General features: G+C 40.7%; 10 protein-coding genes and 1 non-coding gene across 18 annotated transcripts; 5 read left to right on the forward strand and 6 right to left on the reverse strand.

Annotated features, from left to right (window-relative positions):
- Positions 1 to 778: 778 nt before the first annotated feature.
- Positions 779 to 6,306, reverse strand: tgm5l (transglutaminase 5, like). 2 transcript variants are annotated; one of them, XM_041033992.1, is made up of 14 exons: positions 6,268 to 6,306; positions 5,904 to 6,086; positions 5,543 to 5,776; positions 4,966 to 5,084; positions 4,540 to 4,668; positions 3,979 to 4,156; positions 3,645 to 3,780; positions 3,377 to 3,480; positions 3,016 to 3,255; positions 2,855 to 2,917; positions 2,543 to 2,755; positions 2,246 to 2,403; positions 1,875 to 2,011; positions 779 to 1,311 (listed from the first exon to the last, which is right to left on the reverse strand). In XM_041033992.1, exons 1-14 carry the CDS (start codon positions 6,272 to 6,274, stop codon positions 1,158 to 1,160), a joined length of 2,055 nt encoding a protein of 684 aa, XP_040889926.1. In that variant the 5' UTR covers positions 6,275 to 6,306; the 3' UTR covers positions 779 to 1,157. The 2 variants fall into 2 exon arrangements, with proteins under 2 accessions (XP_040889926.1, XP_040889925.1); XM_041033991.1 differs by having other exon boundaries at positions 2,543 to 2,758.
- A 7,700-nt stretch (positions 6,307 to 14,006) lies between these two features.
- Positions 14,007 to 15,972, reverse strand: pxmp4 (peroxisomal membrane protein 4). The gene is made up of 4 exons (XM_041033994.1): positions 15,825 to 15,972; positions 15,443 to 15,505; positions 15,133 to 15,331; positions 14,007 to 15,024 (listed from the first exon to the last, which is right to left on the reverse strand). Exons 1-4 carry the CDS (start codon positions 15,935 to 15,937, stop codon positions 14,755 to 14,757), a joined length of 645 nt encoding a protein of 214 aa, XP_040889928.1. The 5' UTR covers positions 15,938 to 15,972; the 3' UTR covers positions 14,007 to 14,754.
- Positions 15,973 to 16,779: 807 nt separating this feature from the next.
- On the reverse strand, positions 16,780 to 30,614 carry itcha (itchy E3 ubiquitin protein ligase a). Of its 5 annotated transcripts, XM_041033752.1 has the most exons (25): positions 30,505 to 30,598; positions 29,578 to 29,604; positions 29,352 to 29,431; positions 28,854 to 28,995; positions 28,112 to 28,236; positions 26,972 to 27,103; positions 26,607 to 26,655; positions 26,244 to 26,422; positions 25,787 to 26,012; positions 25,462 to 25,557; positions 24,957 to 25,131; positions 24,593 to 24,662; positions 24,414 to 24,498; positions 23,637 to 23,765; positions 23,271 to 23,343; positions 22,971 to 23,042; positions 22,808 to 22,896; positions 22,403 to 22,562; positions 22,143 to 22,276; positions 21,723 to 21,863; positions 21,377 to 21,497; positions 21,169 to 21,273; positions 20,750 to 20,846; positions 20,578 to 20,650; positions 16,780 to 19,796 (listed from the first exon to the last, which is right to left on the reverse strand). In XM_041033752.1, the coding sequence occupies exons 3-25, from the start codon at positions 29,374 to 29,376 to the stop codon at positions 19,697 to 19,699; spliced, it is 2,598 nt and encodes an 865-aa protein (XP_040889686.1). In that variant the 5' UTR covers positions 29,377 to 29,431; positions 29,578 to 29,604; positions 30,505 to 30,598; the 3' UTR covers positions 16,780 to 19,696. The 5 variants fall into 5 exon arrangements, with proteins under 5 accessions (XP_040889686.1, XP_040889687.1, XP_040889688.1 ...); XM_041033753.1 differs by lacking the exon at positions 29,578 to 29,604 and having other exon boundaries at positions 30,505 to 30,614; XM_041033754.1 differs by lacking the exon at positions 28,854 to 28,995.
- Positions 30,615 to 31,116: 502 nt separating this feature from the next.
- Positions 31,117 to 34,434, forward strand: bloc1s1 (biogenesis of lysosomal organelles complex-1, subunit 1). The gene is made up of 4 exons (XM_041034088.1): positions 31,117 to 31,307; positions 31,439 to 31,511; positions 33,069 to 33,201; positions 33,765 to 34,434. Exons 1-4 carry the CDS (start codon positions 31,247 to 31,249, stop codon positions 33,873 to 33,875), a joined length of 378 nt encoding a protein of 125 aa, XP_040890022.1. The 5' UTR covers positions 31,117 to 31,246; the 3' UTR covers positions 33,876 to 34,434.
- Positions 34,435 to 36,638: 2,204 nt separating this feature from the next.
- Positions 36,639 to 39,478, forward strand: rdh5 (retinol dehydrogenase 5 (11-cis/9-cis)). The gene is made up of 5 exons (XM_041033531.1): positions 36,639 to 36,670; positions 36,776 to 37,098; positions 37,205 to 37,463; positions 38,292 to 38,455; positions 38,933 to 39,478. Exons 1-5 carry the CDS (start codon positions 36,639 to 36,641, stop codon positions 39,151 to 39,153), a joined length of 999 nt encoding a protein of 332 aa, XP_040889465.1. The 3' UTR covers positions 39,154 to 39,478.
- A 949-nt stretch (positions 39,479 to 40,427) lies between these two features.
- On the forward strand, positions 40,428 to 52,975 carry gls2b (glutaminase 2b (liver, mitochondrial)). The gene is made up of 18 exons (XM_041034839.1): positions 40,428 to 40,706; positions 41,509 to 41,608; positions 41,687 to 41,808; positions 44,845 to 44,974; positions 45,237 to 45,316; positions 45,737 to 45,900; positions 46,149 to 46,207; positions 47,155 to 47,187; positions 47,311 to 47,369; positions 47,526 to 47,592; positions 48,546 to 48,596; positions 48,749 to 48,925; positions 49,066 to 49,197; positions 49,678 to 49,770; positions 49,854 to 49,915; positions 50,045 to 50,121; positions 51,459 to 51,522; positions 51,974 to 52,975. Exons 1-18 carry the CDS (start codon positions 40,534 to 40,536, stop codon positions 52,128 to 52,130), a joined length of 1,800 nt encoding a protein of 599 aa, XP_040890773.1. The 5' UTR covers positions 40,428 to 40,533; the 3' UTR covers positions 52,131 to 52,975.
- A 5,195-nt stretch (positions 52,976 to 58,170) lies between these two features.
- LOC121179043 (elastase-1-like) lies at positions 58,171 to 61,949 on the reverse strand. 2 transcript variants are annotated; one of them, XM_041033623.1, is made up of 8 exons: positions 61,840 to 61,949; positions 61,624 to 61,727; positions 61,180 to 61,280; positions 60,735 to 60,860; positions 59,825 to 59,961; positions 59,530 to 59,672; positions 58,514 to 58,663; positions 58,171 to 58,271 (listed from the first exon to the last, which is right to left on the reverse strand). In XM_041033623.1, the coding sequence occupies exons 1-8, from the start codon at positions 61,877 to 61,879 to the stop codon at positions 58,260 to 58,262; spliced, it is 813 nt and encodes a 270-aa protein (XP_040889557.1). In that variant the 5' UTR covers positions 61,880 to 61,949; the 3' UTR covers positions 58,171 to 58,259. The 2 variants fall into 2 exon arrangements, with proteins under 2 accessions (XP_040889557.1, XP_040889556.1); XM_041033622.1 differs by lacking the exon at positions 58,171 to 58,271 and having other exon boundaries at positions 58,496 to 58,663.
- Positions 61,950 to 64,957: 3,008 nt separating this feature from the next.
- On the reverse strand, positions 64,958 to 69,052 carry LOC121179044 (elastase-1-like). Its single transcript, XM_041033624.1, has 8 exons — positions 69,002 to 69,052; positions 68,760 to 68,863; positions 67,472 to 67,572; positions 67,132 to 67,257; positions 66,836 to 66,972; positions 66,562 to 66,704; positions 65,245 to 65,394; positions 64,958 to 65,080 (listed from the first exon to the last, which is right to left on the reverse strand). The coding sequence occupies exons 1-8, from the start codon at positions 69,039 to 69,041 to the stop codon at positions 65,063 to 65,065; spliced, it is 819 nt and encodes a 272-aa protein (XP_040889558.1). The 5' UTR covers positions 69,042 to 69,052; the 3' UTR covers positions 64,958 to 65,062.
- A 217-nt stretch (positions 69,053 to 69,269) lies between these two features.
- LOC121179045 (elastase-1-like) lies at positions 69,270 to 71,779 on the reverse strand. Its single transcript, XM_041033625.1, has 8 exons — positions 71,638 to 71,779; positions 71,255 to 71,352; positions 70,975 to 71,075; positions 70,383 to 70,508; positions 70,150 to 70,286; positions 69,899 to 70,041; positions 69,523 to 69,672; positions 69,270 to 69,373 (listed from the first exon to the last, which is right to left on the reverse strand). Exons 1-8 carry the CDS (start codon positions 71,675 to 71,677, stop codon positions 69,362 to 69,364), a joined length of 807 nt encoding a protein of 268 aa, XP_040889559.1. The 5' UTR covers positions 71,678 to 71,779; the 3' UTR covers positions 69,270 to 69,361.
- Positions 71,780 to 85,026: 13,247 nt separating this feature from the next.
- asic1b (acid-sensing (proton-gated) ion channel 1b) lies at positions 85,027 to 226,959 on the forward strand. Of its 2 annotated transcripts, XM_041034604.1 has the most exons (11): positions 85,027 to 85,918; positions 94,173 to 94,368; positions 208,060 to 208,210; positions 212,158 to 212,285; positions 217,298 to 217,448; positions 218,393 to 218,449; positions 218,989 to 219,142; positions 222,263 to 222,354; positions 222,685 to 222,764; positions 223,451 to 223,552; positions 224,328 to 226,959. In XM_041034604.1, exons 1-11 carry the CDS (start codon positions 85,557 to 85,559, stop codon positions 224,421 to 224,423), a joined length of 1,569 nt encoding a protein of 522 aa, XP_040890538.1. In that variant the 5' UTR covers positions 85,027 to 85,556; the 3' UTR covers positions 224,424 to 226,959. The 2 variants fall into 2 exon arrangements, with proteins under 2 accessions (XP_040890538.1, XP_040890537.1); XM_041034603.1 differs by lacking the exons at positions 85,027 to 85,918; positions 94,173 to 94,368 and adding an exon at positions 183,226 to 183,897.
- trnal-cag lies at positions 208,639 to 208,711 on the forward strand. The gene has a single exon. It is a non-coding gene; the product is annotated as a tRNA-Leu (tRNA).
- Positions 226,960 to 227,760: the final 801 nt, after the last annotated feature.

Genomic DNA, 227,760 nt, shown 5'->3' on the forward strand with positions numbered 1-227,760 from the left:
GTTATTTAACTGTGAAACAATCATTATTATTTCATATTGATAAAATATATAAAAATGTTAAAAGCAATATAATAAAATGTTCAATATTTAATATTTATCGGCTTTCACCGCTGCCTCCACCCACTATTCACTTACAGTTACAGCAGCACACAAACACAACAGCAGCCGCTTACTGACGGAGCTGCTCTGTCCATGCAATGATGCAATGTCGGACTTTTTAAACAGAAAAATGAGACCAAATAAAATTGTAGCCTAGTATTCCCGCAATAAACGGACTCTGAGAGCACGGAACACGCCGCAACAGCGTTCCTAACATTAGCTGCTCCGGTGCTCTATCTGTATCAGCAGCGACCATAAATCGGCAATTCAGTCATAAGCCAGCGGCAAAATATGCTAATACATGCTAATTAGTGCAAACATCCAGGTAAAATAGTGAGAAATTTACTTACCGAAAAAACTGCAACACAGACTCCTTCGACGGTCGGTTAGTACAGTCCACACTACAATAAGCCATATTGTCACAAAAACCTATCCGAACATTGGCAAACAAACCGCTGGAGGTAGCCGGAGGCCTCTGGATGTAGCCGCCTAGCCCCTTGATTTAGAGCATGCTGGCTGTGATTTGTTTTCTGTTTTTGAGTAAAGGTCGCCCTCTTCTGGAAAGAGGAAGAACTGCAATGACACAATTCCCATTCAAAGATACTGTATCAGTAGCTTTAAACACATTATTTGATTTATTAAAAAAAAAAAAACAACACAATATTCCATTAAAACATCATGCATTGCAGATTTTTAATGTCAAGTAAAGATGCAGATTTTCAAGTAGCAAGGTTGATTTTCATGGCTCAAACATATAAATATCAAAATAAATATCAAAATAAATAAGTATAATTTACATTCACATTTAAATCATACACAGTAACAGAAACACATGCGGACAGCTGCCTGATGGGACGCCACTGAATCTTTCCTCTGCAACTCATGCTGCCACCTGGTTGCAATGTTCTGGCTTCAACATGGAGACTTAGTTGTTACAACCGAAATAAAAACATGTTTCTGAGGCACAAACGCTGATATCGCAAATGTAAGCATTGTGCCCTAATGTGACAACTGAGCCGAACAACAGGCAGAAAAAAAAAAAAACATGAAAAAGGGATCTAAGCTCTGTTAATGAAGACCATCTTAAAGCCTCTGATTGTGGTGTTCATGTTTGTCAGTGACAGGCTAGCCTGCAGCATCTTTGTTCCCACCATGCTGGGGATGAAAGTGATACGCTGCTCCACTCTTCCTCCTGGACGCAGTGGGGGCATCCTGCAGGAAGACACAGAAAGGATATTAAAAAAGTTACAAAATGTGGAAATAGTACTACTGTAGTAGTTGTGAATGGCTGACACAGGCTCCTATGTTAAAAGTATCATCTGGTTGGACTTCATCAGACTATTTTAGATAATGATAGCTATGCTGAAATATTTGTCCTGTGAATGGCTAGACTTCGTGCATTGTACATCGTAGGTTATATTTTTGTCTGTAGCTCATCACAGTTGTAATCAAACAGCCTCACACAGGTCAGTGCTCGCAAATAATTATTGGCCCCGATATGCAGTGGAAAATTTCTAGATTCTTTGAGCCATTCCTGCCTGAACGCTAACACAAACATAAGCAGAACAATACAAGCGTAACAAGTCCACATTCCTTCAACAAAGACACCCTGTACTGTACTGTACTGTACTACACAGTGACACTCCTCTATTTCAGCATTCCTTCACCTGTTCATTTTGCAGCCATTTGCGACGTGCATAAATCACAGAGGTGTCTATGACATTAAACATTCAACAAATCAATGAAAAATGAAGACAAGTAATAATCATTCTTACCTGAAGTAAATCTTGCCCTGGATCAGCGAAGCCCCGACTACAGTCAGTATTCCATTTACCGGGTGAGAAAATGGGTTGGTGAAGGTCACTGTGGCAGTCTGCTCCTTGTTGGGAACAATGGAGTCTTCATCTGCAACCTGACAGAGAAATGTGTTTTAGTGAACCCTGAATATTCCCTTACATTACCCTTCAAATAACTTTAAAGTGAGCAAACATCATATTCCTACTAATCTAAATCAAAGCTGTGTGATTTGATTTTCATTTCAAATGACTGAAATTTAAATACATGTCTTATTCTCTTAGTTCCTCAACAGAAGTGAATTTACCATTTAAATTATTGATGAAAAATATTTGGAATCTCCTTAAAGTACCTGTATGGTGAGCTGTGGGCTGGCGATATTGAACTCCTCTGAAGCCAGGACCCGCTCATGACTGGCCATGTCCTCCAGGACCACTGCGAGGTTGATCAGGTTGTCTCCCACTACATGTTCATACTGGGCTGGGAGGATCTGCTGGTGCAACACCTTGACTGCAAAGAAAGAAGGACAAAGAGAGAGAAGACGGTGTGTGAAACTCATCGTCAAATTCATGGTTTTCCATTATGAAAACCACAACAGTCCTTCAGAAGTGAAAATTTGAGTTTGTAGATGAGTGAAAAGTAAATTTACCTTCCATGGGTCCCAGTTGTATGATGCCGTTGGTTTCCCAGAAGGTGTCTGAGGGGCTGTGGTTGTATTCTTTGGCCTGAGCATTGAGATGCACCTTCATCCCCTTGGCAACACTCTGCTTGTTCATGACTTTCACCATGAAGCGGATGGGCTCTCCAGCAACGGGAGTTTTATCCAGGGTCAGGAACACTAACACTCCCTTGGATGAGCTTGCTGCTGAATAAACATGAAGATATCCAGAGTGTGAGATCATGTGTGTTCAAACAACTGATAACTCTGATTAATGTATAAAAAAAAATAATAATAAATTACCTCTTCTTAATGTTGAGTCTTCTGATATTGTGGAGCTTCTTGATGTAAGCGTTGACGTTGGGCCTATTTTGTAAAGATAAACAGAAACTGTGAGTATAGTAACTACCATTATGCAACTTCTCTAAATTAGATAGTGAGCAAAAAAAGCTTTTGGTTCATACTTTTGATGTATTTGTAGTCTCCTGTGATGTTCTGGAGTCTGGGGAGGCCAACAGCTTTGGTGCAGATGAGGGATCCAACTTTCTCTGTGTCTTTGCTGAGGCTGAGCACCCGACCCTGGCTCACTATGAATGTGTGAACGTCAGCGTTCACCTCCGCATAGACAAAGGGGACGTCATAAAGCAGGTTGATGCGCTGATCCCTGATGCCTTTGACTGGAGCTGGGCCGCAGCAGAACACACCTAAGATGAAGGAATTAAAAAAAAAAAAAAGGTTATGGCAATGTGTGAAAAATTTAACAGAAATTACTAAATAATGGGGAAAAAAATGCACATAACAGGACCAACAATACTTCTAACACACCTCCACTTCTCTCCTGAGGGGTTGGGTCCAGAACCTGCCAGCCATCCATTCCAGAGCCCAGATCTGGACGAGTCATCCAGCACTCCACCCAGACATGGAAGTTCCTGTTAAGAAGGGCCAAAATAAGATATCACTAAGCATGAACTGGCTTTTTTGCTTCACAGAAGAAAATAAATGTCATCAGTGCCTTAAAATTACTTTTAAAAATGATTTAAAAAGCATTTTACATATTAACCATGTTTTGTTTTTTTTTAAAATCACCACTGACCATATGCTGTCTTTGCTGTGGTTCAGCTTCTGTCCTCTTTCGCTGTAGTACTCTTCGATCACCAGGTTACCGTTGGTGTCGTGAGCAGAGTTGAAGTTTGTGACAATGCGACAGGGAATGCCAAGAACTCTCATGACTGAAAGACGCAATCAAAACACAGGCACAGATGTTTACATACTGATGAAAGTATCTGAACATTGCACAATGGAAAAAAATGATCAGGTATGAGAACATGACTAAGAAGACATCTGTCATGACAGTTTATTTTAGATTATTAACTAACCCTTTTGTCAATGGTTTCATTTCAGGTTTGAATTTTTTTTAATATAATCACCTGTGCACATGACAGCTGCAAAAACCCAGCACTGTCCATATTTGACTGGGCTGTAACCAGACTGGGCCCACTGTCTCAAGATGTCCCCACTACCCGTCCACATGGAGGGATTGACTCCTTGTTTGAAGTCACCTGACCAGTTGCCTTTCAGGACTCCACGGTCATCTTCACTGTTGATCTGAACATAAAAGAGAGGATAAATGTAATTTTCTATCTTTGCACCTCAGTTCCCACTGATCATAAAGCTGGTCTGGGCATCTCATATCCTATGAGATGTTTCTGAGTCACGGTGGTGGTTTAATGACTACTTTGATCACCTGTCTTGCTGCTGTAATTACAGTGTTTCTGCATGGAACATTTAGTTTTCAGAACTTCGGAGGAGGTGTGTTCAACTGAACAATCCGCAGGACACCTTTTTCCAGTTCAAGCAACGACTTGTTTTTATAAGCAGCAGTGACGCTCATGTTGTCACACAAAGTAAATAAAACCTTTTTTGAAACACTGATAGCGAGTGATTTATTTCCTCCTTGAAGTTTATATGTTCAGCTGCATTTTACTCACCATGGCAGACACGACCCGGCTGATGTAGACGGGGTTGTTTCGGTTCAGATAGTCCACTCTTCTGTTGTGTTGGTGTTGAGGGCTGACTTGGAGCAGATTCAGGCATGTCTCCAGAACACCAGGCTCATACTTTACAGGCAGAGAGAGAGATATTAGGGGACTGAATTAACTTTTAATTACACCTGCAGCATATTCAAAGAAATACATGCTTAACATTCAAGTGACCAATACGGGTCATTTGAGGTTGGGATTGGTGTTTGATAAAGGTCAAGATTTGTGAGAGTTAATGTGTTGAGTCAAAATCTCTTCTGTAAATAACATCATGAGCTGTTTTTTTCCCACTGAATACATGCAAAGAAAGAAAGAAAGAAACAAACAAACAAACAAACAAACAAAAAGAGTGTTCAACAGATATTGTTTTAATACCTGATCAAAGGACCATGGTCTTGACACAAGGTTCATAGCTGTCCCCATAAACAGTAATCCAGAGTCGTTCTGGACATATTCCTCTCTCTGGTCCTCAAAGGGAATATGCACTGCATCCTCTGCGAGAAATAAACCTGTCATTTAGCACAGTCTAGTGTATTTACATTTTAAATTGCATTGCTGGGTAGGTACACCTTACATAGCTGAACTCAAGTACCATACCTAGCTGTTTTCTTTGTTCTATTTTGTGTGGATGGTGCCAAACGTTTGCTATGGTGAATCCTTATCTCCCAGGTATGATTCACTGAGTTAGTTACACAGTACATCACCACTGAGCTGTGGTGATGTACTGTGTACATCACCCATAAAAGGAATTAGTAAGTGATTGAAGGTGATGACTGAATGCAGTCCATCATAATGAATTTATTCAGCCACGCAAACCATATCTAGAAGGACACTTGTGGCTTGGCTAGCTCACTGCAGCTGCGAAACCTTCTGCAAAACGTTGCGTTAATTTCAGATAAGCGTCAGAACCTTTCACCTGTTTGACTCATTCATTCTTTATGCTTTTACTCACCACGACACCAGGGATTGCAGAGCAGGATGAATTTGCCAAAGGCAAACCTCTGCTGGCCTTCCTGAGAGAACACATACAGCTGAAACCTGTAGCATCCCACTGAGGCAGAGGCAGGGGAAGAGATGAAGATGGAGGGGTTCTGGAGGTTCAAGTCCTCTGGGTTCATGTAGGCTTTCCAATGTGACGAGGAGTCTTTCATGGAGAAAGTGACTGGCATCATCACATACAGGTGGCCTGAGGAGAGACGAGAAAGACAGTAAGGCAAAGGAATTTAAATAGTGGTTCAGACTGGTTGCATACACTGATAGGTACCCAAACCATTCATCCACAAAAGGCGAGACTAAATATAAATCTAGACTACCTAGCATAACTTTGACCCTCAGAAGGTCAGTCTTAGGGTTAAAGGGTCGGCCCATCAGCTGCAGACTGATTCTGAACGGGGCTCCTCTTCGCACCACCAGGGCTCTGGAGCTGCTGAAGCCCTCTGTCCTGTGTCTCTCTTGGTTTTCGGATTTTTCCAGGTTGACATAGTCTATGAAGAAGTCTGCAAATTAAGAAAAACAATTATAGAAATTGCCACAGTAAAACGCATTCACCAGCCATATGGCACTACTTAAAATTTCACTCTCTAAGCGATGGAGGGAAAGATCAAGAACAAACAAAAGTTAAATAATATAACAGCAAAATGGAAGGAGAAAAAGAGCATTTCTGAAGACAAATCTCACCTTCCATTTGTTAGTGTCTCTTTCACAGCAGTGGTACTGTGTCTATGTCCCTGCTGTGACCCTCGACAGCTATATAAACCTTTGCCCCACCCCCTGAAAGCATTTCCTAGGCGGTAGCGAGTGAGCTGGTTTTCTTCAACTGTTACTATGGCCCTCAAGTCATGTGTAACAAAACATGCACCCCTCCTTGCAGACAGTGTTGCAGGTGTACAGTTTCATACGTAAGGAAGGGCTTGAGTAATCAGACTCACCCACATTTGTTTTTTATTTCTTTCTGTGTTGTAAAGTTTTGCAATACAGATATGAGACCTGTAGCAGGGGCAGGAATAATATGTTTAAGTGGACAGTATAAAATACTTTCTACCTGTGTGTATGGTTCAGGAAGTGGTCAAAAACAGATTCACAATGATTAGTTAAATCATAAATCTTATTAATGCAGCAACTATCATTAATTTACAAAACCTGTGATAAATGAGGAGGGGAAGTACCTCATACACGGAAGGTACTGTGGCACTTCAGCAAGTACCATGGTTGGTAAAAGTGGCATGTGTACTATGGTAAAATGGGAAATGACTGAAATAATTACTACTGAATGCAGTTAAAGAGTTTACTTAGCTAAGTCAGATTTCAATAACAAAAGGTCGCACCTTGTCTAAAGCTCCCAGCTAAAACTAGATTTTATTAAACAATGTTCTGATCCACAATGGATCTCCTTCAAAGTCTACAAGGCAAAAGGTTATAGCTCCTTTTCATAAGCTATAGGTAAGTCAGTGATAACCGGTGCATCAGTTAAAACATGTGGACAAACATGCCCAGTGTAGCACAATAATAAACAATGGATCAGAGTTTTTAAAAATGCTCATACTTTTTCTCCCTCTCTCTCTAAGCACACACCCATTAACCACCTTCCTGCATAGAAAGTGCTGTACTATGACACAGTTACTTTTACCCCAGAATAGCATCATGGGAATTCTCTTGGGGCTAATTGGCATTTCCGTTACTGTTTAGACTTGCCTCCAAAAGAAAATAGCTTTGTTGCGCAAATCATGTTCAAGTGGTAGTGCACACACCTGTTTATAATGTCAGGTATGTACAGTATATTGCGTGAATGCCTTTTTGGTGAATGAATATTTACTCTATGTCACAACAAGGGGTGTTGCTCTATCTGTCTTCACATCACTGAGTCAAAGGTCACACTTCATAACACATTTCAGTACTGTAAAAGTAATGTAAGGCTAATCTTTGGTTAAATCATACATGCAAAGTTTCAATCAGTTGGCATAATGGACAGCTTTAGGATTTTCCGGCTCTAGCTGCATGGTTGTATGGACAATGACAGCCTGTCGGTCAGCCACTTTGGTCTAGACCTGCCCTGTGGAAGTTTTTCTCTTTGCTCCTGCTCCCCTTCTGGCACTATCATCAGGTCAAATGTTTCAGCGCCTGAGTACAGCCTCACAGAGCCACTAACATGGCTGTAGACTCTTAAGTCTTGTTAAAACAGGAGCCTAAGAGAGGCAGCTGTTTGTTGATCTGCTGAGGCGCCAATCCAAGTCACCCACGCTTCAGGTACATTCAGCATTAATACTGATACTAGTTCACCATAGGACTATAAAACAATAAAATAATGTGATGAGGTAATAAAGCTTAACAGCAGTTTTAGAGCTTTGCACGTTTAGTCCATCTCACTTTCTCTTTTACATATAGGGCAGCAGTTAGGCACAATGACAAATTGCTGTAAAAGGACTCACAAAGTACCACAAAGTTAAAGTTATGCCTTCACAAGTTTCACAACCAAAAAGTAAAACTACCAAAGTAAAAGCACCCATGCAGAATGGGTCCTTTCAAAGACTTACAGCAGTTCAGATGTTGTAGCTAGTCAAGGCATAGCTAATTTTATTTGCTTTAGATACGGTTGGCTAGTTTATTCAAGAACATTCCACCATATATTACAATCTGATGATATGTTTAATATGCAAAGCTTTACTCTTCTAACAACTAATAACAAGAGCTTTCAAATAAAATTAATATTTCCCTAAGAAATGCCTCAGAAATGCAGTGAAGTAGGGGCAGAAAGTGGCATAAAATGGAAAGAGTGAAGTACAAGTATTAAACTTATCAGAAGGCAAAAATCATTTCTAGACAAGGTAATGAGTTGCAGCTCCATTCATTTGGGCCGAGGTTGAATCTGCAAAAGTGTGTCATAGTCTGTAAATTTATGTCAAGTTATGTTTTGTCTGGTGTCTCTATTGTCTTGTGGCTTCTTGTTTTATTTTGAAATCACTGCCCTAATGTATCTTGTCTAGTTTTACTTCCTGTCTTTGTCTTGTTTCCCGCCGTTGTAATTGTTTCCCCGCCCTAATTGTTTCCACCTGTGTTCCCTTACCTGTTGTGGGTGTATATATAGTCTGCGTCTCCCCATGTCCTGTGCCAGTTCGTCTTGTCATGTTGTCAGACAACCAGCCTTTGTTCATGTTACCCTTGCCAAGTCAGGTCGTGTATTTCTGTTGTTACTTTTTCATAACCTCTGCTTTTGTTGTTAGATTTTCTTTGTTACTTTGTTTAGCACATTTGCCTTTTTTCCTCAAATGAGTGATTTTCAGTTGTTACCTTGTTACCTCCTAGAGTGATTTTCAGTTGTTACTTGTTATCTCTTTGAGTGATTTTCAGTTGTTACTTCGTTACCTCCTTGAGTGATTTTCAGTTGTTACTTTGTGAATAAAATCTTTTCTTTGTACTTTTGACACCGAGTCGTGCATTTGGGTTCAAGTCCTAGTTCAGTCTTAACAGTACGAACTGGCCAGAATGAACCCAGCCGACTCCGACCACCTATCAGCGGCCGTACGCTCCCAGGGTGCCCGCCTGAACCAGCAGGAGGAACAGATGTCCTCGCTGCTTCAGAGCATGAAGGGGCTGGTTACCAGTCAGGAGGAGTTCCAGGCGGCCATGACTAGCCAGGTAAACCTCCTGGCTTCCCACGTACATCACGGCCTCTTAAAGACTTCTTCCTCCCTGGACCTGGAAGCTGCACCGTCCTCGGCCGCCGCCAGCTCCTCGCCGACCCCGGTTTCCCACGCCACTGCTCTCCACCTCTCTCCCCCGGAGAAGTTTTCCGGTGAGACCGGGAAGTGCCGAGCGTTCATTGTGGACTGTGAGATGCATTTTGAACTCTTGCCTTCGGCTTTTCCCACGGAACGATCCAAGGTGGCGTTCATGATCTCATACCTAACCGGGAGGGCGAAGGCATGGGCTACGGCGGAGTGGTCCCGTGGTGCTCACATCTGTCAGTCCCTCAGTGAGTTCGTGGAGGCGCTGAGGCGGGCTTTTGACCCCCTCTCTTCGGACCGAGAGAGGGCTAGAGACTTGTGTACCATTAAACAAGGTACGGACTCGGTTAGCGACTATGCTATTCGCTTTCGCACGCTAGCCACTGACAGCGGGTGGAATGCCGCTGCGCTGTTTGATATTTTTCTCAAGGGACTCTCTGACCAGATTCAGGATCTGTTAGTGCCGCTTGACCTGCCTCCAGATCTTGACTCGTTAATTTCTCTGGCCATAAGAACTGATAATCGTTTACAGGAGCGTAAACGAAATACCAAAGCTTCGTCTGCAGCCGCTAGATCCAGCTGGCGGAAGTTTCCTCGTGTCTCATCGGCGGTGCCTCAGACGGAGGCGGTAGCAGAGAAGGACGAGGAGCCCATGCAGCTGGGACGCACCCGGCTGTCCGCGGAGGAGCGTCGCCGTCGTCAGCAGGAGGGCAGGTGCTTTTACTGCGGACAACAAGGTCATCTCCTCGCGTCGTGTCCAGCAAAAGAGGTGGCTCGCCAGTAGACGGGAGGTTTCTGGTGAGCCGTTTCACTTCCCCTAAATTCCCTCCCCGTGCCTTAACGGAGATCCAGGTAAAGCACCACGACACTACGGTTTCACTCGGGGCACTTATTGACTCAGGTGCGGATGAAAGCCTCATGGACTGGGACCTGGCTAAAAGACTTAAATTGAACATTGAACAGTTATCCCAGCCATTGGAGGCCAGTGCTCTGGATGGTACTGTGATTTTTAATGTGACTCATAAAACTGAACCTCTAAGGCTTGTGATAGGTGATCATCATGAACTGATGTGTTTTCATTTATTTCATTCCACCCATCACTCCCTCATCCTGGGAATTCCCTGGTTAAAGAAACACAATCCTCAGATTGACTGGTGTACGGGGAGGGTTTTAAAATGGTCTGAGGGATGTGAAAGTGGTTGTATAAATGTTCTCTCTGTGAACTGTGTCACTGATTTTGAGGCTCCTGATGTCAGTACAGTTCCCAGCTGTTATCATGACTTGGGGGAAGTTTTCAGCAAGAGTAGGGCTGCCTCTCTTCCCCCTCACAGGTCGTATGATTGCCCCATTGATTTAATACCTGGAGCCCCTATTCCCAAGGGCAGACTGTATTCCCTCTCAGGTCCTGAAAAGCAGGCCATGAATGACTATATTGAATCCTCACTGAAAGCTGGTCTCATTCGCCCCTCTTCATCCCCTGCCGGGGCAGGGTTCTTTTTTGTGGAAAAAAAAGATGGGTCTCTTCGGCCTTGTATTGACTATGGACCTTTGAATGACATCACTGTTAAGAACCGGTACCCTCTGCCCCTTATGTCGTCTGCTTTTGACCAACTCCAACAGGCCAAGGTCTTCACTAAGCTAGATCTTAGAAATGCCTACCACCTAGTTCGCATCAGGGAGGGTGACGAATGGAAAACGGGCTTCAACACACAAAGTGGTCACTATGAATATCTGGTGATGCCATTCGGGTTAACTAACGCTCCTGCTGTATTTCAGGGAATGATTAATGATGTCCTAAGAGACTTCCTGAACCACTTTGTTTATGTGTATCTGGATGATATCTTAATTTTTTCTCCAGACTTGGACTCACATGTTGGCCACGTACGTCAGGTTCTCCAGCGGTTGCTGGAAAACCAACTCTATGTCAAAGCTGAAAAGAGCGAGTTTCATGCCGACTCTGTATCATTCCTTGGCTTCATCATAGCCCCTGGAAAGATACAAATGGACCCGGCTAAAGTTAGCGCTGTGGCTCAGTGGCCAACACCTGATAGCCGCAAAAAGGTTCAGCAATTCTTGGGATTTGCTAACTTTTACAGGCGGTTTATCAGAAACTTCAGCGCCATAGCTGCCCCTCTCCATACCCTGACCTCTCCACAGACTCCCTTTCGGTGGTCTACTCAAGCGGAGGAGGCCTTCCAGCAGCTCAAGGTGCGGTTCACCACCGCCCCCATCCTCACGGTTCCTGACCCCAGCCGGCAGTTCGTGGTGGAAGTAGATGCCTCAAATGATGGGATAGGAGCTGTACTCTCCCAACGATCAGAGAAAGACAACAAGCTTCACCCATGTGCCTTTCTGTCACGTAAGCTTTCACCCGCTGAGAGGAATTATGATGTCGGCAACCGTGAGCTGTTAGCAGTAAAATCTGCTCTAGAGGAATGGAGACATTGGCTTGAGGGGGCGCAGCACCCCTTCATTGTTTGGACAGACCATAAGAACTTGGAATATATCCGCAAAGCCAAAAGACTTAACTCCCGCCAAGCCAGATGGACATTGTTTTTTAATCGTTTTAACTTTGTGTTGTCTTACAGGCCGGGGTCCCGGAACACCAAGCCTGACGCCCTGTCCCGTGTGTTCGACCCCGAGCCTGCTGCCAAGGATCCTGAGCCCATCCTTCCACTAAACCGTGTGGTAGGAGCGGTGACTTGGCAAATAGAAACTGAGGTGAAGCAGGCTAATGCTGCGAACCCGACACCCAGAGGTTGCCCGGAGGGTCGTTTGTTTGTTCCTGTTGGCATGCGACCTCAGGTGATACATTGGGCTCATACCTCACTGCTCACTTGCCACCCAGGAATCAAAAGAACTATGTATGCCATTTCTCAGAGGTTCTGGTGGCCGTCCATGGAGCGAGAAGTACGGGAGTATGTGGAGGCCTGCCCAGTCTGCGCCCGTAACAAGACCTCCTCCAGAGCACAGATGGGGTTGCTGCAGCCTCTCCCTGTCCCCACTCGTCCTTGGTCGGAGATTTCTCTAGACTTCGTCACGGGGCTCCCGGTCTCAGCAGGTAACACCACTGTTCTCACAGTGGTGGACAGATTTTCGAAAATGACACATTTCATTGCTCTGCCTAAGTTACCTTCAGCCAAGGAAACGGCTGAAATTATGATGATGCATGTGTTTCGCATCCATGGATTTCCCAAGGATATTGTTTCAGACCGGGGGCCCCAGTTCATCTCTCGTTTCTGGAAAGAGTTCTGTAACCTCCTCGGAGCCACTGTCAGCCTCTCCTCGGGATACCACCCAGAATCCAATGGCCAGACAGAACGTCTCAACCAGGAGTTAGAGACCTGCCTCCGTTGCCTCGTTTCACAGAACCCGACTACCTGGAGTAAGAACTTGGTGTGGGTGGAGTATGCACACAACTCCCTTCCCACGGCCGCTACTGGTATGTCTCCTTTTAAATGTGTGTTTGGATATCAACCTCCTGTTTTCCCTGAGGCAGAGAAAGAGATCACCGTCCCGTCGGCTCACGCCATGGTACGGCGTTGCCACCGCATCTGGGCGGCCGCCCGTAAGATCCTCCTACGCAGTGTGGACCGCATGAAGAAAGCAGCAGACCGGAAACGCCGCCCTGCTCCCGATTACCAGCCTGGCCAGAAGGTCTGGCTCTCCACTAAAGACTTACCCCTTCATGTTGTTTCCAGGAAGCTGGCTCCCAGGTTCGTGGGTCCATTCCCCATTTCCAAAGTTATTGGCCCCTCCTCCATTCGCTTGCGGCTGCCCCGGTCTCTGAGAGTCCACCCTACCTTCCACGTTAGCCGGGTTAAACCGGCTAAAGAAAGCCCTATGGTTCCCCCATCCAAACCCCCTCCTCCCCCCCGTATGGTTGACGGGGGTCCGGTCTACACAGTTAAGTCTCTTCTGGCGGTCCGCAACAAAGGTAGGGGCCGGCAGTTCCTGGTGGATTGGGAAGGCTACGGTCCTGAGGAACGCTCCTGGGTCCCTGCCAGTTTTATCATGGACCCTAACCTCATTTCGGACTTTTACAGACATCACCCAGACTTGCCTGGTCCGTCAGGAGCCGTCCCTTGAGGGGGGGGTACTGTCATAGTCTGTAAATTTATGTCAAGTTATGTTTTGTCTGGTGTCTCTATTGTCTTGTGGCTTCTTGTTTTATTTTGAAATCACTGCCCTAATGTATCTTGTCTAGTTTTACTTCCTGTCTTTGTCTTGTTTCCCGCCGTTGTAATTGTTTCCCCGCCCTAATTGTTTCCACCTGTGTTCCCTTACCTGTTGTGGGTGTATATATAGTCTGCGTCTCCCCATGTCCTGTGCCAGTTCGTCTTGTCATGTTGTCAGACAACCAGCCTTTGTTCATGTTACCCTTGCCAAGTCAGGTCGTGTATTTCTGTTGTTACTTTTTCATAACCTCTGCTTTTGTTGTTAGATTTTCTTTGTTACTTTGTTTAGCACATTTGCCTTTTTTCCTCAAATGAGTGATTTTCAGTTGTTACCTTGTTACCTCCTAGAGTGATTTTCAGTTGTTACTTGTTATCTCTTTGAGTGATTTTCAGTTGTTACTTCGTTACCTCCTTGAGTGATTTTCAGTTGTTACTTTGTGAATAAAATCTTTTCTTTGTACTTTTGACACCGAGTCGTGCATTTGGGTTCAAGTCCTAGTTCAGTCTTAACAAAGTGATGATTAAGAACAGAAGAAAACCTTGGAAACAGGTTTAACTAAAACTCATTCATTCAGCCTCCATTAAATGTTATGTAATAATGGCACACCTCCACCTTTTAAACTAACAAAAGCATCATGAAATTAACAAAAACATAAGCATGTAAATCCAGTATTTCTTGTGAAGATGCTTCAGGGAGGAGCTCAATGTCTTAGCGAAGAGTCCACAGTGTGAGGAAGAGCCTCAGTTCATTACAGAGAACAAAGGAAACATGAGTTGAATAAGCCATACCTCGGGTAGTATATTAACCTGCATACTGCTTTGCAGACACTCAGTGCTACAATTTAACAGCTGCCATATTTTAGTCTTTATAACAGATTACATTAAACACCATTTGCCTTTTATTCTGTCCCATAGTGATTGTTGAAATTAAAATCAGACGATTATACAATCACCCAAATATCAGCAGGAAAACCATACTGGACACAGAGATTAATATTTAAACCTGATTTTATCCAGTAACAATATGCTGGTCTATTGCTTTAGCTAGAAATCTGGAGTCAAACAAGCATGAACCAAGGAAAGGAAAGGAATAGGTCCACGAATCAATCATTAACAACAAAAAAAGTCCTATAGTACAAACCATAATCAAACAATAATTTAAAGAAGGCAACATTCAATAATATTGGAATAATAGTAATTATAAAAACAATAAAAATGTAATTATTGTATTGTAGAGAGCTAGTCCATACTAAAACACTAAAGCTTTATTTTTGAGCAGCTGTCCTTGGCTTATTATAAACAAGGAAGTCTGTTATATCATGCCACACATTGCTGTCATGGTAGAGGTAGTTCATGGAGGACTGCAGTGAGGGCTGGAGGGTGTGTGGGTAATACTCAAACAGCCACAAGACGATGCCCCACACCAGGGTGGCGAAGAGTGGGAAAGGGTCGTGCTTAGGCTGGGGGATAACTCCTTTCTCTACAGCCAGCCGAGACAGTGCGAACAAGATCCGGGACAGCAAGTACATGTTGATCTGAAGTAAAAAGCAACACAATTACGAGATCAATTACAGTCCTCGGTTTATGATGATGGACTTGTTAACGCACAAATAGGAGAGTTTTGGACTACAGGCCTGTCATACCTGGCTATTGATGCTGTTGTTATCTCCAAACACTAGCCATCCTCCAATACAGGCAGCCAGAAAGGACTGAGACTGTAAACTCTTTCCCTGGATCTTCTGCTGCAGGGTTTGCAGTCCTTTATATGTGAACACAAAGCACGCCAGGTTGCGGGAATGGGTGTAAGTGGCCTTCAAAATGGCTTTGAGCTTGTCCTTCAAACTACCAGAGGGAAGAAAAACAACATGTTCAGATTTCAGAGGCACAGGGAGTAATGTAATAGCAAGGTTACCGTAGCTTAAAAATACAGTAGAATACACCTCAAATTCTTACCTGCCACTTCTGAATAGAAATGTCATCACCAGGGCATGTGGAGCTCTGATTTTGGCGCCATATCTGAGAAATAAACACACACTGTAATGTCAGAGCTGTCTGGGAACACACCTGACTAAAAAACAAGGTCCAAGTAGCCCATTACTCAAACTCCACTCAAATAAACAAGGAAACAAACTGCTGCAAATACACGCTTCAGGTTGCCCCACGTTCCCACGGCGGCCCCAAGCTGCTAAAGCTACAACTGTAATAAGGACGTAGTAACATGTAATAGAAGTAGTAATAGCTGTAGTACTACAGCTGTTTAGCCAGAGAAGAGTTAGCTACCAGCTGTGTGGTACATAAGTAAAAAATCGTTGTTTAACGTTTAGCGTTCACTCACACGACGCCATTTCTGAATCCTTTCAAAACTGCCAGTGCCGCTTTGTATTTCTCTTGTTGCAGCAGATTATTAATGGTATACAGAAGAGTTTTCATCAGATCAGGACCTGCCATGACTTTCAACCTCTGCACAGCCGACCGGACACCAAAGCCCGTTGCACAAGTATTCTACACAGTGATGTGTCACAGCGAAAGTTCGCCCTGCTGCTGCGCTGCATTAAAGGTTCCTACTCAGCTCAGTAAACTCTTCTGGTGTTTTTGTGTGTGTATGTGCCAAGATTTAAAGTTGTGTGTTTCGTGGAGGAATGTAATTTGAAAATCACAAGAAGAAGTAGATAAATACAAACATTTTAATATTCCCTAATTCTGCATGCATTGAATAATGTTGAGGCAAAACTGATTTGTTACTGTAGTTCAATTTTGTTAGAATTCACAAAGAACACACACAGTATCAACGAAATAAATCTCATGATACAGGTGGAATGCTACAGGAGTGCTACAGCACATACCATACCTACCTTTGTTAATTGAATTAGTCATTTTGCTATTGCATATTATATAACGTGTGTATATGCATCATACTAAGAGTGCAGACACCTTTCAGAGTAAGAAATATGAAGGAATACAAGACCAGTCTTTGGCTCCCATGTATTAAAAGCATGCAAACCCCTTTTTAGTGTAATATTTTAAGGACAAGGGGGGTCATATACTGTACAGGCTGTTGAACACCTCGAGGAAAATTTGTGATATTTTATTTTATATTATGTTGTTAATAGATATATTTCATTTTTTTCATATTGCAAGAGCACAATATGAAAAACAGCTGGTTCTTTATGTTTCTGCAAGAAAGATATATGCAAACAAAATGAATCAATTGTCTGTATCACATTGTGAACAAATGGGAATAATGAGGCAATGATAACAATTATTACACTTGACAAATGACCTGCAGGAACCCAGTGTTAAAATCATTTTATTACATTTTTTTTCTCAATCAGTCCAGTTCATTGTTACATGAAACCCATTCTCCAAATAAATAGTATTCAACCACTGACTTCCACTTATCAAAAAAGTGAGAGATTCCAAAAAAAAAAAAAAAAAAACCACAGTGATTACACTATCAACATGATTTACAATGAAATCAGTACAACACTATTTTTGCATATTTCTATACATTTAACTGCCCAATGATCTGGAGAACAGCAGTGGTTAAACAGTGAAGTGGTTAATTCCACCAGTCTGGAGTCTCAAGGTGCTATATCATTAGTTGTAATCTGTTAATATATTCAACAGTCAACATTTTAATAACAAAACCTGCTTAATCAGGGTTTTAGTTTTTACAATAATAATCTCTTCACAAGTTTGCACACCAGTAGCTACACACTGAGAATTGTAGGTGTATGCGTGTGTATTGAATTACTGCCAGTAAGGGAACACATGTGAGATAATGTGAAACACCTGACACAAGTATAAAGTAGTAATGGGTATTGACTGATAAACATGTCAGTTCAGTGAGGGAGAGCTTAAGAGAACCAGCATTTTTTTTCCCTGTATAGTATCATCATTCTGAAATGACGGCCACCACATAGTTCACATTTGTGAAAATTCATAAGAAAAAAAATCTTTCTTTTATATTTTGCTGGGAGCTTAAGGGAACTTTCTGAAATTTAAACTGTAATTACAATTTTTCAGTGACCTGGGATACATATTGAAATTCCTTCATGTAATGATGTACCATGCCACCTATGCACACACAACAGAGCTTGAGGTTGAAATATCACGTTACAATTTATTAATTTGGCTCTGCTCATATTCAGCAACTAGACCTCATAGAAATACACAGTAAGAACACAGGTTAATACTGTGTAAGACTGTGAATTCATTTTTGTGAGTGGCCGGTTCAGGAAAAATTTCAAATCCACAGTGATAAAGGTAAAACATTTCTAAGAAAGATTAAGACTTGGTTTCCTTAAAACTGCTTTAAAATACAAATCAGCATTCATTTTCAATGATAAAATATTACCGAAATTTTGTTCAAACTCTTTTTGTAAAATTGAGATAACAGAGCCACCGCTTTGTTTAGCTTTTCATGCTTTACAGTGGGTAAAATAAAGGGGAATTATCAGGTCAACGATAACTTGTGCAAAATGTGTAATCATTTTGGGGGAATTAAGAACTGGTTACACTTGGTGACTCAGATTTTCAAGTCAAATGGTTTATAAAAAACAATTAAGTAAAATCCTTTGGTAGTTCGGTTCCATAGTCATTTTCTTAAAATGAAAAAAAAAAGAAACAAAAATTAGTTTGACATTAGAGGGGCTATTTTGGGAAAAGATATGGATTACACTATTACTGTAGAAATCTGAATACCTAACACCCTATAAAACTAGGGCCAATATCTATCACATTAATTCAAATCTTAATTCTCAGTTCAAACCTGCAACTCAAGGGGGTCCACTGCTTGGGTGAATAACATGTATTAAGATATTAAACACATTTTTCTGCTTTGTAAGTGTATTTACATAAACTGCATTAGTCACTTCACAGATTAAACAGTTAGGATTCAGTATCTTCATTAATGATCTAAGATAACACTTAATTCCAGAGAACTGGTGACCATTCAGTGGGAATACGTCATTATTCAACAAATTTCATTCTATTACACAATACATCCTAATGCTCCCACGTCATCAGTAACAGCTCATAGTTGTCAAGAAATTTCAGAAATACTTCACACTTTGAGTCTCGCTTACTCATAAAGGAAGTGTCTATCCATGGTCAAATAGGCTGATATTACATACAGAACAGACCGTTTTGGGAAGGCCAAGTTTGTCAAACCAACTCACACCCAACAAGTTTCACCATATACAGTATACTTGCAAATATGCAAATGTTCTCTCCTTTATATTGGGAATTTAAATCAATAGTAAATGCTGAAACTTACCAAAGTGCTATAAAAATGATCAAACAAATCACTGTTTGGCTCTATTACAGGCAAAAATGTTTTCTACAAAACTATTGCACATAAAAATACAACCTCTCTTTAGAACAATCACAGCCGCCTTACTGCTTTCATAGCTATGTTCAAGGTTTCAACTCATTTTTAAGTAAAGAAATCAACCTGTCAAAATAAGAGACATTATTATTACAATTAGCATGATTGTATTTATCAAAGTTATTAAAGGAACTGTGTATGTGCTATGGGAGTCAGTCCAGTCAATCAGCTGTTGGAAAAGAAAAGAAAATCATCCATCCATTCATCTATCCTTTCAACAAAAGAAAAATAAAAGCTGAGCCTGAAAGACCCAAACCATATGTATGTATGCCTTGTAAGCTGCTTTTAGATATGACTCTTTTTTTATTTTAAATCTAAACACACAAATACGGTTCTGTCCTCTGGAACTGTCCATCCTGCATAGACTGGAAAGAAGTTACTACTGCAAAGATTCACAGATAACAGATTTACGTGTAGAAACTGCACTTGCGCAATGCACAGCGTGTGCAGACATGACAGAGTGAGAAAGGTGTCTTTTCTGCCTCCACGGCTCGTTAGTGGAATGAGCAGGACTAAGTGAAATCATCTGGATTAGGTGGCAACTGATCATATGCATGAGAAATGAAACGATGTGAGGAGGATTCACAGGTTTCTTGTGGAGCAAATGAATTGATTAAATGAATCTATTTAACTAAAGAGCTTAGAAACAGTAGTTGCATATGATAATATGACAGAAAATAAAAATTAGTATGTCCATATACCAGTTTATAAGCAGCTCCTGGCTGCACGGAGAATCTGTTGGAAAGTGCTCTTGTCTGAAAGGGATATGGTTCCTCCAAGCCCACTGTTCCACCATCCCATCAGCTCCTGCTCTTACATTACTCCTGCCCAAACCCTTCTGTTTCTTCTATGGCAAACATGAGCTTCTCCTTCAGCTGCTCATAGCTCTTGTAAGGAGGGAGGTCTAGACGATTAAAGCTGCCAGAAGAAATGACACAGAAACAAGATGGCTCCTCACATAAATATGCTGGATTCAATGTGTAACCTCTTAAATAAGAGTGTTGTATTAATCCCAGTGGGAAACTGCATCATTACAACAGCGAAATCACACATGAATCACTACACAAAATCAACGTAAGGAAACGCAAAGAGGTAAGTAAGAAAATAGAATAAAATAAATAACAAAAATTCTGACAATTCTAAAAACTATGACAATACTATTCCATAAAAACAAATTTATACATACATACATATGTGTGTGTGTGTGTGTGTGTATAAACATAATGTCTGGTTATGTGGTTAGTGCAATAAACATAAGTGAAAAGAACTGCTTAGTTCCGTTCAAATTATTCCCTTGTACCTGGGTTTAAACATGCAATAAGTGGTTATTTAAAAATGCATTTACTTTCCCTCTTTCTCAGCGTTACCACAATTAATTATCTGGTTACTTAACATGCTGGTGCCTGAGAAATTTGCACTTATTCACTGCTGCATTAATTTTGCATGATGCTGCATAAGATTATCTGTTAAACAAACACTGTGCCAACTGTCCAATTCTGGATGCAACAACAATGCATTCTCACTTAGCATTATATAACATAATGCCAAATTAAAGACTAACAATAAAAGAAGGCTTTCAACAGGTTGAATTAGAAATGACTAAGAGGGTTTGGTCATGAGAGTTTAATCCTGCATTTATTTAGATGAGGCATTTTGCCAAATACTTCTATGAAAGCAGAAGCAGAATAGTTGGTCTTACCATGTGTGGCTTCGTGGAAGCCAGTTGTCTTTTCCCACTTTCTCAATGCAGAACTTTTGGGGGCCGTTGCTTCCTATATTTATCGATAACAGGCATAAAGAAAATTAAATCAAGAAAACGGTTCTGATGTGACATTCTGTACAATGCGTGTGTGTGTGTCTATTTTGCATACCCATCAGGTCAGCGAAGCCACCCACAGGAAGACGGCAGGTTCCTGTGACAAACTGCAGCAGTCTCATCCTCTTCTCGTTGTCCATCTCCTTCACAAACTGCCAACAGATCATCACTTCACAAATACAGTCTGACACACTTTTAACATTATATAATATTCCTATATTCTTTATTTTATTAAAAGTTTTGACAATCTTTAGACCTCTTGAAGACTATAAAGCAACAGTAAAAGTCCAACTAGTCACAAAGTTTTAGTTATGAGGTCAAGGAAAATGAAATCTTTAGTGCACTAACTGCACTACTATTGTTCAGTATCAATCTACGACAGCAAAGTGAGAAGGGACAAATCAGAAATCGTGTTTTGCTCTTGCACTTTGACTGAACAGCACAGTCAGAGTATGTGCCACAATATGTACCAACCTGCCAGAACCAGAGGATCTGCTTGCTACTTCGGGCATAATGTCTGTAGATTGTGTTTCTTTGCCAATCCACCAGGTCTATCTCCTGCATACCACACAGCATCACCTACAGGCAAGAACGAAGCAACATCTTTATTGTGCAGACAACACTCAAAATTGGATGTTTGGATGTTTTTCCCCTAGGATGGAGAGAAGAGCTATGTCAGTACCTCTAATTCCTTAGCATCAAAGTACTGAAGGTATTGCTGGGGCAGAACTTCATTGAAGCCCTCAAAAAATGCCTGAGTCTGCTCCTCCACACCTCTAGACAGCCTCCACTCAGCCACCAACCTGAAGACAAAGATATATGAAGATAAACATAATAAAATTCACTAAAAGTGAGGATGAATTGTGGAATTGAGTGTGACCTTTTAACTACTGGAAGCTTGAAATAGTGAAGGCCTTGGACGCCACTCAGTCAGTCAGTAAATGTGTTAGATATTAAAGAGAATGTAAATAAGGTGGATGAAGATACGTAGTGGGTGTGAAGCAGCAGAGGATGAAGCAGTGAAGCACCTGATGTATTCCTCCTTGTTTTCCTCTGTTACTTGGATGTTCCCTCCATCTGGTTTCAGCTCATGGGTGGTGACCTCCCCCAGGATCTCCTTGTCGACTGAAAAGTACATCTCCAGACCACATTCCTCTATGTTATTGTCCCTGCAGGACAGGTTATCAGAATTAACACAGTTAAAATAAACCTGAGTAGGCCGGGTATACATTTCCATGTTTTTCTGTCCAAATACTAAAGCTCAACAATGGAATATATCCTAATATCTTGATGTGTACCTTCAATATAAAGTAAACTAGGGGACATCACCGCAGAAGATCAACATACCATTTCAGCCTATCCTTAACACAAGCCCTCCCCATCATGCATATTTCCATCAGCTACCCAACCACCAAGTCACACATTAAGGTTTGTATCCCCAGACCTACTTGATCCATATGAGTGAGTTGTAAAACTCTGGATCTATGGACTCCAGGTCTTTGAGAGCAAGAGGTTTGTTCAGGATACGCTTGTAGAAGGGCAGGGAGAAACCTGTGTCGATGAATTTGCCATGGAACAAGGCCTAGAGAGGAAATACAGTGATGTCAGGTTACATGATCCATCTTGTGGGCCAAATTAATCATGCCATCACCTTGTGTTCAAATATTGATGGCATTGTTAGAGGTGTGGTGACAAATAGTGCAGTTACCATGGCAATGAAGCGTCCTATGAACTTGAAGTACTTGAGGTGATCAGGGTTGATGTAAGAGGCGGGGTTGATTTGCAGACAGTAGTTGTCCTTTCCAGCATACTCAAACAAACAGTACATGGGGTTCAGGACCTCATGAGACAGCAAGAAGAACCATTCCCTGGAAATCAGATCACAGAGGAAAAAAGGAAACAGTCAAACCATCTGAGTGAGGTGGTTTACAAAATCTTGTAGATCAGGACTTGAAAGAGAAATCACAAGATGTTTCGTTGTTATAATTACAGGTTTTGTGTATTGTGAGGTAAGGGTGGTGTCAAAAAAAAATTACAAATGAGAACAAAACACACCTAATGAGTCATACAGTGATATGCAGTTTCACAAAATAAAAAGTTCAGTTGCACGTACCTGGCCACACCTCCATAATCCAAGCCCTCCTCTCCAGGGAAAATGATCCACAGTCTTCGCCTAAGGTCTTGAGGGTGGAAGCTCATGATCTTTAAAAGCAGATAAAGAATTAAAACAGTTCCACACCTCGAGCAATGACAAGACAGTGTATTCAGATGATCACCTGTTGGAATGAATCCTCAAACAAGGTCTTCCGAGAGACTGTAATCTTAATGTGCTGAGCCATCGACATTTGCTAGGAGGGAAGAAAAAAAACACCAAATATATAAATTTCAGACAACCTGAATGCTTTGGACTGTTTTTCACTCCAGCAGAATGGCTATGGACATTATCTTTTATCTTTGCATATTCAAGTACTGGTAGATATAATGTCAGATGATATTTGAAGACAAAGAACCAAAAATTTTATCAGGAGAAATAAAGCATTTCAGCACTTCTGCCGGGATGTTCAAACAGTGCGTACCTGACACCAGAACCGGAAGTATTGCACTTTGGCTTTGAAGTCCCTGACATAGGTTATCTGTGGCCCATTCTCACTGTGGACAAGATCAGAAGAAAGACTGAAAATCACTGTCGGATGAACAACTACATTTATGTAAACAGTATATGCCTGTGCTATATATGCATCTCTTTATAAACATCCACAACTTGAAAAGTGTAGTGATGCTGCCCTTCTGTTACAGTATGTTGTTTAAGGATTCTCTGATTAGGATTTTTCAGCTGCCATGATGCAGATCGCTGATCTAATTTTAATGCATTTAAAAATGCAATGAACAATATTTTTAAATTAATTTAAATGTTAAATTAATTAACTGATTAATTTACTTACAGTGAAGATTTTCCAGTGCGAGGGTCAATGTAGGTAGTGGTTCGCCTGTTGTGGTCTACAAAGTATGGAATACCGTCCACAGTAAACCTCATCTCCCAACCCTCTGGCAGCGGTTTATCATTCAGCAGCCTGAACAATATAAATATAAGTGAATACTAATATAAACCCACTGTTAAAAAAAAAAAGTGTACACTAAAACAAGACATTAGCTGTTCACAATCAGTGTTTAGTCAGATGCACCCACAACTTCCTCATTGGTAGAAGTTTAGTAATGATTCAGTGTAGGGACAATTTAGAGCAATTATCAAGTACAAAATCAATCACAGGATATTTGAATCCAATCAATATCTTTGAAAAAGCTTGTTGCTATCTTAAACTTTCTACTGTCTGTATCTTCATAACTTCCACATTACTTGCATGTGTGTCATTGTCCAGCTACTGGAAACTTTTAACTGGTTTCCAGGTCTGCTGAGACCTGTTGCAGATTTTAACTAATTTCCTGGTTGAGAGATCAAGACAAAAAAAAATCTATTGATTTGTTAGTCTAAAAGAAGGACCAAATATCTGTCACTCAGAACTTTGGACCGGTTAAGACAGATTCTCCCAGGTACTGTGTAAAATACAGGCACTGAGCAAGTGGGTGACACAATAGTGCCTCTCAGAGGCAATAAAGCGAAAGTACAATTAAATTAATTCATTTCACTGAAAATATCACATTTAACTTAAATGGAAGAATCACATTATAGGTGACACAAACACACGCAAGCATACACTCACCCCTGCCTCCTGGGGTCCTCCCACTGTGTTGTCCGAGTTGGATGATGAACAAAATACACTCTGCCATTGGTGTCTGTTCTCTTTTCTGACATTGAAAAAAAAAATCATTATATCTTTTTCCAGTATTAATTCACTGCCTTGCATATCTACTAAAAACTCTAATGCTCAGTGATATTTACCCCAACCCTGTGGCAGAGGTCCCAGAGGGTCAAACTCCTTATTGGATGTAGCTGCAAACTGGTCTTGGAGCTGAGGAGGAGACAGAATATAACATGTTGATTACCAATTACCATGATGCAAGTGTAACAGACCTCACTTTCTTGATTCTCAGTGGCTGCTGAGTTTCTAAACTGTGTCTTAAAACATGTAAGCCATAACTGTCCAGTATTACGATCATATAGAGTCATGAGAGCTTATTTCAGTAGAGATTTCAAATGTGTGATCTTGTGTGACCTTATGTTTGTGACAAATCTTCCCTGTGTCATGTGTTTCTTGAACAATGAATATAACAAATCTATTAACCAAGACTGTGACTGCTCTCACCCCATAAATGAACCTCTGGTTAAACTGTTGCATGGCTCCCTGCAGCTGGCTGCGCTGGTGCTGCCACTCCTCATAGTTACGCACTGACTCCTGTGTGGGACGTTGCCACGTAGTAGTTCGGGTTATGTGATCGACATAGTACACCCTACCCATTGGGTCCACCCTGCGCTCCCACCTACAGAAACGGTAGAGTAAAAAAAAAAGGCAGTGCTTAGTTGACAAAGTAGGTCAAATGGCAGATGCTTCTACCTGACAACGCTTTTAAAAGCAGAAAAACAGGTTATTTCAATCTGTTTAAGGACTGTAACAACATCACTGAGATTAAATCTGAAAACATAATGTGAACAAAATAGAGTGCGCTTCTACATTATTCGTAAAAAGTGGTTATAAAGTATGTTTGTACTAAGATTATTTTTTATGGTATTATGACTGCACAGTCTAAGAGAGCAGAGCAACAATAATAGTAGTATTGATGGTATAAAATATGAATCAAATCTTTTGGTACCCTGTAGGCAGAGGCTCAGGCCTGTCCCAGGTTGTCCTTTTCTCAATGTGATCCACATAGTATACCCGTCCATTTTGGTCCACCCTTTGCTCCCACCTGCAGAATGAATACAAATGAGTAACGACAAAGCACAGGAAACAGGTTTTGGAAGGAGACAACCAGCAGAACAAAAAGATTCTGCCCCTGAAAACCTAAAATTCTTTCAAATAGCTAAAAATTTGCTGAATAACACAATAACAACAAACATAAATATTTCAAAAATTCTTATTAAAAGGGGGCAACAGTGAAGGCTTGCAAAACCAAGTGCACTGTCTTGCTCTTTTACCCTGGTGGCAAAGGACCGTTCATGGGTGCGATCCTTGGAGTTGCTGTGGCCAAAGCTGCTGAGGCAGATGCCCCTGGTTTGGGGCCACAGGCTGTCTGCGAGGAACTTGTGGCCGCTGCACCTGATTCCTCCTGCTGATCTGAACACCCACTGGCAGACACCTGAGAGGAGCCATCGGAAGCTGGGCCTTCACTCAGCTCACTGGGGGAGGAACTGCTGGAAGAGGCTGGGGAAAGGAGCAAGGATAAGGGCAGAGGAAAGAACCTGTAAGTCCGTGAATTAATTTGTAGTTGCTTTGACTGTAGTCATTACACACACACAGTACACATACTGTTTCTGCTTGTGAAAGACGATCCATGGTATGTGGGAATGTGAAATGACTGGTGCGTCAAATTGCATGCGAACTAATATGTTGTTAAGTCTCTGATGTCACTTTGGTATCTCATGCTTTTCATACTTGGTGAGGCTGCAGGTCTACGCGGCGTTGGAGGGGGAGGTCGGGTTGGTCTAGGAGGACGTGAGGCAGTGGAGCCCCCTGGAGACCGGGAAGGAGAAGCCGTACCATTGACAGCGTGACCATTAGGTACAATGACCCACTCCTCTGAGTCACTGGAGGGAGACGTGTCTCTGCTTGACCTGGAGATCAAAATGTGAATATTAACACTCATGTCACTCTACAGGTGAACTATGTTTATTGAGCATTTACCCAAAAGTAATCATATGAGATTTATGACTGATATGTGTTTGTATTACCAAACCTTTAACCCTTGATGTACGCAAAAAATATATATATCAGTCTGTAATTAAAAGTTTACTAAACCTGTTGCCTGCGTCTCCATTTTGTTTCGCATTTCCATTTGGAACAGCAGCTAGAATGACAGAGATAAAGCCAGTTACATAATTTATGCAGAGTAGTTCAGGATGTTACAGCCTGTTGGCAAGAAGAGGGTTTATAGTTGATAGTAATGGGCTCTATAAAAAAACCTTGATCAGGGGCCAAAAAAACTGTGCAGCTGTTGAGTGTCTTTATCTTAAAGATTAACGACTATTAAACTGATTACAAATAAGGAAAGAAGGGTTCTCTCAGTAGACTTATAAACTTCAAGCAATTAATATTTTCAGATTGTTACTGTGGTCGACTTTGTATTTTACATTGGGTTTATCTATGTGTGTGTGCTTCCTTACCATATTCCCTCTCTGCCGGGGCCAGTGTTTCGGGATCCACCTGCATGCCATCCAGGCAGACTGACAGGTCACCTACAATATCCTGGGGGTCTCTGTCTGAGCACAGCTGCAGTGTCTGCACCACCTCACACACTGGGATGGAGACAGAATGATCATGTTGAACACATGAACAGGTGTTTGTAATTTACACGATTTAACAACACAATCCCAGGTGAAGCCAATAACCCCCACTAATCCATCAAAACAGAATGAAAACACATGCTAAGTTTGCCCTGAGTAAGTCAAAATTGACCATGTGTAGGTGAACTTCCTAATGTGATCTGCAATTAAAATGAACAAACCCTGAAAGCATTTTTGTTAGGAGGGCTCCCCTCACTGGTTCTTCATAATCATCTAATATTCACAGTATTTTGTTGCAGCCCTGCTAGTGGAGTATGGGGCTTTAAAGATAGCACTGTCAGTCAGCTCAAGGCATTCTAGTCACATGAAGTGTAACAAGCAATATGGCCTCGTGAGGCTGCTGGCAGCTCTTTCAGAATCTTATTCAGTGTTGGCAAATGTAAAGCAAGAAGCTGTAACACAGAATATGGCCCAGACTTTAATGTCACATGGGTTGTGCATGCTAACCAGGTCTGAGGGGAGCCATTGTATTGAGTTATACACACACTCAGAGCACATAGGTCATAAGCTTAGGTGAGGCCTCTATGCTTGTGAAAAGAAAAAGTAAGTAAGTAGTGTGCATGCTGGTTGTTAAGCTTATCAAAGCCCAATAAAGCATTCCCATGACAAACACAAGAATATATGCTCTCTTACATAACAGGTGTGTACTGTGTCTAAAATCTGGACAACATCTGCCAAATATAATACGCTGATGATAGACACAGAAACACAAAACCAAGTAGTGGGAGCTATTAACGCCATACCCCACTTGCTGAATAGCATTTTTTTCCCCATTCAAGACAAAAAAGCAACAAATAACAGTATATCCAAAAAACTAAATTATAGTTGTATGATGTCAGAAAATGTGAAGGTTTGCAGAAAATTTGGAATCAAATATATGTGACTGACTTTTACAAAAAAAAGGAAAAAAATTCAAAAGAAAATCCCAAAGATGGGAGAAAGAAAGAAGTGTGAACTCACATTTCAGGTCATTAGATTTAAGGGTTTCAAGGATCTCCAGAGTGGCCATTCCCAACAGGATGTCTGCCTTCAGTGTCTGGTGGCTCCAAACACGGAAGATCAGCTTGCTCACCGGAGTCACAATTCTGTAGAAAAGGGAGAAGGTGACATGATACTCTATGGGTCAAAAGCAGAGAAAAAGATTAGGGATGCTCTGCACTAATGCTGAAACAATTCATAGTCAAAATAATCAACTGTGAGGAAATCAATCAGAGATGGAGGTCCAGTGTAAAAGGCTATAGCGTCTTAACCTCTTGTGTCACATCTCTTGTATTTTAGTTATCAAATTCACAATTAAAAGTCATTCAAAGTGTTCCAAACATTTTTGGTGAGACCAGAGAACAGTTTTAAGACATCACTTCTGAGCTCTAGGATGGTGACAACTGACACCATCTTTTTGCTAAAAAAAATCTTTGTGCTAAAATACCCTTGTGGTGGGTTATTAGTTTTATTAAACAGTTACTAAATTACTTATACACACTGGGCCCTATTTTGATGGCACAATTATTGCAAAGCAGTCAGTGTTGGGTGCATAAACACTGCTGATTCAGTGCTATTTTCATTCACATACATCAGATACTGGTTAGCAAATTTAACTTTGATCAATAATATTTCTACTATCATCTAGCACAGCACCCAATAATTAATCAACTATTAGTTAAACTGCTTCTTCTCCTATCACAAACACAAGAGCAGTACTTACACTGTGAGAGCCTGCTTCCATTTGGGACTGTGCGTGTTGTTGCACTTCTCAGTCCTCTTTGACTGGCCATCCACAGCTACCTCAACATACGGACTGGGACCAAACCAGTTCTTTTTGTTTTCCTTCAGCCTGGCTGAAAGCACTAGAATGAAAAAAACACCAGCAGGTAATATACACTCAGCTGACAGTTTATTATGTACAACTGGCTAAAACTAATACAACGGTCCTACAATTATCTACCTGTCTGATTAGAATTTATCAGAGGTTGCTTTTTCAAAAGATGCTATAACCTGCTATTTTCTGTGCCTCCAAGTGCTGAACGCAACAACAGTCATTGACTAAGCCTTTTCTGCTACAAGGAATTACGCACCATTAACCTGCATCTTCCCATAACCACAGACACACAATAGTCAACACTACAACTCAAGTTGTAACAATTCTTTATTAATTTTGGTGTTGGTATACAATCTTACAAATATTGCAGTAACAAAATCTTACCTGTGACTTGCAATTGGGCCTTCATGGTTCATCCATAACACTGCAACCTTGTTTGGCTGCACCAAAAGGACCTGCAACAACTGCAACCAGTGACATCAAATGTAAACATGAGAAACTCAATGCAGGTAACCTACTTAAAGAATAATTAGGCAATTACGTTGTTAAAGTAAGTAGAAACGACAGCCTGGCTTGACATACAAAGGCATGAAAGGTTGAGGAAACTTACTATTGTCTGTGTGACAGTTCCAGGTATCTGGAAACATGACAGTGATAGAGTGTTTGTAGTGATGCTGACCCAAAAACACAACCTAACTTGTAGATGTCCACAGCAATATATCGGGGAATATGCTGTATAGAATGAATTTATACTACATTACATGTGCACATGTTTCTACAGTAGATAGTCCCACTGAAATCGAACTCATTTAATTATGGCTTGGCTCTGTCTAACTCCTAAGTTTTGTACAGTGTTACCATAATCGTAGATAAACATTTCCGTCAGACATTCACTACACCTAAGTGCACGTTAGTCAGTGATTTAATCTTGCCTATTTCAAGAAACCACCGAGCACCTAACATAACAGAAAATCCCAACCTTGACATGGCTAAATAAAGTCTCACTAAACCTACCTTGCTAATCTTTGAAAATGCCCTTTGACAGAACAAGATAGTTTAGCTTAAATGCAAGACGCGGTGGGTACGTTAATGTCATTTAAGAGAAAGATGTAGAGTACATCAGACAACAACATTAAGTTGTCGAAGAGGCGACGTGCATTCCATGATACCAGGAACATGAAGGCAGTCAAAGTGTAGCCTAATAGCTTTATCTGTCAGGTTAGCACGAGGGTTAGCCAGCAAGAGACTTGTTGTCAAAGCAACTTCAAACACCAGCCATATATATATTATCGGTTTCGAAGGTAGCATTGTTAATGTGTATTGCTGGCTATCATATGAATAGTTTTTGTGAACCGCTAATAGAAACTGAGAAGTTCGATCACCTGGAGCAACTTTGCTCGCCGACGTCCTGAACACCGAAGCTTTAGCGTCAACGTTTAACGTTACTAATGCTAACATCCGGCTCCTAGAGCATCTTCGATCATTCATTCGAGGAAATCTTAGATCTGTCATTCAGTGAACGCCTAAATGTACATACCTGATTTAAGCAGACGAAAAGGAGTCACACAGACTGATTTCGGCAATGCCTAGATTGTTGACAGGTAGCTGCCTGCCATCAGCACGGACCCGTGTTCCGCTAGCCAGAACAAGACCAGCTTTTCCGGTGCGAGTTTTTCAAAATAAAACGGCGTCCCCACAACTCTATAACACTGATTTTTTTTCGTGACCAATATTTGTCCCTGGAATGTAGTGAAGTAAAAGAACAATGTAGCACAAAATGGTAATATTTAAGTAAAGCATAAGTACATCTGCTTCACCCAAGTACAGTACTTTAGTAAATGTACTTGTTATTAAATTGTACGCTCCATGAAACAGATCAGTTTAATCTCATTTTTAATTATTCACACGTTTATTTTGAAGGCTGAAACGGTATGACGTTGGCTGACACTGGAATCACCATGAAACAAACTTTCACAATTAAATGATAAAATAAAGGACATTTACAACCCTTAAAGGCACGTTGTGTGTTCTATGTCCTATGTCTGATTCCTACACTGTTTGTTGTGTAAATGAATGACACAATCATAATATTACTCTGATGATGACAGATGGCGCCATTTTTGGACACGCCCAAGTGTGACGTCCCTGCGCTTGGTCTCGTGACGAGGGTTACATTGTTCAGCTGTTAGCATCTGCCCCGTTTTGATTTGTAAATGTCATGATATTCAGCCAGCTAAAAAAGAAGCCAATAATCGAAATAATCTCAACGACCACCAAGGATGTTGTCTCGCCTGCTGAAGGAGCACCAGGCAAAGCAAAATGAGCGGAAGGAGCTGCAGGGTGAGTGACTTCTTGTTGCCAGGCTAGCTATGATGCTAAGCGATGCTAAAAACAAATTTCTGTGTCACTTACGCCCAGTTATCCATGTAGTGTTGACAATTTGTCTGTGTTTATTTCTAATTCCTGCACAGAGAGACGCAGGCGTGAAGCTATTGCTGCAGCCACCTGTCTAACAGAGGCCCTGGTAGACCACCTCAATGTTGGGTATGAAATTGATGCTAATTGCTCTGCTGAGTTGTTACTTTTCACAGTTGTCCAGTCGTAGCAGTATGGTAGCTGAGGATTTGTTGGGATAGGATATGTTGACCCATTCTCAATAAGTATGTCCCAGAGAAAGGTATATTCTACACAACTCCGTATATTTTATATTTCAGCACTTGAATCATTCATCTTGAACTAAATCTGTAAATCCGCTGCAGTAGCCTATACAGGAAGCTTTAACTGTGTTATTAGAGCTGCACAAGTTATTGTTTTTATTATTAATGAACCTGTAGATTACTTTTTAGATTACAGGCTTACTCAATAAATTATTGGCAAATAGTCAGTAAAAGCCCAAAGGTATGTTTTCAAATGGTATGTCAACTTCAACCAGCTGTCCAAAACCTAAAGTGATTAAAATCAGTATTATAGTATTTATTATTATTGTTCCTCTAATAAGTAATTTTTTTCTTGGAGTCTTTATATTCTTATCTGTATTATCTGTATATATATATATATATATAGTGCCTATATATAGTGCCTGTACCCTATTGCATCTGCTCTTTGCTGCTGTAACAGTGTAATTTCCCCATTGTGGGACTATTAAAGGTTTATCTTATCTTATCTTATTAGATTTCAGTTGATTGACCATTTTACCATTACAGTATATGCCTTGAAAACAGAAAACAAATGTTGCTGCTAAATATCAAGTTTTACAGAGCCTACAGTGTTTATACCAGAGGTGTCCAAACTGTTCCACAAAGGGCTGTGTGGCTGCAGGTTGTTGTTCCAACCAAGCAGCAGCACACCAGATTTGAATCATTTAATCAACTGATCAGTCTTCAGACAGTTGATTGGTCAAACTGTGTGCTCTTCATTGGTTGGAACAAAAACCTGCAGCCACACAGCCCTTTGTGGAACAGTTTGGACACCTCTGGTTTATACAATTTTTTTTTTCATCCAGTGACAGTGGATGAGTACTGTACTCCAGCTTCTGATACAAGCACATAGGTGATAAAGAATTCTGCATTATGAGCATGTTCTTTTACGTGAACGTCATTGTACAGTATGCCAGTGCCTGACAGACTACACCTGTATAGATCTTCAAGGTGCAGTAGTTCCCTCACAGATTTCAGTCAAGCTGACCCATCTTGGGTGCCCACCACCAACACTTCCTTCTGAACCAATAAAATTAAGCAATCCATTCCTGGCAGGATAATATTGTTCCAGTGTGTGACACAACCACAAATACTACATTAAGATTGTTAACCTTGTGAAAGTTGTGATGAAACCAAGACAATCAGCTTAAAGAACAAGAATGGGATGCAAAGACCATTGTTGCACTGTGCCTTTATGAAAAAGATTATGACTAAAATCCTTTCGTAACCTGGTAAGATTTAGTCTAGTTTGAATATTACAATATGTTTTCAGTATAAATGGACCAGTGGCTTAGACTTTAGGCTATTAAATACAAATTTACTCTCACATGCCAGAGTGGATATATAGTATTTAAATATATACCTTCAATACTTGTTCCCATTGTTGTTTCTTGTTTTTCTTTAGTGTTGCTCAGGCATATGTAAACCAACGGAAGCTCGACCATGAGGTGAAGACTCTCCAAGTGCAGGCGAGCCAGTTCTCCAAACAAACTGCTCAGTGGATCAGTATGGTGGAGGGTTTCAATCAAGCCCTAAAGGTAGGATACATTTTATTAGGAAGAGAGGACTTAAATTGTTAGCTAGTTATCTGTTGCTATCTGCAATGTATTGTGAAAATAATACATGGCAGAAATCCCTAGCAGGACTAAGTGTGACTCTCTCACCTTATGCTGTTACATGATTAAGTGTTAATTTTAAAAAATTGCAGATTTAACCCTAACCTCAACCCATCTGCTGTCTTACCCCCACGGTGCACCCTCTTCAAATTTAAGTGCTACCACAAATAGTTTTCCTGTTGCAATCAGTGAGCACAGTGACTCATCAGAACATACAATTTGTCAGTTTTACTATAAGCAGATTACTTTCATGGAAGGGCCTTAACACAGCTCCGGAGCTCGAGCGGATTTGACAGGTGGTAAAAGCAATTCATCAGTGAGTTGCCACTTCCTCTGCAGTTTCCCAGCTTATTTCATCTTCACAGGGCCAGAGGAAGCTTGGAAGTGTTTAAAGGTTGCCTGTTGCTGGTCCTGATAATAGGTTAAACTGGTAAATGCACTTGATGGCAACCACTGACTCTGTCTTTGGGCTCTGTTTTGAATAGGAAATTGGTGATGTGGAGAACTGGGCCCGCAGTATTGAGATGGACATGAGAACCATCGCCACAGCTCTAGAGTATGTACACAAAGGTCAGCTTCAGTCTGCTTCCTCCTAAACTTGAAGATGTGTGAAAGTTTACAGCTGAAACTAAATACGCTGGAATGAAGCAGAAATCCTATTAGCAAAGATGCAAGCAGCAATGACTGTGCTTGTTTGCATGCCCTTCTGAGTGGGCTGATGCTGATGATGACTTTGTCTCGAGAAAGACTTGCATTTGACAGTTAATGGCATCACTGCTTCTTCTTGCTCTTGTGTGAGATGCAATATTAACTAGGACAACCACACAATGATGCTGGAGTTGTTCAAAGATGAAGTTTGTGTATAAAATTAAATGATCTAGGATCTGTTTAATAATGACTTCAACTGATCGCATTAATTAAATAACTGGAGAAAAGCAATGTCAGTGTGGAATTATCAAAGTCTCAAAAACATTTTCTAAGAAGGCGTCTTTTCAGCACCTGATAACTAAATTATGTATGTCTGTGTTTATGTGTCTGTGTACAGTGATGATTGTACTGTTTTTGTCTGACAACTTAACTTTTTTGTCAACATTTGGTGATGGAACATTATTTTTAATAAAATTAAAAAATTAACTGTTTTTTTTTCTTCTTATGAAACAACGCTTAGCAAATTTACATAAGGCGTCACAATAGTTGTTACACAAAAATAAATTAAAAGGAAGGACAGAAAAATTTGAAAGAAGAGACTCATTTGACAGAAGGAAGTTTTAGCAAGATATGTAGGACTCTCTTGTCAAGATGTTCATACCGACAGTAGATGTCAGTAGTGGGCAGGCAAAAAATTAAATGTTAATTAAACAAATCAAAAAGAATTGTTGGAGACCGGGCTGCAGTAGGCAAAGTTTTGCAACAAACCTGTAAACCACTAAATACAGTAACTGGATAAATATTTGCGTGGCTAGGCTGATTCAATTCAAGGAATGTGTGACGTGAAGGAAAGTTATGTCATGCCTGCGGTTACGTGAATGTGTTGAGTTCACGTAATTGCAGGCGTGTTTAGGAACTAATTACACTTTCAATTCACTGCACACTATTTGGATAAAAACCAGGTAAAAGATTTGATCCGTCAGTCAGCACATCACATGACATAGAAATATGCCATGCCAAGTTTTCTGTAGAAAGGAGTCTTGCTTCACACACAGTCTCAGTGTAAAAATATATCTTTATCTATTCAAACATTTTGACAGAAATGGGGCAAATTTAGTTGTTAGTTTATACAAATCACTTTCTTATTGCACCTGGGCTTTGTTGACATAATGTATTAATAATACACAATACAATGTATTTTGCATTCTAATTATATAGAGAACCAGCTACAGAGTATATAGCATATATTGTTTAAGCTTAAATACTCGAGTAATCAGTCAGTGAACTCAATGAGCCATTATATCCATGTTTTTAAGGGTACACAGTGCTTTAACATCTGGGATTATCATAAGTTTGTATTAATGCTCTTAAAAATTAAAGTACTTATGCTTGTGTACCCTGAGAACCACCAGGTTCTGAAAATACTATAGTCAAGATTTCTTGGCAACCTCTTGAAAGAAACTGATTCAATTCAAAAACTAATATGCTGTGAGACTTTGGAAGATCTAAAAGAAGTTCTTTGATATCCAAGTTCACATATATAGCACAGAAAATTCTCTGTGTTTTCTGTAATTCCAACCACTTTGTTTTTTTCTTAAACACACACACACACGCACAAACCAAATGGTTACGGATTGGGGATTACCAATTGCGGACTTGTCTTAAGGGATAAACCACAGGGATAAAGCCTCTCTCTGACCAGCCTCTCTGAGTTAAGACAGAAGAATAACCAGAAAGGGAAAGGGAAGAGGACGGATAACTTGTGGAGATCCCGAAAAAAAGAAAGGTAGGATAAATGCAGTTTTTATAAAAATATCTCTCTTGCCTTTGAATTACCACAAACGTCTTTTTCTGTCATGCATGCCTTGGGTCTGGTTTTTATTTTGTTTTGTTTTTTTTCTTTTACATTAACCTATATTAATCTCTGTATGATTGGTGATGGTCACAATGTCCTCTTGCAAATGTATCACAGTGCAATAATATAATCAAAGAAAAAATGAGTTTAAATGTGTGTTACAAAAGTGTACAGGAAAGAGTAATTGAGGTTTTAAGTTTGGTTAGTTGTATCTGATCAAATTATATTCATTTATACATATATTTGAGATTTTTACTGTATAGATAGATATATAGATATATATCTCATATACACACACACACACTTAAATATTAAGTGTTGCGAAACAAAGGCAGGCAATTTTGATACCATGCATAATATAGCCCATAGAAGTATGTATTTTTTCTCACTAATAAGCCTGAAAACTAATTGGTTTTCAGCAATGCGCAGCTTAAGCAGCTCCGTCACGGGCTTTAAATTTATGCTTCAAAACAATGTCCCCCCCCCCCCCCCCCCCCCCTGGTCTCGTTCCCTCACAAATGCCTTTCTTTCTTCTATAAGAGTATTAGCCAAAGATTTTCCATGTGCCCAAAGCACCTCTTCTACCAAGGCCCTCAGTGAACAAATTCATTGTATGCCATAGTCATTTAAAGGTTAAACAAATCGGCACAAAATCAATAAAATATTACATTACTACAAAATTGAGTAGACGTCTGATTATGGGAATTCCTGAATGTAGTCTTTGTATACTTTATGTTCCACTCCCTGAAAATCAGTTTTTGAACTTTACCATGTCATTACCTAATCACATTTGCTCAACATGTTTTTTTTCAGTCCTTCAGGTGACCAAAACCCCACTTCTATTCCTGGAAGCAGCATGGATACACAATTTGTCTATGAACTATTAGGGTAAGAAACACCAATGCTATACTAGTGCAGAACCCAATTTTATTTAAATTTGAATATACAAGCTTCTTTCTATTGTTATAAATTATCCTTTCTCTTCTCTCTCAGGGAAAATGCTTGGTTGTACATCATTGCTACCATTGTGGTGTTGTGGATTGTTGTGTGGCTGTACAGAGACAGCCTGGAAATTGAGGACATCACTGACAAGTATGTCTTTGTGACCGGCTGCGATTCTGGGTTTGGAAACTTGCTGTGTAAGAAGCTCGATCGAAAAGGTTTCCGTGTGCTGGCTGGCTGCCTCACAGAAAAGGGAGCTGATGACCTCAAGAGGGTGGCAGGTCCTTATCTGAAGACCGTTCTGCTGGATGTGACCAATCAGGATAGCATCCAGAAAGCCATGGAGTTTACCAAGAAGGAGGTTGGCGACAAGGGTGAGAGATGATTTATATTATTTAAATATAAGTTGACTGTTAATTAAAGGCATGTCTCCGACACAAAATATCTTCTTCCCCTGTTTACCTTTCATTTCCGTTGTAGGACTTTGGGGTATTGTGAACAATGCTGGACGCTCATTACCCATGGGTCCTTCAGAGTGGATGAGAGTGGAGGATTTCCACAGCACACTGAAAGTCAACATGAATGGAGTGATTGCCATGACGATGACTTTCCTGCCCCTCATCAAAAAGGCTCGCGGCCGGATTGTAAATGTAGCATCGGTGCTGGGTAGAGTGGCTGCAAATGGTGGTGGATACTGCATCTCCAAGTTTGCAGTGGAGTCTTTCTCTGACTGCCTAAGGTAAGACTTACGAACTGATCTGCATTAGATAAGACCTTACTGTGACACTCTGTATACTCTGTTAAACACAAAGAAAGTATTATGTGCCCAGTTATCCACTTTGTTTTTCCTTATCTTTTACAAAAGCCTGCAGTATCTTCAGATTGTTAGGACAAACAGTCATACAAGTCACAATCTTTACTATCCCTTGAGGGGAACTTGGTGTGCAGACAGAGAACATTTTCAGTAATATAAAAGACAAACCACTGAGCACATTAAGAGCAATAAAACACAGCCCATCCAACAAACTGCACTGAAACACAAAACTCATTTGCTATAGCATTTGCCAGACAGACAAATGTTGGCTGATGAGATCAGAGAGGGAGGAATATTGGTCTTCCTCATTGCTTTTCAAAGATTTAATTTAGCTGAGCTTCTTATAGACCAATACTCTTACTGTCTTTTTTCACATTTGAGTTGCCAGGATGAGGAATGAGGAAAATTTTCAACTTCATTTTATTTATTAACTGCTTATTAACATCTGTAACTGCAACTTAATGGCTTATTAACAAAGTGCAAAATCCACAAGTATTTATTTATGGATTACCAACATTTATGACAGCATTATTGCCAAATACAATTAAACACAATCTGGTAACTCAAACATTGTTCCTATCAAGTACTTTTAACTGAGCTTTACAGAACTGGTAAATGATTCATTAACTATTAATAAACCCATTAGTTCGAACTAAAAACGTCTATAAACGGTTACTTGTGAGAAAGTGGTTATTTAACTTATTAAAGATCTGTTTTTGATATAAAACATTTACATATATTTTCTGGATCCAGGAGAGATATAAACTACTTTGGGATCAAAGTGTGCATCATTGAGCCGGGATTTTTTAAGACTGCGGTGACGAGCCTCGACCCCATCGAAAGGGAGCTGCATCGCTTGTGGAACCAGCTGAGCCCTGAAGTACAAGCCAGCTATGGAGACAAGTACCTTGATAAGTGTAAGTACAGTTGATTGCTGGCCATTATTTGAGTGGACTGAAGGACTTTATGATACAAAGTAGAAGTTAGTATTAACAGGTTTATGTGAGATGTGTCACAAAATGCACCACATCTGTTTCATGGCTGTAATTTTTGACTGATTTTATTAAAAGACATGTTTCCAACAAGCAAACAAAATGTTCTCATGATGAAAAAATACTTTTTAAATGGTAAATTCTAGACATTTTAAATTCTAGTATTCTATACTAGTATAGCATCGGTTTTGAAGTCGCAATGAAATGTGATTATTTGCTGTCCCCTCCCCAAAAAAACGCATATTGAAAAATGAGTGGAGGTTGTAACTTGTGAAAAGTCATATCCTGAATCTTGCTCAATATACTGTACATACATTGTTAAGTGAGGAAAAAAATGTTTTTTTTTTATTTTACTCCCAAAACATCTATTCATCTGTTTGTTCATATGATTTTCCTTTTCAGACATCAAGATCCAGCGTTTGATCATGAATGCTGTCTGCGACTCAGACCTCACCAAGGTGACCAGCTGCATGGAGCATGCTGTGACGGCTGCCTACCCACGCACCAGATACAGCGCCGGCTGGGATGCCAAGCTTATCTGGATCCCCCTCTCTTACATGCCTTCCTGTGTAGTTGATATTGGGCTGAAGCTGGTGCTGCCTCGTCCTTCAAAGAGCGTGTAACTCCTGGTGACTTTGAGGAAATGTCTTCAAAGTTACAAGCCTTTTTGCGTCATTTTGATGCAGAACAGAGGCTAACTTAAAAATATATATTTTGCCTTTCAAAATACTCATATTCTTTATCTACACTGGCCATGCAATGATCTGCTGCTGCATTTATTATTATATTTAATGTGCATGGTCTGCCATGCAAAAGTATTTTTTTCCTATGTAATGTCTGCTTGACACTATTAGACAATATGAAAGAAAATAATGGAACTGTACAGTAAAATGTACTGTATAAATATTGTTTGTTAACACTATGCTGTGCCTTTTGACATTGTTATTTATGTTCCTTGGTATGGATGCTGTTAATCTTCAGAGGCTAAATAAACACTAACTGTCAAAGAAAAGTGTTCTTTCAGAATGCAATGATTGCCTTAGTGCAGACACAATTAGAAGAAATAGTTTAAAGCTTTGTCTTGAAAAAATATCTACATTCTGGGTTACTTTTAATTCAGTGTTTTTGTCTTCATAAAACTTCTTCTCACTTAGCCAAGTTATCAGTTCAGTTAGTTATCAGTTAAGCAACTGACAGGACGTACTGAACAGGTTCAGCTGGTGGTGACCATAATAATAAACCGAGAAGCTTGCTAGCTGAACATGTGTTGTTACACAACAGGTCAAAGGCTTTCTCAGACCTAAATATCCCTGAGGAGTCAGTGACAGGTCTGAGATCTTGTTATTAAGTAAAGTTCACTCTGATCAGGCCTGCTATTTCACAGTTCTAAATGGTCTGGTAATAAAATACTGAATTACTGCTCATGGTTGGGAGACCTGTGCTTAAAATAAATTTCCAGCTTCTGGTTTGCTGCCGTAGCTTCCAGCCAAGTGACAGCTACCACATGAGGTGGTGTGCCTGTAACTCATTATACAGACCCCCTGCTGCTTTCAGGTGCTCCTCGTAAAATTGTATTTTATCCATTGATTTACAGACAGCTTCTGGCCACTTTCATGAGTTTTTCATAGCCAAGTTTAACAGTGTTTATATCCCTTTATAATTTTTATATTGTTTTAGTCAAGTTGTAGAGCTCCCTGGCGTGGAGTGAAGAGCATAAAAGTGCTAAATATCAGGCAAATAACCGATATTTTGAACAATACAAGCTCTACACTAAACTTGTCACTTCGCGAACGTTGTCATTGGGGGAAAATATAGTCCTGTCAACATCCTAATTTTCCGACGACACTTGAAAGCAACAAAACTTCAGTTCAGTTGGAAGTCAGTGACCTCGCACGCGCCGCCGCTTAACAGCTCGAGCACATTAACTGTCGCCGTTATCTGCTGTTTTCTTCGCCGTCAGTCAGACTATCAGAGCGGGTTTGTGGCTGTCGTCTGTCGCAGCCATGCACTGTCTGAGGGCGCTGCGTCTGCCAAACTCCGTACAGCTAATCGTCAGAAATACAGATGCGGTGAAGAAGGTTTTCATGATCCAGCCAGCGTGTTGTCTGAGCTCTGAACCAACAGCCGCGTGCCAGCGACAACCGCCCCCACACCTGGATCATTCCCATCTCAAAATGTGAGTGTGTGAGTCTGTGTGAATAAGAGCTGAGTGTCAACACCTTCGCGCCGGTGTGGATTCTCGCACAGGCTGCCTCCACACTGTTAAAATCAATTTCACCTGGGCCTGTTTCTTGGATATTTCACAATATCCAAGAAATTGTATTGTAAATGGACGTGGGCATGCCAAGCACTTGATAATTTACAATGTACACTCACCGGCCGCTTTATTAGGTACACCTGTTCAACTGCTCGTTAACGCAAATATCACATTAGCCAATCACATGGCAGCAATTCAGTGCATTTAGGCACGTAGACATGGTCAAGACAACCAAATGAAGTTGAAGTTCTGAAGGCAAAAGGGGGTCCAACCCGGAACTATCAAGGTGTACCTAATAAAAGTGACCAGTGAGTGTATAAGAGGATAGAATATATAACGTAAACATCCCAAAGAAAATTATCCGGCTTCGAAGTGTTACTGCTACAAAAGTGGTCATATCAGCCCAACCGTCAGTTATCAGCATGTGTCAGCTATGAATGAGGCAACCAGCACTTTGATATGAGAGTTTGTAAAGCTTAAGTAGTAGAAAGTGTAAGAGAGATCTCCAGCTATCACCTGTTACATACTGCAAATGCACCAGTGGGGAAAAAAAATAAGGTAGCAGTGTACCATGTGAATTAGACTGGCTATTTGAGAAGGTCCTCTACATAAAACTTATTTATTTATTTTTAATAAATATCTTTTCTTAGAATCTTTTGTAAGTCAACACCCAAGACTGGTTGCTTTTCCCGTTTCAAGAATTCACTCTTCATTTCACCAGGAATGTTCATTCGAAGCCTCCCAGCTCTGGAGTGGAAAGCATGCTTTTCTACACCATTACAGAGGGAAAAGAGCAAGTCCCAATCTCACACTTCACCTCAGTAAGCTGTTGAAAACATGCTGTTTATCTACTCTTTATATACAATACATCCACCTGTAGTTTCCATTGTCGTTTGCAGGCCCTGAAGAGAACTGGCCTTCATCCATCTGACCCTCGTCTAAAGGACTGCATGGAGAAGCTTCGACGGGCTGTGAAGGAATCTGCTGGTGAGGTGATGATGGACAGAGACCTTTTCCACAGGTGAGGCAGCTCAATTATTTCTACAGCACGAAACTAATTTGACATGTCACTGCAGGAAAAGCACAGGTGTTATTAATAAATTTAATCATGGTTGGATTGCATTGGCCTGCTCCAGTTTCAGGGTCTTGGCATTGCTGGCTCACTGTCATGTCTTGCAGGGGAAAATGAATAGAGCAGAACCATTGTTAATGTTATTAGTAACACCTGTGGTTTTCCTAGCACACAACAACATTTGAGTCTTCTCTTATCTGTAGTGTTATCTGTCCATCCACATTGTTTTGCTGTAGTTTGATAAAGTTTTATTGGCTGTAGCTCACGTCAGTGCAGTGGAGCTCGGTGGTGGTATTAACGATAATTCCCCACCTGTAGTTGTAAAGTGTTTCAGTGAGAACTTCTCCCTGCTGCTGAACTACACCCACAATGCACAAGGAAGCAGCAGCTCCATGTTGTGTCTGAGTCACTTTGACATTATATGTGGAAATACGCTTTATGTTGCTGTTAAACACGTGTTGCTTTGATCACCACAAATCAAATGCCCCTGGGTTCCATTGTATTAAGGTGATTTACAGCCAGTATATCAGGACTTGAGGTGAACTGTCCATGAGTACAAAGTGCAGCACTTTAATTAAATCTCAGCCCAGTACTGCAGGGACATTATAGCTCCCTTTGTTGTCTGTTCTGGGGGTTTTATGTCTTTTTACAGAGGGACAGTATACTGTGTTTTCAATACAAGAGGTGGGATGCTTGTTCAGCCAGAAGTCAGACTACTGATGTGCTGTTGAACAACAATTCTGAGGCAGGAATGCACAGGGCAATTTTAATGAGCAACGATGCCCACGCATTATGTATTCAGTCACACAGTTGACAGGAAACATAAGAATAGATTTTTATAGCAATTCTCTCTCCTTATTGCCTGTTTCTGAGAGCGTTGCCTCTCTACATTGCCCCTCAAAACTGACATGTATCACAACGCTGACTGCGTCATGGTGTCTTGTTTTCCATTCACCACCCAGCGCAGGCATGAGACCAAACTATTTTTAGTCTGACCTTCCAACAACAATCCATTTTAATGAAGGATTTGCTGTATGTGACTTGCTGCATGATTGTTTCTCTGCCTGTCTTTGTGTTTTATTACCTTGTCTTCCACACATACTTCACCTCACCGATTAAGTCTTTTATGTCTAATTTATAAACAAAATGAAGAATGTGGAGGAATTTAGGACCACAAGAGACTGACAAAATGCAAGGGGGTAGTTGTAGGTTTCAGCAGTGAGGATCTCTTCCGGGGCTTAAAATTAGGCTTAAAATTCTTACATAAATTAGGGCGTGGTTACGTTGAGTGACAGCCCCAAAGACAGGCACTGGCAGTTAGCTCTTTGCTAAAGCATCGGCTGGGCTAGGCGGCTACCTCCAGCGGTTGACAGGGGCTGCAGTGTCCGTGTTTGTTTGCCAATGTTCGGATAGGTTTTTGTGACAATATGGCTTGTTGTAGTGTAGACTGTACTAACCGACCGTCGAAGGAGTCTGTGTTGCAGTTTTTTCGGTAAGTAAATTTCTCACTATTTTACCTGGATGTTTGCACTAATTAGCATGTATTAGCATATTTTGCCGCTGGCTTATGACTCAATTGCCGATTTCTGGTCGCTGCTGATACAGATAGAGGACCGGAGCAGCTAATGTTAGGAACGCTGTTGCGGTGTGTTCCGTGCTCTCAGTGTCCGTTTATTGCGGGAATACTAGGCTACAATTTTATTTGGTCTCATTTTTCTGTTTAAAAAGTCCGACATTGCATGGACAGAGCAGCTCCGTCAGTAAGCGGCTGCTGTTGTGTGTGTGCTGCTGTAACTGTAAGTGGATAGTGGGTGGAGGCAGCGGTGAAAGCTGGTAAATATTACATATTAAATGTTATTATTGTTATTCATTGTTATCATTAATAATAATGACAACAACAATAACATCAACAACAACATCAAAATATTGTTTCACAGTTAAATAACAGGCTAGAAATAAATTTCCCCCCACAACTCCACCAAATCCTGCAGCTCCACCTAAAACCTCTCTATCTGAAACAGTCATGTTTAAAACACAGCAGCAACATTATGAACTCTGTTGTATTCTGTGTGTCGCGGTTACACGGGGTCAAGCTAGTCGGGTCGGACTCTGGGACTGTCCTGTGGTGGATGTAGCTGCCGCTTAGCTTGTTAGCCTAGCTGATAAGCTGATTAGCCTCAGGCTAGCTCGGTTGCTTGGTTGCTCCGAGCTAAGTGGCCGGGTTCTCGGTCGGCTGACCCGGGCTGACCCGTAGAGTAACCGCCTCTTCGCCAAATATGGCAAGTACACTCTCACTAAAATCCAAGATGGCGCAGCTCAAATGCCCACGGTTTGGTAACCAAACGACTCCCCGAAACCAGTGGTTGACGTCACGGGTGCTACGTCCATGTTTTATACAGTCTATGACACATGTGAACACATCTATAATGTAATGCAGTTTAATACGAAATTTTGTAGTTTGCAATGCTAAATGTTTGTTGAGACTGTCTGAAATGTATTGATTTAACTCTGTTGTCTTTTTTTTTAGGCTGTGGTTTGTGGTGGGAATTTATTTAATTGCGTAATACTATAAAAGAGCTGTGCCATTTCAACCCCCACCCACCCACTATGTGCATGAGAGGGAAAAATTATAGACTGTATCATAACGTTCAATCCAACAAAGAAATTGCTTAAGATAATTAAATTTTTCATACATAAATGAATTTACCTGACTGATGTCATAGAAATATGATGATATTTCAAATTCTTGGATCACACCTGATTTTTTTTCTTATGTAGTGTGTCAGAACATGTCGCCCTTATTTACTGTCATGTTAATGAAATCAAAGGCCTGTTGCACAGACTGATAGCTGGCAGCTGTTCCCCAGTCACACTGAGAACTGCACACACACATGCCACATGTACTATGTTATTGCCATCAAAGAAAATAATGAATTTTCAATAAGTGCTCCTGAGTGACTCTACATTATGTTGTTTTTCTTTCAGATGTGTTGGTGGAAACATTGTCCTGCTGATCCAGGCCTTCAGGAAGAAATTTATCATCCCTGGGTTTGATGTGTTTGCACAAAAAATAAATGAAATCTACAACAGAGTGGAAAAGCAGAGTGATGGGAAAGTGGGTATTTGCTCTTTGTTTGTGCCTTAGAAATGGAAATTTTAGTTTAGAATTTTCAGGTCTTGTGTGTCAGTGTAGAAACATGTAAGAATTCTGACTGTGTCCAATTTCACTGACTCTTCCTTACTCATCTGCCTACTCCTACAAAATCCTTTTCTACTAACACCTTCACTGCTGCAGTGCTTTTAGTGAGACTTATTCCTCATTTTTAAATTGTGTGATCTGACTGTTGCTGTGTTCCACTTGTGTGTCGTGGCTTTAGGTTGCAGACTACATCCCCCAGTTGGCCAAGTTTAACCCAGAACTGTGGGGTGTGTCTTTGTGTACAGTGGATGGCCAGAGGTGAGAAAAACAGATTTGTACTTGACAGAATAATCTAACCACAAGGTCCATTCAGTAGCAGGTCTGGCGCTTTCAATCTTATCATACAATCCTCCTTTGCAGAGGGAGTTTTCCTAGTAGTCATTGAACTGTTTATGTTTAAATTTTTCTGAACACTTTAAATGCTTCTTGTCCTCGTAAACGTTGAGGTTGACGGGATTTGAGTGATGCTGAGAAAGTATCTGATATGGCTGAAAACTCACAGCTGCTGAATGGATCTTGTGATGAGATTGTGAAACTACTGTTTCAAAGATCAAGAATGAACTTTCACTCTCAGCATATATTTACTGTTTATAAATGAATTAACTTTTTTCTCCTGACCTCACCTTATTTAACCCTTTTCTTCTTAAATGTTTATTCTTGGCCCTTTTATTCCTCCAGGCACTCGGTAGGTGACACTAAGCAGCCGTTCTGCCTGCAGTCCTGTGTGAAGCCCCTGCAGTATGCCATCGCCGTCCATGAGGCAGGAACAGAGACGGTTCACCGTTATGTCGGCATGGAGCCCAGCGGGCTGAAGTTCAACATGCTCTCACTAGATGATGAAGGTGTGTAAGACCTCATCACTGTGCTGCTGGATTGTAAAAGCAGTGCCATTTCATCACACTGCAGTCAGTGTGATGAAATGATATTGAGTAGATATGTATGTCAGCTGTGCCAGATTACTCACTTCTTGTTAGTTTCCTTTACTGACTGTAGCACTCACTAGATGGATTCTGTCTTCCTCCAGCTGAGATTTCCACCACATCATATCTTTTAAAATGTTTTCTTTTTTTTTTGTTATCCTTTTCTCCAGATAAACCCCACAACCCAATGGTGAATGCTGGAGCCATAGTGATCAGCTCTCTTATCAAGGTAAGCAGATGGACATGTGTGGCCGGGTGTATGTGAGTTGAGTCAGCACATGCAGTAAATCACCATCCTTTTGGTAAAAGTCAGGAGCACAGAAAATTGTTACTTGCACTTTGGAGTCCGACAAGTGGCACACTGTGTGTAATTTTTAAGATGTATTATTTTTATTTTCAAACTTGGAAACAGAAAAGAAAATGACAGGATTCACACGGAATTTGTGGGATGCTTTTAAATTTAGTTTTCCGCACATGAAAAATTTGGAAATATATTTATTGTCAATACTGTTTTTTTTTCTTTTTTGTAGTTTTACAGACAATTAATTAGAATATTGCCAGCAGTTGAAACCATTTTCTGGGAAAAACAACTATCTTGTTTTTGTGACTTATTTTAAATAATGAACCCCATTTAGCCCTTTAATGTGCAGTATGTTCTAGTTTAGAGCCTCCAGGTTGTTGAGTGAGTCTGTTGATGTGATGATGATCTGTATGGCAAAGCCTGGGGCAAATGTCACAAAACAGCAGCAGCAAGTTATTAATATAACTTTCGAAATATCCTAATGTATGGAATGTTTTGAGAAATTTTACTTTATTGACTCAATATGACTGCTTTTCTTTTGGCATATTCAAAGTCTGTCTTACATATTCAAATCAGAAAAAATGTGATCAGATGAATCTTTTTTCAGTTTGTTTTTTCTAATCATGTTTTGTGAGATTCTTCCTGAACTCTAAGCTCTGGGGCTTATGATCCCTGCCTATCTTTCCTCTTGCTGCACCAGCTGATAATAGTATGTTAAGTTATGCAATCAGTGATATATTCTTGAATTGTTTCACCCTGTGTAATTAGTCATAGTGAAGTCATATTTAGTGTTCATGAATATGGGAATTGAATGAATTTGGCAATTACAATCAGCATGTTTTTGTACAAGCAAATGACTCTCATTTTGTTTTCAGCCTCGTTCAAATAAGGCAGAGAAGTTTGACTATGTAAGTGATGTACCTCAGATTTTCTTCTTTTTTAAGACCATGAATTATCAAACTGTGCCATTATTATCTCAGCGGGTGCAGAAATGTTGCAATACACACAAAATGGTGTCCTTATTTGCCTAGGTTATGGAGTTTGTGAAGAAGATGGCTGGGCAAGAATATGTTGGCTTCAGCAATGCCACGTGAGTGTACGATCAAATAAATTAGATTTGTTTTATCATTATATATCTTCATTTAATGCACCTAAGTTCCCAGACCGTGTTAGTCAGATTGCCTGTCCACTGCCCATTTGCATTATTCATGTTTTAGTATTGACCCCTTCTGCCGGTCTGTCTCAGGTTCCAGTCAGAAAAAGAAACAGGCGACAGAAATTTTGCCATTGGATACTACATGAAAGAGAAGAAGGTCAGTTACAGAACATTTTCTTACAGTGCTGAAATGTGTGGGATTATGAATCCTTTTTTTATTTTCTGCTGCATCTGTTTTCAGAGAAAGCTTAATGTTTACGTACCAACTGAGTGTTGTGCATTCACATGTATGTTTTTGTGACATGTTCCTTTGCAGAGCTGGCAGATAGAAATAAAGCTGCAACAAACCATTTTCATTATTTGATCAGCCTATAAAATACCAGAAGTCTTGAAAAATGCCCATAGCAATTTCCTAAAGCCACAGTGACTTTTGATGTCTTGTTTTGTCTGACCAACAAAGTCCAAAATATATTTAGTTTGCAATGTTATAAAACAGAGAAAAGCAGTAAATCATATCACTGGAGAAGTTGAAACCAGGGAGTGTTTAGCTTTTTTTCTAGAATGAAAAGATTTAAATGATCAGTTGATTATCAAAATAATGTTAGTTGACCTATTATTGTTGTTCGGTAAAAACATATTTTCAAAATATAATTTTTTTCAGAAATGAATAAAAGCATGCCTGGTCAGTATACTGTTTTTGTCCTTTTTTTTTCTTTTTTAGTTATTTCTTCTGATTCTTGCTCCCAGTATTCCTACAATTATCTCTAGCCATAGCCAACAAATTCTCTTGTAAAATTTAATTTTTTTTAATGTTCCCAGTAACATGTTAAAAGTCAGCCTTCTGTCAATTTTTGCTGCTGTCATCAGTTTGCTAGTCCAGTCATCTCTGTGGCCAATTAAAATCCCTTCTCTGTGCATGCATCGCCTTTTGACACTGAGCGCTGTGTGTTCAAAGTGAAGCAGTTTCTCTTTTGAGGGGTCAGATTATAGGAGAGCCTTATGAATTGGCCCGAATTGGTTTTCTGGTTGAGGACTAATAGTATATGTGTACAATGTTAGCTAGCATGTAAGTCAGTCAAATAGTGATGATGTTCATGTTTCATTCACCAGTGTTTTCCTCCGGAGGCGGATATGATTGATGCCTTAGACTTCTACTTCCAGGTAAACTTCTCTGTCATGTATAGAACATTTCGTGACATATCATTGAAAAACCTTTTTTTTTCTTCTTGATCCTGATATTAATTTAGCTGAAATGAAAATGAAAATGAAAAAGTAGTTTCAACCCTAAACCCCAAACCCTCTTCTGCTCTCAGCTTTGTTCCATTGAGGTGACCTGTGAATCAGGGAGTATCATGGCTGCCACTCTGGCCAACGGTGGAATATGTCCAATCACAGGCGAGCGTGTCCTGAGCGCCGAGGCGGTACGGAACACTTTGAGTCTCATGCACTCATGTGGCATGTATGACTTCTCTGGCCAGATGGCTTTTCATGTGAGTAACATTAGAAGATGTCTGTACCACCACACCACCCCTCTAACACAAAGGCAATGACGTTTTCATAGTTCACTGTGCTTGTTCATTTGTCAGCCTGAATCAAATCATACATACAGCCTCTTGCGCTCATCTCCCAGGTGGGCTTGCCTGCCAAATCTGGTGTGTCTGGTGCAATACTTCTGGTGATCCCCAACGTCATGGGAGTGATGTGTTGGTCTCCTCCACTGGACAGAGTTGGAAACAGCGTCCGGGGAATACATTTCTGTCAGGCAAGAGCAAGACACATACACTGCCTTTTGTGTCTTTGCATTGAGACTGTTTCTGGTAAAGAAACAAATCATTCTGATGGAACTGTCAACCTCCTTTTTTTCTCATATCTTGCCACTAGATGGAGCTCAAATGGACTTTATACCAAAGCCAAAAATCTGATTCAGTTCAAGCTCAAACCATTAAAATCACCAAGATGTTAAAAATTCAAGCTGTTATGCAGAGAAAAGAATATGAAAGAAGCAGAAAATCACTCTTAGATTACAAAGAATATTTTGCAACCTGTAGCTGATTATATAAATTGTCTTGCAATGTTGGAGCTCCAGAGTTTACGTCCAATTTACTTCACAGGTCGGAAATTATAAAGAACTGACAATGTTCAGATAATACATTTTCTTTTCTTAAAACACAAGAATAATGTACAGTACAAGTTCTTGAGTGTTTTCCTCTTTAACTTAATAAAAACTGTATCTTATCTTCAGGAGCTTGTGTCGCTCTTCAATTTCCACAATTACGACAACCTGAGGCACTTTGTGAAGAAGCAGGACCCTCGCAGGCAGGATGGGGATGACAGGGTGAGCTGCTTTCTCAGTTTCTTGATTGGTATGCTAAATATGTTTACTACTTCTGTGTTTATGTTACTTTCTTGTTTTTGCAGAACAAGTCTGTTTTCAACTTGATGTTCGCTGCCTACAGTGGAGATGTGTCAGCCCTGAGAAGGTACATTTTCAGGAGACCTGATTATTTTTTGTCTTATATAATAAATAGCCTATTGAAAGAAAGAAAGAGAGAGATACATTTAATGTATCAAAAAGTAGTTGCAAGTTGTCTTTCTATTTATTCCTTCAGGTTTGCTCTTTCATCCATGGACATGGATCTAAAAGACTATGATTCTCGAACAGCACTGCATATCGCTGCAGCAGAAGGTGAGCTCCTCATGTTCATCTGTGGTTCTGGATGAATAAGTAACTTTCAGTAGACTACAAAACCTGTGATGCAGTTGTCTTCTCTCAGTGATATTCCTCCACTCTTTCCTCAAGCTCAGCTATTGATGCTGCAGCTCCAGCTGCTCTCCCTCTCCCTTATGTTCCTCCACCTCTCGTGGCTCGTCCTCACAGAACACACAACACAGAACAGAGGTCTAATCAACCAGAATATTAAGTGAAAACACTGGTGTGTGTGACCGGCCTTTAACCAGTGTGTTATTAAATCTGACATTTGTAATTTTTCCTAAACATTTATTGGTCTTGTGTGGTGGAGTGTGGTAAAACATTAAACCTGGCACATTTACTGTGGTTGGAGACACCCTAAACTTGCCTTGTTGGGTCACACATGTCCCATCCTGTTCTGCTTGACAACATAGCTGGATACCCACAATGGTGAAATGAGACATAAGTCACTTGCTGTGGTTCTAAGACAAACACATGGAAAGTTACAGATTTCAGCTCCAAAATACTTCACTTTTAATAAGGGTCCGTTGACATAGCAACCCATGAGCACCTTTTTCACACATCCACAGTCTTTTTATTAAATCCAATCCAATGATGATTATATTTTACCTGCATTGTAACAAGCAAGATATTTATCACTATCATTCAGCCCAGCCCGTTAATCATTCTGTCATTCGGCAGTTGTGTAAAAGACTCTCTTTAACTTTATTTTTATCTAAATGTGTCATCTGGCTAAAAGTTTACAGATTTAAACTGTAATTAGTTTCCCCTTCATTTGTTTTCATGATTAACTATAGAGGTTCGGTACCTCTGGCTCACATTATACAAGACCACTAATGAGTCAGCTCACAAACCCTCACAGAGCACCATATGGTCGATTATTTGTCTTCTGTTGTGGTTTAAGTTTATTCACAGTGCAGATTTAATGCTCCACTGCAGCGTCTTCAACAGTAACATTTTTCAAAAGCAGCCTTGCAAGCAAGTCATTTGTTTACAAGATAAAAATGGGAGTAATAAGTGTTTTCTTCCAAATGAAAAAGGCAGAACTTTGCACTCCTAAATCTGATTCTGAGATAGATAGTGACTGGAGGAAATAATCATCTTTTTTTCTTGCAGTTTGTATTTTTAGCAGCTTTATATGTCTGTCAGAAGTATTTCCCTCACCCACAATTTGTCATGCTGTTAGAAAAACTTTAAATCCTGAATAACGTGCTACTTTTGCTGTTCCGTTGCTTTTCGACACCAAAGCTTTTTTTCGTTATCAGAAAAAAACTTAAAAACTATAAAGTGTCATGTTTTCTGTTTATTCTCAGGTCACATAGATGTTGTGAAGTTTCTTACTGAAACTTGCAAAGTTGATCCATTTGTAGAAGACAGGTGAGATCTGCATATCCAACTTACCATCTGATCATAATCAAATATTTTAACCTCGAGTTCTGTTTTCTCTGTCATCCTTTGCAAGTATTATTTGATGTATGATCATATTCCTGACAATAACCCATATTTAGACACGTACATCTTTGCCATCTATGTATATCCCTAAAATGTGATTTCTAATCTTAGTGGGACTGCCTGTCCACAAAAAATGTTTGTGTGAGTAAACATTAGTAAAAGGTCTTCACCCAGAACTGAAATATGAGAGCAAATCATAAAGAGCAACAACTACAGTGAGAAGATACTTAAAGTAACTCAGCCTTTGAGATTAAATTGTCTTTATCATCTGAATTATTGTGAATCCATAATTTAAAACTTAAGTGCGAACCGCTGGAAATTCTCCTCCATAATCTAATTTCTCTCTACGTCATGACCTTTATCCCTTGCTGTGCAGGTGGGGGAACTTACCAGTCGATGACGCCACGCAGTTCGGACATGATGAGGTGGTGAAAGTGCTGAAAGAATACCAGCAGGTCTGTAGGCAGCAGAAAACGCATCACACTGAAGCTGGACATTCCCCGAAGCTAGACACTATCGAGGGTATGGTGTGATGTCTTAATAGAGTCCCCAAAACTGACATGTCGGGGCTTTTGTGCAATCTGAGAATCCTTTTTGTACCACAGAGAAAGAGTGCCAAACAGAACCAAAGTGGTCCACCTATCCTTATCTGTTCTAGCCTTTGGTTAGGCCACTCTATAAATTAATTCTGCAAAGTGGTTATTGCAGAACCAAAGCACTGATTCATTTGGTGAAAAGGAAAATTGTAAAACCATGCAAATATAGAGAGGGCAGCATAAGCAGTAAAAAATCATAAAACAATAGAGCAATAACAAATAATCATTGCAGGCTGATGCTGCCTTTCATGTAATGGGAACAGTTTCAGCTTAATTTCAGATCAGCACTGGTGAAATATACTATCAACATCACACATAATGTTTATGGTATGATAAGATTTCTATGGAGCAGAGCATGTCAGCAGTGTTGAGGAGGGATTTCATAAACCCAGAGCGTGGACAGTTATACTTTTAGTGCTTCCTCTAAATTCAGAACTTTACATTTTTTCTGTTATCTGTTTTTATTTTCTTATTGTGCTGTGTTGAAAACCATCCCCTTTTAAATATGGAAACCTATCTATATATTCGGATGCAAAAACTCAAGTTTGTTCACAATTCTACGTGATCCCAGTTCTACTTAATGTCAGATTCATTATATATATATTTAGCTGTAAATAAGTGTCCGGGGTTCCTGATATCAAAGTTCATTGTTATAGAGTATTATAATATTTATAGACATTTTAACTGCATGAAATTGATGACGAAATTCCCAAAGGTAATTTATTATCTGGAATGCTTTTGACATTGAGGCCGTCCATTAAACATATTTTATTTATCTGCCACCCATAGTTTCGTTTTCTTCTGATTATATGAAGTTAGTCAAAGCTTCATGCAGTCAGCAGTTTGCTATTAAATATTAAGCAGCATCAGCTAAATTACCTGAAAGCACGACTGCATGATGAAGAGGCAGCAGGAGGTTACCAGTACTGAACTGTTTTAAATGCTGTTATTGCAAGAGTGTGTTTTGCATAATTACAACAGCTTTTATAAAACAAACTGTAAAAAAGCTGTGGCCACAGAGCATAAAATGATGTGTTCTGAGTCAAGGCCAGCACATTTTAACTAACTTCCTGTCTCTTTTTAATTATACATCTAAAGTTAATCAGGTTTGACAGACTCTCCCTTTACTGGCCCCGTTGATGTACCTAATTTAGGCAAATGCAGTGCTTGCGGCCACAAGACACATGTATTTAAGTTTTTTCTTGCATCCACCAGATGGCACTGTGCCCCTATCAAATAAATGTCTGTAATATCAACCAGTGAACCAACAGCATCAGTTGCTCTGAACATACCTAGATCCCTGCAGGAAAGGAACATTATTGAGCAGAGAAGAGCTTATATAAGAACCATCTTCCTCCACCATGGCTACAGGCACGAAGTCCTGCTTCAGCTGGACATGTGAGCCTCCACCAGCTAATAAGAAAGTGCACAATAGGCTGAATAATTTCTTCACTTTGTCTCTCTAATTTAAATACAGTTTTAGTCTGCTACATGGATATGACTCCATGGGAAAGGCCTGTAGTCTACTGTGTTTTGTGCAGATATAGAACAAATGCTGACATCCGGCTCTTTGAATGATGACAGGAACAATCTACTACCCGTTGATTTATTGATTATGTGACAGTGTACTGTGTAGACTGTGGTGCTCTCTGTTTTCTCAAAAGCATTCAGTAAAATTACAGTTCACTCTCAGTCACAATCTTGTGAAAGTAAAGAGATCATGCAGCTCTCTACCTGAAGGAAGGCAGTGGGTGAGGTATCAGATCATGCTTTCTGAATGGGAGCACATTTTTTTGTTGCTTGCCACTATAATGAGTCATGTATCCAGATTCACAAAATAAACTAGGCCTCTTCATCACCATGGCAGTCTGGTAGGTGTAAATGAAATTTTGGATGTTTAATGAAGCCAGGACAAAAAAACGGAAAGATGACCTTAATGAGCTGGAAAGGGAATGAAAGTGAGCCTTGCAGGTTTTCCACATTTACAAGCTGAGGAGTAAGAAAAAAGGAAAAATCCTGAGAGAGCAGTGTAGTAGTTTAGTGTGTAAGTTGTATGGCCATTCAGTCATTTTTAACGGCCAGCAAGTTAGTAAGGTTTTGAAGACTGGCACTTGATATTTTTAGCCATGCTACCAATGCAGCTCTAGAGGTGGTCTCTCTTTTGGACAATGGGTCCATCATCTTAATCCACATATGATATTTCAACTACCATGTGGATTCCCATGAAATTTGAACATTGGACATTCATGGTTCCCAGAGGATGAATCCAAATGACTTTGCTGATCTCTTGACTTCACCTCTAGTGGAACCATGTGGTTGACATTTGTGTCTTTGACTGAATTGTCTCGACAATTACTTCAATGATACCCTGAATTTTCGTCTGGCACCGTCATCAGGTCAAAGGTGGTGAACATGGTGCATACTATACCTGATACACATCAGCATGTTAGCTTTGTTACTGTGAGCACATTTGTATGCATGCGCCCATTAGGGCAGTGCTGTGCCTAAGTACAGTCTCACAGAGCAGTTAGTATGGCTGTGGACTCTTAGTCTTGTGAGAGTGAAGTAGCTGACGTTTCAAGCTGGTAATGAAGTTGTTTGGCTATTTTCATGTGAATAATTCACAAAAACTGGCAGGTAATCAACCAGCAAATTTCCCAGCACACTGCCAAAAACCTATTAGCATTTGTCTGCTAGTTTTTATTACTTTCCCACACTGAAACCAGTGATGATTAAGTCATGTACATGGAGGTGTGTGCTGTGACTTAGGAGAGGCTGCTGGGAGACAAGATCAGCTCAGCTCAGCTGCACTGGATTTTTGGGGTGGCCTCAGGACAAAGCTGTGGAGATCAAAACCCAAGGTTAGTGTAATAGAATCAGAATGGTACAGTCTATCAGACGACTTGAAAAATGAAAATATTAGGCAGAATATGTCAGCACAGCAGCTTACCCCTGACAGTGTATTAAACTGAGAGGTGACCATTTTTCATCACAAGGATATGATTAATCAAGCAGAAAAAAATGATGAATGGATTGTAATTAGTCCAACAAGTGAAATGCTTCTCATTACAGCGGGGAACATGACCCCCTCACAGAGATATTACAGATACAATGACCTTTGGATTTAGTTCCACCAGCTGAGAAATTAGTAAAATACATACATACATATATAAATAAATAAATATACATCGTGCGCTATTAATTTTGTGCTGATTAGCTCATGTAATAATCAGTAATTAGTTTCACACTGTTGGCTGGATATCTCAAAGTGATGTGCCGAGATTTTTATTTTTATTTAATTTTCATGAAAGCACTGTGTTGTTTTTCCAAGAAACTGAGGGTTGATTCATCGTTTAACAGCACCTTTTTTTAGCACAGAGTAAACATTAGACTTTATATCCAAAAACAATGTGTCAGTGCAACTATAATGCTTCTCTTTCATGTTAGTTGTGGCCAGTAAATAAGAACATTTTCATGTACAATACTCAGACTTTACTTAAATATTTCCTGCTACTTTATATTTCTAGTACACTACACAAAATACCCAAAAACATGTATAGTACTTAAAAATCTCCCCAAACCAGCTAAAACATGAAAATGCTTCCTACATGTTAAAGTAATAATAATCCAATATTGTTATATAAGGTTGATCCTAAACATTTTTGATTTTTCAGAGGTTCACATTTCCCTCCAACTGTGAAACAAGTCTGAATGTTCCTCCGACTCGTTAGGGATGCACTTGGTGTTCCACTTAGCTTAAATTTACATCAGATCCGTGAGTTACAGCAGGACAATATGACAGGCATTTACTGGAGGATGTAAAGTCATCATCACCGCCATATGGCCACATGGCTGCAGAGATACAACAAAATGTAGTTCAGGCACACACACACAAATTATGGCACTGTTTATCAGCTGAGTAGTGAGTCGGTATTATACTGGCATGAGTTTCTTCCCAGGTATACCATCAGGAGCTGAGCATACCTGAGCAACAAAGTGATTTACTGGGTCACAGAGTGAAAAAAAAGAGTCACCTCCTTCATGAAAGGAACCCTTGTAAATATTTAAAGACTCCTGGTAAGGATAACGTGTCCCGATAGAGGTAAATGTTTAAATGCTGTTTAATTCATCCAGCACGTGACAGACCAGAGCCACACTGCCTGTCCCTGCAGTTTGGACTGGTTTCTTTGAACTACTACAACAGTAGTTGTGAAATATAGTATAAAGAACTGCAGTACTCCAGTACTAGCTCAACTATTGTCTCAATTACTTCTAACAGGATTATATTTTTATATCTGTATTTATCTTCTTAATCACATATTTATTCATTTTTCTAAATATACACCATATTCATTCTTCAGAGAGACATCACATTAGTTGAATGTGAGTGCATGTGCTGACAATATGAAAATAACTGACTGTGGTTTTAGTTTTCCTTACATCTCCTAGATACACACCTCTGACCCTGCTAAGCAGAACCTGGAGGTTGATAATGAGGTATGACATTAACTTACTTCATCAAAGCCAGCAGAGCTGTCAGCAGTAGCAGACCGGTTTTTGGATGTCAAGGTGTGCAGATGGCTCTGCCTCTCTACAGAAACTCAGTATGCACACTTCATACTATGTAAGTGTAGGACTTGTGCTGTTTCAAGCATTGCAGGCTGTTCAGTTCCCAAAAACACAGATGTTTTCCATCTCACGCTTATCTGCCACAGTCAAGGCCATTATTAGACAGTGGAGGTTTTTTGTGCTTTTTTCATGCTTTTGATATTTTTTGTTTGTTTTTCATCTAATGGTCATTTCATCTTTTTTGACAGCTATTTCCTCCTTCTGTGACTGGTGTTGGTAGATATGTTATAACTTAAGACTGAGTAAAAAGCAGTTTTCATGGAGCCAAAGGGGATTTGCCTTTTTTTTTTTTGAGCTGATTTGTCTAAATATTTGAAACACTTCAATGTACATTTTTTTTTGTCATGAATTAGAGGTGGTGTTTTTCTGTGGGTTTCCTGCTGATACACTGATGAGGACCCTGAACGACAGGAATCAGATAATAGGGTGTGGATCAAAGAATGAATTAAAAAAAAAAAAAAAAAAAAAAAAAAAACACTTAAAGACAGACTGCATGACAGTTAAACATTTGAATGTGAATTTATGACACGTACATTTACATGCAGAAAGCATGTCTGAAATATTAATGTCACACAGAGATGTGCACAATTTCTAAATTACAATAATATAAATTCAATTTAATTTGCACTAGTGTAATTGAATTTACCCTGATTATTGCTTGTATCCACAGAACACCTGTGAAACCCAGCTTATTAGATCATTGTTGTTTACTTTGTCATATGTTGATAAACACATTTATGCAGTTATGAATTATTCATGTGCAGCTGACATTGCAAGTGGAATACAAGGGTATTCTAAAATACTGAGGTTGCTATCTCAAATTTCTTCCTTACACATCATGTTAAATTTTGTCCCTTAATTGGATTCTACTATGACTGTCAGTGTCTTTGTTTTTAGCTTTTTCTGTGTTACACAGAAAAAAAAATATTAGCAGGGTAATATTGCTCTTCATACTTGAGCCTCTTTTTACTGCTTGAAGTGAGCTCATTTTGGTGTCCTGGAAACTCTAACATGTGTTAGAGTCTAATCACATATTTTAAAAAGCGCCTCTACAGCACTGCTTCAGTGAAAGCAGTATTTAATGATCCCTATTTGTGACAGTGTAACTGTTCACTTTTAAAATCAGTTTAGTGGCCAAAGATCATCTCACAAAAAAATCCCCTCATATGAAACATTATTCATTAAAACGGCTGTCTGAATAGATCTACAGCAGTTTCTCTTTGCAGAACCACTTTTGCACCTAAATTACATTTCACCTCCAGTTACTCATGCTTTTATGAATGTTAAGATAACCAATGTCTGATGTCTCCCATTCAAAATATGACACAAAAAACATGAGGCAAGACAAGTGCACTTTATAGGACATTTTATTTTGATGGACAGAAACCGAGATGAATCCAGGGTCTTCTCTCGTCTCCATGGAGATCGTCCTTGTTCTCAACCCATGATCTGGCAGTGTAGAGACAAATTAATCATTATGTGATCATCCTCAAGAATCTGAACAAAATACTGCACAAACAGATGAAAATTAGTTATGAAATGCTGCAGTCACTGCATGTAGCATGATTTATATAAAACATATACCGTAGCCCAGCGAATACATAACCTACATGGATTGAACTGTGTCATGTGAATGTTTTGTTAAACATTTGATACGCTTCGATTCATGTGGGTTAGTGTTGAATACTGACGCTGTTCATCCAGTTGATGTAGGCAGAGGCACGGGTGAAAACAGTGGGCTTCCTGTAGGCATTGCAGCCAGAGGAGGACACAAAGCTGGTCACACCGTGGACGACCCACTTGCCGTTGACACTGCAGTTCAGGGGGCCACCGGAGTCACCCTGGGTTCAGAGAAAACACATCACAGACAGACCTCAGAGGCAAAAATTCATGACGGATGGTTTTATTTCTGCACTTTTGAGTAGAGTTGGTAAAATATCCAGTTTTTCAAAGAGCAACATGTTCCCACTTGCTCCTCATATCCTCTTTTAATCTCAGACAGCCTTGAGCGAGTTTGTGCAGAACATGAGTTTACAAGACTTTGACACTTTGTGCAGCTTAAGCACTATAGCCTGGATCTTTGTAACTGACTCATGCCCCTGCTGATGCAGCAAGTAATCCCGCATGTGTCCCCCAAAATATCTTCTTTGACAGGAAGGGGTCAGGGCTCAGCTCAGTGGGAGACATTCAATTTCACTTTGTCATGGTGGTGTGGGGCTGAATTATGCCGAGTTCTTTCCAGCATTTATCCGAATCTGCTTACATCCAAACGTCATGCCTGCAGTCTTAATCAACAACTGAAGAAACTGCATTTAAAAAATCTGAGAACCACTTTCTAATGAGAGTTTAGAAGTTGTAACTAATGGCTTTGTAAACAATTCATAAATCAGCTTGTGAATCTTTATATACTAGTTCTAAGCACTGATAAGAAGACGTTTGGGGTTATCGATGACTTACAGCTCATTCATAAAGCATGAGTAAATAATTTATTAATCATAAATAAAGCCTCTAGTTACAACTTTTAAGTCCTTCATAGAGGGTGGCTTATTAGAAAGTGTTACCCTGAAATAGCTGTCAGGCTCAAGGGATAAATAATATGGGACATAACCAGGGATATAGATAATGTCCCCAAGTTTTTAAATTGTGCAAATAAATGCTAAATATGAGAGTGGATTACACAGTCCTTTCTAAGACCTCATCGGCTCACCTGGCAACCAGAGTCATTGCCACCACCAGCACAGACCATAGTGTCCTTCACGGTACTTCCCCACCATCCGTAGCTGGAGCAGGTCTTGTAGTCAACAACAGGCAGGTAGGCCTGCTTCAGTTGGGCAGACAGCTGACCTCCAGCTGGGGACAACAGAAGAAACATATCTTACTACTGTGATAAATCCTGTGAAAGCAGGATCATACATTACTACAGATTTCTTATAGTTTTCTTGCTGTATGTAAACTCAGAGCTGACTAATTTATCATGCACTGTAACATTATGCCAGACTCACTCTGGGTGCGTCCCCATCCAGTGATGTAGCAGGGGTTGTTGTGGGGCAGGACCTGACCAGCGGGAGGCAGGGCACCAAGCTGGACGTAGTTGTTCAGAGTAGCATCAGAGGACAGACGCAGGAGAGCAATGTCCCACCTAGGGGTCAGAACAATGTTCCCTGAAGTCAGTGGGTTATTAATCTTTTCCCTGTCTTCATAAAAGCTCATTGTAATGGCCTTTGTTTTAAGAGTGGGCTATTGACTAACAATTATTTCATCATTAATGAATCTGTAGATTATTTTCTTGATTAATCTACTAATTGCACGGTTAATCACAATCTCCTAAAGCCTAAAGTGGATCTATAATTCACTTGCTTTGCCTGATCCACCCTCAAAAAAACCCTCAAAAATATTTAATTCACAATGTTTTAAAATAGAGCAAAGCGGCACACCTTCACATTTGGCAAGCTGGAACCATGTAGTGTTTGTCAGTTTAGCTTGAAAAACAACTTAATCAATAAATTGATTCTCAGGATAATTACAGCTTAATTTTGTGTCAGCCGACTAAAAATTTTGTCAAACCACATGATTGGTTGTGTTTTCGCAATCTATGGTCAGAGTAATTAGTAAGGATTTTTCAGTCAACAAAAAGTAGAAATGAATATGTAGACATAAATTTTAAAAAATTGTCTTTTTAAAAAAATATTTTATAAATATATATAAACAAACATACAAAATGAAATATCCACATAATGTGGCTGTTGTATCAAACATTATATTCTGAAAAATGTAATTTAACATTTTTCATTACTTTTCCATGTCTACAAATAACTAAAAGCACTCAGATTGTATAATATGTGATGTACATGCATCAGTGTTTGCTATTTTTGTATGCAGAAGTGGGTCAAACCATGTCCAGTAACCACTGACCCTCCAGCAACGTTGTTGGTGTTCCAGTTGGGGTGGATGTAGACCTGGCTCACACTCATGTACTGCTCTCTGCCCTCGTGGGTGTTGATGTTGTGATCTCCGAGGACAACACGCCAAGTTCTGGACCTGTGGACATAAAAAAAACTAGAAAATTTTCATTCCTCCACTGTCTGGCAGTTTGTTGTCTCCAATAACCCAAGGAATTGATGTTTTAGGCTACATGGACTTTTACTTTTGTATGATAGTTAATTCAAACAGACAGCTGAAATACAACCAGTCAAATTTATTTCTAAGATGTCTCAGCTACTCACTTAAGCCACCAGGTAGTATTATCTAACATGCTTATGTCAGGGTTCAGCTCTGTCAGAACACATATCCTGCTACTTCAGCCATATCTCTATCAGATTTGGGCTCAGCAGCTATTCTTGACGCACGAAACTCCCACCTGTCCACACAGTGAGCAGCGGTCATGACCCATCCTCTCCTGATCAGGGTTCCTCCACAGGTGTGATAGAAGCTGGTGCCAGATTTATACTGAAGAGAGATCTAATGAAAGGACAACAGAGAGCATTACAATGATAAAAAACTGAACCATTGCCATTTTGGTAAATGTGTCTCGACAGCATTCCTGACATTAGGCTATGTTTAAAGGTATGTACCATATAACTACATTTATTTAACTTGCTAGTTACTTTGATTTGGATTTGGTTCACCACACCTTCAGCCCCACCTCTTCCCACAAAGGGGCACAAGGTGAGGCGAGACACCAAACCAGCGCTGTTGAGGAAATAATGTGAAGTATTTTCATAGTGTTATTGCTACTATTACCGAAATAAAGGATCTGAACTTCTTCCTCCACAGTTGTCAAGTCAACCAAAGCGTACTGTACCTGCCAGGGCCAGGAGTTGGGCCTGGCCACTTCGCCTCCCACAACTCTCCCCTGAACATTGTCATCCTCCAGATACCTGGGCTGGGGCTCCAGCTCAGCCAGCACTGAGCACAGCAGAAGCACAGGAAGCATAACAGTCAGACATCATGCATTCAAGGGTGTTAGGAGTCGTGTGTGCGCAGAATGTGAAAAGAGGAAGACTCAGACGGTTTTTACCAAGGGCTGCGAGAGAGGTCAGCACAAGAAACCTGAGCATGTCTGCAGTCTCCTGAAGTCTTCTGCACTGGAGACTTCTGTCCACTACTCTTTTATACCCTCAGGGCGTGTGTGTGTGTGTGTGTGTGTGTGTGTGTGTGTGTGTGTGTGTGTGTGTGTGTGTGTGTGTGTGTGTGTGTGTGTGTTTTCAATACCAGCACATGTCCACCTGTGTCTGTCTCACTGTTATCACTACATTGGATTCATTCGTGGAATTGCTGACTCAGCTGTGAATCCATTTTTTCCACTTGTATTGGCTTTACTGTCAATGATGAGATTGTCCTTTACTGTTTGTTTCTTTCTGTTTTTCACCACTGAACCTTTACCTTTTCTAGTACAGCAGTATTTGACAGTACACAGGGAATATTTGAGTTTTTATTTTAAGACTTACTTTTCAGTCCAGCCAAGTCACTTGTATTTATTTAGCCCGATATCGCAAATCACAAATTTGCCTCGAGGGACTTTACAATCTGCACAGAATATGTCATCCTTTATCTTTAGACCCTCAAGTCATTGTTTGCTGTGTTAAGGGCAACTTACCGCTTGCTGGAGATAGAAAGGGGCTCAAAACAGCACACGCAAATACATTCTGACATTTTCCTCAAGTGCACCTCTGCTGTTAAAACCCATCTTCAGATGCATTTTGCACGACAGAGTCAGCGTGACTGACTTTGTTCTCTTTCTGGTTGTCTGCAAAGCCAACTGCAGGCTAACGACCGCTGGCACTGGTCATAGAAAAAAAAGACACTGTCATACAAAATGATTATCCTCAGAGTGTCCAAGTGTGATTAAACATTTTGGCTATGTATGTCATATGCCACTTTAATTTCCTCAAAGTGCATATACAGTATATTTATGAAGGGATCAGGTTGTGGAGCATATACAGTGTGCCATGTCTGGATCCACATCATGCTCTGAAAGGGGGCACAGACTCATGAAAAATGAACGTGTGCACTTGCACAGAAAATTCACATTCTGCTCAAAGCTGCTCTGAAGTCAACAGCAGGCTGTTTAAGGGGGGGCAGACAGCTGAGATCCAGATACCCAGGAAGGAAATGGGAACGTATAGAGAGGAGGTGCAGTAATAGGATTATGAACAGTGTATATCCTTACATGTTACAAGTTACAAATTGTTGATTAATACAGATTAAGATCATGTTTAAAGCTGAACATGCCTGAGGCTGCAATGCAGTATCCCATTTAAAGCTTTTGAAAAGTATTCATGAGGCCCTGTGGATCTGATATTATAATTCTGTGAACATGTGTTCCAGTGTTGGTAGTGTGCAATAGAAAGAGCTGCTGGTTTAAGAGGGATGGATGGTTGTGGTGCGCACTTGTTCAGGGATTGGGGTGAAATTACATCTTGAGTTGTTTGATTTTGTTTTGAAGAAACATTTTATAATCTCCTACATACATTATACATTTAATTGTGATTCTCTGAATTCTAGGATTTTTGTTTTAGGCAACAGAAACAATACTGAGCAACTACTTGCAATTTGTGTGCCAGTGTTACTGAGGCTTCAGGAAATAAGACACAAGCAACAGCGCTGTACTCTACTGCTCTTCTATCCAGACTGCAAATACCAACCACACATCCCGGAGCTGCTGCGCAACGCTTGGACAGCTCACCAATGACATGCTGTACGATCTGAGCTCCGTTATCTGCTCCTCTCACAACAGGTGAGGATTACTGTGCATGTGACCCACGGACTGCTGCCTCGCCGTCAAACATATAGATCATTCTTTATAATGGGGAAAAAAATGCAGCTAATTTAAAGGAATAGTTTTTGGGAAAAATGTGTATTTACTTTCTTGTTGAAACATATGGCAGACGAGAAGATTAATACCACACTCATGTCTGTGAATTTGTAGCTGGAGCCAGCAGTTAGCTCAGCATAGTATAAAGACTGGAAACAGGAAAACAACAACACAGCACTGTCCAAAAGTTAGCAAAATCTAATTTCCAGCACCTCTAAATCACACTAATTAACATTAATCTGTTTAATCTGTACAAAATATTCACATTTTTGTATGCTCTACATACTAAATGGACACTGTAGAGTTAATTTTTTTTATTTCAGCTTTAAAGAGACTAGCTAGAAACATCCATTACAGCAGTCCTATAATAATAAAAGTTGCTGGGAGCATGTAACTAATACCCAGCACATTCACGTAAATGAAATAGCCTCCCCAAAGGCCCTGCTTTGCCCTTATTTATGGCAGTACTTCAAGGTCGAAATGACACATTTATTAAAATAATCTTGCAATGTTCTCTAATGTTTACCAGATTTTACATTAAAAAAGTGTGGGAAATGGAAGTCTGAGGGAAAAAAAAGGAAGTGCTGGAGAAAAACAAAATGAAGACACTGTAAAGTAAGTATAATGAATTTCTCCTGTCACAGCATAGTCTGTCCGTCTCCTATTCTGATTATAGCAGCGCTGTGGCACATGTGTGGTTCCCACTATAAACACACTTATCATGCATCTACTATTCCCTCCTTTAGCACTTGAGCGCTCACTGTAGCCTGTTCCTTCTAAAATGTCACAAAACCACCAGAGGCTACAGAAAGGGTGACGTGAACCTTCTGTTTACTGAACACCAATCAGACCAGTTTCTGATGGGTGCTTTAATCTAAAAAATAACAGAAATAATACAAAAGGACAGACCAACAAAATACTGCAAAATGACTGTCAGTATTTACTCAGGGCTGCCGGCTGTCAGAACTCAGAAACAGAATAAATTTGCATAATATAAAAAAAAACAAAAAAAACAAAGGATCGTATCCCCGTGTTCCTGGTACAGCCCCTCGGTGCACTGTCTGCTCGTCTGTGTATTTGTCCCTTTTCTGTCACAGAGGTAACTTGCTGATGTTCACATGCTGCTTTTAATGGGAAAATGCTGAATGTGAAGTTTTAGAAAAAGATAGTGGTTTGTTAGGTGTTCATCTAAGTTAAAGGATTTATTCTGATGACATATTCATCAGTGTCATCATGTGAAATATAACTGACGCAGAAAATTTAAAAAACGCAAAAAAATTAGCCAGTTATGGAGACAAAAGAGATTAAAACACAGATATTGATTTTGAACAATTTTATTGGTAGAAGGTTTAAACAGGCAAATTAGTTGCAGATAAGGGAATAAGCTTAATTCAGAGTAGTTTCTGTTGCAGAATTGTTGTCCATTTCAAGGATTGTTCATGACCTGGAAAACAACAAAATTCCAAATATTCAGCATGTAATCCTTTGACCTGGTGGACTACAGACATTTAGAGGAACATAAGGTGAAACGTATATTATGTAATCAATGTAAAAGGTGATCCTTCATACTTTTACTCATTTTCTTTACAGTATGTTTCCCTTACTGACCGAGTTCATCCATGTTATGTAGGCAGAAACGCGGGTGAAGACAGTCGGCTTCTGGGGAGCGTTGCATCCCATTCCAGACACAAAGCTGGCAATACCATGGACATACCAATGGTTGTTGACTTTGCAGCTAAGAGGACCACCAAAGTCACCCTAGGATGAAACAAACAGCCTTCTGATCAATATACACAGATACATAACCACAAACATATCATTTTTATATCATTTTTAACAACCTTCTGTAGTAGCTTTAGGCAAGGCAAGGCAAGGTTTATTTATATAGCACCAATATATGTAACAGATGTTTAGCTTCTTATCCACTCAAATTCCTTCTGCAGGATGACAATGACCCCAAACTTAAAGCCAGAGTCTCCAGTGACAAGACCAAAAACTCCTGCAACAGATGGTCTGGCCCCCACAGAACCCCTGATCTCAACATCATGGAGTCAGTCTGGGATTACATAAAGAGACAGAAGACAATGAGACAGCCTAAATCCACAAAACAACTGTAGCAATTTCTCCAAGATACTTGGAACATCTGCCAAGTACCTTGAAAAACTCAAGAGTACTGAGGAGAATTTGTGCTGTTAAAAGGTGGTCACATCAATATCGATTAGATTTTTTTTTTTTTTACTGTTTACTGCACTTTGTATGAAGTTGAATGATAAAGACTATTCTTGACATTATTAACAATACACAAATGCCTGAAACTTTTGCACAGTACTATGTTTCTATTAATATATTGTCAGGTTCCGCTCTGTGAGCCAGGGCGGTTTTATTTTGATAATGTGGTGTTTCCTGTTTTATTTTGGTAATGTTTGTTCACTGGTTTTCCTCTCGTTCCAGGTGTCTTCACTTCCCTCTCCTCGTGTGCTCCTTCCACCTCCTGATTACCCTCCCTCCCTTAATGTGTTTCACCTGTGTGTAATTGTCTCCCCTCCTCCTGATGTATTTAGTCCCTGTCCTCCATGCACTAGTCGCCAGATTGTCTTGTGTGTTCCTCGTGGTTCTGTCAAGTTTTCCAGCGTTCCTTTCATGGTTGTAGTTCTTGTGATACCTGTTATTTTGTGTATGATCCCTGCCTGGTTTTTTTGGACTACGAGTTTGCCTTCTCCCTTTGTTACTTCTGCCTGTTTGGACTGACTACCTGTGAATCGAACCTGGACTGAATAAACCGTTTTTGATCTTCTCTAACACTGACTCTGCGCCTGTGTCCACTCCGCTACTTACCCAACCCTGAAATATATGCTGCAGTATATGAAAACCATCTCGTGATACCAAGGCAATACAACAGCTTTGTGTAATGGGATGGAGACTCACATTGCATCCTGATTGAGCACCTCCTCCAGCACAGATCATGGTGGTCTTGACAGTACTGCCCCACCAGCCAGAGCTGGTGCAGGTCTGGTGATCAACAACAGGAAGGTAGGCCTGTCTCATCCTGGCAGACATGCTTCCACCAGCTGAAGGTACACAGAAGAGAGACAAACATGTACAGTGAAACCTGGGACAACTGCACGTGTAAGATATTGACTCACTTCACAGTTTACAGTCAGAATTATGAATATTATGTTAGGGGTTGCATTTGACTCACTGGAGATACGTCCATATCCTGTGATGTAGCAGGGGTTGTTGTGCGGCAGGATCTCGCCAAAAGGAGGCAGAGAGGCCAGTTTCACATAAGAGGTCAGGGAGACATCAGAAGACAGCCGCAACAGGGCGATGTCATTACTAAACATAAAAAAATGGGACAGTTCAATCAAAATCTGATTGAGTGTAAAAGCACTCTGTAAAAGTAAGGTTAAACTTCTAAGATGTTAAACAAAAAAAAGAGTGTTTATTGTATTTGGTCTATGAGAAACAGATGAGAGAATACAATAACAGGCCCACCCAGAGGAGATGCTGTTATTGTTCCATTCAGGGTGGATATAAACACTGGTGATACTCCTGTATTGCTCTGTCCCATGGCTGGAGTGCAGGACAAGATCACCAAGGACCACACGCGAAGCGCTGGAACTGTTTTAGCTTCGATTAGTTTGTTTCCTCAGCAAAACATTGTAAGAGAGGTAAGGCACAGAGACAAGCAAGAAAAACAGCAGGCATTTACAGTATTTGTGTGGGTGATGTGTAGTAAGACTAAACCACAAAAAAAATAATTTGATCATATAATAGTAACTGTGCAATATATCTAATTGGAATTATAGATAATTGACGATATTGTATCTGTTACCTGTACACACAGTGAGCAGCGGTCATGACCCATCCTCTCCTGATCAGTGTTCCTCCACAGAAATGGTGATAGGAGCCATCTGAGTAGTACTGGAGAGAAACCTGGAGCAGGACTCACAAAATATTCTCATCAAGAAAAAGTCAAACAGTCTTCCAGTTTTTAAAAAGCTATCGAAGTATCGAAGTTCTCAGATCAGTTCTTTTAAGTCTTACAGTATCTTTGTGAAGACGTCCTTATGTGAGATGCATTTCCAGAAGTGTAACCACATTTCGCTAAATAGCTGCTCAGAAATATCTATAAGACTGATGCCACTCTCATATCTGTATCATTCCAGGTTTATGTTGTCTATGTCTATGCTTTTAAAGTCCAGCAGCATTGCTGTCATTGCCAAATGAATAACAACGTAAATGTTCAGTGTGCCAGTATTAAAAGCAGTTTACAGTTCTTTCACCTCAGTCCTAAAATGGCCTTCTGTAATTAGATACAGTATATTGTCATGAATAAAATATAGATCTGCAGTTCTCAACCTTTTTGTTGTCTCAGGAGAGCATCATAGTATGTGGGGGTGGCATGTTGGAGGCATGGAGTCTGTTTTGTAGGATTTGGATAAAAAGAAATGTTTGATTTAAAATTTTTATTTATAGACATTATTCATGTAATCCGCATGCAAAGTAGGTCTACCCAGTCAGGACATAAAATTCAACCTGCGGAAACGCTTCAAAAGTAGCCCAATTCTGCGGGAAAACCACAGACCTGGCAAATGCTATCTGTATGCTGAGTGTGAGGCTACAGCCAAGAGCCAATTAACTTAGGTTACTATAGAGACTGGAAACCACCAGCATGGTCCTGTCTGAAAATAACAAAATCCACCTGACAGCACCCCCAAAGCTCACTAATTAACATGTTATATGTCATCACATGTTGTCTTGTTTAATCCATTCAAAAATCAAAGTGTGGATGGTACGATGGCAGATGGTATATTTTCTTCGGACAGTACCAGATATTTCCACCGTTCCTATTCTTTGTACCAAGCTAAGCTAACTGGTAGGTGGCTGTAGCTTCAGTTTAAATGAACAGACTTGAGAGCGATGTCAATCTTCTTATCTAACTCATGGCTTCTTGTGGATATAAAACTAGACAAATAATGGAATATTTGACCAGACTTCTCCACTTTTTAACTTCCCAAGTATTTTGGTTTCATCTGCTTACTATATTGTATGGAAGAACAGAATCTTGCACTTACACAACCTTGTTTTCAGATGTTCTGCCTGGATATTCGATACTGTACCTGCCAGGGCCAGGAGGTGTGATAAGGCACTTCTTCACCTCCCACAACTCTTCCTGCAGTGCTGCTCTCTGTGTAGCTCGGTTGAAGCTCCAACTCAGCCAGCACTGAGGCACAGGGGGAAACATCAAAGCACCACTGACCATATAATAAACTGTGCTGTATAATTAAAGGCATTTTATTATAAGCAAAAAAGATGTTTTTCACTAGTAGATTATTTGTTGTGCTGCCTTGATATTTCTTACCTGTGGCTGTCAGAGTGGTGAATAGCAGAAACATGTGCATGTCTGCAACGCCGCCGCATTTTTAAATGCACGGCTCATTCTTTTTGTACCCTGAATTGACCTTCTATTGATGTGGACGCTCTGCTGAGTGTGGCAGTGGTCAGAAATGCACCTGTTGTCTGTCTCAGACTTTATCACAGTTTGTGATAGTGTGTGACAACATGTTGCGACATCACAACCTTGGTTGCATAAACTTTCTGATTAAAAAAAAAAAAAAAGAGTCGTAGCACAAAATTTCAATCAGGTTTATTTTTGTGAATTGAGGCCAGACGAGCGAAGAAGCGCAGTGGATGAAAACATGGTTGAGTATGGTCTCTGTCCTTACACCATAATCTGAAAAAAAGGAGTGCTGATCAGACATGTAAATGATATCACAAGATTCAATAAATTCCATAAAACTTATACCTATTGTAGTCAAATCAGAAGACCTTTAAAATGTTATTCCATACCATCTCATAAATGCACACATCCCTCATACTAACCGAGTCCATCCATTCGATGTAGGCGGACACGCGGGTGAAGACAGTGGGCTTCTTGGGAAAATTGCATCCAAAACTGGACACAAAGCTGGCAATACCATGGACATAGTATTTTCCATTAACCAGGCAGTTCAGAGGGCCACCAGAGTCACCCTGAGAGGATTTAGATTAAAGAGAGCATCTTCAGTATTATTGACATAATGATTTTAGTGGTGTATTCATAATTACACAAACAGTACACTATTATCACTTCACTCTAGTACTTCAGTGGCATACAAATGATAAAACTCATCTAAGTACAAGTAACATAAGTCTATATGACTTTACAGAGGCTGAGCTTTAGTTTTCTAGTTTTCTTTTTCACATGAAGGAGACTCACATTGCATCCAGACTCAGCACCACCACCAGCACACACCATGGTGGTCTTGACAGTGCTGCCCCACCAGCCACTGCTGGAGCAGGTCTGGTAGTCGACCACAGGAAGATAGGCCTGCTTGAGCTGGGAGGACAGACTGCCACCAGCTAGACATGGTAAAATGGGAAAGATAAGATACGTTGAGTTTCATAGAAAGGACCCGACCACGGTACTGAAACTGACAGGTGCCCAGAGGGATCATGCAGTCAACTCACTGGAGGTGCGTCCCCATCCAGTGATGTAGCAGAGGTTGTTGTTGGGCAGAACCTGCCCGGAGGGAGGCAGAGAGCCCAGCTGGACGTAGGAGTTCAGGGTGGCATCAGAGGACAGGCGCAGCAGGGCAATGTCGTACCTAAGGTGGAACAGTCAAACAGGAGGAACAAGAGTAACTTTGTAAAGGTACGACACTACTGGAAAAACTCTGGAAAAACAAAAAAATAGCCCTCACCCATTAGACACTTTCTCGGAGTCCCATTTGGGATGGATGTAAACACGGCTGACTTCCAGGATCTGCTCGCTGCCACTGTAGGCGTTGAGGTCATGTTCACCAAGAGCGACGCGCCAGATCCTGTTGCTGTAATATTTTAAAAAAAGAAGCAACAAGAAACACAATATTGTCAACAGTTAGATGCAGATGTGACTCAAATGACTAATTGTGAGTCAGCTAGAGGCTTGTGAGCTCTCATTACAGTAAACTGATGCAAAGAAATAAAGACCACAAAACACCATTAACTGACTTCTGGTTTTGTTTTTGTTTTGATGTTGTGTTGATGTTTTCTTTCTAATCAAATAAATGAATCCCCTTTGGTATGTGACAGTTACAAATGAGGCTAGGAGAAGTGTCCTCATGCTGGTGACATTTAAAGACACTGCAATAAATTAGAGCTGGGTCTCAAGATAGGAGTAATAAATTACTTTTGAACAAATACTGCTATTCTTCGTGTTTATGGCAAAGTAATCAAAAAAATGTATATATATGCAACTAAAATTCATACAGCCAGCGATTACTAAGTCTGTGTACTAGTTAATCATTGCGTTACCTGTCCACACAATGAGCAGCAGTCATAACCCAGCCCTTCTCAATCAGTGTTCCTCCACATGTGTGGTAATAGTTGCTGCCAGATTTGTACTGAAGAGAGATCTAAGTGGAAAAAAACAGGCCTGAGTATGTATGAAAATATGACCAAATTCATTCATGAGTAATACATGAATCCATTTTGATGGCAGTGACACAGGCCCTGAACGTCATTCATATTTTTCTGCTGAAACAATGCATGTGCTCAAACATGCAATTTTTGACTTTGTGTTACAGCAGGTTACCTGCCAGGGCCAGGAGTTGGGTCTGGCCACCTCTCCTCCCACAACCCTTTCAAAGTTGTCCTCCAGGTACCTGGGCTGGGGCTCCAGCTCAGCCAGCACTGGTTAAAAAACAAAACAGAGGTTTGATTTATCATGGTTTCCCAGAATACTATTTACTTTCCACCTACAGAAAGAGGAAAGGAGAAATTAGGGCATCCAGAGTGTACTGGTAGATCAGATTATCTGGAACACCTGTGTGTTGACTAAACTAAAAATGGGTGACTGACTGGGAGACCGAGAGAGTGATTGATAGACTGACTGATAGAGAGTAAGAGAGCGAAAGAGGCAGTAAGAGATCAATAATGAATGGTTATATAGCGCAGTGTGTTCTGTCATTTTCTTACCCACGGCTGCGAGACTTGTCAACACCAGAAACCTGAGCATATCTGCTGTGCATCCGAATGTTCCTGCACGGACTGAATGCTTCTCTCTTTCTTTTATACCTCAACTTGACCTTCAGCTGCTGTGGAAAAGTGTGGCTGTTCTTTCCCCTGTGACAAAAGCCAGGTATGCACCTGTGGTCTGTCACACACAGTGTTATCACAGTCGGTTACCACACGTACCTCCTGCTTTGGCCAGTAAAAAATGGTTCAGAATGAAGAATGACACATAAACAAGTATATCTGAATGACATGAGTCATAGTGTCTCAATGGTCATGGAAAGGTTTTTATGAATGTATTTTGGCTGTTAAAATCCACCAGATCTATTTTAGGCAACTCTTTCTGGGAAGAAAAACATATTTTTGACTGGCTGACCTCATGGCTGCATGACCGTATGAAATGATGACAAACATCCTAGTTTTGTCCTTTGGCATATATTTATATAGAAAATAATGTTTGTTGTCAGTCTCAAATTTGAAACCTTAAAATGAATTTTCTGATGAAATAGAGTGCAAGTCTTTATTTACATCACATAATAATCATGTCCGCTTGAACCAGTGTGAGTTATGTGAAGTGCAAAGTGTGAAGTAAGCATGCTGTGCCATCTTCTTGTCCCAAGTGATTCTTTGAGAAGTAGTCTACAGCAGATGTTTTTTTCTCTTTTACCATTTTTCAAGGACCCATGAGACATTAGAAGAACTGAAATTTTGCTCTGAATACCTGAAAAACAACAAATCAAAATCTGACCACAGTGATAGGCCACATTACGGAAACTAAAATGTGAAAAACATTCTAGAACATTCCCAAAGCTGATTAATCTGTAAACTTGTTTTGGCAAATGTTTTTTTTAAGTCCAAAACTTTAAAGATATCACTGAAGTACTGAGTAAATAAAGATGGGAATAGTGACATTTGGAGCTGTGGAATTCAGTCTGAGTCAAAAAGTTTATTTGAGTTTAATGACCAGGTGATATTACCTGTCCTTCATCAAGTGGTTGTTTTTTATAAATACAAAAATGAGAAAGAAAAATGCAAAGTGAGAGCAGTAGTTTGAGAAACTATAATTACTATACTATTACTATATAATTACTATATTACTATAATTTCTTTACAAAGACATATAATGAAACTTTGCTATGTTTCGTTTACAGTTTATGATTTGGGACAGAAATCAAATAATAAATGATCTTGACTCTGCATACAATGGGATTATGAGTTAATGCAGTGGTGACAAACAGGGCAGTTTCACAGCTCAACACTAGAGGAGGCTAAAGTCTAACAAACACACAGAATCTCTACTCGGCCACATACTGTCTCTACGCTTCACAGGAGAGTGACAGATGACATGTAGTCCTGGGATTTCCATTTCAATCCCCAAAATCCTCAGGCAAGTCAATTTTAAATTTGTTGCAGACTTTGGTGTAGCACTAAAACGAGATGAGAGAAACAGTTGAAGACAAAGTCAAAATCTACATTCCCAGCTGGAAAGATTTAAATCCAGTGTGAGAACTAAGTTACAGAAGATTTCTCTCCTCTGTTTCGCTCTGACCTCTCTGACACTGAACAGTAGAATCATAGATAGATTACTTGATGATGACAGTAAGTCTCTAATTAGTATATATATATTAACACTATTTAAAAGCCATTTAGTAGTTCTTAACTGGTCATGCTGATATTTCCAACAATAGATTTCTGGACAATGGGAAGGCCTGTGATGTCTGTCTTTTATAAAACAGTCCTTAATTAGACAGAAAGTCATTAAAACTGTATGGATTTTGGATTATTGCCTTATCAGGCTATTAAAGAGATAGCTATGCTGACTGGTAATTGAGCAGGCCCCCTGACACAGGGAAAAGTTCCTAATGCTGCAAGACTTCCTGATCAACAGGGGCTCCACAATTTTGCTATTTTCTCATAGAGCATCTTTGTCCCCTCCGAACTCCACGCGTTCCCCTCCACCGCCCCAGCCTTTTCTTGCAGAGGCATAAATCAAGTGGGGAGATCAAAGACAGGAAGTGCTGGGGATGTGTTAATTAAAGATGTTTGTTCTTGATACAGCTTCCTCTCGTTAATGAACAGTCGATTTGGTTCCCATAAAGATGTCTCACACACGGGCAGGAAATTGAGGTTCCAAAAAAATTAATGGGATGCACTGATTGGGACTGTGATAGAAAGTCAGGGAGGGTTATCGCAGGGTAACTGTTGATTATGTCAATGTGACACTATTTGAAAAGCTCAAACTGTTGTCAGAGTCTCAAACACAGTTAAAAGAAACTAACACTGCTGCTAGTGTACAGTCATTCATTCCAGCACGCTCTGTTATTAATGCTGGCATGTGATGCTGTTTACATTAGAAATCCAGAGGCACAGAATATAACACAGGAACTGAGGGTATTTTGAGACAAACACAGCATGATCTGAGGTATTAGCAGATATTCATTATTAGCTAAAAAAAAATGCTGTTCAGTACATCGGGGACAGCCAGTAGCTGAAAGATTTGCTTTTTATTCCTTCATTGTATTTGTTCACACTTATTTTTTCATCTGTGCCTTCAAAGCAGCATTACTGTAATTGATTTTTTTTTTTTTTTTTTTTTTGCCACCTGGGGGCAGCAGAACAAGCTGGTAACAACTGACATATTTAGACATCAAGGAGATTAGCAACATTAGCATTCCTTTGGTGTCATGTTTCCACCTGATGAATATGCTGTAAGTCCAACACAGACTTCTATTAGCTCCGTTTAGCTCTCCACAACACTCCCGAGGGACAAATCTGTCTCTTTAGCTGTTTAATGCGCCACTAAGTTCACAAGCTAGTCACTAACTTTCTGTCACTTATTGCTTGGCAGCTAGTGGGTTTTTAGAGCTTTTACACTGAAAACACTTGTGAGGTTGATGAGAGCCAGTCAGAGTGAACCAAAACACTATAGCTGCAGGCTGAAATACCAAAATAATCACCTGAGAAATGCGAAAACGCCCTGTAGAATTGAGGGAATCTGCAGAGGTGGGTGATAATTCTTTGTGGCTCTATCACTATGAGCGCGCATGTTTACATTCAACCTAATAATTTAATTTAAAAGTATTGATAAATACAGCTTGGCAGACATTTAATAACTTGATTTGTAGTGTGCAGAATAACATTTTTGCAGTTAGCACATCACTATTATTTCACATTTTTTTTGCATTATTTCTTCATGGGTTGACTTTGCACAAGAGCCCTAGACTGTCCAGAAACATAAATAAACATAAATATCCTGAAGCTTTAAGAACAGGCTCTTTGTGATTGTTGGCAGAACTGTGCTGCGCTTGATGAACATTTGTATGGTTCACTGAACAAAACCTCACAAACAAAATGTTTACAGATGTAATGTAATACAGCCTTCAACTATTTCAGTATCAGAAAAAGATAAAGTATCAAGGACAAAAGGGTGGTAAGGACATTTTGACATTCACATAAGGGCAAAGAATAGATTCCAATTAAAATGCACTTTTTGTCTTCTGTGACCTTAGAGTATAACAAGTAGTTAGCACTGCTACTTCTCCTTTCATCTCTTTGAGGCTGTGGTGTTATTTGTCAGTAAAATACTTTGTTTAGATGTGATGTGTGAAGAGTTGCAGCGCTAAATTACTGCACACCCTGACACTAATCTACACAGAGTCTACAGGGGCCGACAGTGCATTAGCACTTTTCCTTGCTGGCTGAGGAAATGTGTAGGGATGCATCAGCACTGCCATGTGTCCTGCTGGGTGACAGCAAAGAAACTGATCCACTGGGCTGTTTGCAACCTTTAATTGCAATTATAACACAGTGAAAACAATCAATACATCCTACTACTACCCCCAACCCTTCCCTCTCTCTTTCTCTCTCTCTCTCTGAAGAAGCCACACCAGCTAACTGCCCCTCTCATGTTTCCTTCCTCTCTCTTCTTTCAGTCTGCCTCTCGCTATATATATATCTGGCAAAAAGATGCCATATAGACGGTGGGGTGATGTGGTTTATGGGGGGCAGGGACGAAGTGGTGCAGCAGCAGTAACGTGCTCCTGGAGAAAGATGATCTGCTGTGGCATGATTGATCCTGCAGAGTACTGTTCATCCATCTCCGTCTTCCAGTGGCTGCTGCTGCTTTCACCTCTAGCTGCTTGCCTGTTACCTCTCCCCTGTTCCCCTTCTGCCCCGGTCTCAGCTGCTGCCGTGCTGCTGGGTCCTGGCCCTCGGCTGCAGCAGTGATAAGGTCTACTGGAGTGGAAAAGGAGGCTGCTGCTCCAAACCTCCCTCACTGAGTGATAGAGGGAGGTGGAAAGGTGATTAAAAACTGGCCTACCATGTTGCTTCATCCTTGTCACACTATGTGTGCCAGTGGTTGGGTTATTAGGTCCTTTAAAATCCAATATCTGCTCCTCAACTGGACATGCTGATTAAAATTTTCTACTGGAAAAAAAGAAAAAATATCACCCAACAAAAGTTTGAACGTTGCATAAAATATTTTAAAATATATTGACACGATAAGTAAAAAGCAGCATTTACGGCCCACAGGGATGTAAGCGTTACATGGAAATCTAATTAAAACAAGCACATACAACAATGAGGGGAGCTTGTGCAACTGTTTTGTAAAGCATGTTTTTCATTGCACTGCACATTCATACCTGTCACTGGCTGTCAACATAATTATTCCCCAAGGGAAAAGGGAGAAAATAACTATATGTCAATTAGCACAATTTAACAGAGAGAGCGTCAGTCAGTTTGAATAAGTGTGCTGTGATAACTGTAACTCGTTAATTTGTAGACTAATGTGTCTTTCATACAATTAACACATTTTTTCCCCACATTATAATAAACCATCAAAGCTAACATATAATTCAGATGTGTTAAAGTGATGGATTAATGTGGTGAAATTGGGCTGTTTGATGTCTGAAGATGACATGAGTTTAACAACAGAGTTCTGACACTGAGCAAACGTCTGATTTCCAAATCTATCCTGTATTCTGTCAATCACTTCTTACCACTGACAATTGGAAGTACAGAGAGACAGAGAATGCAATCTCACAGCTTCACTGGTCTGTGCAATATTACTTTCATGCATGACTACTGTCTACATTATGAGCGGAAGTTAGAGAGGAGAAAATTAACTTGGACTTCAATGATTCTGCATAGTCAAAGGAAATGAAGTTAGAATGGCGAGTGAATGGACAGGCCCTTGTGTTTTTCTTGTTGTATAATGCATATAATGATGCATATGCATATAAACATGATCAAAGGATGCTGTGGATGTTTTGTATGATCATCATTGCAATAAAATAAAAAAATCATATGCAAGTCCTATTTCCAGACTTTTGCATTTTAAAAGATTTGGATTTACAGCAATAAAGTCAGCTGCCACCTTGAGGAGAGCCTTAAGGTGTAATGAGACAGAGTGGTGTGTTATTTAAATTGTTGTAATGCAACAAACCTACACCGTAGCCTAAGGTAAATGGACCATGTTCACTGAAACTGCACACAACATTTTTAAGTGCAGGATCTTCACTTGACTGATACACTGAGATATTTTGTCTGGTTTTCACTGCTACATACTGATCTATTCTAATAGTAGCGGAGATGCTTTACTCATCCCTTGCCTCTGTATTTCATTCTGTCCTGCAGAGCTAACAATGTGGGTTAAAGCTATTGATTGTGGCCTATGTGGCCAGTGAGCTGCTTGGTAAATCATAGAAAGGGAATCTCAGAATGTCTATATCAAGAATATCTGTGCCTCTCTCACAACAGACTTAGAGCATGTTTTTTTTCCTTCTTTTTTAAAAATTATTTTTTTGACAACATTCCTTAGCATTTCACGTGTGAAATTTTAATACAGAGCTTGAAAATCCTGCATTTCAAAATTTTAATGAAAATCAATGTGAACTCATTCACAATAAGTACCCATATAAGCACACTACGTGGTCAGCAGTAAAAAGTAATTGCTGGCGATTTAATTTTCAATTATCTCTTCAATGAAAACTAATTCCTTTCATGTCATATCATAGACTAGGTGCCCATTTTGCTAAGCCCATATCTCATACATGCAGAGTACTGTGTAGCAGACCACCAATGAAATAAGAGACAAAGACAAAGAGGGGGTGTGGGGGTGTAAGAGTGAGGCCTGCATGTGAATATTTAATTAGTTGTTAATGAGTAGAAGTCATTAGGATTAATTCCTCCTTAAGGCTAATTTAAATGTTCTTTCGCACTCCTCAGGAAAGTAGAGATTGGTGTGCAAGGGAGTGAGGTGAAATTCCCATGCTCTCCCTTAATGGGGTTTCAGCTGTGGACAATAGAAATCACTCAAAACTGTGTAGCAGTAATGAGCTCACAAGTCTTCACCAAATCCACAATTAGCAGCAATTCTGAGCTGCTTGTTTTGCTTGTAAAAAAAATATATAAAGAAGTAGTGCAATCATTGGTTTACCTTCTAAAATATAAAACGTAAATGTAGCTGTATTGTTTTAGACGTCGGTGGTGAAAAGAGAATCTGCCTGCGAGCCAAAATAGTCGCAACAGTACATTAACTGAAACATTTCACTGGTTTTTCCTGGTGCCTCGATTTGTTAAAATGTCAACACAGTAAGTGTAAAATAAGTGTAAAGGTCTCACATTACCAGCTCTCCAAATATCTGATGACACTCAGCCTGAGGCTGTAAGCGCACAAAGTTTGTGGATGATGATTCTAAAACTTTTCTTCCATGGGCAGAGAATCAATCTTGCAGCGGAGAGACCTGCTGTTGTATTGAACTGGAGACACAGATGAATAACCCATGTTCAGACCCAATCAACCACTCTAACAGGGGTAGAAATAGCAGTGGTGAGATGACACTACCTCCTCATCCACAAATTGCATTCCTCCATGTCCTTCATCTGCGCCAACCAGACACTGATATCAAAGTCACTTCAGGTATAATGGCAATGCCTTTTAGCAATAAGTCCAAATTTCAACTGTAGACTTAGTCACTGAACAGACGCATACCAGAATTGAAGATCCAAGTAAGGATGGCTATTTTCTTCCTAGGTAACAATCGCTCTGTCATTTGGTGTGTGAATTATTTCTGCAGGCGATTCCCTTAAGAGCCTGACTAGGCAATTGCCAGCATGAAAAATAGATGCACAGAGGGTTGTAAACTTTGTGCTGAGCATTAGCCTGGCATGATTTGCTCTTGAAACACATGGTAGGAGCATAATAATAGGTTACAAGCTCAGGGACGTATGGAAGTATTACCCTTTCAAAGCTGCATATGCCTAAGTATAACTTCATTTGAGGGAGAAAGCATTTTGGTGGGTTGATTCACAAAGAGCTTTCTGTTGATGGATTCCCCTGCTATCAATGAAGGCGTCCTTGACTGATAATGATCATTGCCCACTAGGGTGGTACGCATTTGTCTGGGCTGGAACCTGCAGATACTCATTATTGGATCTAACGACCATCTGTCCATGAAGACCTTGTCTGTCACCGTTTTGATGATGTCATGCTCTGGACAAGTACCAAGACAACAGTTGCTTGCAAGCAGGTTCTTGGTGTGGGTTTGAAACTGACTCGAATCATCAGGGTCAAGAGCCTCTCGCTCCCTCTGTGTCCTGCTTGCCCAACGATAACTAAAGAGACTTGTCAATGGGACCCCAGAGTGTATTCATATTCCCTGCCAGCTCCCTCTGAGTTGGTTGGCACACCATGTAACCTTGGCCAAAGTAAAAGCCAATCTGCATGGAGTGAGCTGAAAGGAAGGAGGACACAAGGGAGAGGAGAGGAGAGGAGAAGAGAAGAGAAGAGAGGAGTGGAGGGACTGGATAATCTTCCCATGTGTGCAAGCTTACTCTCACCACTAGTGTAATCCAAATGAAATATTAAAGGAGACCCGACCTCACAAAGTGTTATGGAGACAAACCTCTTGTTTCCCATGTGCTAACATGAACCAGTTTTGCAAGTGCTCTACCATACTCATGTATGCAATAGTAGCCTAATCCTAAAAACACACAGATCAGGACTGAAACAGTTTGCATTACAGTCAACTAATCTGTAATGCCGTAAAATGTAGTGTTATTGTTACTGACACATTTGCCATTTGTATTAATAACTAACCCTTAGCTTAGCCTCACCCCCCTTAGTTATTATTGCTACTGTCAAGCTTGGCACTGCACATGTGTTTGCAATGATGGTGGCAGATTTACAATTCAGTACTTGTTCATTTTCATTTTTTTAACTACTAGTATTTAACGTCAACAGGAAAAGAAGGCTTTTCATTTCTGCCTGATAACCATTGGTTTTGTTGACTGAAATGAAGACTGATGCTAGCTTTTAACAGCTGTAGCTAGCTAGCCAGTTAAGTAATAATTGCACCAAAGAGTAGGATAGAGCTGATATAGTTACCCTAATCTTTAGCATCTTGATTCCTACACAGTGGGTGTTCTAGGAAAACAAGAAACATTTAATCCAACGAAGTAATGGGTTTAGTTAATTTTATGCTGTTTGGTTTTGGAAAGAACACTTACTCAATGTACACACACTGATTAATCCATTCATTGCACTTTTGCTTTTGGATATTTTGGTTTTGGAAAGGTGAAGAAAGCGTGCCTAGTTATGGTTGCCATATATAATCACAGCAGTTTAAAAAATGGTCAGTTGCAAAAGTTGCTCCACTGGAGCAAGTCTCCCTTGTGGTAACCTTCAAAATACTTATTAACTTTCTCTCATACTTCCTCAGAGAGGTGATACACTCATCTTTTTTGGTGCACGTTTCAGGAACTGGCCAATCACAATAGAGGCTGTTGACATAATTGTTTATAGCAGAGGAAATAGAGAAGAAAAGCAAATAACCCCAACAAAGAGGAAACCCTATTTTATGGGAGCACATAAAATAGTGTTGCAATGTCTTGCTTTTTATTTTCATGCATCTATGTGGAAGCATTCAAAAAGGGCTAGCTGTCATTAATGTGTCAGCACCACTCAGTGCTTTTCTGTACAGCGAAAAGCACCCCTAATTCTTATCGCTTGCATTTAAAGACCCAGTCAATATATTTTTTTTTTGTCTTTCTCAACTAACAAGAAAAAACAGGCCTGTTTTACTCTTTATAAGTACAAATTTAAATGACCCTTTATATGATCATTGCAACACAAATAACAGAGATTTTGTTTAAATCTATAATTGTATTAAAAAACCATACAATCAGTTAGGGAGTGGTAGCAAGTTCTAATTCTGTAATTGAATTTCTGTGGCAGGGTTTCCTTCACAAGCTGATCATGTTTAAATGTCATGGTAAAACAAACACTGTAAAGATACTCTTACTGAAGCACAAAGATAACTGATAATCAGAGTACATGAACAGTGGTTTCATTTTTACGCTACCTCTTACTTGATGAGTTGGTATAGTTAAGCCATTCTGCATTCATGAAGCACTTGAAGTGCTGTCAATAAATCAAACATTTCTTTTCAACTTTTGAGCTTTCAAAGTTCCCTGTAAAACAAAGCCCTACTTTCATAGTGTCAGTGCATGGAAATAGAGCAGCCTGCAATGAAAGATGCACTGAAAAACAATTTTGTGAGAAAGGCCTATTCATCCAGGTATCTCTGAGGAGCATTAAACTCTCATAGCCCTCAGAATAATGTAAGTGGACAGAGGTATCCTCTCAGTAAGCTACTCCAATATCACTGTGGCAGAGACAACCATCATGAAACCTAAGGTAAGTGTACAGCCCAGCACGAACTATCAAAATGCACCTCAGTAATTTAATATCTACGGTAATGTCAACCCAACGTGTGTCACTGCTTCAAAATGTCTACCCAGAATTCACATCACCTCACTGGAACAGAGCATGGCTCATCTTCCCAGCACTGCTGATCAATATAAGATGTGGGCTTTATAGATGACTGCCACATTGTCATAGTCAATACTATGGCAAATGGCAATTATGGACGCGTTATGAACAATTTCATGGGTGAGCTCTCCTCGCCTCTTGGCAATATGGTTTCTATGACAGATTTGGCACTGGCAGTCTTGCGACACATCTGCCTTATTGCCTGTGTTTGGCTCACTCACTCAATCTGACATATTTGGATGTTCCGTTCAGCCAGCTACATAGAACTGGTCAGGGGAGAAAATAGATTTGTTCAGGGATTTGTGTGAGCCTGTTTACAACTATGTGCATGCAGACATGCATGTATGCAATAAACATTTGTACATGTATGCATATGTATTGGATAAATAATTGATTACAAACTGTATAAAACTGTTTTACAAAGTAAATACAGCATGTAGTAAGTTCCTCTATACAGTATGTGTGCTGAAGTGACCCCTTTTTGTGTTATTAAACTAGAATGTATTTGTGCCCTAATGGGATGCTTCCACTACAAGCTGACCAAGCGCCCCTCTAGTTGCTACCTGTCTGGTCAGCTCTAGATCTGCACTGAGATGCTGCAAAAATTTACCTAAACTTTGCATGGTGGAGAATTACACTTTTTCATTTTCATTCCTGCCCCTTAAAGAATCTGCTGCTACACTGACAGTGTTTACTGTTTTGAACTTACCCCAGTGTACTGTGTTTATGAGCTACTAGATGCACCAGAAAAATTGCTCTTCTTCTTGGAAATTACACATGAACACTCTCAAAAGCCATGTTCAGTGCCTTTTCATCATCGGTACTAAGGACAAATAATTAAAATAAAATGCCACTGTGCTTGGCCGTGAGTTAACAGAGAAACATCTTGATCTGAATATTTAAATTTTAAAAAAGAGTCCCACTTTAATCCCGGTCTGCTGCACTGAATGCAACACACATTGGTTTGAAGGATATTTCTCTTACTCTTTTCTGCCTCAAAAAAGAATAAAATAAAAAGCCAGCATGCTAAATGCAAGTGCAGTAAGTGCAGAAACATCTCTGTCAACTGAATATTAAAAGATGTAAATCTCCTTTTAACCTGAGGAAAATTTCTAAGTACTCAAGATTTAAAAAAAAAAAAAAAAAAAAAAGATGTCCATGAAAGAAATGTATTCGTGTTGCTACAAGGACATCCCACAAATGAATGCAAGCAATTTGACAAGTCATGCAAAATGTATCCACATTTGTCAACATTATGTAACAAGTAACTGACAAATTCAGGAGACATTTATCAGTGCCAACATGTGTCTAAATGTTCTGTAATATGCAAAAAAAAAAAAAAAACATGTTTGTGAACCTTATTTTAGCCTACATGTGTAAGTTTTATGAAACAAATCTAACTCAATGGTTTTAGCTAAATCTTTAGAGACCATTAGTTCTGTTGTGTTTTGTGAGATATTGTGTTATTACGTTTTGTAAAATGTTTCCTGCTCAGTTAATTTGTATTTTTGAATCTTAATGTGTTTCCTGTTAAATGGCCACCATACTCAGGTACCTTACTTGTAGAGTTACTTTACTAGACTTTACTGGACAGCTCGCTATTGCTACAGCAATAGCTGTAGCAATAGCTATTGCTATTGCTACAGCTATTGCTGTAGCAATACAGACTGTAAGTCGCAGATCACTGGACCCCAGTTTCAATCATTTCTGTCCATCAGTATTGAGCACTGATGGGTTGGAATGTCAACATGTTGATGGGCATAATGGCTGCTGTGATCTCATTGTGAGATGGTCTGTAGTTATTATTACTATAGTTTGTTGTCTTCAGTTTTAGAAACATGCCAGTTTAAGCTTAGCCCAGCAACTGGAAATGATGTGCAAGTGCTGCTAACAAAACATGAGCCCAATTGGCCAGATGGTGGAACTGTAAGGTCCAAAAAACACAATTTTGGAAAGGCCACGCCCCTCACCCCTCACCTCACAAAAATCTGATTAACTTAATTTTGACACAGCTCAATTAAAAATGAATTGAGCTGTGTCAAAGTGACATCCACTTTTGATTGTATCAACACCAAATCTGGTGTACAGCACTTCTGGACTGAGCTACACAGTTCTACTATGAACGGGCAAGACTGGGACAAAAACATGGCTGCTATCAATCACAATGTCGCCAAGTGGCGAGGCTTAGCAGGGAATTGGCCATAGCTCATAAAAATTTGTCCAATCATCATAAATCTTTGTAGATATTTTCAGTCCATATTTAGGAATAGGTCTATCAAAGCATTTTGAGACTACCGATCAGGTGCGCCACAAATAAAAATAAAGCACCGTAAAACAGTTGGAGACAAATTCACCAATCCTGGTGTACATGTTTGGGGGTAAATAAAATTCAAAAAGTGCAAGAAATGCCATATTGACAGGTGCATGTGGGCGTGGTCTATTCACCATTGTGTATAAGCAGAGAAATGGAACTTTGGAATTATAAGTGGGTAAAATAAAAATAAAAATATAAAACATGACTAGATTACGTTTTACAAAAAACGACATCTTAAAAAAAAACACTTTCTCAATCCAGTTATCTTCTGAAATGTTATTTAGTTTTACCCTCAAGAGCCTCCATACCTTAGCTGCACACCTGACGTGAACGTTACGTTTGAACCGTTGGCGTCCTCTTACTACCGGAGCGAACTTATTCCCAAAATCCAGGTAAATTAAATCATTGCACATCTCCTGCAAACAGATTTATTTTATGAATTAAAAACAGCAGTGTTCATCTAATTAAAGTAAAACTTGATGCTAGCTGCCCGAGAAACGCAGGAATGAGTAAAAGAGCAGCGGTTCAGGTAATGACTAATTTTTGAGTCAAATTGTATCGTCATCGCTTAAACTGTAGGTCCGCAACAATCGGTCGCTACTGGGTGAAGTGTATAGGCTTTGCTGGAGTGACACCGACGTTGGACTTCGTCACCCGGTGTAAAACACATGCCGTCCTATCCTTGCTCTCTCCTGTTTGGGGCGAATTTAATTGATCCGGGCAAGCCGCGTTCGCCTCTGAGGCTTCCCTTGAATTCATAACGCTAAGCATTTCGGGCACGCTTTGCCTTTTTGTTTTGTCCAGGTAAATCTTTTTTTTCCCCTCCGCAAGAACACTCTTATTCAAGGATAAACCAGCGGGAATCCAAATAAAACCGGAGTAATTATTCCTGCATTTTTTGTGGAGGCAGCTCGGAGGAGGGAATGGATGCGAGCAAGCGAGCAGAGGCGCACCGAGGCAGCTATCTGACAGAGCCTGCTCCTCTGTGATGCAGCTGTTTATCCTGGCTGTGGAAAACCCAGGGCATCCCGACGACTGCTTTTAAAACGCTAACGGGCGAGAAATCGGCGGGTATTTGTTTTTCGGCACGTGTTGGGATTGCATATGAGGAGCCATGTAGCCCGGTCTACTCTCTGCCTTGCACACACACACGCACACAGAGAGAGAGAATATACGGCCGCTTTGGTTTTCTAAATCAGATTTCCTTGTTTTCCTCGCCGAGGTGATTTGTCTGTTTTCTCCCTTCTCAGTCGCGGTCTGTGCTTTTGTTTTTGGTTTTTTTGTTTTTTGTTTTTTTTCGTTGCAGACCTGCCCAGTGTGTCTGCTTTTTGGTAAGAGCGTGGGAGCCAAATATTAACTCGGCAATATTACAGAAGTGTGCGAGGAGAGGACAGTGTTGGCATCTGTCCATGCGCGCTTCACACCGGGCTTATTTATTATGGAACTGTGACCCCAGGTACAACACATGCTTTCCCTATCAGTACTTTTTCCCCCCCAAGTGTTTTCATGTAAGCACGGGGTATTTTGAGGGTACCTCGGGCAAAATGCTCTGAATGTCGGTCTGTCAGTGTCAGTGACGCAACATCTCACACTGGCTGCATGAGAAATACATGCGTCGAAGGGCGTGAACTTGCAGACTCTAACCACCTTCCCATTAATAAAGCATCTACTTATCTATAAAAGCTGTTTGCTCCTTTTGCTGCTTGATTCATCTAAACTCATCCCGGGAACATAATGGATCTCAAAGCGGACTCGGAGGACATGGACTACAAGCGACCGGCTCCTATTGAAGTTTTCGCCAGCAGGTCCACGCTGCATGGCATCTCGCACATGTTCACTTATGAGCGGATGTGTATCAAGCGCAGCCTGTGGATTTTGTTCTTCCTGGGCTCCGTGGGTGTGCTGGTAATGGTGTGCGTGGACCGGGTGCAGTTCTACTTCCAGTACCCGCATGTCACCAAGCTGGATGAGGTGGCGGCTCCGATGATGGTGTTCCCTTCGGTCACCTTCTGCAACCTCAACTCTTTCCGCTTCAGCCGGGTGACCCGCAACGACTTGTACCACGCCGGGGAACTCCTTGCCTTGCTCAACGGCAGGTGTGTGTGTGTGTGTGTGTTTGGTTCCCATGTACTTTACCTGTGTGTCTAGGGCCGCATGTACCGTAGCAAACAGGAGGTCTACCTGTTGGTATGCATGATGTCAGAGGCAGGTCTGCCAATGAACAAGTACTTTTATCGCAGGTATCTCCAGATCTTTGATTTCCTGCCATTCACTAATCCACCCCACCTAGAACATGCAGTTTCTTTTGTCATGTAGGATGAAACAAACCAGTATTCAGCTCACAGATTCCCAAGCACACACACTGGCTGCTTGGATGATAAGGTTTTTTTCCTCAGGGAAACCCATCTGTGAGGATTTAGCAGTTGTTGATCCAGGATTTGGTTGTGTCCTCTGCACAATGTAAGGTAACAGAGATAAGGCTGAAGCATTTGGCTGAAACAGTACAGTTTTAATTTGGATGCATTGTGCCGCAGTTATCATAAACCCCAACTACTCTTTACTCTAATAAAATTAATTGAGGACCATTAAATCACTAACTCCCTGAACCCACTGACTAAACAGCGAAACCCCCTGTTCAGAAATTCTGTAAAGGGAAGCAGCGTTGGTGCTTTGCTGTGTACTTGAAAGGCCCAGCACTTTAAATCTGGTGAGCGCTGAACTTATGTGAAATTTAAATTTTGCTTTTAGCTAATTGGAAATGAAACCGTAGTTTCACTTTAATGTCTGAATTGTCTCAGGTGAAATTATATGTCACATCAAAGTGTGCAGCAGTGCTTTAACACCTGTCTCTCTGTTTTGCCTCTGTAGACCACTGAGAGATACTCAAACATCATGCTCAAAACATGCAAAAATCTGTTAATGGCCTCTGCGAATGTGAACTTGGACTGACCTTAGCCTGAGGTAACTGAGGAATAAAGAGATATAGATGAAAGGTGTTTTCTGAAAGCAGGGAAAGCAGTGTTAGAAATGGTTATTTAACAATGTAGTGACATTACAGGTCATTTCAGCTGAAATCCACCGAGCACACAAAGGTTCTGTATGTATGAAGCCCGATGGAATAACCCCCAACATCAATCTGTTAAAGTATGCTGATACAATTTTTGATTAAAAAAAAAAATGAGAAGGAACATGTTTATATCACAGATCATGTGAATCCCCCAGGTAACCGATAATGGATGAGCCTTTTCTAAGTGGTTAATATAAAATGATGAAGGAGAAAATGCCTCTGGTCCAATTCCTTTGCCTCATCATTTTACAGTTCATGTGATAAGAATACCTCAATGTTGGATAAGTAGATGAGTAGATTTTTAAATCCCCTGCTGACGAAGTGTGGAGAGACGCGTGTGTGATTCACAGCTGCCATCCCCTCCCTTTACACTTGTTGTTTTCTGCTGTGCTTTGATCATTTAGTCTTTCGGCAGCCATGACAAGCTCGCTGCTGATGTTGAAACTTTTAGCTTTAAATTTCTTTGCTTTTTCCTTTCTGTGCCACCCAACTTATTCTGATCATGTTTAGCAGCACAGTGCAGATGACTGTCCCCCACTCTGTATCCACTGCTCTCATGCATAAATAAAAGATTAATGCATCCGATCACATCTAAATACCGTTTTGAACACATTACTCAGTTTATTTTTAGCGTATTGATCCACACAGCTCTGCAGCCCAAGGCACAGTTGGAGAGTGGTACATGCTAGAGTGACTTAAATTCAATTCCCCTTTTCCATACTGAATATTGTTGCTCCTGACCTCTATTTGTGCATACATATTACAGGTAGTAACCTTACAGGAAAGCAATAGATTCCATTGCTCGGGGCTGCAGTTCTAGTGCTGTGTATGGTATAGATTTCAACCAGTGTGCCTACATCCTACGTGGATTTGTGTCTCTGTGTTTGTACTGTCAGCTGTAATGGCAGACCATTAAAATATCAACATAGGCGTCCTTGTCTTGGATTTATTAGCGCAGGTTCAGTCAGATTTCCTGGAAGAAGTGAAATGTGAAAAACATGAGGGCAAAAGGACTGAATGTAGAAGAGAGAGGAAACAGAGACATGAAAGCAGTGGCACTTGCTCCAAGTGACTTTGGAACGAGCTGACTTTTGATGGAGGGAGGGGACTACATGCAGAGGCAATTAACTTGTGCCTCGTAAGCTGTGTGATGAACAAGTCTTTATCCCTGTGTAATTAGTGCTGTTTGTTAAGCTACAGCGTTGTCCCGCTGATTAACACTCTCATCTTTCTCACTGTTTCTTGCTTTCCCCTTGTTCAGTATTTCCTTGGAGGAGACATCCCCTTACTTTCTTAGAGATTGGTACAGTATGTGATGTTTTCTTAAAATGTGACAAGGCCAGCTTTGTTAGCAGGTCAGCCCTACAGAGGGAGAAAAGGTACTCTGATAGGAATTTGAAATGTAAATCTAACTTGTAGATAGAAAGTTCTCATGGTTTCCTGTAGACACTGTTTTTAAATTAAACATTGATGGGGTGGAAAACATCTCATTGGTAAACTTCATAATATCAGGTGACATGCTGTGGGTTTTGTTGAAAAACGGCACAAGGAAAAACAAATTGTTATGTTGCTGTGTGTCTGCATACATCACAGCGTCAGGAGGAAGCAGCTGAATCACTGATGCCAGACTGTCTTAGATGCTGTGAAATTCATAGCTGAGCTACTAGTAACTTCACCTTAGAGTACTCCACTCTATCCACTCTACACCTTCTGTACCACAAAAAACAATCACGTTCTCATTGTGTTTTTGCAGGTTGAAGTCACACTTGGCAGTGCGGAACATTACGAGTAGTAAATTGCTCGATTTTATTTTTATTATGTTGCAAAGGCAATTACATGATAATTAACAGAAGAAAGGTCATTTCGGAATCGGTGTTGGGAATGTAGCGTATGCTGCCAAAAAGTGTTGAATCAGCTCATGAAAGTCAGAGAAGCGAGTCTTCTGCTTACACAGTTCTCAAGCTGTGGCATGTTTCCTGAGCTTGCAAACATGCACTAAAGTCACGTAAGCAGCGTGTGAAGTGCCACGAAATGTAATGCTCCATAACTTTGAGCGTGTTATCTGTCTCAGCAAGATCACAGGTCCAAATCAGGATTTTACTGGTGTAAGAAGTGCTTGGGAAAGGACAGGGGGAGGCCAAATCATTATGCAGGAAACACGAAATCAAAGAGTTGCTTCTAAAGCTGATTTTCAAATGTGGGTTCATTTGCATTTATATTGTTTATATAGTGATTGTTTACCAGAGAGAAGATTACCATTGAAGAGACATAAGTAGGCAATTTAGTATTAGTTAAGGTCAAGGTTTTTAACAGATCAAATGTGATTACTGTATTGTGCTTATTTTGTTTGTTTATGTGACTGTTCATCGGCATAACAGAGATTTGGGATCAGAGATCTGGGTTCGCCTCACGTCTCGTAGGCCCTTGTTTGCAATTCTATGATCTTGACCAAAATGGCATAATAAATGTGCGCCATAGGTGCATTGTCATTAAGATGTGATTGTCAGAACTCTGCTACCAGGAATCATTCCACTTATTCATTTTCAAGGACATTGCACAAACAATCCAGCCCTCGTTAGTGTATGAGTTCAATTAGTGCTAATTGGATAATTACCTGATAATATATCAAGATGTGTTCATTGTTGTGTCACACAGCCTGAGGTACTAACACCGTCTTAATAGAGTGGGAGTATGAACGGCTGTGGAGGGAGATTTTTTTTTTTTTAATTTAGTTATTTATTTATTTTTAGCTAAATGAAAATATGAAGTTCTGAGAAAGTACAGTTCTGTGACCACAGCTTCACTGTCAAAATTCACTCTGAAAATCAGCGTTTTCTTGTATTTACTCGCTCCTCTCATGAGGTGGCGAAGTGATGCAGATGCTCCTTCATTCGTTTTCGTCCCCGCAAGAAAATTAAAGTGCTTGTGGCCCATAATCCAATTTAGTCTCCCCCGCCCCTACGTAGCAAGTTTGCTGTGATTGCTTTAGGGAGCAGTGGCAGGGCAATATTAAAAATCTAGCCATATTATTGTGATTGTATGTGCTTCAACTAAAGCCTCCTGACTCGGGGATCTGAGCACAGCGTCTTAAGTGCTCTCCTGGCAGCTTTGTGTTGCTTATAAGACACAGGCTCAGGATAAAATTCAATTAAGTTCAGAATATACCACAACAGGCTGTATCTTCTTATTAGAATAAAGCCCGACAGTGTTGTGATGTTGTCCCTTTGTGGACGAGAGTATTGAAGAATCTTTGAGCTTTTTTTTTTTTTTTTCGGTCATTAATTGGCCTGTGTCATTTGACTTTCAGTGCGTCAGACTAGCTTTTTCCAGTCATTACCATTTCTGTCAATTTCAAATGGTGTATCAAGTGCAAGTTCTGGAAATCAGGCTAGCGCTAACATGAGACTCACCCTTCACCTACATCCACATGCTCTACATACTCTACATGCTGTAGCTTTAGCACACTGTTATTATAGTTGCTTAGTTGTTTTAAATTAAAGTGGACAAAGTTTAGTTCCTTAAATAAAACAATGATCAACAACATAGGAGCAATGATAACATTGTGGAAACATAATACATTACAGTCCTCACAGTAAACAGTTTAATTGTAGATAACAACAAAGTTGGGATTGTCACAATTTAACTTTTTGTTGACATTTTGCTGCTACAGTGATTTCGTTCTACAACATTGGCATGTTGTCTCTCTCGAGGGCTGGATATCACCTCTGATCTCCTGTTCCAATTCGATTTTGATTCACAAGGACCAGAACTGATTCATTTCGATTCTCAGAATTTATCTTAAATTTCTTGTACATTGTACAGTGACCAAAACTGGTGTTTCCTTGAATATAGAATTGTATGAAGTTCACATTATTGGCTAAATTGTAATCTCATTTCTTGGCTTTAAAACTATAGACCAAGGATTTATTTTCCTTAGCAAATGCAAAATGACCAAAGCACGACAAATCTATATATTTTTTAGGTGTATATGTGCAAGACATTATTAGCCTGACATCCGCAGATAGATGTTAGCTAGCATTAGCTACACAGCAGGGACAGACTGAATGAGGTAGAATGCACACACTGTGCACTTCCGTGGCTTCAAGTCTTATAGCCATAGATAATATCTCTCCAACAAATGCAAACCAAGAGCTCCGATCAGCCTACAGAGTTTGTCTCAGCTTGTCCGTCCTGTTGATGTGATCTGTAGATCTGCTTAGACATAGCGGTACATGTTTTCTGAGAAACAATACAAATGCAAAAAAAGACAAATTTAAGAATCAATATCCTATCAGTCATTTAAAAATTGTGATTAACTGGAAAATTCAAATTTTATTCAGCCTTGTTTCTCTCTAACATAAATGGAACGTGACTATTTTAGAGCACTGTGACTGTTTTGCACTTTCAGTCCACTGGAGCAATATTGAGAACCTGAAACCCAGACATGTCTTTGAAAATTAAATTCATGAAATGCATGTCACGAGATGCATTGTGTATTCCTCAAGGATGCAGGTAATTTGTGATAAAGGTTAGTCTGTTTTCATGTGTTAATGGCAGATCTGTTTGAGCTCTGTTCAGAGCTGCTTTCACTCCTCCTAAAGCCCATGCATCTCTCTGGGTAATGTACTTCTTTAAAAATGATGTAATTAATACACTAAAGCCAATCACACATTTGCCACTCATGATCTGTTTACATGTTCGCACACGCCTGCAGTTACTCATTAACCCCACATAACCTTAATTTGCCATGATATAGTTTCAGCAACATTCAGATGTATTAAGGACATCGTAGCTGCTGATGAATGACCTTTTTTGGGTTCATCTTGTATTTAATCTATGAACAAAGTGGTCGTTTGTGCTTTTTTGTCTTTAGTTTGTTGCGCTTTATAGTTTCTGCTTCTTATGCCAGTTCTTCTTATGCATTTTTTATTAACAAGATAAATGGAAACACAACAGCTGTTACTCTTAACGAACGTGTGAACCACAACCTTTTGAAAAACGTCATAATCACCCATGGTTGATTTTAAGAGTTTGTTTTGTATTTGTTAGAGGCAAACACTTTGAACACGGCATGGCATTACTGCATTAGTAGGTGTGATCGTGACTGTTGAATCTTTGAATTCTTAATAGATAAATTGGAATTGTAATAAACCGGTGAAATAGCTGTCCTATTCTGCAAGCATTTAATTGGTCTTTAATTGGTCACATCTGATCTTTGACATTGAATTTGACGATAATATTGTGTGGCGTTCAGTTCAACTCAGTCCCAGTCTTCTTTATTATAGCACTGTTAACGCCGGTCAACATGACGCATGACAGATTTCCATCTCACTTCGTTGTTGTGAGTGCAGCGGAGAGAAACAGTCTTCATTTCAAATTACAGCACATACTGTCTCACATGGTGAATATTTTATTTCATTCTGTTTGTAGCAGGTAAACAACACTGTAGCTGCAGTGGAACATATTACATTTCTTGTAATTTGGTCAGAACATGAGTTGAAAATTCATCGGCAGTTGAATATTAAGGCAGCACTCATAAAAGAAATAATGTAATATTTCATTTTTAATTCATGGATCAGCTTACATTATTCCCATCATCAAGGGGCAAAATCTTCTTCGTGAGCACAGACAAAGCTTGACCTTGTGGAATTAAAAAAAAAAATCCATTAAGATTTACCACCAATTATGGTTTGAAATCGTGCCCATATCCATGAGAAATAATTCTGCTGTCAGCATCCACAAAGTCATTCACAGATTTATTGTCAGAGGAGAGGGGTATGCCTTTGTCTCTCTCTGTCTCTCAATTCTAATTCTAGTCCCTCCAGCTTCGGATGGGCTTCATGTTTGCAAATGTAAATTGAGCTGTCCAAAATTATTACAATAATACAATGCATGAACCCCATTATAAGCTGGTTGCTGCTCTCTCACATTACACACAAATTCAGGACTTCATATCAAAAACATTACCTTGCTGCTTTGCAATACTTTAATTTGAAAGAAAAAGATGGAATGACTACCTCCTTGCTTAATTTAAAAAACCATTATGCATTCTGCATGTTCATTCTAATAGACTCTGTGTGTCCTAACAAATTATTCTCATATGTCTGTCAGTAGTGCTTAATCTTAGCACTCCATAATTTGGATGCTTGTACCACTGATGGCCCATCGCTCAGCACGGGTCACCAATAGGTGTCCTTTCACGGAGCAGGTCCACACCAGTTAATTGAGGTTAATTTGTATCTGTGAATGACTGTGAGCAGGTGGTGGAGGTTGATGGTGGTTGTCAAGCAGAGGTGTGTCATAAATGTCTTCCCCAGTGTTTTGTTTAGTTTTTTTCTATGAGTGTGGCCATTGTATTTGAGTTGCAGTTTGGCATGTGTTGATACACACAAATTAATCATAGTGTGTCGTGTTTTATGTGTTTGTGAGGAGGAAAGAGAGGCAGAACAAGATAAAGTCAGTGTGTATGCTTCCCTGCGTGATACACCTAATTTCATTTTGCACTTGAGAAAGAAAATGTACCAAATGAAGAACAGCCTTTATTGTCATTGTACACGTAGTTTTCACAACAAAATTGGTGATGCTAGGTAAAATGTTTTTCTTTGATGAAAACTTTAAGTGGTCCGTGCATGTTTTCCCCCGTGTCCAAGATCCTCAGCCTGAATTACAACATTATAAACATTGTTATGTTTACAATGTGAAAACTGTCTGCCACCACAGTTAATCCTAATCATTTGGCAAATTGATTAACATGATTGTGTGAAAAGAAATACTCCCATCCTTTAAATAATGAGTTATTTTATCCTTCTCAGCACCGGTGGTGGCACAGTTAAGATGCCAGTATCAGACAACATGTGTACAATATTGTGAGAGCCGGCTAACTGTGGGTCAGGGAGAACTGACATGCACATATGTACCTTTGGTTCAGTTAGAGGGTGAATATTCTCTTTTTGCTGCTTCTCTATTAATTTTTTAACATGTTAATCCCTATTGTCCTGCCAAAAAGGCTTGTCTGCCTGCCAAACTCTTTAAATGAGCCTTTTAAAGTATATTTTTAAGTATAGCTAAGGTTGTGTCTTGCTCTCCTGTCTTTGGGAATTCCTTGACATCCTGTCTATTTTTTACCGTTTCATTGGTAATGTTTTGCGTTTGAAGATGATTATGTGAGAATCACAATCGGTGGAAATTCATTTTAATTTGGGGAAATCTACTCTGTTACATGAGTATTTGCAAGTGTGCCTCCTCAGGTTTACATTAAGTAAGCCCAGAACTTTCTTTTCCAGATATGAGATCCGGGACCCGCACCTGGTGGAGGAAAATGTCCTGCAGGTCCTGAAGGAGAGGGCCGACTTTGACAACTACAAGCCCCGCCCGTTCAACATGCGCGAATTCTACGATCGAACGGGCCACGACATCAAGGACATGCTGCTTTCCTGCTACTACCGAGGCATGGAGTGCAGTGCTGAAGACTTCAAAGTGGTGAGTCAGGCATGCCAATAGTTAATTGTTCTCTGCAGGGCCAGCTGAGGCCTGCCAAGGCCAGGGTCAGCTGAGCCTGTTTGTGATACAAGGTCAGCACCGATATAATTTATTATGACATCTATATAACATCTGTTGAGAAATCATTGCTGAAGCCTGCTTTTGGGAAATGGCAGGATATTGACAGGATATACAGGATAGTGACAGATTTTTATCCTCAATCCTCAAAAGTCTGGGGCCTCCACAAGTCCAGATCCCTCTGTTCCACCTCAGGATGGGTCTGAGAACCATTGTGTACACTTTGGTTTGCTCGCAGGCCAATGGCCACTGAGAAAACATCTTAGTTTTATGATACACACCATGTACAAGTATGTCGTAGGGGCCCGTATGCTGGCCCTAGTACAATAGTTTAGTCTCTGAAAGGTTGAGCAATGCTCTTATAAAATTTTGAAACTTGGTGTTTTGCTGAACCCAGGGTCAGTACTATAACACTTGCTTTATGAGTAAGAGGTTAAAAAAAAAAATCTGTTGCTCTGGGAGATTTTGTGGGAGTGTTTGTTTTTCTCATCTGTGGAATGGTTACAGACATCCTGTTATTAACTGGAACCTATGTGACCTTTATATCTGCCGTACAGTATATGGATTTATCAGATACAGCTGCAGCAACAACCACAAAGCTCCCTGAAGCACATGGACTTTGCCTTGTCCTGACAGTGTAGCTATGGCTGTCATCAGTTACTGTACATATTATGTCATTTCTGTCTAATAAAAGCCAGAAAATCTGTTTATAATCATTGGGATGATGACAATCATCCCAATGACAATTCATTTTACTATTTAGGTAATGCACTCTATTAATTGCGATATGTATTTTGCTGATACCAAGACATTTACAGAAATTACTTTTGACCAGCTAGTTGCAAACTTTTCTGTGGTTTGGTGCTGGCCACCTACTGCTGCTACAAATCTCACTCGAACATTAGCAAGGTCAGCATCTGGTTGCATTTTGTGTGTGAAACAGATAGCGAGCAATGCTATGAAGATGTCTGCAATTTAAAGGCAGTCAGCCAGTTCAAGAATTAAAATTCATTGATGCTGAAACGGAACTCCTAAAATCCTAAAAAAAAAAAAGAGATACCATTACACAGATGGACTCACAAAAGAAAATTGTCTTATAGTAAAATGTTACACATTGCCACCAGTGGCAACCTGCTGTGGCAGAGGGAGCTAATCTGTACAGAGGACCTAACCAGCAGATGCTTGTGCCAGAGCAGGTGGCGAGCGATGATGGCACTGTATTGACAAGGTTGATGTTTCCTGAGAATCTCATGGTAATTGCAACTTAATACACTTTTGTAAATGTCTCATAATGAATCCATTCACTATAGATCACTGAATATATCCTCTTTAGTGCATTTATTAGTAGAGACTGCCTTATTATTTCTGAGGAAGAGGTAGATTTTGCTTTTGAATTAACTCAGTGCAGCACGATTTAGCGATGTGCTCACTTTGTATTTGCTGTCACTTGTGAAATGAGGCTGAGACATCTCTTTGTAAAACTGACCCTCACAAACTGCATGAAGTCCAGTGAAGTGCATAGCTAACAACAAAAATCTTATGTCCCATCTTTATTTCCCCAGACCTCCAATAAATGTATATGCAGAAGGTAGGAGTCACCTAACTCATTACATTACTGGCAGGGGCTGTGTCTGAAAGAAAGCAAGAAAAACTGGCCCTCTGTCTCACTCTTGCGCTCTGTCCTTCAGTGGTCCTTTGAGATATGCTTTGAGCATTTTTCCCCTCACATCCCGTAAAACCATGTAGTACAGGAGTGGACTGCGACACGGCCCACATGGTGCAGCTCCGGTAATGTGCTGATGTGTCCACATTTACCGTGGTTAGTTGTGCTTATGGCAGATGGTGCTTCGCAGGGCTCTACTGTATTAGTACAGTTGTGGACCTGGATAGAACAACTCAGCAGAGAGCACTAATGGTGTGGAAAGAATCTTAAATGTGATAGAAAAAAAGACGATGGACGCTCGCACCAATCTCTGCCTCCAAACTCCAGAGAATGAAAGCAGTAAAACTGTGATTAACACTGTCGGCAGCCTCTGCTTGTTTACCCCTGGAAGCGGCACCGTGCCTCGCTAGCTGCTCCCTGGCTGTGGAAGATAGCCAGAAACAAATGGCCTCAGCTACATATGGCATCCAGGCCTCCAGTTGCAACAGATCATTTTATCAGTGCTCTGATAATGATGGAAAATAAAACAGTCAGACCGCAGCAATGGCAACACTTAATGCAGGTGGTCTCAGATGGGATGGTGAGAATCCGAAATGTAATACTGTCTAATCTTCCGATGGATGTATGGAATTGGATACTTCACAGTTTCTACTGCATCAGCACTGATTTCACACTGTTTTCAGGTTCACATTCAGGTGTTGAGTCCACCATTATCCTATCAGAGGCACAGCATGTCTGTGTCAGAGGCCAGTATTGTCATCAATTAGTGGTCATTGGTCCCAATACCCAATGGAACACAGTATCATATAACCAATTTTCAGTCATTACTACTGGCAGTTACTCCATCTATCTCTGACCCCCTCACTTACACTCATTGTGTCTGTGCCTGTCTCCTCTTTCTCCTTGGAAAGACTTCTGTTAATTAGGAATGCAGAAGGCTGGGTTGACGTCTTTTAGCTTAGCTGATACTAAAGAACAGCAGGAAAGAAAAATTACCCTCAATTAATATTAATAGGTGGCCCTACAGCTTCTGAACCATAGCTGCAGGAGACAATAAGAAAATACTAAAAAGTGAGTGAAATACAACCTTGTGTTTAACTAAAGAGACACATGGACACAAGGAGAAATCATAAACGTATATAATAAAAAAAAAAAGTATTTAGTACATAGTCTGTCTCACTGCATCCCTAAGGGATCCTCTGCAGATAATATGTTGATATGTGATTGATGTCACAATGTCTAAGTTCTTCCTTTTTGAACTCTTCAAAACACCCACGTCTGACTTCAATCCCCGGGGAAAACTCTGAAAGACTTATAACCTTGCAAGACTCAAAACTTAAGCCCAAGAGGTTAGCACAGAGTGCAACAGAGGGAGTGAGAGAGAGACAGCACATGAGGGAGAAAGTGAGAACAAGAAAGAGGAAGAGGGACAGAAAGACAGAGACTGAGGCCCAGGTAGCAGCAAAGTCCTTGAGATGAAACTGAACATAATGGTCAAGTGCTGCAGAGAGACACAAAGACACAAAACAGCAGCTGCCACAGCAGTAGCAGCAATAGAAGTACTATCAGAAGACACACAGGTTTGTGCTCATTTAACCTCTCTGAGACGGCAGAGCTGCACTGTATCTCCCTTTCCCAGCTGCCCAGTTGTTTGCCCAAACACAATGAGGTATGGCAGCTCAACAGGTTCCTCCTTTCCACTCTTACAGTTTTGTTGAAAACAAAATGAAAGGTTCCATCCAAATGCAGAGAAGGAAATAATAATATTTTAGAATATGTAGGCTATATTTGGACAAAATCTCAGGCGCTCCTGAATGAATAATCACAATTATACCATTTTTCTGAGGACATCCTCAGATGATTGTTTTTTTTTTTTGTGTCAAAGTGCCACTTTAAGTAATTTTACTTGACACTTTAATGCATTCAAACTTAATTAAATTTAGAAAAAAATAATTGATACAACTGACATTAACAACATATTGAAATTCGTACTAGACTTTAAAAGTGTCTTGCATTTATCTCTCGACAGCTACATATCTATACAATAGCTGGATACAACAAAACACGCCAAAGCTCCCTGATGACACCTTCATTATTCAGCTCTAACGGCATCAAATTGTAGTGTGGCATTTTATTAATGTTAGGCTGTCAGGCAGATAAGTTAATCAGGTTTAACAAACAGCTTAAGTGAAATATTTGCGAGCTGATATGTTATTATTACTATTAGTCATGGATTTCAGGGTAAATTATTGACATGTTTAGACAACATTTTTTTATTTGTCTTTCAGTAGTCCCCATCAGCCCCTTTAGTCTCCATGTCAAGTCTGTGACAAGCCTCCCTCCATCACCACCACCAACACCACCACCCTCCACCTTTGTGTAACCCAGACTCTTACGTAATTACTATGATCATTCTATTGAGCTATTGGCTCCATCTCAGCTGTCCATTGACCCTCAGAGTCCACCCTTGGTGGTACGGGGAAGTGTCGCTAATGAGATGTGATCAATAGAGAAAGCCATTCAGAGATGCCTGCTCATTGATCACGTTTCACAAACACCCTTTGAATCAATGTAGGTTTTGAAGTCTTTCTTTAACATAATTCTCCCTTCACATTTATACGTCATTGGTCTGTAATGTAAAGTGTTCCCTTACATTAAAGTGGGTGTTTTCTTTCTTTGTAGAGAGAAATTTGCTCCTTTGTGTTCACAGGGACTATATTTCATTGCCGATCCATGGTGTAGGGATACTGGTGTAGGGCTTTGAGCTGGGGCAGCTTGGCTTCTGATTTCTCATCTTAAAAACACAATGTAATCTAATTTAATTAGATTGCCTATTAAATGTGATGTCTGTTGAGGCTGAGAGTCTTTTGAGGCACCTGTCATTTGTGATATCAGATATTCAAACATGCTTTAATCTCCTGTTCCTCATCAACTGTTTTTGACACACCTCACCTTTGTTCCACCCTTTTTTTATTAATTGCTATTCCGCTCTCATCCATCAGCTCAAAGCCGATGATTCTGCCATTCTTTTTGGCTGGACAATTCCCACCACTTTGCCTCTTGAGGATAAATCAATCAATTTGCTATTACTGTAGAACTCAAAGACATGGATCAATTAGGTTGTTGCTGAGTAATGGATGCATCCTAATGAAAAATATTCCTTCCTTCTCTTTGAGTGTAACGAGACCAGTGGCTCTCCGTGACACACTCTTGTCTTTGTGTCTCGTTATCTGGCAAGTCAAATTACAAAGTGAACTGTGAGGTAATAAAAATTTTGTAATGTGTCTGCTCAAAAATGGTTTCAACCTATCATTTGGTTGATTGGGGCATTAATGTATATCTCATTTTTTTTACTTCTGTTTCAGTAGGTTTGGTCAAGTTTACATTTGTACTACTTGAAATTGAACTTGGAGTTAACAGTTTTAACACTAGTGGTTTTAATTCTCTATTTTGACTTCTTTGCTTGCTTGCTAATGGAAACTGTGCAGTTGGCCTATCATTGCTGGTAGTTTATTGGTTATCATGACTGATACTTTGGACTAAAGATCAGCCTCAGGGTATGAGTGCCTCTGTTTGGGAATTGTTGTTCCATTGTATACTAATAAATGCTGTAACATATTATATATGGACATGTTACCTGTATATATCAAATGAAATATTAACAAATCAATTCAAACATTGACAGGCGTCATACTGCCACAGGATTACGGTTTACTGCCATAGTTACCATCCATGACATTAACAGGCTTGGGCCAAAAGTGAAGCCAGTCACTACGAATTGGGTAGAAACATGGTTTTCTGGAACAGTATTATTATTTAATTATTACCTACTTATTGTTTTGTTGTAAAATTGGCCAACCGTTTACTCACTTCTCAATAACTTGTACAGTATTTTGATAAAAGCTGTTTTTTTTTCAGTGCTGAAAACATACGAGAACATGCAAACAGCATACATTGCTTAAATAAAATGGAAAGATGTTTGTGTCATGCATTGATTTGTACATCATTTATATATTAGTGGTGTTTAAACAGTATTTTAGGACATTAAGATGTTACTTTATAGTAGTATGTGTTATAGTAGTATGAGTTTTAGATTTTTGCCCACAATAACTATTGTCTAGTTTTTAAATGTACAGACAGCAAGAGCAAGAGCAAACACCACCCAGGGTGGTTTGACAGCAGCCTGCATCCTGCTTCATAGCCTAGTTTTTGTCGGCTTGTCCAGCAGGAAACCAGGCATAGATTTTGTGGTCACATTGCTTTTGACAAACCAAGGTGTGTCCCTTGACCCCTTGCAAACATACATTGAAAGGCACCATGTGGACCCTTTGTTGTATTTTTAATTTCAGAGTGAAGCAAGACGTTTTTGACAAGATAGTTTCCTGGTGTGTGAGGTGCAGGGTGGACAAAAGGTGAAAAGAGGAGGGAAACACAGATCAAGGCAAATTCGGAGCATGGAGAGATCTGAGAATCCATTTATTCCATGTGACCCTGTCACCGCTCCTACCCGTACAAAAATGATTTTTAATAATGAATTGGGTGGGGGAGATATGCGATGGGGGAGAGAGGGAGAGAAAGAAAGAAAGAAAGAAAGAAAGAGCGGGAGGGAGAGAACTTATCCCTTAAAGAATCAATTATAAACACTTTGGTTGAGATCAGAGGCAACGGATGACTGCACAGGGCTTTGGAGAGGGAGGAAGAGAAAGTGGAGGGGGCAGGAAACTGTCCTGAAATAAGAACGGCGGTGTGTGCCAGCGGGGGGAGTCTCTGTTTGGCTCTGGGTTAGCGGTGCTGGGCTGCCAGTGGGAACAGAAGGAAGGAGGAAAGAAATGGGGATTGATAGACACTGAGGGAGACCAGCAGCGCACTAGCTGAATAAGAAGCAGGGTGTTCTGAGCTCGCTGTGCTGAGGTCCCCCATGCATTCACACAGTGTGTAAAGCTCTCAGTTCGCTCTCCACTCCACTGCACAAACAGTGGATGTATGGTTCAGATTCTGCAGACAGTCTGAGTGATTATTCACATAGTACTGGCAGGTGGCACACTGCTGCATTAGTCAGCTAATTACATTCAGAGTCATTTTAGCAGGGTTGACTATTTTCCACCCTCCTCTTTTCCCCTTTTCCATCATTTTTATAATTTAGTAATGTTTTATAGGAAACCTGTTACATTTGTCTTGGTACATTACATATGGTAAATTTTACTTTTCCCTCTAGTTCATTAACACCTTTGAATCCATTAAAGAAAAATTACTGGAAAACATGATTAATGGTTTTGGCATTTAAGGTTGATTCTGATAATTACAGCAGCTGATTGATGACTGCGAGTATGCGTATGTGCCATTTCCTGCGATTGCAGGATGTGGCTTTTGTCTCAACGGTATTATTAGATATGATACTTGGGAAGGTGAGCGACAGACAGGTCAAAATGATGTTTCTTTATTTCACAGACAGCAGGATAGAGATACTGTCAGCTTGTGCTCCAGTGTCTGGGGATAGATAGAGAGGATTTGGAACACCACCAGATCCCCTTGGGATTCTGTGTTTTCATCTCACCAGCCGCTGTCTTGATTATTTTTTTCTTTTCCTTGTCTCTTGGGTACATCCAGTACCTTAAAAGTACCCTGTCAACTTCCGTTTGACTCCAGTGTTTTTTTTTTGTTTGTTTCTTTTTTTTTCAATGTGGCTTTGAAGTAAGAGACACTAATGAACCATTGGTTGTGTTCCTGCTACAGATTAGAAGAACAAACCATTTACTTCATTATAAATAGTTTCAAAATCAGATTTTTACTCTTAATACGTTGACGTGTTTGTTTATGCAGGCAGGTACTTACATGAAGCCAGGGATTATGCTGCATCTGCTTAATTTTTGTTCGTTTATTGATGTTGACGTGATCTTGTAGTTAGACCTAGAAGTGGTTGCCATAGCACCTGGGTTGCTATAGAGCTGGGAGTTTAGAATGAAAATGAATAACCTGTAGTGGCTTGGAGTGGCCTTACTTCTGATTAAGAGACGGTGTTGGAATATGAAAGGCTGAAGTTGTCAGTCAGCCTCTTAACCTCTGATGAACAGAAGTTAATCAATTAATTGTCTGACTAATAGACAGTAGTAGGGGCATGGGTCAAGATATCTTATGATGGCTCAAAAGAAAAAGAAAAACAAGTGGCACTTTTTCAAAGTTCAATAAAGCATTCAATTACAAGAAACTGTCTATGTTGAAAGAGAAAATTTGAGAGGGAGGGCAGCCATGCGAAAACTCAAAACAAAGCTTCCCTGTACTGATAAGTCCTTATCGTGAGCTGTTTTGATACTCGTTGTTGAATACATCTGTGATTTTCTGAGTCAGAAGTGATATGATGATTTGGTTTTGACGTGTTTGCAGCACCTGCACTCACATGTCTTAGCTGCCCCAGTTAGTCAGGGAATCAGTCAGTTAGTCAGTCAGCAGTTGTCGACTGAATTAATAGAAGATACTGGGGATTCCTTCCTGCTGGAAATAGAGACTTGTCACTCAAGACTCAATCAACCTCCACATGTCCTTGTTTATCATCTGTTCACTCGCCAAGGCCCGAAGGCAATCGCTCATCCATTTTTTTTTTTTATGGCATTTGTTTTCTTTTTTCTAATATAAAATTTCAGAGTTGTAACTGTGAAAATGGGGCATTGGAATATTGGTGTCTCATCCATCAGCCAGTGACTGAGGGCAAAGACAAGTTTTAAGAAGAGACATGATTCAGACATTCTCTGGAAATAGAACTAAAGTGGTTTTAAATTTCATAAACTACCATGGACATATTTAGAGTTTGTAGATAAAGATCTTAGAGACTGTTTTCCAGAGTACTGAAAAGTGTAATCTGGTTTGACCTGTACCACACAGGCAACTATGAATAAATAACAGTGTTGTTTTACTACAGTAGCATTGTGCTTAATCTAAGCCTTTTCTTTTTATCACTGTCAATAAGCAAATATGATAATAACACAAAAATATGAAAGGGTATAATTTGAACAAAACTACCAATTTTCTTGCATGTGTTTTTGCTTGAACTTGCTGGTATAATTTAAGGGTGGTTGAATACCTATAGGCTTTAAAGTAATTATCAATCCCTAATAAAGCAATATCAGACTGTTTATAAGGTCAAAGTTGTACAGGCAACAGTAAACAAACTGAAAAACCCTTTTATGTATTGGACGTGGACACAGTGGGGCCTTCCAGAGGGTGGCTGTAGGGCTGTAGGGCCTAGTGTTCAAATAAAAAAAGCCCTCCATAATTATCAGCTGTGACAACATGGCTGGTATTGTTTTCACTTCTGTGTGTGTGTCTACTTGTACCTCTGTCTTTGTGAGGACCACTATAGGCCTTACAGAGTGAGGTCATTTTGGGAAAGTGAAGACATTTTGGCTGATACTCACTTTCTAACACACCTGTCAATGAATGTCCTCAAAAGGAATTACAAGTTTGTGTTGTCATCATTCAGGCACAGTCATGGGAACTACCACAGAGGTAGTTTTGGATAATTTGGCAGGTGTTTATATGTTTGTCCGTCTGTGGACAGATTTTGTCTAAAGTGGATACACCAGGTAGAACTACAGACCATTTTCCGATGGAATGAGACACTGCATAAATCTTTCGTAAGTCCACCTGTCTCACCAAACTCACTTCTCTCACGTTGTGTGTTCATTGTACAGTACATACCAATTTATCGTCGCAGCTGGTGTGATCCCATCATGAGATGGTCTCTGGTTGGAACAGTTTTGATTCTGGTTCCATTCTTCAGTGAGTGGTAGTCAAACAGGGGCATGTAGCTGCTGATCAGAGATTCACCACCACAAATGTGCATGCCTTCTAGCAGTGATTCAATATTCAGCCTCTGCCTGCAGGATCCCAAGCAGTGCTCTTTTTCTCTTCCTCATCTGTACGCTGCCTGAATGTCACTGTTTAATGTTTAATTAACCATATTGTGCAATTGATTACATAAATGTATTGAACTGCTATAACCCAGGTGCTGCATCCTACATTTTTCTTTCCTAACCTTTTTCCTCTTTGCTGAAGACAACTGTCAGTCATTAGCTTTTCATGTCAAGTTTCTTCAGTTTGCAGTCTCTTTATCTCACTTTTCCCTTGCAATGTTTTTTTTCTTTTTTTTTTTTTCCCCAGCAGTGGGGGTTGGTGATGGAATTTAAAAGCATCAGAAATCACTTACAGATTGCTGAGTGTACAGTTCGCACCAGCCCAGTTCAGTGTGTGCAGACCGCAGAAAGGTGCAGGCAGCATATTCATGCAGTCCATCTAATTTATGGCTTTATTCAGTATTAAATATGTGTGTATGTGGGTGGGTATGTGCATCTGTGTGTGTCTGCATGTGTACATGCAAACAAGTTACACTCGGTAAAAGCTCCAAATTAAATATCCAACTTTTAGAGCTTCTGCTCTACAGTAAGATGCTGACCTGCAACTTTGTTGGTTAAACCTTCCAAAAGTGAATTTCATGTTTTTATTTATTTATTTATACATTTCTCTTTATGCTTTTGGTACAGTTATCAAAAAAGTTGCTGGTTTCTTAGGTTGTAGTTTACTAAACTGGAGCAGGCCTGCTTCTCCTGCTGTCTCTCTAGTGATTGTGTGTATGTAAGTGTGTGGTATATACATCTGTGTTTTTGAATTTGTGTTAGATGCTTTATATTATATATTTATACAGACATTCTCCTTTACTCTAGGCATTAATATTTTTGAGGTGGTTGTATTTGTCATATAGGCACAGAAAAGCCATTTATGTAATGCTGCAACTCTGGCCGCTGCAGCATTTCTTTTTTAATATGGGAAAGTAATTTTGTCCTAATGCCAGACTGACAGTTACAATGGATGTGCCAAGCTGGGGTTACAAATCAGTGGAGGGGAGGTGTTAGCAGAGTGGACCCGGCTAAAATACTGCAGCTGCACCCTTATTTTGTCACTCTGTTTATGCTCCTGTTTACCTGAGGAGCAAACAGCTGGGCAAATAAGTACAAGGGAGGTTGTAGTGGAGTTACGATAACCAGATACATTACCTAAACAACAGAGACAGGATCTGACAAGTGGCTCGCTCCACTCATGCAACCCTGGGGTCTGTTTCTCTTGGCTTAGTCACAGATGCTGTCGCCAGTTTGTCTGAACCTTGGTCTGTGTAAATACAAAAAGCCAAATAACCAGCTGTAACATCCGCATTTTCTAGTGCCTCTTTGCTTGACATCATACCCTCGTAGTTATTTGTATAATTGCCAAAGACCTTGTGCTTCGCGTTGGTCACCCAGATCATGTCAACCAGCCTTTTCCCATCTCAGCATCTCATTCCACTGCCAGGATTTGTTCCACTGCCAAAAAAAACAAGTCCTACGTGGTTCACACTAGCTTCAATGTCCTGGAAAAAAAGTGCTTTTTTCTGGTGTTTGGTATTTATGTTTAACTTTAAGTGATTTCCCAGATAATGCCACTATAATGAAAGGTCAAAACCTCCAATTTGAAAAGGCCACATTACGTCTCTGCTGTTTGATGATGATCAAACTGGAAGACAATTGATGCATGTTGTTACAGATGCAGCCAGGGGTGTCTCCAGGTTTTCAGCAAACTTTAGAACAGTGATGTCTAGAACTGAATTTCTGACAGTTTTGGTGTTGTTGTGCCGGTACATGTACACATACTTAATAAAATACAAGGCCTGCTGGATGTCTTATTATTGAGTGTCAAAACAGGTTCACTTTTCCAAAACCAGATGTTTGTTCTCATAAGATATAATATTTTTGTTCATCATAATAATTAGACATATAAATTCACCTACATTTCTTTTTTTACAATTTGAAATCATCAGTTATATATGCAGTTTTATATAAAATATATATTATCAAGTTTATTAGCAATCATGTCTCGAGTAGATCCAGATTGTAGTTTTGGAATTATGTGTCATAGCTGATCTGTGCTTTTTTTTTTTTTTTTTTTTTTTTTCTTTACTAGATTTACACTGGCTTCATGAAGTCTGATTCATGTTTGATCTTTTGTGTATTTAGACTCACTGGGCTCCAGGTGCACAGTAAGCCATGGACAGGCACAAACAAAAACATAGCAGCCAGTTGTGTATGATTATGATTTAATCTGTCAGCATGTGTTAGCTAGAAAACAGAGTATAATTCCTTTGGATAAAATAAAACAAACTTTTTAGATTTAAAAATAGGTTAAATCTCTTAAAAGACAGATTTTTTGTCAGGTTAATGCAAGCGAGGCAAAAGAATTAGAATTTACTGGTCCTTTTGTATATGTAACATTTCCTAGATAGTTATCGGCCTGGGGTTCTCAAAACCAACCTGTCCACTGACGTTAGTGTCAACACTTAACCTTTACTACACTGACACTGAAGCCTCTGTTTTTTTAGTACAAGGCACTGCACAGAGTCACAGCTAGAGGAATCACTCTGTCCAGCAGGCTATAAGAAGTAGATAGTCAGTGCTTTTTTATTTGTTTTTTTCATAGTACGGCTCTTGTCACGTCTGGGTCTCACAGTGTCTTATCCTTGAGACATAAAATGTAGACAGCCTTAGTTTTCTGGTTCAAAGCCTGGTTTAGTCGGTGAACAGAGCGTCACTTCATGTGTCAAAGAAATAAAAAGCTTCCACTTAACACTGTTGTGCATGACTTCATCCTGCAGATTATGTTCAGCTGACTTGAGGCAGGAAGAAAGGGTCAGTGTGTCGAAGAGAAGGGGGTGTGCTGGTCTTCCCACCTGCATGTGAGTGTGGGAGTGTGTCCACTCCATGATAATGTCACAGGTCCAGAAATGTGTTTATAATCAAGCAATGTATTGGAAAATGTATATGAAGATGATAGATTATAGCCTGTGTTGAGAGGTTGCATTCAAGTCATAGCCTTGTGAACGGTTGTTTGTAATGTTAAATTCTATTTTGTAAAGTAGTGGTCTCTCTTAGTGGTCTCTGTTTTATTTGTATTGTTTATTTATCTTCAAATGTGAGACTAGTATAGCTCTGTGCAAAGTGAGTGCTAGAAATACTAGTTTGATTGTTGTTAATATCATGCAAATTAGTCCCCAAAAAACACAAAAATGGAAGAAAACTGTTTTCCATATCAAGTATTGTTGTTCTGCCAAATATCACATCACACTGATGTGATATTTATACCATATCGGCCACCCTGAGCTAGCATGCTTGAGTAGATATTAGTGCAAGCGTGTGAATGTACAATATGTGTGCACTCATATGCATGATTCTGTGTATGCATATCCCAAAAGCTGTCAGTAGGAGTGCCACAGGTCAGTGCACTCTAACCTGAAGTGTGCCTCAGATTTTCTAGAAGAGACACGACCTCACGCATTAATCAGGAGTGAAGAGAGCAGCAGTAAACAGCTATTACTATGCGCCGTCACAGTCTGGACCAGCATTACAATTACTGCCTGTCTTTTGGACCAAGTGGATCTGCTTGCCCATTAGTGTCATATAATAAAATGTGGGATACGAAAAAGGCATAATTTTTTTGCAGTTAAACAGGTCTTAATGAACCGTTTGGGTAATGAGGCGGCGAGCCATGAGGCAGAGACGAACAATGGCAAACATGGCAAATGGCAGCGTTTGGTGAGTCTACTTTGTCATTAACCTGCCCTTGCCTGTCACTGGGAGTAGACTTCATTTCCTGGTATTATTCCCGATATTATTCCCTACCTCTTCTCTCTCACATCAGTGTTGCATAGGGTGACCACAAGCATGATATGTGCAAATTATGCTTCTCTTGCTAAAAGTAAAGAGCAGCATAATCCAGCATGAAGGAGCCCCCAGTACACTATTCTCTCTTGTCAGTCTGCATCTGAGTATTCATATACATGAATTAATGTATAAACCTACACAGGAGCTCATTGCGTGCTTGTGGCTACATTGGTTTAAGCCACTGGGAAATGCCTGTGGAACTAAATGAATGAATCATGTTAGACACAGACAGGTGACAAATTAAAGGAAAATCCTGAAAAATGAGTGAAACAGGATGACTTCCCCCCTTTCCAAGGACACGAGGGGTCACTCAATAGTTTGATGAGTATGAAAATGAAATGAATCATTTGCTATGGCCTTTGCAGTCACCAGAGCTCAACCTATGAGGCTGAACACCTATGGGAGATTTTGGATCGACATGTTAAAGTGCGCTGTCCACCACCATCATCAAAACACCAAATGAGGGACTATGGGGCTATCTTTTGGAAGAATGACTGGTAGAATCAATGCCAAACCACATTGAAGCTGTTCTGGAAACACTTGGTCACCCAACAACTTATTAAGACACTGTATGTTGGTTTTTCCTTTAATTTGTCACCTGTCTGTACATGTGTCATTCATGGGCACCCTTTAATTTACCAAGCAAAATGAATCATTGTCTCACTGGCCATCATTAGCTGAGGGAACAGAAGCGTTATCATCTCACTGACGCTCCTGTGGAATATACAAACCACTATACTTGCTTCCTGTTGGATGTTGCATTAACCAGTGGGGCGGTGGATTTAAGATTAGAGATGTGAGCTAGTAAGTGAAAGGTTGGCTTACTTAACCAGCTGGGAAAGTTTGGTTAGAGGAAATGAATGTGAAACAAGCCCTACTTCCATAGCATCTTCCACTGAAGTACCCTTGAGGAACTCACTGAATCCAAAACTTGCTCAGTGGCCATCAGTGAAATACTGGTAAGCCTGTAAGTACAGAGGAAAATGGAACATGAGAGGAAGAGACTAGCTGATGAATAAGATGATGAAAAGGTTTTATCATTTGTATTAAGAATGTCATCAGAAATGGCAGTAATGTCATCACCTCAGACTATTTTAAAGTGCACATTTTTGCTTCGAGTAAGGGTTCAAATGGAAATTAAATTTTCTTTTTTACATTATACTTTTCATACTTTTTTTGCTGTGGTGCATTCACTAGTCAGATGATTATGAAAGCAGCGGATATTTGGATGTAGTTGGAAAACACAGTGTCTGATCCCTGAGTCACACACAGGAAACTGTTATGTTCAGGGCAGAAATGTTTTCTGTTACACATGACACGGTTACAAAGACTTTACGGGCCTGAGAACTTTATTTCTTTGAGTAATGGCTCAGATGGTGTAGCGGAGGTTCAACACACCACAGACTCTGGGTTCTAATCCCAAGTGAGCCAATTTAACGCTAAACACCTCCCAGTTTATCTCACATCCCATTTTACTATACTACCAGACAAACACATTTTCAGGATAATATATGGCCTGATAAATGTCGTATTGTAAGAAGACAGATTTTCAGACCAACAATATTTTCAGGATTTGGGTAGAGGCTTGTGTTAATGCACTGGTGAGATAAATACTCCTGTGGCACTTTACACCAGGATAACTGTGTCAGTACATAATCACCACTGTGGCTTTCAGCAGAGTTAAAACATTACCTAAATCAATGTACCCTCCCAGGTGTTCAGTATTTCCAGAGGCTCCAAACATCTTATTCAATGTGTAGTATACCAGACATCTAAAGACTCAATCTAGCCATTGCCTTGTGCAGCATTAGCAATCAAAAGATGATTATGAATTGGTAATACCTGACAAGTGTTAACTATGAGAGAGCAATTCGCACACAGTGTGGAATAGTTATTCATAAGACATGCAGGGGAGTCATGACTTGATCTGTCTCCCTTGAAAACATGAATTCTATGCACTTCACATCTGCCAAAAATGCACGAACTGTTCTATTTTCAGATCTTTAGAAAGACTTTACACAGTATAGTTACTCTTCCCTGTGGTCGCATATACTATGTGATTGATGATTTTACAAGTTGGCTACAGCTAGAACCTCCACAGTCTTACACCCATAAAAACTGTTCAGGCATTCTCCTTTTATTTGATCAATAACATCTGTGTGCCTCAGGTCATCTGCATCATTTGATCTGACTTTGAAGAAGGAGTACAATGAAAATAGATCAACACTGGCAGAGATGCATGATCTTTTTTTTTTTATATTTCTTTTATAAACAGGGAATAAGCATAAATTAAGTTGTGAGCAGCTAAGAGGCTCTGTTGAAAGGAAAGAGGCTGTGAAGACAGGATGAGTGTAAAGCGATGTAGTTGTGCTATTAAAAGACAGTGGAGGTCACAAGCCAGATGTATATTACTGGCTCTGCACCTCACTGTACTATACCAAGTAAAACCAAGTAACCCTCCCAGATATGAATTTGCATTGGCAATAGATGTTTTGTTTAGTTTTGCATACCCAGCGAAAAATCATAGCTAGTATTTTGAAGAGGAGCTCAGGGTGGCTCGTTCAGCATACAAAGCAGATGACTGTGCCACCAGACTCTGGGGTTTGTGTCCCATATCACAGACACGGATAGGTTTACGTGATAAGGGAAGCGTGATGTTGGTTCAGTTTTGAAAAACCCAAGGCTGACTGTGAGTGAGGTGGAATGCACTGACTGTTTCAGAAATAAAGTACTTTGAGTTTGCATGAACCTAACTAGAAAAATATTTTTGAAATGGTTAGATTAACATAAATGTTTTGCATGTGCATTCAACATGAACATTTTGTGCGGCCATGCAGCATTTTCTAGACATGTTCATATAAACAAAGCACAACTTTTCCTGCAAAATGTTTTAACAAATGCAAATAGTGGTATAATGTTGTTATTAGGCACAGAGCAATTTTGGCATATTGCTCTTATCATTGTTTGTGCTTTTAAGAAAGAGCTACTGGGTATAACAGACTGTCCCGAGTACACTATGTTAGAAATTTTTGTAATGCTTTGTGAGCAATAAGCAATTTTGGTGGGGCACTGAAACTAAGTGGACAAAACGAATGGATCTGTCAGACCACAGAGGGAAATATGATTGAATATTCCCTCTTTGGCTGCAGATGATATGCACACTTTATTGAATTGTGTTCCCTTATTTGCGCTCCAGCACTTAATTACTAAAAGCAGATAGTTTTCTGCCTTAATTTTTTGGCTATCCACCAGTTGTGCCTTTAAAATACCAGAACTGAATAGTGGAATAGTCTCATAAACTACTTGGTTTAATTTAAACTGTCTTCCCACACTTGCTCTCATTGCTTTTGAATTGATAAACAAGAAAAAACAAAAAAAAAAACAATCAAAGGTCTTTTGGCTACAGTCCTATGCTCAACACAAACAGTTCTCAGAAATCCTCTCTGCATCTCTGCTGAACTAGGTCCGCAAAGACCACAGGGCCTGACTTGTGTCCTGGCCGAGGAGGGCATGTGTTAGACAGCATGGCACACATGGGTGTCATTAATATCCCAGTGTCGGCTGCAACTATTGAGCGTCAGGTCGTGAAACTGTGATCCAGTGCTCTCACACCCAACGCTCACATCAATAGCACTTCACCCAATACACTAGGGGGAAATATGAGTCTCCTGTTCTCAGCAAAGACACCATAATAGGCAATTAAACAGCTAATCCAGTAGAAGCCAAACAAGGTTGTTGAAAAAGAATGGAGCATTTAGAGGTTGACTAATTAACACTTGATCTGGAATTGAGCCAATGTCATGTTTCTTCTTCCTGTGTATTGAACTCTGGCAGCGGATGAGTGGGCATATGGATGTTAAGTTGCAGCTTTGAAAAAGTGGCTTGTATTGCATTTCATCGAACCCTCTTCCACTATTGTTGTTAATCACGTTGTGTTTGAGCAGGTAATGAAGTTTCTCGTGCTGAAGAGTGCAGTCATCTATCCTAATAATAGTGTTCTTGGTGTGCTTTACATGTTATTGTCTCTCACTTAGCTGAGGGAAATAGGTTTCCCAATAGGTCAGTGCAAATAAGCTGACGGCCAAACACATTAGTGCCTGCCTGTACCCCTGTATTTAGAAAGGGAGTGGCAATATGACAACATGAGCAATGTGATACATTTAATGGTAATAATACTTATAATAATAACACCTAACTCTGAAATGTTTGCACATCTTCACATGTGACATAATCTTGGTTTAAGCCCCAACACAAAGAATACTGCACAAACAATGCAGGAAAGCCTGAAACAATTCCAAACTGATGTATACATTCATCAGACTCCTTCTGCCCGCGAGCGGTTGCATGTGCACAGATCTACAGCTAACCCGTCCAACCACCCTCTGGGGTTGCCTGTTCCTCAGCTGGTTCTCGAGCCAGAAGCCTTCCATAAGCCACCAAGGACCGGGTTTACCCCACATTACTGTAATTAGAATCCAAACTCTACAGCTACAGATACGACCAGAGGCTTACTCTATTTGGATATTTGCTAGCTATGCAGCTGCAGATCCTACACTCTCTCAGATTTAAGGGCTAACTGTATGAAGAGAATTACCGAGGCCTTACATGAACCTGCAATATGATTTTTTTTTTCCTTTCCCAGATGACGGGGATAATGAACAAGTAGGTTAGAGTTTGTCATCTACCCACACATAGTACATAAGCCCACATACTGTACACAAGTGGGACCCCTTCATAATGGGTATATGTAAGCCCAGACCACCCCAGGGTCAGTTATATAGCAAAAAAAAGGTTGTTGTAGGTTGTCTTCTGGCTGTAGGGCCACCCCCTATTGTTTTGCAGTGTAATGAAACTGTTGAGCTACAGTTAAAGAAAAATGAACACCTTATTCCCTCAAAGCAAGCAGCATATCAGGACTACTGATATGCTGCAGAGAGTCCCCTGTGTTAAAGGTGATGTGGCAAGAGGTGATTGCAGGTTGGGTTGTAATATCGGCTGAGCAGCAGTTTCGAAACCACGTATTAAAGAAAGGAACCCAAGTGGTTGTTGATTGTTTAGAGAAACCAAATTCATTTTTTTTCACACTTATTTTCAAGACGTGCAACATTTAGCTTGAAAAACGCTGTGCCCACTGTTCTTCCCCCTTTTCAACCTTCTTTCTTTCCTTATCTATTTTCTACTTTGTGGCTCCACTTCTTCTCTTCTCCCTCTTTCAGTTGTTTCATCATTCCTGCTTTTTCTTTCTTATAATGCATTTGTAATAGTCCTACTCTTCCTATAGGTCATATTCCTTCAGCTTCTCTTTCTTTAGCTGTGTTTCTCCAGGAAATGTGCTTTCTAATTCACTGTCACATTCTTTTTGATGTCTCTCTGATGTAGCTTACTTACTGGAGCTGATTATAGTAACACACATTGTGTTATATTTACTGTGTTATTCATAGTTATCACATTAATTTTAGCACCATTAGTGTACCAAATGAAAGAAAGAGAACATATTGGATGAACACTAATGTACAGTGATACTACCTTGCAAATGCTTTAGTGCACTAGTGTGTGTCACCATATGAACATGTTTTCTTAGTTTTTTTTTTTTTGAAGTGCATCAAATATGTAACAAACCTATTTCATTTTGAACAGATTATAAATCATCATTTCGTTGTGCTATACGTAAAGTTTGTCCACATTATTTCCATCACATGGTGAAACTGAAAGGAACGTCAGGAGAAACATAAATCATAATCCCTCCTTTCTTCGGAGGGATTATGATTTTTGCTTGGACAAATGGCTTTTCCTCTGTTTTCCACATTACAGCTAATACAGTATGTTGCAAATGAACAAATAATAAACACAGGCCGAACAATAAGCCCATTGTGAGAATGTGTTAATTCTTCACTCTGCTCCAAATTGAGATTTGTGTGCCACGCCATTTCGTGTACAGTACAATTTATTTTCCATGTTTTCAGCGTTTATCAACCAACCACACTGAAGTCTATGCATTCCAGCTGGATGATAATATCGCTGCAGCCACTGTGTAAGAATTAATTTGCTTGTGTGTGTGTCTGTGCTGTGTGTGACACGGTGAGCCTCAACTTTTCTATATGTATGGCAGCGCAACTATGAGTCAAAAAAGCAAACATTAGATTGAAAGAATAGAAAAAAAAACAATATTCTCAAAGGGTATACATATACTGTATATACATACAGTGGTTTATGGTAATGCAGTTGGCTTGCCTGTAGCACTGGCTGGGATGATGATGATGATGAGGTGCAAATCTAAAAGCCATTACACCTCCCTATGAGTTCTATTATCACCACTGACTGATAATTGCATTGGGCTGTGGTGCTACAAGAGCGACAGCCTGGCGCTGGTGCCTTTTTTTTATGGTGTTGCCCGATATGATCTTTGAGCGCACTGGTGCGAACACTCCGGACTTTTTATAGTGTCCTTTTGTGTCACACGGGCCAGACAGAGCTGAGACTGTGAGATAGGAATAGGAAGAAAAGGGAGAAGAAGTTAATGTTAATTAACAGAGAAGAATGAAGGAGGGGAGAGCGAAATCAAATCTCATTTATGAGAATATTTACTGGCCCTCTGCTCTCGTTTTTATTCATCCTTTTCTTTCAAAAAAGAGAATGATGAGGCTGGTTTCACTATTAAAGGGATGATGGGTCATGCAAGGACGGCTGAGTGGAGAAAGGTGAACTGAAATGGCATCTCTCTCATGCCATCACTAATTTAATGCTGTTATTACTGGTGTAAGTGGATTTTCATCTCTTTATATGCATTCCAACATTCAGTCACTGATATTTAACTTTAGATGAGCTTGGCTGAAAAGGCTCCCCAAGGAGAAATCTGTTGGTTTCAATGGGGATTTTCATTCTCTAACAAAAATAATGAGGCAGCAGTAGCCAAGAGGTGAGGATAATAAGTTTGTGGTCACTGGACTTTTTTTCAGTCTGGCTGAGAAATTCCTAGCTGGAGAGGCAAGAGAACATACTCCATTTACTGATCAACTACCACTGTGATGCCTCAGAGCAAGGCAGTAAACTTAATTAATCCAAAAGAGCTGCCCGCCAGCATAAAGCTGTTGTATTAGCAAGTTCCTAAGTGAGCATATGTGTTACTGCATAAAACAAAGGGCTTTGCAAAAATGAAGAAGCATACTTAGTCAGCTGAGCAGGGAGTACATTTAGATCCATCATCTCTGGATCATGTTAATCAGTGCAAGATGCATCCCATTCAGTCATTTACTGCTAAAGAGACATGACAAGCTGAACATGCCATAGATCAAAAAGTTTATTTGTATGTACCTGTTCTCAGCATCATCATTCACATTTACATGGATGTGATGAGGCAGTCAGAAGGTTTCTTGTCTCCCCTTGATCTTTGAAAAAAAAAGTTGCATCTGCAATTATTTTCCTTCTCTCCTGCCTCATCAGTACCTCAGAGATCTCCCTCTATCTCCCTCTTGTTTTGTCTTGGATGTCCATCAAGAGCTCTGCTTTGATATTCATGCAGCAGCATGATTGAGATGCAAAAGAGATAGTTGCAGGGTCCTAGGTCATCTTCTTCTCCTCCTCTGTTTCCTTTTCACCTCTTGCACCTTTTTATCCTCCTCTCCTATCTTGCCCTGGTTCATCCTCTCTGCTGCTTCTTTGAGGTTGTATAACCGATTTTATGCCTGCATCACAACATCTTTTTTTTTATGCGATTCACAGAATAATAACCCATTTTAACCACAGAATGCATCATGACATCATGCTCTGTGGTCAGCTTGAGGTTGTTGAAGGAGGAAAGGAAGGAAGGATGTTAAAAAGACTGTCTTATTCTTTTACTTTTACACACTTTGCATTCTTTGTGCTACCTTCCACTGGCTGTAACATCTCATCCAGACACATTCTTGCTTTCTGGTCAGTTTCTGTTGAGGTAATTCAAAGCCCCACCACTTGTCAGGTTACGAAAACGTTCTGCTCGTTGGCCTGCAGCCACCACTGGTCAGGTGTAGAGAGTTGGTAATATGACCTCCAGGATGAGTTGAACCTACTTCTAATTCTCGAACTTGTGAACAAAGTTTGGACCCTCTGAGAAAAGAACACATTTGAGAAAGAGTTCAGGCGAAGCCACTTGATCCGGCTTTACCATGGATTTGTGATTTCTTCCTGCCGACTGAACTAAACTGAACCTTCACCCTTTTTTGCCTCATAGTGCCTCTGAGGGAGTGGTGTAATGTGCCCTTTGTTCACTTTGTCAGATATTTGTCTGTACCTCTTCATTATAACGTCAGCAAGAAGATTGTGATTTGGCTTTGCTCGTTTCTGAAAAAATATGGTGCAATTCCTATCTCAAACTGGTAGTTTACACCCACACTGAAAGGATTACATCTCAGACACACACACCCATTCATCTTTTAACACGCGCACACTCAAACAGATATTCACGTCATGCAGGGCTAGTAAAGTGTGATGCAACCGTGGCCTTTTGATCCCCAGGTCTTCAGAGTTGTACGAGGACAAGCTGTGCGGAGCTCTAAAACGTGTTAGCCCCCCCGGCCGCAGCATTTGCACCACTGACCTTTTCAGACAGGCATGCTTGTGCTCAGTCCCGGCCATGTCTGTAAAGCCAATATCAAGTGATTTATTTCATTTGGCTGCTCGGGTACATCCTCTCGGCTGAATTGCGCTGCCTTAGGCAAAGATAAAGCTGCAGCCTGAGCCCTGGGGAGGGGATGCTGTGGATGTCCCCCCTCATCAGCTCTTAGCCACTGTCACATCCCCACCCTGCACAGAAAAACAACACAGATGCAACAACACAGGACAGGGATCAGCACTTAGAGGTTACTTGTGGCCTGTGCCATGTCTATGCTTCACGTTAGGGTTCTGGAGTATGGCCAGACACATTGACTCGCCCACTTAAAATGGTAAAACAGGCAACAAGAAAAGTAGCATAGTGGACAGCAGGCTGCTGTTTGACAACCAGACTGTATCCTGGGGGCTGAAACCCTGCTGTCTTTGTGTTACAGTGAACAGAGTGGCAGGGGAAGGAAGCAGGGGGTAGAGGAGGCTGGAAATGGGCTTTGGAGGACATGGACCTATAGAGCCTTGCCTGCAGCAAGAGCATTTGGTATTCAACCTCCAAGGGTTGTGTCAGTAAACTCTTAGAGGTCAGCATGAGAAAACGCATCCCTCCCACACACTCCTACTCACTGAGATTGGATAAATATCACAAAGTCTTCCAAAGAGAGGGTTTTGGAGTGTCTTGTTTATACATAAATGTTTATGTCTGTACATAAACAGCGCTGTGTGATTATATGTCTCTCTTAAAGTGTACTGAAGTGCAATAGCTACTTTCATCATTTCAAATGTCAAAAGGCAGACCTGTTTGAAATGTGACGTCGTTCCTCCAAAGTGCTTTCAAGTTCCCATTGCCACTGATCTGGAATACACCTTCAACATCACCTGCAAAGAGTAATGCAGTGTTGCTTATTCTTTTCTTGACTCTAAATCTGTAAAAAAGAAGAATGCGAACGTTTTGACACCAGTTACACAAGTATCCATTAAGATATAGAAAAAATGGGAATAAAATTCTCATCTCATCGCTCGTCTTCCATCAGGAAGGGTGTGATGAGATCCCTTGTTTGCTGGAATGAATGTGTCACACACAGCATGTATCATGTGTCCGTCTTGTGCAGCTTATGTGGAGCAGAGTGTGAATCCTCTTTAAACCTCTTCAAAAGTCATGCTGTCTCCTGCTATATATAATGCTACAGGAACTGGACTGGAAAGACTAGTGCCGTAATAGATGCCTTTGATTGGAGGGGTGGATAGCTCAACAGCTATCTGGAACTATCTGTGGTTCTGTGATATTGCCAAGAATTTTTCTTCAGCTAAGAATCTTAACAAATGGCTAACACATTTCTATATAAATTTTTAAAAAAAGTGAAATCTGGTCCTAATAACATTTAAAAAATTCTATTTGTCTGAATGGAAGTTTCAATATTTTTCCAGATAATTATGGCACAGAATTTTGTACCTAGATAGATGGCTTTCAGCAAAGGTAACTGAAGTGACCTGCAGTATTCCTCCTCGCTTTTAAGACCCCAAGGCAGCACACCGGACACTCGAGAAATGCCAGGGAGCTGCTGCTACCACCACTGATGCTGTAGCTAACCTGTCTCTCAGCTCTTCTCCTGTCCACTGTGCTGCTCTCTCACTGTTGTCATCACTCCCATATTTCCTCTTGCCCTTTTTTCCTCTCTTTATACTGTTCATCTTTCGCTACACCTTTTTTTTCTTAGAAATGAAGGCAGAGGGGCATTACATCAAATCTCATATGCTTTGACATCTTTTTTTAATGCGTTGCTGGTGCAGTGGCAGTTGGGAGAGGCAAAAGAGGACGTGGGAAGGGGGTAAGCATTGTGAAGGGAATGTGGAGAAGTGCCAAAGACAAATCACAGTGAAAGCAAATTTTGGATTTTTACTTGTTTCCAAGTGGTAACATGACTGTGAAAGCCAAGTGAGAGCTGCAGAGAGATATTTTGTTGAACATAAGAGACACTTAAAGTGAGTTTTGTTTTTTAGTCTTGCAGTGAAGATTTAAAAGATTTATATAGAAAGAAAACATGATTACATCTGACTGGACTTCAGAAGCTCAAAAATAATCTTATGATACACACACACACACACACACACACACACATACTCTGTATACATTCTGCTGCTGTATGCGATGCTGAGGGCTTTTTAACTTGACAAGCACTGATCATTTGAGCATACACAGACATTTCTGCTTCATTGCAAACATACCTGTGTGTACGCTCATGCTAATGTATTCTTAATTGAAAACATATCAGTGCACAGCAAATATTGACCATTCCCCTTCAACAGAGGGCAAATATTGACAGTTGCGATTCTGGTGTCTTTGTGTGTTGTGTTTTCAATGAGAGGACAGACATCATTTTAGTTGGCTGGTGAAATCTATCTAAGCTGTCAGCAGTTTTTGTATTGAATTGCACTGAAAATATGGTGTAATTTTTGTTTTCATAAATGTTGATATAAAATAAGGAATTTAGATTTTTCTGTGTAAGGTTAATTTTAAAGCTAAAGGGACAGAGAGGCACAATAAGTCAGCCAGTTGTTTTCACAAACATGGAGTGTGTTTTCAGTACCAGTATCTCTTAAATTATCTCTTAGCTGGATTCCAATCATATTCATAAGCTTCTTTCTGGAAAAAAACAAAAAAAAACAAGACTCTACAGCCTTGGAGATTGTCGTGTAAAGCCCGGTGTGCATATGTGGGCTTCTGACAACTAGAAGAGCTTGTTTGTTTGTGCATTTGGCACAACTTTGCGACCAAGGACCATCATGAATTCCTGTACAATCCATTAACATTAATGGTTGTTGAGGCATTCCAGTTTGGACCAATGGGGTGGGCCAGCCAACCTTTCATTGAGCCAGACTCATCTAAATGGGTTTGAAATGTAACCAGACAACCGCATCTAATTGTGAGAGCAGTAACCGAAAAAAGGCCTTTTTCCTTTACTGTGAAATCACAACTCTCAAGTGCTGTAGCCTCACTGTGTAACTCCACTTCCTGACAAAAGTTTGAGAGAAGACAGTCCCAAATCCTGCTTGATCTCCTTTCCTTAGGGCTCTCGTATCAGTAATACCTCCAATGACAGAAGTATTAGTAGTTCATAACACATTCATAATGCATGAAATGTTGTGATCTCAGTAAAGGGGTGTGACTCACTTTTTCGTTACTAGGAAGACTATTGTTTCTGTGACTGAGCTTCTACTGCTCTATTCACTTCGCTGCACTGAATCTCAAAAGCTGTGGCAAAGCCTCGGGAGATTGTTGAAAGGCATTGTGGGGAATCAGTACCTGAAGTAGAAGTAAATGTTTTGGGAGAAAGGAACAAAGGTTACTGGATCTCATTACGAGATCTCATAGAATGCATTTATCCTACTTTTATCCATGAAAGAGACAGTGTTATTTTACACAGTCTTAGCATAATAAAACTTTCTATTTATTTGGCATAAATAGTGCACTGAATGTATCTTTTGAATAAGTACTGAAGGGTTCGAGAAGAGCCGAGCTTCAGTTAGTCTGTTAAGGTTGAAAAGATCAAAGTAATTATCTCATATCTTTTTTTTTTCAGAGCACACTCATCTTGAAAATGTGTTCATAAATTTTACAAATCTTTTAAAACGTCAGCTCATTCATTGCTCATTGTATTTACAGCCATAGGTCATCAGTTGAATTTCAGTAACTGAAGAGACTACTCTCTCCAGTGCTATTGGTTTTTATGAATATTTTACACATAGAATATAGCAATCAGTGAAGTTCCACTCCTCTTTTTTAAAAATCAGCCCTAATGGTGAATGCTTACAAAGTCCAATCAGATATCAAAAGGAAATCACACATCACACTCATTGAGGCCTGCTTTCAAGTCATAATCCTGAAAACATACTTTGTGTTTAGTTGTGACAAAAGAAGAAAGAAAATATAAGGAATGTAGCTGATTAGTGTTACTTCATGTCATTATATATGGTGACCGACATACTAAGGAAGCTCAGTCTAGTCAACACTTAACTCTGGGAAAAAACAAGACACTAAATTTAAGGGATATGAGTTTGAAACTAAAGACAAGAAAAAATGATTTAGACTTAAATATTTAGATGAGTCTGGGTACTTTTTAATTCTGACTTGAGTGTTTTCAAATGCACTGTGACTGTTGAAATCCATTTTTTTCCCTTCCAGGAGATCAGTGCAGACAAAGCAGCATGATATATGATCGATGTAGAAGTGCTACAAATTAAGCATTATATCCATACTGATATTTCAAAGATATTGTAGTCTGAGTTGAACTTGTTTTATGTGTCAGGTTCCAACAGCAGCAACTGGAGTGATGAAGACCCCGCATGTCGAGCGGGCCTTCAGTGAGTTCAGTAGAATGCTACAGAGAATACTGTGACAGACCTGAAATCATTCAACTACAGCAGATGAACCTTGAGATTGTGATTAGCTGCTTGCTTTCGCTTGTGTTCGTCTCAGAGAGAGTTCTCACCTTTAAAGACAAACTGTGTTTGATCGCACAAAAGAATATGAAACAAGTCGGCTCTCTTTCATGTCGGTACAGTTGGAATGTTTCAAAGGCGCCAGGCTCTCTCAATCCATCCACCAGTGGAGCTATTCGCTTATTATGTGTTCCTCTGTGTCGCAGACAGGCGATGATCGCCTAAGGGCACGCGACCACAGTGTGTTCACAGATTGGACTTCATTAAAGCGCAGAAGATTGCACCGGACAGGGATCACTGAGCCCCTCTCTCTGTCTCCCTCTCTCTTTCTCTCCTTCACTCTGTCTCACTTGACAGACTGAACCAGTGTCCTGACTGCGGAGATTAAATATAAAAGAAAAAAATAAATAAATAATGCGAGCAGGGAAAATGGTGAAAGTTATCTTATTAAAACTTGAAAGAGAGATGCAAAAGAGGAGGAGGGGATGAACACAGGAGCTGGGGAATATATCCAGCAGAACTACCAGTTGGCCAGATGGCCACTGTGCATGTGTGTGTGTGCGTGTGTGTACATACTGGTATGTGGTGCTGGTTATCATAGGATGTGTACTTGTACCTTCCAGCAAGCCAGCTTATGAAACTGCCTTTACCCTACTGAGCCCCCACCTGAACCTCAGTTATAGTGATCTCCAAACAGCCCACCTGCTTTTGACCAGTTCAAGACATTTCACACCAGCTGTACAGTAACAAGTGCAAGGTGGAATCATCTTTCTCATGAAGTGATTGAGAATCTCAAAGCAAAGTCGCTGTACTTCTTGTGAAACTTGTATATGCATTGTGCTTTTATTCTTGGTCAAATAAAGATATTTTGGTGGAATATCAGCTACAGAAGGCTTTTTAAGTGGTTTAAACTAAAATAGAAAAGTGAACACCCAAAATCAGTGTCTCCGTCATGCCACCATTTTCAAAAAATACATTTTCATTGTTCTTTAATGCTACATTTGAGACTGTGCAGACCAAACTGTTTTCTCCTGGAGTAGGAGGAAAAGCAATTACGATCTCATTGCTCTAATTGGAAGTTCCCTCTTTAGGAAAATTGTTTTGACTTTCACTGCGAGTTTTCCCTTCATTGCAGCGCCCCAAGAAAAAGATGTGATGACGTTCTTCTCAATTCATTTATTTACGCTCCATAACCCAGGAGATTGTTTCTCACCTTCTGGAATTGCAGACGGAGGGTTTGTGGCTCTCACTATTTGGGTGTTTGTGTAAGTGTCTGTTTGTGTTTGTGTCTGTGTCTGTGTGGAAATGCATGTCAGCACACCAGCATGCTAGATTTTTGATATTTCCATGTAAATAAGCGCTTGCCTTTCGACAGCAGACCGAAGAGGGCATGAATAAACAACACCAGGACAGAGCAAAGAGGATCACTTAGATACAATATGCAAGAGTTGGGTAGTTTCCCACAGGTTGCTTTTTATTTCTTTAACTTAGATGTGGACAGACATTAGAATACAGGAGATTGGAAACAGTGAAGGAATAGAATAAATTACAATATCCGTTTTGTTTTCCGCCTCTGCTTTATCTTGGGTGTCTATCAGTCAAGGTGATTGGTAGACGAGACAGAGGAAACAGCACTCTGTGTGTGTCTCTGAGTGTGAGTGTGTGTGTGTGTGTGTAGGCAAATACAGCAACTAAACTTTGAGAAAATGACTGAGAAAGGAAATTATACACTTTTTCCATTGCCACGGTTTCTGTCTGGCAATGAACTTTGCTCCCAACAGAGTCCCTGATCTCCTGAAGAGCTACCTGAAGAATAATTACAAGCCAAACACAGGGTCACTCGTTCAATTTCTCATCTTCTTTACAGAAATGTCCCCAGCACCTCTAATATTAATGATAACTTCTACATTAACATCTTAAAAAAAGAGTAAATGGCAACGAAGGTGAAACAGAAATCTTCCCCACCTTTAGACTGGAGTCTAATTCTTGTCATTGTTCTCACTCTTTAAGACCATTCAGACCCAGAGAAATATAGAAGCACAGTTACACAGTGTTTTTATAATCTTTTCCCCTGCTCTTGTTAACATGCATAAAACATGCAAAGCATTCTCTGGCCTGGAGAGAAATGTTAGCAAGGACAAGAGACATCAGAGGAGAATGAAATCAAGAAAAACCTAATATATTTGAAGAAAAGGTTTTAGAGAAAATGCTGCTGCTTTAGTTTTTTGGCCGACGACCCAACTGCTCTGACAAAGTTATCAGTCCAACGTGTCCCTTTTACTTTCCCCTTGAATGTCTGGCAATAGGCTGACAGACTACCTTGCTTAACTTTGAGTATAATAAATAGATGTTCGGAAAATAAAGAAGGACATCTTCCTGCCAGATGTAACTGTACTGTAGATTCTTAATTGAGAACAGAGGATGTTGCTTCATGTTTGGATAGTTTACATCAGAGTGAGGAAACGGTGGTCCACTATGCTTTACTGCAGGGAGTTTAATTTCAATTTGTGCTTGGTGTCTAGAGCTGCCTTCACCATCCTGGGAGGTGTCTTTCGAGCATCCCTATACATAATAGATTGGTTATTTGAAATCCTGAATGTCCCAGTTAAGTTTGTGTCAGTTTAATTCATGAATAATTTCCACCTTGTTTTTCTTGGGCTTGTTACGCCTTCTCTCCTTACAGATCTTCTCTCTTTCCTCTCCGTCTGTGTGCATCTCTCCTCCTCAGGCACTTTCTGTTCATGAAAAAACTACACCTTCTTTATCTCTCCTCAACCCTACTGCAAACAAAATCTTCCTTCAGAACCTCAATCCCTCTTTGTGCCATTGATAGCCTCCAGATGTTGCCTTGCATAGGCTGTTTTTCCGTGTGAAGGACTTTCTCTTTTGAAGACTGTTGTGGTGACCCAAGCCAAACCTAGACGTCGAAACAAACTTCACCGGATATGACCCACAGAGCAGAGGAGACGAGAGACAAAAGATAAAAAGATGCACAGTGTGCAGACATTGCCTCTGTCAAAGTATGCCCTTCAGAAGTGACTTGCTTGTTTATGATTTCTGGTGAGCACCACTACCTTTCAGCACTCGGTGCACTGTTAACTGTTGTTCTCAGTACAGAGGGGTGTGAGCTCCTCAGCAGGGTTGGTCAATCAGTCACAATGACAGGCTAATAAAGGGTCTCTCTGTTAGTAAAGAGGTAATAGTAATCCACAGGTGGTAGATTCTTCATTTACTTCGCCCTCTCTGTCCTCACTCGCTCTCTTACTCCCTCATTCTTTAAACAGATGTTTTGTTATTGTTGAGTTCTGTGTCCAATTTAGCGCTAATCTTGGCTCACCTTCCACTGAGCCATTAAGTCTGGGCCTTTTTCATGCCTGGTGGACTGACTGTGGGGAGGGAGAGGTCATTGTGAAACCAGAGGAAAACAAAGCATGAGGAACAGTGAGCGGTATAAACTCAATGTGCCATCGGCTCAGCGGGGCTGGTAATAGACAACATATCTCAGTTACACTTTGATGAGAAAAAATTGTCTCTACGTGTGTATCTTCATGGAAGCTGTGGAGTGTGTGGAGGAGTATATTAGCCTTTCTTTTTCTTGCTGTGTCCTTCAAACTGTCTTCCTTTCATTCCCTTCTTCTCTTTTCACCTGTTCTCAGATACACTCCCTTCCCTCTTTCTTTCTTTCTTTCTTTTCTTCTTCTTCTTCTCTTTGTCTGTCTCTCTCTGGTCTCAAGGCCATCCTGCACCAACGCCGGACACAGCAGTCATTCAGCCACCCACTCAGGTAGCTCCAGCGGGGGAAATTGGAGCCATGCATCACCCCTCTGTAGACTGACAATAGAAAAATTCCATTACAGTCTGTTGCATGTCTCTGGACAGATTTCCAGAAGAGAAGAGAGTTGGAAGCCAGAAAGCAAAAGAAGGAGGGAGTGGGACTGTTTGAAGAAAGATAGAGAACAAGGGGATATTTTGATAAAGAATGTCCAGCTAGGGGGACAGACAGGATAAAGGGGTAATGGCTAGAAAGTATTACCATTACAATGTATCACTGTCATAACAGTGCAGCAGCGGGACTGTTCTAAACTGCTGAGCTCTGCTCTCCAAGGAGCTGTGACGCTGGGCCTGAGCCACATCTAGAGATAGAGTTTATCCATTTTTAATAGAAATCTTTACAGTAAACAGCACCATGTAGCCGTAAGTTCAAGCTCTTTAGATGATAAGCATTTGCCCTGATGTGACACAAAGTCTCCTCCAAGCTCCAGGGATGTTACTGCGATCCCTGACCTCCCTGAACATTTGGACAAGAAAAAATAGAATTTACACTTAAGTTATGCTCAGTAGTAAAGACTCAGTTGTGACTTTGGTGGCAACTCAGTGACATGGTTAAGAGGCTCGGTTGTTGTTTGGACCAAACATTAGAATGGCAGAGAGCTGTGATCTAAGTGACACTGGCAGGTGGTGCCAGACATGATGATGTGAGTATTTGCTTTCACACCAAACTTGTTTGGTGCAGTTCAGACAAACACTTTTTGTGTTTGCCCGTTTGGTTCGGTTAGTTTAGGTTGTTGTGAAACCTGTCAGCTGAACTCTGCTGCAAGTCTAAATAACTCTGGTGCAGTTTGACTGTGTTGTCAAAGTAAAACATACCAGCCACAAGATTTTGTAACAGCAGATGTGTGATTTCAACATGAATTCAAAAGGAAAACCATGTGTGTCAAACAACATAAACATCATAAATATGAAACAGAAGAGAATATACAGAATCTGAAAATATAACAAGAGGAAAGTGTAATTTTAAGCCAGACAAGATTAACATAGTAGACGAGAGGAAGACAAAGACGACAAAAACTGCACAAAAAAAATCAATTGCACAAATCATTTTTTGAATAATTTGTTGTGTGTTAGTTTAGTTTTATTTTCTAATTTTAATCAAACATCACTTATCAAATTACATGTGTGTTTATACTGTAAGTACAGACTTATGAACAAGAACAACAAAAACTTAAAGTTTTTGGGTCTGTTTGCAGGTTTCATATCTTCTTAAGATTCTCTTAACCTCCAATGAGTGGATAGCAGGCACTCATTAATCTACAGTCATTTTTTAAGAGCGTACTCAGTTATAATTCTTTTGGGAAGTGCCTCTTGAGCTTAAGTAGGCTTGTAAAATGGATTTTATGATCATCTTAGTCATAAGATGCTTTTGGGGAAACAGAGGCCAGAACTAAAAAGGCAACTGTGTGTGATTTTTTTTTTTTTTTTTAGCTTGGACTAAATGTACCAAACTACAGGTGTGAAAAGCAGCGTCCACAGAAACTGCTGAGAGTAGTGGGAAAAAGAAACCCAAAACAAAACACTAAGCAACAGTTCTGTGGGTGAGATGCCAGAGTGATTCATACCTGTTAGTATGTAGAATAACCATACCATTGTTCAGGCTTCTGGTGGTGGTTGTGGTGTAATGGTGTGGGGAATAGTTTCTTGTTGCCCACATTAGACCAAACCAAATGAGCATCAGTTAAATGCCTCAGCCTTCCTCTTGAGCTGACAGATCTACAGCAGCTGCATGAGGCTGTCATGTCAGTGTGGACCAGAATCTCCACGCTGTGCTTCCACCACCATGTTGAATCTATGGCACAAAGATTTTTTTTTTCTATCAAAAGTACAGTGGGTGATAAAATGCACAATGGAATTACTTTTTACACTACATGCAATAATTGTTGTCTTCAAATGTCGGAGTCATTGCAATACTAAAGATAGTCCTCTGCTTGTCAGATGATGCACACTCCTACACACAGCTGGGACATACAGTTTCTGACTGGCACTTAGGCAAGTTAATCATCTGTTGTAACAATGTGTCTGAAAGGTAAGAGCATTGTTGTTTTCTTGTTGCAAAGACAATCTTTGGTTGTTGGTTCTTCTCGCAGGGTTTGAATAATTTCCCATAAGGCCTTCACTTTGATCCACTGTTTCCAGAAACTCTGAAAGCTTTATCTCCATATACGCCGGAAGAGTTGATGCCTGCTCGTCTTTTGTTGTGCCATTTAGTAATGTGGCAAATGTTGTGCAAAATTGCTGCCGGTAATGGCTGTTGGAGTCTGGGAGTGATCTTGTTTTACAGCATTCCACTATGTTTTCAAATTGGCATGGCATTTTAATGTAGGCTGTTAAAATTTCACATGAGCAACATACAAATTTAACAGATTTAACATGAAGAAAATCAAGTTGCTATTTTTAGAAGGGCTCCACACATCATATTCCCCCCACAGTTCTTGAATATGTACAGTATATTTAAGGTTACGGATCATTAAAAATTATCACCACAGGAAAGATCATAAGAGAGAAAGAGGAACAGGGGAAGAGAGAGAGGGGGTGGTATTAAGAGAGAGCTGTAGACTCTGAGCTGATCTTTCACCTTCTCATATGTGTGGCAGCCTAATGTAGTCTTGAGGGGGAATATTACAGGTGTTCTGCTGTGACTTCGGCTTCCAAAGCTGCGGTGAGCCGATAAGATTTTACTGACTCCAGCATCAACAAGCTGACCCCTATCTCTCATTCACTGTCAGAGAAAAACTGAGGTGAAAGACAGCACAGGGAGATGGAAGAAAAGGAGGAGCAAACAGACGAGATTAAGTGGACAGGGAAAGAGGCCGTGGTGAAATGAAATGACAAGGGAAGGATGGAAGAAAAAGACGAGAGGAAAGGGGAAAAGACAGTGAGACAGCCTCGTGAAGAAAGGGGAACTTGACAAACAAGGGAAAGACAACATCAAGGTGAAGAAGAGAGAGCCGGGAGGTTCGATGCAAGGTTAACGTTCCTCATTTCTTTTTGAATGTTGTCATAGCAGGCTGAAAACCTGACCCGCATAGCTAGTGCTTGGCAATGTGGCCTAAAATGGTTTGTAAATGCCAACACTGAACATGATCCAGTATGTCTTGTATTAAAAAAGAGCTCTTACATAAAGTGTTTAATAGATTCATACCAAAATGAATCATATTGCAAACTCAAAGGTCCATATTAAAATGATTATGATCTTAAATTCTAGTCTTACATGTAGTATTAATCCATGTATGAATAAATGCTGTAGCTGTGTTGATAATTCATGAATCAAATTAGAATAGATTCTTTTTTTTTTTTTATTATTAAATGATAAGAAATTTGTGGCTAAAAATTTAAGTCAGGTTCAAAAAGATTGACTCTGCTGTCTCACTTTTTTTTTCCCCACAATTTTTTGGTGAGAAAAAGACGCCTGCTGTGTTGTTCAGTTTGGCAGCAATTATCTTGTAATCAAAATGTCATTTGTGTCATATTTAGTCAGTTTCATCTTTCCTATTAGCAGTCTCCTATTTGCAGTCTTTTTTTTTTGCCTATAAAAACACAAAAATACTTTAACCTTAGACTCATTTTAGTCCACCAGAACTGTGGGCATTTCGGCCTATTTTTAGCTTTTCTCTTAATATTTTGGTCTTCCTTTAGTTACAAAAAAAATTGTCTAGTTTTAGGCAAAATCAAGTATGAGCATATTTTAGTATAACTTCATCAAACCTCTTCCAGCCATGATTTCTAGGCTAGAGGAGGTTAATACAAGCGTAACAAGCTCTGATCGAGGGTACTCTTTTCTCAAAGTGCTTTGAGGGTGTCATCTTCTGTTAAAGCACTTACAGATATTAAAGTCATACATAAAGAAGCCTTCTCTGATTAGTTATTTTGGGTGATCAGGTCCACTGAACACATGTGCATGTTTAAGACTGGCTCAAATCCAGCTCAATACAGCAAAATTTGTGTCTGGCATTGCACACCATCTGTCCAAAGCAGCAGCATCGCTATTAATGATATTGATCACAGGAGGATTTTGCAAGCAGTCTTGAGAAACACTGTATTTATCATTTATGATCAGTGGATAATCTCCTCCAAAACTATAACCGGTGTTATCATTTTGAAAATGCTTTTGCCTTTGGCTCCCCTGTGGCATCCACTATGACTCTGTCTCTGTTATCAGTTTGTGTCTCTGAGGCAGGCAACATTTTCTTGCTCTGTTGTTTCAAAATTAAGTATCGCAGGCCGTTTATCAGGCAGCCAACTGTCAGACAGGAACAATCTAGGGTTGAAACATTGATGACAACAGCAACAGAATATGACTTTGGCGCTGTATACAAGTTTATAGCCACCAATCAAGCCAGCAAGCTTGTCTGTCAGTAGCTTCAGTGCCTTTGATGTGAAGATAGACAAAGATATCACCTCACTCCCAGGCTGTGTGTTTGTGAGTGTGTCTTTCAGCCTCTCTCGGCACTACGGGGGCTTTTAAGTCTGAAGATGAGGTAGATGACTTTTGAACAAGAGAACACAGTGGAGGACTAATAACCGTGTGAACAGCTGGGGCCAGCGTGTGAGAAAAACTGAGAGACAGACAGACAGGGAGGCAGGGGGAGAGGCAGACAGGGAAATAAGAAGGTGAGGTGGGTGGGCTGGGGAAGAAACAAGTAACGACTGCAGAGAGACAAGGTGGGAGGCAAGCGCAGAGACAGGCAGAAGGAATAAACTGATTGATTTCAAGGGAGACACACAATCTGTTGTCCTATGGAATCTTCCCATTTATATCCAGCTGTATCGTACCATGTAGTTTAAATACATCATCTCGGTGCCAAGGGGGATGCGATCATGTCAGCTGTGGAAGACAGTGAAACACTGGGGCCGTTTTTTTTCCAAACACTGAGACTGTGCAGAGGGCTTGGAGGAAGGCAGGCAGACAGGTGCACAGACAGATTTAGACATAGACAGAGAAAGGGGGAGAGTGGGATGAAAAGAGGGAAATATAGAGACAGGCTGAAAGAAATCAGACAAGAAAGTAAGAAGACAGACACGGGGGCAGACACAGGAAATCAGATGGGCTGGGACCAGACGGGATACTGCAGAGGGACTGGTTGGCAGACATGGGGCGGGGTGGGGGGGTGTTCCACCTGCTGAGGTCCTACGTGAAGGACATCTCCTCTGTGTGTGTTTGTGTGTGTGTGTGTCTGTATGTGTGTGTTAGTATTGATGCGCTGTATCTTGTTTGGATGTGTCCCCCGTTGTGTTTGTGTGCCAATGTTTGTTTATCTGTGCTTGTGGGTGTCTCACAATGTCTCTCCGAGTAGAGTGTGCTCATCTTTGTGTGCATGTGTGTGTGTGTGTGTGTGTGTGTGTACTAGCTTATCTGTGCACCAGATGCCAAACATACCATGTGTTAAAAAAAAAAAGCCACACTATGAAAATAAACAATGAAAGGTGCTTATAGTTACATCTGTTACAGTCACCCACTGCAACAACCTTTCTCAGAGCAATGCAAATATTGTTTCATCTTCATTTTTGTAATACTGCTTTTCTTTTCTACCCCAAATCAATCAAGCATATTTTATTCCACTGTGAGACGATGGAAAGCAATGCTATAGTCACACCATAAAAATTAACATAGTTCTAAAGACAATATGTAGTTATTTAACTATGCGTCTGCGTTAATTACTTAAAATCTTCTTGCACTAAGCTTATCACCATCATGAAAAGTATCTTCAGTGAATTAAACCTTTATCCAATCACAGATGTCGTTCAGTACAATAGTGGTTCCCACTCTGCAGGCCCTGGAGGGGCAAAGAAGACCAGGGAGAAAGCATGGATTGAACCTGAAGTTGAATTGATCTGTATCACATCAGGCATTCTGACTTGTTAAACACAATTTTAACCAATAGCCTCACTAATTTCTGCGTTGCATTGTGGTGACTGCTAGAACAGACCCATTATTAATGGTATTAGGTCTGCCTGTCCTTTTCCTGCTGTGACATGTCACAGCATCCGCTGTGAGTGAAGAAGGTCTGATTCCTAAAGAAAACTGAAGAAACATGAGTGCCATGTTTCCAGGATATCAAGACTAAGTTTACAAGATTTATTCAGAAAGCACAATGACATGACAGTGACCTACCAAAGTACTACATGGACAGACTTTCAGCAGGCAGTGTCTTTTGTGTCTAAAAACCCTTCTAGGCATTTTCTCACAGAAGCAGATAACTTTAAATACATTTTTGTCTTAAAATGCGCTGTTTAGAGCCAAGTTTTCTGTTTATATTCATCTTACATCCATTGGACTGATTTGCATTTGAGATGCACCAATCCTTATTTATTTCTCTGATGCTGATTTTGATTCCAAAACTCTTGGCACTAGATGATACTGAATGTCAATGCGATACTATTGCTTCTTATCATTTTCAGTTCATCTGCAACCCTTACTGTGTGGATCTGATTTGGATCATTCTTGTGTTCGTCAGGTAACATATGAGATATGAGGCTGTAACTAGACAACACATAACTATGGGTGGAAATGTTCATCCATGTTGTACACAAGTAATTTTTTTCTTTCTTGTGCAGTTGTGTTGTTAAAATTTCATAACAACTTTAAGACAAAGAAAATGTTTCCAGTTGGAATTAAATACCAATCCAGCACTTTGATCAGTGTATCATTTGCATGGATTTGCATTGTGTCAGTGTAAAAAGTTTTCAGAAGCTCACACATTTTTATTCAGCCACTGGTTAACCATTGCGTAATCACATAGCCATGCTTGGAGGTATCGGTTGTTCTGCAAGCTGGAACAGGAAAGCACCTTACAAGAAATTGCACTTCTGGAATATAAAGTCAGTTCCCTGTTACCCTGCAGTAAGTCTATCGACAATCCACCACTGGGTTATTGTGAAACACCAATCTTGTCCCCAGACTCTGTTAGTGGTAGAGTAATATGTCAGGGTGCCAGTGGCTCTGCTTGAGCAAACCTCAAAGGAGGGTCTTTATTGACTCACCGGGAAGACCAGCAAATTTAGGCTTTAAATCCTCCACACACCCACACACTTGTTTGGAGTTATTCTGGCTGATTAGACCTCAGGTTGAAATTTGGTGAATCTATACTGGAAATTACCTAAGGCCACTAAAATCCATGTAATAAAAAGAATGATGAAGGTATAAGTTGTCTCGTCCTGACAGGTGCAACATAAATGGCACGAGAATCCGAAAGAGGAAGAATTGTTCTTGATAGACAAGGTAGAAGTTCATCATGTACACAAACATCCAAGAGAAGCTATTCTTTCTCAAAAGTATAGTCTTCACATTTGTGTAAAAGGTACAAGTAAGCTTCATCCATATTCACAGCACCAGTCCATGCAGCATTTATCTTGATAGACCTAGCATCAAGACAGACGTATGGAAAACTGTTTTTATCCGACACAGTTGTTCCTAAAAAAAAAGTTTAGTATCTGGGGTTGAGCTTGTTTGAAACTGTGATGTGAGAAACCCCTTAAGATGGTAACTGAATATGGGCTGTGTAGATAATCTTGAATTAACTGAGCAGGCAGGTTCTTTGTAAGGTCCTTTCCCTCTTCGACATTCATGAAGATCCATATTGGATCTTTACTGCGCGCACACACATGTGCTGTGCACAATAACAGCTTCCCCTGTGGAGGAGGGTTTTCTCTATCAAATCTAAGGCATACTGCCTATGTGCAAAAAAGAAAGCACAAGACATTGTGGAGACAGTGTACTGTAGAACAAAGAAGTTAGGATGCTGTTTGTGTACTTTCAAAAAAAAAAAAGAAAAGAAAAGAAAAGATAGATAGATGTACTTTATTGTTCCCAGACTGGGAAAATCCTGAAATGTCCTCCACCACAACCTCACGTCACTAACATTAGTTACCATTGCCTGCAAAACCACTGATCGTATCTGAGAAAAAAGCCGCACATTAAGTCCAAATGCCATTAGCTCACTGTTCCTATCACTGTCTGCTTTACCAGGAATTTACTGTAGTTCCGCTGCTTTGTCTTACCACTAATGCTGTGAAACATCCACATAAACAACTCATAAAGTCCAATGGCTCCTTTCACTGGCATCCCAGAGCTGACTGGCCTGCCTGCCTCCAGCCACAGTATACTGGCTGGCTGGCTGTGTGGAGGCCCACTGCTGGGTATTATCTCCATCACTAGCATATGCCTCAGTGCTCGGCTGTCTCTGGGCTGTTTGTCGGCTTCTTCCTTCACTCTGTGTCTTCCTGATTTCCGCCCTGCATATATCTGCCCATCCTCTGTCTTTGTCTTCTTCTCACTCTTTCCTTCTATCTCTGGCTCACACACACACATACAAGACAAGGCCCGATGACAGCACACTCAGCAGTTATCTGTCTCTCTGCCTCCTTTCATTCTGTCTTAAATGTTCACATGCAGGGTAACAACATACAGCACAGTAGTTCCCCTTAAACATCATTCCTCTTAGCTGTGCAATGTGTTAACCACTTGGGGCCTGTTTTTGGGGATCGTTATAAAACTACAGCGGAGCTGTTGTGTAGTTTTCAGTGAGGCATTATTATGTCATACCACATTAAAGGATAAGCCTGGTGCGATTCTATATTGACAACAAATCCAATAAAAAAATACCAAAGCCAACAATGCATTTATATTACTAACAAGTATTTTCTGTACAGCCAAAGCCACAGACCTCCACTGTTGACACTGTTGGCACTGGTCTGACATGTTATTTTGTGCACATGCTGTACTGATGCTGTAAACAATCACCAAGGGTGCATTAGCTGAAAATAGTCTCCAACAAATGCACTGTTTACTCCTTTTTTGAGTAATGTTTGATTAAAACTACAGTGCACGGCTGTTTTAGGACATTGCTTAGCCTTTTTTGAAAAATGAAACTATATATTTGTGACCCTTTTTGAAAGTTTCACTTTGCTTCACATACCTGACAGACAGCATAAAGTAAAAAAGTATGTGCAGTTTTAACTCAACCACATTAAGTTTTTAACAGTAGTCTTTCCATAGTTTTGCACCTTGTGAATGTACACAGCCACTGGACATAAATTTCAAATATATCCACAAATAGCAAGACAGAGTTTGTATCTTCTGCTGTACTTGATAAGTAATGCAATATCCATGTGTACTACAGATGATGGCTGGACAGGCAGTCACTCACTGCTTGGGCTGGTTGGCCCTGAGGCTGTCTGTCTGCTTTTTTGTTCTGTTCTCAGTAACCTACAGGGAGGTGTTGGCAAATATACCAGAGATATAGTGCCTCAGCCTCACTGTGTCTGTGAGTGTAAGTGTGTGTATGTGTATGTGTATGTGTGTGTGTGTGTGTGTGTGTGTGTGTGTGTGTGTGTCTTTCTCTGTGTGTGAGTATGTCTGTATGTATGACCGTGTCACGGACAGCGGTGATTGATGTGCTACCTGTCTAGCCTGATTAATTACACTCCAGGTCGATGTCACGAGGCATACTCCAGCAGAATACATATATGCACACATACGGACACGACAACTCGCTCACAGGCCCGGTACACATATGATGTAGATCCTGAGCATCCTGACTCTGCCACTGCAAACACATGCAGTACAAACAAACATTAACATAACATACTGTATTCCTTTATGCGTGTTACTGTACCAGACATATACCAAATGATTCAGTCCTCCTCTGGGCCAGTAAACAACAAATATGTGTCAGTGTTTTGACCATAGAAATATCTACCTGTAGGACATGCTACCAAGGCTTCAGAAAAAACAATTGTAACACTGGAAACAGCAAAAAAATAGGTGTCCAGATCGTCATCCTCCTCTCACTTTTATTTTCACTGGATTATCACACAAAATCAAAATATTGTAATAGACATATAATGTATAGTGCAATTAACTAACCCTAACCCTCACTAATGAAAAAATTATGATTATCATGCCTTACGCTAGTAATCACATCAGTAAAAAGTTATAACACCCATTCCTGTTTCATTCACAGTTGATTTTGCCTCAGTTTGGTGGTTTGCCTCCCTCCAGCTCTTCTACTCATCCACGCAGCAACACAGCTATCCTAAGTGATAAATAGGCTTCAATTAAGGCCCTGCTTTCTAGACTGCAATGTGTCATCTCTGCCTAGGTCGCCTTAACATTTATTCAATAAGGATTCAGCAGTGAGCAAGAGAGAGGGAGAAAAGACAAATGGATCCGAAAGATTCCAGGTCATGTTCGTCTGCTATCTGGGAAAGAGCTCCCCAATGATTATTGCATTGGCGTCGCCACAGCAGTTTAGCGTCGGTGTTGTATTCATCAAAACAGGCTTGAAGGCAGCTCAATGTGATTAGGTTATTTCTTGGCTAACTAATGACTATTATTCTTTATGACAGGAGATTCACTGTGTGTCTGTGTTTACTCAGTAAACAACCTCGGGCTTATTCCAGAAAGAGGATTTTGGTGTTCTTCCTGTCAACTGCGAGCAGGAAGAAGAAACTTGTGAAATGTGATCTGAGATTTGACTCTTTTGTTATTTCACTCAGATACATCTGTGCGCTTTAATTAGGTATTTGTGGAATACCTAATGTGAACTGAATTTACTGTATTTGTGTAACGATTGGTCTGTTTCAGTCTTTCTTCCTAGACTAAGACGAATGTTGTGTTGGTGATGGATAGAGAGCTGAAGAGAAGAACGAGGGTTACCTGTCTCTGCTTTGGCTTTAAAATGCTCATTACTGTGACTTGCTGCAAAGCAACGCAGGTCACCTTGGAGAGAATTGCTTTTCTGTAACATTTGATTAAGGACCCACTATGTCTTGTGCCATTTTGAATACCATGAAACTCTGCATCAACCAAGCCCAAACTGACATTTCAGGAAAGAAAGTGCTGTCATACATTTATGGCGTTATCAGCTATGTTCACAATCTGCCTTTGTATGAGTGAAATGGTCCGATTTTTTAATTGGAAGAGGCATGGTGTACAAACTGAGCTGGGGACTGTGGTTTTAATCAAGAGAAATGTGATTTTGATGAGCTAATTCCAGCTGATTTTCTGGCATGCATGTGTATGTGAATGTGTGTCTGTCTGTCTTTCTGTGAGTGTGTGTGAGTGAGTATCCCTCTGGTAGATTCATTAGATGAGGCCCTTGGTAGATTGTTTCCTGCCAAAGTAATGAATGATCTGTTCTCTGTGGAGAACTTAAGAGGAGAGATGCGGAGGGGAGGAGAGTGATCGGGCCGTAGAGGAAAGTTGAGGAATGGATCAGTAAAGAAGCAAGGTGTAGAATTAAAAGGAGAGTGGATAGTAAAGGGGGTAAGTGAGGACATTTGGGGAGATAGTGGGGGCGAACTAACAGAGGATTTTCACCAGAGAAAGCTTTGATTGGCTGACTTTGCATTATCCCTCACTTGTTTTAGTCAGTGCTCTATGTTCCCAGAAGTTGGGAGAGATGAGCTTTGAGGTCTGCAACATTTATATGGATGGATAGGAGTTGTATTGAAAGCTCTGTGGCTGTGTATGTATTTGTGTGTGTATGCGCGCGTAGACACGCTTGAAATATTATGCAGCCTGAGTTCCCCCTGCCCATCTGTTCTCTGCGTGTTCCACTTGCATCTCAGCTTGGCTTGTTTTTGGTTTCATGTCCCCCTGCAGGCAGTCATTTAAAGACATGCATCCATGTGTCTCTAGATCACCTCTGCTGGATCCGCTCAGGGTGGTTCAGCTCTATAAGTGAATTGACCTATGAGCCCCCTCTGTGTGGGCGTATTTCCCAGAATGCAAGGTTTGGAGGCAGTGTTCACTGGGCGCCTCATTATGTTGGAAGACGGGACTCGAGGGAGGAAGTCAGGTTTTTGGGAGCAACATCCCTTCTGGCTGTGCTTCATAGAATTTTCTTGGCAGATGAATTTGTGTTTTTCGTAGTGTTTGTTTTTTCTCTCCTCTCACTCTCGATTGCATTGTTCCATTACAATGAATGAAGCCGCTGTGCTGAATACAAATGTAGCATTTTAATCGAGGGTTCTGCCTCTAAGGTACGATTCACCCAATTTTAACTGGTTTGTTAGGCAACCCCGAGGTCTGTGCTCAGTGTTAATTATCTGAAGTTCAACAAACAATTAAATACATGCACGTCTGGTGTTGCATGTGTAGAAGAGGCCAAGGTGAGGACAAGCCTTGAACCATCATTGGGAGCCTTTGTAAAGCACTTTACATCTTAGTTGCTTAAGTGGTAATCAGAATGGGTCACTGGCCACGGGATACCATGGAAATTATCCCAGATCTGATAATGAGAAAATGTGAGTAGTGTCTTAGCAGCTGCAGAAACTAGTAGCTGTTGATTTTAGGTGTATTTCAGATATTTAGCTTACTATCTACTCAAGCTAATGGAGTTTGGCATCTTGCTTAAAGGCACTCTAACAAGATTTCATAATGGATTAATATGTTGTTTATGTGTTTATCTCACTGGTGACAATATTGTGCTATCACAGGACTTTTACAAACACAACCTGCCTTAAGATCAGTTTGAATTCAAATGTGATCAAACTTAGTGCAGAGACCACATTGAAGCACATACATAGGAGGTTTCGGCTGTGGGAGAAATGCTGTGTCACAGACACTGCAGTTTGCTGTTTAATTAGATGAAACCAGTTCAGTCTGTTCAGCTCCTCTCCCAGTGATGCAGACCCTCCAGATTGCCACTGTTTGTGAGTTCTACACAGCCTCCTAGCTGGCTAACTCTTCAGTTCAAATTCGTCATACATCTAGTCCTGCTCCAACAGTTTTGAAATTCACAGAACTCCACAGTGCGTTGTGAGGTACTGTGAATGAAGGTTACATGCTGCCAGTCTTTTATGCCTTCTTATTTGCCACCTGTTTTCACTGTGGTTCTTTTTTTTTCCTACAAAGTAGTGCTGAAACAGGATCAATGTGTTTTCATAGGACTTTATTTCAAGCTCTTTTTCTGCTAGAGATAAGGTTACATCTATGTAATGTATATGTATATACATTATTTATGTGAATATAGACATATAGACTTATTAAATGTCTAAGTGTATAATAAAAAGATAAAGATACACAAACATTTGCTGTAGTAATAACTTAATAACCAAGGAAAAGATGGAGTGGTCTGCCCATAGTGATGTATGGTTCCTTGTTTCTTCATACAATCATTGCTGTTGGCCAATGTGATGAACAGTGACAGAGGCCAGGGAGACCCATCTTACTGAGACCATGATTCATCACAACCTTTAGAAACACTTCCCTGTCTGGTATTGAGCAAGTGGCAGGCTCGCTAGTAAGTGTCTGACCAAGCTGGGCACATGTGTCACTGAGAGGCAAACCGGAGGTAAAAGACATCATGATAAATTTAAAAAAAACTGACAGCAGGCAATATGCAATACCCCCAGGCACCCATTTCTTCTTCCCACGGGGGTGTCGTTTTTTTTTTTTCCTTTTTTTTTTTCTTTTTTTCTCTGATCCAGTCTAGACAGTGTGGTTTTGTGTGATACGCCTTTTTTTTCCCTACAGACACAAAGAGGTTTCTGATGATAACTGCCAGACATCAGCTCAGCTTTTAGTTGTGGCTTCATTGCAGCGTCACTTGAGTTTCAATTTGTCAAAAGTTTTCCAAACAGAAGTCCACAATTATTAGCAAGTTTTGACTTGAATCACAGAATTGTGTGGTATGAATTGTGTATATTTGTGCAGGAAACGCTCTATTGAGCATGGCAATGTGCTGCTGTTACAGGTATACTGCTCTTATTCTTTCTGGCTGCGTTTGTGACCTTTTTAAACGTACAAACATCCCTCCAGCAGTCTGTCATAACCTCAGGAACATGATAGACCAATGAACACAGCTACTGAGCTGTTGGTAGCTTTTGGCTGCTTGTATAAATGTCTACAACAACAAACTTAGCGATTACTCATGTGCTTGTACAAAAGGGTTATCTCAGGCCTCTGACTGCATGTATTTTTTTAGAAGGACAAGGTGGTAACAGAGGTTTTCTTTGTATCTCCCACTCCTAACTCCTAGTGAATTAATCTGCATTTATGAACATCGCATCAACATGTATGGCTACTAGGATCACTTGATTTGATGTTTGTTATTTTGGTTGAAAGAATATGCAGATTTTAGATTAGTTACTTTTTAAGTTGATTTACAAAAAACTCTTCTCATCATTTATGATTAGAAGGATATCTGGCTGTTTAATTCATATGCTATTCAAGCCCACACAGCTTTGATTGGCTTGGTTGTTTTTCCAACTGGGGAAACAGCCATGAATAAGCTCAACATCACACCTCTTTGAACTACAGTTCATAAGTGTGGAACCAGGCGAGACTAGGATGGCACCCTATCTGGGGGAGGGGGGGGATCACTTTTCTCACTCCTGACCTGTGAGTTAAAGTAACAGGTTTCAGCACTCCCACAAGATGGAGCAGCCATATTTAGCTCCAGTGTGAACATAGCCTCTGTCTCATCATCTTTTAGCAGCTTGTAGCATCGGTGCTATGGCAACAGTGCAACAGAGAGGAAGCTGCTGTACCAAATAAACAGACTGTGGTGAAATGGCTGAGTAACGCTGATATATATATATGACATCCTCACTAAATATTGGAGCAGATTTGTGCTTGGGCTGAGATTCTAGGGTTCAACCTCACTTGCTAAATAGGCTACTGACTTCGTATCTGAGCTTGTGTGATTACACAGTCATTTATCAAGGCCAATAAAGGAGGTTGGAGTGTTACAACTGACCATCAATGTCCATTATTCAGTGGTTATGCTGAGGTATCTGTCTTGTGGTCCAGCAGTTTGGTCCAAACTGAAATATCGCAGCAAAATTTTCTTGGATTGCCAAGAAAAATTTGTACAGACATTCATGGTGCCCAGAGGATGAATCATACCAGCTTTGGTGATCCCCTGACTTTTCCCCTGTCACCACCAGCAGGTCTGAATTTTCACTTATTCAGTAAAACATCTCATGAACTCTTCACTGAAAGGCAAAGAAAAGAGATCATGGGAGTTGGTAGTCATCTTGTGTTTGCTTAAAATACAGAAGCCATCTATAGTCAAATAATGTGACATAGCTTTTAACCAGTCAAACAATACACTGACTAGAATGTCTTTAAGTCTAGCCACTCAAACAAATTCAGATTATGCCAGTTTCTTATCACCAGTATCTCTATTGATGTATAAAAACTTTCATCTGTCAAGAAAAAAGACCCTTCAAAGGAGGTGTTTTGCATTCTTAAAACGGTCCAAGGTTGCATCCTGATCTTTTATGTTCGCAGTTAGAGTCAGTGATGCGTCTGTTTCTGTTCAAATCTTTCTGAGCATTCAGGGATGGATGTGGATAAACGTTAACCTCGCATTTAAAGCAAATAAGCAGTTTCACTAAGCAAAGTCTTCTCATCAAAGTGAAAAAACTGTTTTTTGTTTTTTTTTTGTACCGTAACAAACTCTTTGAAAGCTCATGTTGGAGAAAGTCTGGACTCAGCAAAGCTGTCAGCTGCTTTCAAACAGGCTGTTTGCCCTACTTGTTTCTGAAGCTTCTAAAGAACAAAAGAAGCTTTAGAAGAGAAGGTATTGCATCTTAAGGCATGTGGTGGTATGTTTAAGCACATATGAATATAAATACACAACAGAAGTAGTGCTCCATTTTATTTTGTGTTTCACCTGAAAACACTCCAAACTCCACTCCACCAGTTGACTTCCACTCTTTGTAAGGCTGAATAACACTTAAAGCTATCGAGCTGCATTTATGACTATATTTATTAACCTCTCAATTCATGTTATACCACTCATTCCCTCATCCACCTTCACTCATTCCACTTATTTTAATTGAAATGCCATCATGAATATTGCCAAATGGCGGTGGTAGAGGGACATTTGGCTCACCTCGAGTATCAGTATCCTCAGATAAATGAGTGACAGCTGTGTGGATCAGGTGGTTATTTATAGATGATGTTGGCAAGTGTCTTCAAAATGGCATTTGCCGTGAAAAAGGCAGAGCTGGCAACAGCTTTGAAAGAAGGGGCTGAGATATGTTTGGAGTAGCAATGACTATCCGAGTGACAGGGGAGGAGAGGAGAGGATAGTGGTGCTGGACAGCTCCCACTTCAGATTGCCTCCTCAATGCAATTTATTTCCAAGTTTGAGTCAGTCTAGTGGGATCCAGGCAGGCCATTTAGCAGGAGCCGGGTACACATTCAGTCTGCCCATTAATCTAGATTTCTCCTGAATTTATTTGTTGGTTTTCCAGTGTTTAGAGACCACTTGTTAGCAAGACATTTCCCCCTGTTCCTGTGATGGAAAATAGCTTTTCCAGGGAAGCAAGGTTTTCTCATGTAAGGAAATGCGGAAAAACATCCACAGCTTTATCTCACAAACACAGACACATGGAGACTCTTATCACAGATAATCACTCTTTGGTGCTTGGTCACAGATCAGCCCAGCTTAGTAGGGCTTTTTTTTTTCTTACTCTAATTTCATCTGTGAAGCTATGCAGCCAGGCCAGGCAGTACAGCCAGCCACCAGAGAGGGCCATTATGGCAGACCACTTACTATAAGGCCATATGGGCATCCAGTAAATCAGGTTACTCAAACACACAGTCAGCCAGTTATGCCTCTTGTCAGCCAGTCAGCCAACCAGAGAGCCTACTGAGAATTCACTGATTGTCAAATTCTGCTGTCTGATTTACTGCGATGAGAAGTTGTATAGTTTGTTGTTATATCTGTCAGTTTTACTGACAGAAAAAAAAAAGTTGGAACAAATGACATTTAATATGTAGTTGGCTCACATTAATTCCAAGGCAACCAGCACAGGCTAATCTTAAATTCATTTTCGAACAGTCATTGTGCCTTCACTGCCTCATGGAGTGACGAGCTATAAGGTGACTTCAGATTTGTTGACATGATAATGTTACAGCAGGTAGTTTTTAACAGGAAGCAGAAAGTCTCAACATTTTTCAGAACTTCTCTGAATGTGGTGTCAAATCCAAAGTTCTTCGTACATTGCTTGTCATTTGGTTTGATTTTCTATATGGGCTCTCCGTGTTCCTCCATCTTGCATTAACAAAGATAACAACTATTGCTTAGTTTACTGATAGGGCAACCGAGCTTGCTGTTATCAAAGTGTATTTTACAAGCTCTTTTCACTGAAGTATTAATTCAGATTTGTGCTTTTTCACAATGTGTGAAATTTCTACATTGTGAAAAATATGTTATTACAATTTGCACGAAAAGGTTACTTTAACTCTAAAATGAATGTGTGAGAGCTCTAGCTGAAGCAGTGTGAGGCCATATGGGATATCCTTTTTCTTTAGAATGCATAAAACAGCTTACAATGTGTACCTTAATACGTTATGTATGTAATATGCTGGATACCCCCCCCCCCCCCCCAAAAAAAGTGAGAGGTTCTTATCTGCTCAGTCAGTTGCCTACTCATAGTTACAAGTTACAAATTTTAGCTGTGGAGAATGATGTATTATGGACAGATAATGTTACAGGTGATATAAATGCAAGGAAATAAATACAGAGCGACAGATGATAACAAAAGACGATTCTGGTGCTTCCTCTGGATTTAAGCCACCCCCCATGCAGATTCCGACACATGTTGTCATGCATGGCCTTAACTGTATGTGAGGCATTAGACACACACATCCACACACAAACCTTCATTAGCTGTTCTGTCATCATTGTTTACCCTGTGCAGAGGCGGGGATGCTCCACTGCTTTTCACATCAATCTGCCACAGCAGTAGCATCACACTCCCTGCCTCTTCTCTTTCTCCCTCCCCCTCTCTCTTTCATACGCTCACACACACACACACACACACACAAACACACACACAGAAACATACACTTTATACACTGTCTCTGTGTGTTGCATCATCCCATGTTCCCCCTCCAATGCCAGCAGGAAAGCACATACAGTACACAAATACAAGCAAGTTACTGAAGCAACACTTTCTGTCCGTTTCATTACTCACAGCAGAGGTGGCCTTACACACCAACACACACTGACACACACAATCAAGCAAAATGCCCTTAGTCTTGCTATCCTGTTTATGGCAGATGGTGATAGACCCACAGCTTCTGGCACCACTCTGATCTTGCTGGGAGGAAAGAACCAGATAAATGAACAGGTGATGAAAGAAAGAAGCAGTTTATATGAAATGGAATTCAAATGGATGCCCACATAACAGCGGCCTAAAATGTGAAAGAATAGTAGCAGGCGAAAAGTGGTTAAAAATGTTAACAATGAAACAAACAATAAAAAAAAAAAACACTTGTTACGTGATAGCATACTGTAGTTGCAAATGAAACTTCTCATCCATTATGGATTTTTTTGGCCTTGGTACTCAATTTCCTCTTCTGTATCCACCCACACTTCAGCAGCCCTTATGCCATATACAATACCACTTTCAATGAAACAAATTACCAAGTGGTGGCAACATAATAGAAGAATACATTTTCAGTGTTCTAAATTGTCCAGTGTAGGAGAATATCACGGTTTATGTATAGAGCATTTAGTATTTATAGAACAGAAACTTCTGAACTCTTTCTGAAAGCCATATCCTGTACATTGTGTTAGTATATGAATGAGAAAAGCAGGCTAGGCTCACAATAATAACCTGATAGTTTTTTTTTTTTGGACATTTTGTAATGTTCAGAATTAGCTCAGGGAGAGATGGATAGATTAACTAAAGATGCAGAAACACTGGTATGGTCCAGTGAAGGAAAATTAACATCCCTACAAAGCAATCAGATCTTTTCCAGGCACCTTTAAATATGTATGTTTACTTCTGTTGAAACAGAATCATGTTATATGTGAAACAATAAGTAGTAAATGTTTGCTATTATTGCAGATAATTAGCTAGTTTTAGATAAGACTTACCCAGAGAGCTAATTGTTGAGTTTTCTTTCAATCTCACAAGCACTTAAACAATATTTTTAAAATTAAGGTTTATCTGGAACATTTTAAAAAGGCCATGGTGCTTGCCCTAATATATGTTTTTATGCTAGACTTGATAATGGGCCCATTTTCTCAGTTTTCTACAGCAGAGGTTGTGGTGCATAACCCACAGAGTCTCCACCCGGGTTGAAAAATACAGTAATTTTCAGTGCATTCTTGTTGTTTTTCCACTTGCTAATAGAATCTACACGACTCGAAATGAATTTAGTTTTTACATACTGTACAGAAGAATAAGCCAGCAGAGACACAGTACATTAGGACAAGAAGTTGACAAAAAGGCAGTGGCATCCACAATGGTTGCACTGCACACTGGGTGCCTGTTTGTATCATGGCATATTTCCTGGCTGCGTTCATTTTAAGGCCTGTCTCTTGGCAGACAGACATGTTGAGCATCTTGACGATGCTTGTCTCCATGTAGGAGAACATCCCCACAAGGGATTTTGTTTTGTATTTAGGTGGTGCAGGTGGCTGTGTGTCGTTCATGTGACTTTTGTCCATTTGTCCATTGAGCAGGCATAATGAACAAAAATAAAATGTGTTGATGTGTAAAGAACAATCAATGTATTAAGCGTGTTCAGTTAAATGCCCTTTTGTGGTTTATTGGCATAAGAACCAAAAAGCAAAAAAAATAATAATTACAATTTTGGAATTAGAGCAGAGACATGTTTTGATTAACATCTGGTACTCAGTTTTAACATTTTCCATCAAAACAGTTTATACTCATAAACAGCTCCAGTCCCTGTGATGTTCAGATGTAGTGACTGATATTGTGCCGCTGAGGGGAACCACTCACATTTGAATTTAGAGTGTATTAATGTGAAGTGGCACACCTTTCAAAGCCAAGCCTAGGTTGACCTTATGAAATGGAGTTGTCGATGGGGACAGATGATCTTTATTTGTTTGTGAAAAGGGCAGCTGGAGAGCAACAATAATAGCTCTCCTGCTGCTTCAATAATGATATAACAACACATCTGTAAAAGTCATTCTGTGCCTAGGTGAAGAGTTACCAAGCTTATGAGCCATGACCAGCATCCTGCTTTCATTTTATCACATACAGAGATATATTTACTTACTTTTGTATTTAATAGCTAAGATTTACCCTCATATCGATAAACCACCATGACATTTAGTCAGTTTTAAGAATCAAAAAGAAAATTCAGTATTCTAAAGATTCGAGTAGCTGGTTTGAATGTCTGGACTGCAGGAAAAATTAATGACTAATGCGCTCTAATCCCCAAGCAATAAGTGCATAGTTGCCCTTGAGCAAGGCAATTAGTGCTAAATTTCCTCAGTGGAGCGACAAGCCAACAACAGATGATTGTAGTTCATAGCCTACACTAGATGTGAATGTGAAGTAGGTATTAAAAACTAGGTAAAGTAGATGCTTATGGCACATTTCCCAACAGTAGTTACAAAGTGCTTTATAGCAGGGTGAAATTAAGAGAGAAAATTGAACAGACAGACAACAGAAAGTATAAAAACACGCACACAAGGTGTATAAACCACAAAATAAAGCTAAAAGATCATGAAGAACCAAAGAAAATTATTTTAAATGTGCTCTCTAAAAATGTGCAGTGATTTGGCTTCTCTGAGACGAAGCTGTTCCAAAATCAAGGAGCAAAACAGACGAAAGTTAATCAAAAACAGTCATTAATTCTGTTCCTAAGATGCATGCAATGTACAAATTTGTCATCTTGTCTTCACTTTCATAATTAAGGCATAAATATAAATCCAGGGTGACTGTCCATATCTGCTGTACTTGTTATACCAACAAGCCCTGTGCATTCACCTACTTAACACAGCAAAAAGATTTAAAAATAAGATACAGAGCTAGTGCTGCGCTAAGTTATTCATAGAAGGGATTGGGCATTTTGCCATAAAGTAATTAGTAGAAGAAGCAGTAGTGTTTCTTTTCCTTTAAAAAAAAAAAAAGAATCTACAATATGCAACCTACATTTGAGAAATAACACCATTAACTATGCTGTTGGAGGCCAAATGAGGCACCTCTCTCAGATGGTACATTAAGGTTGTTTCTCTGCTCTTGCCAGGCAAGATGATATTGTGCATCAAAGAATAAATAAGAGGCCATGATTTATAGACAACACATTGAAGTAGTGTAGGTGGGTAATTGTTGGCTTTGGTGGCAAATAGTAAAATAGAAGAACATTAGGAATGCATATTGTTTAAAAAAAAAGGGGGGGGGGGGGGGGGGGGGGGGGGGCTCTGTGGAGATTTTCTCATTTACCACTCCCGCCACCTTTACATTATGATTTACTAAGAATATTTGTTGTGCAACCAGGATGTCCCATTATCACTGTCACTCTCTGTCACTTCACACCGCAGTCAGTGTGATTTTTATATCAATATATCAGTGCAGTACATGCTGTCAGCTACCCAATCAGTCAGAGAGCCCCGCTGTTATGGTCGTGTTCTGACGTGTTGTTCTCTGACCCCTCCACTCTGTCTGCCCCTACTTAGCCCTCATATATCACTGATACTGCATAAATACCGCTGGACATGGGGACTCGGCATTAGATCACACTGGATTCAGACACTGCACTGACAGTGGCTGAGTGGATTAGAGGACTGACCTGACTCCACATTTAGATGCTGTGCCAGTGTTAACTTTAGCAGCTGGTTTTGGTTTAGTTTTAGTCCAAAGTCTTTTGATGAAAATGTGTATTAGTTTTAGTCAAAACTTTAGTGTAGTTTTTGCAAGTGACATGTTAGCATCATTTTTTGTCTTACATTTTTAATTTTTACGTCTTCAGTGCATTTTGAGACTACAGCTGTTGCCGTCTTTGTGAACAGTTACCATGGTTACAGGTGTCTCTTGCAAGTCCATGTCACTCTGCTCTGCAGCAGTACAGACTGACTCACCTTTGTAAATCCAGTTACTGTGTCCAAACTCTGTCTGTTTCAACAGAACCTGTCTCCCTAATCTAATCTAGTACAGTAGTTCCTGCTAATTTCGCATTATTGGAGCTACCTGTGCTGTTCAGTGCAGAGCAGCGAGTCATTCAGAAGCTGGATTCACTCACATATTCACTAAAATGCTGTTCATTTTCTAGGGATAGGCAAGGCAAGTTGATTTATATCACCATTCAGACACAAGGCAATTCAGCATGCTTCAGAGAAAAATACGTTAAAAATAAGACATTAAGATGACATTAAAATTGCATTTTAGTTTCAGAGGAGATGCCGTAACATTACATAACTGTGATCTTTGTTTAGCGAGCATCTAAAGGATGATTTAGATGGAACGCTGACATTAATCCTGGAACTTCACTCCTTCTGATAGCAGGACCAAAGGTAGCCGACTGAAAGCAGCGTTAATGTTACCTCCACGTCTACAGCATTTTATAGTTACATCAGTTTACCTTTTTATAAATGTCAGTGTGCTGCCTGCATGTTTTTGTAGTTTGCTTCATCTTTTTTGTTGCCGCTCGTTGTGTAATTGTCAGTGGATTGTAGATGGATCCATAAATCTGTTTCTTCCAAGAACAGGTAACGTCAGATAACATTACTGACGCACACATAACTTTGTCAGTTGCGGTGTTTCTCATTAATAGTAGAGCAACATGTCAAGTATCTGAATCATCTTCTGAACAAGAGATATTTTGGGCAGCTGTCACCAGTTAGTAGTGGCTTTGTCTCCCATTTTATCGAAATGATGCGGCTGGTTAAGCAGGTGTTAAAATAACTAGGTGCAATGCACCGGTTTGTTTTCACTTAAGGCTGGTTCACACAGAGAGAGTTTAGACATGTTTTTGACGTCCATCACCGTCTCACTGAACAGACTGAATACCATTCTAGCTAATGTATGAGTTCACACTGACTTCCGGACATGCATCACCTAGGGGCACCTGCAATTTTTTATGCTCCCAGTCTATTTTTTTTCTTTAAATGCTTAGTGAAGCGCAATAGACAGCTTTTTAAATTGCGCAAATCTTTGACTATAACTTTTTTATGGTATATGTAGTGATTGATCAGGCTTGTGGTGTCTCTATGAGATTTCTGGTTTCAGTTTCCCCCACCCTCTGTAGCGGGCAGGGGAAATCAATTAAATCGCTAAATCCACACATAAAAAACTGATTTCTTCCTGTTGAGTCTACATCAAAGCTATTTTTGTCGGGTAAATTTCTGCTTTCCGTCAGCCTGGTGAAAACAGTTGGTCCAGCCGCTCTCCCCTCAGCTACTCTGCGCTGCTGACAGACAGTCAGACAGACAGACGGACAGTCAGACAGACAGACAGACAGACAGACAGTTGGTTCTAATGAGAGACGCCGAACGGATGCGAACTGAACAGACCAAACGCTTCAGGAGCGTGTATGCCCCGCTCACGTCTCGCTTTCAGGGTGGATTCTCAGTCAGAATTATGATCAAACTTACGTTCAGCTGGTGCAACAGCTGCACAACTTTGATAGTCTGCTTCTGCGGTTCTGTCTCAGTGTAGCCTTGACCTTTGTACCAAGTATGAGCACATTAAAACTATGCTCTAATAGAAGCTGTAAATATGAATGCTGGAATATACTCGGTACAGCCTTAAAGCAATGAGAAGGCTCTTTCTTCAACAGCTTGCACAGTATATAAACTTTATGCAAGAGTATACTGTAGTGGTAAAAATCCCCTCCTGCTATGACGGTCTTGCCCTCCCATAACAGGAGTCTGAATCCTCTCTGGAAAGATGCCCGGAGCTCCCACTCTCAAATAGAAGGATGCTTTGGGTTTCATTATACAATTCCTTAGAAAATCTTTTTGATACTTTGAGCTGTGTAATCCCTCTTTCTGTTTATCCCTCTTTCTCTTACATTACATTGATGTACTGGAGATACAGACAGCAGTTGGCCACCCACTTCCTTTCAGAAATTGTCCTCAACAATTACTAACTTCAGTGAGAGTGTACTGCAGGTACTAGTGTTGCGGAGATGACTGACAATGTAGCACATCACAGCTTTGCACTGAAACAATGTCTGTCACACACCTTGGAGTCGCAGCAGTGAGACAGGCAGCAGACGACTTATCACACTCACAGTCACAGGCTGTCAGCTCAGCTCAGCTTAAACTTAAGAGAAAAGTCTCAACAGGAGGCCTTTTCTGTGCCGGTTCTGCTGTTGATGATGGGGTATACCAACCTTTGTTCAAGTGCTTTGTCTTTGTTTTATAGTAGAGACTCTTGGTTATTTCAAAGGACCAGAGTGTGTATGCAGATGAATAGCTCATGTTTAAAATGCCACTTTACAAAGGTATAATATTTGAGTTATAAAATTACTATTACTATACTAAAATTACTAATTTTATAAAGATAAAATTACTGAGTTATTAAAAAAAAAATGTTGATTTGATATTACTGTGAGATGTCACTTTTTTGTTGCCATGTTAGAGGCATTGCTTTAGGGATTGCAATGTGAGTCAGTCAGCCAGTCCACCACTTTGGTGCAGACTGAAATATCTCAGCAACTATGAATTGCTATTAAATTTGTACAGGCATTCATGGTCCCCAGAGGGTGAATCCTAATGATTTTGTTGATCCCCTGACTTTTCTTCTAGCGTCATCATCAATTCCAAATTTTAATTTGTCCGGTACTTTGGTTTATGGTTTAATACCTCAGCCTCAGCTGTTCTCTGTATTTACCATCTGGCTCAACGCACTGCTGTGACTCCATACTGCCTCACAGAGCCACTGGTCTGGCTGTTGACTTGTTTACTAGTGGTTTCCTCATTTTGAAAGGAATATTCTCACATATTGTTAAAGTAGATTTCACTGTTGGTCAGTCATTCCACCACTTTGGTCCATGCAAAAATAACTCAACAACTGTTAAATCAATCAACGGCACCAGTAGGTCAAAGTTTTCACTTGTTCAGTGAAATATCACTACATCCAGTAGATGGATTGGTACAAATGTTGTGCAGACATTCATGGTTCCTAGATTCCCAGTCATCTCTCTGTATTCTTTAACAAATCACATAAAATCACGTTTTCTTGGCATAGGTTTGTATTACAGGTGATCCATACTAAAAACATGCCAGTGTGATTTGTCTTTACAGTGGAAAGGTCACTGATGGATCAGTACAATGATTTACAGTTTGAGCAATGGACTAAACTGATCATATGCAAATTAATTTGTCAAATAAAAGCTCCCAACTACTCGATGAAAAACAGGTTTGTCATTCCACGCAGAGCTGGGTTATGATTAATGGTGTCCCTTCTGCTGATAAATGAGACATTTTGTTTTTTAAGATAATTGAAAATTGAAGAGAAGCAGTGAGATGCAGCATTGAATACACAGGTGTTGATACCATGCATGAATAAGATTTAGAGCAAATTTAATAGCTATTCAGTAATGCTGTTTGATTTGTTGCACCAGCTTACTTTAAGATAAATTTAATTACTTTAGTAAGGCATTTCATTGCAAGGGTTTTTGCTTTGCCTCAATTTATAAGGTATTTTTCCACTATTATAAAAATATATAGTGCTGTTGGCTCACAGTGACTGCATTAATTTTGTTTAATGGTTTGGTGATTTATTGAAAAGTAAGTACTTTGCATGATTTGGAGTTTGCTGTAAAAATTAACATCACAGAACTAATGATAATATCAAGGTGAAAAAGGAGAAAGGAGTGAAATTGTTGGCTAAATCCTTAATAGCACTAACCTAAAGGTGCTTTGTCTCCTATTTTAGGAGTGGAGGACATTTTACAGACTAAAAAGCTGCTAAATCCATCAGAGGAACATGCATAGATTTATTCTCTTTAGTGAGCAAGTTAACAGCAAGCTGAAGCTCACTTAAGTGTACTTTTCATACCCAACAAATGTTCTTGTTTGGATTTCACTGTACACCCCTCCAGTGCATTGTCACTGCAGCAAAATGACAACTTGCTGGCTCCATGCTAAGTGTGGAAAGCAGAAATGGCACAGACATTACTGAATGTTGTAATTACTTATACATTTTTACTGTAATGGGCTTTCTAGACAGAATGGATGTACTGGTAAAACTTTTGTTTCTGCTGATAATAACTCTGAGTGCAAAGCCTTAATATCGGTTCTACACAGTCATGTTACTAGAATTTCACAGGTCTACACGTTGTTTAGCTTCTGATGTTAAAATCTGAAAGGGTTGGACTTGGCAGCTAAAACCAGATCGGTGCAAGGTTAAATTACATATTACATATATGTCGTGTCATATGAGACAGGTTCTGTTCAAGGTTTCTTCCTGTTAAAAGAGAGTTTTTTCTTGTCACTGTTGCCTTAAGTGCTTGCTCTGGGGTCAGACTCTGGGTCTCTACAAAGCGCTTTGAGACAATTTTGATTATGGAAGGTGCTATATAAATAAAATTGAATTGGATTGAGGAAAGGTATTTATCTATACCTTTCCTAATCTGCAATGTAACTGTCAACCACACTTCATAATGCTGATTCAGTACGTCAAAGTCTTTGGTTAATATCAGGGCGTGCACTAATCAGAAGGTCAGTGCTTCGATGCCCGACTCCTCCAGTCTGTGTGTTGCCATGCCCTGATGCTGAACCCCAGATTGCCCCCATCTGAGTGTGTGTGTATGTGTGTGTGTTAGTAAAAGCGCTGTATGCATAGAAAAAGTGCTGTATGAATGTGTGTGTGAAAGAATAAATGTGGTGTGCTATATAATTGCAGTCCATTTACCATTTAGTCCATTTAATAGTTTACATTAACAAATGGCATCAATTACAGTGTCACTGTCAGACAAAAGTGTCTTAGCAGTCACATTATCAGTGAGCTATTACCCAGCAGCTACTGTTAACAAGCAGCACTCCAGGTGCTGAAGATATATGACACAACACACCAACCTATGTTTAGCATTGTGTGTGTATTATGGCTGAAATCAATGATTATTTTCATTATCAACCAATCTGCTATTTTTTTTAATCAGTTAAATGTTTGGTCTGTCTGATTTGCTGTTCTATGTCTGCCTGTGACCGCATCTGTCCATCTTTGCTACTTCATTTTTGTAATTTCATTCAACTATTAACAGAACGTTCCTGTTTACAATGGCATTACTTCAACATACCAACCTACCCTGCAGAAATAAATGTTAAATATAATGTAATATAAATGGAAATAATTTAGAAAATGTCATGAAATAGAGAAAAGTGCCCAGAACAGCTCTTTAAGCTTATGTCTTCAAATAGTCGTCCTCACAACCAAACACTCCAAAATCCAAACATACTCAATTTACTTTGATATTATACAGAGAAGAGCAGCACATCCTCACAAGCTGGAAACAGAGAGTATTTCGTATTTTGGCTTGAAAAATGACTTAATGATGTACAAATCTTTTGACATCTGTTTGGCATTCTCCTCCTGTAGTCAGTGCAAATTGGAGTAACTCTAATGCAGCTCAAATTGGAGTGCAAGGCCAATAAATGGACATGATAATAAAAGGCTTCAATCTGTCACAGCCAGTCAGATGGTGTCATCGATAAATTCACAAGTTACATTAAGGGAACAAATCAAAAAATACACAATGACTAATTGAACAAACATAAAATGCTCAGGATTTTTATTAAATGAACTGTATTGGGGAAATTGTTATACTCACACAGCTAAGATGACACAGCTAAGAGATTTAAGATGATGATGATGATGATGATGAAAACTTTTATGTGCTAATGTGGCTGATGTGTAACTGATGGATGCATTTCCCCCAAGTTAAAATGTACTCAACAGTTTAATTTGAGCATCGGATTGCTACTCTGTATTGAGCGCGTCATGTACATTAGTCCATATAATGGTACCAACACGCCATAAAAATCCCTTTCGTCTGACGTGCAATGAAATAACATTTCCTTGATTGAGATGATGTATCAGCTATGCACTGAATTACAATCACTTTCGATGATGGGGTCACATTGCATTTTTACCGAGAATTTCTGTGGGGAAGCAATATTGTGGGTATTTGAAGAACGTGTATCATGTTATGAGATTACATGGACATGTCGTCTCGCTGATAGTCTGTGGAAAATTTCCAATTACTAACATCTTTCAGCCTGACACAACCTCTCAGCTGCACTTAATTTCACATCTGTTTCCCTTTTAAAGCATGTTTGCAGTGTTTGTGTTATGACAAAGCACGTTTCATACTGTACATTAGAGCCATGAAGGACACCAGCTTGAGTGTAGCCTGCAGGAGTCCTGCCAACACTGCTGCTGTACATTTCATGTCAAAAATCTTAAAATAAAAGGTTAAGGTATAGGTGATATCTGTGCTATTATTCCCTGCATTCCAAGGGCTTATTATGATGGTTGCATCTGTTCAGGTAAACATGTTTTCTACAGCTTAATTAACCACTTAACCTCCATTCAGCCACCTGCTGGTACCTTTCATATTTCCCAATAAATACGTGAATGTTATGAATGCAGGATTGTGTATGTGAAAACAATACAATTTTTTGTATACCTGTTCCACTAAGTGTTTTTGCTCAACTGATACAAACCTAGGTTTATGCAAATATAGTATATATATGTCTGTAATACATTTCACTTTTTGATTATGATTTATTTACAGTTCATTTCCTCTTTGCATTTTTTATAAATCTAGAACACATAATTTCACTTTTATCCACAGACTGCTGTGCAACCTGCATTGGTATCAGTTTATGTATGTGCAGAATAAACTCATGAGAGAAGGAGAGAGTGGTGGAAAGAGAAAACCAAACAACTTATCTTGAAATCTCTAGATATTACATGAGGACAGTTTGGCCACAGCTGAATCTCTGGAGCCATGCTACAGATGGGACAGCTGGTTCTGACAGCTGTAGCAGAGTCCGAAGTGGGTGTGATTTGGACGGATGGATGCTCTAATAGCGCTTACGCACCACTGATGTGTCACTTCTAGGATACACTCACCAATGACTTTATTAGGAACACTATTTTAACTCTGGGTGGGGCCTCCCTTTGCCCTGAAAACAGCCTCAGTTGAATGGATTCAACAAGATGTTGGAAACATTCCTCTGAGATTCTGCTCCATGTTGGCATGATTACCTCATTTGGGCAGATTTGTCAGCTGCACATTAATGTTGCCAATGTCCCATTATAACACATCCCAAAGGTTTTCTATTGGATTCAGATCTGGTGACTTGGGAGGCCACTGAAGTACAGTGAACTCATTGTGGCACTCATGAAACCAATTTGAGACAACTTTCGCACTGAGTAGCCATTAGAAGCAGCCATTAAAAGTAGCCATTAGTAGATGGGTAAATTGTGGCCATAAAGGGATGCACATGATCAAGCACCAATACTCAGATAGGCTGTGGCATTCAGACGATGAAGTCAAGCTGCTAATGTCAAATTCTGTCCAGTTTTGGTGAGCCTGTGCCCACTGAAGCCTCAGATTTCTTGGCTGACAGGACAGAAACCCGGCACACCACAGTTGTAAAGAGTGGTTATCTGAGTTCACGTAGCCTTTTTGTCAGGTTGAACTAGTCTGGCCATTTCCCTCTGAACTCTCTCATCATCACAACGTTTCTGTTTGCAGAACTGTTGCGCTGTTGATGTTTTTTTGTTTTTTGAGTAAAGTCCGATGTGCATGAAAATCCCAGGAGATCAGCCATTTCAGAAACACTCAGAACAGCTCGTCTGCACCATCAACAATTATGCCACAGACAGAGTCACTGAGATCACATTGTTTTCTCCATTCTGATGTTTTATGTGAACATTAGCTGAAACTCTTGACCCGTATCTGCATGAGTTTATGCATTTCATTGCTGCCACACAACTGGCTGATTGGATAATTACATGAATAAGCAGGTGTACAGATGTTCCTAATAAAGTGTCTGATGAGTGTAAATTTCATGTGAGACCTTCATGAAGCATTATTTTTCAAGCAACATAAACATTGTTGTAAAGAAAATCTACAGAAAGTAAAAAATGAATAGATCGCTCATAAACTACCTGCTCTTCCTTTGTCACATATACCAGTAGATGCACTGTATTCTGGCAAGTGGTTTAAAGCTTTTTAATGTCTAAATGTTTTGGCATATGATTACTCTAAGCCCCACAGCGAAGCAAGTGGGCGTTTAGGCTGTGAAATAGTGAAGTGAGTATGGCTAAATAAGGGAGAGAGAGAGAGAGATAGCTACAAACCATAAACAGCTGTATCTATTCACCTCTAACTGCTAATTTTGAGTTATTGTTGTGAATACTCTGATTAATAAATGTAAATGAATAATAAATAATGTTTCTCATGACAGTTCTGTCTACTTTGAACCGCTAATGATGTGTTGTTTTTATTTTTTTCTCCACAACCACCTGGTAACCCCTGGAAATTGTCTCGCCACCCTCTTGGGGGGGTCAGGACCCCCCCAAGAGGGTGGCGAACCACTGATCTAAGTTGTCATTATTGAGAAATTTTCCTATACCGCCCAGTTTCTCATTCGGAGCAGTCGAGCTCCACCACACAACAATGAATGACGGAGGAGAAAACACACAATTAGAGCGATGGTCTGCCGGGAAAGCGATGACATTCAGTTATTTCATCTTCTATATTTAGGCTCCGTGCTTCAACACACAGGCGTCACGAGAAAACTAAGGAGACCCCTGGGATGTGGATGTGCACATGATGTGTGTGTGTGTGTATTGTCTTCAGACACCCACGTGTAAGTGAGCAAAGAAGGCTCATTTAAACAACTGTGACTCAAAGGGTGTAGCGATCAATAAAGAGGCAGAGGACCAAAGGGCAAGGAGTCATCTTCCCACTCTAATCACCATCTTAACCTTCAACCCATCTGCAGGCCTGACAGGTTCACCTGGTTACCTGACAGGCTAACTCCATCTCGTATGCTTGTGTTGGTGCTGTGAAGGTGTGCACACAGGCACCTCCAGAGGTGTTGAAAACAATTCAAGAGGATGTAGATGCATAGTCGAATGCATAGAGAAAAACTTGGCACGGAAACATGTGGCTAACAGAAAAATGGGTAAAAATCTGTGCGCCTTAGTTTTCATGAAGGTGTTTTGCTTTATTTGTACTAACTAAAGGCTGTTGTGACAGTTTTATGTTTGCCTTTTTATGTTAGATTTTAATGGTCCTGTATAATATTTCATGTTGAAAACCTTTTATGTTGCTTCTATTTTTAGTACAGTCTGAAAAAAATGCTTTTTCATTCAGTCCCTTATAAAAGACCAGGAGAGGGAGGAAGAGCAGCAGAATTTGCTGCTTCGTGTATGGGAAGAATCTATCAGCACATGTACATGTAGCTTTCTGGTGTAGTTGGCTACAGAGATTGAATCTAGACAGAGAAACACACTGTCACTTACGCTTGTGGTCACACTGATTCATAGTTTCAAGGGACACACAGCAAGTGTCTCTGCTTTCTTAAGGATTTTCCTTCCATCCTCTGTCCTTCCTCTTCTTGAGAGCAAGGAAATTACATTCACCCTACTGTGTTTCCTTCTGCCTTTGTGTCTCCGCTCCACATTCTCTATTTGTCTTCTTTCCTGTGTTGTTGTTTTGTCTGTTTCCCTTACCATCCTTCTTCTTCACAGAAAAGATCAGTGCCATTGGGTTTCTCTCGCTCCATATTGTCCTCTTGCTCAGAAAAGTCAGTCTGTTTTTAATGAGCTCTGCGTCTGTGGCTCTCAGCCTCAGGCTGTCCACCACTGACCTGTTGGCATTTGCTTCTCTCTGCCTTATCCTGTCTCTCTCCTCCTCCTCTGTGCTCTTTTTTTTCTCTCCCTGTAAAGCTCTTTTTCTCTTAGATTAAAAATTAAATGATGGAGGAAATTCTTTGGTGTTCAGTCCACCTAAGTGTCTCCTAGTTGCCACTTTAAAAGGGCAATATGTAAGTAGGCTGATTTAGTTTAAAACATTAAAAAATTAACTAAGATTATCAACTTAATGTGAAGAAATAACAGTTTTGTCGTTTATTCAAAGACGTCTATGTATTGTGTTGCGGAGATATCTACTGAAGCTAGCCCCAACTCGTAGTACCACTTTGCACTTCAAGAGGCAACAGTGAGTCTGAATCCAGTCTGCCCTCAGTACAGCATTAATGCATTTCCTTGTTTCTTGCGATATGGGTGGACACTTCAGCTCTCTGGTAATATGCTGCCACCTATTTGTTGAATTGACAGTTGGCCAGTTCTTACACATTTCTCCATTAACTGGAGGCTGTTACTTACCAATCAGATTGGTAGCAGCACTGTAGCCATTGGAAGCATAGTGTTACAAACAGCACTTTTCTACCCAGAAACAAACCTTTTGCTGCAGATGCAACACATTTCTCCTCAGCTGAAGTGTTTTTAGAAACAACTTCAATCTTTCATATGATACATCATCACTTTCATTGCCTCACTGAATAACAGCAAACAGCTCACACCAATTGTTGCGCCTTTCAGGTAGCATTTTCAGCACAATAAGAACTGCTAGGCTGTGGAGGTTAGAACAGCTGCCCTAACAGCCAGACATTTGATCTTTAGACTGCACTCCATCAAACTGGGAGGCAGTGGGCAGTTGATGAGTACAATGAGCTTTAGCAGCATATCTGCCACAGCGGCCTTCAATCACGGCTGACTGGGAGACGGGGCTCAGTCACCGGCCAGACTGGAGGTGGTCTACTGCTGCATGACTGGATGCTACAACTGTTCATTTCATTGATCTCCTCTGCAGTGCTCTGCAAATTACAGAGACACACTGTATTTGTAATCCAGACAGACATCACACACCCACAAACACACACCTTTACAGGCCACGCAGTAATGTGTGCAACCCAAACCTCACTCTATCACTCTGACTTCTTTTTTGGTTTCTTTCTTCCTCTCGATGTTTCTTTGTCTTGTTTTTTATTTCCTTCTTTCGTTCATTTTTCTCCCCATCACACAAACGCACGTAGCTACCCTTTAGGTGTGCTACAACGTACATTTTGACCTTTCCATGCTGCTTAGCCCCTTTTCAGTTTCAAACCTCTGCTTCTGTCTGGAATAAGATAAAGGAAGTTTCTTGTGTTTGCTTATTATTGTGCCAAGAACCTATTAAAGAAATCTGTCAAATGCAGAATCTTCTCATCTTATGTTTTACATAAACTACACTATAGGAGTCTGTTGCACTAACTGAAACTTGTGGATGTCATTCATTTGCTGTAACCCCACCTTTTGTTTCTTTGTGTAAGTTGATGTGTGTGACAGCTCTTTGATCCGGTATAAAGAGGAAAAGTCACAGCAGCGGGTTGTGTTAAACTTATGTGTTTTTATCGGTGTCACATTCTGACAGAGTGATAGAGCACCGTACGCTGGAGCTGGTGTCAGCCTCTGTCTGAGTCTGTCTGTCGCTCCCTCTGTACCCCTTTGCGACACAAGCCGCCCACAGAATCAACCACCGTCTCCGCTCCTCCTCTTTTCATAAGCCGGCTCCCTTTTATCCCATGTTACACCAGCTCTCACTCCCCGGCTGCCTCACATGCTTTGAAAAAAAAGGAAAAAGAAACACACACAAACAAAATTACTAATGAACACCTATGCAGACATATTTGTGTACAGATATGCAAAGACATATCATGGACAGGGAGGATTCTGTATGAAAGTAACAGAGAATTGTTGTCAATGAGTGAGTGAGAGGTGACAGACAGTTGCACCCTTAACATTTCTGCTATAAGAAGTAATTCACCATTTGTATTTGTGCAAATGGAAGCACATAACTGAAAGAACATTACGTTTTCTACATTCACTAATTGTACATTGGTTGAACATGGTCCTCAGGGAGGTCGCTTGAGGAGCTTCTGCTGATCTTTTGTTTCTGTAATGTCATGTAACATTAAAGATTTCCAGAGAATTTTCATTGTGAAGTCAGTAGCCAGGATGTTCTCTTATGTTCACGTCTTCACCCACATAAGGTTTCTTATTTAAATCACTACATACTCTCCCCATTGTATTCTTAAATTGAGTTGCAAAGTTGCTGTTAAGAGACACACCGGTCAAGGTAATGAATTTCCGCTCACCGTGTTTAGAGAGAGATAATTCTCTGCTGTGGTTTGCATAACCTACAAGCCTGACAGGACTCTAAGCCATTTTCACGCACAGAATGCAGCTTCCCAAATATGAGGTTTGGGGCTTTAGAGAAGCTTATTCAAGCAAAAGGATTTGAGCCTTCCTCCGGCTCTCAGGAATACTCCTGAGGTTGTATTTTTTTGTCTGCAGACATACACATATACAAGACATTTATGTGAAATGAAAGTTATGTTTTACCACTTGAAAGTGAGTGTATATCACAATTAGAACGAACAAAAAATAATTAAAATTACAAGCAACATAAGGAACTACAAAGCCGTAAAGCTGTTGACACACGCATTTTTTTAGACATCTATGTGTATTTCTCTCTGACCTCCTTCATCTTCCAGTTGCTCTCTCCTGATCTCTTTCCCTCCTTCTTCTCCCTCCCTCCCTCGCTCCCTCTTTCTCTTACTCTGATGCTATCTCCCCAGGAGGTTTTGTTACCAAGGGCATATGCTGGATCAGCATTAATTTTTTTTTTCTTTTTTTTTTTTCAAAATGTGAAATACTCTCTGGCATACCAAGGCAGTCAGTGGTGCCTCTGAGCATTCAGTCGATAAGGACATGGAACGTGAAGCACTTCAGGACTAGTAGAGTAGTACACCAGCCAGGCGGGGGTGGGTGTCACGCTTTGCTGTTTAATTGGCCTTCACCAAAAAGTAAATCTGTCTTTTCAGAATCACACAGCATTTCAAAAGACATCTGTCACTGATGTAGAGCGTGGACCAAAAACTGAAAACCTGTTCACATGAGGAGGAGCTGTTAACATGGTCCAACACTTCTAGTATACTCTGGTTTGAAGAAAGGGGTTGAGGTCATTTAGATCTCTACACACTTGAATGTCACATATTTCCCCCTGAAAATGTGGATTTTTGTGCCCACAGGCCGCCCTGCCATAATGCATGCAAGATGAAGTATGTTACGAGTCTCCCTCTTGAGAAGGCATAAAAGAAAGCATAAAGGCATAATGCTCATCAGATAGGTTACACTGTGCTCAGCAACCCAAGAAAGACTTCATCAGAGATATTCCCTCATCGCCCCCTCCCCTCACCGCTCTCGTTCTGTGTGCCAGCTCTAATAAAACACGATCAGACCTGTTTGTGATATCACACATCAAAGACTGAGTGAGTAAAGTAGCACAGAGACTCATTTCCATACCCTTCTAAAGCATCCTGGATAATCTGTCTCCAGCTAATGTAGCAGCCATCATTAGAGCAATGCAAAAGTGAGAACGAGTCAGTTATTTATTCCAGTGTGGCGCTCCAGAGCTTCATTTAGAAGTTGATTTTTAGTTCGTTAGCTGCATAATAATGTTAATGCGTGACAGAGTAGAAACTCAATTGAGAAATCACCAGAAATTGATAAAACATCATTTGCAAATCTGAAACGTGTCAAAGTTTGAAGACGTTGTCCAGCTTATGGGGGAAAGTGCCGCTCATTGTTGAAGCAGCATGAGCGACTGAACGACAGTCAAGTATGACTCAAAGTAACTCATCAAATTTTGTGTTACATAATAATGACAAGATGAGTCACACGCCTGTTTTATGTCGTGCAATATTAAATTAGCATGTTATGACCGCTGGGGCCTGGATGTGTCTCCTGTTAGGTAACAGTTTTTGTCGTTGGGAGACAAAAACGGCAAATTAAAGAACTTCATTATGTCATAATGTATAATGGAGGTGTGATGTTGATTCAAAGAGCACAAAGTGCGGTTTACTGTGAAAAACTTCACAAAAAAGCTGTAAACAATGTCCAAATGTAGGAAAATAATTTCCCGCTTACTTGTATTACAGGTGTACATTAGATTACATGTTGTACATTAAAAAGAAGATAATCTATAAAACATCCAGACAAAAATCGGATTATAGAATAACATACAGAATACCACCTTTTTTGACTGTCAAAACAACTCTAGGGCTGTAGCTAATAACTATTTTCATTATCAGTTAATCTAATAATTGAATCAAATAATTGTTTGGTCTGTAATGTCAGAAAATAGTGAAAAAATAGTTCAAAGTCATGACTTCAAAAGCCATATATATTTGGTTTGCAGTAATATAAAGAGAAAAACATAAAATTAACATCCTCACTCTGGAGATTAATTTTCTGGCATTCAACTAATTTGTTGGTAGAAAATCGTTTCAATTCCAGACAAAAGAAAGCTGTGCATGTTGGTGGAAATCAGCATTTGTGTACGGTTTTTGAAGTCTGTAGATTTCAATGGTCTGTTCCCAGTTTAACTTCATCAGTGGTGTTTGTTATCTGGTTAGAGCATGGGATTTTCACTGCATACCAAAAATGAGGTGAAGCAACTCCACAAACAACACTAGATGTTTCATCATCTTAGCTCGATACGTGTGAAAAGTTTTTGATTTCTTCTTTAAGCAGCCTCGATAAATTAGATTATCAAAGACCTTCTGAAATAAAAGTTTTAAGGCTTGATTTCAAAGGAGCCATTCGCCTTAATAATGGCCAGAATTGCTCTGAGTTTAAATAGTATAAAAAGTCTAAATTAACTGTCAAATAATGGTTGTAAAGTGCTGGGGAGCTTTGATTGCCTTTAATCACCTTCATGTCTATTTTGTACTTTCTGCTGCTCTTAATTGCAACAATCAAGTAGATGACTTAGAATAGTTTGTTCACAGTAGACGTGTCTCACCTAACAAGCTTGTCAACTGCTCACTCAGTTCAGCTTCAACTTTATAGAAAACGAGGAACACGAAAGAACTTTTTTTTTTAAATGACGTCTCGATCACGTTGCTCACAGTGTGAACACAGATTAAATTTATCTTGTTCTCAGGTGAACCATCAGGTATCTTGTTAAAAGTACATCTGCACATTTTGATTTCTATCCTGCTCATGTCACTGTCTAGGAGCAGTGCTGTAAGGATGTCTGGATTGGTTTTATGCTGTTTACTGGAAAAGTTGCAGTTCAGTCACGCTTAGAATGTCAATTTCATATATTAAGTTTTGGAGGTTGTTGTAACACATCAGCTTCTTTATGTACGGACTGTATACATTTATTCCTCTGTGTGTGTATGTGTATAAATTTTGCAAGCTAGCCAAAGTGCACAAAATATAGATGTGTATCAGTACCTGTGGTTAGCGAAGCGAGACAGAGTGATGGGTTAGCTGTAAGGCCTGCAAGCAGGGGGAGGGCTAAATGGAGACATATTGGTGCAGGTATAGTTCTGCAGCGCTACTCCACAGGACAGCTAATGAGGAAGTTTAGCCACGGGGGTCTTTCTATTAAAAACAACAACTGCAAGAGATGGAAGAAAAAAACGGATCTAATCACAATCTCTGCAAGAAAAAACAGGCCTGAATGACCAGTTCTCAATCAGATTTGACAGCAACGTCCCTGAGGTGTGGTTCAAAATAGAGGTAGGCGTGTAGGGGAAGACAGAGGAAAGGTTAGGTGCAGGGAGAAGAAAAAAGAGAGATAAGAAACAGCAGTGAAGGCTGGCGGTATAGGTGTGGTAGGAAGGAGATGTGGGAAGTGGAAGAAAGAGGGAAAAAATGCAAATGAACAAATTCTTAAATAAGAGAGTCAGAGAAAAATATGGAACAAAAAGGGGGGGAAAGCCCATGAGAGGTTGAAAATGAAAGAATAAGAGACTTCAGGAGCATTTCTTCAAAAGATTTCCTCAAGGAAGAGCTGCACTCTGGCTGAAATTGTCGAAGGCCTGGTGGAAAAAATATACTTACAGCTCAATCCTGATTTGCTGTCAAATCCAATATATCAAGGCCACATAAAATTATGGTGTCAGTGTTGTGAAAAACGGTCATATTTTTTACTATCATGTCTACAGTGTTTTACTTCAGCTTGCCCTCTACGCAATGGCAAGGAAATGAGTTTTGTTTATAAAAGCAGAATCAGTCGACTCGACTCCTTTGAGAGCAAAACCAAAGCAGTGAGCTAATTTTTAGAAAATGTTGCAGTGATACTTAGTAGAATCTGGCACATACAAAAAAACAAAAAAAAACAAAAACAAAGAACAAATGGAGATAGTCTATCTGAAATCTATTTCTTTTGTGGTACATTAGTAATACAAGCCTCTGGCAGAGGTATGAGACTTAACAGGAGAAGTTTTTTGAGATAAAGCCGAGGCAGTTGAATTAGGGGAGTGTCAGAGACAAAAACAAGTAGTAAGCATTCAGTCAAGATTAAAATCAAGGTCAAGAATGTATAATCTTTTTCTTAAAACTGTTTCTGTGTATGTCTGTAGATAACTCAGAAGAGCTTGGGAGCTAGTTTAGCACTCAGCTTGCTATATGCAGTGCTACATTCACACCTGTCGTGTAACACAGTGATGCACTTTGCGCAATTTGCCAGCCTGTTTAAGCTTCTCACTGTTTTGCTGTGTTTATTTGCAAACTGTCTCTCTCTAGCTCTGCTGCAAAAACTTGCTGCTTCCACAAAATCTGTTTGTCGGCCACTTGTCACATCAGCTGTCAGCCTCAGACGATTTTGGGGTTTTTTTTGTTTTTTTTTTTCAGTCCTGCTGTTGGCATTTTTTGTCCATGGCAGTTCTTCCCTGAGGGTTTAGTCTCCACTGAGAAGCCAGAGATCACTGTGTCACTTCACGAAGCTACATATTTGCTGCTTGTAGTAACATACATATCATGAGTTGGCATCACTGTTCAGTTAGTGCTGGGTGCTTGGCAGTGTCAGTAAGCTACGAGGCTGCCAGCACTGTTTGACTACACTCCCACAGATACGCTCATGGTTAATTTCCAATTTGTCTTATGCTGTTGCCATCTACTGTACCTATGCAGCTGTTCGTACCCTCCTGAGAATTTAAATTGATTACAAGCGTGTCAAACAGGTGGATATATTTTGTATGTGCAGCTCTTGTTGACAAAATGAACCACTGCTAAATAAGCTACTAATGTCATAAACCAAAAACGCTTACATGGGCTCAGATTTCAGCAGCAATAACAAAACAGAACAAACCTGAAGATGGCAACTTGACCCAACCAGCTTATTGTTCGAGCAATAATCTTCCTCATTCATGACATCATGACGTCATGATGTCATGATGTTGCCTGTATGATAGCCACTCTGGTGAGAATAAGGATTAAGGAGCAAAAAAAATAGACAAACTGTAAACAATTTTCCTAATCAATGAATTCTTTTAATCATTTTTCATTTTTGTAAAATATGAGGATTTGCTGCCTTCTTTTGTTTTCTTTGGTAGTAAATGAAATGTTGGGTTTTCGAGACAAAACGAGCAATTTAAACATGACTCTTGTCATGATCAATTGATCTGCTGAGAATTTTCATGATTAATCATTTGGTCCCTAAAAATCCCCATCACACATTTCCCAAACCCAAAGTTGACTGTGGATGCAAGTTTTTACTATTACCTGACATTTTATACACAAAACGATGAATCAGTTATTTGAGAAAATATTCAGCAGTTGAATTAATAATGAAAATAATCATTAGTTGCTGTTACACTATGCAACAACATTCAAGAAGCGTTCGATGAAACCCTGAGGGGACACCGTGACGAGCAGTGTACCGGTGATGCCTTGCGTCTAAACGTCCTTGTTTTCTCATGTAGATTGAGCCAAAGTCACAATGGTCATTAACTCCATCGATCTTTTTTAAGCCAGCTAATCATGATTGATCTGCTGCTGGTCATCTGATTGACTCCATTGACATCAGTGGGGGTGAACTGTCCCAGCTGGTCTTTCCTATTTAATAATGACATACAAGGTTAGCTTCAGTAGACTTAAATGGTTTGACTACTATTGGATCTGTTTGGATGTAACCTGCAGTGACATTAATATAGGCAACGAAAAGATGCTTATTTGTTTGTATTATAGCAAAATTAGGGGTTAAACTTAGGGTTTAATATATCATGCATCAAGCAGTGGTTATCAAAAGAAATCCTCTGCTGAGACATGTCAGTAATTGTGAGTGGTGATATAACACCAGTAGACACCCTGCAGTGCAGTGTTGTTTAAGCCTGCGAGTTTCCCCTCATTTCCTCACTTCTTCCGCTTCTCTATCCCTGCCTTCATCCCTCATGCGCTCCCTTCAACCTTCCCCCTCATAGGAGTGCCTGATTCATTTTCCCAGTAAAAGCCTCAGTTCCCTGTGATTTATATGTTTATGGTCATTACTGACGTTGAGTAATACATTTCCGTTTTCCCCCTCTTCTCCGTCTTCCCCCATCTCTCTTTTGGCAGAGCCCCGGGGTCCTGTGAGGAATATCAATTACTTTGTTCCTGTTTAATCACAGGCTTTCACTTCCTCTCACGGCGCTGTTTTTTTAGGCAGGCAGAAAGAAGTTTTGCTTTTGAGGTGTCTGTTGTTTTATTTTATCTCTGTCAAAACCACTGTTAACCAGCAAAGACCAAAGGCTTTCATGCCCTTTTCATCTAAGAATAATAGAGCAGTTTGCTCTCATTAGTGGTAAATTGTCTTTTTCAACTGTGAAATTTTGTAACCAGCTGTTGTTGAACAGTCCTTACAACATTTAGTTGCAGTTCATTACTAAGGCAGTATTCACACCGTAGACTTTCATGCTCGATTCTGAATTACTGCTCATGTTATCTGTGTTTATTACCACCCAAGACAGCTTGGTAATAACCACCTTGTGAGTCTGTGTATGTGCGTGTGTCATTATGTGGTCCATGTGACAGAAGCAGTAAACTACCACAGAGGTGGTTTTGAGTGCTTTGGCAGGTGTCTGTCTGTCATTCTGTGGACACTCAGCTGCACGCCTGTAAATATTCGTGACTGTATCTTGCGCAGTTGCGATGCTATCGCAGTGACAAAATCAGTCCACAGACAGACATATAAACACCTGCCAAAGTACTCAAAACCACCTCTGTGGTAGTTTACTGCAACAGTAGGTGTCTGCGGGACCACATTTTGCCATGATGACATACACACACACTCACACACGCAGAGACTCGCAAGGTGAAAACAATACCAGCCACACTCTGTCACAGCTGGTAAAAATAAGCAGAGAGCAGCTGTAACAGAAACATCACAATCTGTTTTTTTAGCCTTTCTCCCACTCGTTTCAACACATATTTCAGTTACAGTGCACATTCTTTCAAGTTTTGAATTCAGGCATCTCATCTAAAATCAAGTGTGCTGTTTTCACCCCCTTTTTTTTTTTTTTTTTCGCAGTGCTGTGTCTCATTGTCTTTGTTGCTAAGGCTGACTCAGTCAAACTGCCATGCCGGCAAAAATGGTGGAAGATGCAAGAGTTAGATTCTGTCATTGCAGAGCTGATAAATCATGTTTTGAGCATGAAATGCAGTCTACAATCTGAACTTGGGTCTGATTTTGTACTACATGTTCATGAGATCAGAAGTTCCATTTTATCTAGATTTCTGCTGGTTTCCATTTATTGGAAAAATTTTGAATTATTTTAATAATTAGTCAGTCATTTAAGTCTCTTGTAAATAAAAATGTCAGACATGCCCTGGTTCCAGCTTCTCAGTTATGAGAATTTTACATCATTGTTAATTTGATATCTTTGGGTTTTGGGACTGTTGACCACGCTAATCAACCAATAGGAAGACACCACAATTGCTTGTGAGAAAAATGTAATGAATATTTTTCCATGTATTATGACATTTATAGACCAACTGAACCAAATTCATAGATTGAGAAAACAATCAGCAGATTAACTGATAATGAAAATCATCCTTATTGCTTTTTCAGTTCACACATCATACAGTCACACATGATAGGAATTCAGCAGCTCAGCTGGAGCAGCACAGGGTTAAGTGCCTGGCTCAGGAGCTGGGTCAAGTACAGTGCTTTGGTGGATTTTATGTGTTAGTGTAGATGATGTCTTATTTGCTTTCATTGCCCAGATTCTCCCAGCTGGTGAAGGGATTCAGCCCTGAGCGGGAGGCTAATCTGACTTCCCAGTTCAAACAGTGGCAGTTGGTGTTTGGTAGGGGAGACGAGCAGACGAGCAGTATCAACAAATGGACAGGCACGCATTATCAGCATACTGACTTGCAATCATTTGATCCACAGAGGTGTGGGGAGGGTGGGAGCTCCAGTGAAAGGAAAGTCAACCTCCTCATTACTGGCTCCTTGTCAGCTACATCAAAGTAGCTTCCCAGAGTCACTCACTTGAAAATTCCTGGTTAGCACCATCTTTACGCTGCCTGATGGAAAACATGCTTTGGTTTTTCATTTGGGTGACTTTATATTTCAGCCAGCTGCAGCAAGCTTCTCTCTACATCCAGCTTTCTCAGCACAGAGCCCTAATGAACCGAGACTCTCTGTACAGTACGGCCTTATTTCTCTTTGAATTTAAATCATCCAGCCAGGTAGCTGCTTGCGGCGTTTAACAAAGGGACTGAAGCCATCCCTTGGAGGCAGGATTTCATTCAGTTTAGTGAAGTGTCTTAAAGTTACTTGAAAAGGAAGAGTGCAATCAGTTCATTCCCTTACATAAGTAACATAGTGTAGAAAAGTACTGAAGAATAGTTTTATTAAAGCAAACCTTGGAAGGGTAAATGCAAAGCTACGTAAGCCCTGAATCAGTGAAATCGGAGAAATAAAGCATAGGCATATGACCAATTTTAGGCTCTCCAGATCCATTATTCAGTGGAAGAAAAACATACTGTATAAGGAGATTACTCTAGAGGCGGAAGGAAAACTAGCAAAAAAAATAAAAAATAACGAAGATGCGAGTAGCGCTGTCCTTATCAGTCAGATAACAGAGGATGCTTTGCTTCTCTAAGCTGTGTTTTCACTGAGGAGTTTCTCTGCCTCTGATGCAAATATCATCTGGCTTGTAAATTGGGCATGGTGGTATAATACCAAACTACTTGATGTTGTCACTGCACCTCCTCGGGACATAGTTTAATGACTGCCTCTTGTTGATGTAGACTCCGTGGGTTTACTTTGCAAGTACTGCTATTTCTAATACAGAGATTTGATTGTATTCCCTCTTTCCCATGTAAACCCCAACATATAATTTTTTTTTCTGTACGTGTGCCTCAAGAAGAGGCAGCAAATTAACAGATCTACGAATATGAAAGGGGAAGTTGCATGTTTGGATAAATTTGAATTATAGCCCAACACTTGATGGGGAAAAAAGAGGCAAAAAAAAAAGAAATGGCTTTATTCAAATTAATAATTATATTTACAACTTCTTCCCCCAGGAAATGCACAGAGTGAAATGGCAAGAGAACAAAACTAAAAGAGTGGCAGAAGCATGTACTCTGCCAGAACGAAATAGAAGTGACCTTCCATCTCTTGGTGTTAGCTATCTTAGCAGGCTGAATTAACTTTCCCCATCATTCTCACCTCTCTGATGTGAACGGCATGCATGCCACTGCACAACCCTGCACTCTCATGTTTATTAATTTCCTTCAGCGAGAGATGCGCTAAATCATTGACCCTCTTTTAGTGCCTCATGCTCCATCTGAGCATGGGAACGAGGAGGGCGTATTGATTTTGCCCCCTTCTCATCAGCAGCTAGGCCCTTATTTGGGATGAGGAAATGGTAAATCTCATATAGTGAGCCCCTGTCAGGGCCTGTCCAGATCCTAATCTTCACTAGTTGATGGCTCTCTAATCTTTTTACCATCTACAACTCATTAAAGGCTGAGGAGGTAAATGTAAAGTGTTAAACATCACATAAATTCTCAGGATATCCTCTTTCCTTAATAAAGTAAAAGTTTTATCACAGTTTGAATATGACACAGTAGCAAAAACAAACTTTGAATATGGCTTCAGTTTCATTTTGGATAGTGTAGGATATGTGGACATGACAACCTCATTATTTTTCTATTAACAATATACTTTGACAACAAAACAGTCACGGTGAGAACAAACTTTTGCTGCGACTCCTTTTATTGTGATTTGGAATTCAAAGCAGAACACTTTTTCCTATGTTTTCTTCTTTTCTTGACTCTTTTCGTGGTCAGTTGACTTGGATTGCTTGTCATTTCCTTTTGAAGTTCATACTGAATGGGGAATGTAAATAGAACAAAAATCTCTCCCTTGTCATTTTGCAACCACATTTCTTTTTTACTGTTTTGTGTCCGAGTCAGACCCTGTGGTTATATTTCGGACGAAACATTCACACGGGGACAGGCTCATTATGAACTTATTGGACACAGAGGTTTTGCTGACTGATGTGTGACTTAAACCTTCCACCCACCTCAAACTCTTCTCCACTGTGGGATAGAAATTGATTTGCCATGGATGGGAATTTTAGACCTGGCAGCATGTGTTAACCATAGTAAATGCTATAATGCCAGCAGTAAGTGTGTAAAATGTAGCAGACTGATTAGCAATCACGTCAATAGATGGATGGATGGATGGATGTCTAGGGGACTGAGAGCATGCATTATAAAAGCCTTCAGGGCTTAGGTTGTTAAGCAGCCCACTCAGTGAAATTGGGGAGATCAACAACCGTGGCTGATGCTTCCCCAATTAGCCGAACTATCCACATCTTTGACAAATTTGTAGTTTTACTTGAAGATACAAAATAATCTGGTTAGCAAATGAGTAAAATCTAATCTTATTTTCGAAAGTGATGAGTGCGTCGGGCTCCCGAGAGTGTTGGCTCTCTTAGTCCTGCAAATAAATCGAGGTACTCTCAATAATCTAGTTATAAACTCCCCCTTGGAGCGCTTGTCATATTATCTGACATGACAAATAGACCCGAGCTCAGGCATCTGGCTCCTACCCTCCCTCTCCACCACCCTTTTTGCTCCCTCTAGTGCTTTTTACCACCCCTTCTGTGCTTCTCCCCCTTTCCACCCCCTCTCTTTCTTTACTGTTCTCCTTTCCCTTCCCTTCCCTTCCCTTCCCCCTGCTCTCTTGAGGGTTCCTCGGAAGAAGCACTGGTGAATACTGAAGCAGGAACAAAGATGCACCAGGTGCTTTTGCTCAGACATTTGTATGTGATTTGCCGTGATGAGACCGGCGAATCTGGCTTAGATGACTGTCCATCATCTGTCGAGAAATGGCGGTGGGACAAGAGAAAATGTTTGTTTGGCACCTGCAAGGTTCCTGCACATTTTGTGGCAGTGATTGAGTGGTTGTCAACGTGTGGGCTTGTGTTTGAGTGTGTGTCTGTATGAGTGACTGAAGGACAAAGGGACAGAAAAAAAAAAGTCACATTGTTACTGACTGTGGTTTTACACCATGCACATACTGGCCTCCAGCCATGCTTTGACATGTGTGTATACAACTCTGCTCTGATGTGTCCTGCAGGGCTAGTGTCCTGCCTCGTTAGCCCTCTGGCCTCGGGTTAAGCAGCGATGTGCGTTCTAGCTCATAACTGATTAGGCTGAGTGCTGATATGTAGTTGCCGTCTGCCAAGGTCTGACTCATCATGGCATGATCATTTTAACAGCTGAATTTATGGGTGGTCCGCTGTAATCAGTAGAGTCAGCAGTCAGCTCTGTCACCAAGAAATTACGTTTATATACAACTATATAGTCTTTTAAGAGTCCTTAATCTTAACCAACGAACTTTTGTTACCTAAATCTAACCCCAGACATGGCTTCAGTTTCTGATGTGAAAGTCGTGCACTTAGTGCACTGACTGTCCACTCTGTTGCTGTAAATATATTGTAGCGACCCGGAACAATGAAGCTACGAAGCAACTGGTTTTCCTGAACTTTATTCTCGAACTGGAATACAGGCTACTGTGGGCCGTAGCCAACGCCAAAACAATAAAACAGCCCAGCACAGCAACATATAACATTTGCCCATTTGCTCTCTCTCGGCTCCCTCGTCTCGGCTCTCGTAAACACACCCCTCACCGCCATGGCAACTGCCATGATTGACAGGCTTCACAGCCTCTAACAACGCCACTCCCCCAAACGTCACCCCATACACTGCAGCCTAACTTAATAGAACACAACTCACAGCCACGGTCCATACACAGTCCGTTACACTACCCCCCCTTTTCAAAGTCCCTCGCCCCCGAGGGGGCAAACAAAGTCTCTCAGATGGGCAGGGGGTCTGTGATTTCTCCGTGGCCGTGTCCGACCCAGGTTAGGAGAAGGAGGGCCTGGGAAAGGTCGTGAGGGCCCGGATGGCACATCCGGGTCCCCAGAGGGGGCTTGTTGGGGGCTCTGGGCTGTGTCTGGGGGGTCTGGAGTCTTATTCCTCGGTCCCAGTGGAGCAGCTGTGCCCCGGTAGGGAGCCAGCCTGTCCCGATGTAGAGCAACTTTCCGCCCCCTTGGTGGCAATTGGACCCTGTACACGACCTCACCCAGTCTCTCTAGGACCCTGCAGGGCCCCACCCACACACTGTCCAGCTTAGGGCATCTGCCCTTCTTCCTTTGGGGGTTATATACCCACACTGATTCTCCAACCTCAAAATGGCGTCCTCTGGCACGCACGTCATAGTTCCTCTTCTGTCTCGCTCCTGCGCTCAGAAGCTGACCTCTGGCGAACTCATGGGCGGATTCAAGGCGGTCCTGTAGCTTCCTAGCATACTCCGGTCCCGGGGGAACCACAGGGGTGTCAGGTGGTTTTCCTACCATCATCTCTGCTGGAGTCCGGATCTCTTTGCCCAACATGAGGAGGGAAGGGGAGCAGGCAGTGGAGTCCTGGGCCGCAGTGCGATATGCCATTAACACCAGGGGGACGTGTGTATCCCAGTCGCGTTGGTGTTTAGCTGTCACGATGGCTAACTGCTGTGCAAGTGTGCGGTTAAACCTCTCCACGAGACCGTCGCTCTGAGGGTGGAGGGGTGTGGTTCGGGTCTTGTGGGAGCCAAGTTTTTCACACATAACTGCAAACACACGGGACTCAAAGTTCCTCCCCTGATCAGTGTGGATGACCTCTGGCACCCCAAATCTGCTGAACATCCCCTCTACCAGCGCGTCCACGATGGTCTCAGCCTCCTGGTCTGGCAGACTGTATGCCTCTGGCCACTTGGTGAAGTAGTCCATAGCAGTGAGAATGTAGCGGTTTCCCCTATCTGTACGGGGAAACGGCCCGAGAACATCAATTCCCACCCTTTCCATGGGGCACCCTGTTGGAAACTGCTGGAGCTGAGCATGAGATCTCTCTGTGGGGCCCTTCCGTGCAGTGCAACTGTCGCAGCGCCGGCAATAGTCTTCCACGTCTCGTCGATGCTGGCCCCAATAGAACCCCTGTCGGAGCCGGCGGAGAGTTTTAGCTACTCCAAAGTGGCCAGAACCAGGTGCACCGTGCACTGCCTGGAGCACCGCCTCCCGCAGGGCCTTTGGCACCACCACCTGCCACCGTGTCTCTCCTGTAGCTGGCTCCTTCCAGCCCCTCTGTAGCACTCCATCACACAGGCGCAGAGCTCCAAACATCGACCAAAGTCCCTTTGTGGCTCGTGAAAACATGGCAACATCTTCCCATGGAGGTTGACGCTGTGCCGCCAACCAAGAGAGTACAGGTCTGATGTCCACATCATCCCCCTGTTTGTGTGCCCACTCTGCTCTATTCACAGCTGTCAGTCTCTGGTCGGTGGTCGGCCCCTCTTCCCTCACAGCTGCACATCTCACATCAGGGTTTAGTTGCTCTCTCTCCAGCATCTCTCTTTTCTCACAGAACTGGCAGGAGTCAGCGCTGCAGGGGCGGCGAGAAAGTGCATCAGCGTTCCCATGCTGGGCCCCTGGCCTGTGGACCACAGTGAAGTCATAGGCTTGTAGCTCTTCGATCCAGCGTGCCAGCTGACCCTCTGGTTCTCTGAAAGACATGAGCCACTGCAAAGCGGAGTGATCCGTCCTGACCGTGAAGTGGAGGCCGCCCAGGTAATACTTGAAATGTCGTATGGCACTGACCACAGCGAGCAGCTCTCTTCTGGTGACACAGTAGCGACGTTCTGCCTTGTTGAATGTCCTGCTGTAGTATGCCACTACTCTCTCTCCTCCAGGCGTCACCTGAGCCAGCACAGCCCCTGAGCCCACGTTGCTGGCGTCTGTGTCCAGGATGAAAGGCAGGGTGAGGTCAGGTGGGGACAGAACCGGGGCCTCCCCAAGGGCTCTTTGTAGGGCCGTGAATGCTGCATGGCACTCCTCTGTCCATGTGAATGTCTCTCCTTTTTGCAGGAGACGGAACAGGGGCGCCGCTATGCAGGAGAACCCCCTCACGAACTTCCTGTAGTAGGAGGCCAGTCCCAGGAAACTCTTCAGGTCCTGTACAGAGTTAGGGGTGGGCCAATCCTTCACAGCTTGCACCTTCTCATGCACGGTGCCGACCCCTCCTCCGCCCAATTTGTGGCCCAAGAAGGTGACCTCCCGCCTCAGGAAACAGCATTTCTGGGGATGTAGTTTTAGTCCTGCTGCCACCACTCTCTCCAGCACCCGTCTGAGTGCCCCGAGAGCTGACTCGAAGGAATCACCATGGACCAGAATGTCGTCGAGGTACACAACACACTCTTGGCGGGGAATGTTAGCAAGTACCTTGTCCATCAGTCTCTCAAATGTGGCGGGGGCGTTGCAGAGGCCAAATGGGAGGACTTTAAACTGCCACAGGCCGCCGCTGGTGATGAAGGCAGTTTTGGGTCTGGCCTCAGGAGCAAGGGGAACCTGCCAGTACCCACTACGCAGGTCCAGAGAGGAGAACCAAGATGACCCTGCCACAGTGTCGAGGGCCTCGTCAATGCGTGGGAGGGGGTAGGGGTCTTTTTTGGTCACCTTGTTGAGGGGTCTGAAATCCACACAAAACCTCCAGTCCTCTTTCACCTTTTTGGGAACCATGACGACTGGAGAGGCCCAGGAGCTCGAGGAGGGCTCAATGAGTCCAGCCTGCTGCATCTCTCGGAGGGCTCTGTCTGCCGCAGTCTGCTTGGCTAGGGGAAGGCGTCGAGGTCTCATCCTGATGGGCTGTGCGTCTCTAGTATCAATGTTGTGCTGGATCAGGTCTGTCCGGCCCACATCCTCCTCAGACAAGGAGAAACACTCCTTGAACTCGAGCAGCAGCTGCCACAGCAGACTCCGTTCACTAGGGCTCAGACCATCACAGTTTTTCTGCCAAACCTCCCTCACGGCCAAGACTCTCTCACACCCATCTGCTAGTGAGAGAGAGGGTGGATGTGTGTGTGAAGCAGTGGTGGTCAGGGTGGAGGGTGGCAAGGGTGGTTCACTGGGGGATGTGCAGCGGACGACCGTGTTGTTTGTTGTCTCAGCTGCCCTAACTGTGACAGTGTGGGTCACAGAGCAGCCAGGTTGGGACGGCCGCTTGGACATCTGGATAACATGTCCATCTGGAAAGGTGAGTGTGCCTTTCCTGGTGTTAATGACACAGTCCAATGCTTCAAGAACATCCAGTCCCAGAATACAGTCCTCCAGGCTCGCGACCCACACTGGGCAGCGAACTGACTTCTTCCCCAACCCCAGAGTCACTACTGCTTCCCCCACCATTGGAGCTCGTTCTCCGGTGACGGTCTGCAATTTCACCACGGTGGGGAAAACCAAGATCTCAGCACTCAGCACACTGGGTTTTATCAGGGTGGCTGAGGAACCCGTGTCCACGAGTGCAGAGCAGCATGTTTCTCCAATAGTCACTGACGCGTACCAGCAGTCTCCAATCCAGGTTCGGCCCAGTACCACTAGCCGTTCCAGCTGTCCATCAAGATCCTCTGCTGGTCGCTCTGCTACTGCTTGGTTGGAGTGTTGCACTGTTGGAAGAGGTCGGGACACAGGTTTAAGGGTCCGCATTGTCCCGGTCATGCGGTCCCCGGTGCGTTTCCCTGATTCTGAGGTGTGCGGGGGCAGTCTCGGACTAGATGGCCTGGTTGTCCACATCCCCAGCAGAGCCTTGAACGTGGCCTCCCTCTCTGTTCCTCTCTCAGTGTGGCAGCCTGCACTAACTGTGTCAATTTGTCCATCCAGGCTGGTTCTGTTGCCTTTGAGTCAGTTACATTAGCAGCTCTCACCTTTGGTGATGTTCCGAGTGTGCCTGCCAGGGAACCAGCACACAGCATTTCTCTTTCTATAGCCAGCTCCAAAGCCTGTTGTAGAGACCTAGGATGAGCCAACAGTGTCTGGATACGCAGGTCGGCTGGCAGCAAGGCCTGGAGGAAATGGTCTCGGGCTAACTCGCTCTGGATGGCCGGAGGCATGTGAGCATAGGTGCGATGAACTAGACCTTCAACATCATTGGCCAGATCTCTCAGTGGCTCTCCTGGTCGCCGCTGGCGGCTGCACAGCTCAGATCGTAGCAGGCTGGCTGCCGAGCATAGTCCAAACCGTCTCCTTAGAGCTCCGACTAAGGCATCATAGTCGCTCCTATCGTCCGGGCTTAATAGCAGCAGGCTTGACAAAGCGTCCCCAGTAAGGCACACTGCTAGCTGCAGTGCTTTCTCTTCAGTGGACCACCTGCCAGCTTGAGCTAACAGTTCAAATTGTGCATGAAAAGCTTCCCAGTCTGCTTGGCCATCATATCTGGGGGTTTTCATTGCGGGTAGGAGGGCGCCACCGTGTGGCCCTACCTGTCTGCTCATGTCCATGCTCCTGGCAGCTGCTGTTTTCCCGCCTTTAGCATCGCCCTCTCCGGCGCGGCGAGAAGAGCCCAAGCCAGCCTCTGTAGCCATCCTCACTGCCATCTCTCTCACCCGCTCTCTGTGTCCTGCCGCACTCTGAGCGGTGTCCATGTCCTCATCAGATACCTCCTCCCGCTTGATCTTGAAAAGTTTCTGTGGCAACATGTTGCTCCCCCGCAGAACACTTAGCAGCAGTTAGCACCTCGTCAAGCTAGCGAGCGGCGTGGTAGCCCAGTTGGCGAAGTCCGGTCACTTCTGACACCAATTGTAGCGACCCGGAACAATGAAGCTACGAAGCAACTGGTTTTCCTGAACTTTATTCTCGAACTGGAATACAGGCTACTGTGGGCCGTAGCCAACGCCAAAACAATAAAACAGCCCAGCACAGCAACATATAACATTTGCCCATTTGCTCTCTCTCGGCTCCCTCGTCTCGGCTCTCGTAAACACACCCCTCACCGCCATGGCAACTGCCATGATTGACAGGCTTCACAGCCTCTAACAACGCCACTCCCCCAAACGTCACCCCATACACTGCAGCCTAACTTAATAGAACACAACTCACAGCCACGGTCCATACACAGTCCGTTACAATATGTAGTGCTTCATTCGTTCAAAATAAACTTAATTCAGACAGGGATTATGTTGCCACAGCACAACTGGGAAGTATGAGCATTATTTCTTGAAGACTAGCACTGGCTAGCCAGTGATAGCTATTTGGTTAGTAGCTAAGTAGAATCTACAATCTATCAGTCATCTCCCTTGGCTTCACCTCAGGTAACCAGAGACATTCCTCCTACTAAAACATCAGTCTTTTTTCAGTTCTCTGCACCTCTCATAGAGTCGCTATGAGACAATCAGAGTGAGTTAAACCCCTGGAGTCATAGTGTAATTATTCTGACAGGACTCTTGTGAAACAAGACTGCTAGTGCAGCTAGCCATCATCTATGTCACTTTTGACACAAAGGAGCCGTTTTGTGCACAATAAATCCTCCAAATGAATTAATATATTAATTTGATATAAAGCCCAGGCCTAGTCAGGAGGGTATTTTGGTGTTATTTTGCAATTCTGATTAAACACAAGTGTATTCCATAGGGTAGACACTATGGAGTAAAACTATAAATCTGCATTCAACAAAGTTAGGCCTGTAGTTTTCTATGATTTATGGGGGGGGGGGGAAATTATGTGCATGAAAAGCAGGATTTAAATTTTGAAGAAAAAACATAGCAAGCATTCAAACTCCTTGCTGTTTTTTTTTTTTTTTGAGAGCTTCAGTCATTACCACTTCCTTTAAATCTGAGGAAAACTAAGAGTGCTCATGCAAGGAAAGTTAAGTCGCAATCCATGCTGAGTTTCTAGCAGCTTGAGTCTTATTTTAGAGCAGTGCAAAATTAATGACATCAGTTTAGCAACTAAAATGAAAATTATACACTGAGACCAGAGTTTCTAGCAGAATATATAATACTTTTAAAAGACTTTTTAAAAGAGTGCAGAATAATATGGGATGTGTGGCAAAAGGAACAGTATAGCAAATTTCATGATTGTCACGTAATTCCTTTGTGTTATTTGCATTGGTGTCAGACAGAAATAATGACCAGACACAGACAAAAACACATTATGTATGAGACAGAGAAGATACCCTGGACTTTCAAAACACAGCCTCAGCATGTTCATTTATTATAATTTGTATGTGTATGCAAGATAACTGTTAAAACCTGCAAAAAAAAAGCCTTATTGTCTGTTTAGACTAAATAAATGCCTGCATATTGAGGGAGTTTGCTGAGCATTTATTGGTGTGTATGAAATGATGCAGATGGAGGTCCTGAAAGCAGACTCAGTAATCACTGATATTAGTGTCGAGATCCCCAAGCTGTGTGACTCCAGGCCTACCCTGATGAATTGGCTTTATGAAAATGCCACTGAGTGACATGTTTAAACCATTCAGCTTGATAACTGTGTCTCTCTGGGCTCATGTGTTAAAAGGCAGCCTGCTGCCCCACTAGTATTCCTCTTAGCAAAAGGGTGGGGGGGGTCGTAAGAGATAAAGTCAGAGCAAATCAAACAGAGACTGAAAAGGGAGACGGGAGACAGAGGGGACCACACCACGGAGGTAATAGGTGGGACTCAGTGATAATCACGTTCAGAGGGGAACCAGCGCCGCTGTGTAATGCTGCAGAACAAAGAGCCAATCAAAGAGCGGCTGTCATTGCCCTCTGACCCAGCCCTGTTCACGTTTAACATGTCAGCCAGAGCCAGAGAAAGGAGGAGGCTCTGATGTTCCTGACTCTGATCTGAACAGGCTGGTGTTTCCATGGGGTTTATTGATTTCAAAAGTAGACATACAGTATCTCTATTGATTTCAGTTGTCTTCATCTGCTATAAATCCCATCTCACATCCATCTTCAGCTTAAATGCAGTGCTAATTACTCTGACCTTAACAGCATTTCTGTCTCTATCTCATTTCATTCTTGTCTTTTTTTTAATAGTTTTACACTAAAAGCACTTGATGACTGCTGACTGCTGCAAGCTGCATATGATGATTAGAAATCCATCACTACAATGTATGAATTTCAAGAATGTAATTAATATCAACACCACTTGAGATGCATCATTCTCACACGCCTCCTGTAGCTCTCTCTCATGTCAACAAATATTTATCAGTGTCTTTGACTTTAGTCTGCATCACAGTGAAATCCCTCTTAAGACCATTCACTGTCCACTGAGCAGCTCCTTCTGTTTCCAGTGTGTCATCTGCAGCCACATTGCGGCATTGTGCCACGTAGACACACCGCAGTGGGCAAAGGTGAGCAGCAACCTGGAGAAAAACGTAGCACTCCGCTGTGGAAGAGATCTTTCTTTGAAGGCTTTAGTTGGCAGTGTCAGTGTGTCGAAATCGAGATCTGCTCTGCACTGTTAAACACGCAGTGACACGAACCGGCTGCTTCAGGGAGTAGTTTTCCACCACACGGCTGTTGGCTTTTATAAATGAACCAGCCAGATTCTGTTTGACATTATGCTTACTACTGACTATGATCAGACACTGAGTAATTCTTAGCAGTAATGAGTCATTTTTGTTTTGTTCTCAAGATTATTTTCTGGTACTTTAGCCTTTTTTAGAGTGGACTGAAGCAGAACAACTTGGTGAGTGGGGATAAAATAAGAAGCTCTGGGCCAGGTTTAAACTTTCGACATTGCAGCTGTATGATGTGCAGCTTAGTCAGTTGAGCTGCCAGAACCCTGCAAGTACTGAGTGAATCTTAATTGTTGTTTTAGCTAAATGACAACAACCATTGTTGTTGAAGGATCACTTCAGCAGTTTCTCTGGTGGTCACTGGATGCTGACTCCTGTAAAACTGACTGAAGTGATTTAAAAAATTCTGTGTCATGACAAAGGAGAGAGTAAAGCTGAAACAATTAGTTGATCAATCAGTTCTTCAATTTTGTGAAAATTAATCTGCAACAATTTCGACAAGTCGAAATGCCAAAATATGCCAGTTTCAGCATCTCAAATAAGGTGACTGACTTTTGACTAGCTTTTCTGTTTTACTTGATACTGAGCTAATTATTGTCTCTTGATTGTCTGGGCAATCTAACTTTGGGATTATCTGGGATTAGTATATGATAATTTAACATACAGTAGAGCCAACATAAACACACCTGGGATATCTGTGTTTTAGTGTTACAGCAGTACCATGGATTAATGATTCATTTGAAAAAAAAATTAGAATAGAAAAAAGGTTTAGAAATTCACGCCATTTACAGAAAAAATGTCTTTGGCGTTGCCTCAATTTTTACTCACTCAATTCAAAATGTTATTTGACGCCCATCTTTCTTGAACTTGTCAGTTGTCCTACTGGTTGCAAGAGATATGAAATTCTAAGTTATGAACCTTTTCCTGCAGGCAGACAGACAAGCTGGAGCTTTTTAGTCAGCGGGAGATACCAAAACATGATACAAGGCTTAAATATTAATCATGACAATTTTTTTTCCCCCAGTTTTTCTTTGTCTCACTATAAAGATCTGTTCATTTACAGCTGTGTTGTAGCCAGATGTTTGATGACCAGCATAAAGAGCCTAAGACATGATTCAACTATATTGTCATCTGCTTCCAGTCACACCCAGTTTTGTGTTTTATAATCACAGAACTGGTTTTCTTACTGTGAGCCATATCATAGGTCCAGCCATGAAGTTTTGTGTCACCTCTGCACTGCTTTGAATAAGAAATGTGTTGTTTGGCCACAACAACTCACTTAAGAAATAGGTCATGGTTCTTTCCATATTGTTTCCTCCCAGCTGGGGAGCTCCTGCGTATAACACTCTGTTTATCAGATAGCAATGGCCCCTGTTGAAAGGTGAAGACAGAATATTGTGTTTGGAGAGGAGCATCATTGCCTTTGGCCTCTGCCTCATTCTACCACAGCATCTTCTGGGAATGGACCGGGCTCGTTGCTTGTTTACTCGCTCTTTGTTTTTCCTGTGCAGGCCGAATCCATTGAATCCCACAATAACCTAAGAATATGAATTCTAGACTATTGATTGAACACTGCCTTTGAGCAAGTAATATCATTGCCTCGGTGTGTCAGCTTTTTTGTGATATCTTTATTTTGTCATCTTGAATCTCCTTCTCTCCTCACTTCAAATTCTGACTCAAATCAGATTTATGAGGGTACGCATAAATTATATCTGGATGCATCAAGTGTCCATTCAGTCCGTGTGTGTGTTTGTGTGTGTGTGTGCATGTGCCTGTGTGTGTTTGTGAGTGTATGAATGAAAGAGAAAGCAGCACAGAGATTGTCATTTGTCTGTGTGTTTTTATGTCTCTGGCTGTTTGTGAGTGTGTCTGTCTGTCCATGTGTGTGTGACCGTGTGTGCATGTGTGACTATATGCATTTTCTGAGTAATGGGCTCTGTGCATCCTCTCTTGCTGATGGCCAGGATGTATCCTTGGCAACGCCAGGTCGATCGTAGCTGAAAGCGGAGCTGGTGAGAGGGACTTGAAAGAGAGCGTTAAACCTCTCCTCTCATCTGCCCTGCGCTCTTCTCACTCCGACCATGGCGAAATGCGTGGCCTTGTTGAAATCCCTGCCCCAGGGGTATATACTTTAGCTGTGATCATGGACACTCACATCACAACACTGCCACCTTTTGACCTGACGGGAGAATGTACCCTCAAAACATTGACATATTGGTTTTTATTTCCTGTTTTCTCAGTAAGCTCGGGGTTCATCTGTGGAGGCAAACAAATGATTGTCCCTGAAAGCTAAAAGTACCAGTACATAGTCTTTTCAGGATAATGCTTTTTTTTTCTCAGAGAGTTGGCAGCAGAAGATGATAGAAAATGAGGGGAGAAGGAGATGGGAAATAACACGTAACAAAGGTCCCCAGCTGGATTTTAATCAGTGACCCGTTAATAGTGCAACACATAAGTGGTGGAGCTATTGAATTCATTCTAAATATCAAATATCAAATCAAATATGCTTTTAGGACAATTTGCTGTTGGTTTTAAAGCTCAAAGCTATCTTTTGTCAGAATCAAAATCAATAGCTGTTTCATTGTAATTTGAAGCTTTTTTTTTCTTGCAGCAGAAAAGCTGTTTCATCAAGTTTAATTTGGTGCTCGCCACTGGCAACTCCTTTCAAGTCAGATCATGATCATGATGAGAAAGGAACATCATGATTCTGCTTGACAGTATTTGAATAAAATAATGTAACATACATAAGACAGATGAAAAGTTCTTTCGTCATCGCATTGTGCCACCTTCACTCTCTCAAAATGATGCCTATCAAGTCTTCTGATGCCTTGTCATGGCAGTTTCAGCCCTTAGGAGAGACTGGAGGATTAGATGTGCTGCTGCTGCCCCCTTGTGGACATCAACGTGCATGCTGAGGCAGCGTGAACATGATTTGAAAGCAATGAGTGGCGAGAGATGAATAGACATAGTTAAATGGGGAATAACTGAGTGAGAGTCATGTTTGACTTTGGATTTATCTCTTTTGAGAAGAGCATAGATGTAACATAGGACATAGATGATGCAACCCTGTGTGCATCATTGAATCTGCACTGGTAATGTATTTAAGATATTTTGCCACAGAGGTTGGGAACCTAACCACCTGATTCAGGTTGTCAGTGAACTTACTTTGTACAGTTTAATTTCCTTGGCAGTTTCACAACTTTCCATCTTGTGCAAATTCTGGGATATCGGAGTGTGTGTGAATATTCATGCAGTGGTACGTCTCAGAAGGCCTGAGGACTGCAGCTGAGGGAGCTCTGTGACCTTCTTGTTAGGTCAGGCTTGATGCCGGAGGCTATCTTCTGATCACTAATACATATTCAAGAACCAGAGGCTATCGGGCGCTGCTGTTAGGCAGGCTCCAAGATTTAGCCACATTTAGCCAATCCTCAGCTCTTCTGTTTGCTCTTTTATCATCAGCAATTTTTTTTTCCTGTGATGGACAATCTTCACAGCTGCAGCTAAACACATATTGACCAAGTCTGCGGCCTTTCTCACCCTCTCACTTGATATTATAGTTTCCCCCTGATGAAAATAAGCTGGTGGGTTGTTATGCTTCAACAACCCAAAGTGATGCACAGTGGATTGGTGTGGGTAATGTGCTTTCTGTTGGTTTCAGAGGTTTAATGTGGCTGTTTCTTAGAGGTATCTGTGGTATCATTAGCTGTACGTTTTTATTGCAAAGAGTGGTGTCATGCCCCTAAATGCATCTAACGTTTCATTTTCTGGCACCATCATGTTTCTGAAAATAATCTCAGCAGTCTAATGGAGGTGGATCGATACAGATGGATCGGTCTCCTACATTTCCTTTTCATATCACAACCAACACCACCTCTGGGAATTTACATTTATCTCCATATTCAATAATGAGAGGATCAATTTAAGATGATGCTTTTCCTCTCTCTCTTATACTTGTACATATTTGCTTTCAGTTAATCTGCTTTCCATAGAGCTGCTCGCAGCTATGTGGGGGTTTGTAATTTGAAAGAGAGCTATTGGTAAAATGAACCATTGGATTGAAATAACAATGAGCAAATGGAAGTCTTGATTAAGTTCCTTGATTTTCCTTCTTGGTGGTTGCTCTGTAACAGCTTATTTCTCGATAAGACATCACACATGAACTTAATACTTCCTCTCTTTGAGTCCCGTAAAATTACACATCTTGCTTGGTGTTGTTCCTTGTACTCCTTGGTCTCTGTGTCATTTTAAAACTCATCGTAAGATCAGATCTCATAATGCATGTAAGGTTGCATAATATATTCCAGTGAGAGAATCTTCCCCAATTGCTCATCTGTAATCATTTCAGTAACACCTAAGTATTATTTGCATTTGATTACACAACTGTGCTCAGATCATTTTCTTTTCGGGGGAGGAGTGAGGTCATCCCAAATCAGCAGAAATAAACAGCCTATTTAGTGCTTTTGCTCCTGTACATTAGCTGCTGTTCTCTTTCATTTTCTCTCTCTCACTGCGTCAAACCTCGTTTTGTGTTTGTTTTTTTTTGTTTTTCCTGTAAATGGTGAAATTCTGCCCCAGCACTGTGACCTGTAGCTGGGCCCTGCGGGAGTATTCTGTTTCCTATACTCCTCATGGCTTCACCTTCTTCCCCCTCCTATTCCCCCTCCTACTCCTTCTCTTCCTCTTCTTCTCCTTCTTCTTCTCTCTTTCGCAATTGCTCCAAGGGATGGATCTGCCCCCGAGACACAAGGACAAAGCCAGGCAAGTCATCTCAGTTCAAACCCAGAGTAGATGTGAATGGGGGCGAGCGGAGTGTGTGGTTTGATTTTGATCTCGTGTTCTTTACTTCAGATGATGTTTTGACTTTGTTTGGGACAGTGTGTGTTTGATTGGATCTACATTTTGATTGACAACTGACTTTAAGAGTCAACTTAGTTTGTGGCAGAATTAATCCCATATAGACTTTTCTAATTGTGTTTGATTGGTGAATTCCAGGACTTTTGCGTCAGTACCTTACCTCCACTTCTCTTCTTGAATGATTTTATTGCCGCAGTATTTTGGACTTTCTCTGGACTGGACTCCTGGCGTTTGATCACATTTTTAGATATAAGTTATTAACTTATTCACCCTGCCATCATGCCGGTCCGAATCATGTGCACCATCTCCTTTTCTGCCGACGATGAACCCAGCAGAGGATACGGCAAAGACGGCTTTGATGACCACTACAAGCGTGTAAAGAAGAGTTACGGCGACGGGGACTCGCAGGACTACCCGGATGGATGTAGTCGGGTTGATGATTACGATGAAGAGGAAGACAATCTAAGCGAGGTGGATGATTTGCCCACTTTCTTCAGCAATTGCTCGCTTCATGGTGCCAACCATGTGTTCGTGGAGGACAAGAAGTTTGGGATTCGTCAGGGTTTGTGGGCGGTGGTCTTCACCCTAGCCCTGTCTGCTTTCTTGTTCCAGGTAGCTGACAGGGTCATATATTATCTCCAATACGATCACATCACCATGCTGGATGAAAAAGTTGCCAACAACATGACCTTTCCTGCTGTCACCATTTGTAACTACAACTTTGTTCGGAAATCTCAGATGAGCTACAGTGACTTGATTTTCATGGGCCCTCTGCTGGGCTTCGAAGAAGGCATGGCACCGGGGTTTCCCCTCGCGCCGGAGCCGGATCGCCCGCCAGGCTCTCGCTTCAGCCTGGATGAGTTCTACAACCGCACTCGACACCGTATAGAGGACATGCTGCTGGAGTGTAACTTCAGAGGCTTAGAGTGCGGCCCCGAGAACTTCAGAGAGGTATGTTACGCAGAGACCTCATAGCCAGAAATATGTTTCAGAATAATTCCAATTTTTTTATATTTCTGGGAACCAGCAGACTCTAAATTGGAAATCATCAGGGCAAGTTGGCTCTTCACATATTCAGGAGGTATTTTATATGCGTCTGGTTGACTCGATAGTTTTGATCAGTAATAATTTATGCGGGGATCTAAACTTGGAATGTGGCCCAAATAATGAAGAGAGGAAGGCTGCTGGATTTCTTCTGTTAGGTTTCATTGTAACAAAATGACGACATCCCGTAAAACCTATTACCAAACATGAAACTGTAATGTCTGAATACTGAGAAAAAGAGAACAGAAGAGAAGGACTTTGTAGAAAATCACTGATATTGAAGAAAGCGTTAATTTACAGCTGTGACGTAATGCAGTTGCTTACGATCCCGAGTCATTGCTGTAAATAAAAATGTTTTTTAAATGTCAGCATGTCTGCTTTAATGAAATTCCATTGTAAATAAAAAAGAGCAGACATAATAAAAGCAGGTTCCATTACTTAAAGTGGCGCACTTGGCTTATAAGCCCACGTTGTTATTGAATTAAATAGGCACTGAAGAAATCTTTGAGTTGTTCGGATCAAACTTGAGGGCAGCATCTTGCAAGACTTATATTCCCTGAATTTTTGGTATTTTTGGTTTTGTGGCTGCTGCTCCACGTGCTCCCTTGATTGTGCACGTAATGGCAGCACTGAAGAGGAATACCGAATTACCAAGTAGTGTTGAGAATATCCAGCCATTGGTCTATTGATTTGCTTGACCTTTGCACAGTTATAGACAGATATGTGCGGACTGCTAATGGATGTACTAGAGTTACATGAGTTACAATTATATCAGTGTTTAAGTGACACACTATTCTCATTTTGAACCTGACAACATAACTTGTGTTCTTTGCTGATGTACAGATTAATTTTATCATTATTTATTGCAGTGTTAAATTAAATTGCAAAAACAATCAGCAGATTTATCAATAATGAAAATAATCATTAGCTGCAGCCCTTGTCATTTATTTAAAGGTATAAGTTAATCATTAAATGTCTGTCTGGAACAGAAATATGAATTTATTTATATAAAATGCCATAAACTAACTTATCTACATGTCACAGGGAAGATGAAAAGGCAAAGACAAGCAGAGTGACAAGACATTAAACACTGAAAGCTGATCTTAACTGGTGATTTTTTATTAGGAGTTTCACAGCATCAGCACTGAAAGTAGCTCTGACATTGTGAGGTTGGAAGCTTAAGAAGCAGAGAGCTTTAGAGGGCTGTATCCTGTCAACCAGAACACAGACTCTGAGTTTAGGGAAAACATGAGTGCCAATGTGAGATGAAGGTCTTGCATGGTGAAGATGTAGAGGTGAGAGAGGATAAAGGTAAAAGAGAGGTGTGAAAATGTATTATCGGACCATGGCGGAGCCTCAATATGGGCAAATAATTAAAGTCAGTCTCTTTATTTGCGTAGTACAGTTTGTGCAAGCAAAACTTAAAATGACAGTCTTGCAGTGAAACAGAATTATTGCTGCAGTGAGAAATATGATATTGAAAAGGACAGAAAAAAACTTTATCAAGGTTAAAAAGTGTCTCCACCGAAGAGCTCTGTTTGTATTGAAGGAATTCACTTGCAAACTTGGAGAGTTCACAAATTTACCTTCATTATGAGGGTATATATCACATGTTGACACAAACAGGCAGAATAATTTAATATTAGCACAAAAAAAGAGAGAGCAAAATGTTTTGACAGCACACTATAGATCTTACTCTTCATATTTTTATTCAGGTTTCTGTGTCTTATCAAGGCAAAAATTGAAATATGCCCAGGTTGGGCAATCAGTATCCCAAATGGGAAAAAAGTGGGGTATATGGCCAGTGTCCTTGAGGTGAAATAGGGCCAGCTGTCATCCTCTGTTGATATGCTTTTTAAAAGACAAAGTACTTTGACTGTGCAGTCTGCCATTTTATTAGCATGAGAGGGAGGCAGTGACCAGGCTTTATTCAATGACAGACATTACTGCCACGGTGCAGTTTAAAACTCATTCATGCTTTCTTAATGTCTTGGTTTGAATGAGATGAGGTGCTTCTTAGATCACATTATTGTGGAGCTGTGACAGATTCTTTAAATCAGCACTACCTTTTCCTTAATAAAACCAATTATCTTCAAACAATTATTTATCCAAGCTGTTCAATATAAATAATTAGACAAAAGTCTCCAAAGTTTTGAATATATTGGGGGGGAAAATAGTGTCTTTCACAGTTTCTTACACACTGCACATTTAGCACATTTAGTAAGCATCGTTTCATTTCTGCTTGAGGCCATTGTTTTTGATCAGAAAGATACAAGCATCTTACATTTAGTATAATACCCGTCGGTTCATACCAGACACTCTCTCTCTCTCTCTCTGTAAAAAGAAGGTAATAAGAAGAGTTTAGCACTTAGACACCCTTGTATAGCTGAGATATTTTGATTTCAGAACAAACTACATGAAGCCTTTCCAAGGCCTTGTCCAAGTTCATTTATGAAAGAAAGTTTGATGACGTAATCAGTTATTTATTTTGAATCTGAAAAAGCAATATAAATATTTTGAGACCCTTCTCTGGTGTCAGTAACATTTGTGCATAAGAGCACTTAGCAAACAATACATTTACAGAGAGCTCTGCACAGGCTTGAGTGAGATGTAGCACCAGTGGTGAGGGTTGTTCCATGCACCGTGTGTGAGACTTGTTTGTGCTGTATATCATTTTTGAGGGAAATGATGTGTGCATGCCTGCAGGTTTCAGGTGTAGTAGTTACTCCAGTTAGGCTAAAGACCTGACAAGCACAAGTGACAAGTAATTATTTCTTTGTCTGGGACAAATGGGGCTAATTATAGCTGTTGTCAATTTAACTTGAACCCTTCTGTATTATAGCTTCCCACTAATATAATAATTGATTGTTCCTTCTGCTCGTTCACTTCCATGCAGCAGTTATAAACCAATGCTTTCTCACAGTTTGTTGCTTTCTTTTTTCATTTAACTGCAGTTAATTGAAATGTCTTTCAGGACCTGTTCTGTTGTTCAGTGATATAAACTGTGTATTATTATTTCTGGTTTGTTTTTTGTTTTATTTGGTCAGATAACGAGCACAGCACTGATTATGCAACAGCATGCTGAGATATTTTGAGCTATGTTACGTGATATATATCTTGTGTGGTGTTACATTTCAAGATCAAGGATGAAAGATATCTTTGAACATTTTGAAAGCCAGTGTTTTTTCTACCTGTAGGCAGATGCAACACAACCACACAGTCTGTTTTATTTTGAGTGCAAGGCATGGCAGTGTCCATACAGTAGGTACACACATGTATGCCTGTGATTTATCATCATTTGTAACTGCAGATGATTGACTAACTTAACAGTGCACAATGAAGAGAGTCTTTATTCAAACAGCAGAATGGTTATTTCTCAGTAACAGTAATCAGTACACAATCATATGTGCCAGAGGTTGGGTGAGCATTCCTCTGGAAGCCCAGCATTCATGTTAAATGATGTTTCGGCCAATCATTAGGCCCCGCAGAGAGTATCAGGCTGTGCCGTCATAAATCAGCAGGCCCGCCTGATCTAACATATCTTTAAGCTGCCATTAGCTCCTATTCTCAACCAAGCAGAGCAAAGAGTACACACTCAGCAGCTTGACCCGGCCTTATATCTACACCGTATCTGCTTAGGCTGAGCTGTTGTGGCAGGCCCCGCTGGCTTCAGAGGCAGTATCATCTTAATGCCATGGCCCGCTCAGTAGTGCAGCCCTTATCCCTTCTCATCTAGCCCTGCTAGTCTCACTAATAGTTAGTTATAACAGAAAATTTACCCTCTGGCCTACATCACCTTGAATCCTATCCTCACACAAGCAAGGAGCAGATACTTGGCCTGGTCTTATATGAGCATTGTCTTTGTTCAGGTCAAGCTGCAGTGGCCCAACTGGCTTGTCCACTAGCCACACTTTTGCAATCCCTCTGAATGAGTTATAGCCCCTTGACCATTGTGTCAAAAAGAATCTGTGTGTGATTATGAGAGTGCAGGCATGATGATGGAGTTTTTTCCACAACTTTAACCCAAAAGTTGTTCTATGTAATGACTCATAAGATCTTTAAAGCATTAGTAAATGATTAATTACAGCTTATACACCCTCGATCAGGAGTGTAATATTTACAAATCACAGGGAAAAGAGAGTAGCATTCTTGCTAACAGGTTAGGCATACCCATGTGGCATATAGGGAATACTTGTTTATATCCATAAAGCAGGCTAACTCAACAGCATGCATTATGTATTACTGCTATACTACTGGGTGTATTTTTTGAGTGTGTTTGTAATGTGGCAATTGGCAACGCCACTGGTCGCAGTGTGGAGAATGCTGAACCCCTGCTCGAGCCTGTTTATTACATCTGCTAAAGAGCCGCTAATTGTCCTGCAGACTCCATTGTTGGTGTATTGAGATGGGAAGGGAAAGGGAGATGAGCAGATTGATTGCTTTCTGTCCCTCTCAGTCTCTAGGGTTTTCTGCCCATTCCTCCTCTCTCTCTCTCTCTCTCTCTCTCTCTCTCTCTCTCTCTCTCTCTCTCTCTCTGTCTCTCTGTCTCTCTGTCTCACTGTCCACCATCGCTGGCTGGTGTTTGTGCATGAGAATATATGTTTCACCATGTCTGTCTGTGTATGTGTGCACATTGCGATGAGCTCCTGCTTAGGGCTGGGTCAGTAGTGGAGCTTGGCTAACACCCTGCAGATAGACGGTTCAGGTTGCAGCAATTCTGTCTCAGAGCAGAATGTGAGCCCCCCTCAGTACAGTGATCCAAATCCCTGCTTCCTGCTATAGCCTCAGCCCATTAGATACAGCTTGCCTTTCTCCCAAACTCAGCATTGTCAACAGAATCAGCCAGTGGCTCTGGTTACGCCCTTCTCCTGTCTCGTCAAGAGCATCAGTCTGTATACCCTGGGCTCAGGCTCTAACAGACAGACAGATAGGCAGACAGACTGCGAGGGAATATTTTATTTTCAGAGAAAGGAAAATGAAATGCCAGAGCTTGCCTCGCCATCTGGCTCTGAGCTGTAAATACTTGTTAAGGTTCAGCATTTCTTATAAGCAGCCATTCGGAAGAGATTGTATCAGGGAAAGTGTAATGTAATTATCTTCAAGCATATGCCATGATAAATTAGATGTTAGTAAATTGTTTTTTTTTTTTAAAAGAGCACAGTGGATCATAATGTATGTTCCACCAACAAAGAACAAAGACTAACTGAATATAACACTTCCAACACTGAGTGTGTGTTAAACCCAATTTGTTCTTGTCACTTGTGGAGCAACAGTTACTCTACACCTTGTGCAATTAGGCTAATTAAACTGTCAACTTCTTCAAATGGAAATTGATTTTTGGGCCTTTGTTTGTAATATGTAGTCATTTTGTGATTTATTTTATTTGCCATCGTGCAAGTTAAATGCATTCTTTGGAGCTTGATCAATATTTGATTCTTACTGTTTCATTAGTTTGTCTGAAATTCAAATCCATCAGCCGATACTAGCACAGAAAAAACACAAGCTTAGCTGATATACATGCGCAGAACAGCAGGCTCTGCCCCATCAGTGCAAGCAGTGTCTGCTGAAGTGTCATTTTAGCAGTTTCTTTGCTCCTGACCCTGTGTGACCATACTGAACCAAAATAATGGATGTCACATTTTAGGTTATGGAAATGAGTTTGATTAAGAACAAGTATGGTCTCAGTCAGAGAGTGGTCATTACAGTCTCTGAGTTTGAAACAGCATGCACTGCTGAAATGCCTCCTCCCCCTCTGAGAGGTGACAGCACAAGACCATTAAATATTTATGGTGACACTGAAATTCGTATAGTCTGTGACTTTCTCTCATCTTCTCGGCCATTATTAGCTGTTTTCAGATCAGAGGTTCAGAGGTGCCCTCTTTAAGCACAGCTACTGCTTATTTTATTGTAATTCTGGGTGTAGTGGTTAAAACATTTAAATTTGGAATTTTACTCAACATTAAATAACAATACATCTGATGTTTCTCTTCTCATTTCTCATTTAAAACAGTCTGATGGCCTAATTAGTGAAACTGGTGTCTCTAATACTCAACTGCTTTCTACTTTGTTTTCAAGGCTTTCCAGCAGTTCATTTTGCTTGCCAACGTGCAAGCCCTCTTTTGCTGGCATGCACTTATATCAAATAGCGATCACAAGGGGGCAGTGTTTTACAATAATTTTAGAACCTAAACTGGCTTTCATCGAGCTCTTGGCACTGAGGTGCTGTATGCTGTTCTTTTTATTTTTGTTTACAAGAAATAACTCAGAAATATACTTAATCCCGTCTCTAAAGAACCCTTTGATTCCCACTACAGTACAGCATCAGAGTCTCTGAACTGTGGTGACCACCATCCAGTTAAAGCGTCATGTAGAAGCAGAGCTGCTGCCATTGGAAACACAGAGGCTGCATTTTTTTATTTTTATTTTTTTGAAAGAACTGTTTTCCCGAGGGATTAAACTCTATTTGTGTGTTGTGGGGATTAAAAAATAAATTTTGCAAATCAAACATGAGCTAAGGTTGGTTTGCTGTGGACGGCCTTGGCAGAAACCCATCCCTCACTCATTCTCGATCTCTCTTTTCTCTCCATCTCTCTCTCTTTCTCTCACTGTCCTCAGATCACACACTGTTTCTGTATATGAAGGACTTTGGTCCGGGAGGAGAGACACTGTGGCACTCTGTCACTATGTCCTATCTCTCTCCCTCTCTATCCAAGTGATGGATCAGTGTTTTCAAATGCACCCATTTTAATTAAACCTCTCATCAGTCTTCTTTGGAGCCTGGTGACATGAGGTGCAGCCAGCGCTCACTCCCTGTTAAGATGATTTCAATGGGATATAAAGCTTGCGTCATTTAAATTGGACAGATACCTCTCTCCAGTATCAGCCAACACTTCATAACACAAATGCTAATTAATCATTAAAGTGGCATAGATGAAAGGCTAGAACTTTCACTTTACTCCCTGACTAAGATAAATGACGCTTAATGATGTGAAAATGAGGGATACTGCAGTCTAGTTGGAGCAATTATATATGAATAAGACACATGACAAGTGTCCTATACAGGGCCAATGACCACTTACTAGTAACTAATTAGGCTGATGAGAGGTCCTTAATGGCTTCCTACAGGATTGTACTTCATATCAGAACTGAAATAAAACGTTTGGCTCCAAATGACAGAAGGGCTGTCTGAGGAGCCGTAAGGAGAGAGGTGTCTTCCATTTAAGAGCAGTGGCTTGGTGTTTTCACTCTGTCTCTCTTTGTGTCTCTGTCTTCCTTCTGGTCTCTGTCTCTGTGTGTCCCCCTGTGTGGATGTGTGCTTATGCACGTGCGTGCATGAATGTGCAGACGGACCTTCGGCATGAAGTGATAATCTATTAATGACTGTGCTGAAAAAAAAACCACTGTTCATAGTTCAAGTAATGGCATCATCCAGCAAAGAGATGTTTAAAAGGTAACGTGTGTGTGGTGAGGGAGGATGCCTAAAGGCGAGCATGTGTTCGTGGCCAATCTGATATCTGCTGCCTCCCCTAGATGACTACATCTGTCGTTGTCAGCAGGACTCCATTAGGAAGCGAGTGGCTCTTTGTGGCAGAGCGTAGAATCAGCAGGACACTTTACCTCACCCTAGACGTGTGTGTTTGGGTATGTTTATGTACATATTTATATGTGTGTGCAAGAGAAAGAGACACAAAAAGAGAGATAAAAACAAAGCGTACCAGTTTTTGTCTTTCTGCTGTGTGTTAGTCTGTGTTAGTAACTGTGAATTCTTATTAAACATCAGCTCAGGCCTTTCAGTAGTTGGCTCCTTCTCTGTAACACTGCAGCACCTTTAATTAAAAACTTCTAAACATCTGGACAGACATGCAGCCCTGACATACTATCATATTATATATTGTTCACACTACATGTAGTCATTTGATTCAAAGCTGATATCGAAACGATTGATGACGCTGATTTTTTTTCAGTGTTATATATACCGGCTTGATACCAGCTTGATTTTTCTAAGTCAAGCCTGTAATTTGTCTTTTACACTTACAGTAACCAATAACTCAATGTCCATGTACAAATATCATTTCAGTATTGTATTAGAATAGACTTGAAAAAAATCTGAACTTATGCTCTAATGCAGCTTTAAAGTTGAAGTGGCTCAGGGTTCAAAATGCTGTTCGGTGGCCCACATTAAGATATCACAGCTTTCATCCCTGTAACCAGTGGAGCAAACAATGTCCTCTGAAAATGTTATTTGAGACTCTGAACACATATCTGCTCAGTCACTGTGAGACACTCTAGATAACAGCAGTGGCAAACTGCCTTAAATGTAAATGAGCACAAAATTGTAAACAGGCCGGCCCTGAGCTAATGTTAGTGGAAGGTCTATTGATTGAGTGGTTGTTGTTTCATCCCAGGATCTCTGAGTCAATCTCTGTGGGTCTGGTGCTGTTGCCTTTGGGCGATACTAGAGGAAGGGCTGATTATATTATTCAGCTACACAACCTAATAAGCACAGCTGATGCAAATCTTAACACCAATAACGTCTGCCTAAGTAGCATACGGTGAAAGAATTATAGACACCAGCGGGGAGGTGTGCCTTCTTGATTGGAACCTCCACCTCCCTGTTCATGAGTTTATATCAGGATGTCATTGTTCAGCCAGCCTCAGACCAGCAGTTATTAGGGGGACATAAGCACATAAATCATGCCAGCAATTAGCGACCCACTTTGCACACACACACACACACTTGCATGCATAACATACATAAACACTCATGGAAGACATCAGCCATCATATTGCTCTCAGTAAATGTATCTCCAGAGGGACCATTACACTGCAGACCAAAATGAAATCAAAATGAAAGATCCATTTAGGTGCAACCCACCGTGCAGCTGGCTTTGGACAGTCTGTTTCATCCTTTCTGGCAGTCTGATCTCCCCCTCTCTCTGTGTGTGTGTGTCTGTGCGTGTGTGTACGTGTATTTCTATCTTTGTGAGGACCAGTTTGAGATGTAAACCTTATGGAGTGAGGACATTTCGGCCAGTCCTCGCTTTCTGACACACCTTCAAAGGGCTGTTTGGGGGTTACGGCTTGAAGACTTGGTTTTAGGGTTCAGGTTAGAATTAGGTTTAGGTTGGGGTTAGGCCTTCAATTGTGATGGTTCAGCTTAAGACAAGAGGCTATGGAAAACATTATGTCAATAAGAGTGCTCACAAAGATAGGTGTGTGTGTGTGTGTGTGTGTGTGTGTGTGTGTGTGTGTGTGTGTGTGTGTGTGCGTGTGTGTGTGTGTGCGTGTGTGTGTGTGTGTGTGTGTGTGTGTCAGTTGTCGGAGAGTTGTCAGCCAGTTGGACTACCATCGACCCTCCTTCGTTAGCCCTGCTTTCACTGCATGTCTGACATTCCCCTGACATAAGGTGCAACACACACACGCACACGCACACAACCACACGCTAACCTCTTGCCAGGAGTTTAACAAGCTGCCAGTGTATTTGGTACAAAACAAGTTACTGGACATGGAGAACAAACACGGCATTTGGACATATATAAATTCTGGTGAAGGAACGTGAATAAGAGCAATGCATCCAGGCAAGAAATTGAAGAAGTGTTTTGTTTCTTTGTTTTACATTTCTCAGAATATGCTGGTTCATAGCAGCTGATAAGCCTGTGATTGTAAGATGTTCTTAACCCGGGTGGGGACTGAAATTAATAGGACGTGACAGGATATCTGAGGTTCTCAATGGTTGAGAAGTTCTTGATGATATGCTGAATTAAATATAAAAAGCATGTAAGACTTTTATGATACAACTTGCTGGAGCGGTATATCCCTTTTAAAATGAACCAAATTGAAAGGATATATATTTTCAGAAGGACATGGAAACTTTGTTCTTACTGCTAGCATTTGAGTTTGATGTAGTTTTGTGTGCACACAGACATGTTCATGTGTGTTTGCCCTTCTTTATTTACATGCTTGCATGGGTGATGGCGGGCAGGCGTGCATGCAACTGTGACGAAGGTGGAGGTGTAGGAACATTTAATAGGCTATGGATTTCCACTAGATTTCATCGCCTTCCTTGATTGGAAGTCATTAAAGGAATAGTTCAACATTTAGGGAACTGCACTAATTTGCTCTAACACAGTATTTCCTGCTCAAAATGTCCTCACCCTAACTCCAGCCCCGTGCCTGACACCTAGACTCGAAATATATCAATCTTCTCATCTTACTCTCATAACAAAAGCGCATAAGCATGTTTCCCAAAGTGCTGAACTATTTATACATTTCTTAACTCTCCCCCGCTGCGTGTGCTTTTGACAACCACACAATTTTGAGCACCAGCACAGAAAGCTCACCTCCACAAATAATAAAACAAATAGAAGGATTTGGTTTTACAAGAAGGATTCATTTGTAAATGTCAGGCAGAAAGGGACCATTTATTTCACAAAGGGCCATTCATTCATTTCTCTCTGAGCAGCAAATAGGAGGCATCAGGCCTGTGGGGACTAGGACACTGTTTGCTATAGCTAGCGGCCGTACTCTGAAAGTCATTCATCAGAACCATTTCCCCTTTCCCAAACTCTCTCCAGCCCAGCTGTCATGATGCTGCCGAGATGAATTAGCTGTGTCATCCTGTGTTTTCCAATGCAGGCAGGGATACTCTTACTGCCCCTTGGGCTGTAAATATAAATCTGCTTCATCCAGCCACAATACTTATACAGTAAGACTCCTGAATCAATTTTCAGATTAATGCATCGACCTATCACAGGTCACAATTCATGGTGGTGCTGCCACACTCGGGCCTTTGACAACCTGAGAAAAAAGGCTTTGGAAACCATCTGGTTCAGAGCACAGTGATGTTAGATTAACAGAGCTGGGGATCCAATGAATTCTTACCACACAACAGCTATTCACAGTGTTTAAACATCTCTTCTGAGGCTGACTGTACATCACAGTGATATTACTGTAGTTTGTTTTATTTGAAGAGTTTTTAATGCAGGAAAATGTTTCCCAAGGCAGTGCTTTACATTCTAGTTTTAAAACAGCTCAAAAGCTTCACACTGTGCTTAAAACAGCCCCATAGCTTCTCTAATGTACAATCACTGTAAAATGGGTCAGCATGGGCTTTTAAAGACCCACAGCAATTTGAATATTTTTAGACCTAGAACCAATATGTTTTTGCTGATATTTGGTGGTTTTAAATCTGACCATATTCGTGCCTAAAACATTCTAGTTGTCAGTTTTGCTCTTGTCAAGATGGGAAAGCCTCTGAACCTTAATTTCTATCACTTGACATTTAAACTTTGCAAAAGCAGAAAGATAGAAACAAGCCAGAAAGAAAAAAGAGATAGACAGATACATACATATATACATACACAGAGAGAAAAAACTATATAGACCAATAATGAAATTCTTGTGGGATATAGCAGGCCTTAAAAATAAGAGTTTATATATCAAAACATAATTGACCATGAAATTTAATATCTGATAAAAGCCTGAAATGCAAAAGTCTAATCTTAAATCAATGAAAATACAACAATAGCCTAATAATAGAATTGCAATAATAGTAATAAAGTAATAGCTGCAATCTCTGGTTCATGGTGTTGAAATATTTTAATTGAATAGTCCAGCGAGAGAGAGACCCACAAGAGACAGATCAGCAGCAGAGGCTGACTTATCATATTAGCCAAGCTCTAAAAAAAATGCTGTTTATTACATTTCCCACAATACAATCAAGCTGTGTCTTTTTAACCATTTTTGCTGGAATAATAGTTCACCTCAGGATGAATAAACTGAATTTCATGAGTTGCAGTCGGTGGATTGCCACTTTATGTAACAGTTTCACAGGTTTTGATGTTTTACAGGGGTTTCCAGCATGTTACTGTCAATCAGAGCTGCCAACATCTGTTTTGCTCATAGGCCCTTTCACAACATGTGTGCAATATTATACTGTATAGTTATAGTTATATAATGTTGCACTGGGCTCATTATAGAAGTTTAGCATGTTCTACTCATTCACTACACTGATTATGCTGCTAGAGCAGTCGAATAGCATTACAATAGTTTAAAAACCAAGGACATATTTTCACAGCACAATGTGACTCCTAATATTTCCTATGTGCGTGTATGTGAGTTCTTTTGACAACATTACACAATATTCATCTTTGTTTAGGTGCCACAGCCCGAAGCTCTTTGTGTTCACAGGCTTGCAGTGAGCTCCTGAGCCACTTCCACTGACTCTCATCTCACATTGTTTTTACAGTAGAGCGGCACTTACCTGACGCGGTATTTAATTCAACCTTATAGCCCAGGAGATTGAGAGACTATTGCAAAAGTGGCCTTTGTGACATTTGTCCCTTACAGCAGATCATGTAGACAATTATCCTCAAAATTGTCTCTGTAAATCACCGCCTGCTCCTCTGTCAGCCCCCGCAGCTACAGGACCCTGACTGCTGCTGCTCGCCATGCCTCCACCCCATTTCTCTTCCTTTGCTCCATCCATCGCCACCTCCCTCCCCCTCTTTGCTTGCTCCCCGGTGGATGACTTGGCGCCAAACATTCCCAGCATGAGACAGAGAAGAGACAGCAGCAACCACAAGAGGCAGAGAGAATACGGAGATCACAGACAGAGAGAGAACAAAGGTGTGTGTGAGGAGGTTTGACGTATAATGTAAAGACACATGGCAGGGAACGGCAGGACGAGAGGAAAATACATTGTGTTTGTGCCCAGGCAAACAGACGAGGGGTAGTACTGTACTGAGGGTAAACAGAGAGAAGAGAGGGGAGGAGGGTGTACAGCCGAGTAGATTTAACTTTGGGAGGGGAGCTGGGCGACGTTTTTCACCATGTGACATGTAGTTTGACTCTACATGTGTCAAGGTCCAGGCTGGGCAGCCCCATCCCGACCTGGACTCAGAATGACAGTTTGATTAACTGCCCAGTGCCTGGACACCCCAGAGCTCTTGCAAACAAACCTTCTGTCGTCAGTGCAGAAGTCTGTAGTGTATGTACTATTCAATATCGAAAAATATATATACTGTATTATTCCAAACATATCTACTCAAGAATAGGCATTTGTGCATGTGCACATAAAGACTTTGGGGAAAAAAACGATAAGCTATTTGTAGTTCTGTATTGTGCATTATCTTTAAATGTCCTCTTAAATTTTGAATTCTAAAAGTGGAGGTTTTAAAGAAAAATGCTGCACGTAATACAGCTCTGAGCATGGGAGCACACTGCATGGCAAAAGGTGTTATCCTGCCCAGCTTGCTGAAATGACTGATAAGATATGACGTCAAGTGGCAGCTATTAAATTTCTGTGCTTGTCGGTGCCTTTTTCATTTATCTTCAGTTGGCTTTTAAGCATTCGCTGCTTCACTGGCCTTACTGATTGAAAGTGAGGTCTTTTTCTCATTTAGAGGAAGTGTCAAAGCAAAAATCCACCCTAAAAACAGCCATCCACTGATTATTCTCATTCACATTAGCTCCTAGCAATCAAGCAACTAATACTCTGTGGTGTTAAATAGCCTGCGATAGAAATTCATGGCATCAGTTTGCAATGGATAGTGATATTTGCGAACTGAGAATGTTTCCATAATTACATCCCTTTTTTTTATCCATTGTAGTGCTGCTGACGGTCTGAACTCCAAAATGTGTCCATAAATTTACTCTGTACACTGTCAGCTTGTTAACGAAAGTCCCCATCAGCTTTCTGTTTAACAGTTCTGGGATTTGTCTCAATAACATCATCGAAATGACTTTGCAAGAGACAGATACACGCTCACAAATGAAGATTTAACTGTCTGTGATTATCATAACGCCATATGTGTATATCCATTTAAAGCAACAGCCTTAGGATGCCTGAACTCGTTGGTCTTTGGAGAAATAAGCAGTTTTTATAGACTCCAAGTTCTGCTTTGGGACCATGCACATTGAAAAATCAATAGTGTTTTAGCCAAAGTCTGCATTTGTCTACCCAATACTAATCAGGGGAACTTCTTTTTTTATGGAATTCTTTTGATTTCGCTTTATTCACTCTTGAATCAGTGTAAGGTGTATTTGAAACAATGTCTCACCTTTGTCCATTAGTGAATTTGTGGTTTATTTTAAGATCCAGTCAGTCAAACAGGATATTTATTTATGTCTCCGATGCTCTGGTATTAATAGACTAAAGATATGACCCCTAACACACATCCCTGTTTGCTTTCACAATGGGTTCATTAGTGAAACTCTTTAACTGCAGTTTCAGAGCCGCGTACATTTGTTATTCTGTTGTTGTTACACTTGCTGTGGGATTGTGTTTCTCTGTCAAGCAAGTACATCATTATCCCCTCACCCAGACGGATTAGCTTGTTGCACAGAGCCTCTCCTCCGATACGTCTCTCTCTTGATGAGTTGGCTGGGGAAACGGGCTTGAACAAATGCTTTAACGCCAGAAGTGTCAGGATCCATCTCAGGTGAATTCTGATGCACCGCCAACCATGTTTTTAAATATAAGTTGCAAATAATCTATATTCACACCCCAATGTTCATACTTAAACCTCAGTTATTCTCCTGTTTGCGCTCTCTTTCCTACCTCTCCCATTTGCTGGCATGTCAGCTTTTCTGTACATGACGCACAACTGCATCCAATCAAGGATATACTGACTGCCATGCTACAACTCTTGAATACAAGATGGTGGCGTCTCACTCAGCCTCTGTCGTGGTCTCATGACACCCTCGCTCATTAAAAGATGAGTAATCACCTAGGTAGAACACTCGATTGTCCTCAGAAGGGACATTATGACGTGTGCTACAGTAAATTGCCAGGGAGAGGATGAGAGTGAAAAGTATGAATAAGCAGCCTGTGTCCTGAGTGAACGCAGAAACACGGGCAGACATTAAACTGCTGGTGGTTGCCTGATCTCATCTTCTGTTCCTTGTAGTGTTTGAATTTTGTGTCATGTATTTCCATGTAGACTGTGGGTGGGTAAATTAGAATCTGCACAAAAAAGCAGCCCAGTATCCCAGGGAATGCAGGAAGTAGTGTACCCTTTATGTAGCCAGGTAGAAAGTTAAGGATGTGAAAATCATCCTTAATTTCAACCCACCTTTCTGTTTAGTTCTGCTCATGCCCTGTTTATACCCTGTCAAACTTCTTTGTGATGTGATGGCACTGTGTTCCCAGATTGCAGAAATTACCCAACTTGCAAGAAACTGGATTTTTTTAAAAGAGAAAACGACAAGAGGGAAAAAAAAAAGATTCACTAAGTACACGTCATTCAAGCTGTCTTTGCCTCCTCATTCACACCATTTACGTCTCACCTCTTTTCCCTCAGTCACGCAGCAAACTACACACACACTCACTCTCATACACACAAATAAATACTGTACCCTAAAGTAGGAACAGAAAGTGAGAATCAGGCCTGTTTGGTGTCCAGCTTTTACTCTGGATTGGAGCACTGTGTGATGATGACCAGCCAAGCATGAACCACCACTTAACCAACACCCCGAGAGAGAGAGAGAGATGGCGTTGGTAAAACGCTTCGTCGATGGAGCATTCAAGCCTCTGTCGACTGCCTGACACAGGCAAACCGGGGCACCACAGGGTCAAAAATCCCATTAAAATGTTGGGCTCTTTGGGACTTCAGGAGACGCCTTAAAGAGGTGCGACATGATTTGCATGAATTTACCAGCAGCATCTTGACCTTTTTTTGTTTTCCCCCTAACATTTCATGTCTTGCACTGAGACACATCAGAGAATTGACAGTAGGGAATGTCAACCAGTTTGCTTACACCTCAGTGTCACCAAAATGTTAAACACCCGGTGAACCTTTTTTCTCATGCTTTGAATCAGTAACATTTAAAATTCAACTGGTGGAACAGTAATGACAGAGGCTACGGTCTCTGCAGCATTACTTCCTATAAGGCAGTGCTCAATTCTGAGGAAGAATACAAATTGTGAGCCAGGAGGGATTATGGTGCATGTGTATGGGGTTGTGTGTATGTGGGTCCTGTGCTGTGTGTGTATCTGTGTGACTGTGTGCGTGCGTGCGTGTGTGTGAGATGGGCTTGAAAAGAAAGACAAATGATCTGTGGCTACTGAAGCCAATGATTTCATTCAGAAAAGGCACTGAGGATACTCTGGAGAAGTGTATGTGTGTCTGTGTGTGTGGTCCGACAGCTTTGTTTCAGGTTCGAACTGGATTTGGGGTTAGGGGCCGGGGAAGGTATTATGTCAATGAGAGTCCTGACAAAAATATAAGCACAAGATTGTGTGTGCGAGCGTGTGTGTGTGTGTTAAGAGTGAGGTGGAAAAGTGAGAATCAAAACTGGGAGGCAGAGAGAAGGAACGTGCAATTACAATATGACTGTGTGATTTTAACTAACTATTGTCTCTGGGGCATTTCTGCAGATTTTCTGCTTGTAATTTTGATGAAATAATCCCCTGAACTCAAGTTGCTGCACAGTAGCCCACTAAATCATTCGGAATAACTTCGCCCCCCCCCCCCCCCCCCCCCCCCCCCCTCCTCCTGAGGACAAGCTCAGGGAGCGTTGCGCGACAAAATACTCCTCCACCACCGCTACAAGCGGCTGTTCAGTGCCTGAGAGAACCAAGCAGAGCTGCGTGCGCTTCTCTCTCTCTCTCTCTTTCTCTCTCTCACACACAAACAGCAGCCATCTGAGAGCGCAGAGGCGAGTTTAGGCTCAGTCACTGTGACCACAGCGGGACCGATGTTGAACGCGCGCACCGGCGTTCCTCCAAAATGTGCCAGTGCGACTCATCTGGACCGAAACCGAGACCGGGCTCCCTCGCTGAAGCCGGGAAGCTCTTCTTAAAACACACAACCTTGCATGGCCTGAGGCACATCTTCCTCAGCGGCTCCTACCCCCGGAGAGTTGCGTGGCTACTGGCTTTCCTGGCAGCTTTGGCTCTGCTCTTCACCTGGTCTTCAAACAGAGTGCGGTACCTGCTCTCCTCGCCCGTGTACACCAAGGCGCACATGGTGTACGCCAAACGACTTGTTTTCCCCGCCGTTACCATCTGTAACCAGAACCTCCTGCTGCCGAGGCGCATGAAGAAGACGGACATATTCAGCGCGGGGAGGTGGCTTGGACTTTTGGGCAGGAACTGGCAGGTGTCCCCCGCTGCGAGGGAGGCACTCACACCTCTGAGGGGCGACGACGGGGGGAGTTCGGGGAGCGAGCCGCCTTGGTCCCCGCTCTCTCGGATTCTGGACTTCAACCACTTTCTTCCTCCTCCTCGGGAATCCCAGCCGTCCATGAGGCAGCTGCTGGACCGGCTGGGACACCAGCTGGAGGAGATGCTGTTGTACTGTCGGTACCAGGGAGAGCTCTGCGGGCCGCGCAATTTCAGCACCGTGAGTGTCGCCAAAGTTCAAGTCTTTGTTTAAACTCCCCCGCCCACTCCCAACAGGTTGATGCAGCTTTTAGAGATGGATGTAGCTTTTTCAATTATTAGGCTGAGTCGGGGGGTGAACCGATTGTAATTGCCTGTCAGTATCTTTTATGTGTAGCTTAGATAGATATTGAGTGGCTGCGTAATTAATTTGTTTTGAACATATGCAATCGGCAGCCTGTACACAACGCACATTCCTCTGCACTGGTGCTTGGTAATGCGCCTCAGTAGTTCAATTAACTCTCTCTACCTCTAAAGCTAAAGCCATATGAATGCCACGATAATGTGTTTGAATGGGCTCAGGCTGTGTTGCACTCCACAGTGATCTTACATAATTGGATTTCAGCTGACAATATACCTCCATAATATCCCTATAGTTTTTCTAAATTCTCTGACTTGACAACACTTGCAGTGTTTGTGTGGGATTTATATTTTTAAATTAATCATAGGGTAGTAAATTTTCATAAGCATTTCTCATTTGTTCTTCTCATCCTTACTCGTTCACACACTCATTTAATCCATCACTCTTTCTGTCTCACGATTTCACCCAGAGACACTGTGGAAAATTACAATATCAAAAGTGGAATAATTTTATTGGAGAAGATTGCAGAGCCCAGCAGGCTTCTGTGTTCACCATATGGTCTGAACGGGTCTCTCCCCTGTCGTCCATCACTCGCTGGATCAATGTGTGTACAATCCTAGGCTCACAGGAGACCAATCTGCCCCTAATGAAGACTTTTGATTCATTTAGCAACGCTTTACAACACTCCCCGACTCTGTGATGGAGAGCAGTTAGTGTTGCCCTCACTGGTAAACTGCAGCCCCATTGATTGCACTTCATCATCGTGTGGAGAACAATGTGAAAGCCAGTGTTTCTCCCTCTCTCTCACCTCATTACCCAAATTTGTTTTCAGTAAAAGTAGAATTTCTTCTGTTGTCTGAAACACAGCTTGATTTTTTTTCCATTTGCAGCAGGCAGGACTGAGGGTTATTTTATTTTTTTGAGGGAAATTTATAATTAGAAACTGCTTGCCTCGGTGCCTCAGCCCTCAGTCTCTGTGGCATCAAAACATATCCCTTTAGATAATGCACTGCAAAGCTGCTTTTTTTTTATTCCCAAATGTAAGTTCAACGCATCTAGAACCATGAAACAAGTTATCACAGTCAAACACATTTCTTCTCACCAACGAATGCTTCGTGTTATGTAAGGTATTTTAAAGGGTGACCAAGCAATAGCAACCTATTTCAGAGATAAACATGATGCAGAGGCCTGAGTTTTGGGGATGTATGTTAGTACATAGATAATCGATGATGCCCTGCTTGGCCTCAGGGTGCTCAAGACAAGCTGTCAGCATGAGTCAGACCAATAGAATCAGTCACACTTGAGGAGCGAGGTGTGGAGGAGGAAGGGGAGCCTGTCTACATACAATAGGTTTCAAGATGTATCGACTTTTGTGCAGGAACCCCCCCATGTTGCAGAGTCTCTTGTGAGACTCTATAAATCTGGTCCCCTGGCCTCATCAATCCATCCTTCCCTCCGTGCAGCCACTTTATCCGTTTTTTTTTTTTATTTTTTTTTTTTTATCAGTGCTTTAACGACACACATGCTTAATTCTCATCAGGCAGGCCTCTCCTCACTCGCAGGTTTCAGACATTGATTTCAGTTGCGAAATCCACCAGTGAACATGCAGTCAGGCTCCGTCCCTCCTTTTCACCCTATTGACTGACAGTTAAAAACTTACTGGGAAGTCTAACTGAAGGTGGATTTGCTCTATATATATATATCCTGTCTGTAATATCAGTGCAATGGAAGCTCTTTGTATTTATTTATTAATTTTTTGGGTGAATTTGTGGATGACATTTTGAGAGAAAAATCTTCCCCAAACTCTTAAGCCATGCTAAAAAGAAAAAAGAAAAAACTACAGCTACTGGCAATGACTTTGGATTTGTAGGCCCAACATGTATCTGTTCTTTGCTCTTTAGCTGATTTCAGTGACAGTCCAGACATTTATTTCAGACATACTGTAGCTTCCTATAGACTCGCAAGTTTGCAAAGCTGAACTTTGCAGATTCTACAGGCGAAAATCCACCAACTCCATTTTATCTGTCAACAGTCAACATCTGACAACGAACCATAAAGCAGTGCAGACATACACAATTTATTTAACAGGTGTGACTCCTGTGACTCTTGTTGGCTGGAAAAACTCTCTCTCTGCTCCCTGTATGCTTTCAGATTTCTCTACCTACACATTTAACTCACACCTGCTCTCTGATAACCAGTCAGAGGCAATTTGGACATTTTATTGCAGCAGGGGGACAAAATAACTATCTGCAATATAAGATCCTGTGATAAATATTAAATTTGTAAAGGTGACAAAACCATTTCACCTAACTTGAGACTTTTGTATCACATGATCCTCATCCATTGATAGAGTTTGATCACTTTCCATGAAACTGTAAATGTTCATCCTTGACCTTGGAAGCAGAAGTTGACAGTCTGGCCTCAAGGTCCATTTAGTGTCTGTTCTGAATTCTTAGCTGCTGATGAGGACTGTCTGACATGCATGAAAGCTCCTAAATAGCTGCTAACTGGCCCTTGAGGTGAGGCTGTTTTTGAAGCTTTGTGAAGCTTTCTTTTTTTCCATTGAGGCTGGTTTTATATGTGTTGATTCAAAGCTGTGGTGTGTTTTATGTTTGTGGTTTTGTATTGGATTCTTTTATATTGTAAGGTGTCCCTTGTATTTTGTGACGCTCCTTCCTCATACAGATGAAGCACACTGGCACAGAGTGGACACAGCAGAAAAGTAAACTGATACACTTTATTATCCTCTCATTCGTCATTTTCATTTGTTGAACCATATTTGATGACATATCACCTCACATAACGCAGCGTGAACATCAACAAATCCTATTTTTACCTGAGTTGATTCAGTGCCATGTTGAGCCCAGTCAATCTTTCATAGATGTGTTTTTGTAACTGTCACAACACATTGCACCTTTCTGCTCAACGCTGATCTTGAAATCAATGGAGGGGAGGGAAAGTGGTTCTCTGGCAACTTTAGGGAACAGCTTGTGCATCCTTGTCACATTGTCATGTGAAGGATAGCCGAGGGCCATCTCAGCAGTCTCGGGCTGTCTGTCTGTGAATTATTTATCGAAGAGAGAGACAGTGACATTTCCACACCCTGCGAGAACGAGGGAGGATGATGTCTCTCTCAGTGTTTTTCCTCACAGGTGGGGCCGATTTAAATATTTAATTCCCGTGTTTACAAGTTAAGGAGATACAGTGGATCTCATTTTAAAAGCGACGTATAGGGCTCAGTGTTCATCGGTGCAAGAAGCCACCGCAATATGGGATTTAACTCCTTAGGAAAAGCTGCTTAGGAATCACAAATATTTGTTCACCCTTAATACTAAATGTATTTGAGCTGTAAGGTTTATGGCAACAAGTTTCAAATGTTTTCCATCTCTGTGTGCCATTTTTATAATGCCCTTATGCATCTACTCTATATAGGATTAAGTAATTGTGAGTTTTTCTTTAAATGATCATCATTATTTTTTTAAAGGGTTTGTTTTTGAGATGACTGGCTTTCTGCCTCAGGTAAAAGGTTGTTAGCATGTATTTGGGACATTTTACCCTGCATAAACACTGCCAACAGCATTGGATAAGACAGACAAGCTGGTCTGATGGAAAGACAAGAAGCATGTCGAGACTAAGCAAAAACCTCAAAGCTACAGAACACAGTGAAGATCCTGACTCCCCAAGGTCACCACCAGCACCCACTGCTGCTGCTCTTCACTCAATGCAGCCAGCACAATCTCCTGGTTACCACAGCAACTCTGACTACAAGCCTCCTGTCGTCAGTCACCACATTATCAACACATACACGCAGATGGCAAGCAGGGGTGGCTGTACATATCCACGCAAATACTGTACACACACACTCACATGCACACTTTGGCATGCTCATTCATAATCTTGTACTAATGTGTATGCACGCTCAGGCACACGCACAATGACAAATGCACTGACACACGAACAATCACGAACAATCTTATCACTGTTTTCTTGATCTGCCAAATGCTTTTTTCTTTTCAGTGTGAGCAACTTCGCCTCTTTCTCTCAAGGTTCAAACTTGTCTCCTGAAAAAATCAGTCCTCGCATGCTGTAAATCGGCAAAACCTTGGAAAGGAATTGTCCTAACAAATTGCTTGGTTTTAGATTTTTTTTTTTTAAACAAAATGTGCCTTGTTTGGCTGTTGCAAGGTCTCACGTGGAAAAATCACCTCACAGCCGTCTCAGACTAAAAAAGAAAAGACCTTTCTTTTTGCTCATTGTCATTGTCAAATAATTTGTGCAGCTGATGCAGGTGCGGCCATGATATCCTAAGATTTTCCCTGCCTTTATATTCCAAAGAGCAATGATAAACAGTGATCTGATTATGGTGAGAGGCGACTCTAGGACTAAGATGGATTTCAGGGGCATTTTATTGATGATTGTATCCTGCTCTAGAGTCTCTGCACATAGGCGGGTGTTGCAGCCACTGCTTTTGACTCAGTTTTGCCACTTATGCACTTGAAAGGTCACATCTCACATTGTGTCCTATTATCAGATAGCTTTTTATTACATTTCACAACTTTGTGTCTTAAAAGCTCCTATATAGCCGCACCCTGGGAGGCAATTCATCGAGATTCAAGCTCCATTCTTTAACACACTTCACTGAACAGGATTCACATTATACTAACTTTTCCTTTGTGAGATTTGACCGCATTTTTTTTCTTGCTCCGTGCATCTGGTGTTTGTGGCATTTGAGTAATTTGTCATGAAGCTCTAATGTCTGATTCATAAGTCACCCTTGTAATAAACGCCTCCATGTGTGTTTCCAAGGTCCTCACAATACATTCACAAGCTATAAAGCTGCAACATTTTTAGGCAGTCTCAGCAGAAAAAAGGGTGTTTTTTTTGTCTGTGTCGTGATGTGGTTGTTTGTACCGCTATCTTAGAGTGGGGCCTTATCTCCATTGTATGTTGTGAGCACAAAGCATTGAAGAAAGAGACTTATTTCAGTTATTACTTTTCTGCTCCTGTTTTCATTTCTCAAACACAAACCCATCTTCCGTTTCCTTTTACCATTTTGCCGTATGAATGTCAAAATGTTGAAGGTTAATAGTAAGTTAATTGTGAGCGAGGATGGTTTGACACAGGCTCGCAACCACGCAGCTTGACAACAAAGTAGATGAACGTTTTATTTTGGATCCTGGCCATGGTTTTCCATTTCCTAATGTCTGTGATTCGATTACACATCCATTAGTTCACTGGCAATCATGTCTTTGCCAATAGGTCACTGTTCCCCGCTGTGCTCTACTGTTGCTCTGCAGCACATACCGTTGTACAGTAAATGCCTGATCAACTAATAAGACAGTGTGGAACCCCAAGTTGCATCTGCATCTGTGTGTCACAGAGATAAAAAGTGGAACACGTTGAGCTCATTTGATCTGGCTTCTTTTTTTCAAAATGCTTTGAATCCAGCTGGGAAAGAAATTATGATTTGATTAAAGCTGAAATAGTTTGTTGATTTAAAGAAAAAATGCCAGAAATTCACTGGTTCCAGCTTTTCCAAAGGTAAATATTTCCTGTTTTATTAAGTTTATTGTTATATTAAACAGAATATTTTTGTATTGTCGTTTGTCAGGCATGGCATTTAAATACAGGATGTCAACTTGAGTATGTGGTGAACATTTTTTTAACTATTTTCTAACATTTTTATGGACAAGATAATTAATTGTGAAAATGATTAGCTGAATAATCAATAACAAAAATAATTGTTTGTTGCAGCCTAAGATTTATTAATGATTAGGGCTACAACTAAAGTTTTTGTTATCACTTAACCTGCCACCTGTTTAAATTACTTATCGATTAATCCAAAAAGTTTCCACAGGGTTGTATAAAGAAAAAAGAAAAAAAAAAAACAACTCCAATTATTAATTCCCAGAACAGAAGGTAACATGTTTAAATTGCTTGCTTTGCAATTCAGGCATTGAGTTTACAACCATATATGGAAAAAAAAAAGCAGCTAGTGCTCACATTTGAAGCTGGACCCAATGAGTGTTTGGTATGTTTGCTTAACAAATGATTGAAATGATGTTTAATTTTTCAGTCAGGTTTCAGTCAAGCTCTAATAATGATCATTGCTCCGTATTTATAAAACATACACCATTACATCCTTTAAAGCGTGTCTGAATAGAAAACAGAAAAAAACACAGTGAGATCTGCTTTGATGCCAGCAGTCATTGTTGTTTTGTATGAGATATCTCAGGCAGAGGATATCCCACTTTGAAATAAAAGTCATGTCAAATTCACTGAAGCACATACTGTATCATGCAGCACTGAGAGGGGTGAAAGCTCAGTTTATCAACAGCATCTCAACACTAAGACTTCTGAGGTCTGCTGCTGACAGCGTAACAAGAACGGGTTACTGTGGGTGCTTTTTAGCTGCTTTTGAAACAGTCCCCTGCTCAACATTACCTTTATCTCCACTCCTTGAGGATTAAACGCATACAGCTGGAAACTGAGACTTTATTTCAGGGTCAGAAATGAGAGTGAAGCTGAGACGTGGCCTAACTATTCCTCTTCTCTCATGTTGTGGCTAAAGTCACTAAAACCCTTGTTTCTTTCTGTTTTTCAGATATTCACGCGCTATGGAAAATGCTACACCTTTAATTCAGGCCAAGATGGACGACCCTTGTTGGTGACGATGAAGGGTGGGATGGGCAATGGCCTGGAGCTGATGCTGGACATCCAGCAGGATGAATACTTGCCTGTATGGGGAGAGACTGGTAAGCTTACCTGGAGGATACATCACACGAAACATCCCATTCCCAGTTCTGAAGACCTCAGCTAAAAGCACAAGATTGGTGTTTATGTTTGCCCTTAGGCGAGGACTTGAGTTAAAAAGAGAATTTTTTAAATCAGTTTAACACCAGAGTAGCCACTTATTTTCAGTGCTGGTTCTCTGAGAAATCTCAGGGGAAATAACCTATCTCAGGGATTCCCTTCTAATCCCTGAGATGGAGGCCTGACGAGGCAATATTACACTCACTGGAAGCCTTTTTGATATAATAATCCATTTAGTGTCATGAACATGTACATACTTTAGGCCAAATAAGATAAAAATTTAGTTTAATCTGTAGCAAATTTACACTCATTTATGCACCTGAAATGTGAAGTTCTGTGAAATGCTTTCTACACTTTCATTAGTGTGGCCGCCCGGCTAGCTCAGTTGGTAGAGCACGAGACTCAGTCTCTCGGGGTCGTGGGTTTGAGCCCCACTCCAGACGGCACCACCTCCCATGGGCTCACCACCTGGGAGGTGCCGTAGGACTTCGGTGCCATGTGGACTGGGTGGGAGTTGCCCCCGCGACCTGGGCCTGGACCCAGATAAGCAGCAGCAGCAGATGATGACATGTCTTTCATTATCATGAGTGATGGTCCTGAAGAAATACACGCACTGATCATTTGAAGTGCCTTTGCTGTATCCACGGAGAATATCGACTGATGTGTTTAAAGACAGATGGATGTTGTTGAGGGGAATTTTATTTCAGAGTAATATAATTGTATCACTTGTCACTTAGGCTTCAAGTCCACATGAATCAAACAAGCACAGGACCATTTGCCCAATATAAAATCAATTGAGGCGAGAGGCTCTTCCATTCAGGGTCAACCCCTCATCAGCACAGTCTCCTTGGTGCTGCTCCAGGAGACCCTGAAACTCTGATTTTCACTTGGCAGCACATGCTGCTGTGTGTTTGTATCAATATTTTATATGCACTGGGAAATGAATGTAAAGAGAGTTCAGTATGGTCACAGAAACTCTGTGCTCACGATCATCATTAAACATGAAGCGCAAAGCAGAAAGCCGTGATCTGACTATAATATTTAAATATAAAGCTGAGTCCGCTCCAAGCCTAAATGATTTAATAATATTAATATTAAATGTTCTTTATGTAAGATTGTTAAATAATTAAAGGCTTTTGCAAGAGGAAATGTGGTGCAAACCTAAGGATGCAGCAGCTACAGTAAACACAGTCATACACTTTCATCACATACTTTATTATTCAGATTATTTTAGTATTATTCCATGATTGTTTATATAATTGTCACAGTAACATTTTGTACTGAACTTTATTGACATCAGTAGTGTTTTTTTGTTTGTTTTGTTTGTTCTAAGTACTTTGGCACACAGTTTTAAATATATTTTGTTGCCAACATTCAAGATTATTTGTTTAAACAGTTTTATATAGAAATTAATAATAATTGGTTGAAATTAACAGAAATGAGATTGTTCTAAGTTTCAGTTAGGAAAACTATCAACCCACTGAATATCACATTTTAATTGTTTTTCTAAAAACTCGACACTTTTGCCATTAATGCCAAAATGAGACAGATTGTCCCTTGATTAATTGTATTATAACAGCATTTATTAACTGTTTTTTCAATCTGGCTGGATGCCCTGCAGAGCATGATGTGCCAGTGGAAACACCTGGGGCCTCATTTATCAAAGCCTGCGTAAAACAAGTTCTAAATGTGTGTGAAAGAACCGTCTGTAAGAACATGTAAATTTATATTTGTCAAACACGTACATGCACAACTTCACACAATTAATGATGACTCTCTCTTGTTCTACATCCATCTGCTTGTGCATATGCATTTACATACAGAAGCATCCGCAGAATGCCAAATATGGTCAACCAAAGTCCCAGTGTCCTTAATGTAGAGTTATTTGTTGTTGACAAAAGTTGCAAAGAAGAAAGACAAAATAGAGCCATTTATGGCAGAATTTCACTCTGAAACAAAGCGATTACTTATTCTTAATAAAAACAACTAACTAACTATAACTATAACTATTGTTCTTGAGGAACAATAGTTATAGTCTACCCATTCTTACATGGCTGACAGCACAGTACAGTTGTTCGTGATTAGGGAATCCGCTTTCCCATGATTGTGTCTACCACTGGGTGTTTGTCAGTACGGCACGTCAAGAGCGGTTCTAAATGTATCCACATTTTCATGCACAAGATACAGACTTTACAAAAATAAAGACTCAGGTCTGAACTAGTAGTTACCAGTGAGAAATATTCTGGAAATTCCATCCATCCATTTTTTACACCTACTCATCCTCGTCACGGTTGCAAAGGGCTGAAGTATATCCCAGCATGCATTTGGCGAGAGGCAGTGTCATAGGGACACAACGCCAGTACATGAAGTTGTCAGTCTGACACATATAGACACTCACAGTCACACCTACAGGCAATTTGGGGTTTTTACTTCACCTGGCCTGCCTGTATTTGGACTGTGGGAGGAAATGGGAGCACCCAAGGGAAACACAGACAGGCAAAGGGAAACCATGCAAACTCCACACACGAGCCGTGTCAGTTTAGAGATGACCACGGAGCCTCCTGTCCTGCATAAGTGAGGCTCAAAAAAATCACAAGAGAGAACAGAGGGATACAATCAAAAAGAAATCCAAGAAAGTGTTTGTTGACAAGGTTGGAATTTTCTTGTTATAACCACTCCTGTTTCTATTGACTACTCTGAACTTTTCTGTGTAATTGTTTCATACCTGGAATTATTTCACAACAAAGCAGAGAAAAGGAAAAAAACTTCGAGGCTGCTGAACATCCTTGTATAGTGTCAAATATGATCAGGTTTCCATTTCATTCTAAGGTCCAGCCCAAATTTCATTATACCAAGGATGACATATGGCCATGTCTTTAAGATGACATGTGCTTTAGCAAACAGGAGCTTGGGCACTACTTATGTATATGTGCTGCTCCAAGCCTTAAGCATTTATCTTGGCAGCAGCAGGGAACGTCTTTGTATCCAGTCTCAGAAGAGCAATGTGTAACAGTTAAAGTCTGACGCCCCTTGTCGAAGCTCTCTTGCTGAATTCCAGCCGCATCCCTGAGCTCTTTAATTGAAAATAGTGAGAAAGACTGGCACTTAGAAGACAATACCGAGTGACAACCGGGGAGGAAAGGCAGCAGGAAACAGACATCCTACTTTATCCCTGAGCCAGCGCTCAGAAGAACAAAATCTTTTGAATCCAGCCTGCCATCGCCACAATAAGGAGTGCCAGGTCTCTGCAAATGTGACACAAATATGTTTGCACAAGTATAGGTTTGAGCCACCACGTCATTGTGATGTTCCCCGATCTCGCTATCAAAGAGGCCCATCTGCTTCATTTAAAATCTATACAGCAGAGTGCTGTAGCAAAGGAAGCTGTCAGCTGTATTGATTTTCCTTTTATCCTCGTCATCATTTATTTATTAATTTATCCATTCACTCTCGTTTCTCCTTGCAGTAAATAAGACTCCTGTGGGGCACATATTGTCATCAACCGCTCAGCTTAGGAAGTCCATCTTCTTTATCCTTTCACTCTTCATTGCAGCTATTGTTAACTCCTGAAGCCTACAGTGTGTTTGTCATCCGCACAAGTCCATAGGTAACTAATGAATAAGAAATTAGTCCCAAAGAATGATTCTTTCCAGCTCAAATAAGACTCCAAGTAAATGCTTTTTTATTCCATAATTTCTCATGTGTCGCTGTTTTTAAGGCTTTGTATCCAGCTTGTTTTCACTCTCTGGCTCAAACATATTCCAGCACTGAAAAGCTTTTTTTCTCCATTTGATTAGTAACAACTGCTGCTGGTTAGCTCATGCAGGCCCATGCATGCATACAAATCATCGTCCCTGTTGTAAGTGTCCTAACCTCTTCTTGTCAACAGACGAGACATCGTTTGAAGCAGGGATCAAAGTTCAGATCCACACCCAGGACGAGCCGCCGTTCATAGACCAGCTGGGCTTCGGAGTGGCTCCCGGGTTTCAGACCTTTGTGTCCTGTCAAGAACAACGGGTATGTCTTGGGAAAGATGACAGAAATTAAATACAGAAAGCACATTTTGTCACGGTGAATCCATTTGTTAATATTAGCCTTTTTAATCTAAAGTTGAGGATTTGAAAGAGATATTATGTTTGTAAATCTAATAATCTCTTGTGATGTCTGAATAAGCCATTACAGCTTTGATAGTGATAATAACTTTCATTTCTATAGCTCTTTTTCAAAACAGTGTTACAAAGTGTCTCACCAGAACAAACACATGAAAACAACAAAGACGCACTGATATAGCAAAAATGATTGATGCCATGAAACGCAAAAGTTAAAAGTGAGCTTTAAGTAGAGATATAAAGGAATTCACTGATGTAGCAACAAATGTGTTTTGTGATGTGTTAATGTGATGTGTTAAATGATCCAAACGTAATGTTATGTGACATCGACATAGCAATGAAAAGAAATGATGTTACACATTATTCTGCCAAGCTTTCTTATGGCTCTGAGCCAGGTCTTCACAATGAAAACTGCCTAGACATAGTGACATCAACATCTGGATAATGTGAGTAATGTGAATGGTCTTTTACCTGACAGTGTATACATAAAGTATGTTTGTAGCATTCAGTTAATAATTAGCTTAACAGTAATGCTGCCAGTCTCTCTTCAAATCCTGTTGGTATTTACAAAATGACTAATTTCCTAGTCTTCATAGGTGAGGTAGTGTATGTCATCATGGCTCGTATTGATAATATTATTTTTTTTTTTTTTTTATTCTCTAAGCTAAGCTGTTTCTTAATATAACCTGCTTTGGAAAATGTTTAAATTGGTAAATATGTTTCGGTGTCAAAGTCAGTTTTCAGAGTCGACCTTCTTGTCCCAGATGTTTTTCACAATGTTTACATGGACACCTGCAAAAACCTGTTGTTTTGGATCTTTCAACATCCTTCATGGCCCAGGTGATCCTGCCAGGGTTGATCAAGCCGTGGCCTGTTTCCCAGTAGCACTCACACTCTACTGCTCACTCCCCTTGATCCACCAACCATCTGGAGGATCTTTCTGCTGCCTCTGAGGCTCTCCTGACGGCTCTGCCCTTGTCTGCCCCCGTCGCTCCCAGCAGACAGGCCGAGAGCTTTACTGAACTTTCCCGAGCCAGTCAGTTGCTCAGTCATTTGAAATTTATACTCTGAGCACAAGCTGCTCAGTTTGCGAACTTATCAGAACCCCTCTCTGTCACTTTAACAATGTCAAGGCAAATGTTACACATTTTGAATGTATTATAAGCTGCACTAAGTGATATTTTATGCGAATATTGAATCTAATGACACCCTGTAGCCTCTGTTAGCTTACTGTTTCTAGGTTTCTGGCTCACACACAGGCAGTGTGGTTATCACAAAGGTCACAGAATTAACTGGAAATGCAGTGATGCTTCTACACTCAAACAGCGGCACAGCTAGTGGTGCCGAAAATATATAAAAAGTTCATTCAACAAGTAATAACTTTTAAATAACTTTTTGAGTTCCAAAAGTGGTAAAAGTATAATGCAGTATTTCCCAAAAAAGCAAAGAATAAGAAAAAAAAAACAAAATGAAAATGGTTTACAAAATGAAAACAAAAAAATGAATACAAAGTTGTTTATCAAAGCTTTGTTTTTATTTTGTTTTTTGTCTTTGTCCTTCTTTCCTACCCCATGAATCATCTTGTGACCCCTCAGATTTATCTTGTGACCGTTTGGACTCAGCCAAAATCCAGGGCTGGGAACCACTGGACTAAACTATGAAAACAGCTCCAATAGTAAAATTCTACTTACACATTGTTGCATCAGTATTAATCTAATTAAGTTACATATAAGAATAGACCACTCAAAGGGGACATTTTGCTAAAGATCTAACACAGCTACTGGCTTGAAGTGCACTTTGCTGATAATGTTTCTATACCTCTGTTAAGATTTTGAATCCAGTGCTTTTACCTGTGATGCAGTATTTTACCATTGTTGTACCAGTACTTTTAGTTTAGAAAGAATCGGAGAACTTTTTCCACCTCTGAACATAGTGTCTCCTGGATCTGGATATTCAGAGTCATGATTCTCTGAACATGTGCCTCAGTGATTGAGCCACCCAGTGGACTGGTATACTTGTCACTGGCCCTGTTCAAGGCTTTTGTTGGACTCTAGGGAGCTGAGATGAGGCGTCCCACATGGTAAACACTGCGCTATCAGCACTATACTGTGTTTTGAAGGACAAATGCTGCTCTTCTTTCACACAAAGGAGGTTGGAAACATAATTTTGGCTGAGAATCAATCCTGTATTTCACATAGAAGGCAAAAATCTGCCACAGACCCATCAATAACCTGACAGTTGGAAGGACTGCTGTTTTTTATTCTTTGGATATGAGGGAGGTTGAAAATGCTGTTTTGATAGCTGGAAATCGAACAGTGAGCTTCCAGTATTACACCACTAAACTACTAATCCCACAGTGCAATTGAATAGACTGTTCATGTTTGTGGGCCCCTTGGAGACCTTGGGACCACGTGCAATCTGCGTAGTTACACACTTGGGACCTGAACATTATTAAGAAACACAAACTTTCCCCTGTCAGCTTCTAGAAGTCTGTCTTGCTCAGTGAAACAAAGTGAATGTAGGTTATTCATCTGAACTGTGAATAATTCTGCGGGGTGCGATGGCGAGCGTGCAGCCAGACGAATCATATACTCTGGCCCCTAATATGCTACAGAACCATGCATAATGAATGGAGGGGAGGAAAGGATGGATTTGGGAGTGATCTCAGTCCTTCCACGTCCACACTACCAGTGAGTGTGTTCCAGTGTCGGCGGGCTGCAGCATGATTTTGCATGCTGCCAATGTCGCGTCTGCAGGAGACTGTCCCTCTTTGTTTTTCCTCTCTTTCTCACTAGCTGCTTTACTTTTTCAATCTCCAACAGTCATTACAATTCCTCTAATACAATTACGCTGTCTTTAATATGATTCTCCTCCCTCTCTCTTTCTCTCTCTATATTTTTTTATTTCATTGGCTGGCAGCCTCATTCTTCATTAATCTAATGCAGTTTGCTCACATTCATTCAACTCCCTGCTTCAGCAGTCCTGTAGTGTAAAACTGTTGGTGTTTTTCTCAGTCGGCCAAACTGCCACTCACCATGATCCCGCAAAAGAAAAATCTGCAATTTCCCCCCTACTTAACATATAAAGCAAAAGCTTCAAAATGCTTCTTCTCCCAGCTTTTGCTCCATTCTGCTCTTTTGCTGCCCACTGAGTCTTGCTGGTTCTCTCCTTTCTACCTTTTACCCTTTCATTTGTGCTCTCTCGCTCAGTTAATGAAAGGGGAATTGAGGTTGCAGTCTTAACATGATTTGTTTTCTTCTTCATGGTCATTGAACAGCTAACAGCACGCTAAAATGTCCTTAAATCTCTTATGCCAGATTCACTTTTGCCCAGGCAGAATTAAGCTTTTGCCGAAGTTTAACCAGTGGGAAGTAATGCTGCCACAAGGTGGTTGGGGACGGCTGAGTAGAGCTTTTGAAAATGCAAAGAAATCGAAATAGCAGACCTCTGAGCATGAGATGGCCATTATCAAGTCATATGGCTTCTCCAGGAAGTCTAATCCACATGATGAGGTGAATAAATACACAAGTACCTATTATTGATTATCGCATTTTACCCAGCTCTGATGGCTTTTATGTTCAGTTTGACTTTGGGAAATGTCCTTGATGAAAAAATAAGCAGAGGAATCATGATAGTCCCCTGATTAGATTTGAGCTGGAGAGATCTGGTTTTCTTTAGTGTGCCGTGCATGTGTATGAATACTGTATGTACATGTTGAACATCGCCTTGGGTTATTAGTAACCTAATCCAATACGTGACACACTTGGCTGCCTCTTGCACTCCAGTACAAATTGTAAAACGCAGGTCCCCAAATCACAACAGTGGCCTTTAATTTATTGCTATGTGAGCACTCAGTGATGCACTGTTTGAACTGATGAGATGGAAACACACAGAGGCTGTTTCACAGCTTCCTACTTCATTTAATGCATCAAATTTTGCCCTGTTTTTTTTTTTTTTTTTTTTTTTTAAAGGTGGCTGAAATGTAAATGAATGGTGCTAATATTTTAATATAACAGGCAAATTACTAAATGCACTCTGCTGAAGGGATTTCAGTTTGCTTATTCTACATGAACGTTTAAAGTCCAGCCTTACATAAGAGTCACAGAGGGTTAGAGTGAAAATATGAATTAGAAAAAAATCTTAGATAAAAAGATATAACCAATTTATGTACTGTGAATGAAAAACTATGTATGCATATTTTATCTACTAAAATATTTTAGATAAAATATAAAATGTACATATGTCACAGTTGTGAAGAAAATTGCATAACACAATTTTGTTGACTCTTTAGTGCAGATATGCAAATGTGCAGGGCAATGCAGAGGACTAAGAGGACAAGATAAAATAAGGCCGAGCATAGACAGAGGTCAGAGTTCACCATCTGATTTGGCCTGAAGGACAAAGCATTTTCAGAGTCTTCCTGTGCTTTTGGCTTCAGAAATGTGGATATGACTACATTCAGCGCATGTTCAGAGTGATAGAAAATGTATATTTGTGGATCAAAGCACAAGGAATATGGCACAGCACCTTGCCCTGCAGCAAAGCTGTTTGGAGTGAAACTCTCACAACATCACAGCTCTACTACACAGCTGATACTATTCAGTTCCTGCATGAAGAGTGGGCAGTACAATGAAAGCATAGAGGGAGACTAGGAATAGGAGAAGCGTAGGAGAGGAGCTCCCACAATAACCACCACTAAACACATGCATTCACTGTAGAGTAAGAACGAGATTCAGTGTCTGTGCCAAATACATTATGTGCAATGGCTTCACTTATATACAGGCTAACAAGTTTACCATCATGTTGGCAGAAAGTACAAGGTCAAATCACTGCCTTAACAAGCCACAGGATTTTCCACATACACTGAGCTTTATAACTTGAGTGGTTCTGCACTGTTGCTTCTGTCTCGCTCTCTCTCAGCTGACGTACCTGCCTCCGCCGTGGGGGGACTGCAAGGCCACGCCGATGGACTCAGACTTCTTCAGCTCTTACAGCATCACAGCCTGCCGGATTGACTGTGAGACACGATACCTGGTGGAGAACTGCAACTGCAGGATGGTCCACATGCCTGGTAGGAACCACAGGAAGCATTTCATCGCTGGGCGTAGATATTTCTCCACTTGTTCCTAAAGATTTACAGTGCTGTAGTCTCTGTGGTTAGGCTGGAACTACTACCTTATCCTTTCATTTTAAATTGTGGTGACAAAAACAACTCTTAAGCTTTTTGCCAGCAACTGAAAGTAATCAAATACTTTCACACTCCAATGAAGCGGAAAACTCAACTATTTTTACTTTGTGTTTGTGCGGTGATTACAGCTGGCATTTGCTGTCTACCTCCTACCTTTAATCACTGTGTGGCATCTGAGATGGCAAATTGAAAAGGCGTTTGGCACAGAGGAAACATTTGGATCTGGCCTTCGTTAACCCTCACTCTCCTGTCCAATAACTGTTAATCTCTCCCTCTTCAATCACGGTCACTTTCACCAGTGTGTTTGTATATTAAGAGCCAGACAATCTGTGTCTGTGATAATCGAGATTAGCTGCTATCTTATAGTGATTGTGCAGATGATTAATTTAAGTCTACAGAGATGTCCCTGGTTAAAATCCTCTGCCCTGTGGGTCCTGCTCTGCTCCTATTCATTCAATGCAGTGAATAATTGCAGTTTGAAAATAATTTCTTCAACATCTAGGACATGTCTTTTTTCCTGTGCTGTCCTGATAGAGGAGAGAGGGATGGCTCATCTGCCAGTGAGAGAAATATGGAGAGGGTGACACACTGAAAGTAGAGATGAGAGGCAGTGAAAGTACAAAAAAGTTAATGAAATCAATTACGAGATGAGATCAAATATGCAAACAAATATCCAGTCGTGATAAGGACAGTAATGACAGTATGAGACAAAATTAATTAGAAGCCTGGATCTCGTCATCCTTTGTGCGTCTTTGAAACCCTCTTCTTCCATTGCTCCTTCTTTTTGTTCAGACTGTGAACATTGTGTTTCTTCTGCCTGTCCTTAGGAGATGCCCCATACTGCACCCCGGAGCAGTACAAAGAGTGTGCAGATCCTGCCTTGGGTAAGGAGATAACCCAGCATGTTGTGTGTATGTGTGTGTGTATACACTGTTTATTGTGTATGCCCCACTGTTCAGAGCCCCTGATCCAAGCTGATAACAGATAATAGTGTTCCTTCAGCCTGATGGTAGCCGTTCTCAAATAGTAAACCTCAGGCCTGGCACTGAGGCTCTTCTTTTCACACTCCCCTGTCTCTCCATCAGCTGATACCTTTCAGGCCTTTCATGTCTGTTGCTTGTTTTCTTATTGACTTGTAATCTCTCACTCTTTCATGGCGGTGTCTCACGTGTAGGCCCGTGGCTGCTGCTGTCTCTCTGACTCTGTCAGCGCGTGTCTTCTGTCTTTTGTATTTCTTATAAGGGTCTCTGGGGTCTCTCCTCGTGGCGTCTTTTCACAAGTTTTCTTTGACGCCTTTCACTCTGCTGGCATTTTGTTTGTCATCTCGCGGTGACGACAAGTCTATCTGTCCCTGTGTCATCTCTCTTTCAATCTCTCTCTTTCGGCCTTCTCTATTTCTCTCTCTGTCTTCATCATTTTTCAGACTTTCTTGTTGAGAGGGATAATGACTACTGTGTGTGTGAGACTCCATGCAACATGACACGCTACGGTAAAGAGATGTCCTTTGTCAAGATACCCAGCAAAGCCTCAGCAAAGTATCTTGCCAAGAAATTTAACAAGACGGAGCAGTATATATCGTAAGTCACACTTTTTTATATCTTATTTATCCAAGGATGAGGTTGGGTTTTTCAGCATTGCTTCACTTTTTGTACAGTTTTACACATTATCACCATGGTGCTGTTTGGCACAACCCATCTTGTGAACCAGTCAGGTGAAGCAGTTTAAAATGAAACTTGTCGGTCGCTCATCTACCTGGAATATCCATCCAGAAAACAGTGGAACCTACATTCATTGCATTTAACATCAGTTTGATAATTTTTCATGTGATTTTGCTTCATTTTGTCATATTTATTAGGTACACCTAGCTAAAACTAATGCAGTGTAATACAATAGTTCTGCAATAAATCCCACCTTCATGACAGTTATTGTGTTGAGATATTCAGCTTTATAATAATTTTAGAGGATGTGGCTTGTGGTGCTGTTGAATTGTATTGCATTACACAGAGCGTAATGCAATTCATTGGTATGAATGGGGTGGACACAATAATAGAAATACCTACAACCAGCTGCAGCCTCCAAAATGATACAGTTGATTCATCATCTTACCAAAACAGTTTCACAAAAAAACTGAACTTGATAGGTAGGATTTATTGCAAGGCTGTTGTATTAGTCTGACCTCGTTTTAGTACGTGTACCTAAGAAGCTGGCCACTGTGAGGATAGTACACTAACACCATTAAGCTGCATCGTAAATTTCTTGATTTAAGGCTACGTCATCATCAGAAATAAGAAAAAATATACACAAAGCAAGTTACCTTTTCTATATAATCGAATTTAAGTGTTTTGAGGTTGATTTCCCTCTAAGCATGAAGGCTGCACAGTAACTGCTGTAACCGGTTCACTTTCTCAAACCTGGATTTTCTCTCTGAGATGCGGAAATAGAAAAAGGAGTCCAAGCTTAACTCGATTAATCAGGCAAGTATTGAGTGTTTCTTTGCCAAATCTACTGAAAAGATCAAAAGTAGTTCAAGGAAATTAGGAGAGGGTACAATAATAGTTGAATCTTTTATCTATCATTCCCAGCAGAGCTGTTGAGGACAAGATAATTACACCATATGTAGTCAGAGAGCTGCAAAGACCTTTCACTTCTCCCCTTCTGAAGGTTTTCTTCAATTCCCTGCAGATAGTGAGTCTATCCAGTTCACTTTTTGACTGGCCATATTTCCAGGCACTGTCAGTCTGATGAACATTAGCTGGAAGTGTTCGAGTAGCTGGGCTGTGCAGTGTTTAGTGGTGTGAAACTGAAGTCTGAGACAGAGAACTGTCTTTCAGCTGGGAAGCACAACCACACATCGTCAGGGACAGTAGACAGTGACCCTGATCAGATGTATTGCAGGTTACTTACTCACAATGAGAACACCTGACAGCGAGGAAACATCATTCAAGCTGTAAGATGTCACCTCACACAGATGGGCCTACAAATCAGAAGAAAACACCCGGAGATGTCAGCAATAACAAGGCATAAGCCACCTATTCAGTGAGTCTCAACCACAGCCACTTGTACCCCAGTGGGCAACAGCTAGCTAGGGGGTACGTGGAAAGATTGTAGAACAGCTCAACTGATTAAAAAATAAAAAATAAAAACTGTACTGTGATTAAAAAAATATATATCCACATATTGAGTCAGCTGCAACATCTATGTTATGAGTTTGTATGCATGAAAGCTAGTTATCAAGCAAACAGAGAAGTCTGAACAGTGAGCTTAAAGTTCTCGAAACAGATAAGTACTTAAGATATTTTTTTAAAAGATGTGGATAAAGGGCTCAGCTAGACTAAAGATAATGGATAAACAGTTGAAACAGTTAAAGGTACATAGTTCAAATAGTTAAAAAATAGTGGATAGATAGATGAAATAGATAAATATAGTCAATAAACAATTCAAATAGTTGTAATGAATAAACCCTTGAAATTTCTAAAAATGCTTAAAAGCTCAAAATAATTAATAAACAGCTTAACATAACTGATACACAGTTCAAATAATCATAAATGGTTGATAAACAGCTTAAAATAACTTAATGCAATGGACAAATGGGCAAACAATAAAAACAGCTAAAAGTAATAAACTATTGAAGTATTTGGTTGTAAGAAATGGTTAAATGGTCAAAGTATCTAGATGGTTAATGGTGATAAACATTGTGATTAAAACTTAAATTAGCTAAAAGAAACAAACTGTTTAAATAGTTAACTCCAGCTAAAAGTGATGGGTAAATGATTTAAAACTTCCAGCTTCTGCCTCTCAAAGTAGTCACGTATGGATGAAAACTCCTAAACAGTTCAGCTGCAAGACAAATATATTGTAACAATATACTTTTACATATTCAATAGTGTATTAGCATCCTGTTATGTAACATGGCAGGTGGTGCAGATGAAGTCATATTTGAGCTCATCTCATCAACTTGCCAGGCGAGGAATAAAATGCTAATATCACGATTGTGTTTTTATGGTGTTTACTACTGATGATTATGTGCTTTTAATAAAGTCCATGTTGTCACACTGCAGGAGCTGTAAGTATATCTCCCACACCTAGTATGAGATGAGCTGACTTTGTGTGTTCATTTATACATTTCCATCTCTGCATTATCAGCTGCAATTTGCATTTGGTCGTTTCAGCTCAGCCCTCGGCTTTACCAGAGTTTCCTTTAAGACTGACAGATCATCAGTTGTCTTGAGTTAAATTTTAGTAATAAAACAGTGCGCCAAGCACAAAAAAGAGAAACTACAAAGTCGAGTTCTGGTTTTGATCTCAACTCCAGTGGGGTGTGAAGTCTGACTTGGCCCACAGAGAGGATATTCAGGAATCAAAATAATAGTCTGCCGTGCCCTGGGCCTTTAAACTAATCCCCATTCTTTTTCTTTCTGCTGAAGTCACGAGTTTTAGACATTAACACAGTGCAAAATCAAACAGCTGTCATCATTTTCCCTGTATTCCTCAATGATCAGGCCCACCTCAGGGAAATTAGTTAGTGACGGCACGTTATTTGCCAAACTTGATGCATTTGCTCTGTTATCTGCAGGAAGTGGCAGAATCACCAGTCATCTTCTCTGCCTGAGGACTCTGCGATAACAAAGTATATAAAATGCAAACTGAGACATTTGATTATGTGACTTAAGCCTCTGTGCTTCCCCCTCTGTTTACAGTGATAACATTCTGGTTCTGGATATCTACTTTGAAGCGCTGAACTACGAAACCATTGAACAAAAGAAAGCCTACGAATTGGCAGGCCTTCTGGGTAAGGATATGGCTGTCAAGTGTTTTCTTGGGAATAGATAATATGCAGAATACAACATGACAGATGCTTTTTATCCAAGTTGACAGTAACGCAAGTGCTTGCATTTTTATAATAGGTGCTCAGGTCCCTGAAGACACGGAGCTGTCTTTAAACTATCATGGCTTTTCAACTACATTTAGCAAACATCTATATTTTCAGTTACATTTCTCACCTTTCAGACATGAGTAACGATGAGAACTATGTTTCAAAGCCGACCTCTTTTTCATATGAACGCATAGAGATGATTTCCATCTCTGTTATGTTTATGTGCTTTCTCGTGTGCCTTTCCAGGTGATATTGGTGGCCAGATGGGCCTTTTCATCGGAGCCAGCATCCTCACCATTCTCGAACTCTTTGACTATCTATATGAGGTAAAATATCTCATTTTAAAATATCTCCGATTATTATCTGGTGCCTCTCACTTAGATTAAACATCCAGTGCAGTGTATTGTTCATGGAAATTTGTGCTGCTCCAGTATTATGGAATTACTTGCTCACAAAATTGAATTTTTCACACAATATTAGCATCCACACAAGGATGTGTTTTAGAGAGCATGACGAAGGCTGTGTTGCTCACAACCCTGCAGCCCATCTCTGTGCGACACACACGCACACATCTTAGCAGCAGCAACGCTGAATACATTAACATTTCGGATGTATTATATTTTAGATTAGTCAGGATGTCTCTGTCCGTTCTCATTAGAGCAACTCTATGTTCCTCTTTGCTTTCTCTTCTACCAGCAGTGCGGAGTGGTTTTTTGTGTGTCGGTTAGTCCTGATTTAAGCTGTGAGTATGTGTGAGATTGACAGAGTGAAAAGCAGTACCTGCTCATGTGCGGGACTGACGGGGAAACATATTTATAGATGCATAAAATCAATATCATTTGAATTTTAGTTTGCGTGACTCTTCAAACTGCATCATTTATTGGCTTGAACTATGTAAAGCACAAAAAAATGAGTCCTTGAATGTTGTCCAGAAACCAAAAAAAAAAAAAAGAATGTTGTGTTTTGATCCCTAAGTAATAGGTCAGTAATGGGTGTCCTCGCTTATTTTCAGGTGATCAAGTACAAGCTGTGCCGATGCGTGAAGAAGAAACACAAAGGCCGCAACAACAATGACCGGGGAGCTGTGCTGAGCCTGGATGATGTGAAACGTCATGTCAGTAGGCTGCTGCTAAGTACTTTCACTGTGTCACACTGCATTGCTTTGACAGGGGCACACTCTCTGCTTTGTCTTCACTGGTCTCAACTGCTGCCGGAGTGAAGGAGGAGGACGAAAGAGTGGAGGTGGTGATGGTGGGGAGGAAGAGCAAACAAGAGAGTGAAGAGATAGAGATGGAGGAGGCGGGGGGAGGGAAAGAACTTGAGAGACACGGAAGGGAGCGAAAAAGTGATTGGGATGTGAGGGAGAGAAAATTGAGAGAGAGGAGTAGGGGAGCGGAAAGTGGCTTGAATTTAATCAAAGCTGGGGGACAGGACCGGCGGGGACAGGCCGGAATTAGAGCTTTGGAAGGTGTGACAGATCACTTATTTCCAAGTGTAAATGAAGCCAGTTCAGTTTAATTGTAAGTCAGAGCTCGGGCAGAGAAACAGGGATGTGCTCCTCCTCTGATCTGCTCTCCTGAGTTACTTGGTAGTCTTCTCTTTCCATCCACCTTCATTATTTTCATTACCTTTCACAGAATTTCTTATGAATCTATTTCCTCTCTCCTCCTGGCCCAGCTTGTTGCTCATGTCATGTTCTTCTGTGAGCGGATTTATGACTTTAACGTTTTCTCAAATGTGTTTTATTGTGGATGCTTCGACTTCGTTCGCCTTCCCTCTGTCTCACTGCTTCCTCTCCTGCTGATCATTTCTCTCACCTGTCTTTATCCTCCTCTATACTTTAACTTACCTGCCTTTTTGCTTTCTCTCTCTCTTCATTTCGCTGTCAGGCTCCTTGCGAGAACCTGCGTACACCATCAACATATCCTGGCAACATGCTACCTCATCACCCGGGCCAGGGTAACTTTGAAGACTTCACTTGCTGAGCAGACCCGAGTGAAGCATCAAAGTGCGTGTTATGCAACCAAAGCCAACCCTACAACAAGAACTATCCAACACGTGGAGCACGAGGAACTGATATGAAGTCTAACAGAGGCACTTTTTTCGTAGAAACGGAGGACAAATCAAATACAACAAAGAACTTTCACCTGAGGCCAAGTGGAGAGGATATCCCAAAAATAAATATATCTGTTAACTTTTCAGATTTCATGCAGCACTCTAAACTCTTCTATCTGTGTGTTTTTCTCTGGAATACTGCCGCAAAGGATGCTCATGGAGAAACCCTGCCAACACGGACCTCTCTTTCAAAAGACGAAAAAAACATGTAAAAACAAATAAGGGAAAATGTACAGTTATGTCACCATAAACAGGTGATCAGAAAAAAAAGAGCCCCCATGCCTTTATGTAACACAGCAACACACACAATTGTTTTACACAACACCGGCCTGCTAGTAGGACAAATACTCATACTGCTTACTCCAATGTACATGTAGCAACATCTGTAACTGTTGCAGTGCTCCATAAAACAACAGCTGGACTATGTGTAGTTTGTTTGAGAATGTATCTATGTTCACAATGAGTGTAGTCGGATGTGCTGGGAAATTTTCGGGGGGGTTGTGATGGCAGTGGTAGTGGTAGAGGTGCATCATCTACCATTTAAAATGTACTGGTGAAGATTTCAGGTCTCATCATGTAAATGCATGCTTGTATTTGTCCAGTGCATGTTTTTCCATTTCATATCTAATTTTGATTTTTTTATATATATACATATACATATATGAATATTATAATTACCAAGTTTGCCTCAATGATATACAGGAAAAGGAAGATGAAACATCCCATAAATTTCTGTGTATGCGTGTAGCTATGCAGTATGTTTGTGTGTGTGTGTGTGTGTGTGTGCGTATGCGTGTGCGTGTAGGCTCACCTGTGTTCATGGGTGCCAACATCAGTACCCAAGCGGGGTACAGCAAGTGTTTGTTGATTTTGCAGATGGATGAACTGCACCTAATTTCTTTTCTCATCCGTTAATTCATTTTCACATGTGCCAGATGAATTGAGGAGTCTTCATTCAACTTCATTTACTCTTATCTAGACTCCAGGATGAGGTGAGGTGGCTTTTTTTTTTGTTTCTTTGTTTAGTTTTTTTGTTGGTTTTTTTTTTTTTTGTTGTTTTTTTCTAGCAGAGTTGATTGCTGAAATCCTTGGAGTTTTGTGGGGCTGTTAAAATTTTTCTGTATCTGTGTTCTAGTTGCAAAAGTCTTATCAAAGCACAATACCGCCAGTATGTAGAGGTGATGTAAAAGAAAATGTACTATTCTTCTTGATATATTGTCATATTATTAATATTGTGATGATCCAACTGTTTTTCAGTTGTTTTTTTCTTTCATATAAAACATACTCAATATTGCCTGATAATCCTGTCTCCATCATCCAGGTAATAGGCTGGTCTATTTAGTTATCAAAGCATAAATAAAATGTAAATATCATTTTGGAAAATTGTTATTCTTCTGAAGTTTTATTCTTCTTAGTGAATTTCCTCTCTGAAGCCTTTGTTTGTCACTTTGGTTGAATAGCTAAATAGGCAAAGCAGTGTATTTTTCAACTCCAGATACTGTGCAAGTGTTCATTTTCAATCACAAGTAGCTCTCAGAAAATCTGATTACGCATTCAGCGCTTCATCTAAGGCATTTTTCTATCTCTGTTTTCTCCAATCAACAAGTTATCTTGTGTTTTGCCTCTTTCAAAATTTTCTTGGAATTAAATCAGCATTAAGTGAAAGGTTTGGGGGCAGGAGTCTGGTATTAAACTAGATATTGCTTATCTGCTTCAACCATTCATTTGTGCTGCAGTTTAACAGCTGCAAGCAACAACATTGGTATTTGGATCCCCATATTCTTGAAATGTAATTACAGTTTCAGCTGCTGTATGACAAAAGGATGGATGAGAAATATCCTGCACAGCCAATACAAGTTTTATCAAGATTGTCAGTCAGCCAGCAGCCGCACATTCTGGACGGCTTTCCTCGTATGCTACTGTACATCTGGTACTGCCAACTGCCACACTTATATTAGAAAAGCAGCCTGGTGATGCATGACTCCGTTAATATTAAAGCCCAGTTATCCGCCTCTAAACATGGTCTGCCTTGAAAATCGTGTTTGTTGCTCAGTCCGCTGCACATCAGTCCACTGCTACCAGACATTTAGGGTTATTCTAGGATGAAAAGTTTACTTTTGCCTTATAATTTTTTCATGATTTCTTTTAGTGGCAAACCAAACATCGACATTGTTCGTCAAATGTGAGTGTGCATTCATTTTTTATTATTCAAAAGAGAAACCTCAGCTGGTAACCAAGCATTAATATACAAGTGTTAAAGCTCCTGGGAACCAGCTCCAACATCTGATGAAGATTTTTTCCTGTTTTGAATGTGTGAAACATGATTTTGCCCCCTGATGGTTTTATTATTTTCTGTTGTACCTGCCAAGAAGACAAATTAATCAAGAAATAAAAGATGATGCTGTTCATTTCCTGCTGGCATTTGTGTCTTTATCTTAGTGACAGTCTGCAACTCACAAGATTGCAGGGAGGTCAGAATACAGGAGAGCTGCCTGCCAGTGACAGAAATCCTGCAGAAGATGCTTGCTGCATCCTGATTAGGCTCCAGGGCAAAGCAGGTGGGGGTGTGTGGGAGGTGGATGCCAGCAGGAGGGAGTTTAGACAAACTGGAAATCTTTCCAAAAAATCTGGATTAGCAAGGATTTCCTGTAGTCTTATGGCCTTAATTGTTGTTAGCAGATCCATAAATTTTGGCAAAACCTCTCTCTTCTCTCTGAATGAGGTTAAATCATTATGTGCCCCCATTCACTCCCCGATAACAAGATCAGAGATCTCCTCCCCCCTTGCTTTCACCTTGTTGGCTGACACATGGCCAATCTGTGGACAGTATAAGAGAGATGCTCCTGTAATGGAATCCATCCTAAACTGCCTGCCCTAAATGGCTGTAACCCCCTCAGCTAATCACCCCAGGCAGCTGGATATGATTTACAGGCGGCTGTTCTCATGCAGGGAACTTCTAATGCTTGTTGTTCTATTTGAATGAGGGTTGTTAGGCGCATGTTTGCACCCACATCTGTCATTTTAATCATGCCTTCTGCTGTCACAGAACATGTGCTCAGACTCAGGGTCTTTTTAGACCAGAGGTAATTTCCTCCTAATCCTATTATCACATCGTATTATCTACATCAACAAGGAGATTACACTCCTGTTGCATAGATCCTTAATGTGTTGCACAGTGGGTTTTTTTGTTATTTCCATTGGCTACAT

The sequence above is a fragment of the Toxotes jaculatrix genome, chromosome 3 (genome assembly GCF_017976425.1).
Source record: "Toxotes jaculatrix isolate fToxJac2 chromosome 3, fToxJac2.pri, whole genome shotgun sequence".
In the NCBI taxonomy this organism is placed as follows: domain Eukaryota; kingdom Metazoa; phylum Chordata; class Actinopteri; family Toxotidae; genus Toxotes; species Toxotes jaculatrix.

Bases quoted from the DNA above. Each gene is read 5' to 3' on its own strand.
- LOC121179045 (XM_041033625.1), bottom strand. From the start codon at position 71,677: ATGCTCAGGTTTCTGGTGTTGACAAGTCTCGCAGCCGTGG. The intron at 71,076-71,254 runs GTAACCTGCTGT...TTTTCCACTTAG, and splicing joins CCAACTCCTGGCCCTGGCAG to ATCTCTCTTCAGTACAAATC. The intron at 70,509-70,974 runs GTAACGCAATGA...AAAATATTACAG, and splicing joins GCTGCTCATTGTGTGGACAG to CAACAGGATCTGGCGCGTCG.
- bloc1s1 (XM_041034088.1), top strand. From the start codon at position 31,247: ATGTTGTCTCGCCTGCTGAAGGAGCACCAGGCAAAGCAAAATGAGCGG. The intron at 31,512-33,068 runs GTATGAAATTGA...GTTTTTCTTTAG, and splicing joins GTAGACCACCTCAATGTTGG to TGTTGCTCAGGCATATGTAA. The intron at 33,202-33,764 runs GTAGGATACATT...TGTTTTGAATAG, and splicing joins GTTTCAATCAAGCCCTAAAG to GAAATTGGTGATGTGGAGAA.
- asic1b (XM_041034603.1), top strand. From the start codon at position 183,226: ATGCCGGTCCGAATCATGTGCACCATCTCCTTTTCTGCCGACGATGAA. The intron at 222,355-222,684 runs GTAAGGATATGG...GTGCCTTTCCAG, and splicing joins CGAATTGGCAGGCCTTCTGG to GTGATATTGGTGGCCAGATG. The intron at 222,765-223,450 runs GTAAAATATCTC...GCTTATTTTCAG, and splicing joins TCTTTGACTATCTATATGAG to GTGATCAAGTACAAGCTGTG.
- gls2b (XM_041034839.1), top strand. From the start codon at position 40,534: ATGCACTGTCTGAGGGCGCTGCGTCTGCCAAACTCCGTACAGCTAATC. The intron at 41,809-44,844 runs GTGAGGCAGCTC...TTTTTCTTTCAG, and splicing joins GACAGAGACCTTTTCCACAG to ATGTGTTGGTGGAAACATTG. The intron at 47,370-47,525 runs GTGAGTGTACGA...GGTCTGTCTCAG, and splicing joins GTTGGCTTCAGCAATGCCAC to GTTCCAGTCAGAAAAAGAAA.
- LOC121179044 (XM_041033624.1), bottom strand. From the start codon at position 69,041: ATGCACATGTTTCTGCTATTCACCACTCTGACAGCCACAG. The intron at 68,864-69,001 runs GTAAGAAATATC...CCTGTGCCTCAG, and splicing joins CACCACTCTGACAGCCACAG to TGCTGGCTGAGTTGGAGCTT. The intron at 65,395-66,561 runs GTGAGTCTCCAT...GTTTCATCCTAG, and splicing joins GTGCTCAATCAGGATGCAAT to GGTGACTTTGGTGGTCCTCT.
- rdh5 (XM_041033531.1), top strand. From the start codon at position 36,639: ATGGATACACAATTTGTCTATGAACTATTAGG. The intron at 37,099-37,204 runs GTGAGAGATGAT...TTTCCGTTGTAG, and splicing joins GAAGGAGGTTGGCGACAAGG to GACTTTGGGGTATTGTGAAC. The intron at 38,456-38,932 runs GTAAGTACAGTT...TTTCCTTTTCAG, and splicing joins AGACAAGTACCTTGATAAGT to ACATCAAGATCCAGCGTTTG.
- tgm5l (XM_041033991.1), bottom strand. The intron at 3,481-3,644 runs GTCAGTGGTGAT...CCTTCTTAACAG, and splicing joins CACAGCAAAGACAGCATATG to GAACTTCCATGTCTGGGTGG. The intron at 2,759-2,854 runs GTAATTTATTAT...ATGTTTATTCAG, and splicing joins AGACTCAACATTAAGAAGAG to CAGCAAGCTCATCCAAGGGA.
- itcha (XM_041033753.1), bottom strand. From the start codon at position 29,376: ATGAAGGCCCAATTGCAAGTCACAG. The intron at 25,558-25,786 runs GTAAAAGAGCAA...TTCATTCTGCAG, and splicing joins AACGGTCCTTTGCCACCAGG to GTGGGAGCAAAGGGTGGACC. The intron at 20,651-20,749 runs GTATGCAAAATA...CGATAAATATAG, and splicing joins TGGCTTCGCTGACCTGATGG to GAAGCAACGGCCCCCAAAAG.
- pxmp4 (XM_041033994.1), bottom strand. From the start codon at position 15,937: ATGGCAGGTCCTGATCTGATGAAAACTCTTCTGTATACCATTAATAAT. The intron at 15,506-15,824 runs GTGAGTGAACGC...TTTATTTCTCAG, and splicing joins GGATTCAGAAATGGCGTCGT to ATATGGCGCCAAAATCAGAG. The intron at 15,332-15,442 runs GTAAGAATTTGA...TCCCTCTGGTAG, and splicing joins TTTCTATTCAGAAGTGGCAG to TTTGAAGGACAAGCTCAAAG.
- LOC121179043 (XM_041033622.1), bottom strand. From the start codon at position 61,879: ATGCTCAGGTTTCTTGTGCTGACCTCTCTCGCAGCCCTTG. The intron at 61,728-61,839 runs GTAAAAACCGTC...TGCTGTGCTCAG, and splicing joins GACCTCTCTCGCAGCCCTTG to TGCTGGCTGAGCTGGAGCCC. The intron at 60,861-61,179 runs GTGGGAGTTTCG...TTATGTCCACAG, and splicing joins GCTGCTCACTGTGTGGACAG to GTCCAGAACTTGGCGTGTTG.